We start from the raw sequence: 243,793 nt of genomic DNA on the forward strand, positions 1-243,793 counted from the left end.
CACAGCCGTCGGTACGTAAAGATTTATGGTATAACCAATTGTGCTCGGTCATGTCTAAACACTATCTGAGTAAATTTATACCTCAAATTATTTATAGATCTCTAAAAGTATATACTAGATCTACACAAAACTCTCACGCTAAAACACAAAAGAAATAATGCTTCAAAAACTCCAGAAATCACCCACTATCAAATTCTTCATAATAACACGCCGCTCAATTTATAAACCCACTTCATTGTTCAAACATTCAAAAGACGATCAACGAACAACTCCACCAAATGTTCCTCAAGAAACTCAGCATCCGTCCAAGAAAACGAGGAAGCAGGATTAAAAGGGCCGCGAGTTTGAAGGTTGAGTTCGGTCTCGGGTCACGAACAAAACGGTAAATGGGAAGTGGACGTCAAAGTCGATGCGCTGGGCCCCTGCATGCCATTACAGGGCGTCAGATAATGGCGTCTCAGCGCATCCGTGAAGGAGCCGTCGCTGTATCGCAACGTCCCTTCGCAGTCTCGGGCCAACAGTGGGCGCTCAGGCGATACGTGGCATGCGCGACTGATAGTCCAAAGTTGACGTAAACGAGTCCTCGCGCTTCACACGCGTTTCCGCCGACCGAGGGTCCGTGACTGCGTCGACAAACAAAAAAAAACACACAGAGGGGGCGGGTGAATAATACTGAATGGCTGGCATTTAACATTTCAGGGTTCAGACGGGGTCCAGCAGCGCGAGGTTACACGAGCCGCTTCGTTTCGCGTTTTTTCCCAGCGACACTGAAAGCGAGCCGCGCCCGCGATACACGTCGCATTACCCCTAAATGCATTTTGTGCTCCGGCTCTCTCTTCCGTGACTGCGGGCTTCCTCGTTCGAAAAAGAATGAACCCGAGTCTGAAGAGGAGACCGAGAGAGGGGAAGGCGGGCTCACGACCGAGCGACCGAGCGAGCGAGCGAGCGTTCCGCGGGGCCCTAACTTTCAGGTGATTATGACAGGAATCGTGAAAGAAGCCTCAGGCGGCGGCACGCTCGAGGAGATCACAGAAGGAGGGACCAACGACTGTGCAGCCTCGCAATTAAGTGCTAAACGATGCTGTGTGGAGTTCGGTTGACGGTAAATAGTATGAGATTGTTTTATTTTGCGGGCTTAGAGGGGCAGAAACCGAGAAGAAATGATGAATGTGAATTCTGTGTTTGGACGGTCGATGAAAGGGATGGAGTAGATTTTAGAAATATACTTTTCTTTTCTTTTAAACATTAGATAAATAAGGAACGTTCTGTGTGATCTGTGTTTATCGAAAAGAAAGTAGCGCGAATAGCAGGTCTTAAATTTCTTCATTAAATATAAATTTTATTGGTAGTATTCAGAGTGTATATCAATTCTATGCTATCATTGTTCAGAGAAGATCATGAACATATGACACCATCACCAATAATGGACTGACGGGACCTCTGAGTTTCAATGCTACTTCAGACAAAATGATCAAATCTTGTACCATTAAAACTTCCCCCTCCTTATTGATTTATACATTAAAGGCTTTGTCAAGAATGCTCAATTACAAGGTAAGTTTCTTAACTTAGAATTCTGTTCATCAAAACGAATTTTGTCAAAAATTTCATTTCTCGGAAATAATACATAAATTGTGACAGAACTACTTATTAAACGGGGTTAATTATAATTCATTAATGAGTAACTTTTTGTTAAAAATGATGCACCATTAGAACCTTAAAAAGAACGAATTTTATGAAGATTAACTTTCCTGTTTACTTACAATTTGTATATATTGTTTGTTACGATACATTTTTAACGTCTTCTAACCCACACAATTCTAGTTACAGCTAAATGCGTCAATGGTAAATACCATTAACAAATGACACAGACAAAATTGTTAGAAAATTAGTCAATCAGTAAAACTAACGTTTGATATGAATAGCCCTAATAAGTCGATTTTCCAAAACAATTACTAGATTTGTTCTATCAGAACTAGAAGGCAAGTGTTCAAGTACGAAGACTACACACTTTGAACTTTTGTGGTTGCACGATACAGGCGACGTTAGTTCCCGTATAATAAGGTGTCGTCTTATCTAATGGGGTCGCCAACGTGAGCTTGGAAGAGTGTATCGCCGAGTATAATGGTAATTACGCGTTATTAACAAGCCTCGGGGGTGTCGAGGGGTGGCGATGGTTGCCTCTTGTCTAATTAACTGAGTTTACCGCGACACCTGCCCCCGTATCACGGCATCTTCCACAGCTCAACCAGTAACTCAAGATTTACGCTAGTTGGAGAACGTTCAACGTCATCAACCAGTTTTGTAATCAACCAATCAATATGCTGGGATGTTCGTTCATAGGAACATTAATTTGTTCTTGATGAAAGACGTACATTTTGAACACTTAAAGGATCAGATTAGTGCATTCAAAACAATACTTCCAAGCGCTCAACAAAAAAGAAACTCCACAATTGTATGTATATATTGATGGTTACACAACGATAATTATTGGATTAAAAGAGGACCGAGGTAGTACTATTACGGGATAATATTGCCTTTATTAATTAGTTTTAGAGTACCATTTGTTTGTAGTATTTTCAATGTAAGTTTCTACTTCTCAAATCTTGAACTAGAATGTTGAGTTAAAAATTAAGAATTTGTAGTTATTTCTGTTAAAAATAGCTGTCTAAATACGGTTAACATTCTACAATATATATATGTCAGCTTCTACAATCACCCCTTGTAAGATAAAGGATGGCATGTATCATAAATCAATTGACAAGTAAATGAAACCCAGTCATTAATAATATTAAATACCGTTCCTATATTAGATTAAAATCAACATGCAAAGCACAACATTTGCAACCCTTGCAAATCTCGTGACCGTTAAATTTAGCACATATGATCCTCATCTCTTAGCATCTCTCAGTTACAACAAGATTTCCCAAAATATTCAAATTACACCATTTAATACATCTAAAAATTTAAGTCATTACTAAATCATAACAAAAAGAGCAAAAATGAACACTCGCATTGTTCCTGATGGATCCATTAATTACAAAATTAATCAGGAAGAAAAAGAAACAAACACGTAAGTACCTAGAACTCACATATAAATCATCTATGTATTAACCTCTTGTCCATGATTTCCCAGTCGCCACATGATTTGACACAGCAAAATTATAAACCTTGGTATTTACCATTAACCTTTGTATACTGCATCAATACGTGAAATATTGAAAGAAAATACCTCTAGTTCCCTAATTCATATGTGATTTCTTAATAAATACATTTTAAAGAATCTCGTCTACATCTAATTAGAAAGTATTGAATATTTCAAGTGGGAATCTTTCGAATGCAAAGAGTTAATAATGTAGTAGAAGAAAAAAGAATGTATACTTATTTTGTATCTACGTTTGTTCTAAATATTAAAGATTGATAATATATGAGTAATATTTCATTTTTATGAAAACTAATTTAATAACATTTACATTTGTCGTGTTCGTTTGAACATTTTTATCAAGAGTCTGACTCGATATTACAGGAGAAGAGGTTAAAATAATAAAACAATAACAACGAACAAGAAAACAAGAAATACGAACATGTATACACTCCGTGCACGATGTACAAAGCGCAATAAGGAAGCTGTATATTTCAAGTCCCGAACACGTGTCCGCCACCCCAGAATCGAACGCGAGAACGCGGTTTCGTTGCTGCGGCGGTTCAAAGAATGCCGATAAATCAGGCAATGTTACAACGTCGCGGGAAAACGACGTCGGAGGAACAAAGATAGAGACATCAAAGTAAGGTTAGGAGAATCCCCGGGGTGCCTGGACCCTATCTCCAGCAGGGTGCAAAGGGGGGTTGATCCGCAACCCTGGTTGCGGACCAACTCTCCCCGACTCATTAAGTACGATGCCCTTATCCTTCGAAAAAAAAGAGGAAGGAGAGGGGGGTGGACAAAAAGAAGGGGCCGATAGCTACGTATATGCAGATATGTATTTTAAAGCTTCGATATCACCTATACTCCGACGCTTCGTTACGCGTGGGGTGTATATTGCGTTACTTTCGATTCACAATGGCTTCAACCACCCTAGTTGGTACTCAGGGGAGGGGCAGCAATGAATCATCGAAACATTGTGTGGAATCGATAGCAACGCCGGCATCGTCTTCAATGCGTGATCGATTAGTTCCTGAAGGAATTTTTGGGCCAACCCTGATTTGTAGAATCGTAGAGTCCAGGGTATATTCAATTCCGTTGATTCGATTTAACATCATTCGATTTAATGATATTATTTAGCACTCTTGAAGAGCGGGGAACTCTAATCGAAACTTATTGTGATTTCAGTAATGATATTATGTTTGCTTCGACTTTTCTTTCGGATATTTTTCGAACGTGATCAAACTTGGAGAGGAAATTTCAACGGTTGCTAAGAGAATTAAGAAAAGATTTGAGGAATCAGATCGGAATAAGGAAGAATCGGAAAGAGTTTATACGACTTTAAAATATGCATCTAACAGTATTAAAAGGTATCCTCCTAAAGCAATTCTGAATGTTATTCAATCCTTATCTCTTTATCCACATTTATTTTTTATGGTACGCCATTGTAGCTAGCATTAAGATGAGATTAACGACGAGATTAACGACCAATGACATAATAACGACGAAATAACTACACATACTAACGTTTGATGGTTTATTAATGGCAATATTAAAAATAAAAAAGGATAGGTGAAAGAAATGAAAAATTGATTTAAAACCTCGCAGAACATATATGAATATCCTAGCAATTGTATCTCAGACACAATGTCAATACACCAATGTATATCTAGTTCGTTTATCGAATCTACATAACTCCCAAAAAGGTATTCACACTCTTTAAATTTCAATATATCTAATTATTTAGAACACAGTATACACCTACAGAGAAACATAAAATACTCGCTTCTTATCAAGTAACAATTAATCCTACATACATCTTACGGTTACATTAATTACCACCACCACGACACATTATAAAAATCATTCCGATGCTTTGCAGCAACAAATAAATAACACATCACCCTTATAAAAACATCCCCACATTGTCTCACGCTGGAAAGGAACCTTGAGTTCTTTGTCACGGTCTACCATGAAATTAGTATCCAGTTACGGAGAATGGCAGCAACCTTCGAAACGTCAGTTCCACGTAAGAGGCATAGCTGCGTCATATCCCTCTGTCCCCAAAGCCTCGCATCAAACATATTCAAATACGCAATAACGCATTATGATTTATTTACCGATACTTTATACGAGCTCGCGAGCGTGCGACGCCGTGCTTCATGGCTTGCATGAATATTAACGAGCGAGCAGCACGCTCACAGACGCACTTCTACACTCTCCCTCTTCCACACACACATACAAATACGTACGTACACGTATACACCCCCCAGCCCCCCTCACACCGTTTCTCCCTCCGCCGGAACAACCCTCCTTGGACAAAGTGCGTGCGTGCATGCAAATATACATCTAGTTAAGTGTATTGCAGCCCGTGGAAATCCAACGGCATGTATCTTCTCTCCGTTCGCCGGGAATCCGTAGGCAGACCGCAGCCTCCTGAGCCGCAGCCAATATTCGAAGTATCTAATATGCTTTTGTACTCCCTGTGTTTTCGTGTGATGCGCGAGGGAGTAGCTCTCCGCTTGTTCCCGAAACTGATTCCGTTGAAACGATTCGCTGTTTGACTTTAAAGCATCGGGTTTCTGATACCACCACATCGGTTCGAGTGTGCAGTTACGGTTTGTTAATTATGGAAATTATTGGCTGTTATTTTACTAATATTTCTCTCTTGAAGACGTTCTACCATTTGCAAAATGGATCTGTTTGGAGTTTTTATAAATCGATGAGTTGATTAGAATTTAGTTTTTGTTAGCTATTATTAATTTTATATTCGAATGAGAGGTTAAGCGTTGAAGGGACTATGGCTGTTCTTTCAGAATTAGAAACAATAACGAATAAAAATATGTTAAAAAGAAATTGGCGTCTTCAGAAACTAGTCTTGGAATTTCATTAAAAACCTACTTGCAAAAATTTGATGTGATTTACTTGAATAAAGCCTGAATTCTCATACATATAACTTGAAATATAATGATTTCATATATTTTTCAAATTTCTACTTTACTTTCCTTTCATAATGTTTTTAAAATATCAGCGTATGAACATGAGTATAAAAGTTAGTTTTTTAAAATATTTAAACTCTAATTCTCGCAGTATATTAGTTGATCCTCATGGACCATCCTATTGACTCATACCTGAACATTATTATCTTGGATTAATGTGTGTTTCGATTCGTCCATGTAGATAATCACAAATTTGCCAATATTTCAAGAATAATCGCTATTCATCCACGTGGTCCATCTGGTTAGAAGTTTGTCACGATCCTCATGGTTTCGTCCATGAAGATCAAAACTGTTTCAGACCACCTGTTTGTCGGTGGTGCTCCTTACGTAGTGCTATCTGTCTCTCCCCACCACGGTCTGTTTGCATAGAACACGCACATATGGCTAATGTTGTGTCTACGAAAATTATAGGAAGGAAATGATAGGGGCAAAGTGGGGGAATTAATGATGATAGAGTAGCAAGTAAATCTATTGAACAACACTAACGCGCGCTATTTTGCAGTTTGCTAAAATAAAGAAATCTTTTCTACGTTCTAAATGAATTAAATGTGTTACTTTCATTCAAAGGTGGGAGATACATAGAATTTGATTCTAAGTACATGCATATGTACGTAATCCATTGTACCTTATGATCTTTAGCCCCTGATTCTATGATTTCATTCATAACTGCGCTAGCTAGAATAACATTGTCATTAATAATTTACCAAGGAAACAAAGAAAAATTCCCAATCCATTTATATCTACCTTTATTTTAGAGCGTAACAGTTAATAATAAAAAATAATATTCAATTTGAAACCAAAATAATTGAGTGACATTTAACTTTTGTAACTTTCGTTTGAGAACTTCCATTTTGGAAGTTTGGCAGGGATTAATTTCGAAAATACAGATTGAACTATAAATTATTGCATTTTATGCACTTGTGGTTGGTAGTATGAAGATTCATTAAGAGGATTAATTTAATCTTTACTGCGAAAAACATAAGACTCTAATTAGATCCCTCCTTTTGACGCCCTTTTGTACAATCAATACGCCAAATCTCACTTAGACTAAATTGTTGTAGGTGTAAATATAAAAATAACAGAGAAATATAATTGCATCGCATTGATTGTCATGAAACGACCTGTTCTATCATTTTTACCCATCGTTAATTGATTTTTTATTACGTATATGTTCAGATTATACTTATATCCGTTTCGTACGAAAATATAGCAAATATTTACAAACTTTGTAAAAAGTTATGTACTAAAAAGGCATCTAAGAAAAGCGCCCGAGTATAAAGAAGACTTTGAAACTTATTTTTATGTAAATAATAAAAACATATTTCTAATATCAGAGACACACAAAAACATACATAAATAATTCAAATACGTATAGAGTTCTTAACACTAAAACTACCGAGCAGTTAAACAGACTTTTTGACATTTTTCTACAGAAACTCTAAGAGTGCATCTATCAAGACCTCGATTGATTTACAATTGTTTGCGTATTGTTAAATCAATTTCTCTAATAATTTCTCAGAGAAACATATGTTATCTTCTTAATAATTGCAAAACCAAGACACTAGGAATGGATCACCTTGACCCGCCTAGTCGTTTCAGTGTTAAAGAAACGATTTCAAAAACAGCAGAAAAGGGCGGTTCTACACCGGAAGATCTCTTTAAATCGAATCGAGCTTCAGAAGGTTCTTCTAGTTACCATTTAACTCGCCCCGTCGAACAGTGTAACTCTACCCCGAGCAGTCCTCCCGCGTATCTACGAACAACAAAGATATTCAGTGGTATGTCTGCGTGTGTATACGTGTACATGTCCCGGCCCGCATATATTTGTTTTCGGTGGAAGGACGATTTCTGGCGGAATTTAAATGATCATTCACATTCTGCATCCGCTCGAGCAATCCTCAATCAGATAAGAAGGGGTTAATCAACCGACGGACCATCGGAATTCTCTTCGACGCAACGGCACGTCGCTTTTCCGTGCAATTGCCTCCTAATTATCGCCGTCAACTAATAACTCGCATTAATTTCGAGCGATTTAGTGGCGGCGGCGCGTGCGCGTTACGAATCCGGGCCCGATCCGCCAACCCAGCCCAGCCAGCCACCCCCGCGAGCATCGAAGTTTAAATTGAATTGGGTTGGCATGGTACGGCGCTAGTTCGCAAAACTATACCTACATCTATAGATATACATGTAGCACGTGTAACTGTTCGGGGCACAGGCGGCATCGTATCCGAAGACCATCGACTGGAGAATAGTGCTCTCTGTTTATGGGACAAGTAACGCTATGGAGATACAGTTCAACTGGCAACGAGCGGGACTACGTAGACCCACGCCCGGCTAATATTGGGTACACCCTTTCAAACGCCCACCCCCACGACGCTACTTCCGCACCTGCTTACGCTACGAATGATATCCAATCGATATTATCGATCAAACTTGGCCCCATTCTTTATTTTTATAAATTTGCTTACTTTTCTCATGTTTTTTTTTAATTTCACTTTCTTATCTTAATTCTTATATTTTAGTTTCTTTTTTAGTTTGGTAGGCATGTTTTCTATTGGCAGATCGTATTATTAACCCTTTTGTACGTGAACATATATTTTTGCCCTTAAATCAAAGAGGGGGTCAAGAACAGCTGCTTTTAAGTGAAATTGAAGCTTTTCAGTGAAAGAAATAAGATAAGTATTAATAATAATAATAATTAGCACTTAAGCTGTCAATCAAAAATCCCCGTGTGGTATAATTTTCCTTTACCTTTACGGTGTTTTCTAGCTTTCCGGTAATTTAAGATGCTCGAGGTACATGTGTGCACCATTCGGGACGAAAGGGTTAAGTATAGAATATAATTAAATGTTCTCGCGTGATATTAAGATACTCAAACGGCTATGCGCTATACGTTTATCTTGTATACGCTGCTTTAAGAAACGCGTATATTAATCACATACACTTATAAATGTTACTACAGCACGTGTGAAATTAAAGGATCGAAAAACGCACATACGCACAGAGATGCGCCCACACACTCAAAGCGTTAAGTTAAGCATGTAAGTCCAACTAGTTGATCTTATATACTTTCTCATTTTGTGAAAAGTATTTTTATACTGCCTTAGTTTACGTATATAAAAATTATATGCGAACCTAAAGCCAAGTTGCTGTTTCAATTTGCTTAAACGTTTTGCTAATAATGTCATTAAGGTAATATCAATATCATAATTTGTGTTCCATTACATCCGAATGAATACCAGTGAATCAAATCATTCAAATACGTAAATCCAATGTCAAGTACTATTTGTTTCAATTTCGCCTACTTGAACCTTTCGCAACTCAAAATTCGCATATACAGAAGGAAGATATCAGTTTCAAAATGGTCATAAACGAATGCTATTAAATTGAAACGTATGTATATATTATGTATTTACCTATCAAAACTTTTCAGAACATTGACATTCACTATCTTGCAAGCCGTTCAAGCCAACGCGCTAAAACTTTACCAAACAAAGTTTCTCGAAATACACAAGAAACACTTCAAGTTTAAAAACAATCAACAACTATGTATCAAACTCTGCGCGATTTAACGTGGAAGGATTCGTGCATGGACACACCGACAGGCAGGATTATCCAAGTGGACCAAGAGGGCTCGGTCGTTCCGTGAGCCCCTAGGAAAGGGAGATCGGTAGAGAAGCAAGGACATAGTATCGGAGCAACTAGAAGGTATCGGGGAATGCTTCTTGCGCGTAGGGTTCCCGCTTATCGGGAATGTATAGTGTGTTGGTCAGGTCGTTAGCAAGTTGTCGAGATTAAATGCCTTCCAGCGTATTAGAAGCTGCAGTAGCTTGATTATCCTTCGTAAGGGAGGTGGCATCGATCTCCACCAAGGATGCCCTCAGCAGAGACGACGTCGTTGTCGCCGAACGCCCACCTCCGGACTACGCGACACACTCGATATCTGAACGGAAGTGTATTATCTGTATGTCGTTTAAGCGATAACCGATAATTCGGCTGGTTACGACCGTTTAGTGGGGAATAATTGGACCCAACCCGAGTGACCAGGGTAGTCAGCTTCTCAATCAGATTTCTTTTCAAAATTCGACGAGTAAAGCTATACCGTGCAAGAAAATCCTAAGAAAACTTTTAGAATATATAGGGTGTATAATTGTTTTGAAGACATTCGATATTTAGGAGAATTTTTTTCTATGCAACTATTAATCTTGTGGTTACGTTGTGATTTAATTACTCGTGTACACAGTTATATATTAGTATATAAGGACCGAAATGATGTGTTTTAAAATACAGGTTCAATTACAAAAGTTTTTTATAAATATGACATTTGTATATGTATTATTTAATGGATACTAGAAATAATATTAAAACAAAATTTTCACGTGGTTATACTTAAGTTAATTTTAAATTATTAATAAATTTAGTATACTCGAACTGTAAAACGTTCGCTCTGACATTTCCTACCATTTCAAATGAAATAAGTATAACAATTTCATTTCTTGTCAGTGACATTTCATTTTATTAGTTTTCTATATTCCATAAAGAAACGTAATGCGAAAAAGTTGATATAACTGGCACGAACGTAGACTTTACCGTCTCCGTTTCTTTCGCGTGAGATTCCTTCTGTACTTTTCATGTAGGCTTGTTACTGCCTAAATGAGTAAACCAGCTAAAACCACGTCGATGCGGGCAAGAAGGCACCCTCTGGACGGTTGCTTAGCAACGTATACGAGCCTTCGTACATGATATCAGTAGGACGAGGAAAGCTCCTCGTACGAATGGTTTGATCTCGCCAAACGATTTGATCTTGCCGCATGGATCCAATAATATGCAGATTTCTTCCTGCAAACTTCGCATCGAATAACCTGAATAGACGCTTCCCTTGCCAAACGGGACAAAGTTACCACAACCGATGAGATTGAAACTTGATCCTGCCGATCGAGAATGTGGTCATGTGCTAAAACGCTAACCATGTTCACTTTTTTTTTATGAATCCAAGACAATCTATTCTCTCTTAAGACCTTTGATTGATAGCAAAAATAATTGCAAAATTTTAACCTTAACGTTTAAAATATTGTTCCGTTTTTCTTAATTTTGCAATTATTCTAGTTTGAGGAGGAAAACTTAAACAAGAATTATCGAAATTATTAAATTTTATCTATACGGACAGTCTCAATGACTCATTAAATCATTAATAACTTTCTAAAAATGGAATCCTCAAATAATACTGTTATATATTTACCTATGTGAGTTTCGTGTTCTGAGAATTAATTGTGCAATATATAAAGGAAAATGTACTCATATAATTCAGAGCTTACTAAACAATTAGAGTTCATTAGGGAAGGAGTAAAATATGATTTACGTTGCCACTTAAAGAACGACACTAACTAATCGTTTACAAAAGTATTCGAACAATGAAAAGAAGCAACCAAACAAATTTTTAAAACAAATCTATTAATATTAATCGGATTAAGTTAAGAATCATTGCATTAATATTTACGTTGTTGAATGATATAAATCGATTCATTCGGAATACTTTCATTGGACAAGTATAATTACAAAACAGTATAATCTTACATTACAAAAACAGCACGATCACATTTCCCAGAGTAATAAAACCATATTCACCGCACTTATCGGTCCATTCACACATCCCGAACGCGAGCCATCCGAATCGCATTCGGCACGTTCTTTCTTCCGAGTTTAAACTCGCGCATCTATTCGAATTCAAATCAAAACATCGGAAAAACACGGGTGGTGCCACGGTCGAAAGTATATACATTCAGCTCCGGAAGCCGAATGCTTACGAAATTCAATGGGAGCCCTGGACCTGACCGTTCCGCGGAAAGTTTCCCCCGCGCGGCGTGCTGATGGCTCGTATTGAAAATTCAGGCGAACGAACGAAGGCGCGGACGACTCCGCGACGGCGAGAAAGGGAGGCCACGTGCGCGGCCGCGAAGGGGTAGTAAACAAGCGATATAACCGAGCATGCTATCCAATATTGAGATTGCTGTCTTTTGGAATATGCTAATACGATAATACATACAAATGTTCCCATAAACTATAGAATTTTCATAAAGGACATGCAAATGGACGCGGGTATCGAGTGCGTCGCGCGCTAAACCACGGGCCCAGGGTTATTGCCCCTTTTAAAAGATTGATACTTTGAACGATCAAACGTACACCGGTCCGATTCGCAGGCAATATCGAGGAAGGGAAAACAAGGGCGCTCGTTGTATCGCTTGTTCGTTCACCATAATAGAGGGCTCGGGTGCAATTAGCTAAAAGTAGCATAGATAGCTGTAAAAATATAAATGCAAATGCAACGGCGCGGCGGTCGGAATAATCGTAACTCTCCCGGAACGCAACATCCGCGTTAGAGGAACAACGTTCTAGCGGAACAAGGGAACTTCGGGGCCGAGTACGGTTTTGTAAGTTTCTCGCAAAACAATTTGTAGAAGAACAATGTCTGCTAAAACGGAACGTGGCCGGTTCGCTTCCTCGGTCCGTGCACTCCGCCTTCGCGCGCAACGCATTGTTCGGGACAAAATTTGGTAACAATTTTGTTTTATCAACGCTCTGCGGGAAATTTTCTGTTCGCCGGTGATGGACGATTGATTGAAATTGGTTTCAAATTGTTGAATGTGTTTCTGCCTGCGATCGATTCATTTGGAATCGTATTTTTAACAAACTGGAAAGGTCCTTGCAACTGAACTGAAGAATATGATAAATCAGTTAGAGATCCATTTTCTAATGTTTGTTGAATATATTAAACCTATTTTACTTAAGAAGTGACATACTATTTAAAAATAACTTTTTAAAATTGTATAGATTGTGATTACAATATTACTAATTATGTTGTATGTCTAATTAAAAGGAAATATTTTCAGTGGGATTTATTAACTTAAATTTTAACATTTTATAATCGAATTATCAAAATATCTAACGGTCTATATTACTTATCAGATTTAAAGTTATTGCGACACGGTTAACAAACTAAACACCGAAGTGTTTACCAATATTTTTACTACCATTCTCATTACATTTCTCATATTTCTCTTCTGCCTCCTGTTATTTTATTGTTATCCAGATCAGTAGAGCAGAAAGATACAATTGAAAGGAAAAAGCGAGTCGAAACAAACCTGGAATATATCGATGGTACCCAGAGGCGTTTGGAGCTTATTAGGGGGAACAAATGGTCTAAACCAGGATTCTGAAAAAAGCCACCGATTCCGATATAGTATAAAGCGAAAAAAATCCTTCCGTAATAGAATTACTCGACTCGGAACGGTCGTAAACGTATTCCCAGGGCCGATAGCCATTTTTCTCGGTCAAGGGGCGAATTGGCTAAACCGCACGCGTTTACCCGAAGACAGATAGTGGAAAACACCGACACCCCCTGCTGCCCGATCCTTCGCAGCGTGTCCAGTTTGCTTCCCCGACTGGCATCCTCTATCTCACATTCAACATATCGCCGGAGACGAAATTTAATAGCGTACTGTCATTGTTTACTTTGCTAATCCTGAAACTGTTCCACTGCCATTAACGGTTTATGAATTAGTTAAAACGTTTAAAGTACATTTATTCTATTAATTCTGAGTTTTGTCCAACAAATCTATATGATGAATGTAAAATCTGCTTTTCTTCATTTAATATAAGGCATAAGTATCTACATTTTCTACGCACTACTTTTATGGTTCTCCCATGTAGTACATCAGTGACTGCATCGTCAGTAGCTCATTTATCTTTGACTTTGGCTAGTTAGTTAGAACTACTGTGCCAGTTTCATGCATTTATGGTACATATGATTATTAAAATTTTATATTGTAAAATATTAAATGAAGTATAATGAAGCTTATGTTATTTTTACCTGATATAATTCTTAATAGCGCAAAGAAGATAATACTTAATTATAATTTCTGTAAATGAATCTATAGAAATTTGTATTTGAATGAATCTCGGCGATCAGATTACAATAAGTACACTTTACTAAATTCTACGAAAGTAATAAGTTCTCGTAACGTCGTTCTAATATTAAACCTGCAACAAAAACCGATTGAACTGAAATAGAGCTAATATAGTTGCACGATTCTACTTATTTCATATCAATCCGTCACATGTTCCAGCTGAATTTCATAATCCCTTCGGCGAGATTTGTCACCGGTCGGTGTCCAAGACGTGTTCGTTGCGCATTGGTGGGCAGGTAAGAACGATATATTTTCGAAGATTGTTTTCTCTCGTCAGGTAGCCACATACGTCACGTGGAATCCCCAGAGGAATCCTGGGCGGGCAGCAGGAATATACAGGGTATAGATCACAACTCGCGAAGCGCCGGCCAAGTCCCACGGCGGAACGTGGCGAATCAACTTCCGTCATTGCCCGCCATCCCAAACCTAATGCCTGGCATTTCTCTTCGGTCTCCGAACAACCCACGACTGTACACGCGGCGGATGTGAACGAAGCACGAACGAATGCATCTGTGATGCTTGATAGACCTATGTCCATCCGAACGAAATGAGTAAATCCAATCGAAAATATCGAGGAACGGATTCAACCTTTGTACTTGAGAAACAGGTGACGCTCGTTAACACTTTGACTGCTACCTTTGGGTGAGATCATTTTTTACATAAATTTAACATTAATTTTCTTGGTGACGTATCGAACTAACGTAACACATCTGTAATAGCAGTCGTCTTTTAGTTTGAGAAAAGAAAATTGAATAATTGCTACATTCAATTTTTATTTAAATCTGTGAAATATAAAGTAATACCTAGAAAGCTATTGAGTTCTGTTTGCTTTCAATTGTATCATACCTATGATAACTAGTAGTAAAAGAAATGTTGCTAGTTAACTATACAAATCGTGTTAAAACGTTGACTGCTACGTCACTCGAATTCGGGTGAAATCATTTTTTATATAAATTTAAACATTAGCTTTTGTTATGAAATGAATTTTCGCTTCATCGTTATGAAGAGTCTTGACTTTTTAGTTTTTGCTTTATTAACACTAGAATTACCGAGCACTCCGTTATAGTACTCAAGTGATACTGTTTATTTTCAAAATCATTTCGAATATTCAATGCTTTGAAGATATCAATAATTGTGGAACAAAAAATATGGAATCAGTCATTTTTACTGGTACGGTAGTGTTAGTGTTAGGAAAAAACTGTTTCAACTGCATAAAAGTTTTGATGAGTGTTTACTTGGCCGTCGAAGTGTTAAACTGTGTAAATCACGATTAACGCGTTGACGGTTAAACAAACACTCGTAAAAGCTCCCATATAATCGAAAGAGTTTTCTTAATGAAGTAGAAACTGGCAAGTCGAAATTTTTCATAGCGATTGCTCTACTGTTCTTATATCTTATATATGCAATGAAATTCGGTTCGTTCGATACGTCGCCACAGAAATTCATTTGTGAGTTCATGTAGAAAATGATATCACTCCAATTCAAATGACGTGAAAGTCAGTGTGTTAATACGGTTTGTGTAGTTGTCCACCAACATTTTTTTTACTACTACAGAGTTATCATAGATACTATACTTTTTTTTAAGTGCAACGTGTCCCTTTTATAAAATATTAGGAAATGAAACAGACAGAACTCAATAGCTTTCTAGGTATTACTTTATACTCCACAGATTTAAATAAAAGTTGAATGTAACAATTATTCAATTTTCTTTTCTCAAAATAAAAGACGATTGTTATTACAGATGCATTATGTTAACAGTAAACAGTAACGGTTATCTAATATGTTAGCTTCATCATGAAAGATATCTACTATTCGTCATGTAAAAATTAATTGAAGAACTTGTATCTAATAACAATTGTTCATGTAAATTTCAAAGTATTACGGTTTAATATAACATAGAGGTATGCTTATTACTCAAATAAATAGATACGACTGTTACATACCTAGTTCATAGAGATTTTGTTTTAATTTTTTCTCTCGCATAATGACTATCGTGTATTACAATAAGAACAATAAAAAAGTAGTAGCAAAAGAATACATAATATAAATATAAATACATTTTAAAAAATTTATTTACAACATGTATGTATACCTTTGCGGTAGATAAGTCACGTAAATATATTAATACGTTGTAATGCCGTTGTTAACAATGTTAACAAAACATTGAAATAGTCTTTCCAAAAGGACATGATTCGCAGCTAAAAAACTTAACAGTAAAATTTATACGATACATATCCATGATAACCCCAAAAATTTTGCTACTATAAAAGAATGTTCTAATAATAGGATGGGAGAAATTAGAATACGAGAAATTCTGCTGTAATGGTACAGAAAACTTTAAACTTGTATAATTTGTATTGTACTGACCTCCAATATCTGTGTAAAGTTATGTTAATATTCCCGGACATATAATGCGAAGTGCAAAATGAACTATTCATCAATGATTTATAATTACTGACCTATTCTTCCGCAACAGAATGTTTACGAACTAATAGATTAATCCAAAAGAAAATGAATCTACATAAAAAAAATAATGTAAATGCAATTACTTTGAAATTAAGTTTATTTGAAAGCTTGACATGTTGCACATATATCCGTATTCAAAGTAGATACAGTAAGTACAGAACAAACGCATCATCTGAACCCCATTCAACGAAACGTATATTTACTCGAAATTGAAATTATTTTATAATAAAAGATCTTTTTAATAACGACTGCGAATAAATAGGTTATATTTTTCATTTATTTTTCGCATAGACCTAGCTTTTTTTAAGTTGCACTACCACTGCGGAAACATTCTATACATAGGGCCAACGAAAAAATTAGCTCCTCCATTAAAAAATAAAGAACTCAAAATTGCAGCTACGATTAAAGACAATAACAAATAATCCTCTTACTTGCTCCTGCTCTAAAATATACATTACATACTCTAAAAAAACCTCCAAACACTAATTTCCTTTAGAAATCACACCAATAACTCATCCCGGCTACCAATTAACGCAATCAATCGTTGGCATTGATAGCAGTAGCGGCAACGCGGAACGGGGCGGGATACGCGGAGCTTCTGGGAAGTGTAATGCAGTCGCGTATATGAACTCACGGCGCATCCAGCTTTCGCGGCCATAAAGTTCGAGTTTACAACGCGAAATGGACTGGAAAGCAAAACGCGCAAAAAAGGAAAGTAACGAGGAGGCGGCATGGAAGCGGTGGCGGAAGGATGAGCGCGGGCCAGGCTTCTCTCGTCCTCTCTATCACTCTCTCTCTCTCACTCTTTCACTCTCATAATCCCACTACGCTCCGCCACCCCCATTCCTATTCCCCTCTCTTTCTCGAAAGATGGAAAAAGAAAAACTGGAAAAGGATAAGCGAATAGAATGGGCGGCGTGAAAGAAGGAAAGAAGGAAATTAAGAGTGACAGAGGCAAAGGGTGGTGTGGGAGCAAGAGAAGGAGAAATCGGAGGGGTGAAAGTGGGTGGAACGGAAGAGCGTTGTTGGGAGAGGGAAATCGCGAGGGAAGGAAGGTGGAGAATGTGGGAGAATGACAGAGGAAGAGAGAAAGAGAACCACGGGAGGGGCAGGAGGGGTGCGGGACGGGGGGAGGGAGAGGATTGGTAGCAGCAGTCGGAGAAGTAATATCCAGCGCAACGTTCCGGCAGGATGAGCTTTAATTGGAATATGGATCCGCTCTCTGTCGTTTCCCGATACTCCGATAAATTATCCTACGTACCATTTGCCCCGGAAAGCGCCACTTCAATTCGTTGCCGCGTTCGAAGCGTAACACGTAGCTGAAAGAGAGATGATGCGCCGCCATTCGTTCCCGAGTGAACACGATGAAGTGCGAATATGTACGTTTTAAAGAGACGCGATTAAGGTCAATTTGTCGTGATTCGATTTACGCTGCGTTTCGTTCGAACGAAAACGCTATTCAATTATACGAGCTGCGAGAGCGGAGCTACGAGTGCAGCGAAGAACGATGATCGGTGTGCTCCCGACTGGCGCCGCTTTATAGACACTGTGATTCTTTCCCCGACGGAGAGGAACAATTATTGCATCGCCGCTTATTGGGGAAATTTCGTCCCCGCGTTCCTGCGTCGATGAACCGAGGCGGTGAGAGGAATTAATTGGTTGGATTGGAAGTTAATCGGCGATTGCGCGAGCCGCGCACGTGTTTCGTGGTAATTGGTTGGGAACAGTCTTGGATAAAGCAATAACTTTGTGATCTTTTACGATACTTTTCAGGGTAGTATGATATTACAGACTTGTATTTGATGGTAGACATTCGAGGGAGTTGTGTGTAAGGATTATTTATTTTGTACGAATTTAAATACGAATGTATAGAAAAAATATTGATTCCGTTACTATCGAAGTGCTGAAAATAAATGAAATATCAATCAGGAAGAAAGTTAGAGATTAACCTTTGGTATAAGAACAATGGATAAATAATTTTTGTAGGCTGAAGTAACCTTGTGACGATTGAAATAAGTTTAGGCTTCGATAACACGTGATAACGACGAGAAAGGTGGATGAAACTTCAAATTTAAGAGGAAACTTAAGAGTTCTTTTTTTATTTAAAAAAAAAGATGTCGTTGCAACTTTTTGATTGCACAAGTATTATAATTTGAGCTACATTTAATTACACTGGAATGAAACAATGTTGGACATCAATGATAATTAATTGGAGAAACTATGTAAAACTTCTGAAAGGTGATTTAATTTCTTTTCTCAAGGAAATAGGTATCAAAGACTGAACATTTCAATATGATTACGCTGAAAACTGAAATTAAAAATACCTTTAGAATAGAAATATTGAATTTATGGAAACAAAGGGAAAATCTAGAGGAATACCACGTAAAATATACGCACTTGAAAAAAAATATCATTACTGAGCTTAAAAATAGTACAATATACACTTACCAACCCTTCAAATCATAACCGTCGAAAGTCGACCGTAACCAGTGATGCAATAGGCCAATACTAGGTCACGTTTAATCCATATCAGTATTGTCACTACACATGCGCTGTATTTGTCTGTACAATTCAAAACATTATTTAATACTACATACACAATATAAAGAAAAAAAGCGCGTTAAAAACTTGTAAACCTTAAATCTACCAAGTGAACATGCGTACTATTATAATTCCTTGTAAACTTTGTAATTCATAAAATATTATGTCAGTAATAACAACTCAATGATTTTTCTTAAACTATTTGATGTTATGTAGAAGTGTTTTATTTAAATTTTAGCTAAATACTACATTGACATGTAGAATTAGTTAATTTTCAATCATTACTTAATACAGAAAATAGTCTTAACATTAAATATTTTTTTATAAAATCAATAAAAATATCTTGTCTTCCTGGGATAACGAATACACGTTTATCTAATGAATATGCAACCACTGAACACGATAAAAATAGACGTCATCTAAACGCATACTACTGACGAAAAATAAGACCAGCATACCTATCAGTTATGTAAAAAATTGCTCAATATGATTATTTGATTCGACGAGCTAAACGATTTCCAGGAATACAGTTAATACGGCCACGTCCGAACAATTTCAAATTCCTTGTATGGTGTTTCGCGAATCGAAATGGATTCCGAGCAACTCGACGGCGGCAACAATCTCCGGAAAAGGCAAAGACACGCGGGTGCAACGTAGTTGATTTAGGATTCGTGTATAACCGCGATCGAGCAAGGCCAAGCGCTGTGCCGAATGGAATACTAATCAAAGATACACAAATTCCGTTGGTTAATACTTCAAATCCCCTTTAGCTGGGACCCTGAAATTAAATTATTGGATTAGATACCAGCGACGCCAACCCTTCTGGTCCGTATTCGCGGCAGAATATCCAGTCCCTAACGGAGTCGCAGAAAGCCGTTCGGCTTTACTTACAGAACACCCTTTGATCTTAACTTCTTGATTTCGATCGTTCTGATTTCGGTAAAGGGTGGACAATAGGAATCACCGATTAATGTATACAGGATGTACCACTGATAAGAAATGCCTACTGTTTTTTTCAACTACGATAGAAAGGGAAATATTCTTGAAAACTGTGTAGAAATAGGTACATAACAAGGCTCGGTCGTTAACACATTCTGTGCCATGTGTACCATTTATGGTATACGCACAATTTTGTAAGGAAACATTTTCTGTCAGACATGTATCAAAGAACAATGGTACTCGTCGAGAAACAACAGAAACGTAAGGAAATAATATCAAAATATATGAAAACTCAGCAAAAGCTTGAATGTAACTTAATTTATCATTTAAAAGGTGAGTGCACTTTATGAGCAAGATATAACCGAAATTTCCGGTGGCACGGAATGTGTTAACAGTATTGAGAGAATAATAGCGCTACCATTAAAAACGGGTTGACATAATAAAATTATGCGAAAGGAATAAATTAAAATGTATATTTGGATAATAAAGTAATTAATTTTTGTATATAGTGTAGTGACCAATTTGTGAATACAATTGTAGAAAATGTAGACTGTTATTAATTCCCCGTTGTACTTAGAATTTTGGATACACTTATAATCTCGTCTCAAATCACAGTAATTAAAGCTAATTGATAGTAGGTATGATAGTGTGCATTTTTTATTATATCGAAGGATGAATAGTGATAGGGATAAGTTCAGTATGTAGTTAAGTTCAAAATATAAATTTTGGTTTAAAAGTTTCGGATACTATTTATAAAAATTATTACAATTTTAGGAAGTATTTACAATACACGTACAATTGAAATTGAATCTATAAAAATTAACGAAATACATACTTATAAATAATTCGATGACCACTTGAACCTTAAGAAATAGTATACTTATTTGGCTCTTCTGTAATAAACAATTAACTTTTTCCAGAAATTTGATTATACATACTTCCACTAGATACTATATTAAGTTCTCATTATAACACTGCAGTCTCAACAAAATTTCCTCTCACATTTTTATTAATATGTATTATATAATATATCAACGAATCAAATGAGCATCGCATAAACTCGGAATCGAACAAGAACCCCAAAGAAAAGTTTAACATTACGACCCAGAGTAACACACGAAAAAATTTAAAACGGCAGAATTCTGAATGATAGAAGACAATAGATAAAAGATGTTTCGAACGGGAACGGTACGAAGCAAAAACAAAAGACTATTTGTCCATTTCTGTTCGATTTTTGCGCTCCATTCCGCCCCTCCACCCTAAATTATCTCTCTCTTTCTCTTTAGCGCGCGCTCTCTCGGCTGGACGGTTTCGTCACGAAGGAAGAAGGGAGGTCGGGTGAAAAGACTATATTTTCATATCAATGATTTTATGACCGCGTCCTTCCACCCTTCCGTAGACGTACCGGCGTTCGCCGGCTACCCCGTAGGAAATCTATATTTTATCGCGCGTAAAATTCTTGCTATTTATTCGCGTATAAGAATTTAAATGTTTCCAAAATGCGAGTTGGCCGGGCGTGGATCGTCTTCCACCCCCCTGATTCCGTACCGTACCGCCGTAATCCTTATATGATTTAGATTCCAGGGGTTCGTTCCCTGGGACGAACGCCGGCGGAACGTTGGGCGGGGGTCGGAGAGACAAAACGCTTCGCGTAGATTAAGTTCGATTCGCCGTGGCATATTCTTGGTGGGCCACGGGGAAATATGATCGTGGTATTTTAAAATAACGACGCCATTAGCGGCAGTCCGGGAAGACGTACCCGACCGACAGTCCTCGTCTCGTTGCCCCCGGCCACACTTTCGAGGGCGAAAGTTGTTGTTTTTCCTTTCTTTCTTTCTCGTAACAGTTTCGGGATACTCCTCCGATTTCACAAAGTGGAATCGACCGATGGCCCATCCCTCTTTCAGTGTCCACTTATGAATTTCCATTGTACGAAGGATTTGTTTCCGGTATAGGCTTTTCTCGTACCTCGAATATTACTGTTTCTTGAGAATTTTATATTTTGATAGACTAAATATGGAATAGGAATTAAAACAAACTTTATAGAAATTTCTATTTCAATGTGGTTTGATTTGTTGTAAATCGGGTACTCCATGCTGGCTTCGAAATGATAACGCAAAATAAATAACGGAGTGAACGATGAGAATTGACTTATTGGAGGTGTTGAAATTGTATTGAGATTTTTTGTGGATTTGGAGTAGGCGTAAGTTTCTAAAATTAAAAATTGGTTTTAAGAGAAAATATAATTTAATCAAATTTGATATGATTCAATGTCAGTTTCTTACTGTGTAGTTTATGGAATAAACCATTTTTCGAATAACTCTACTTTTAAGATGTTGAAATGTTATCAAGATAGTCTCATAAAATTCCTGACTGATACAAAAATGATTTACGTTTATTATTTACCATTCGGAAAATAGCATTAAAAATAAACAAATATTAATGCAAAGTTTATAATCACCATAAAACTGTATCTTAAGGCTTTAAGAATAATTACAACTGTATAGTTAACCTTATCCAATTTCACCTAATTTTACCTAATTTATCTAATTTTATTTATTTCATTTAACCCAAACTAGTCTCATGAAACCTGACTAAAAACCTAACAAACTGAATCTGACTAATGCACACGTATCTCAAAAGAGAACAGACGCAAACACGAAACAATACCGGCGCGAGCTTCTCAGCCACCATACACAACAAAGTATTGAACAAAGATTGAACGACGAGAGAGGAGTATTCGAATACCGCGATTCGCCTAACGCCTGGAGCAGGAATTATATCGGTGAGTCGGGTTCCTTGTATAAATCATACATATTCAGGCGCCGACAACATTTCCTCGAGTAGCTACCAGTGATCCGTCTAATTTATAGTTTAACTTATCTAAATGCGCGCAGCGCCTGGCTGAAGAGGGGTTGGGCCGGTTGCCTAGACGGTTTGGCTGCTGTCGGTGTACTTCACCGAACCGGCGATGACACCGGCGTTCAACCCTTTGGCTGTTTAGCATTCCATCTTCGATTCGGTTGCGGTTCCCACGGGGGAAACTCCGCGCGCGGTGAATTTTTACGTGTGGAAACCGGACAGATAGAAAAAGAGAAAGGGAGAAAGAGTGAACGAGAGAGAGAGGAACTCAGTCGATAAGTTAACCGGCTATCCGGGAGTCGATAAATCATTGACGGGCTCGCGGACCACCGACGCCCAGTGAAAGAGAGGAAAGAATCCCGATAATCGGATCAACGTGACCGGAACACTTGTTGAGCCAGACGATATAAATTAAACGTTCGCAAACAATTATTCGGCCGTTCTTCATGTTTGCTCTTCTACTTGTGCTATGAACGCGATACGGATAACCTGGCCGTCAAAAGGAAATTTAAAGCGCTTTTATCGAGTGACGAACGGCGAATTTTATACGTTCGTTTGCGCATGGAAATGCACCGGGTACAATGATGTTTATTGTTACAGGACGCTGTTTAATTCATTCATTAGTGGACTACGTAATAAAATTAAGTTGGGAGCATTGGAATTTTAAATCTGAATTTGATCTTGATCTGATCATTTATTGTAGTAGTTGCTTTTTTATGTAAATGTTTCACTTTAAATGATGAGCATGCAAATGAAAATTGTGTAATTTTTTCATTAATGTGACAATACGCGTACTTCAAATTTAAAATATATTTTTATTTTGATATTCGACGAGGAAAAATCGTGACAAAAATGCTAAGTTATCACTATATCGGTTTGTTGCAAATACTGAATTTGATAAAGAGTTCTATTAAATGGAAAATTACTTATTCGATAAATCCAATATATTTTACTTACAATTATTATATAAAAACAACGAATAATAACTAAAATGGAAACAATTTCCTATAAATCAAAGCGTATAAAAATAAGTTTCGAAGCTAATGATGGTTCTAATTATTTAAAGAGTTTACTGACTTGTTTACATGATCTTAATAAAACTGTAACCATCGTTACATTGCTACTTAGAAAAAATATATTATAAAGTATTATAACGTATACAATCAAACCAATTTTCCTAACAAAACAAAAATTAAAAAGTCAAGATTTGTCATAACGATTGCTCTCTTAACCGTCTTACATAATATGTCTGATATATTACCAACAAATTAATGTTACAATCGATACAAATAGCTATGCCACCCAAACTCGAGTGACATTGCGACCAAAATGTTAAATAATACTTATTTCAAACAAAACTTATTTCAATGTACTTCAATCATCCCGATTGGTGTGTTCGATATTCAACACGTTGACTGCCATGATGGTCATCCATGACAAACACTTCCGAATTGCTTGAAAACAATTACAGTATGAAACATAATTGATGCCCAATAAATATGTTTAACCCTTAATTCTCGTAAGTCACTACTGACGTGACAATAATACTTTGTCGCTGCAAATAATATCATACACTGAAAGCTTATAAATAATTACTCGAGACTCATACATTCGTAATACTGCTTCATAAAATAAATCGTTCTAACAAAAATGTTTTTACAATACTGAATGTTTTCCACATATTTGCTGAAAACAACTATAATTTAGTAAGAATCACGTATACAAAGCTAGCGTCCGATAGAGGTTAATAGTGTCACCAACTAGATAATAAACATAATCTTAGTTATTATATATTAAACTATATCTTACCAAAGATGTCGATTCTAAATAATTAATAATTTTTTCTATTGATCTTTGCCACGAAAGAAGTGATATATAAAACACCCAAGATTGTGATAGCAGTCAACATATTAACGAATTCCCATAGACATATCTGCAGTTCATACAGTTCCACTTTCCTGTCGATGACGCGGCGGTTAGACAAGCGCCGGGGACGGCACGTAAAACCAGTGGCCTGTTTTACAAGCAACGGGGATGACGAATCGTTTCGTGGGGGATCGGGGAGGGTTTCATCCCTTGATATATCGACGCGAAACTGTGAGCGATTCCCACGAAGGATACCGCGAGCCAATCTTTCGGAAACCAGCCCGAGATCCAAAAGAGCGTGATATTTATAGGGCGGATTTAAAGTATAAAGTTCCGAGCGGGGGTAGAAAAGACCATTCCTGGTCTTGTTCCTGTTTTCGGAAAGATCGTCGTATGGTCACAACTCTGAATTCCAATCGTGTGCGCGGTTCGTGTCTCGAAATTCAACGTCCACGAGGAAGAGAGCGTTACTTCCACTCGAAACCAGACGATGTTAACGCGAGCCGAAACTAGTCAACTTTTTCCTTTCCTACTTTTGAGATGACACATCACGTTTTACTTTTTATGGTATTATTGATAAGAAGACAGTCTAAGTATACCAAACGTTTTATTGGATAGCATTGAATTCGAATGTTTGTTAATATGAATCTTTAAAAACTGTTAATGTTTTCGTTTGTCGATTTATAGTAAAGTATATGGAAGAATTAATCTGTTTTTGATAAGGTTATCACTGTTAATATTCTATATCCAAAAGTTTGTATTGCCAACTGTTTTTTAATAATCTAAAAACAAAATTCGTATCAGCTGAAATTTCAATCCAAATAATTATTATAATATTAATATTAATGTTAATGTTAAACTTATTTGTATGAGTATCTACATAAGTATTTTGAGTGCAATTGTTAATCAATATAATTTTTCTATACATGCAACAATAGGAACGATTCCCAGGCAAACTTAATTTTTAAAAATTAAGATTCCTTAAATCATTCATTCTGAAATCAAATATATAACATTTAAAAAAACTCAATGTGACATGTACCTACTCCTTGATAAGGCAAGCACAATAAAGGAAACTAGTTATTACTTTGTCTCCACCCCTTGATTCCACAGAAATTTCACGTGAAACATTATTTCACACAACAATCACATTTTACGCAATTCAAAGTGGTAAAGTTTGACGACTCACCCTATGCAGGTTCGATACAAATCGTACAATCCAACTCATCTCGTTATCCCCACGAAATTGTTCCTCTTCTTTGGAGCATTCCCCGATCGGAAGAATAGATTTCTTTCGCCGAACATCCCCCCTGTTTTTTTATCGCGTCTTATCGGGAATTTTGTAAACAACTTTCGCCATTTCGCGGCTTCAGATTTACTTCCCAAGAAGCGGCGCCCTTTATCGCGACGAAACAAATGTGACAACTTTTCATTCCGTTCCACCCTGCCTTCCACCCCCTATAATCTCCTCCCTTCGCAATAAACACCCATTTTATCACATACACTCTCGCATTACCTCTATCTCTCTCTTTCACTCTCTTTCTCTATGGTAAGCTCATTCGCCACTTTTCAAATCGTCGTTCCGTTTATAACCCTGTCATCAAGTAAACTCCAACCTCTATTAGTTGAAAGGATGATTTAGGTATCCCGAACTCAGGTATCGGTGGTTCGCGGAAATGGAGAAGTGTATAAGTAAAATAAAGTTCAAATAAATCGTACGTGACGAGCTTTCGTATGAGCAGCGACGTGGACTCAGCGTCGATGGTGAGGTTTTGAAACGAACTATAGAAAGAAACCAATATAGTTTGTCTATGTTTGAACTGATTAATTCAAGATGTACAAATTTATTAATTATTCAATTCCAAATTCGTATCTTCATATGAATTTATTCAATTTTATTATTATTTACTTATAAATACTTGAAATTTTCAGTTAATTTATTATAATAATGTAGAATTTATCTTCTGAGAATTAATAACAAAATAGGTTTATTAAGATTTGTATATTGAATATTTCCTATTTAATAGTACCATAACTACAAAAAATTCATTGACAATACAACAAAGACGACATTTTTAACACATACTTTCAATTAATAGATGATTTCGACGCAATCATCCAACTACAAATGTCTCCATAACGGTTTCTTGAGACCAAGATTTAAACTGTAGAACCGTTACGAAATCTTTGCTTATACATAAGTTTAGAAAACTGTTGAAACACAAAATTATGTATTTTGTAATTATGTGATTAGAATATTGTTTATTCCGGTTCGCAGTATATATTTAAAGCGTTTCTATTAATATAGAAACTAAAAGGTACTGTTAACATAGTACATTCATTACGATTTAATAATTAGAATTTTAATGAAATTTTAATAGTTCAGGAAAGACATGCATTTACCGATTAACAATGTACTAAGAACAAGATGGGTGGCGAAAATGATGCCTCTACGTCATTAAGTTTCGAGAAGCTATAAGTAAAAATAAAGTTCAAATAAATCGTACGTGACAGGCCTGGGAAATTTGACCAGCGACGTGGGCTCGGCGTCGAAAGTTTTGAAACAAAGTATAGGAGGAAGCCAATGCAATTTACCTTTGCTTCGACATTTGCCCGGGCTTTTTATGGGGAAACTTCTTCAATTGCTTTTGTTGCTGTTTGCCGGTGAACGCCGTGCGAAGGTGTAGAATGTTCGCTTAGTACGCGTTACACTTCGCGATTAAAAGCACTTCCGAAACGCGGCGCAAGTTTTCGAAGCTGTATCCGAGGGTTACTCGGAGTCAGGGGGACTCGGCTGATCTTTAAACATTATAGCACGCATCCATGTACACGTCTCTTCCGTGAAATTCGATGGGAATTCAATGCGAACGTTTCCTTAAATTTATAAATTTGTTCGAAAAAGAATAAATGAAAGTATAGCACTTCCGATGCAGCAGTTGAACCTAAAACGAATTTTAATATCTTTAGGTATCTTTACTTCTTATATATCCGAAAGAAATGTTTGTTTAGAAGGTATAGTGAATCGTAATTTGTTGATGGGGTTCATCATTTATGCTCTACTAGTTCGCGAAAACAATTGCTTTCTTTTAAAGAGTATACCTACTGCATTATTGGATTAAGAAGGACGAATTTTCTTATAATTTCTTGAAATCTTAAAAGAATGTCCGTAGAAGATTTGATTCGAAATTTAAAATTACAATAAAGCTTTGAGAATTTAAAGCAAATATCCTATGAGTGCAACTGTTGACAACTGTTGTTGTGAGTAAAACTGTTATACATACAACTATTTTATATTATCCAAACTAGAATAACATACATAATAATAAATAAAAATAAGTACGTAACACGCATCAATTTCCTTTTCACATTGACTTTTGATTCGTATCTTTTATCCATTTCCATTAATGAGATGCAAGGAGGGAGAGAAGCATAGCATTTACAAGAGGCAAAACTTTTAAATCGAAGATAAAGATATGAGAAGCTCGTCGATACGTCAGGACAGTTTCCCACCGCAACGCGTGAAACGAAAGAGAGGGAGTAACCGGACGAAAAGGGGAAAGGGACTCCAAACGGTGTGAAAATCCCATTACAAACTATCCTCACCTCGGTCGGCGTTGTCTCCTTCTGCTGGATCCTCGAACGCGAGAGATCTTTGCATGAATATGTAAATCCTTATTTTCGGATCGAGTGCACTCGAAACCGAAAACCGGCCTGGAGAGAAACGATCCAGACCGACGTCCGCTTTGGCTGTGGAATTGATTTATTAGCTCGCTCGACTTATCCCCCCGTGAGGGCTGATACCTTCCACCGCAGAAAGATACTCTGCAAAGACGTATCGAGCACCCTCGATGGAATTTCCTGGTTCAAAGATTAAATATTTCGCTTTTGTTGTCATTTGCAACAAGTGCACAGTGTGCCCTGCAGATGAGGATTGGATATCAACACTAAACTTACCGGCACTTTGTATATACCTAGTCCTACCGTAAACAGTTAAATAATTAGTTAGAAAATAACGGTAAACTAGTGAAAACAGAAACGAAAGGAAAGCGAGACATTGAAGAATTGATTAATCGGACAATATAGGAATTGATATAAAGTTAAATGGACGAAAGAAAATGCAGACTTTTTAATCAAAGTTTAAAACTAATCAAATCAACTTTTCAGTCTGTGTGATCCTTTTATATATACTTTGACAAATTAACTTTGATATTCTTAACTACGTTTACAGTCTTCCCACGAAACTATATCAAAATGAAATTAAATTAATGAAATGTGATTGTTTATATTTTATCATGTGTAAAAGGTAATCGCAACAAATTCATTACAAAATCGGCATAGGACTAGGAAATAGTAAATCACTTAATATTCAATAATCCGGTATGCCTAAATATACTGAACTGCGGTTCAAAAGTATTTAGTAATATATTGGACAATCACAAACTTTAGTTCTTAAATAAATGAAAATGAGAATAAATGTTTGAAATGTTATGTAGCTGAAATTAATAATAGGCAACTGAAGAGGACTGATAAAAAGAGTGTCATAATTAACATTCATGTTTATTATCTTTTGACGCAAACATTTACTATCTACAACTATACGTATTCCAACAATATTGCACGAACACTTTATGAATGTAAATTAAAGATATTTAATCAGGGCACATGTTTACAAGAATATAATACAATTATAATCAATAAGAAGTCATAGGACTGCAAAATTAATTTATCAATTAATTCCGATCGATTACAGTGTCTTCGAATGATGTGCATACATTTCAAAGTAATAATTTAAAAATAACGAAGACTATGCAAGGAGATGACTATACTGTAATTTCTGCGTATGTGTACACATTTTTATCTTCGTCCTTTTCCTTTCACATTTTTGTTGCTTATCTTTCGTCTCATTAGAGGAATGCTTCCAAGCTTACCATTTGCAGCATACATTCCTGATTAAAATAAAAGACCAGGTCTTAAAATGAACGAAGCAGGAACGTATTATTTTATGAATATTTAATGAATGTAATATACTGAAACTGAAGACAAAGTATTCGCACACCTTTAACTCAATACCATATATTTTCATCAAGTCATTCTAAAACAATATTTCGTTGTCATATCGATTTTTGATTAATCTTAGATTAATCTGGTGTTCTTATAAAATAATAAAATTATACAGTAGGACCACATTTAACCGAGTCTAATTTTCATGATCAAAATCGTTCAGTATCTTAATTATTCCTAAAATCAATAATTCGATTTTTTATATTACACCTCAAGATCTGTATAATCAAATTTTGTAAACATGCTCTAAAGAATACTTTCTCGAGTCTCCATTTCTCTGGACAATTAGTCGCGCAATTAAACTGAATAATCGAGAGTCTACTTTAATTACAACACAAGCAAACGAATTATCGTTCGAGTGACATAGATATAGACTAAGTAAAAACTCTGGAAACCCTGAAATGACGACCCTAGAAATCTTGGCGATCTTCGAGTAATGAAAACACGAACGAAGAATCTAACGGGACAAAAGACGAGCGTAAGGCTGGACATCGATACCAGAAATTTTTACCGTGCGGGGAGGTTGGCCGACGAAAGTTGGGCGTTTCGTCCTCGAAAGTTTTAATACCAGGCACGGGGCGAGGGTCGTCAGACAACGCGAGGCGAAGGAAGACAGAAAGAGAAAGGGAATATTTCGGATGATTGGTATTGTCGGAGCTCCGCGAGATGCGAAGAGCCGTGGGGTGGATTCGGTTGTATTCAAATGGGGTGGCCATTAGAGTTATGTTAGAATATATTGATTATTGGGGGGATCAAAGGGTAGGGGACGACGAGATGACGCCACTGCCGAGCAGCAAAGAGAAAGACAAAGGGTCGAAACAACTGATTCTCTGTTACTCCCTCTTCCCTTCGGACACCCTTTCGGCCTTCCTACCCCTTCGGATTCTCCTGCCCGTCGATTTTGACATAGTCTTCACCTGTCGTCTCCTATAACTCGGTAAATATAAAATGCCATATTCAATATTTTAAATATTTGTTTACACGTATACTTGTGTATTAATCGTGGACGTACAGATAATATACATATCATTTTTTATCTGTATGTGGAGACAATCTTGATTAAAACTGTAACCAGTATGTAAAACGTTATTGAATAATAAATAATATAATATAATATAAAGTAATAAATAAGACATTTACAACGCTTAAGAATATTCTACTTACATTCATTTCTGGCTTTCGGATGAGAGCCAGAAATGAATGTAATACTTCATGCCGTGAAAACATCAAAACTAATATTCAACTTTATTGTATATTGGAACTAATGTTTAATAATATTTGATACTTTGGAATGTGTAATGTTACTTTCATAAATATTATATTGTGGCAGGTCAAAATATTGTTTCCAAATAATTAAAAACAAAGCATCTAGCTCTAACCTCTTTTCTACAAAACCAATTCTTATATTTCTCTAAATAAATTTTCATATTATTTTCCAAATGTCGCAAAGTCAATTCATACAACTAAATTTCAAGCATGCATTTACATCGATTCACGTATCCAAAACAAAAATATAAGCACCTTTAAACGCCCAAACATTAACAACCGCGTACATTTCGGTCGCCCAGCAGAAAACTCGAAGGTGCTTACAGCAACCGTCCCAACCCGCGTATAATTACATCAGCGAAAGGTTTACTTTTAAATTGCTTTTCGATAAAACACGTAACAAGATAAGGGTGGCCAGGGACACGAGCGATCGCGGACTGTCATAAACGTCAAGTCCACGGACGCGAAAGCTCAGCACGACGCGGCGCGTCGCGGCGCCTGGAATAACAAGGCAGGAAATTACAAAGACAGAAATATAGTAAACGAGCAAATAATTTCACCGGTCTAATTAGTTCAACGTAATAAATGGACACTGGAACCGCGTTGTTATTTATGCACGAGTATCGCCGTCGCCGGCGTCGTAAACAGACAGAGAACCGCTCCGGAAAATATTATTCGCGGATACACGTTGGTTTCTCTCACCACCTCCTCCCCCCGTCGCCGCCCGTCCGAGTCCCTCCTTTTTCCTCCGGCCCCGCTGAACCGCCTCTCCCCACCCCCACAAAGAACAAAGGCATAAAAGGAAAACGCGCGGAGGTAAAAAGGGGTGGCGTGCATTTCAAAGATACGCGAAAAGAGCGTTCGAGTAGGAGGCGATTCGGCACGACACTGGAAAGTCGAGAAAATATTCGCGCGAACAAACGCGCAGGGAATTATCGAGCATTAGTCGATGGCTGCTTTTGCCGCGCTGGAGCACTGCTGGTGGAAGGGGTTCGTCCGGATAGGGTGGTGTACGGCGAAGGGATAAAAGGGAGCAGAGAAGTACAATCGATGAAAGGGTTGGACGTCAAACCCCTTCGTGTCGCGATCTTCTCCACCCTCAGTCGGTCTGCCACCGCCACCGTGCCCGCGACTCACCCCTAAAACCTCGTCCCTTCCACCTCCCTCTAACCACCTTCCACCACCATCCACCGGCCCACCCACCCAACCACCCACCCCGTTACCGTCATAGCTGTAACTCACCGCCACACGGTAGCGCCCTTGCCGCGTACACATTTACATAAATTATTGATCCCTAAAACACACCGCCGCCAATGCCATTGCCACTGCGGAGACCGGGCCTTAAGGAGAACCGCCGTGTCACTGTCTCCTATCGTCGGATCGGCTTATCGTCCCTTTACGGCCCGATCGAACATCGTACTCTCTTTGGCGACTGTGATCTCCTGTGAGATACTTTTCTAGATACATTTGGAACTTCTCTTGTTTTTGTCATTTGCTGAAGATCATTTTCGTAGATTATTTTGAAAGGTATATTTTGATGGCAATGATTTGGTGACGGTGTGGTTTGTCGATACGGTTTAGAAGCTATCTTATAAGAAATTTTATAATAAATTATCCTAAAATAAAATTCTATAGAATTTCATTCACGACAGCCTTTATGGATTCGTGAAATTTATATGTGATACAAACTATAAATACACGCTTTTACTGTAATAATTTTTATTCAAACGTATTATGTTTTCCTTTGAATTCTGTGGTTCTATTCTTGTATGTAAAGAGAAGGATTAAACGAGTTTTCAAAATCAGATGTTTTAAGGCAACTAAATGTTTACAAACGAAAATCACAGAATTTAATACCTTTCAAAATCAACTTATTTTATTTAGCTCTTTACAAAAGGAAAATGTTTAAGAAACATGTGATAGCAATTACGTAGGGTTTTACAAGTAATTGTGTTTTAAGGTCCAGTAATTTTTTGGGTCGTACGAGCATAAAATCTTTCTACGTACCCTTGCTGCATGTAATGACAATTTTTGGTACCCAAAGACTAATTAAGAACCCAGGACGTAAAATAATTAGCTAGAATATCGTATAATTTCACGACATTTGGCCTGATACGTCACTAAGGATTTTCGTCCCTCACAAATAATGGTTCTACAACCATAACTTTTATTCGAAGGACGAAACTGAATATTTAGAAATATTCATGATTTTCACATTATCTTATATTTTATAGTATCAAATTTTCACAAATTTGAAATTAGAAATGTGATAAATTGGTATCTAAAACCAATTGTAAATTTGTTATTGAGATATGTACAATTCTTTCTAGACCAATCTTTTTAAGTATCATGAAAAACGTTTCTTGCTCCTAACTTTAAATGTTGTTTTCATGCTTTAGTTATATAATTTGTAGAGATAAAAGTGAAACATTTTTTTTAAAGAATTATGACACGTCTATAAGAACCAACGTATTGTAAACAACCTTCCTCTGGAGTTGCAAGAGCGACAGATCTCCAGCTCCTACCGAATAATTACCTTCAGTGGAATAAACACAGCAACATTCAAGCAAAGATAATATATAACAACTTGTAGAATGTCACTTTCATCAACTTACGCCTTCTAATTACATCTTGATCTTTACTCTTAATTTGCTGTTCATATTTTATTTTTCAATGTTGGTAAACTAGAGGAATATTTTTAGTTTGGTTACCAAGAAACGAAATAATAAATTTTATAACTCAATTACCTTAGTTTTCAAGAGTAGTCGTGAAACGACTTAGCGACCCACTTCACTGACTAAAAGTATGCTGATTTCCACTTTGTTTCTTCCGACTTGGTCGTCACTATCATCCATCATTTATTACATCAACATCTGCAATTTAATTCATATTACTTAATTTAAAAATCATAACTTACTATGTACAAATATTATTCAATTTATAAAGAAAAACTATTATCGATAAAGTAACCCTTGTAAACCGTTTAAAACATGAACTCATCAAAAGCTAAACAGTGTGTAACTGCACAAAATCTATCGATCAACAAGAAGAACCATCCACCAAGATCTATTAAAAATCCGATTGATCTGAAACCTCAACGCGATCACAAGGCAACCGCGGATACCACGATGACGGTTTCTTGAGCCTAAAATTTTAATTATAATATTTTCCCCAGCCAGGCGGGAATACACCGGCATTCAAGAACGAGATGCGCGGCGAAAACGGTGCTGCTACGTCATTAAGCTTCGCATTGTTCGCAGAGGGCTGATTGTCTTGGCCGCTCGTTTTAGCCGTAGCCAGAGAGACAATTGTTCAATATTCCCATTGATCTGTGAGACGCCCCGAAGGCAACTTCATCTACCGTCAAATATGTATACATATATACACATTATACACATTATACATATACATACATATATATATATATATATATATATATATATATATACACATTCATACATATACGTTTAACATATACATACATACTCAATCCACATACACGCTGGAACATACATATATATGCATATACGTGTCTCCTACATAGCCAAGCCTTTTGTCAATATCTCTATTTTAATGATATGAGGCACCGACTACCCGGCCCTGTTCTTCCCTTCTTTCTCCACGTCCTCAATGAACCGGGGAGCAATGGAGAGAAACAGCCGGAGAAACGGATAGATGGCTGACGGTTCCCGCGCGGTTTTATCTTCGCCGGGATGCGCGGCGCGCGCGCTGCGGCAAAGAGGCGACACGCGTGCAACGACGCGCTTCCGTCAAATCGGCCGACGTGAGGCGATTAGTGAGAAAGCGACATCGTTATATTATACCTTTTTTTCCTCTATTTCTCTCTCTCCCTCTCCCCGCCACGCCCTTTTCTTTTTTCGGGGGAAAAAGGAAGCGCAGCGACAAAAGGGATGGAAACGGGATCACGAGCGTTACCGGGGCGAGGCGAGACCTCGCGAGAGCTCGTGACTTCAAGATCAGGCGACGACAACGCGGCCCGCGATTCTTCATGGTCGATGCGAGACTATTATGTTCTGTGTCGGGACGCGGCGGACGTACCCGTTCCGCGTCTGCCTTTGTTCCCGCTGTCTAACGCAGTAGAAAAATGCGCGGGACAGACGATGACGTTCCTTCTCCCTGCCTTTTTGTGTTATTGTATTAGATCTATCGGGATGTCCTGGCGTTTCTGCGTGAGATTTTTTTAATGACGAAATAGAGAACTGTTTTATCACGATGATGATGCTGAAGGTATGGTAAAGGAGTGGGTACGCGGACTTCGCGTCTTGTGTATTTGGGAATTGGAAATCTTTGTTTCTAAATGAGTTCTTTGGAGTAGAAGTAACTTTTTCATTTGGATATTTTGTATAGAAGTCAGCGAACGCGCGTTGTTTAGTTTTTTTTTTATCATTTCTGTACGTGTTTGTAGTGTTACAAGACAGTTTTTACAGCACCAAATTGTTCGTCATTGTTGATCGCAGCAGTCACGGAGTGCATTGATTTTATTTCATACTTTCGATTCATATTTATTTCTATTTCACATTCCATTCTAGGTTCTCTTCAATCTAACGTTTGACAAACGAATAACAAATGGTCACACGAACATGTTACGCGTCATACAAATATTACACTTTATATTGCACTTGCAAAACAACAACAATTTTCTCACTATTCTGAAACTGAAGAATATTTAAGTTTTAAAAAATTCAAACGCATCAAAAATTTCACACTTTAAAAGATTATAAAAACTAAATCTTATTATGATAATAATAAATAAAATAAATATAAAACGTTGAATTCTACCGCTGCAAATTACTTTAATTCATTTCTCTAAGCATAAATACATGTTGACACCCAACAACATTAAAAATAAATCAAACGCAAAGAGTTGACTATCCAACAGCCACATTTTAAAATTTAAAGAGCAACGATTAAGATACTTCGTATTTAGAAACAGTCATGGAGCCAGTCATCAAATTCAAGATCTCTGTACAAGCTGACCAGGAGAGACATTTGTTTCTTTCCCGTGGAACGACAGAGCATCAGTGACGGCCCGCAAACCTCGCAGATTCGCGCGTCACAGAGTCAGCACTAGTAGTTGGCTCTGTAGCAACCGCACCTCTATATCAATCACTTCGCCAGTGGCTATCCCGTAGCTGTCCTTCGACTATCACCCTTCGTTCACCCTGCCGTTCCTGCACGACACAACCACTACCCCTGCATCCATCCTAATCCACCACCATTCCCTTCCCCCGCCCCTTCTCTCTGTTCCTCTTTCGTTGCCTCCGACCCTGTCTTTGTTGTATCGTGTGTTGCACAGGCGCCAGGCCGCGCTGCTAACCGATGTTCGGATTGATAATTTATGACTGTTAATTATGACTGTGCGGCCCCGCGACGGTATTTGTCCGCGCGCGTAATCGCGATTCCGAGACTGCGGATTCTACTCAGAATGTCGAGTTGTCGACAATCTTTTGGCTTGGAGAAAATGTTTTTTTCTTTCTGAGAAACGTAAAGTTTATATTTGACTGGCGAATATCAAATGTTTTTTCTAATGAAATGTTATCCAGTGATGCATCTAAACGGATTTTCACAGTGTTTTATACGCGTTTTAGAAATAATTAACTAAATAATTAATGAATTTTACAACTTGTTAATTCCTTAATGTTTCAAAGCTCTTTTGGGCACAAGGTTAATGATTATTTCTTTAGGTAAGCGTTAAGTAATTAATTTTTGAAAAAAGTGCAACAGAATCTGATAAAACTTGTGTTGGTTAAATATATTTCGTAAATTAACATATTTTATAAATGTATTTTTATTTTTATTAATAACATCCATACCGTTTGTGTACATACACAATTTTGCTTCTGTTTACTTATAGCAACTTATCTTGTAAATATGCACAAAGATATTTTATAAGATTCATAAAGAATAATAATAGTACACGCTAATTACTCTTCATAATACTTTGACGCATTTATTTAGATTAAACTTAATACAAATATAAACATGTTTCAATAATAATAAGAGAAACTATAGTAGATAATTATTAATAATACTTTTCTTTTATTAAAAATTCTATTTCCTTAAAAACACTGTACATTTGAGAAACCATAATTATAATTAGCAATATGCACGAGAAATACAACTTTAATATACAATTGTAATTACTGATGTACAAGATTCCTCCAACATGTATCAATGTAAATAATTGCACACCCCAAAAGTGTAGCATCTACTTACAACAAACTCAAAATAACGAAAACAAAGTAAATCTAAAAACATTAATCGAAGGTAATAACATCATCAGATCTTGCACCGTCAAACGCATTTAAGACCACAGTAGAACCAGCCAGCACTGCACAGCCACGTCGAAATATGCGTGCGCTACGTGGTTCGCGTACGGAAGTATTCTATTCCTCATTTTCAATTTATTTCCTTCGGTATAGAATGGATTTTTACAAATTTAAGTCCCCGAGAAGGGAAATGAAATCAGCTTTCCGTGTTTGAAGAAGGCACACTCAATACGAAGCAATTATCTGATTGCTTATTCTTCCACTAAAAGCATTTTAATTTCATCTATCCTCCAGTCAAACAGAGGGATGTAATTTTCCCCGTCGAATAATTTTTCCAAGTATAGCTCGCATACGACGGAAAGAGGTGGAAGTGGCCCCGACCGATAGCGGCGCGGCTATCCGCAGGCAAGCTCAGATCCTCCGAGAGAAATACGAACGGATAAACGGAGTTCGGGGAGGTAGACGGACGGACACAGCTCAGAGATCCGCGCGCCATGGTTATACGCTTTAATTCCTTCGACGGCTTTAATTCTCATATTCGTATTCCGCCTCCCCCACATTTCCCCTGACTGCTTCCTCCGTCTATCCACCCTCCTCTACCTTTTCCCTTTGCTCGTCTCTCTTCGAATCTCAACCCTTTCGGCGCCTCTTGCCCACTGCTCCAACGACACACGTATTTCCAGACCCCGCAAGCTAGCATTCGAAAGAGCATCTTTCAAATATTAGACCCCAATGAGACCGGATACATTATTTATCGTTGGCGAAACGTTCTACCGCCTCTTTTCCCCCTTCGTTCTATTCGCTTCTTTTTCCCGCGTGCGTTTTCGTGTTATCAAATTAGTTCTTTTTTTGTACAGGAATGGACAAAAGGGGATTGAATAATGCTGAGGCGTATGGTAGTCATTAATCCTTTGTGGTCGACGAAGGCTGGCTCGTAATATTTCTGTTTGCAAGTATGATATTCTGCGTTCATCCTTTATATTGCCGGTATTATATCTTTTTTAAATCCTTTGCGACGTTTGAAGTTAAATGTTTCTGGAATTCGTTTAATACAGAAAGTTAATGATCGTTATTGTTGATGTATTGGAATATATCGTGTAACGTGAATTTTGTTAATTAATACTGAGTATAAAAGCAGCGAAATAATCACGTGTAATAGAATTAGAGTAATAAATAATAATTAGAAGAAACTAGGCACGACAAAAATATTTGTGTGCATTCAATAGTATATAGTTTTTAAAAATTTTGCTTATTATAAACACGAAAATTCAGCTTTAAAATTTTTTAACTTACAAACAGTCTATATTAGCAAATAAAATAAACCGTCAATGCCTCCATCGAGATAAATTCAAATTCACGTTCAGTGGTAGTCTCCTGATTTCTCTGATAAAAGATTACAGATAAAAACATTTTTATAAATTACTATTTCGCGCTACTCTTTCTACCTCTCATCACATCATTTACTCGGCAGTAATACGAAAAAGAAAACTCCGCTCGTAATTTGTTGAAATAAAGTTTAATACTTTACATAAAAGCAGCCGGCGAGCCACAACAGCCCGACTTTGGTCTTTGATTGAGGAAAGAAGTGCAATTAGAGGAATTATATAATATGCATTGAACAAACGAAATAAATTGAGGGATCGTGAAAAATGTATGGGGGCGGTAGAGATCTCGCAATGGAATTTATTCCGGAAATACGTCCTCAGCATGCGGAGGGATAAAGATATTCTGGTTTTTGCATGGATTAGTAATGGAAGCTCTCTCCCGGGATGGAAGCTCTTTCAGAAGGGAGTCGTTCGGCGCCGCGGTAACGGATGGCCAGTGTTCCGTTTGCAAAGCCTTCTTCTCCCTTTCCGTTTCTGTCTCAGAAATTATTGTGGTCGTTTCGATCAACGAACGCGGGACATTTTGGTCAATATATTCACCCCTTTCAAATCACGTATCCTGACCATCCTCCCAAATAATGTGAAAATTCAAAACCGTCGGACAATAAAACTAAATGAAATGATAAATATAACTCAACTCTTCTTGAATTTTGTTATTTAATCGCGCAGCTTGTTTATAATATTATTTATAATGTCAATTTCTGAAATTAATAATATAAACTACCTACGTAGTAAATAACAAAAACATATCGGACTCGCTAATCTAATTGTTACATAGCTATTAATAAATTACACATCGACTCCATCTGAAGTACATCAATTTATTTTTCAGCGGTAATAATACAATAATTTCTCTGACTCTGATTGCAATCTTATTTCCGCGGAGCCAACGAAAAGAATCGCCACATTAAGGAAATTGAATTATAGGAATAAACACGTACACACCCCTGCAATCAATCATCGGGAACAACAAACATGTTCCTTGAGAGTCTCCGATCTAATCAATCCGCAACTTTGATGCATGTTTGCGGCGTAAATTCGGCGGGCCAAAAGGATCTCCAAACGAAACGAAACGAAACACGAAGAAGGGTGAGCAAAGGCGAGAGTGGGGGGAACGGGGCTCGTATTTTTTTTATTTCCAGCCTAGAAAATCCCGGAGTCGGAAGGTACTCTCTGCCTCTGGAACTGGGTGTGGCCGTGTGGGGAGAAGGGTTGATGTAAGCTTATACGCATGCAGAAAGAGATGCCCACAGGCGGAGGCGCGGGAGACGTGAGGATGGCGTGGAAGAAGGGTCGAAAGGATAACGAATATGACGTCAATTTTAAGGCAGGCTGGGGGAGAAGCAATCACCGTCGGCTGGGATCGACCATCCCCGTTTCCCACCCCGTTCCCGCGCGATTCTCACACCACGCGGCACCCCCGCGGACTTTGAACTTTGACTTTATCAGACTACAAGAGCACCTTCAGCCAGGTGGAAACACATGTATTATGTTACACGCGAACCAGCATCCTTTGACGAGGCTCGATCTCTTCCCGCGAGTGGAATTCGACGAGAAAAGATAGCGGAGCGAAATAAAAAAAGAAAGGGGAAAAAAGAGAAGGAAAGGAGGAAGGAACGGATGAGAAAGCGAAAACACGCGCGCGCGCGAGCACGTACACGGGGGAAAAAAGGGAACAAGAGAGAAAGAGAGGAAGAGAATCCAGGGACGAAGCCATGGATTCAACCGGTATTAACAGACAACGCTAATTAGCGGATACTAATTATCGGCATAAAAGTTACCGGCGCGCTCGGTAAGTATAACCAATATACCGGTGGCTCGTTTGGAACCGCTCCACAATCGCGTGTTCCCCTCCAAGCTCGCCAAATTGCGCAATTGGTTTTCAATGAACGGGAAACGCGTTCTCGATGTTCAGCCGCTAAAAGGCTCGTGTTACCCAAACACACGATGAATATCGACGCGCTTCTGACGGGCGGAAGATTTAAAAAACCGGCGTCGAAGGGCTCGGCGCGGGCGGACGGGGGTTCACTGTGGGTGGGGTGGGGAGAAACAGATGGCTCGGCAAGTTAGAGTGCCCTATTATATGCCTCGATGCGATAACGAGGCAGCGGCGACGCGGGAGGAACGCGTAACGACGTAATGACGGGAACGACGGAAAAGTTCACTTCCTTATAACAATTACGTCATTAATAATGATCGTAATGCTAACGACTCATCTCGTCGAGCGGCAGAAGCCAGCCGCGATAAAAGCTCGGAAGTACGTATAGGCGCCCGAAGCCACGGATATAGAAACGCTTAAGTGGTGCATTGGAATCCCCAACCATCCAGCCAGTCAGTCGGCTGCTACCAGCCCGTCCCTCCATCCCTACTCAGCCATCAGTCCCATCGGGCGGCCGACGACTGCCTATTGTTTCAACGTATTAGTCATTCGACGTATCGTAAAGTGTGCTGGTGAGGTACTCGCGGTTCTCCACCTCCTCCGAAACCAGTCTTCCGACCACCATCAACCACCTACACACGACACACGGGGATCACGGACGGTTGCTTTAACCATACCACGCAACCCCGGGCCACCGAACGATAGGCGCAGCTTGCGGGCTTCGCCGCGGCATGTCGCCATCGGATGGATGCACGAGGATCGCTGACTTTACCGCTGAATGTGCGATGTCCGGTGAAATCACCGGTTTTAACGCGTTCACGACCGTTGACATGAATTTACGTCCTTTCAAATTCTATTTTTGGTTGCCGCCCACGTGAATTCATGTGTTTTTCAGATCGTTGTAAGACTAATATTTCGAAAGAAATATTTAATGAATTTTTGTCTTCGTTTAAACGTCACAAATTTGCGGCAATTAGTTTAACCTCTTGTTCTGTGATTTCTTTCATAACTGTATTTGACAAAACTACTTTGCAGGTAATAATTTAGTAAAGAAAGAAAATAAGGTGATATTTATTCCATGTCTATGTTTACTGTAAAGGTTCAAGATTAATAATAGGCAAGTGGATTTATATGAAAAATAAATAAATAACATTTAGATTTGTCAAGTTCGATTGAAAATGTTCAGCGCGAGTCTGACTCGATGTTATAGAAGGAAGAGTTAAGAGTTTCTTTATTTTTACCAGTAATGAATATTAGAAATACTCATTGTGTTAACACCTTGCTGACGGGTCACGAGTTAATCCTTTGCACTCGATTTTTCACTAGAAACATTCATTGCCTTTCAATGAAATATAGATGATATTTTTTAGATTGGACTTAAAGAGAAATCATACATAAAGGTTGGAATAAAGGTATATTATTTCGATACTTCATATATTGGTACGTTATGCAAAACTTAATATAAAATATCAAAATTTATAATTTTAATATATCAAACCAAGTGAACACTGAGTTACCTCTCGTGCGTAAAGAATTAATTTATATTTTCACGAATCGAACCGTTCATGAATTAAATTGCGTTAGAGCTTTATTCACTTTTATCTGAAGGTAATATTGGCTTTTATAAACTCCTTAAAAATCGTATTCGTTAGGTTAAATGGTTTTAATTATTCTATTACATTATATGTAAATAAAGTATGTCCAGTGAAGTTTAAAGGAATAATTTTAGGAATAATTTAAAATAATGCCTTATCTGCCGTTTATTTAACTTTATAACGGTTATGTTACACAATTTTTAACTTTTCAATTTTTATCTCTCTACTACTATTTTCACTGAGATAAATTTATTATCTAACTTGTTAAGTTTATTACGTAAGTGGCTATTTGATCTGTTATGGTAGAAATAGATTTACATATATGTGTATAAAGTACCAGTACGTTTAACGCTAAGTATAGTACAATAATTTAGACAGAGTAATTTAAACAGAGTAATTATTTTTCGCAATCTAGATTGTTTTGAGCTTTTGGGTAAATTGAACCTAAGTAATTTGGATTTTCGAACTGCACTTCAGAATGTATACGACCGAATTTCACAAACATGTTTCGAAAAATTTCTTCTCAAATCTCCGTTTGTTTAAACTGTTAATAGCCCAGTTAAATTGAATAATTGAGATTCGATTATATAAAGAAAAATAATTACTTTCTTTAATGATTTTTTTAGAAAATATGGAAAATACATATCTTATATACAGTAAATACTAATAGACATCATTTTATTTTATCATCTTATACTATTATTTTACATATTATTGTTAAAAGCTTATAACAGAGATTTTTTATTATAACAAGAGGATCATAGATATGTATAATTATATTTCACAAAAACGAAGCGGAAAAACGAAAAAATTTATTCTTAACAAATTTTTGTCTCAATAGAATAATCAATTTATAGGTACTTACTATATTATAAGTTGTTGAAATCTACAGAATATTTGTTAAGATTATAGCCTATAAAATAAAAAATTCTAAAATGATTGATAATGACATTTTAAAGTCATGCAAACTTTCTTGTTTCATTGATGAATTCTTATAATTTAATAATTTTAAATGTTGCATCTGCTATAAATAAAATTTATAGGTAATAAATTTATTCATTGTAAAGAGTAACGGATCAAAATAAAATGATTCAATTCAATTTTCATAAAAATCATATTCCATCATAAAGCTGTTCATTTGAAGTTGATTACAAATCTGTAAATGTTTATGCAAACTTCCACCTGCATGACCAACTTTACAAGAATTAGAATCAAATAAAATGTATTTCATTATTTAAAAAATTCATTAAGAGTCTAAATGGTATTAAAACTAGAGTAATGTTAGTTAAAGCTCTCGTCTCGCTATATTTGCCACGATTGTAAATGCCATGAATGCATAATCTTACCTAGAATCCAGTAACATGTATTCAGGGGTATATTAACTTCGCAACAAAAATAATCCGTACTTCACGCGATATTTCAACTATCTATTATTATACTAACTTCCTACAAATACTTCTCGTTTATCTTAAATATGTAATCTTTTTACTGTACACCCGTTTCTATTTGTATTTTATTATTCTCGAACAGTGCACTAAATTCCACCGATGATATCTCATAATCGTAATAAGAGTAATAAAATTCCCATTCTTTGTAGTTCTCACTCCGAACCCCGAGTTTAAAACAATAAACTACATCAAAGGAATCATTTTCAAATAATAACTTCACGTTCACGTTTTCACCCGTTCCTTCATTCTTCGTCAGAAAATTAGGCCGAGCCACGGAATAGAATGCAATAAAGAAGTCGCGAGGAGTGGACGGATTTATGGAAAATTGAAATTTGTGCCGGGCCGGTTCTACAATGTGTTTTATCTAATCGCGATACCAGAATTTATGAAAAGGGACCGGTTCTGCCGTATAGGAAGCAATCTTTTGTTACACATCCTCCCGTAGCCTGTTATTTTCAATGCAAGTTTTTCCATATCAGTCGGCGATTCGTGTACACTCGTTACTTTACACGTGCAACTAAAAATATGAATTCATTTCGTCGTTGGAGGGGTGGGATGGGGAGGACGGTGGATTATTCCGAAAGCGGAACCACGCGCAAAGTGCAAAGTTCATGTCGATAACGGGTGTATCGTGTCACGCCATCGCGATACTTTCCTAGTTGAGAATTTTTCGAGGCAGCGTAATTATCGAATGGATATAAACGGCATGTGAGCCCATATCTGGGACGAGAAACGGAACTGAACGAGCGGAGGCACGCAAAATCTTTTTTGGTGCAACGAATTTCAATTGTAGCGATGCATAGAGAAATCGCGAACGAAACATTTATGATTTAATGGTGAATCTTTCGTGACGCGTTCTGTTTTGCAATAGTTGCTTTTATATACACTGGTCAGAAAGAATATTTCAAATTAATGGTTTTGTTATAAAAATGTACATCTCAGATGCGTGTTATTCGATTGCTATAAAATGTATGCATATTATTTTCATGTATACTACAAGCAGTATATGAACTGCTCATTGAGCAAATCGATTAACTCCACTTTTTGGATTTTTTAAGATTTTATCGTTAAAGCGCTTCATTGGTTCTTAAATTTTCATATTTCAAAGAAATTCTCTTCTTACTGTGCTATTGCGAAATAACAACAATTCTTTTGACCATCGAAAACTTGCAATGATATATCATTTCCTCGATTAATTGAAAAAGAACTGATGAACGGAAATAATAATAATAATAATAATAATAATAATAATAAAAGTTATTTCAAAGTTATACTATTTTATACATTTTACATATTCCTTGGATTGGAGATACACTTTTAACAGTGAAGTAAAACACGTTCTATTGTATAATGATTATTTAATCTTTTATTCAACGGAAAAATTTTAAAATCAATGTATAGCAATTGCATCAATGTTCTCTGCTTTTTGTTTTTATGGAATTAACCAGCTTGGCTAATGAGTGGCTAATAAGGAAATTTTATAATATGAATTCTTTTATGCCCTTTTCGTCAAAATAATATTCGTTTATGTTTTACAGAAATCATTTCTAATACCGTAATTCCAACCACTTGGAATGCATAGATTACACGAGAGAAGCTTATAAAATATTATAATGCATTGAAATGAAGAATAGAAACGAAAACAAAGCAGTAGAAAATAACTATAAAATCCTTATATGAACAATATTTTATTCTGCTCCCTTTATTAAAATAGTTTCCTTTCTTCCGATTGAAGATTTTACCATGAAAATCGTGGAAAGGGAACAAAGAAATATGAGCATGTACAATGAATCACATCAAATGAAAAAATTGTATAGTTGAAAAACCCCTACGCATATACGAATTAAACGGACGAAATAATAAGTTCCTTCTTGTTAAAATAAAGCATTTAAAAAGTAACAGTAAAACAATATAATAGAAAATACCTATAACAAAACTACTGCAAAGAAATACATGCAAGTATATCATATTCTATTTTATTATATTTTCTTTCATATAAATATGAAAAGTCATTCCAAATGTTTAAACTATAATGCATATAACTATAATTATCACTAAAAGTAAACAAATATATAGATTACCAAATACAGTTGTCGAAAATGAAATATTTAATTATTTAGAAGAATCCTACATACATGCACCGTCTTTATCGAAACAAAGGTGTACAGGTGTAACTTGTGGAATCAACAACGTTTTGAAATAAACAGATTCGACGAAGAAATCAAATACATTAAAAACAACAATACCATCCGACATACCTAATACTTGTCTCATTAGGAAGATCATACGATTAGTAAAGCGTGCACGCAACGAGCCTTGTCCAATCAATATCAGTATGAGAATCCACGAGCAATCGTGTGCAACTGTTTCTAGTGTCGCAGTCGCACGACAAGGGGCGCAATGCGGTCCTCGATTGCATCGTTGGATTCAAGTACGATCGGCGGGTCACGATATACCGCGATCAACTGATCGATGAAGCCTGGAACTCGCGACGACCGTCTAAGAAACCGAAGCTACGGAAACACTCGTTACGCGTGCAAAACTTTTCTCGTCCGTGTGTCTGTTCCGTGTACATCCCCCTGCCTGGCATTCTAAACATTTTTCCGCTGGTGTTTACACGTTCGATTATCCGGTTGCACGAACAAACACAAAGCTTCCGTGTAAACGTCAGAAGAACCGATGTTTGGGAATGATAGATGGTTTTACCGATTAATTGAAAAAGAACTGATGAACGGAAATGAAATTACACGTTTGCGGGGGATGCAACTGTGTGAGTAGCCAAAAAATAAAAAGTTTGGTAGAGTTTTCAATTGCAGAAAATTGAATTTTCGAAATTGTCGGTGATGTTTATGTGAAAATATGGCAACTAGGTTTATTCAGGCTGAAATTTTTCATGCGTTGCTTCTTTGGAGATATATTTTTCAAATCTTTTACGATTATATTTCTAATGAATATATCTGAATGAAATTGTAAATAATCATTTTTACCAAATTCCACTATCTAGTTTTTATCACAGAATTTTCTTTATTGGGCTTATAGATCTCTTAGTCATGAAAATCAATTATTCATACCGCTCTTTCATATTGTAATTTCAAAAATAGGTTACGTTAAACACCATTTTAGTTTGCAAGTTTATTCTATAATGTATAGTTAAAATGATAGTATTTATAAACAATACTACATCGACAAAGAGCACATGTAAAATATTTTAATCGACAGTCCTTTTTTCCAATGAGAAAATTTAATTAATTAGAGCATATATTTTATTACCATGTATATATTGTTATTATACAAATAATGCAAACACTTATAAGCTACAGTCTAATAATAACAATAATACAACTAATCCGAAAAATCCATTGCAGAGACCACACCGCACAGTTCAAATTAACGTGACAACTAATAATTACCTTGTAAACCATCGGTTCGTGTGAAGTAACTTAATAAATTTATCGCTAATATAAGTTTGAAATTAATAACTAAGCCTAACAAGTAGGTATTTGCACGAGCTGAAAGGTGATCATGTACGCGCACCGAGGACCGCGGCGGTTGAAAAATGAAATAAAATACGAAAGGAGGAATCAGTTGTAAAGTAATTATTAATGCCGGGGCATGCAACGCCGTCCTACCGCCAGAAACTTTCGGCAGCACGCGAATGAGCCATATTCCTTTCTCCGTACGTAGTCCAACTTCGGTTCTGGGGAAGGGGTGTTCCACCCCCTGGCAGATCGTCGACTTTCGTTTCTCATTGGCACCGTGCACACTGCTTCGAAAAGACAGACACAAATCGTGGATAGACAATATTTTTACCAACATGATATACATTTCATAACTAATGAAACATAAAAAATATTCTTGTTTATTTGTTTTCAGTTTAATAGTAACACATTGTGTGCGGGATGTACTAAGACCCTGTTCGTGTACCATCGAGTAATAGTAAATAAATGTTATTTATTGCATTCATATTTACGTTAAAAATTAAAGGTTGATTTCTTTTACGTGAACCTGAAAGTATTCCTATTTGCAATTAAATATCCTGAGAATATATTGAATAATAAATGAACAGTATAAGTTTAAATGGGAAAAGTAGTCTACATGTAATATGTTCAAATTACAGATTTGCTTTGAACTCGCAAAAATTAAATTACACCTTTCATCGTACTACGGAAATCTGTTGCTACTCCTGCATTTGAATTATTATTCTGTTCTCTACAATAAGTTCTACCATTTCGAATTCTTCTGTATATTACGCTTTATTAACCCTTTGTATTTAAACATTTTTCACTGGAAATATTTAACACTTTTCGACGAGATATAGACGACATTGTTTGAAAATAATTTAAAGATAATTTACAGATAAATTAAGCGACAAAGCTATTTTATTCAAATATTTCCTACTACAATACAAAACTTAATTTAAAATACTAAATATTCAGCTTCATATTTTTGCTGTATCAAATCAAATGGTAATCGAGAGCCACCTTTCGAGTGCAAAGGGTTAATGTAAAAAGTTATACAGATGAGTTCTATCATTTAGAGTACGAATTAATATTATTGAAATTATATGCAACAGGAAGATAGCATCTGATTAAAAAATGATTATAAACATGGATATAAAACTGTTACAAATAAAAGTAAGAAATTGTCTGATAAACTAACTTTCTTTGTAATCCTTTAATACAATTAATTAAGTTACAGCATTATTACAGCATTACAAATTCTTCGAAGATCAAAAATAAATAAAGTCATTACATAAAAATTATGAAACTATTAAGTCTGCCAGGTGCGTCCTTATTTTCTCACGCAGTTTTGGTCTCGATTAATCATCATACCAAATATCAACGACGTAAATGTCACTCAAGTTCGGTACGAACTAACATGGAACTTCTTACGCACCCATTATCTCGCCCGGAATTCAACCCCCAGTCAAACATTAAGTGTCTTATGTCATAAAAAGCAAGGGTTGAAGTCGGTAGGAACAGAGTCGCAGTGTGAAAACCAAAAGACTGCGGGCGCCGTCAGAAGTGGGTGGTAGATTTATCCGCGGTAGTGATTTCCTCAGATTTTCCGCTCGTATTATTTGTTCGACATCGGGTCGACGGAAGAAAGAGACGGCGAAGGGGAGGGTTCTGTCCGTTTCTTTACACTGCGAAGAATATCAATTGTTAGAAATACAAAGGGTAACAGAGCCGAGGGAGAAATCTGCTGGGAAGAGAGAAAGAGAGAGAGGAAGGCGAAGATCGGCAGAAAAAAGCGAAAGAGAGAGGAAGAGGACAAGAGACCTCGGCGCGTCGGTTGTGGTAAGAAACGCCACCAGTCGTTCTATATATAGAGTGACGTAGGGTAGGGAAAGTAGGGGGTGCCGCCTGTGGCACACCGCCCCTGTACAAACTAAATTCTTAAGAGAATTTAACCGTTTGAATAGCTCGCAAATCCATTGCAAATGTTTACACGGGATTTGCACGGTCGCCTCTCCTCCATCTTTCCTTCTTTTCGCTCGCGCCCGGAGCTACCTGACTCTTCGACTTCGTTTCTTGAAAACCTTTTCAATGTATCCGATCAATTCTACCGAGATGTATTACCCTTAAGTTATTAACCCTTTGCACTCGAAAGTTCTCATATTCAATATTTCTCAATGCAATATAGACGACAGTCTTTAAAATTAACTACTAAGAAAATATACATAAATTAACACGTTCGTTACCAGCGTCACATATTTGTGATGACCGTAATCCTATATTTTACATAATGAAAATGAAATTAATCCTATAGATATTGTTATTATAAATGATAAACTGCGACATTATATTTAAGAACTCAATGACTGGTTTCAGTTTCATTTTTCTAATATTTTGTTTACAAGATTTATTGGATTGAAGAAAATATTATAATTGAGGAGACCGTCACCGAAATAAGCGCTGGTAGCGAACGTGTTAAGAATCAAAGCTATTTTATTTAAATATTTCACGCTCGACGTATTACATGAAACTTAACATTACATATAAGATTTTATAATTTTACTATATCGAATTAAGTAGTGACTAAGAGTCGCCTTTATGTCCTGCTAGAGATGACAATACAAATTCGTTATACTTTATTTGTAGTACTTTAAAGAATACCACACTTTAAAAGATTATAAAAATGAAATCTTATAATAATAATAATAATGAATAAAACAAATATAAAACGTTGAATTCTACAGCTGTAAATTACTTTAATTTATTTCCATAAAAATAAATACAAGTTATACCCAATAACATTGGAAGCAAATCAAATGCAAAGGGTTAACACTAGAACTACGTATCAGTCAAAATAACTGGTTTCGATTAGTTTGTTTCGCAATTATTGATATCTTAAAAGCATTGAATACTCGAAATGATCTTGAAAATAAATAATTTCATTTGAATACTATGATGAATGTCTAAAGAAATTGAAAACAACCTATTGTTACACTTTTTATATGGAATACATATTAATCGTATTAAATGCTCGGTGGTTCTAGTGTTAAAGATATTTCCTTATAACGGATCGATTCGATTGTAACATCAAAATGTATGTAATATAAAATTATTGCTGTCAATTCTGAAGTGCGTTAGATCAATCGTTATTATTTTATCCTGTTTATCGTGCAATTTTAATTAAAAACCTACTCTATTAGAAATAAAATAAAAATGACGGTTTTGAGAGAAACTTATTAATTATATATGAAACAGATATAAAACAGTATAATACACATAAATTATTATTGCACTATATACATTCTTCTGAATATAATTTGTATACACCCATTAAATTTTGTTCAATTTAAATGTATATTACTATGATGCAACAATATATTCTTAATCTTCATGCAGCAACTGGTCAAACCACTGCTTCAGAATTTCTTTCGTTTTTATTAATACGATCAAGTTCTTAAGAAAGCATCCACCGACACATCTCTACGAAAAACAGTCTTCCGATTGAACGCGCTGCAATCAAAAATACAATCACAGTAACAAGAAAATACAAGAATCAGTGAACAAGTCGACAAACACGCCGATAGGCCAAACCATGCACTGAAACATACTCCCGACTTAGTAATCGAGTAGTAACTATTTCCCGGTGTAGATTTAACAAAGCCAGAGCTAGAACGAAGGATTCCTTCGCCGAGGCGAAATCGATTTAACGTACAGACGCATATCAAGCCACCTCGAGGAGGCTCCCCAAGGCAGAGTCGCGATGCAGGGAACTTTGCTAGGAAACTTCTATCAAGAACAGAGCCGAGACCACAACGATCAGTAGTCCTTCCCGGTAGCAGTTCGTCTCCGGTTTACGGACGTATGTAAAGCACCGACCGAAACAGCCCCCAAACCTCCGCGACCACTCCCTTACCTGCTCCTCAAGACAAACAGTGGCGGTGTCTTAACAAGTGGACCAAGCTGCGCCCAAGACAAAGGGTAATTGAGGGCAGGGATTAATACCCCTATACACCAGGAATCCAGCCTGCCCGCTACTCGGAGTTCCTCAGACTGTATCTCCCCGCAGATGGAGGACACATTCTCTACGGTCTCTCCTACTCGGTTTTCTGTTTGTCTCTGTTGGTCGCCTTTGGCCTCGATCTGACCGTATCTCCTTCCGCTTCTTCGATTTTCTCCTACCCAGTTCCCCTTTCTCTCAAAGTCCAGTTCCTTCGAGACACCCCCGGAAACCCCAGGAAAGGACCTGGTCATCTTACTAATTAAACAATCAAATACGGGCGGCCAACCGTCTCCGGCTTTCCTTTCCCGGTTCTCACGAGTCTTTCGAATCGATCAACTTTACCGAAAGTTCGATTGGAAGTTACTTGCCTCAGTAACGAATCTCACGGTGACTGAACTGTTACCTTTCGGTCAACATGTTGGATTAGATAAATACGGGTACAAGAGTGTGAACAAGGGAGAGATGACATTGTGAAGGAATTATATAGAGTGTATTTTGGTGGTATAATATAATAGCTAAAAGTATTTAATGGACGAATGAACTAAAATGTTATTTCCGATTCTGTAATGCGTCTTTGTTCTAAATTTCATTTTATTAGGCAAGGAACAGTTTGAGGAACTCTAAAATTAGGAATTATAAACGCAGGAACTATAAAATAGTTAGAACCTGTACTTAATTACTTACGTTTTATAAGTCACATAGGAACAAACTAAAACCTCGCAGTTTTAATCAAATCAATGGCAAGTGTAGACAAACTTGTCGCGCTTTTACTAGCACAAGAAGAGATCAACAGGCCATCACTAAATACAAGCAGCACATGGTACTGAAGGATGAGAAGTAGTTCATGCATCTCAAATAGTGACTGAACAGCCGTGACAAAAAGAATTGACACGAGCCCGTCGAGTACGCATAGCGAGGGGTGCTTGGTTGCACCTAACAGGTATCTTCCATATCCATATTAGGAAACAAGTCTCCGAAGCTGCGAACCCTCAGGTTTCGTAGATCGAAAACTTAGCCCAGCCTTAACAACCCCATCGGGACGAAGAACGAGAGGAAGAAATAGAAGACGAAGAGGGTGAATGACGGAACGGAACGGGGGAAAGCGAGAGGAAGCGAAGACAAGACTTACCCTCGCGGAATTATAATACAAAATGTCATAACTATCTTCCTAATCACACTTTATTCTAACTGGTCCCTCCGTAACGAGGTGGCGTAGTCCTTTGTGCCGAGTGCAAAGTACGCGGACAAGCGGATCGTAAAGTAGAACCACCCCACAGGACCCCGGGGATGTTCAACGTTCTTAGAGTACGAAACTCGAAAGGACGCATTTGGAAGGCGTACGAATATTACGATTACCCTCCTAAGCGCAGTTCATTATCATCGTTTGCACGGGTACAGATAGCGTCGAGAAATTTGTATCGCGCGATACCTTCGCTTCGTTCGATGCGGCGATGACTGCGACATGCTTCCACGGATATCGTAAGTATACAACTCATCGTTTTTAAAGAATACAGAAATAATCGATTTCTGAGGCATCGAAGTGAAATTCTACGCGAAATGTAGTACTTAAATGACGATGTTAATGACTTGCTGCATTATACATAGCATTATAATGAGAGATGATCGCCAGATGATTTGATACAGAAAAATTATAAACTTTCGTATTTACCATTAAACTTTATATACTGTATCGATACGTGGAATATTTGAAAGAAAATAGCTTTGTTATCTAATTTACGTATGATTTCTGGTTAAATTCATTTTAAACGATCTTGTCTATATCTGATTAGAAAGTATAGAATATTTCAAGTGAAAAACTGTCGAGTGCAAAGGGTTAATAGTATTTCTTAAAAGAGACAATAATGTTACGTAGAAGTAAAATTCGATAACAATTTTTTTAGTATTTACTGGTAAATGTAAACGTTAATGTAATAATACGTCAACAAATGATACTAAAATTTAATAAGATAAATAATAGTTATTATTTATTCACACTTTATGATATTTTCGAATTCATCTAATTGTTTTCTAATGTATTGTTGAAAAACCTACAAATCCAAGAGATTATATAATATTATAACTTATCTATACATAATATATTTGAACCCTCATTCTAGTAATTCTATTATTTCTACTCTAAAGTCTATTTATACTTACGCCCAAAACATATTAACATTATTATTAGAACATGAAAATTAATTCCCTGAAAATAATAATGGCCATAAAAAATTAGTAGACGAATAAAACGTTTCCTGAATCAATGGAAAGATGATACCACTTATTTAGACTGTTGATTGCCTAGCAACGACACGGTGTCGCCGATGTATTAATTATTGAACCAGTGGCCGGTGACCGTGGTCGGTCACTCATAAAACATCAGGTTGAGGGGGGTTAATAGAAGTCGGATCTGGTGAACGCGTCACCTAGATACACGACACGAGATAATTGTCGTTTTAAATTTTACATTTCATTGCCGATCAACCCGCGGCGATAGGCATTATTGCGTGCGTTCGATTGTAACACACTGTCCTGCTCTACCTAACAAGTCTGCGAGGAGCCGTACGATCACTGCATCATGTGCCAGGCATTCTTGTTCTATCGTTCGATCACTCGCAACAACAACAGCTGTGATCTAGAGAATACGTTTGATGGTTGTCGTGCAATTACGCCAAGAAAAACGCTCTTCGACCACGATGATTCTCTTGATAGACCAAATACTTGCACTGTTATAATCGGTTGAACTATTATCATCGAGATTCGATGTGAATCGTAAATGTCTGACTTAGAATTGTACTTCTGACGTAGCATGGCACGATTTGTTTGTAGAAAGTGGTTATAATGCTAAATTGAAAACGTTAGGAATCTATGTTGATTAAAAATAGAGCTGATAACAGTATTTTATTTACATACATTGTTCTCACTTTTCATTTGCTCTAATGCAGTATTATTCTATTATAGTATCTCTTGTAGATTATTAAACATAGGATGCGAAATATGTGTAAAATAAGAAATTTTGTACCGCTTAAACTTTCTTTGAAAAAGGATATTTTCATAGAAGTCCTATTTTATCGTTTTAACTGCTTTTATTCGATAACTTTCCATTTAGGAACAGTTGTTTAAACGCAATTAAAATTAAATAGAATCAATCTAACAATTTTAGACTTGTATGTGACAGCATTAAATAGTTCGCATTGTAAATTAAATCCCAAAACATTATTAATTAAATGAAAAAGACAACAAAAGTATCGATAATAAGTAAAGTTGAATAACAACGATAACTTACCGCCCAGAATCTATAACCGGTTGATAAGTGAATTACGAAAAACAAAATGAAACTAATACATGAAAAACAGGACTATAAATATAGTCTCGCCAACCATACAAGATACCTACGTTAAACAAATTCCTGAACCGATGTACGTGACACACGGTCCTGAACGAACATACGAATTCCATGTCTAAAAATACCCGTATTCCCCGAACGTCTATCGAACAAAGTTCAAAGGATACTCAGTATCCAACAACTCGTTCATTCGAACAGCGCACCGGCGAAGTAACGGTTAACCTTACGATAATTTACGAAGTAGTTAGCCGCGCAACCTTTGACCTACGAGCGTCTTGCATGCAGCCATCGGGCGGTTGTGGGTGGCTAAAAGGCAAGACTACCCACCGATGCAACTTGCACTGGTAGGGGCGGCGGGGAGGAGGCGGGGAGGCAGGCAGGGGTGTAAGGTCTTTTCGAGACCGTACTTATGTACATGTACCTGGCTGCGTACCTGGCAATGCCACCATCGATTATTAGTTGTTATCTTGGTGAAGTATTGCAACCCCACCGAACCGAGTAACAGCCACGAACGCGGGCGACGAACACCAGCAAACCCGGTCAACGGGTATACACCCGGTCTGACTCCCTTCCACCATCGTCGCGCAGACCTCGGCTACTTGCATACATCACTCGACACCGAGATAAGACTCGGATGGATCGTTATACTGCCCGGTCTATGATTAATAATTACTCGCGAGCCTTTATCAGATGCCAGACGACGGTAGAGTTACCTCGATAACGAGTAATCAAACCCCAACGCAGCTCGGACGGGCTTTCCATTTCAACCAATGAGTCCTGTAAGCAGCATTAACCTTTCTTGGAGGTATTTAGCCTACTTGGTGATATAGTTTGCTTGAACTAAACTGTAACCATGGAAGGACGTTTTCTAAACAAACGACAAATATCTTGTGTATAGACTAGTGTTTTAAAATTTGTAAATATGAGCATTTGATGTTATTTAGGAGGAAAGGAAATTTGAAATGATTATGATTCTGGGAAGAAGAAACTGTAACATACTTTTGTGGATATTGGTGGGAGTAAGTAGAGATTTAAACTGGAGCTAAAATAGTGAAGTGAACTCTAGCTATAGATAACATACTTAGAACAGAACTGCAAGATTTTAGAATGTATGGTAAAATTTCAATGTTTGTATTTAAGACGGGTTATAAAATGATCAGTTACTCTCAGTACTTACGATATGAATTGTCATGACAGGTTTTCATTGGTTTCAGTGTAATTAATATTGTTGAAGGAATTCAATGAAACACAAATACAATGAAAAATATTTGAATAATACGTCTTTACCACAGAGATTAGTTTACGTAATAACTATTTACGTACCAAATTTTTGTAAATTAACATTATTATAAGAAATAACTTCCATTCTAAAAACCAGTAACAATTATTTCTCTTTTACTACTGTCGTTAACCAATTACGAAAAAAATTGTTCAATTAGTAACATAATAAATTACAAAATAAGAGACATTCTAAATTGACTCAGTTGTAAAGAGTGAAGTAATTGGTGTCATTACTTTGTTTCCTCCTTATTTGAAATTACAAGTGACCTTTGTTCCGTCAACCAGAAATAGTAAAGTGCATTTAATAAGTATGCTAACAGTAACTGCCGTTGATGCACGATAATGCTAAAGAGTAGTATTTCTAAACTACAAATGAATCCAATTCTACAGTATCACAATTATACATGTATATTAAAGGAAGAGGTGCTATGTGGAATATAAGCGATTCGAAGTGGACGACTGAAGTGATACCATGGACAGAAATAATTAAAATCCAAGAAATTCGTAGAGTAGCCACGTCTGCGAAATTGTTAGTTACGGATTGCGAGCGTAATCACGGAAATCCTATTTAACTGTACCGACGCGGTCTTTCGTACCGCGTGTCGTGCCGTGACACTTTCTCGCCCTTGTAAATGCAAATTTTATTAATAACGAGGAGGTTATATTTCAAATTGGTCTGAGTTTCGCGCCAGCCCGGTAATCGCATACCTTGGGTCACGCACCCGCCGACGGTGCTACGTTCCTCGAAATAAAAAAAAAAGAAAATACTTTCCATCTGTTAGCACCGACTAGTCCCCGTACAAACTGAAAAGGAAGATCCAACAAGATAATTTCATTCAATGTTCGAGCATATTCTTTTATCCCGATCCTACGTTTGATGATCTAATTTGACGATTTTTCATTATATACAAATTTACTGTAAGACTTTGCGGTCACACCTACAATCACGTACAAATTATAAATCATTGTAAATTTACGTTTCTACGCACTAATTTCTACAGCATACTACGAAAAACACAATACCACGGTATTACAATTTTTATATAACACTGTGCTCTAGTTATTTACGCTACTGAACATTTTTATTCGACGTCAGTTGCCTTACAAGTAACAATAACTTTCTTGTAATTTAGAAGTTCCGATTATTGGTGACCGGCGTGAGAGTCAACGTGTTAATAAAATACACATATTATTAAGTTTAACTGAGACTTTCATATTATTTTGTTTCACACAATCGAATATTTGCATAAGTAAATGATACCTCCAAAACAGCGATTAAAATGAAAAAAAAGTGAACTACTTACCAGAGCAATGAATAATCTCTTAATAACTAATCTTCGACCAATTAGTCTTCCTACTTCACAGTTAAACAGTACTCCTCGCATTCATTATTTACGATAATTTGTGAGCAACCGTACTTTTAATTTCCAGACAAAGGCATCAAGCATAACCGAATCATTTTATTTCAGCTTTTATTAGCTCCGAAATAAAATAAAAATTTGATGGAACTTTATTGGACGTTTCCTTCTATTTATTTTCAACATTTATGCTCGTGATAAATGTATAAAAGCCGTGATTTAATTACAACACTTGCCCTCACACTTTTAGCCGGCGGTTCGTTCAAACACCAGTCGATTCGGCAGTGCATTGAACGAGCCGCAATAATAGAAAAGGTCGAATCGCAATTTTTCCCGGTTTTGTTCCGAGGCTCGGTGGCGTTCGATAAATCTACTGCTACATGTAATTTCTAAAACACATACGTTTGATAAAAGGCTGTTGCACAGAGTCAACGGGGGTCGGTGTGTCTCGTTTAGGGGCGAGCGGACGGCGTTAATCGCGATCTACCCTACCCCCATCCGCGTTCGAGTCCGAAGACTCCACCAATCGGAATGACCATTCGACCGGCAACGGCCAATGGCGGTGGCAGCTACTCACGTGGTCTGCTCGATTTACCGCTAACTACAAGCTACCACAACGTGTACGTTCCGTGCGCTATCGTCAGCCACGATCGGATATCAATAGAATTTGCATAAAAATCTATATACGCGTACCCCGGTATACCATATTGCACGCTTGAAACGATGAAGCTCCGTGAATTTTACGGAACCAACGTATGTCCTCGCGTGAAGTTCATTTCGACTCCCAAGAAAACGGGCAGAAGAATGAAGATTCTCTTGGATTAAGCTGACGAAAAGAGTGAGAAATGGATTTTGCCACAATAGACGATGATGTAAAATTCAGGAGAGATTAGTTTGAGACTTTGGAAAAAAGTAATGAAAAATATTGACTTCTCAAGATATTTTTGACAAAAATGAGAACAGTGTAAATACTAGATCGTATAAGTACCTAATCTGAGAATTCTAAATTTTACATGGTCTTGTGTCATGGTAGTCTACACTGTACAAAAAGAAGCAAGGGAACTTGTAATTATCGTCAAAGAAATGAACTTTAATTACGAGCTCTTTTGCTTCTTTACTTTCATTTATTTATTTTCGATCTCGCGGTCAACAAATAGAACTTAGTTTGCGATTATCTCACTTCGTATCTATACCGTTAGCACATACATTAGCTGTCATTTATCACAGGCAACAAGATAAATTGAGCTACAGGGAAACAGAATAAAAAAGAATAAAATAAAGTACACATAGAATAAAACAAAATAGAAGCTGTTTCTTTAATAATTCACGTATTCATAAAACTGAAGTTAAAATTACTTTAAGATTCTAAATTAAAAATTGATAACAATGGATCGTTAACTATAGATATTTAGATAAAGACAATTTACTGGAGTTAATAGTAATTTTAGTTTATCCAATTGATAATAAAAATCTTTGTAATTCGAGCTAAAGCGGATGTAATGCGTGAACACGGATCACAAACGTTCCGAGTCTCTCCCTTCGCGCAAGATGCATGTGTTTTATTCGAAGACCCCACCTAAGCATATCCCGTTCTATGTCGGTGTCGACATGCGTGTCGACACACCCGTAATCGACACTCACATTCAATTTTAAAACGCACCTCCAAAGCAGGACTACCGCAAGGGAAATATGCTTGATGCATGTGAGCGACGGCTAACAGATACACTAAAATATTCGATATCTTATCCACGGGAACTTCGATAATCAGAAAATTTTAACCTTTTTAAAACTTTTCAGATATGCGAAGAACCACATAAAAGTATATATTTTTTGTAATGTTTTGGTTCTTCAAGGTGTAAACACCCTTTAACCCTAAAAGCCCTACAAAAAATAACATAAAAGAACGATAGTATCTAATAATTCATATATGAAAAATGTTTATATTTTTTTTTATTTTTTCTGTCAATTCATTAATTCATTTTACACATTTAACGCATAGTGTTACTTTCCTTAATTCTTTGTGTACATTGTTAAACGACGATTGTATTAAGCGGTAACACTTTTAAGCAGACGTAAATATCAAAATGAGTCAATTTGGAACTTCTGATCTCTCAAAAATTAATAGGAGCTTTCGTATGTTTATTTAACGGTTATAGAATGATAAAACAGAGACCTAAATATCTATTAAGAGTTTTCTAAATATCCATTAAGAAGTCTATTAGGAGCGCTTAATATCGAAAATATCTTCTCAACGAATTAAACGTAAACGAGAGAATAGTCCAAAAAATTCAATGGTTCTAAATTTGGAATGAACGGAACTGAGTTACAGGTGGTCTAATAAAATAAGCGATACACACAAAACTAAGAAAATTTCGGTCATAAAAATAAATCAATAGTTTAAACAAGACAATTCTCGAGTAAGGTCTCGATTCCAAGTAAATTAAATGAGTGAATTACTAAAGCAAAACAGTTCATTAAAACCTGTCATAGACACTTGAACTTTTACACAACAGTCTCTCTTCACCAATAAAAGCTTAAAACAAAGACACACCCAAATAATTCAACACACCTAATAATCAAATCATCAAAGCAAACGCTACAATTGTTCCATCAACGAACATTCCTCTCATTCAGCATCCAACTATGCTCGCCGTAATCGAAAAATAAAAACTAATCGCGGGGCATCAATGATCCACGCGAGCGAATCCGTGCGAAACGTTTGATCCATTCATAGTTAAGGGCAGTTTTTAAATCAAAAATCGAAGTCCGCGCAGCAAGGCCGACTGCAGGTAGGGAAGTAAAGGCAGAACCTCAATTAAACGGGCGTAATAAAAAAACAGCCGGTTTCGATTCGTTACACGGGAAGCGGAAAGCAAGCGCAAACACGAGACGGCACGCGGCCCCTCAACCCCCGCCCCTTCGCCTCACCCTCGCCCCTCCCATGAAAACGTAAAATTGTTCGGAATGAGTAGTCTGCAGCGATGCAAAAAAGAAAAAGATCCAAGAGACTAGCACGGTCTTTTTCTCTTCTGGCCAGGAGCTCGGAGGGTTCGGTTTAAAGGCCGTTTTCGGCGAAAAACACTGGCCGCCTCGGTGCACGCGGCTGATTTCGATTGAATAATTTATGTTTCATTACGGCAGCCCGTGGCTTATAGACGCCTTGCAAACGCCCGGCCGTTCCGTACAGGCACAGAAAGCCCTGAGCCAACACTGGACCGTCTGAATCAGACGGCCTTTCACATATTTCCTATAGGCATTCAGGGCGAACGATGAAAAGAATTTTGTATCGAGGTTATTGAAGGGACGCTCGGCCGATACCGACGCGATGCCCACCGTCGTTGGTCCTTTCACCAATATAAGGAGCCATTTTTCTCCGGGCGTCTTTCGTCCAAGGGAGATTATTTGCCTTAATGAATCAGCGTATCGGGGTTTGTCAACCTTCCAGACGAAAGAAAATTTCGGCGTTGTTCGAATACAAGGGTCAATAGATCCGGTGAGCTTAAATCTGAATTTTTTTTGTTCTTAGTACAGGGAATTTAGGTACTTTTTTATTTCTGCGAGGAGTTATGAAGGCCAAAGCGAAATGTTTGTTTTACATGTACTGTAGAGTCGTTATAAGGTATGTCCATCATGCTTTGGATGTATTATAATTAGAGTTTATTATAATTCATGTGAAAGTTTGGAACATTGAAAGCAACAGTCTCTTTTTAAGTTCGTATTAAAATTGTGAGACAATAAACTTTTAACTTACCATTATTCTCACGAAAGTAAGGTATTTGAGTAACAATTTTTATTCGCAACTGTAGCAATTGCACAATTTTTAATAATTCCTAATCGTAACAAATTAATTCAACTTCTATTGTGACTCAAAAGTTATTTCAAATTAACAATTTGATGTTCTGAAATCTGTTTTACAATAAGAAAACGATTGTATTACAAATGAGTTGTTGTTCTGCAAACAATTGAGATAAATCCCAATTTCTATATTATTACTCTATAAACTGTATAATAATTTTATTTTGTAGATATACATGAAAAATCATACATTATCCTTAAAATAATGTAAACCCGTAATGCACTTTTAAATATAAATTTTATTTATTACTGCAATAATTATTTAAATGTCCATTTATACCCATTATAACCTATAGCTAAATACAATATTACGTTAGTGGTTCCAAGCAAATCAATTTTCCACTTAAAAATGATATTTTTACTACGGATGTTGCGAATATTGGTAAAGATATATCCCAACAAGAATGTTCTACTTCCAGAGCTTTGAAATTTCGTAGAAATAAATGACATCTCAACTGTGAGTCGAACAGCGGGAATAACATTCAAAGAAGGGTGTTTTCGCGCGATCCAAGAGAATGGAATGAAAAACATCCCGGGAAACGTGAAAATCGTCTGCTGTAATATTAAAGCCCCCTCCCTCCCTCGCAAACTACCAGACGTAGAGTTTTGAGTCACCTAAAATATCTACCGTGAACGAAGTATGCATGTCAATATTTTATAATACGACAAGACACATAAGGGATCCCGCCCCCAAAAGCACTCGATACCTTCTCGTTTGCCAGATATTGTTCGAGGGTGGAAATTGATAGGGTGGCGTTGATATAATCTGTGATACACGCAAGCGCAACGACAGACCCTGTTTTTTTTTAATTTCGTTGTAATCAATTATTCAACGAATATTTTCTGCGATTTCGATTATTCTAGATAAATGATTAATAATGAAACAGAGAAAGAGGGTAGCATGGTAAATACACGGAAATTGAAAAGTACAATGGATTGTCGGTATCATAGAATCCGGAAAAAATTGGAAATCGACGAATGAGATTTCATTCGATTCCAGAGATATTGTTTCGGTCGACCTTCTCGAAACCGCGACGAATAAGGCAGCAGTGATTTACCGAGTGAAATTTGAGTATCGCGAAGCACGCGAAATGCGTATCGCGAATCCAATATAATGTTCCTCCCTCTATTGGATGGCCATAACTTACGAAGGGGGATTTTATGATAAAAGAAATGCGTCCACGCGTATACACCTTACGGAAAACAGAATTCATCCGAAGATTTTTGCTATATCGATTAATGATTAAGCGCGTCGCGAACAGTTGACGAATGATACAAAAATGCTAGCAGTAGAATATTGGTTTGGATGTAAAATTTTAAATAACACTTTATTCTAAATCGTATAACTTTGAAAATAAAGTAGTTTCTTTATTCAAGCAAGTATATAAAAAAGTACTTAATAATATTGTTTTCTTTCAGACAGATTGAAAATTTTGAAATATTTCTATTAACATTCGCTGGATTGTTCCGTGACAATTTTGGATGATACATTCCATTAACAAACATTTAATCATAAGTTTATGATGCGTAAAAGTAGTTAAAATGATAGAGTTATCTAGATTTAAATAAGATAGTAATATAATTACATTCATCATATTTAAAGAACGACTAGAAAAGCTATACAGTTATCTGAATATGTCAAACGAAGTTTTTAAGAATTTAAAGGTTATCTTATATTACATTATCCTAACGTTATCTTAGATTATACTATCCCATATTGCGTATATATAAAAATGAACATATATTGTATATTTATCGATTGTTTAATATGATCTTCAGACATACACATAATAATATTTCCTACGTTTAATGCCCACGGCAGTAAAACTCCTACAGTAATAATGTTAAACCAGGAACTAATATTACCTCATATTAAATTTCCACGATTAATTACAGGTCTTCAGTACAACTGAACAATAAGAGGTAGGTACTTCTCAAACATAGAAAATTACAAATATTCAGGTACATATTTCATCTTATCATGTTATTATTTCCTATATCTAACCGATAGTGAGAGAAAAAATTTGAATTATTTGTGTTAGTAATGTCCAGCAGCGATCCAATAAAATCAAAATGACATCGGGCCACTATGCAAATAGGGGATAGACGCCGAATACAAGAACTGCGGTCACGCCAAACTGCAATCTGGCACGAGTAACGGCGAAATTCCTACAATTCTTTTGGCATTATCACGTCACTATTTTTATTGGTGAAATTCACAAATATTTTTGTGCCTATCTAAGGAGTTGAAGAATTCTATAAGCAACATTGAACCGTTCATTTATTTCAAAATGAAATTGCTTCTTAAGTAAATTATATGTAAAAGAGAACAATAATTGTCTTAATTTATAAACTGATTTCAGCATTATCTGTGCATATATCGAAACAAAATAATATTTAAATATGGTTAAGGAAATTATTTAATTTCTTAATTGAAAATGGATAATTCTTTCATATATTATATCATCTAATGCTTTATGTTCTTAATATTATTGCATTTTACTATATAATCATAAAAAATAATGATTTTAAACTATCTAGCAGTGAAACAATCAGCTTCGCATAATTTAACATTAACAAAAATATAAATTAATCCATGTAAACCTTTTAAGAAACAAGGTAAAATATCCAACTAATTATCACGATTAAAACTAACTAAGATTGGTACGTTTCTACTCATAACTCAATACTTTCTCAAACTTTAACTAAGAAAAGACACAGCATCTCACTTAGAAAACAAAATTAACTAAATGCCCGAGAAGTTTCTATCCACAACAGAAGGTTATTTTCTTATACTTTAAAAATTGTTGAAAACAGTCCATGTAAACTCATACAAAAAATTCTTATTAAATTATTTTCAAACATCTTTAATAATAATGAAGATAATGTATGTACAAGATAAAATTTCTTATGTATGAAGATTCTGTTCTGACTTTAATTTTATATATTTTCTTTCTAATATAGTTTGTCACATCGAAATTGAAAGTCAGCATTCCGAAGTATGAAAATGACGAGACGACCTGTCGCAGCTACCCCTTTCTATCGGGGACTCAGGGAGCCATTTTGCATTATGCTTCCAGTCGATAAGAAGACGGTCGGCTAGCGACCCCTTAACCTTCCATCGACAATATCTACCGTACCGACTCAAGCACGGGCCAGCTTTCCAATGACCAAGAAACAGCGAGAATATTATGCAATTGCGATGATATACGGAATATGTGTTAGTAATCTCATTCAACCTTGCAGAAGGGTGTAATCACTGCCCTTGAGCCGAGGAATGTTAACGGAACGTCCCCGCTTTCCCGATGCATCGACGGTTATCGTGTGAACTGCATCACAGATTACGAGCCGGTAAGGTAATGGTAATTACAATCATTATGCAAATACCGAACGAAGCAATTAGGGATCTCCTCCACCACGGATCAAAACCCTGCCGTTTCAACTTATGTTTCCTTAAAACAAGAATGACATTTAAAAAGCAAACATAAAGAAAAATGAATAAAAATGAAGTAACGAAGACTGCTTTTTTTATTGCAATGGATACAACTAAGAGATTATTACGTAATAAATAATGAAATGTACACAATAAATTATGCTATTAGTATTTACATGTGTACCAGTCTACATAATGAAGTCGTTGCTAAAACTTTATTACTTTGTATCTCGAAAATTGTAAAATTTTTTTCGTAGCATACGATTTCTTTTAAATTTCTCTTGTTTGATCAAAAATGCGTTGATATAAAAAGAAAAGTGAGTATTCGCTTTAAATTTTGCATACTATTTCTCATAGTTTTTTCAGGATGTAAATTTATGCACTGAAGCTATGATAATTCGCAGAAGCAGATGGTATTAATGAAAATACAGTGGTCCACAAAAGCATTTGATATCAATATATTTATAATAGAATTGTTTCATCTACTCCCTGGATAATAAATATTTCGAAATTTCTGTATGTATGATGCTAGAGGTACATGCGATAATAATGTGTATAAATTTCATTGAAATCGAATAACACACGTCTGATATCCATTATTATTACAAAAATATTGATTTTAAATACTTCCGAAGTCCAATGTAGTTGTAATAAGAAGTAAGACATTAGACAAACAAATATTAAGCGTAACATGCAATAGACAACGACATATGATTCAATGCAGAACATACAATGTCATGTCGTACCATTTTTTATTACATGATTCATGTAACGAACAAAATATAATTCACCAATACTGAATATATTAAAACATCAGTGTGATTTAACGAAAGAAGCACTACAGAATTAACAACAACAATAAAACAAATAATAATAACAAAAATTACTTTAAAAAAATAAAAATATAAAAATCATTTTTCGAATGAACTTTTCCATTATCGACGTGTACATGTATCCGCATTGTCATGTGAGCTTTTTGATTCAGTTATCGTAAATTCTTCTATACCTAAAAATATTTTCTTTGAGATTCCATTCAATAACGGTGTGCGTGTCTTTCGGGCATCATATGTGACAGAATCATTCGTCGGAAATAAATCGACAGAGAACCGAGGTCCATTCGTTCCCGTGACGGAAATGCATCAGTCCATTAATGTTCCGTATTCCCCATAAGACGGTGTCCTAGGGACACTATCATTTATATGTTGTATTCATTTATATCGTTCAACGCGCTCGGATCGTGCCAATATTCGATCGACCCTCTCAAATCATTTATCACGTGTACCTTATATATATGGTCGTTAGTACGCCTGTATTGCATTCATCATAAAATCAAACGACACTGGTAATTACTGGCGTGTGTAATTACTTTCGACGCAAGTAATGCAATAGTTACTTGGAGCAAACCGATTTCTACGCGAGAACTCATGATTGAAGTTATTACTTCGCTTTCTCAAGCAGGATTTATGTTATTCCGACATTTATAGAAATGGTCTTGTCACGTCAACTTATACACTTATTAACGTATAACAAAATACAAGAGCAGATGTGGACGTATTATAAGAAACATGAATATCAATAAAGATTAAATCGAAAAATTTGATAATTAACTTTTGTGTTCTTTTTTGTTAAGTTGCCTTCTGTGGTTTAGTACAATTTTAAATCAGATTTCACTATTTCTCTTAAAGATAAGAATTAAAGTACCATTAAAAACTCATTTACATTCATTATAGAAGCTCGTAAATGTAAAAATGTGTAACTTTAAAAAGTAGTTGAAGTTTATGAATAGTAGCATTAGAAAACTAAAACCGACTAAGTAAATTAACCTATCCCTATTAGAAATTGTTTGTCCATTTAACACGAAACATATTTTTATTAACAATAAAGACAATGTAATCAATAAGTATCCGAATTTAAGTAAAGTATTAATGTCGAAATAGATATTTCTCATTATTTAGGGAATACGAAATGAGAAAATCCCTGATAATTCAAAATGTTCTTCTTTTATTAAAACATTTAAATATATTTCAATATATTCTCACAAGCTGTGCAGCATTTTCTGTATTTAATCTAAAAAAATAATTTATTCAAAATTACGACGGTCTGTTTGATTGCAGTAGCATAAACTGTTTACTTTATAAAATCAAGTCAATCTCGCTACAGTAAAATAAAATGAAATTTAATGAATACAATATTAGTCCTTTACAATCAACATACATCTGCAATAAATATAAATACAATAAATAATTTTCTAACCGATTGACAAAATAATAACGATAATGAAATTTTTACCAACTTAGAATTAAACATAAAATAAATAATTAACACTAGAATAACCGAGCATTTACCCTGATTAACATACAATCCTTATGAAAATTGTAGCAATAGATTAAATTCTTTGCTTTTTTCAAATATTATTCATAGTATTGAAGTAAAACTACCTATTTTCCAAATCATATTGAATATTCAACGCTTTTAAAATATTAATAATTGCGAAATAAAAAAACTAAAACCCGTCATTTTTGCGGTTCTAGATCTAACCAAGGAATTAAATGTTTCCAGAAGCATTCAATCTCTTCTTTGCCACACCTTCGAGCACCCATGTAAACTAATCGCATGACAAGGCACGCATCCGCATCGAAACTTCTAATCCTCAAGCGTTACATCCAATTTTGATGCTTCGGAATTCGATTTCTACAAAATTCCTGCTCGCGAAAACCCTTCCTGCCTGTGCGTACGCTTTGTTTGACGTGGCAGTCAGCCCCGTTTCATGTAACGGTAACGACGTTACGTCAGGGTAACCACATTAACACACGCAAGTTCCAGTAACGCGTTATGAAATCGCGGTGTACAGAGGCGGGACGAAACTTGCGGCCGTAAAAGACGGACGAAGACAAAGCCGGAGGCGAAGAGACCGCGCCGCGGTAACATATGTACAATATTTGTAATTGTTGACGTTAAAATGAGCCGCCATGCTTTTTCTCTCGTGAACGTGACGCACCTACGACCGAGGGTCAGTAAACGGGCCCGTCACGTTTTCGGTAGAGCCCTCCGAGTTATTTATTTCACGCTTAAAGAATCACCCACCGTCTATACTGGCGTTATCCGACATTGTGTGCATGTGTACGTGTACGCCTGTACGTGTACGCCTGTGCGTGTGCGCGGTCGACTTCGGGCAAACTGTCTTCTGCAAACACGCTGGACGTCCGCGCACGGTGAATTTGCCGGAATGATAATACGTATCACATGAAAGCTAGTTTTCAGAAACGCGGAGACCGCGGCCGCAGAATAACGAATTAAAACTGCGACCAGCGAGAAACATTCTTTTCTTATTGGGAATTTCCAGATAACATTAATAACGGTCTGGTATAAAAACGATTCTCACCGGAAATTTTCAAATAATGTTAATGATAGTTTCGTATAAAAGCAGTTTATCTACAAAAATGTGTAACAATTCGATTCTGTCCGCTACTAACACTGCTACATGCGTGGTTTCTGGATTTAAATGAGGTGCTGATTTTAGGAGTGGTACAAAACTTATGAAATGAAGAGGTGGGGTGATATTAACACTAAGCCTACCGTGAACTGGTCAAATGACCGCACTAATCGAAGCAAGTATATACTTTTAAAGTTATTTTCCTATAGGTGATAATAAATATATGGATATTAAAGAATACAGATTATTCTTTTAAGTTAATGTATTTTGTTGAATGTGTATACTGTAAAGAATAATAAGTACTTACAATACCTCTCGATTCTAAAATAACACTGTACTCAGAAAAAATTATAATAATATTTTTAGAAAACAAAAATTAAATGTCGCCACTGTGACGGCACCGATCACAAAGGGTTAAATTTGATTAAAAATTCTGCATTTTCTCTTGTGCATTTACCTTTGTATCAATTCCTATGTTGTCTAATTAATCAGTTTTTCAATTTTTGTCTTTCCTTTTGTTTCTATTTCCACTATAAAAAATTTATTATCTAACTCGATTATCTTTCTGTTGTAGCCCGTTATTTGGCTATTTACGATAGGAATAAGTATATGCAAAGTGCCGGTACGGTTATGATTAAAAAATGTGATATCATTTATGTTTTTCTTAGCCTCGATACTTTTTTGAAATCTTTAAGATATTGAATTAGTTAATTCATTCCCGTAAAAAATATGTTCTTTCTGCTGATCTCTATATATTGGAATAAATGACAGTTGAACGAGACTAAATGAGGGCTGTACAGAAGGTGATTTGAGCGAAGCATGTGAAAGTCACACTTGTTAAGGGTGGTCAACAAAACATTGCTCTTGTGCACGCGCGCATTTTCATGCAAAAGGGACACAGCTCTTGAGCTAAATTTTAACACGGCCAGACGTTAATGGAGAATATTCAAAATTGTTGTGAGGGACACTTAAATCATCCCCTTAAATCATATATTTTCGGTGTTCTTTGATAGTAATGGTTCTGGTTCACATTTTCCACCGAGGTAACTTAGAAACTGATTTAATTCAAATCTCTGTTTTACTAACAAGATTGTGTCATTTGTACACCATGCCTTTTGTCTAGAATAGCAATCTACGAGAACCACTAACATTTCTTGCAAAACAACTCAAGAAGGGTTTCTATGTTTTATAAGATACTTGAGAAAGTCACGGAAATCAATTTTCTAAATAATTATGATAATGCATTTACCTATACCCATTTGCTCTATTCTGTAAGCTTTTTCACCTTCTTGGGATTTCTTTAATGCGTTTTCCACTTTTTAGAAAAGAAAATATCACAGAATATGAACTCTAATTAGTAATAATGTATTGAACCACTCAGAAGTGTTCATTACTTAAAAACTGTTTAACAGGAATTAAGAGATCTATTATAAGTGTAATATTAGTACTATATTTTTAATTCCAATAAAACTATCGTAAAACTAGAGTATGATAATAAATATCCAATATTATACAATATACAATATGTCTGTGCCACTCGTGTACACTCGAATATTTCCGTAATTATTGAAGATGCGAAAAAATGTTTTACATAAGAGTTGTCTGGCATGATAGAGAACATTTCATAATGTGTTCCGATTTTGTTTACATTATTATTTAAAGAGATTTCAAAGTTAATGCAAGTTTTATCTTTATATCTTCAGTAATTACGGAAATATTCGACTGTACAATAGAATGGACATACTGTATATTGAATAACTTAAATATCATAATATAATTTCCCATTGCAATGTCACATTCCATAACAATCAATATTTCGAAACTCAATCTCTCACACAAATCTTTGAAAGTAAAAGCATCTGAAAGATACAAGAACCTACCGCAAGCCCATCTTAATCCAATAGTTAAGTGTGCGAGAGATTATTAGTTCCCCTTTTCTTGCAAATGGAACTCATCTTTTCTGCGCGACATTTCCTTGCAGAAAAAGATTGTCATACGTCTCCGTAGGGTCGAATAAATACACAGATAAGCCAGAATTTCGTCTGAATGGAAGACGGCAGGGGAGGCAGTCAGACCAACGTGGTGCAGCCAGATAGCGGAAGTAGTAGACGAGAACTTCCGATGGACTGCATTGTATACCAGTCGCATGTAAAGTATATAAAAATCAAATACGAACGCTTCTGACACGTTGCTTCCTGAATACTGTTTCTTTCGATCGACTTCTGGTTCAATGGCGAAAAAAATTCGCCACAAGTTTATTATTGGACGTCTTCAGTTTCCGGCAACTCAGCAGATTAATGAAGAGTTATCTCTGTCTTTTTATACGATAAAATATTTACATAGGAGAAATGTTCAATACAAAAGTAACCTGAAAATTTTGGAAAAAGTGTTTTTTTATAAGAAACATTACTTTTGAAGGAACTTCTCATTTTGCGTGGTTATAAACTGTCTCAAGACCAACGGTTGTAAGTATTCTTTCAAACTACTTATAAGTATTCCAAATTTTATTTTTTGAGTTTTAATCGCTTTAAATTTTCATGTTAACGATGTAAATAGTAAAATAGAAACTGTATCTATGAAAAATTAGTTAAAATTAGTTCGACAAATGCCAGAAGTTTATGAAAACAGTAATCAATGCGAAAGACAAATTAAAAAAGAAAATCATTTCTTAATTAAATGCAATACTGTTGTGGTCTACCTTATAAGCTTGTTGTGTGGGATTCTTTTATTTTTCAAATCCAAATATAAAACGTTTAAGACTGTTGAACAAATTACATATGGTACTATAATAATCTTTTAAATCACAGTTTTTGGACAATGTTGTGTAAAATATTCGCAACGATGATTATAACATTTAAGTTGTTACAAACATTAAAATTAACTCACCAAAAGATATCTTCATCGTGATACATTACATAACCTAAACAAAAAAAATAGGTTATATCAAAGCGAATCATAACCCGTAGTACTAAAGATAGAAACAAAGAAAGAAATTAAAGAATATTACTGGATGTATTGATTTATTAATGCAGCCAGTAATGAACAAAAGAGATAAGGTAAAAATTTATGATAGTTCTGTTGGACACACGACAAAGTAAATCGATCGCAGCACAAAGAAAGTCACGCTTGCACGCTCATTAAATAGAAATAAACCGCGGCAATAACCAGCTCGAGCATTTGTCTTGCGCTTATCTCCGACATTTCATTAAGCACGAGTGCTTTCGCTGAATCGCCAATAGGAATCAACAAAATCAATTACGTCGACACCTAACGAACCTCGGCCTAATTTCTTTATGGCGAATATATCATTGCAGAGCACGTTAGGTAGTTGCCACGATCCAAAAACGGGTTTCTTTACAACAACTATTTTTGCATTGGTACGCTATAAACTAAATAAAAATTTCTGCACGAACATCTCATTTCATAAAACAGAGGAACCTTATTCCTCAAAAGCTAAGTTTTTCAATAAGATTTCCCAATATAAATACTAAGTAGTTGGAATACAACGCAGAATTAAGCAAAAATATAGTGCGATTATGCAAGTACAATACCAATGTTTAAAATGCAACTTTTGATTCAGTTATAAATTGCAATCTGTAATCATCAATTAGGACTCACTGTAATCACCTCAATTTTAATTGTAGATTAGTAGAAATTGAGAATTACAGAAGACAATTTCTGACAAAATCAACTGTTACAGTAGTATTTATCACTGTCAGTAATATACGATTAGATTATTGCAAAATTTACTGATACAGAGTAATGTAAGAATCCAGAATTTGAATTGGATAATAATTCTTCGACAAACGTCTATCCTTAGATCAAAATAATGTACGAAGTAATTAAGAAGAATATCAGTGGTGACTAGCCACGTTGTTACACATTTACCGGTCTCGCAACATTTCCGGAAGTTGGGAAAGATAAGTCGGCGTGGCTTTGACGTATGAAAGACGTCGAGTGTGGGTTCGTACGGTGGTGTCGTCAATCCGTCTTCCCTTGCCTTTCACCAATGGCGAATCCTTTTCGTTCTACAATTCCTCCGCCGCGTTGTATAAATGGTTCACGTGTCTGGCAGTCGGCCGCTGGCCAGGCTCCATCGTTCTTGTAGTAGATTGGTCTGTTCTCAGCTCCTTCGATTTATCAATTGGCTCCTTTGGATTAGCCTCTTCCTTTCATCGCCGAACGAAATTCGGTACAATATAAGAATACGGACTAGTATTTATTAAAATGTCCTGTAAACGAGATTAATACACACTTGGTGCTCGATAAAATGTGACAGATTCTGAGGGAAGTCTTCTTGTTTCGTAGTTAACACTAGATCCACGGGCGTTTATTGTACAGTTTGCTCCATCGTTTTTAGAAAAAGTTATATTCGTTCATTTAGATCTTGGAAATTAGAGGTTTAAAAGTAGACAATTAGGATACCTATTTGCATAACTACATCAATCAAAATCGACTCAATCATTTACCAATAATGTTTATAAAATTCAGTGTGAGTCAAATTGATGCGTTCTGTAAATCTAATGTTAAAAATGTTTATATTTTTTACGTTTATTCAGTCTTCGTACTGTTAGAAATGGACGAAACAATCCGATATTAGTAACAGAATTGTAGAATCCTTAGAAGTTTAATAGACTTGTTATTACTGACGACGTGTTGGTATATGATACATCTATCTTACTTCTATGAATTAATCTTTTCTGTCACTGTATTCATCGATAATTGTATCTTTTAATGTCCAGATCTCAAACTGTAAACTTTGAAAATTCCACATATAGACAAACGAAGTTAATATACGTCATTGATAGATATACGGCGAAAACCGATGTTGATTTTATGTATGGAAAATCACTACCAACCGAGAAGGTACTGAAAACATAGTTAAATTAATTTATCATGGACTGAGTTCTGATGAATTATTGGAAAAATGTTGTCTTTTCATATAAAATAACAATGAAACATTAATATTATAGCAGAAATAATAGTTGATACCACAACAGATTGACAGCATCAATGCTCAATTGAGGAATTACTTCAACAATTAAAATAAAACAAATAACGGAAACAATTATAGGAACAAATACAGAAGAGTTCGCTAATTATAAAGACGAGATTTAGAGACTTTATCGTTCTAAGTGTTAACCACAAAATGATAAAAATTTTACAGAGAGGAATAAAAGCTCTTTATAACTTACGTTATAAAACAGAATGTCTTTGAACCTGCAACAGCAAATTAGAGTAAATGTCATAAATACTTAAGTATCTGCCTTAAAATCGTCTGCAAAGCTTTAAATATATTCTTTCCGAAACTTTGTTCTTCAAATTCATCCCACATTTTCTTCTAAATATTGTTATAGTCGTAACTAATAATATGATATTTAATTCCTATAAAAAATTGTAAAGATTGCTTTAAAAAAACATTTCTAAATGAAAAGATTTTTTTCACATGATATTAATCTATTATATTTATACTTTACACAATAATTATTTTCAATTTGAATGTAGAATATACATAAAATTATTTTATTCAATTGTACACCATCAAACATCCAACAGATAATCAACCGTCGGGAAACAGACATTTTATATGACCTCCTTGACGGTGATACAGAATCTCAATTTGAATCTCTATTTATTAATTGCTCTATATATACTTTTGATCATATTTCTTCATGAATTTTCATTAATTTTAATGATTCCTCTTAATGATCATTAATCCTTCATTAGTTCTTCACTAATCGTTTTAGCAATGAAATCTAAACGAGTTTAACAAGTTAAATTAGCCTCCATAAGATGAAAAACAGATGAAGTCTTTAAAACGTTGGGATCAAATAGATCAACGCTGTCCGACGGTTAACCCGTGAATCTTTATGCAAAATATTCCTTGCAGATTCCTTTACTCAAGACCAAGATTAAAAAAAGATTTATTCCACTTAGTAAGAACATTAAGAAATTCAAAATAAAATAAAATTTTTGCAGAACTTTGCTGAAGCGCTTATTCTGTTCAATTTCACAAGTAATATTTGTAACTTAGTCATAACTTCTCAAGTAATATACAACAAGAAACCAACATGATTATCAATGAAAATCAGAAATACTGTAATTATATCACATATTTCTAATACAATACACTCAAAAATACGTATAGTCCAAAGTTATAATCAAATAAATATTTCTGAGTGTTAGTACATACGACAAATTCAAGAAGAAAAGTAGAATTACAGAAAAAAGCATGGATTTTCAATTGCAAATGATGATCCAGTTGCTTAGAGAGTGTTATTAATACAAATTACATCTTTCGGTGGGAGTCGAGCGAAATCATTCCGGGGATTTCTGATTGCCACCACATGCGGGTGCGTTTAAAGTCATACTAATTAACACAGCAGCGATTCAAGATGTCGGCGCTGCACGCCGGAATGGGTTGAGACGGTGGAGAAGTCTTAAGACGGCGTGTTCTCTCCGGGGAGCCAAGTGTTAGGAGAATTAACAGCAACCCCTGATCTTGGCCCTCTATGCTATCTCCCTAATAATAAACTGGTAATTCCCAATGCCCCTATAAGTTACTCCCTTTCAACGCCACAATAACCTACGAGTGTTAAGACGTATTGTCTACCGGGTGTACGTTGTTTGTTCTGCCACACGCACGAGTCTGGTGTTTATTAGTTGATTGATATTAGGACTTCTCGTAAATTCATATCAATCTTTTTGTACCTCGAATTACTTCAAATTTAACACTAACCGTACTGGAACATTATATATATATATACCTATTCCTACCTTATACCTATTCCTAATTAAATGATTGGTTATAAAATAAAGGTGAATAAATTAGACGAAATATTTTTCTTAGTGGAAACTGAAACAAAAGGAAGAGCAATAATTGAAAAACTGATTAATCGAACAATATAAAAATTCATATAAAGTTAAATGCACGAAAGAAAAAGCAGAATTTTAAATCAAATTTTAAAACCGGTCATTCGACCGGTCGCAATATGTTTATTAAGTCACTATATATTATTGCTGTAGACAATGGATTTTTCATCGACATTCAATGCTACATTATATTGTATCTCTGTATTTTTATGTGACAGCATAAAGCAGTAATCATTTAATAAATAGTACCTTTCTTTTCAGTTAAAAAACATCGATAAATCTGTCAAAAAGTAACACGATCTCGTCAAGATGAATGTTTATTTATGAACTGGTATATCTGCAGTTAAGTATAATTTCCTCATACCAGGAAGTGTCATTTCTATGAATTAATCGCACGCGCATGAAATTACATAAACACGCCGTGAAAAAATTAGAATAACTCATGGTGATCGATTTAACAGAAACGAAATTACGATGCCGAAAGAAGTAACACGCACGCGATAGATCAATGTAACGAAGCAACACACGGTTAACGAACCAGAATTGTTGATTAATCGACGGTTTCTAATTTATCCGGCGAAGTAAGCAAACACTGGGGGCAAGACAGAATTTCCAGATTCCTGAGCCAGGTTTACCGCGATAGAATATTGATGATCACGCGTTTTGCATATGTACCCTCTTCCGGACATTTAGCGAAACTCCGTCGACCGGAAGGTAATTCGCAGTTCGAATGAATTCGTCATGATTTCGTGAGCAATGTTCACCCGTTACATCGTTACAGGCGGTGCTCACCTTCATCATAGACATCCACCGTGGCTTGCAAAGTACCTTGCTTTCGGGCCGGGTTTTCGGAATGTAAAACGACAGAAAGAGTAAGGTAGACTGGGTGAGAGAAAACTAAAGAGAGCCAGATAAAGGCAGGTAGATAGAGAGAGGGGGGGAGGAGAGAAAGAGAAAGAGTGAGAGTGAGAGTAAGAGTCAGAGGGTGGGAGAGGGAACGTGGAGTACTGCAAACTTTTGGGAGAAACGCTCAACCTCTCAACGGAAACCGCTTGGATTTATGGGTGTAAATTTCTATCCAATAAGGAACAAGACCCTCGAACATAGTGGATACGAAATGCCTCCGAGGTCATTTATTTGTTGTATGCATCAACTAATTATAAATGTTTAAGCGTGTTTGACAATCATTGTGATTGTGTAAATATTTCTTAGAAATTGGGAAATAGGTTGCTTTCAGGGCATCGAGAAATGAATCTGAACCTGAGACTGAGTGTCTTTTAATGTAATGGAAAAAAATTTGTGTCATTATATAAATTTTAAATTATATAATCAAATTCATATAAATCTGATTGCAACACAACATGTCAATATAACAAAAATGTAATTTTACGTAAACCGGGAGAAAATTGGTCTCACAAGAGTATTCTACCTATGCTAATAGTACAATTAATGTATTAATAACTCATATTTGGTTGAACTTTCTTTGCATTTTATAATACTTTTAAAACGATCAGGTATGAGGATGATTTAAATTATCATGCTTGTGGGACCAATTTTATTCCTGTTTACGTAAAATTACAGTTTTGCTATACTAACATGTTATTTTCCAATAAAGTATGTATAAGTTTGGAAGCTTCGTAATTCCGACATACATTCGTGTTGATAAGAACTTTGAAACTTGCATTTCAAACAAATATCAATCATTCAAATTCGGCAGTTCAGGGGGTATAAATACTCCTGTGACCCTGAACGAGATATTCACTGTATGTAAATATTATAAATATTACTCTTGAACTTATTAGAAGAGTTCATATTATCTTTTAGACTGTGTGCTATAGTTGTAAGAATCATTGAATCCTGAATAAACGTTAACTGTTATCAACTATGTGTGATTGTCTACAAGCCTGTTCACATACGTTTCTGATAAATCTAATCATCCTCTGGGGAATGGGCAGTAAAAAGCAACGAGAAACGTCTTATTGCGGGCGAAGGACTTGTTCTCTTCTATTTAGCCATGGGTATCTGCTTCGTAGATTAGGAACGAAGGGGATAGTAACGGTGACCGATAAATTTTCTGGCGACTGTCTCTTACTTGTAATTAAACGCACAATTTAAACAGGCCGTTAACGTCAGCATGCCCAAACCAAAGTGTCTTCTCTTGGTAAGTGTTCTTAGAAACCTGGCCTAATACTAGGATCAATTGGATAGTGTAACGGAGCGTCTAGGCAAGCCGTGAAACCACTAATTTATAATATACACGTTTCATCAACACACCAATTTGTAATTTTTTATTCTGTAAGAATTCTTTTATACGCATATTCACTCTATAAAATAGATTTTTTCAAATTCGACTAATGAATAAGTAACTTAATCATTAAAGGCCATCAAGAATGAATTTTCATGTCATAAAAATTTTGCTTTTAATATCATTAACCCCTTGCACATACAATGACGAGTGAGACTCGTATTGAAGATTTCTAGATTAATTTAATAAAAAACTGTTTTGCTATTATGGATTTATTATTTTCAAAGTGCACTTAAAGTACAATGGAAAATTTGTTTGCGTTTGTTCCAAATTTTGTTGAAAAGTTTACGAATTATTATTGTGTACTCAAACGAACTGTAGTGACTAATTTATTCGAGCGTCACTGGTCTCTGACGGTACCAACAGAAAGTCACACGTCGGTTATAGGTTTAGAATATGTAGATAATTATTATTCCAGACTCAAATATATTTAGAATACTTGGCAAATCGAAGTATTTACTGACAAGTAAACCGACACACATATCTTTCAGACTTTGCAAAATGTATTAGAATCATGATACACGTCATTTGATTCACCAAATGTTTGGAATTAACCGTTTTAAAGTTGCAATTTATATTTACGATGAAATTGTACTCCATATTTATAATGAAATCAATGTGTAAACTGTCCATCATATATCGTTTACAAAAATTCAATCTTATAAGTAGAACTGTACCATCATTTATAGTAGCTTTCACTGTTATAAGTAGGACTACGTTTATGACAAAAATATATTTTTTCTAATGATAAATATGTAAGATACCAAGTGAAAATTGCTACTTTTGTTATTACCTATCTCAATACCTCAATCAATTTTCAATTAACTTGAATTTTTATACTATAAAATTGCCATTTAAATGAAGCACAGCGGAAATTAATTTACATTCTTCATATATGACATTACCAACATATAGAAACTGATCTACCGAAAGTGTTACCAAGAATATGTTCACCACTGTAAGTTTTAATTTTATTATTTTTCTCGTGTGTATAAATATAGAATTTAAGTTAGTTAACCTACATAAAAAGTCAATAAGGATCACGCATAAAATTAGAAAAGGGAGTTGATCATGTCATGTGTTAATTTTTGACGTTGCGTGACAATGAGTGTTGTCGACAATCCATCATCGAAAAAAACAAGAATACACGATTTCATTAGGCATGCATATGAACGAAACACTCTCCTAATTACAGCATTGTGGCCACCCATGCCACGTACCAGTCGAACATCTGCGATCCATCGTGACGGATAAATCACCTTGGGACCACCCTCCAATCGCGTCTCGACCATCGCCTTGCATATAGACAGTTACTAATGAGCCAACCCCATTTAATTAACCGCATATAGCTTCGACACAACTGCCAGACTATTTCCCAGTTAGCACACCACGCATTATCGTTCTCTTCTAAACCAACCCTTCTTTCAGCGCTGATACAGAAATGAATTCTTAGTTTCCAGCATCTGTTCTATTCGATATTTTCAATAATTTATTTGATACTGTTCTGGGCAGCAGCCAAAGGGATTGAAGTCTATTGCTCTATGATTCATTTGAATTAGTTCGATAAACACAGAAGGTTACTCATTGTACATAATATTTCGTAAATTCGTAGGATTTTAGGATAAAGTTTACAAATGTTTGAACAATAAGAATAAATAATGGCATCACTCTTAGTACTTCTACAAGCCAACAAGAAAAAGGTTGATCGAATTTCATTCATTTATAGTGCGCACACTTTTTAAAAACTATAGTGTAAATATACGTAAAACTTAGTAACGTTTTCATTCAATCTGTAATTTAGCAAATTACTTCGAAAATAAGTGAGATTCTATATATGTCTATTTTTAATCATTTTTAATTAGTTCATAAGAATACAAATTTGCGAAAAGGTTTACCAATTAAGAAACACGAAACTCTTATTAAAATAAGCTTAAGTTTTCTTAAATAATTTGAATTTACTTGTAGATTCAATACGTTTATTATAGATTACGCAAAATTTGTAACTGCACTTGAAGAGATAACATAAAAAGGAAGCTGCATATGTACCGCTTTCAAGGACTCAAAACGCCAGAAGCCTTTGTAACACAATCAGCTAGCATTTATGTTCCATCGTAAAAAGGTTAATAATATTCAATACAATTTTTTACTTGAGGATAAAAAATCTTTTGCCAATTATATTAAATTAACGATAAGTGGTAGCAAAATTCTGTTACTCAGAACAATTGCTTACTTCGATTTCTATAGGGAACAATGAATACAATAAAGGCATATTGTGATAGTAATGTACGATATGTAATAATAATTTTACATATAAGTATTTATAAGAAAAAGGTTATGTAATATTCAATGTAATTATTTTGCAATTTATAAGAGTAATAATAAATTGATCAAATAAAAAAATGTGTGTGCTATGCTATAAGTATACAAGAATAAATGGTTAAAATATAAAGCATTATTTTAATAAATTCAATAAAATAAGTTGCATTTAAAAAATTAATTTCAATGGCCCCGTGGCTTAGTTGGTTAAAGCGCCTGTCTAGTAAACAGGAGATCGAGGGTTCGAATCCCTCCGGGACCTAGAGAAGCATCCTCTGATAATTTACTAAATTTGTTGCTTCTAATATTTTTTTAATTCTTTTTTCATTGCAATGGAAAAAACGTATATAAATAATTATTATAATACTCATGTGTTACCAGTACTCGACTAATTTATGCACTGTTCTTGCTATACAATAAAAATATAATAATCAGCTAAATTACAAGTGCTTCACTGTAGTAAGTCTCTTTTATATGGTACTAACTTATATTACAATACATATATACAATTTATATCATTTATAAAACAATGACTAATGTATAATATGTAAATTTAGTATTTGTTAATGATACAAACTGGAATAGAAGTTTACAAATTGAAAATTTTTAATTAACAATGTTCATAAGTGTTAAATAAACACTTAACAAGATTGATTGCTTTCAATCTTACTGAGAAAAAGTTTTAGAAGACTCCGAACGGTTATACTAAGTACAAATATGTATTTTGATTAGGTATGTTTAAATCAGTATTTCATACAGCATAATAAGAATCGATATATCGAACTGATAAGATTCAAATGTAACTGTAGAGCAATATATTATTTTACAGTAGTCTGCGTTGTGGAATATTTTCTTTACAATACGTATTAACTGAATAATACTTTGCTATGTAAGTAACAAAGATAAAATACTGTTTAATGTTTAAAAATATTATTAACTATTAACGTGATTATTTCATTACATAATGTTATTAGAATTATTACTATAGAAATTAGAACATCAAATACTTTAAATTTATAGTATTCTTTGAAATAAGGAGATATTAATTGTAATAGTTTTTCTTTTTCTTAAAATATTTCTTACAATAACTTAAACAATTATTTACTTACGTTGAAAAGGTTAATAAATGGAATTCCGGTTGGTACTTCTGAAATAATGCTGTCAAGCATGAAGAAGAACATATAGAACACTATTTTGTGCGTTTTATTAAAACTCGACCGCAATAAATAAATAATTTTATTCTTTTTATAAAATCAATGCTTCGAATTATCATAAAACGAACCCGCGAAACGTAACAAACTGTTACCGCTTCAGTGACTAAGTTATCGCGACAGTGTTACCAATCGTTTTCACGAGTAGAATGTTGGCAACTTCAACGTCAGTTAATTCAAACGGTAACTTCGTTGTTGTTTAGTTCGTTGCGCGCTGTTTTAACCTCAATCAGTAAAAAATGAGTGCTTACACGGATCCGCTGCATTTAAATGAGAGAACTTTGTTTCGTGAGTTGAAGAACAATTTGGCAAAGAATATCAAAGACACGCGGAACATTTTAGAAATTCGTGACAACGTGTTATACGTTTGGGACGCTAAGGAATTCTGTGTGGTAACCTTAAACGTTGCGGTTACGTGTGGAAAAAATGACGAAGACGTTGGTTATCAGGTAAGTAACTAGCTATCCTTCAATTACTCAATTGTATTTTATACCGTCAGAAATAATTCAACAAATTTACGTGCTTCCGCGTGCAACGTTTTCATGCATGGGAACCTAACCTCCACCGAGGTTAACGAAAGCCGCGCAAGCGTCTATTATTTCCCTCGTTCGTGTAACATATGGTATACAGTTGAAATTGTGTTGCACATTATTATTAGTTGTTAATAATAGTCTGAAATATTTTGTATATTATTACAATAATATATAATCTGTTATAACAAGTATTCTTTTTTGTTTAACATTTTAATAAATATTGAATTCTCCTGTTTTTCGTATTGTATATTATGAATTAGAATCCTGGTTATTTAAATTTTCATTAAGTTTTATAATTTTAATGTATAATTACTCATTTATTTTAAAAGTGTAAACTTATAGTTGAATGATAAACATCCCTTATTTGAGGAATGGAGTTCATAACATTATTATTTTTTGCGCTGAAAATCATAGAAACGTGATAATAAAATGGAACAAATTAATCATCATACCTACTGCAATGTTATTGAAAAATAGGAACACATTCACTTGTAACGACTTTCTAGTAAATACTTTTCTGAAATTCATAAGCATTTGTAGAATGATAGGAATTCGATTAAATTGAAAAAGACTAATGTAATGGCGCTAAAGAAGTAAATATGCTTAAGTCAAAAAACTCTTAAGAATACGATAGAATTAATGTTGGAGTATCTAATATACTCAGATTCTAGACCGCATTAGTATTTTCATAAATTAGTTCATGTGTAACTTAACCCTTTATACTTGCTTGTCCCTCCCAAGAGAATATCGTAAATATAGCAAATAACTCAAACGAACGTTATAAAGGGATATGAAAAGGCTACAAATACAGAAAAATTTACGTAAACGCGAAATATGTTCAAATATTTTACTCTTCAAGATATTTCCTTTCCATTTCAAATAAAATTAAAGAACGAAATCAATATATGCCCACGCAAGAAATATAATTTTTTAAAGAAGACAAAAAACGAAAAGACGAGACGAAAAGATTCGTTTATTACATTGAATAATAAATTGATTTGCATGTACTCAATAAAAGTATAATATTTATTGGAATATGTTTCTTTCGTAATTAATTTTATGATATGACTTTTAATTATATAGAAAAGACCATGTGAAAAGTAAGTAACAAGTTATTGTTCATCGTGAATTATTTTAATTAACGTGCAATGCATGTTACAGATTGTTTTGTACGCTATTATGCCTTAAGTAAACGAAAGCTATACAATTTTTGTTTTATGTTATAAACTATAAAATCTAGTTATGATCTTAGTAGATTACATTCCGATTTTGATTAAGATAAACTGTTGCTTCTTGCGCATTATTTTTTAAAAATAAAAATAGAACTAACGTTTTATTGAAATGGTTGTACAAATTAAATTTTGATTTTATTTCTTATTTACATTGTTACGTTATCTTAGTTAATGTTCCTAGTGTTACTTAACAATACCTGTATTTGAAAACCAATTTATTCTAATTTAAGCTACTTTACTTAAAATCTAAACATTCGTTTCTACTATAAAAATAATGATGTTTTTCTATCCGTTTGTGAAATTTCGATATCTAAAACATTTAAGATAAAGAATTGATTAAAACACGTAACTAATGAAATAAAATCAAATGTCAACGCCATGTTAACATAACGCAAAGGATCAATGACAAAATCAAACCTACCTATTCAAAACAACATAATAACGAAGTTTAAATTACTTGTATAAAATAAACAATTACACAATCTACAGAAATGTTAAAGTATTCAAAAGAAAAACGTTAGTGGTCAGTAGATAGAGAAGGTTTCTCAGGGCTCTCCCTTATCAAATCAACGGGTGAACGAGCGATGATCGGTCCCCGAAGGGAGAGAAGAACCGGACCCTCCCTGAGACTCTATCCCCCTCGTACTCTTTATCTACCTAGCTACGAATACCCATACGTAACCCGGTTGAAGGGTCTGAATTTGCATTTTATTCGCAGTTGCGGACCGCGGGTTCGTGGGTAACGTTCCTCCGCGGCACGGACATTTATTTTAATTAAATTACTCCGGAGCGTCGAACAACCCATTTCCTATAAATTATCCCCTCACCGGTCTTTTGGTCTTTCGTAGTCGCGACCGTGCACGCGCGCGCGCGCCCACGGCCAAGCGACCGAGCGCGGCCAAGCATTAATGTACCCGCTGATCCCACGGTGCCATTGAAATGAAATAAAAGCACAGGCGAGAACGAAACGTTCTGCCCATTCTCACCGGCGCGCCGCGAGAGTCCTCCGTGCCGCTTCCCTTTCATTTACCTCGTAATCATTTTCCACTAGCGCGCGTATGTACCCACACCGATTAACCCACGGGACGCGTTCTCCTCTTACGCACACGTGCCTGCCGCGCCACGCCGCGCCGAGCCGAGCCGAGCCGTGCCGGCTGTATATTGGTATCGTGAACCATAATTTAACCGGTGCTTAATCGTCCCGAATCAAAAGTTCACCCGAGAAAACGCTTTCGCGGTAATCGTCGTTCAGCGAACACACCGTGCCGGGATAATGGCCCGCCTCGGTTATCGAGCAACTTCTACTTAACGAACGCCGGAATGCCGCGATCGTTTTCGGCTGACAGTAAAACGTTTGAACGATGTAATACTGTGTTTCTTTATTACGCGAATCTTTTTCGTGGAAGATTGAGGCTTTGATGTGGAGAAAAGGTTGCGCAGGATTGTAACCCTTTTATCGGTGACCATTTTTTACGTGTACCCGGTACCCTAAACGTTTCTGTTTCGATAAATTAAATATGCCGAACCTGGACAAGTTTTATTTGCGGTGTTTGAAATAATCTTTTTATTGCGGGATTTTTATGGGTGGTAGAATCGTTTGAAATTACATGAACGTTTATTTGGAGTAATGTCAATTTTAAATAATAAATGACTGATTGTTTGTATGTATTTAGGTATTCGTGTAAGGAATATTTTATGAGATAATACAACTGAGCATTCTTCTTTTCGATTCTATAAACATTCCTGATAGAAAATAATACGCTTGTAGTATATCACCAATGTCTATCCATAGAGTTACTTTTTATTCTTCCAACTTTGATTTTTCCATTTTACTGACATACTATTTATAGTAATGAATAGGTTCGTATAGAAACCCTGAAAATACTGTAACAAGTTCAAATAAATCCAGATATGAAGTTTCACTATTTCAACCCTTCCAAATCCAAATTTTATTTGTCTCAATCAGTAAAGGCGACTCACCAGAGTCAGTCTATCAAAAAGTAGAGAAAACATTATAAAATGTAGATATTTATCAACTATCAATAACTTCAATACTTTGAACGTCTAAATGTCTTCAGATCAATCAATAAACATTATAATGTACAGTGTGCCTCTCACATTTTGACTAACTACTCACAAGCTAAAAGTACACGTGGTCAAGTGGAAGCGTTCACTCATGACGCTCGATTCAGTAGTTATAGTAAACGGCCCCATTCACGTTGAGACGTGCAGCGATGTAAGCAGCGATTCAGAGTCCACTATCAAAATCTCGAATCGTTTGCGGTAGACTCTATACTATTGAAACGGGTTATGACTCCTAAATTTCACGAGTCAGCTGCTTTAGCATCAAGCCTTCTATTGGTCAGTTGCCCTCTACAACACTATTTTGCGCATTTGCGTCTCAGTTTCGACAGATCCTTATTATTCACACAGTCGTATAACCAAGAACGCAAACAAAATGAAATGGAACAATGTGAGATACGATGAGAGAGAATGAACATCGGTGAATTCAATGGCTACGGAAGCTCCACTTTGGAAGAATTAGACCCGAAACTCATTATTGGCCCACTCACGCTCTGCTAAAAATTCTTCCCTAGTTTATTATTTTCCATAAACAAAGATAGATAGATAGATGCATAATGTGAACACATTCGTTTTAAACAACTGAAGAATATTTGATGAAACCAAAAGGGGATTGAGATGACCACTACGGACCGATACGGGTCTTAAGGTGCAGCAAGCGAACTATTCCCCTTGTCCCTGTGCATTTTCATCTGCTGGGTAGTCGATTAAAACGTGAAGGCTCAGTATAAGTACACCTGACCCTCAATTTATGCGAAAATCCGTTCCACGGGAATTCGTTTTATGCGAATGAAAATCGCGTAAATAGAGTTTATTGGTACGAGAGAAAATATTGGAAAGAAAAGTTGGTACAAGTTTCAGAAATACATATTTATTTCACATAGTTAAATACAAGAAATAATAATAATGATATTTCAGGAAACAAAAGTACACTTTATTCGGTGTTACTGTAAATTGAGTGTACACTTAGACTGAAGGACTTAAGAGTTAACCTATAGTTATTATAGTCAATGGCACAGAGTGATATATCAAGGAAATACCATATGAATCTGCCATGCTCCTTGCGGTCTCAGTTACGGTAACCTGAACGTTACCATGCTACTACAACTGTTCTTGTAGAACATGAGCATTAATCGTACATAAACTATGAGGGAAAACAATTATTTACATTATATTAATGCATTTAAGTAATTGTAAACAATTGTGAATGCACTACTGTTATTTGACGTTAATGTTACGAAACTTTGTTGATTATCCAGATTTTTGTAGTTAAAAGAACGAGAAGTAAGAAAACAATTATTGAATAATCAGGAAAAAATAAACACCTAGTGAACAGTGTCAGAGCCAGTTCGTACCAACGGCGTTCCAAAGCGTTAACCCTATAATCAGCCCCCACATCCTTGACCATCTTATCGAGAGTATCGAGGGGATATACATTTCCTCGCCATTTCCCGGAGACTTTTTCTGAGAGTCAATTGAATTGAAGAATCACCGGTTGTCCCGAGGGCCACTTTACGGCCGCCTCGTGCATGCGCGCTGCTGGCTGAAATATCGGTCGTAAATAATAAAAGTTAGCGAGGTTCCTCCCTGGCGCGCACGACGGGACTTTAAACCGGAAGATAGGTGTCGCAGGATACGGACGAGGTAGAGTAGAAGGGGGCGATGAGGAGGGCGAAAGAGGCAGCGGGGTAGCATCGGAGTGTGGGGTGGAGACAAAGACGCGCTATTGTCAACCGCTCCGCCATCGGAACCACCATCCGCCGCGGGAAACTTTGAATCATTTTTATTGCATAGAGTTATCTTTGTTACCAGCGGAACGAACGTCTAAACGCGTCCTCTCTGTCCCTTTCTGTGCGCTCTCTCCCTCCGTCTTCCTTCCCCGTTCGTACAGGTTATTCCCTCCCGTCGTTCGCCCTGGCCTTTCTACTAGCCACCCCTGCCCCCCACCACCACCGCGGCCCGCCACCTGCACACCCTTTTTGTTCTTCTCGCTCGGCGCGAGATAATACGAACGAGGAAGCGTTCACACCCCTTTGGCTGCCCAAATGGAATAAGTTCTTTAATTCGCGAATTTACCGCCGCTCTAACGAATCGTCCGCCCCCCTGTCGCCAAGATAACGCTTCTCCTCCTGAAACCACTACCTTGCCTTCGTTTCGAATTCTTTTCGACGCTGTAGGCATGACAAACTTCTACGATCATCTGAAAAAAATAGTCTCGACTCCGCTTTGATTATTCTTGCTAATAATTATACATCGTCTGGAAAACTCGATTTGGGGTGCTGGGAGATAGTAAACAGACACTTAAATATGGATCTTGCTTTTGTTGTTGTTCCCGATTTTGCGACATGATATTCATCTCTTAAGTTTGCATCCTATAAAACGTATAGTGGTTTCAGACATCATTTGCCTGATTAACAATAAAAAGTAATTCAATTAATGTTGAACAGGTCAGTAGTAAAGAAGATCATCCTTTCTTCTTTTGTATTGGTTTGATATAGAAGTGGGATTAGTGACAGATGCTGAAACTGAAATACTTATACAGATGCACGTACTAGGCATTTAAGGTCTACTCTAGAACTAAGATAGCTTTAGGATACCTAAACTTTTGAATTAAACATTTCAACCTAAACATTTCACCTTAAATCTAGCTGTTTGGTGATTTAATAATACTAATATTGATGCTTTTCATCTGCACAATTGAAGTTCAGTTTTGAAAGGTCGTATTATGTTTTATTATGCTTCAACGCAACAGGATTGCCAAGGCTAGCTAACTTTTGTCGTTAACCCGCGCAGATCATTGTGATACTTAATCAATACTTCTTTTCGCGTATTTTATACCGTGCACAATGGCTGGCCTTATAATTTGTGCAAGCAAACGTGGGGGATGATGGGGTGGTTCCGTCAGTTCCTGGACACAGGTTAGGCGAGCCCCGCACGTGGAAGTATACGAGGAGGTAGCTCGAGCAATAAAATTCACGGGAAGTGTTTTACATTGGTGGCACAGGGGCCCAGTGTGCACCGTGAACAGGGGTGCCAGGGTGAGAGGAAGCCTCGACGAATTTAGTAAGTGGCGGACAATGGCTTTTGTGGTTGACATGGGCCAACTCATACCCTCGCCCTCTCTTTCTCCCTGCTGGTATGCGTATTTCGTTCCAGCGCGGATACATTTTCTCCCGTGCCGTGCTTTCTTTCTCTTTTCGCCGCGCTTGCTCGCGATGTCACGCGTTCAGAAATGCGCCAGAGGAAGTGACGCCTCGCGTTGAAAGAACAAGGGGAGAGTGTCCCTCGACTCCTCTATTAGCAGCCGCATATGCGCTAGAAAATAGCTGGCCGGTGGTTGTAGAAATTAAGGTGGGATGTTTGGGATTTTCTGGGATGCGAATCAGGGTAATATTTCCACGGAAAATATGGAAATTGTGGTCTTATTATTTTGTTTCATCAGATATTTATACGGCAAATCTGGAAGAACGGATTAATGTTATTTTATATAATTATATGAGTTGTATAATATCACAGGAAACTCGGAATAAATCGTTTATTAATCGTGAAGAATTTTACATCTCGTAATTAGCAAAATGTCATTTGTCAATAAATTTCGTAAATTCTTTATCGTCTAATTTTGTACGTTTTGAATGGAATGTATAAATAGTTAATAGTTTAGAGAAATAATATATAATCTATAATCTAATTTTCATTTTCTTTTAATAATATTAAAAGGTGTTTAACATATTTCGATGTAACGTCTAGTATAAAAATAGAAGAATAGTAAAATTTCTTCAAAAATTATTCATTTTTATATTGTACCTGTACTAAAATCTGTTCTCTTCTGAATGCGACCACCTGTCCAGTGACTTATGCTCGGCGGCGCACATAAACTCGGGAAATCTTCTAAGCTGCAAGAATCCACGAATGTAGTTCTCGTCCAAGAACCAGTGTCTTTATCTCCCTCTGGAAGTCGTGTACGAGAACAACGTGGTCCATTGTCAAACCTGCCCGTTAAAATACGAAACGCCCTTCGTCTTGGAAGGAACTAAGCGTGTACGCAACATCCCCCTCCTTGCGTATCCTCTATTATCGCAGCTTGTATAGTCTATAAGCGTGAAAGGGCTGCAACTCCCACAATGACAATAATTCTGTGCTAATAACCCCTTCAGTGGGATTCTTGGTACTTTTCGTCTGTCCGTTATGCTATCTGGAAATCACCGACTGACTTTATTTTAATTACCTATACAGAAAATTAATATGTTCGTCAGCGAATATTATAAATCGGGATATTTTAGTCAAACATTGATCGATGCGTTACAAGTTTTTACTATCAACAAATATAATACTGACAAATAGGAATTGTCTTGATGAATTCTGTATAATACCACAGACGTAAATAGAAAATTAACAGTGATTCGGGTAGAATGATGATTGGCTGTATCAGAAAATCTTGTAGTATATCAAGCAAATGAAGAACCAATCACGGTAAAGCTTTTTAAGGAGATTGATTATAATATTGTTTCAGTTTACATTTGCAAAGTCCATGACAGCATTACGTACTTACTGATCAGTGATTATTTCTTTTTCTAATTAGAGTAAAATTAGTAGTAGAAAGTATAACAAGGCAGATATTGCGATTATAAGGAGGTCGGCAAATGGTCCAGAGTACATCTGCATTTCACTATTATAAGAAAATTTTATTCTATAATTTTCACTCATTTCTACATATAGTATACTGGATAAAAATTCATGCTTGGTTTTCTCAAAATAGAATCCAAATAAAAACATATTCCATGCGCCTAACTTATTTTTCATAATAATCATCTTCGTGGTTAAAGCGCCCTTGTATATTACAATTACGATAGTATCCTACCATCCATATGTATAATATTTTACCAAATTAAGTAATTTTTTTTTAGTAATTGTGTTACTTAAAGTTATATAAGTCAAGGTTTGTGTCAATATAAACTATACCTGTACCTCCAATTTGAACATTCACTAAATACGTAAGACTAAATAGTAAGTATATAGGTGGACAGACGATTTTGTGAGTATAACTGTATCTAATATTTTGTAAGTATAACTATATATAAATTACTGTATATGTTTAGATATAAGATTCTTTTAATAGTTGTGGAATCTAATGGTTCATTGCAGTAGATTAAATCTAAATAGTAGAATCAGATAGATATAGGGTTAGGAAAAAGAAAGTCGTTTGAAGATTCTCGATCGTTTAAAGTATCCGATATAGCGTTTGCCAACGAACGAGGGTCGAAGCGAGCTGGCGAAGTGGCTCACGTTCCGCAGGGGGTGGCTTTGTCGGCCCTACAATACCTTGGCAAGCTAATGCATTTCCTTTACAGTTTTAATGGGCATTCATAACTAAGTTTAATAATGCCGGTAGGAGGCCAGCCGTCGTGGTTGCATATCTAATAATTCCACGGTTCTACCTCGCGCAGGAAGTGGCACAGCAGCACGGATTTTAGTGGTGGCTGCTCGAGTTCATCCCCCTACCACCGCCTCTCGGCTTCAAGGCGCACGTTCAACGTTGATCTCTTTCTCGCGCCCTCTTTTCTACCTTTCCCAGCCTTCCTCCCCTTTTGACTTCCATAAGGCAAAGATTTCGTAAATTTTCAGACATTAACTTCACTAATGTTTCAGATCAGAATGATTATTCGGTGCTAAACGAAGTAGTTTTCAAGCGCGTTTAGTTATTGTTGTCCTAGCTTAAGATTTTTCAAGATTAAAATTCACAAATTTCAGTGTAAATCCTTCTTTTATTTCGTTTGGAGTACTTTGAATAGACTACAAATGGTCAAACGTACTTGAATACATGAGCATTGTTAACTCTCTTAAAACATTTCTTTGCTGCAGATGACATAACGTTTTATGTCTCGTCTTTATGCATTTTAAAATCGTTTTTCTTTATTTAAGCATAATCCTATAGGTTATGTCGGGTCTACTAATACTAAAGTAGCAGAAATAAAATAATTTGATTCTTTAGTGAGTGAATTTCGTTAAGGCGTCAAGAACTTAATAATAATCAGACTTAACTTAACCAATATAATTGCAATAAAATGCAACATTACTAAGAATGAACTAAATAGAAGAAAATCAAATAATAACATTTGCGTTTCAAATATACCGACGTTCCTAACAATAATCATCAATAATCATAGACAAACAAGTTTCATCATACATACACCATTAAATACCATCTTGAGTCCCCGATTGAAGTCAGCCAATTCACGCAACCTTGAATGGAAAACTTTCGAGCTGTTTCATTGACTTAATCACCCCGTATCAAGCACAAGGAAGATTCCCGGACGGGTAGATCCTCGGGTACCTATCTTCGCAGCGAGAAGAGGTTCCGGCATAGTCAGGATATAATGGCGTTTTGGTTGTGGACCAAGATATAAATCCCGGCACCGTTATGTGGCATAGAGCACCATCTTAGCTTGGTCTTCGCCTCGTCGACAGAGCCAGCGGCGCCGTCTCTAATAAATAACCCAGAGACAATGGACACTGTCCAAAACACGGTAGATCTTACGCCTTTAACTTGGGTACCAAGTCTTAACCCCTGCCCGTTCCTACCAAAGCATGGCTTCTCTCTCTCTCTCTCTCTCTCTCTCGCGCGCTCTCTCTCTCACTCTCTCCCTTTCCACTTTTCTTCAGTCTTACCGCCTCTACGAAGGACAGCCCTTCCTCTTGAACCGCCAAGCAAAGAGCTCGAGCCAGTCGCGGTCCTCAGCTCCTTCGCCTGCCCCCTTCCCCACCCCTGGAATTATAATGTTTGTTTCTAACAAATTACCATGATAATGCCCGGCGTCGCACGGCGAAACCGTGTCTTCGGTAGCACACTTAAATTACGCGGGCTAGAAACAACGCCCGCCCGGTGGCACCGAGAACGCGACCGGAACATCAGCAATGCCGCCTCGACAGCGGGAGATTCCTCGAGGGTAGTTGTAATGTTAATTAGCCACTTACCTAACCGTACACTCGTTCACAATCGGCGCGACACGAGGTATTTCGAAGTTTCGCGTGTTTAGAGCTGTCAACCAGCCGAGTTCTGGTCATGGGACTGGCGTCTGGCGAACGTTAAAGTCTCGTTGTATCGAGAACGCTTCAATCACGTGGAAAAATGTTTTGTGCACATTTAGTTTAGTTTCGATTAATATAATATTATAACATATGTTTCTTGTTATATCTAACAGGAATTATGTCTCGTCTTCATTCGTGTTTGGAATTTATGGAAGCGTTTTTGGAATTTTGATCCTTCGAAGTATTACATCCTTCTTTTATCGTTGATACATGAGTTACTCGTATGAAATTTAGGATAAAATAATCTATCTTTTTTTTACTACACAAAAGCTGATTTTCTTGCTTCTTCAAAGGAACATCACTGTTTGAAAATTTACAAAAATGTTCATGTTTATTTTTTAATATTTCTAGAACGTAACATTTAGAAATATTACAAAAAAAATCTAATACAGAAATACAAATATAATATTTAAAATATAATATATATAATAAAATAATATAAAACAAATCTAATACAGAGCATGTCATAACTGTTGCTTGTTAATAAATAATCAATATTCCCATGAAGCCACAAAAAGTCTGAAAAATAAACTTATTACCTAAATTTCAAATAGTTATATTCGCTTAATCTTTTACCATTGTATACTTCCATTTCCTTAACCATTGACCCAAAAAACCCATGAAATTTCCGTATCATTATACACATTACGTTCCAAATCTTATTCTAAAACAGATATCCAGAAAAAAATAAATTCCCGAATATCTGTTTTCACACATACAACACTTGAAAAGTAGACTTCGCACGTTCGAATCTTAATCGACAAAAAAAACTTATTTCATATGCAATAACATGATACTATTGTTATTACTATTACCATTATTAATATTGTTATCGTTATTATTATTATTATTGTTCTTTACGACGAACTGGTATACGGGATCGTAGATGCAGCCCACGACTGCCGTCCCTCCCTCCATCGTTATTCGCCGACACGTTGAGCTGCCGCAGCTCCATAAAAATTACGTCGAAATCTACGACCAACGACGTAATACTTTTCACATTTTCGAGCGGGGCGGGCCATTATGTTGGAGTGCTGCGAGGCCGCGAAGGCGATAAACTTTATTTTCCAAAATCGTCGGGTCGCGCGAGCTAGTCCGATGCGTGCGCGTCGCGTCGCGCTGTGCCTCGCCGCGCCGCGCCGGTGTCCCTCGCCGTTACGATCGCGATAACGCGCGTCCGTAGAAACGTACGAGGGATGCCAGAGGATTTCTCCCGCCCCGCCGGTCGCAGGAAAAAAAATTGTCGAACATATATATTTGTTTTTTCGTTTTGTTCGAGTTGTTGGTCGCGGTAGGGATGCGCTTCCGCGGCTCTCCGTAAAAACCGGGCGCGAAAATATACGGTCCCGTGACAATGCGACATAATGACGGGACATAATTCATCCATTCGACGAGCGGGTTCGCTATAACGGCAATTAAATACGCCGCGGTCCGCGCCAGTTTGTCAATAAATTGAGCATCCGTTGAGCGACGCGTCGTCAGAACTTCATAAATAAAAACAAGGATTTTTTGAACACGCTCCGTAAACTTGAGCGTGCATCGCTCGGCTTTCATTCGTCGTTGCCCCGACGGACTCCGTCAAATCAACGCGCGGTTCTGCCTTCATTATTGTTTCTTTCTGTTTCCAGGTCGTTCCTTTTCGCGGATTCGTTCCCGCGTGCGGAACGAAGTTTCAAAATGTTTTCTAAAGAATAGCGTCGCCGGGCCTGCACACTTTTTTATACACCGTGTACCTCGGCTAGTCGTAAAAGTCGGGTTAAGCTAAAACAGCCGTGTAACAGCCATAACTGCGACGAAGTCGGGCAAGTTGGTTACTTTATCGACACGGTTTTATTGAAAAGCCAATGCGGCTACGTGAACGCTTTTATTAGAAACCCGCGACCGAAGTTTTTCAATAGCCGCTTCCGCCGCGTTTACGCGATGCCGCGCGCTGATCTGACGGGAAATGGATCGGAAATAGAAACGTATTATATAGTTTACGTACAGCAGCTGAGAAAGTGATTGGATGTTTTATGCTCTTGCGGGTTTTGCCACGTTAGGAATGATAGGTAAATGTTTTACGGACTACTTGTGCTATTAAAAATTATAACTCTTTCCTTAGAGTAATTGAGAAAAGATATTGTGGGACTATTTTACTGTAGACGTGGCGAAAATAATTAATTTATATGAATTTTGTTTTAATAGCGCTTCGACTAACGTTTTCAGTTAGTTTACAGTTGATTTAGTTACTTTCTGGTGATACACTGTAATTTTGTATGTAGGGTTAATTAATTTTTTCTTAATTTTGTACTATCCGGAATAAATACATGTTTTAAAAATCGTACCTTGCTGGTGCAGATGATTAGAGAACTCAGAGTGGATAAAAACAAAAAAGATGAAAAACATTCTTAATCATTATGCTTATCGTTATTGCCCAAGGTGGAATTATGTACAATATATTATTATTTTTATGTTGTTCATTATAGCTTTTTATTAAAAAATTATTGAAGGAAACAGAAACTCTGAAATTTTCAATTTAAACATTCGTCATTTTTTTAACCTTTAATTGTTTATTCATTAATTATTTCTTATGAAATGCTACATTTCAGGTTACTTCTGCTATAAAAAAAAGAAAAATTGCTTTCAGACAGTTGTACAGTTGGGGTAAATAATTTAATATAAGTACGACGATGCAACATCTGTGGAAACTAATCTTTTTATATAAAAAGAATTCAAATCCATCGAAAGCATATGTAACAAATTGCTTGAAAAAACAAGCTCTGATTCAGTTATAGATCCGTCCAGTCCATTAGTGATTGTATCGTGACTTGGCACCGTCTCGACATGCTTTTAACCAATTTTTCCACATATGAGACAAATAGTGACATATTTTACAAATTACGATGTGCTTGAAATTTTAACATAAAAATACGTTTTCATCGATATTAATACTTCATAAAAAACCATTGTATATACATCTTTAAACATTCAGTGTAATTCATGTTTCATTTATTTTTACGAAAATTTTAAATGAAAACAAAAATTAAGTTTATTGGACGGCTCAGAAATTTCAACATGTAGATATTTTTGTTATAAAAATGAGCGTCCATATACAGCTAATATTCTAAAATTTATTTATATTCATTAGCCGTTATCATTTGAGTCTAATCACGTTCCAAAAGCAGAGAATTCCCTTTCTATAAACTCCCCTCGGTTAGAGCGCAAGACCCACACCATGGAGATTGCCAATCAGTCATAGTTTTCCCAGTATTATATTTCCCACGGTGTTACCCTAAAATATTTCCAGACAGGCTAAATATTCATAACCTGATTGGGGATACTATAAATTTATAGCACTCTCCGTCTTCCGAACTAGTTTTCCTAAATGTTTAAGGACGTTTAACTAGATTTTCATTTTCCTTCGAACACACCAGAATCTCCAATACAGCAGAAAGTTAATTTTAATCCAATTTCTATGAATAACCGCATTAAAATCTATATCTGCATAATAGTCCGCATAATGATCACATATTTTAAGAGACCGTATTTCAAACACGCAGGTCTGTTTCACACTCCGTCAGTTCGCAATAAAGTTTATTAGTATACAGGATGGACGACGAAGCGTGATCAGCTTAGATTATTCAGCTGCTAACGGTTCGATAGAAATTTTATTAGTTAAAATAACATGGTTCAAGGAGAGCTTTAAGATGAATGTACCCATTTCTTTGTCAACCTTTTTTTCCAGAATTATCAAGGTTACCTTCAGTGTTCGCAGATCACGAAACACTACTAATACTTCACGTTTGATATCATTAAATGTGTCCCAAGGTACGGAACGAAATGTTTACAAGCAGTTGTTTACGCGAGGTATCAAGTCAATAATGACTAATACTAATCTATCAACAGCTCTGGAAAGTGTACAACAGTGTAGCTTGCTATTCCTCTTCGGTAATCTTTGAGAATCTTACAAAACTCTTCCAACTAAGAGTTTCCTTCAGTCTTTTTAGATTCAGAAAAATATATTTGTTATGATGTTTGTCGAATTCGTCTCAGTATCCCCAAAAAGTTCGGTGCAAAAAAATTGTAGGTTTACCTGTAAATAACTGAAGGTGACCTTGATAATTCTGGAAAAAGGCCTGACAAACAATTTGTTAGAATCATTTTAAAGTTCTCCTTGAACCATGTGATTTTAACTAACAAAATTTCCGATCGAACCGCTAGCAGTAAAATAATATAAGCTAATGATACTTCGTGGTCCACCCTGTATATAGATTTTACTATCTCTTAATTTCTTCGCGCAACGATCGAATCTCGAGGATCTAAAGATCTTTACAAAAATGATCTACTTTGATCAACATCCACGATTCTGCTAACACGGAGAAGATAAGGATCGTCCGTGGCATGATCAGGAATGTCGAATTCATAAGAGAACAGGTGGTCCCGGAGGAACGTCGGAAGAACAAGAAGATAAAATTGGCGAGAACGAAGGAAAAACGAGGCCGCGGCGAACGAACGGACGAACGAGCGGGGAGCGAAGGAACGTCTGGCCTGGCCCTCGAGCAGTAAATCCAGAAACGGTGTTACGGAGCGGCCCCCGGAGATAATGCGCAATCATTTCGGAATGGAAATTAAAATCAGATGATGAATCCTAACGATGCCGTTTATTATTTTAATTTTCCGCGAAGGCCGCGGCAACGCGGGCTACCAACGGCTCCTACAGACGTCTCCGGCGCACTGGTAACTCGAGTTCGAGACACTAAATTACCTTCCTATTAGCCGTATAATTACAAGATGGCCCCGGTAATTTCCGTTTATTCCGACTTCGTCTCGCCGAACGGGGCTTTATATTACGCGCTATAAGCTCTCCGGGCGTCGGGAAGGTTCGCATGGTCGAGGTTTTCCTTATCGCCCGTCGTTAAACGCGATTTTCGCCAGAAATTGGTATGTCAGCGTTTCACTGGCAAAGAATAGATGTATTCGGTATGAAGTGCGAATGTTCGTCTCGATTCAGTCACCGACGTGTGAGCATTTCGTATTTTATGGTCGCTGTCCCTGCCATTATAGCTCATCCGCGTACACTATACTTGAACCTGTGTTGGGGACGGTTAAGGCAATTGGGGTAATCATATAGTTTGTTTGCTTTGCAGTTGTGGCTTCTTCTATTCTGGCAGTTTCTATTTTCAACTGAATGAACGTAATGCTTGAATTTGTTGTGTCAATTTTTGTTAACTTTTAATATAATATTTTTAGAATACTAGATTGTTATAATTTACGATATGGTCTATTGATTATTTCAACAACCTTTCTCAAGAGTTGTCCTACACTTTGTAGTCCTTCTGTTCGTTAAAAATCAAGGAATCAATATCCGCTTTATTCGTTGTAACCGCGATTATATTTAAAACTTATCAATGTTATCAAAATTAAAGATAAATAGACGATTCTTTTACAAAAAATATAGGTGCCAGCTTCGTACAAATGTTCGACAATTTTGTGCAAGAGGAGAGAGTATAGTGTCTTCATGTTCACGTTTCTCAAATGAAATAGAGTTATCCATGACAGTTTTTCGGAATACAAATGTAACTTTATTTATAACAATTGATGTACTACTGTGCAATGTATAATCAACGACATCAAGTCCTTTCAATTCCTATATTTCCCACAATTTTGTAAATCACGTAAAACAGATTCAAGGATACATTCTCAAAATTATCAAAATTTTTAAAATATAAAACAATCAATTTTCCTCATTCCTTCAACATCTTTGTTCATCCAATTGATATTTAATGTTCCAAGATTATTTTTTCATGTAAGTTTCATGTAAGTATAGAATATTCTTACTTCCTAAATATCAATGCGAAAATCGCAATGTTTAATTGGCTTGGTTGTTTCTAATTCAACACACCCCTAACCGCAACCACTCCTGGAACGACGTTTTTTATGCCGGTTGAACGGTTTTCAAGGGATCAGAAATAGCTGAGCAGTTCTGCGTTTTTTTTCGACATCGTTTCGCCCCACGGTTACGAGCCCCTAAACGTGCCAATAATCAGGACTTTCTCTTTTACATCGCTATAAATTGTTGACTTCTGCTGCCCTTTTACACGCCTCGAGAGAATTTCCATCCGGCAGTGATACATAAACACCGGGCCCGGTCGTTCGGCCTTCTTCGTTTTTCTTGGCGCGCGCGGCTTATTATAATGTAACTATAACATTTTACGATCCTCGTAACCGTCGATACGTAACCCGGCGTCCTATTCACAGAACCTCAGACATCGGTTTCAAACTAGGTTCGACGCATCTGGCGTTTTCGGGAACGATGAAAACACTTTAAAAGATGCCTCTACGATCTCTTTATACGATCGTTGGATCTAATCCGCTACATAAATTCGTGTTTTGATTTCTTCAAACGGCTTCTGGATGGGAGAGAAGCTGAAGGGAACGGCTCGTGAAATTATACGAATGACGTGCTCTTAAAGAATTGAAGCTTTACATCGCAACAACATATCAAGAGCGTACAAAAATGTTAATATTTATCTCATCAATTTCCGTTATCGTTTTCAAAATGTAAACCATAACATTACATTATCGAAATTATTTTAGCAGCTTATAAATATTTAACTTTTACCTTAAATTTATTCCTACAATGAATATGTAATTTCTCTCCTATTGTGAGGTTATTAATGATAATTGTAACTCCTGTGATTCTAGTCAGGGAAAGAATTGTCTTTTCTTTATGTCTCTATATAGTAAGTATAGAAATGTAAGACTGCTGCAATTTCCTTCTTAACATATGAATAATTACTTTCTCATTTTTGTAATATCTTACTCGGCAATGTGTATCGCAGGAAACTTGCAGTGGTCCGACTTTTCTTCACAACATCGTGGATACACGTAATCTCTAAGGCTTCAAAAATTTCTGGAGAAATAATTTTTTAATAACAATATTGAAAAGATGTTTTTCATAATCAATAGAAATCTTCGATGATCTATTCCCTTAAAAATTCAAAACAGTTCTTAAAATGATTACGCGTAGTTAATCATAGAGCACACAACGAAAGGAGCGCATCAGGCTTGAAAGACGTTAGTAAGATTCCTTTTCACTAGGGAAAATTAGAATTTTTTCGTGGAGGGCTTTCGTCAGGAACCCCTCCGTTGTTATTATTACTCATATACAGACGTTATTCCGTGTTAACGAAGAAAAGTGCTTGGCTAAGGCCAATATACCTTCTTTGTTCCTAACGTCCGTTACGTAAATTCTGCGCTCGCTTTCACATACTTCCAAGATTACTTTTCTGTCCGGCGTAGAGCTAGGGGGTAGGTAATTAAAACCTCGAGTAGGTAAATAACCGACTGCCAGACCGGCAGCGGAGCTACCGAGAAACGTAATAAGTAGGCGAGTCCGTAGCCTTAAAAAGGGAGATCCTTAAAACACGTCGTCCCCCTCGCCTGCACCCCCCACTCCGTTACCCGCCCCGGAACCCCACCACCCTCTTCAGATCTCCACCATTTTTTGTGTTAATTTGAATTTCGTAATTAACCGGCTACGTATGAATTCTCGTGAGAATACATAAAGGTCCTTCCTTTAATTTCCGCGAGGATTCGTTATAATACCGCGCCCCCTTGCTCGCTGGAACGTGGATTTTCTGACCTCGAAGGGGACGGCCGGGATGCGTGTAAAGGAAAATGGCCTGAGAAACTTATATATAACTGGAATATTGTATCCTTCCTGCAATGAACGGTCGTGTGGAGGAAATGAGTTTGAAAATTGTCAGAATCTCTAATTATTGTTTTAAGGTATTGTCCCTCGGTGATTTTCCCGCTTCTAATTCAAGTATGCTTAAACTGCTTCCAAATAGTTGCTGATTTTTTATGTTGCTTATTATTAGATTTGTATAGAGAATGAAGTTATTTGTAGACATTGTTTGATCCTTTTTCTTCAATCCAATAAATTTAATGTCGCAACCTAGTATTAATAAAGTAGTGACGATAAATATAATTTTGTACCGCTTTGTTAGTTATTATCATTGTAACGGTGGTAACTATTACAATATTTCAAAAGAACACGAAGTAAATACGTAATTAAATGCTAGAAAGACTGCATATGTTTCTTCTCATTTAGTATATTTAGAATTTCAATGTATGATTTAATTGTCATAAAAAATGGTTTTTAAATATCCTTATTCAGAAAAATGTTAAACTATTCAACTTTGAGGGTAATAGGACAAATTTTTAATTCTAAAGAATATTAGAGATCTTACTTCCTTAAAATATTTCCGTACATCATCTAAATCAATTTTATTTCAAATAACTACCAAACGTAATTTACATATAGACCGTTTTATTTTCAAATTGGAAATGTCGGGAAATTAAATAAAATTGCTTTTTTTGTGTGTTTTCACAATTTGCATGGAGAAAATCGAAGTTCTCAGTATAGATAACCGATAGACGTCCTGTAAGCGCAAAATGAATAGACAAACGTTAACGAGCGCGATAAGTGAAAATCGTTCCCGTAATAGGGATTCTTTTGTGTAAAATGCGGCACTTCCTCTTCCGCTTTCAACTCTATTAAATTGCGCGAGATTAGACTGACGTCTTGAAAAATAGAACGTTCGTCCTCCTAATGGGCGAACACTCTTAAAGAAAATCGAAATCTCCATCCTTGAAAAGTAATCGAGACGACGGTGATTGGGGGGTGGTTGGGGATGCTAAAGGGAGCTTGTCGTAATTACCGAGTATTTTTCTCGCCCGCTTCTCCCTCGAAGCTGATTGATATTTTGTATTCAGAAGGTACCTCCTGCAGCAGCTCGTTTCGGGGGTGATTGCAGCTCTACCAGCCACAGCGAAGAACGAGATTTCGAGTGATCCGATTAGAATTAAGGTGTTCATAAATGTTGATGACGATTAAGAAGTCTACGAACATTTGAATAATTTCCATCTGAAATCAAGTATTCCAGGAAACCAGATTCAATTGTTTCGTACAATTAACTACTGAAGTATTGGGTCATTGGTTAAACTCTTCAGATTCTATGCTTTAAAGTATCTATTCAATTAATATCGTTTAATTTTCGTGATTGATATTATTGTCGGTAGTGTCAATAACCTTTTCTTTCTTATCCAGCGTGAGTAAGACTTTACAGAGGAAATATACAGGACATTTGGAGTCAAAAAAGTTATAGCAATTTCTCTTATCACATACACAACAAAATTTGTGAATATGGTTTCGGTATTGACTTCAGTAGCGTTACCATATTGTAAGATGACTTCTGACTGTTACAATCAATGTTACAATCAGTTTGCTATTGTCATTTGCAGAGTGTTTGATAGTAACTATAAACGTGGTCATTGAAAGAATTATTTCTAGGTACAGATGTTTAAGATGGAGAATAATCTTGTATGTTAAAGAAAAAATGAAAATGTTCGAAATATTCGGAAAGAACATTGACATAAATGATTTATTATAAGTGTTATTTTAATTATAAAGTACCGTGTAATCTACTTATTCGTGTAACCTATGAAAAATTGTTAAGTAACATGACAAAGTATTCGAATACCTTTCATTTTATAAACTAAGATGCCAAGATAAAAATCAGTTTTCATGTTTTATACTTCGTAATTAAATAGACACATTCATGTTTATACTAATACTTCATTCATACATGACGAACGTTTTCGTTGTATTTCTTAAATACCAATAAAAGTATTCCTCAACTAATAACTTCTATAACCGCCACTTAATTTGTTTGGCTGAGTACTTACTGACAAAGTACTGTTATAAAGAAGTTTTTACTAGCACATTCTGAATATTTATCCACTTCAATAAAACAAGAGTAATTACATTTTTTCATTCAACAATACAGTCTTCTACATTCTGAAGCAATCAAAATTGGCAAAAAATCTTGGTAATCACCATATAACAAACAGTACAATGTATCCTCCATCCTAAACCTTCAATCGTCTAATTCTCGAGACACGTCTCGATCATCCCGGCTCGAGCTTCGCCATTTACAACACTATAAAAGCATTTTATTTCTCGATCGAGCGAACGAGATAACGCCTCGGGCATAAAACGCAAAGGAAGTGGCGCGGGTGTCTCGAAAACCGGAGGGTCCTTATAAACTCACGCCCCATTTCACTGAAGGTTCATCTTTAATTTCTTCGCGTTTTTTTCTCTCCCCCGCCCCCGACACTCGACACTCCTTTAAATTCCGCCCTAACCAACCCCCTCGGCCCAAGAAAAGAAGGAACGGACTCAACCCCGCGTTACTGTTCGCTCATTTCTCCGGTTGTCTTACGGCGATTAACCAGACTCGTACTACCCCCTTGGAGAAGTACCCCTCTCGACCGTCACCCTCCGCCCCTCTGTGAAACCTCGCCTCACTCCAGTCCTGCTGTACATTCCCTCTCTGTCCAGCTCCGTTACCAAGCCTCTCCACCTCTCGAGCTCCTTCCTCGGGACTCCTTTCCGCCCGTAGTCACATTCTTAATACCGTCTTTTTAACATTTTTTTAAGCGCCATTAGGGAAACTATATTGCCACTCAGTCCGCGGGAACGCCGGGTCCCGGGCGCGGCATCGGCCGCTGTCTGTTCGGGACGGGAAGAGAACGGACTCGAACACCCACACGCGAGCATTCACCTAAAATTACGAGAATAAATTTTCTTTATTTTTACAAGCCTCCAGTCGGAACGGACGTGATCCACCGACACCGAACCGTTGGACCGGCGAACACCCCGGGAACAGTACCTTTAACGATAACGGTTCCCCGAGTTATTGCTGCGAAGAAATGATCTCTTCTCTTTCGGGAATTTTCTTTGGATGGTTTAAGAGTCGTTAAGCATGATATTGTAAGGATTAGGGGTGCGGTGTTGGGATGTTTAGGGAATTCTGTATTAGTAGAAGTAAAATATCCTTCACACTGGGAAAATGTTATAACAATGTTGTAACAATTAGAATCTTTGAAGCTGATAAATCTTTCGAAAACAGTTCTAATAAATTTTTGATTTAACAAAGTTTTCTGTTTTCCAATTCTATACTATTAATTACGATAACATATTTTTGAATATTATCGCGAAGTAAGAAAAGCTCATTTCAGCTAATTACTATGAACTGTTTCCTGCATAACTTATGGTTCACAACATGCAGTTCAACATAATTCTTTGCTACTATAGATAATTGTTTCATTCGAATTTAAGAAACTGTAATAGAAAGTACTAGTTATTGATCATTAAACAGTAACCACCATTTTTGTTAAGTGCAATCGTCGCCTTTTATTGTTAAGAATTTATTTTTCGTCACCAATCACTATACAATAAAAAAATAGTTACCATTATAAAAACATACCCAATCTCAGATTTCTTAACCTTATTTTTCTTTTTTATCGAATACATAGAAAATTCGGTTGACGAGTTTCTTTTTATTTTACTATATAATTGATTTTAGATGACAGGAGATCATTAGAGTAGTTAAATCAAACTTTCCTCCAAATTTCTCGTATGTACGATTAAGGTTGTAACTGCTTTTCTTTCGATTCCGTTTTTGAACTTCTTATATCATTAAAAACACCATTAATGTTTTGAATAGATGCTGCGGTATTACTTCTAAATACTTCTTCATCCATGCTAAAATAAACTTCACTTAAAGGTAATGTTAAATACTTAAACAAAAATTGAAGACTGGATTTGGAAAAATAAATTTCATTTTTTAAAACAGTATACAATGATGATATACAATAAATTAAAAAGCTATAGTATAAAATTATACATATATAATGATATATAAAGGGTGTTTCCGAAAAATTTTCATTTTTGTATTCTAAATGTAATGTTAAATGTATCATCTACCGAAAAAAGTTTGTGCGGGTTCTTAAATCAAAATTTAAACACAAGGTACGTTCTTGTAAAATAATTTGATTTTATTTTATAATAACGGCATAAACATAACTTGCTGCTAATACCAATTTCATTAATTGAACCTGTGAAATACTGTTTGCAATCGAACCCCAATTCATTGCTATAAAGAAAACTACACAAACTTTTTCCGGTATCTAATAAGTAATTAGTAGAGAGAGAGAGAGAGAAACAATGTCAATTTCTTGTTAGACTCGTTCCGTTTTAGTAATCATAAACTATTACACTAGATAGCAACGTTAGTTCCTTCCAGGCGTTTTATAAGGGTAATGATTTTTATATCCGACGTCTTTACAAGATACACTACAATTTGCCATCGATAGGAAATGTCCCCCGTGTAAATTTAATTAAGCTTTCGGTAGGAAAATCTGTGGAGACTAGAAGCACAATGTCTACTAAACCGACGGGACGCAAAAGATCATCGAGAACGGACGAGAATGCCGATTTAGTAGTAACTGAGAAAATATGAACTGGCCAGCAAGGAGTCCAGATTTAACTTCTGTTAACTTTTTTTTATGGGGTTACCTTAACAGCAGTTTTTAACTTATTGTCATGCAATCTAAATCGATTGAAGCAACGAATAATACACGAAATCAGTGAAGGCAAGCGGTTAAAAATATTAGTTCTTAATTCAATCAGTATGAATCCAACTGAAAGGTGCTCATTTGATACTGAGTGTTCCTCATAAATACAAATGTAATTCATGTTCTTTATTTTTATTATAAATTGGAGTTAATTAAACATAATTTAGGCTTTTGTTTCTACAATTCAAAAAGGAATTTCTTTCTGAAACACCCTATACAATTGTGGAAATGGATGTATCGATGGGCGACTGTGCGTGAATATATAAACGTGCGTGTGCGTGTAATATAAGACGTTGCAATATTCTGGACTATTGATTTTCTGAAATATTGATTTCTATTTTCATGGTAAATAAATCTAGAATATTCCAAATGCACTCAAAGTTAATGCAAAGTGACGAAAAAATGTTCTATAAAGTATACGAGTGAGATGAATGCATCCAAACGTATAAATCGATGCGTGTGATTTGATTTTGATTCATTTTATTGTAGGTTGTGTGATAAAAATATTGTTTATTACGAATAAAATTCTCTTTTTCCTACATAATATAATGCAGATAGACATAAAACTATTTCCTAACGATAACACTTCAAAACATTGATGAAAATAATAAATGCCTCAAAAGGAAAAGAACGAGATACAAGAGAAATGGTATCAAAAACTTTACACAAAGTATGAAACAATTCGGTATAACGGACTAAGACACACGGATAAGCCGATGGCTTCCCATAATCTTTTCATTTAAGCGAGAAGAAGTCGACAGTGTGCCCAAAGCGTCTCCATTTAATTGTCACTCCCGTGGCGAACTCTCGCAGCCTTATTTATCGCGTGAAATGAGAGGCCGAAGGGTGAAGGTACGGTACTTAAAATGTACAAATCTGACTGTCAGCCTGCTGTCAGGCTGTTCCACCCTCGGTGCCGTTCTCCCGCTCATCACGAACACGGAAGCCCTGACATCTGCAGCCCGCGCGGAAGTTACGAAGCGCGAACGTCGTTGGTTGTGCCCTTAAAACTCGCCACGTGTACTTAAAAAGTAATTTTCCCGCAGTCGTTGAGCCGCGCGAAGTAATTCTTAATCCCGTTACTGAAATACCTTTCAAACTGTTCGGGGTGAAAAAGCTTCGAGAAATCCTCCGCGGAGGTTGACATACCTGGACGATTCCATTTGATCCGATTCGAAATGATTTAGGTGCTATTTCTTTCGTTAGATGTACTCCCATGGGTTGAAAATGCAGATCGTATTTGTGCGGAATGGCTAAGGTGTATTTCATCGTAACGCCACCCTAGCGAGCCATTCGTACCTTTAACAGAGAAAAACGGTTCGTCGTTTTCGTTGTGTATATCGGAAATCCAATTCAATATCCGAACGACTCGGACAGATCGAGGAGGAGCGAAGATCGTTGCGAAACGGAAGATTGCAACGGCAGTTTTGTTTCCTTTTTTCCTGCTGGAAATCGAATTAAGGAAGCGAGGATACGGACAGGAAGGATAATTTAAGTATTTGGGGATGCGTCGCGTTTTCCATTTAAAGGGACGTTGTATCAATCTCCGTTTCAATTTAAACGGGGAGCAGGAAGCGTGTGCACGATTGATCGAATAGTCGGATGTCTGCGTTAGGAATACTTCAAATAATCGTTGGAATGATTATGTCAGGATTCTTGTCCTCTTCCGTGTGTAGGATATAATGGATGGAGACTGATAGAACGATCTTAACTGGCGCAACGAGCACCTTTCACAATTAGACTTTTTAATTTTTATTAGCGACACCCGGCGTCCGACTAAGCGTATGCATAATGCCATGAATATTTTCGTCGTAACTCTGCCAACTTGTCTCCTAAGGAATTAACCCTTAAATTAGCAGTTAGCTTCAGTCTCAGACGCAAAGTCCCTGCGTCCTGGTAAATTGGAGCCTCACTCTTAGGCCGGTTCTTCCTCACCCATCTTTTTACTTCTGCTTCCCCCTCCAAAACTTTTAGCCACCTTCACGGCGTGAAATCGTTGCTGGGCTTACTGAATTTGTGAACCTTGAAATATAATTCATATCAATTTGTTTGTGCTTCGTGGGTCCTTCATATTGAATGAGTTTTGGTTTCTTCGCGAGGAACTCGTTATGTTTGATGAAGTAAAGTATGTGAGGAATTAGAAATAACATAATTGTACTTATTATTATTAGGAAGTTGTTATGTTTAATCAAGTAAAGTATATACTGAACTAGAAATAATGTAATTATGTTTATATTGTATATGCTTTTAGTAAATAAATCTATAATGCTGCCGGATACTTCCAATTATATAATAGCACTTTAAACGTCTTTGTTTTAATAAGTTATAATTTTTACCTTTCTTTATTACATTGTTTCTGGAAAACGTGAAACTAATACTTCGGATTTACTAAACAGCGAAGAACAAAATCTTCCTAAATTAAAATAATATTTATATAAAGGTACTTTTAGTTTAATTTTAATTATGGATAAGCATTTATGAAGAAGAATATCAGAAGTCAGTACTTTTAATTTTCTCTTTCAAATTTTGCAATCAGTTTATGAACTGTATTCATTTATGACATTGGTATATTTAAAGAACACAATAAAACAAAGTTTCTTGCTTTTTGATCTATTAATTTTGTTAAATTAACAATGATTTACATGACTGAACCATAGTTTCATAGAAGAATTGTTCGCAGTTTAGGAGGCTTGTAGTCGTACCTGTTAATAAACATATCTTGTACATATTCATTAACCATATCGCATTTCCTATGTTTTTTCTCTAATAATTGTGAAACAATTCTAAAAAAGTGTATTATCATTGCATAATAAGATATTTTTCAGCATATATTTTTCTTCTGCGTAATTTAAATGTTTTATTTCACAATTAAGGTAGTTCGTGTTTTAAAAAATGCTTTGACAATGCGAAGGTGAACTTAAATCTTATACATTACTTGTAATGGTATTAAGATTTTTTTAAGACACGTATATGAAGAAAACAGATATTTTTATTAAATTATTACTTACAAATACAGTAATAGTACCGTGTAAAATGCTTACTTACTGTGCATGTTTTGACAAAGGTTTCTCGTCAATAAACAAAACGCACCGCGGGGTAAGCAGATTCGAAACATGCGCTACGTGAGACTTCGATGCATCGATCGAACGCTTCGAAGGAAGATGGGAAATAACTGAACCAGATAGGAGACTTCAATGCCCGAGTACTACGAATCGAAGGCTGATGGGGGTGGTTTGCGCGGACGCAACTCTTCAAATCGCGCGTTGTACAATCCCGCAACAATTTTTTATAATAATAATGATTCGATCACTCGGGACAAGCACTCTAAGAAAATTCTACAAATTTTTATTGGAATCAGTTTTCATTTTATTCATTTCGACTCTCATTTAAAAAGTAAATAACGAAGGACATTTACAATTCTTGGTCAAATTCTCGAAAATAAAAATATACATAGGTTGAATTTGTTTATTTTTAATAGATGTTCAGGCAATTATTACAATACATCACTCGCATAGAATAAGTTCGTTTTAACGCTATTGAATGTGAAAAACCGAACGAATATTAATTATCATTTATTATTGTGTTCATCAAATCATGACAAAAAAATTGTATATTTTTTGGTACCCTTTATTTTCATTAAATTATTAGAACTTAACCATCGAATTATGCAACGATTATCTGAAGTAGTGCCAATAAATACTATTTATCGATTAAAGCATCTATTTCCTCATAATAATTAACCATTATTATAGTACCCTTAACCCCTTCTCTTACAATATCGAGTCAAATTTATGATGAAAATTTTCAACTGAATTCAATAAATCTAAATGTTACTTATTTCTTTTTCATATAAATGAAGTATTACTTGTCTAGTATCAATCTTTAACTTTCAGAGTAAACGTGGACACAAAATAAGCATCAAATTCTTTTCTTTTTCTACTAAATTATTGACGATAACGGAGTTTTATCAAACATAGTCATGAAAGACATCATAAGACAAGGGGTCAAGCTAAAAAGGTACCAGAATTACAATTTTATGATCAGTCCCATAAATACACGTGTGCTCGTATAGTATCCGCTCATCAGACTCAAATACAAAGACTCCAAGATCTACCACGGTTATTGTTATACAGTAGCAACCGCGTTTAGAAGCGAGCTTCGAGATTCACGTAACATTCTTAACAGTCTTTGATCAAATATCGTAGATCTGGTAACGCAAGCACGCGAACGAGCAGTAATACTGTCGCAGAAATACGAGGCGCAGTCCGGCTGCAGCTCGGCCAGTGGAACTTATTAGACTTCGTGCTTTCGCCCGGAGCTTCCGTACTCCGGAGGTCCCTGGGCTTATTTAAGCCAGCTTCCTAAGTGCGCATACTAAATATGATAATATTGCAACGGCAAAAAACGTCAGCGGTATTTAGCCCCCTAATTAGGGGATCGTGACTCGTTTGCGAACGTTTCATTTCGTCGGTTTTCGCCTTTTTCCGCGGCGCGTTTCCGGCTTTCCGTCCGGCTTCTTCCCGCGTCTTATTGTGCTTTTGTTTCCTTCGCCCGCTGACAATAAGTTGAGTAATAAATGGACGACGTGACACTGGCAACTTGCGAAATTACGGACAGTTTGCTTCACTTTCGCAGACGCGCAACGCCCGGTGTCCCTGCACTTTTACTGGCAAAGTAATTAAATGCCCGTGAAGTTTCGCGAAATAGTGTCTGAGAGCTTGCGAATAGTCACGTTTTCGCATGCTGCAGACCAGTTTCGTATATAATTCATGCCCTGCGCAGAGAAGCAAGTATGTCAAAATTTAGACTCGTCAAAAGTGGCCGAGAACACTGTAACGTGTGCAACTGAGTAATCGTTTATTTTGCAGCTCTTGAATACGCTAACGACTGATCCATTAGTCTTTACAAGATTTGCATTTGTTTGCTGAATAGCAATGAAGTTTGTGCCGGTATAACTGAATTTTCTATTGTGCAAGTCTATCTGCTGTTTGCAAAAACTGAAATGTTGAGAAAATATTTTGCATTGAAATGAAAATGCCTCTTCGATAAATGAACAACATTCTAAACTGAGAAATGAATAGAAAGATTAAAACACTGCGATGTATTGCGATACATGATACTAGATTTTAAATAAAAAGGATTGAATCAAGTTTCGAAAGTTATTGTCAAGAAATTTTAAGTGTTACATTCTAAATCTGTATTATTGGTTTTTGTATGTGGAGAACAGCGCAGATAAAGTTAGGTTGTTAATTCATTATCATTTAATGTAAAAAACAGTTACCTAGTATTATGATTAAAGCATATAATTACAAGATGAAGGTATTCTGATAATAACGAGACATCATATATGTGTGCATTAAGATTTCGACCTAAAATATTAACAAATAATTATATTAGATTCACAGAAGAAGAACATTTCTATTATTTCGTGGAAGTTGTATTGAGGTTTCATAGTAGCAATAGTCATTCTTATTACATCAAATACACAGATTAATACATTCTTCGTTTCTACTATTACAGTTATATATAAATTAAATTTAATTTAATCGTAAAATCCATATAAGAATGTTTTTACTAAGTTCCTAAGATAAAACTTTACCTTAAATTAATTTCTGATTTAATTCTTGCTAATTTAATCATGACTTACTAGTAAATGGTCACCCACACAGATTTTATTGAAACGCAAAACGTATAAAATCATATCATCAATTTCTTCTGTGTTAGTTTTAATACAGTAAGACATACGTTTAGGATGTTCTTCAGCTTTTCATCTAAATCATTATCAAATCAATAAAAAAAAAGTCATCCTCTACACCCTACCTAACTTCTTAAAGCAGGCTATACCTTACATTCATCTTCATAAACCTTGGATTTCAAACACGCTTAAATCTTTTTCGCGCAATCAGTATCTCATTTTACAAGCAAACCGTTCAAAATACAGAAACTATTGTTAGATAATAAGATTAGATAATCCAACAAAGATCTTATCAAAGAAACGTTCGTTCTACGGTTGGTCCAAAATCATCCACCGCAAGGACAAACCGCCCCCGAATCTCGGCAGCATCCCCGACCGCCTATTTCAATAGCCCAGATCTCGGGTTTCCTCTCCGAGGCGAGCGTCGCAATCGTTGCGGCGCAGGATGGGCAGGAAGAGCCGCATAATATCGATATATCATCCGCATACAAATAGAACACAAAGAAATCCAAGCAGCCGCAATGCTGATGAGCTCCGGGCAGTCTCTGTTCCAAAGTTGGTGCGCATGTATCCTTAATTCCTTAACGAATCCACGGTAGCCACTCGATGACTGGTCGATCCGGGCCGTAGGAGGATGACGTCGGAGGGTGGAGGGAGGATTTCCTCGGTTATAGCCGCTATGAGAAAATAGCGAAGGCTCCTCGCGGGCCGGCCGGACCGGCGCGATGGACTTTGTGGGTGGAACCAGTTCGAATCCCCGGATGCCTCGGTAGGTTCGCATGCCCAACCCCCCATCCTCCGCCGTCGGGGAGGTGTGCGGAACTAGCTTCCACCCTCCGAGCACGCCGTGGAGCACCGCGAGCACCACCGTGCCTCCTCCACCACCAACGGTGTGTCCTACCGCGTTCCCCTTCGATCCTCACCGCGTCTCGCGGAGACGGAACTCGTTTCGAGGCGCTAGTCCGGCGTTTTGTACGACTCGGTGAATCCACTTGCTCGACACTCGGATGAGTATGTAACGTGGGTCCCCGTGGAGGGGAAGAATTTACTATTGGGACGAATCCTGGCGTTTCTCTACTCGGTTGACCGATTTCTTTCGGCGTTTTTTCTTCCTTTCCTTTTTTCGTTTTCGAAGGGTGGGTTCGTTAGAACTGTTTACTTCATTCAATGCTGCGATGACATAAAGGGTTTTCTTGTAACGATCGATCGAGTGCTGTAAGGTTGTATTGAAGATAGAGGATTTTATTGTTTTTACTGCAATACTTTTGAGTCGTTTTGGAAATTAATGAAGAGATTAATGTTGTATATTGGTTAGGGTAGTGTGATATCCATACTTCTTGCATGGAGTAAATATAAGTTTGGAACATTTGATAGCATTGTTGTTTAAGAATCTGTGATTGTATTAGAGTATATGTATATGTACTATTATACTAAATTTTAAACTAACTCTTTTCACTGTATAGGACTCATCTTTCTATCTTTCTACTAATGCTCACAACTTTTGCAGTCATATTATACAAAATCTTACAAAACGTATTTTACGTTAGCAATAGGATTCAGTAGGATACCTGTTCATATAAACTGAATCTTTTTCCCTCGGTAAATGTATATAAGACTTATAATATATTATTATTTTATTTTTCATACTTTTTGTTTCTGTTCCATTTGGTTACGACAAAATGGTACCCATAACAGCGCATCACTTCCTCAAATATAAATCATTACATACAGTACTACAAAAACTTTCACATAAGAAATCAAAAACAAAGAAGCACGTGGCATAAAAGTCACGATCCACAAACCATGGGTATAAAATCTCGATCTGTTTTTCAAGTAAAATTATAGTACCCCTGTCTGCGGGCAGCGGTAGACCCAGCCCCAAAGAACCATCAGAGATACTCGGCGATACGCGTCGGTATCTCCCAAAAAGAGGGCTCGCGGTAAAGTAAGCGAATGAGTGCACGAATGTACGGGGCTCTAGCCGCACGAATGCGATCTTTGTCGACGGTGTACGATCGCACAAGTACGTATTTACGTGAATGAAAACCGAGCGGCAGGAGAAACGCGTGAGGACATCGAGGAAACCCCTCGGCTGGCCAGCCTCCTCTCTTTCTCTCTCTCTCTCTCTCTCTCTCTCTCTCTCTCTCTCTCTCTCTCTCTCTCTCTCTCTCTCTCTCTGCCAGCAGTGTCTCTTTCACCTTCCCGGCTATTCTACTCGCTCACCTACAACGCGGAACAGCGTCAAGAGGGTGCGCGGCAAGGACAGAGAGGACCGCCAAGGGAAGAAAAGATAGAGATGGCCGATAAGGGGATGAGCGGGACGGATAGGAGTGGGGAGAGGTAGAAGCCAGGCCGAGTCGACACAGCCGTAATGATTTTGTTTTAAGGGCGTGTTTAATTATGAATCCGCATCCGGTTGAAGCTCCACCCCCCTTTGCACGGTACCACCAGCACTGCAAGCGACTCCGAAGGGTGGGGAAGCTGAGCGAGAGCGAGAGAGAGATAGATAGAGGAAGATAGAAAGAGAGAGGCTAAGGGGTGGAGGCAGCAGCAGCGTTGCTTTCGCGGTGGCAACTAGGTGGCCCTCTTTCGGCCTTAATTGCAGCGTATATTATCCATGCGGTATTTCTAATTACTTATTTTTGCTCGACCGGCCACTCGCTCGGATAACTCTAATATCTTTGGCAGTCAGGCTGCGTACATTTAATTGGTGCGTAACGAGCCGGCAGCGACTCTCTTCGCCCCCGCCGCCAGGCCACAATAAACCGCGTTAGGATTCTACTTTGAGAGATTGACGCTAAAGGCTCGCCGATTTCATGCCGGTCTGACTTGTGTCAACGCGATTGACGCAATGCTATCCAGGGATGGTAAATAGGGAGTCTTAAATGCCGGCGAACAGAATGCCGAAGCATTCTCGGTCAATTTTCTGGTTTTAATGCGTCTGTGTTCTGTACGAATAAGGGTTACTTTGGAATTGTCCGACGCAAATTGGATCCGTGGTTGGGGATGAGCGTTTAAACCCGTGGATCTAGAAGTAGTTACAGTAAACGAGACCTATCAGTCATGGGATAATATTGGAAAAGTATGTTATGCGAATAATACCGAAAGTTTATTTGCCTTACTCTAGAGTATTCAGAGTATGAGCATGAAACACTAGAATTACACATTCCTTGTAGTAAAATATATTATAACAAATTATTTTAATTTTTCTAACAAAATTACTCCCAACCGTACTTATTGTTAACAGAAAGAATTCAATAATGGAAAAGGTGAAAGAATATTTCGAATACAGTTTGAATCCGAAAATTCGTAAAGACCAGCTAGGTTCATCAAGGGCCAAAAGACACTGACACCAGTGCAGGCATCAAGTTTTCCCGTGCCTCTTCGAGAAAGTACAAAATAAAAACGAAGTGACGAAGATCAAGAAGCGGTGTGCAGTGGCGGGATACTCGTTATCGCGATTACGGGCTCATCCAGCGAGAGACTCGTTCCTATTATATCCAGGGTACGCGACAACGGTAGCCAAGAGCAGACTGATGTCTCCTTTCGTGTTTGGCTCCGCAGAAGGATGTTCTCGCGTCGGAAATCACGCTCTTCTTTCAAGCCGAAAGAGCCACTGAATGCGGGGAGTGTACACCGGGCAGAATTCCGGCTGGCTTAATCCTCTCCTTCTCGACGCACGACACAAGGAGGGCCACCGCCTCGTTGATCTCACCGGCGCGGCGCGGCGTATCGCGGAGACCAAGAAAATGCGAGAGAGCCCGCGAAGCGATGTGCGTCGCGATGATCTCTCGCGAACCACGGGCCCGGTGAATGAAATGCCCCGTTGTGAAACGACGGGAAGAGGAGGCAGCCGTTTGCGGCCGCTTTTGAGGAGGTTAACCGAGGGCTCCGCTCGGATTAATTTCAACCATGCCAAGCGTTCGTAACAGCCGTCAGAGCGATAAACCTTTCGCGCATCGCTCAACCCAGTCTATAGGCAGTCAGGAACGAGACCAACGTCTCGTGTTCACGCTTCTTTCTCGCCGTTGGCTTTCCTCTTCCGCGACGCTGTTGTCTCGCCAAGAAAAACATTCCTTGGAAACGTCATTCATTTTTCACCCGCGCTTTGACGAGTTTGCGTTACGCCTTCTACCCCCGTGCCGGGTTTTCTTCAATCCTTGGACGTTATTGGTATCTTTTAGGGGACGGCTAAGTTTAACTCTTTTACGGCTGGTAGGTATTATGTTTTCTATGTTCTGTTGTTTTTGTTTTGTTTCTTGTACCCGATAGTGCATTAGAATGTGTACCACATGAACAGTGGGATATATTTTTTCACTACTTGTGAATGCACGTTAATGGTAAAGTAAGAAATAAAGAGTAAGGTGGTATGCAACAGTGAAGATCTATACCAACATAATCAGTTTTGGAAGAAAAAGATTTCTTCTTCTATAGAACCATGACTTACTCGTGAAAAGCTCAGCAAATCAGTGAAATTGAATTTTAGATTTTGTGTATTTCAAACGTTTCTAATGTCCAGAATTTAGTACTAAACTATTTTCACGAACTTAAGATCGATATAAAGCCACATTACGTTTAATTATTTCGAAGAGAAAGTCACAATAGCTGTCCACTCCATCAAAATCAGTCTGGACTCAAGATGATACTGGAGTGTCCGAAATGGGATGGTCAGGTATTGCATTTCTCGATTCTCTCTTTCGCTTCCTTTTTCAAGAAAGAAACTATAGCACACTATTATTTAAATATAACCCATTACTTTGTACTTAAGAAATTTTTAATGATTATTATTACAATTTTTTATCATTTCATAAAGCAGATACATACATTGCATACGATAATAGTAACCACAAGTAATTTCACAAAATATTGTGACTATTACTGAAACAAATTCCGAAACAAAGACCAATGAGCCAAAGCTAATGTCAAAGGAAATGTTCAATTTAAGAGTTTTTAATCAATCTTAACCTAGCTGTAATAACCTACTACCCTGTTTAAAACACTCCTTACTACAACTTTTCATTGCTATCTCAACAAGACCTAATATGTATCAGCGATGCCCTACTCACCAACACATCTTCCATATCTCTACAACCTAAACAACGACAAATATCATGGCAATATAACATTCGCATCTACCGATCACTTCAGAATTTTGATTTCCTATGAAAGAAACGATTCTTCCGCCGACAGACAGGACCTGAACTAAATCCAACCACCTAGACAGGCATGCATAAGCTTAAACCCGTACGTAAATGCGCGTGGTCGGAGAACTTCTGCACACACGCATATACATAGGGGGTGGAATTTGCTCTGTGGAACGAACAAGAGAGAAAGAGAATCCGAGGGAGATCGTCGAGAGTCACATGCATGGGCCGAAGAAAGAGCGGGGAAGCAGACAAGAGGTGGGGGGTTGGTCGACCGAGGCTGTCCGCAATTAAAATAATTCCCTTTCTGCTTGCAGCCGAGCGGAAAGAACTTACCAGCACCCTCTCGCGGGTACCCCCGGGGTGCTACCCTCTTCCTCTTTCTTCCTCGGTCCAGCATCCACTTCCTCTTATTCCCTCGCCCCCTTTCCCTAACCCCTGCCGGTGGCCCCTGGTAAGCATAGCTATTTTAATTGTGTCGTCCTCCGGCAGGATGACCAGTCCGCGCGGGACGGCGCGGAATGAGCGCACCCTCTCTCCCGTACGCGAACCAGCACCACGAAAACCTCGAGTATGTGGCCGCGTTACTATGCTTTACTCGCGAGAATTACTGGCGGCCCGCTGGGGTGATTGCATCACGGAGGAAGTGGACAATGAAAGACCGGTGCAATCTTCCTGGCTCATCGGAATAGAAGATTTTTGAACGCCTTGTACTACACGATGTTGGTTCACCGGATGTCTGAACATGTGATTTTTGGGGGTATCTCTTGAGTATAGCTTCTTTTTCGCCATGTTGCACGAATGCAATTTCAGAGGAACGCCTCATACATTGTTGTTCGAATTTGGTTGAAAATATTGTGTTACTTTAATATGAGGTGTACTTTGTCTAAGAAGTTGTTCTAAGAAAAATTAAAAGTAATGTATTTGGCATATTGTTGTGACGGTTGATAGGTTATTATGCAACAGCGTTACAGGAAACTTATACTGAATAAATTTTGGTTCGTATAAATGATATTAATACCAAGATAGAGATTATGTTCCTAAATAAAAAGAATTTGACTACGATACTGGATGCTCCCAAGATTGAAATACGTAAAATGCTATATATTCTGATAAATAATTGACACTTATTCATAAGTATCATATTTTAATATTATGTAATGTAAATACACGAATCAAAGTATTACCGAATACATGTCAGTTTCATTTAGCACAGTCAAATTCTTCTTACGCCAGCAGTTTTAAAAGCTTTATAAAAGTAACGGTGAGAATTGGTGGATATAAAGATAGAGCTACTACCAGTAAACCAAATAATTTACACCGTACAGTGCCCCAAGTACTCTTAAATTCCTTCAACACGGTCCCTTTACAGCAACGTCGGACAAAGTCGAGCAATTCACTGGAAGACACGGTCAGGATATGGGACCTGCTTCAATCGCAAATAACGCACCCTCCCTCCAGTGTCCTAACCACGTTTCCGCTCCCTTGGAAGCCATGATCTTCCGAAAATACCACTACGTTGACCGTTTGGTAGTTGAATGATGCCTCGAACGATTAGCGTCAGTTCAAATGAGTGGCCTCTATGGTATCTTAACGTTATACTGCGGTTTTGGGGGCTTTAGATATATGCATTGACTGAGGAAACCGGATAACCACCACCTACTTCTTTTCCGAACTTCTCCACTAACCATTCTTCAGTAACAGTGCTAACTCTCTTGCCTTATATTATCGTGCCAGACTCGTGGTAAAGATTTTAAAGAGAACTGAACAAGTATAAATATTCATTAATCCTTTTGTAATCAATTATTATACTTGAGAGCAAACATGTATTTAGAACATACCTAGGATTTTTCTCCTTTTTTGAATTAAATATTAATACTAGAACTACTTACCAGTCAAAATGACTGGTTTCGGTTTCCTTGTTTCGCAATTATTGATACCTCAAAAGCATTGATTATTCAAAATTATTTCGAAAGTAAATAGTTCCATTTGAGTACTATAATGAATGTCTGAAGAAACTGGAAATAATCTATTATTACAATGATTATACGGATTACATATCAATCGTATTAAATATTCGGTAATACTAGTGTTAATGGCATAGTGTTTGGATCGATCATAGTTGAGAGGGAAATTATGTAGTTAAAGATTTTAAATATTTTACCATACTTGCCTCCAATCTTAATTTAAGTTTCGTATCCATCTGTTCTGTCTCAATCCATATACCTCTTTTTCTCGCATGCTTATTTCCTAAACTCTATCTGATACATAAAAGCAGGATGAATTAACAAACGGCGATATTGAACCTTATATCAAATAGAAACAATGCTTGGCTTAACATTCTTAAACACTAATAGACTAATCTAACAGAAAAATTTGTAGCGTAATATGCATCTTTTCAGCCAATGCTAAAATACTGTGTAACTATACTTATAACTCCCGAAAAACTTAAGTAGGTAAACACGAACTAAATGAAACATTTTCACTGTTATCACATTAATAGAGACAACGAAGATATTTTAACTTCCAATCCCAGATAACTCATCCCTACACGATCAACCCTTCCCATTAGCACGATAAATCTTCATCCCGGCGCAATGTGAAATACACTTTTCGTTCGAAATTAATAACATCCCGCCCTTGCGAACTCATACATCAACGAGCATCTAAGAACCGCTCGCTGTTGAACCCGGTGTTCCAATTTTCGGCCAAGTGTCGGGTCCAACGCGGACCCCTCCGGCGCGTTACGAAATTATCAAAGAACATCGCGGCGCGCATCGAGTCATGAGGCATGCCGAGCGAATAAGATTTCACAGCGGGCCGGGGGTAGCGGCCGGTTAACGGTAAAGAGAATAAGGTGAAAAACGAGCGGGTTGAACGAGGGTTGAACCGTCGGTGGTCCGAGAGTGCAGCGAGAGGTTGAAAGAATATAACCGGAAGTACGTGGCGTAGGGAGCATGCAGGCCCGAGTACGGGTTGCAGTTTTCAAGCGTCCGCTTCCGGCCAGGCCTGAAAAGGACGCGGTTGGCTTCATTGTTAAACGGCGAAGCCGACGTCGTTGCTAGTTACCGTCGGCTAGCACCGCTGCCGGCGATGACGCAATTACCCGCCGCGGGAAAATAATTAATAACAATTAATCTCTCGTGTATGGCAGCGGCTGGTGGTTCTGCTGATGGTAGGTTGGAGGAGGAGGAGGAGGAAGAGGAGGAGGAGGAGGGCGCGGTACTAGGAACGTAGCGGAGGAGGCGCTATACTGCCCGCCCAGTAATTATGCTCGGATTATAAAGGTCGAGAGCCACCGCGAGTACTGAAGGGCTGTTCACTCGAACTGTTCACTTGGCATTTACACTTGCGGAACACCCTGAATCGCTCGAGGCCCCTTCCGCGTTTCACCCTCCCCCTCTTTTTTTCCCTACCCACCCTACCAGCCTACACCATCCTCCGGACTTCTTGCTTCCTACGCCACCCAGGACTGTTAGCTGTTAGCCTACCTTTTACACCGTGGAAACAATGAGGCTGCCCCTTTTCTGTTCCCGGCCCTTTCCCATCGAGGGCCTTCCGGTCTTCGGGAGCGAACTTTTTGAGAATCGAGACCCACCCTGCGCGCGCGCTCGCTCGCTCGCTCGCGCTTTGTCCACCCCTTGCCCACACCATCATTGTGCCAGGAGAAATATCGCGCGACCGAAGATAACCCGTTTGATCTTTTACCGGAGAGAAGTCGCCGTAAAGGATGATTCATGGGATCGGTGAACTTCTGATGGCGTTAGGTGGTGCGGTGGGATATTCATGGCGTCGGCGCGGTAGCGTTTGGTAATTGGATTATTTTCTGATCCCCAGTATTTACTATGGATTTTTTGAATCCTGATCTTTAGTATGTATTTTTTAAACGCTTATCATTAAAATTCAATTAGGAATATACCAAAGATTCAATTAAAACAATTATATTTTGTGGCCTTACATTAATTCGGACTGTGAGAGCGCTGTTTACCTACAGTTAAATGATTGACAAAGGTTCATGTAGGTAGATTTTATTTACATTTTTAATCAATGGGGTTAACATAAGTTAAATTTGTGTTTGATTTATATATATTTTTCGAATTAGTATATGAAATTCGAAACTTGTATAATTCCGGGATAGTTCATTTTGGTATTGCATTAATAGTATACATTTCGGTCGCGAAATGGGGAACTTTAGTGCAGCAGTTAACGTACTAGTGCTTATATCTCACTCGCATTCATGCCTTTATAATCGCTTCTGCGTAATCCCCTCTACTTCTGAATAACGTGACCTTTAAACTATTCATATTAACTGTCATTTAAGCAACACTTTAATCCTTAAGTAACAAATCTCATTAAAACACGTGCAGTTACAGGCAGTGTACACCGACATTACAGGGAATGGATAATGAATAACTGATCTCGTTAAAACGCGTGCATTTATGTACAAAATGAGCAGACGTTACATCGAATAAGAAATCGTCATCAAATTTATTTTAAACCGTACCTTATGCTGAAAAATAGGATATTCAGGGTATCAAGAAAAGAAGTAGAACATGACATAAAATAAAAAATCCCAAATTAAAAACTGTTTGGGAACATCGCGTATACAGAAACGCAATGAATTCTGCTTAAAAAGAGTGGAAATGTATAACAGTTGATTCTCGAGGCATGAACATTTTTGACCGGACGGTGTGTTAGAATTTCAAAGTCAGCACGCCGCGACATTAATTATAAACTACAATAACACAGACAATTGCAACGTTAGCATGTAACTGTGAGCTGCCGGAACATATTGAGCTGATCGTAAACAGCGTTAACATTTTGCGGTTGCATTAATTCTTGGCAAATATGCAACCCCTCTCTCGGCGTCTCTCTCTTCCCCTCTCTTCATTGGCGCGTTTTCTCTCTGTCTAACCGTTGTCGTAACCTCTGTATAGCTAACGCACGCTGGATCTAGAGCTCCGGACATTTGCGGCTGGTAATGATTATTATGCTCGTGTAACTCATGTCCGTCGCCTTCATCCTCGTCCTCATTCTCGGCTATTCCTCTGTGGCCCCTATACAAGCGTTAATTCCATGCCAGAACAAAAATTTACGCGACGTAAACGCGCACGCTTGTTGAATCCTACATTTTACTGCCCGGGGCAGATGTTCTTCTGATAACTTTCACGCTGGCCGCGAGAATTATTCAGCTACCGACTAAATTAATATTTGGAAATTTTACGGTGAAAGAGAGTTGAAGTATTAACCCTTTATCTGATGCCGCTGAGTCAGACTCACAAAGACTATTTTTCAGTGTTTAATAGATATGAATGTTAATTTGTCACTTCGGATTGAGATACTAGTGTTCGATTATTAATATTTAATCTGTAAAAATTTAGATTGTTAATATGCAATGTTCATTCCTAAAAATCGTCTATTTGTAATTTCTAAAAACAAAATACTAACAAATAATCCTAATTCAATGTTAACCTTAAACTTTCCAACAAATCACGAAAAAATCATAGTCTTAACTCTTTGCACTCGATTTATTATCCACGTTGTTGGGTGTAAACTTGTATTTATTCTTAGGGAAATAAATTAAAGTAATTTACAACGGTAGAATTCTATGTTTTATATATCTTATTTATTATTATTATTATTGTTGTTGTTGTTGTTGTTGTTGTTGTTGTTGTTGTTGTTGTTGTTGTTGTTGTTGTTGTTGTTGTTGTTGTTATAAGATTTAATTTTTTTAATCTTTTAAAGTACTTTTGAAAGTAAAGTATAACAAATTTGTATTCTCATCTCCAACATGACACGAGTACAAAGGGTTAATACTTCCATTGTCTCTTGAAAAAAAAAACCAAATCAAACACGGTCAGTCTCAGCCCTGTAATTAGCATCCTTCGCACGAAACTTTTTCGTTAGTCGTTAAAGCGCGGCTAAGCTAGTTCCTTGAGACGTCATTCGTTCACCAATCTCTTGGAACACGTCAACCACGGAGGCAGTTCCGAATAAAAAATTCGAGTAAGCGAGTTTCCCCAATCGTCGCTTTATACTCGGGGCTTAGATTAAGTCCGCTAAGAAAAATCTATCCGGCCCCCTCCCCTTCGCTGCCCCCTCGCTAGAAGCCGGAAAAAAGAAAGCCAGCAATATGGCCGTTGTCCCGACTCGAATCTCTCACGAGCGATATCCCGGTTCTACGAGAGGGATAGCAGCCCGAGGGTCCAAGGAGGAAACGAGGGGTTGGCGGAGTGACGAGGGGAGAGGAAGGGGACGTTCTCTTCCATACGTAGGTAACTCAATTTAGATCGAGTGGCGGACATTTGTTACCGTGACTCGGCTCCGCAGTACATCCTGTCCCGAGGCACCGGCCGTTTTTATTTCCTATTATTTATCTGGATAAATAAGTCAGCCTCGAGTCCGAACCCTCCATTATCGGTGTTGGATTCTAGCGAAGGCTTATCGATGAATTATTAGAATTGATAACGCAACCTGAGGTTCGGCGGATGTTCGGGAAAAGTTCGGCCATTGTTGTTGAATCCTGGATATAGTATTTTGTTTTATCCTTTTCATTTGAATATCCTTTGCTAGAAATATTCAATATTTTCCGATAAGATATAAGCGATATTGTTTGAAACTGAGTAACCCTCGATTTACACGGTATATTCGTTCTCCGAAAATGTCGCGTAAATTGAAATTGGGCAATTCGAGTTCAGCATTCACATTGAAAAGAAATACACATGTAATGAGTTTAACAAATCCATGTGAAACAGTAGTATTTTTTTTGGTGTAAAATAAAAAATTATGTACATATTTTTGAATGAAAATTCATGAATCCAACAAGATTGCATGTGTAATTCACAGAATCAAAGTTAATGTAATTTTTGCATTTGTCTGAGCTGACCGTGTTAAAGTGAAATGGAAGTTTTTGCGCTCCTCTTCGACTGTGTTAAATCGAAATCGAGTAAATCGGGGGCTAAGTGTAATGAGAAAACATACATAAATTGGAAAGCAGATATTGTGTTTCAATATTTTACATATTGACGAATATACAAAGCTGAATATTATATGTGTGTAAGATTTTACAGTTTTGTTATTTAAAATTATGTGGCGACTGAAAGATATATCTCGAGTGCAAAAGGTTAATAATACTTTGCGCGTTTTTTAGTGTAAACATAATTTATGGATTTAGGTATATTTTTAATACTCATGATAACAGTATGCAATTTAAATGAAAATATAGTACTGATCATGATTTTGCAGAACTTTTAGAAGAAACATGAATACATACGCGTGAGTATAAAAATGGAGAATATTTATGGTTATAAACTTGTTAAAAATCCTTATAGGAGATATAAAATATGGTTTACTAATAAAAAGAACGGGTCTACTTGTCTGTTATAAATGTTTCCAAGCTTTAAAAAAATACTAAATCGTGTGGCATATTTTTATTCTCGTGTGTATGTAATTATTATTTTATAATCTGCAGAATTCATCGGGACTTAAATTTAAAAATATTACTACCCGTTGCTGTAACTCGCACGGCTATACGTTAAAATACTGTCAATAATTTTAAGTACTCATAACTGAACACGTTATTTTTCAAATGAATAAACGTACTAATGTTTGACCAGTCACTTCTTTGTGCTTTAAAATTGTTTATTCTATATAATATGATACACTGTATACATTTTACATACATCTTCTTGTAAGAAGTATATCCATATACTATAGTATATATAAATAGAAAATACAAATTAGCTGAAAGTTTTATATTTTGTTAGAGATAAACGTATTATAAATAAAAATTTCCGCAAGTCGAATTCCTATTAGAACGCTATGCTATAGTTAATCTTTAAATTGTGAAGTAAAAGAATACATGCAATGCTGTAACTCCACTGTGAGTAGTATAGGCATCTTATAATGCGGCCAGTGATGAAACCATTTAATTGCTAACCATTGATCAGAAAAAAGTTTCACAATGTGTTCAAAAATTTGATTATTCCGAAGATAATTGATTTTGTTCTAAAATTCAGTACTTTCACTTTTTAATTCAAAGAGGTATTTCCAACATCCAGAGTCACAAGAAAAATCATAAATCAAGAGATTAATCTAACAATACATCCTTGAAAGGTACTACATATCATAATTATTCAACGAAAACAAACCCAATGTATTCATTACGTAATATTTCTTTGTTTCAATTATTCTGTATAATGTTTAAGGTGGAAACAGCAAGAAACTTGCGACATTTTTATGCGATAACAATGTTGCAGAAGTGTTCTGTTTTATTTCATTACTACTACAAGTGAATAAAACTTGCTGCCAGCAATTTCAAATGAATTTACACGCCTCGAGATAGTCGCTGTCAGAGAAAAATGTCGCAAATTTCTTGCTAGTCTATCTATACCTTCACACGGGACACTTTCGTGAACCCGACAAGAACCATCTTTTCGAAACTACTTGATACTACATGGATCGAAGGTTGGTTTGCCAGAAAACAGACAAGATACGTATATTTAGAGACTCGGATCTTTGATAAGAAACTGCATTGTGATTCCGCTCACCTACCGGCTGCTAACGATCCTCGACTGGCACCGAGCGAAGAGACCCTTCTGCCTCTCGCTCCTCCGCCGCCCATCGCCGCTCGGTCTCTCTCTTTCTCTGGAACCCTCGTTCTCATTTCTCTCGACTTCTTAGCCAATACCCCACAATTAGCTTATCCTGTTAAACTCCGACCTCTCGTGCCTCGTTGAATTCGTTAAAATTAACCTTTCTGGCAGACACCAGGTTCGACGTAAACCGCAACGACGTTTCGGCAGTCGGCTCTTATTTCGCCTCTCCTCGGGAAAGAGTGCTAACGACGCCAACGCTAACTGAGGAGTAGACGATCCTATCTGCAAAAAGAATGACAATTTTTTTAATGTTGCGTTACTGTCCGAATTTTCGAGGGCTGGATCGTTTTATTAACACGTTTGTGGGCAACATTCGTTTCGGTGGTAATCTTTATAGTTACAGTGTTTTATACAATGCAACAAATCATCTGTACGAAATGAAGATATTCAAGAAAGAAATTTCAACTTCCTACACGTTACGCTGTGAATTACGATTTTAGATAAAAATACACGTAAAAGCAATTTAATTCTTTTTGTACAAGATACAAAATGTCGACGGTCGGAAATATGTGACGCTGGTTGCGAAGGTGTTAATGGCAAAAGTATAAATATAAAACTGCTACTTCAGAATATAAAAGATTCTAATAGAAACAGTAAAAAAGAAGGAAGAACAAATGTTGTTTCATTCAGACAATGTATTTAAAAATTCAGACATTTCCAAATAATTTGATTTTATAATGTATGTTACGATTAGATTCAACATTTATTCTTCCAAAAGTAAAGCATTCTGTGAAAATAATTCCATATTTTCTAGTTTATATCATAGGTAGAATCATTCAAGTTTCAATCTACTCCATCTTCACTATTTGTAAATTTTACATAATTTTACACAATTATACCAAACATAAACATATATTTAAGAAACATACTGAAGTGGGAAGTGTTCATTTTCAAGTGTTTTCTACGATTTTATCTTTGTCTTCGAAATTAAGTAATTCGATAAGACATCGCAGAAGAGAAAAGAATAATAGCAGGAGAAAATCATTTTTCTTTCTCGAATCCAGCAGTCGATAATTCAAAGCAGTAAGAAGACAGCGACAGAAACGTATCAATTCGTGTGTAGACGTACACATGCGTAGATATCCAGCCTTTTCACGATGATCCGGCGGCGATGGCCCGCCAAATCCCTATAGAGTTTCACAGCCAGCCGTTGGCTTCCATGTAGGAACCCATTATCAAAATGGGCTCATTTCTTTCTCGACCCTGTCTCCACCCTCTTATTGGAATTTCTTTCCTGTCCGCAGTTATTCCCTGTTCGCGCGGATCTCTGAAAAATTAGGTTGATCAATCGTCCTATTAATAATGGAGGAACGTGAGGAGGCTTCTTTGCCGATTGCGGCCAATAATAGGTGCGGTAAATTCACATTTTCACGGCCGATAAAGCGAAAAATTAATGTGACTTCTTTAGCAAGATGTTTCCTTTCCGAAACATTAGACTGTGGTAAATGTTGTCCTCCGAGGCACTGACTTTTATATCGAATACTCCATAGTACACTTGAAAATTATAACTAATGAACTGTATAAAGTATTACAAGTGTTACAGAAACTAATATTTTTTTTCTAAAAGAAATATTATTTGACTCGTTTCAATGAACTAACGAAAGTTAATCAATGTGTAGAATGTATTTTGTCATCCAAGTCACTGTAAATTTAAATCAATAAGTACGCAATAATAACTATAAAGTAAAATTCGCTGCACTAAAATACTGAAGCTTATAAATTAATAGTAAATAATTTTATTTTTAAATTAGATTAATCATTTACGTTATATGAACGACGTAAAAATTAGAACATTTAGTGCATCATCTGCAATATCGTTCACTCCGGCCATCCATTCTTTTAATGTTTCTCGATTATTTTCAGTTTAAACTTTTTCTAACCATCACCAAAAACATTTATTAGGTTCCAGTATATGCACCTAGTTTGATTTAGTTTAATACTCTTCCTATTATGCAGTACTTTCCATTCATTCTTCTATAACTAGAATTGTTACTCTACCTCGATAAGCAATTAACAAAAACATACTCAAACCTAAAACGAGTCACGTGGATAACATTACGTGTCTTAATCTGTCTTTTTTACTTGCATTTCTGATTCCAAAGTTTACAGTATTCTCAAAACTAAATTACTAACTTTTACTTTTTCGAATTGGTGCAAACACATTCGCAACATTCATGGCGTATCATCACCATCGGAACGATCATGATAAAAGAAAAACCGACAACGGTCAGGGAAAGAAAATTGTTTGACGCAGCGTGGTAATTCAGTTTGCGGAATAATGGATCATTGCCCCGGCCGTAAGGCGCCGGTCAGTCCTTCATAAAGCATTCCAGCATCGTTCCGACAATCCCACAGGAATCCAACCCCCTCTTGCTACCTTCCACCCCGGTGGTGGCCCCTCTGCCGACAAAAGACCCAGCCTTGGAATCGACGGACTCGAATGCTCCGTTTTAGGAGCGTCCTTTTTGTTGATAGCATTTTCCCGTATCTCGACCACACGAAAATAATACGGTTAAGCTTCTCGTGCATAATCTTGCATTTTTCGTGGTCAGCGCATAGGTTCAAAGTACAAACAGAAATATTGCATCGTACGAATTGAAACTAGAAATAAACAGATTTCGATAACTGAAAGGTTAGAAGATGGTAGATTGATTTAGAAGTTTTTTTGAACGAAAATATGTAACACTTTCTCGTAAATTGAATCATCTTGTTTATTTTATTGTTTAAGGTAACAGTTTAGGTGAATTGTCGAATTGCTAACTATGAAAATGAGTTTGAAATATAGAAAAACATTGTTTAGTAAGGGATTTGATTTAAAAGTAATTCAGTTTAGAAACTGGTTGGATATACCTTCGAAAATGGTCATGTTGCACTGTTATTTACATATGTTACCATATCATGTATTTAGTAATAGTAACAGTTATTAATGTTTATAAATTGTAATGTGAATTGGAATTGTAATTTCAATAATACGTAAATAAATACATGAATTAAACAATACTGAAATGAATCGCAATGAAAAGCATATAACAAATATTAATTTTCAATCAGTTATCTGATATTTTGAAGTTTTAAATATTTTGAACATGTTTCCGGACTACTATTTGCTTCCCTATAATTCAGAAAAGGAAAACTAACAAAAAATGACTATTTTCGATATTTGTAAAATAGATTTATTTATTTATAAAATAAATATAATTCAATCCAGATTTAATTACATCGTTATGCCTTCTGTGTCACAAAGCTTATTTAATAGTATTATAGCTTCAGTTGTACAAACAACTTAAAATAGTTGTTTGTATCCATAAAACTAGACATTTTGATAAATTAATTGATAAGAACAATACTTTTAATTCTTATTAAATATATATCTAACATCATACATATATTTCACATATTTAACAATATACTTTGAATAATGATTACACACTGCAATAATTATTTTACATAAATACAATTTAATATAAATCACCAAGTCATAAAACTAATTCTGCCACACTTCACTAATAAAGAATCACAAGTTTAATGCATTTATTATCCAGCAGAAAACTGTTTGGTATAGATCAATAAAACATCGTCATCTTACTATGCTTATTTATTCATAACATTTGACACGTTCTGTGCCGCGTATACGACCCACGCTGAATTTTCTGTTCAGACCGAAAATGAATCCTCATTGAAAAACGAAGATCTTTTTAAAAAATTTATTTTAAAGTCAAATATGGGCATTTTAATATCATGAATACTTTATTTAATTTTATTTCATTGTAAAAGTGTAGGTCGTATACGCTCCATACGACCTGAACGGAAAGTCCTAAACAACGGTCCAGCAGGGAACATATTAATCAATCACTCTCGCGAGATATCGTAATGTAACGTGAAAAGATTCAATTTCGATTCAGTTTCCATTTTACGAGGGTGTCTGTTTTCTATCGGAAAGTCCGACAGTTTAAGATATTAGAGAGTATCTTATACCGGGGATCTAAAAGGAGATCCCCTTTAAAGCAATTGTGGTGTCTTGACAGTAGGTAAAGCAAAGGTAGCCCGATTACGGGACGTTCGAAGAGATATAGCCACTCGCTGGCCACTACACGACCGATCGAGGGTTGTTCCTACCCCGAACTCCTGAATAGCCTTCGAACCGTAACCCTCGTGGCCCCAACCCCATCATTCCAGATGCAACAGGTGATCCTTTCTCGATATCGGCCCCATATGCCGTGTTGCATCGTCTCCTCGATAGCTCTCACCAACGACCAATTCGCACTCCCTTGCATTCCCGTTGATTCTCGCTTGTTACATGAACTTAACGAGTCGAATTTCAAATTGAGCTTTTCATTGGCATATTCGTCGAAAATGTTGTGTATTACGAATACTACTGGGGTACTTCGTTTAAAATTATTAATGGGTTGATTACTGGTGTGAATATTACACGGAATTCTTTGAAAAGGGGGTTCTATGAAACTTTAAATACGCGTTATAAAGTAGTTTAAATGTTGAGGGGAACAGAAAAAGTTTTTAATTAATATGCAGGGTATTCCGATAATTTTGTTCACCCGGAATATTTATCTTTAAACTTTTATTGTGAGTTAAAACGATTTCCTTTGCATTTTGTAGACGAAATGAAAATTAATTTTGTACTTAAAAATTTAGTTAATTAGGCGAACAAATATTTTTCTCTATCAAATAGACTAAAAACAAAGAGTTTAATTGGAAAGCGTCGCAATAATGTAGAAGATTTGAATAGTAAACTTGAAACTATTCATTTACGAATATAAATTGCATATAGTGGCAGGTAGAAGTGTTCAGATAGGAAGCAACATCTAATGGAAGTGGATATATCTTAGGATAGGTTCCATTGAAATATAATACGATATTTAGAACAGCGAGTGAAGCTTTAATTTAGTTTAGATGATATTGTAATGTACATACAGTATATGTATCTTTTTTCGTTCTTTTATTAAAGTAAAACCAAATTATTAAGTTTTCAATATTAATATTGTAAAAGAGCATAAGAATATATGTTATCAAAATGTTTACCATTGCTATTCTTGATCTTTATTTTACGTGTTCTGAAGTTAGTTGAATTCTGAAACAAATTATTCTGTTCGAATTACGGAGTCCTTTTATATATTTTCCTGCGACCAATTATCTTTCTCATTCCTCCTTCGACTGGTTCTATATCTTGACGAGGAAACAGAACTGCCTCCCATAGTCATCGGTCTGTGTCAAGAACACAACCCTTTTCATCCACCCCTGATTCGAAGATCGAATCGAGGACATTTGAATTAAAGATGGAAACGATAAACCTTGAAACAAGAAAGGCAAAATGGGGCACTTTGTTAACAAAAGGTTACGATTAACAAGAAATTTTACAATTTTAAATGTATTCGAATATTATCGCGTTTATTAATGCACACTTTGCTTAAATGTGTATAAATATACTGTGAATATAAGAATACTTATTTGTATTAACCTTTCATTATTCCTGCACAGCTATATGTTATTAAAAAACATTATTTTAACATAGTAAAAAATATTAAGCAAGTTTTCGTGAATCAAGTGTCAATTGTATTAATCAAACATTAAAATAAAGTCCTTAATTATAATTAACAACATGTCAATTTTATTTCTAAATTATTTTTCTTAACTCTATAAGAACAAATGATTATTTTCCACCATATCCATAATCTCCAAAGACGAATACAGGGCATAATTACAATCCAAGTATAATCATTTATATTTATATTCAATGTATTCGTATTTATATAAAAACATTTCATCATAAGAAGATATTAATTCATTTCACGTATCTATATCTTTCCGACATAAATTATGTTTACACAAGAGGCTTAAAAATACGAAAGTAATGACTAAATTAACGTTACCGTAAACATTGATACACGTTCGTATCTTCCAATTATTCTCCAGGATACAAAATTATCCCTTCTCAAGAAATAAGAATAATATTTGAAAGTTGAAAAATGTTTTACTTCATCGATCAGAATATGGATGAAAAGAAGTCGTTCTGGAAACGTGATTTATAACCAGAGGAATCAGGGGTTGTTTGCCGAAGTCTGTTTCCGATACGAGGAGTCATTAATATTTTAATGCGACTGCCATTCGACCACGGAGCAAGAAAAGAGAGGCCAGATATCCTCGCGGAATCGAGGTCTCAATAATTACGTCAGTCGCAGGCGCGCCCTGCTTTTGATTCATAGCACAACAGAAGCCCGGGACCGGCATAGGGGAATGAAGAAACCATCTTTGGATAATCGGAATTCAATTAAACCATTAGCATCAGCGTTCCGCCAGCGGGGAAGAATGGACCAATGGACGGAGGGAAGGTACTTAATGCGATGGAAAATCGAACTTCAGAATTTATACGGGGATTATTGTAAAAAACGTAAAAATTCTTTTACAAAGAAAATGTATTGCACAATGTGTTTCATGCCAATTTTTAGTACTGCTATGATGTAAATTTATATTATAGTGTAATGAAAGCTACAGGACGCATACATTGAAAAGTGGAGGATAGACAAAGTTTAAACTGTTTGTAGCTCTGTGAAAAGGTAGAATTACATTTAGGTTAAGTAAATTATTATGTTAGAAAAATAAATACCTACATGTTAACGGAAATTTTTATTTTGAACTTTAAATAGTAGTATTCGCCGTCTTTCTGTGTCCATGTTTAAGTACTCATTGTCTGTAACACTTCTTTCGTTGAAGAATAAAAGGAAGCTATATCTGAAGCTGTACATAGTATAATATTTTATATGATACTTGATTATATTATATTCAAAAATTTAATGGTATATGGTGTATTTCAAAATTTGAAGCGTGGAATACCTGGAACCAACATCACAATTTTCACAACATAATTAAGTTTTACTTTCTAATTCCTTTACTATTATATTATTTCCACAGAGCTACATACGATATAATAGTAGTTTAATTACTTTTGCCTAATTCAGCTAAATTTCTCCTGTAAAATACATTCCTAATTTAATCAGTATAGCAATCTGTATTGACAGAATATTATACCAAATTAATGAACACTCAAAACGTACAAGCACTTATAAACATCCACAAAAATGTCATAATTCATAAATACAAATATTTAATATAAAAAAGCCTCAAAATGTCCTGCATTCCCAGAACTTACACACCAAATATTAAGCTCTCAAAGATACTGGCACATATATGTACATTTGATTTTACTTTAACATTAACCTCCATCGAACGGACACTTACTTTTTCTCCGTATATTTTTCATAAATGCCTCCGTCCGTCTTCGTATCGTTCAGTATGTATCAATTATAACAAAACAAACTATAATCAAACGAAATTTGGAATCATCTATGTTTGTTCTCAAAAAGGATTTTAAAAAGGTTAAGCAACAACATCGTACACTCTTTCACTAGGCGAATCTACTATAAATGCATAAACCTCGCAATTTAATCATTCCCATAGAAGCCTCCGGTTCCATTGAATCGATAAGCCCAACAGATTACTCTGCTCCCGCCATCGGACAGAAGCGACAGCAAAAAGTATCTTCGATTTGCGTCCTGGGAATCTATTACATCGGAGACCCGTGCTGAATGCGGGAATGCGTTCCGCGCTCGTCAAAGTACGACAGAAATCTATCTATCCACGTATGGAGGTACAATATGAGAATCGGATCCGACATCAAGCATGATGTATGGTGGCTGGCAAGATACACCCCTCGGCGGATGTCTTTCTCCTCTTCCCCCGTCGCCCACCGTTCCCAGCCCCCTCCTCGCCTACACCCCTGGTCCACCCTTTGTCTTTCGGTGTATCAGTTTCGCCGACCGTCTCGTCCCGTCGTCCGCTCCACCCTGGAATTCCGTGCTCTGTATATTGATGCTTGCCGAAACGTAGCTATTCCAGCCCCCCACCGAAACGTATAAACACGCGCGTGGCTGCAGAAAAATATTCCCCAAGCAGCGTGTCAGTGCCGGCTTTGCCGAGGTCCCTTAAGTTCTTCCCATTTCGGGGCATTCTCCGTTAGCTCACGGATTCTACGGTCGCTTGACGAATCGAAGGAATCGAGGCGCTGCTGGCTAATCTGGTGATGCTGGAACGATCGATGATGTGGAGGGACTCGTCCAATCCGTGACACAGGACGGTTGTGAATGTGGACCATTAAAGATCATACGCTTACAAACTTTATGAGATTGCGACTAAAAGAATTAACGATCCTACAAATACGTGTTAAGCATGCTATTCGTTTATGTGTCTTGGTTAGCCGGTCTTCTTGCAATGAGGCCCAGGGTAGCTAAAAGATGTAATTGAAGGAAATATGGAGCTGTAGTTTTGTGTAAGAAAATCTGAACTAAGAGAAAGCCGAAAATCTTTGGAGAAAACGTTTCTGAGGTTCGGGATGCAGTAAACAGTGCGAGGGTCACGTTGATAAGGGATGTCCTAAGAGTAGGAACACTCTTTTCGAAGTATTCGTTCTGCAACCATCGAAACGATTGCACAAGAATAAACCTCAGTATATTTTTGAGTTACATTTATTTTATGATCACGTTGTAAGTTGTCTTACTTATGGATTAATACATAATCCCTTTATATAAATCGGTGAGCATTTTGCATTTGATTAGAATTTTGCATGTTGTTTTGAGAAAATGAATCCCTATACCTGCGAAAATGTTAGTTTTCAAACATTTGCTTAAGAATTTAATTTAGGAGATTATTTAGAATTTTTTTAAGAATTCAATTATTTTTATTCAAAGTAGTATTGTAATTCATCACTCTGTAAACGGTTCTCTTAATCATTGAGAACTTTCCATGATCACTGGTTATGTGAAACAAGTCAGACTACCTGTTTTTATTGTAAATTAGTGAATAAGTGTTGATAGTTTAAGACTAATGAATTAAGTGAGAATTATTGATTATGTTTTATTTTTATTGAAATAGTAATCGCTTAATCAATATTCTAAGTGAAATAAGTCAATTATTCACCAGACAATGTTCCTTTTGCCATTTGATACAATTCAATAATTTTGTAAATTTATTTATTTAACAATTTATTAAGAAATCTAGTAAATATAATGAATATTGTCTTATAATAACGATCGATACTCATTATAGAGCTTACGAACTGAATTTAACAAACGGAAATGCTATTAAATTGGTTTACAGTCGTAATATAACGACATTATTCTATTACGAATATTTAATATTTTGAATAAATATAGACTTACAATAAAATTAGAATACCTTTTAGTTTTTGTTTTTCTCTCGAATAACTTAACAACAATAAAGCAATTCTAATAAGAGCAATTACAACAGATTTAAAACAAGTAGTTAAAGAAATGATTAAACGATCAACAATTGAATCCATAATTTTCAAAACAGCAGAAGTCTATCACTCAAAATTTCAAGAAAATTAATCTCTTTTTTCATCTTTTTTCATTGATACACTATCTGTTTCGTTGATTCTTACTACAAGCGTTGGTTACACGTATATTTTCATTGCATGTACATTTTCGATATTATTAAATAGGTTTAAGTAAGCTGAAAACAGTTGCTTAAATAACTCACGTATATAATGCTAAAAAGTGGACTTTTGACTTGGATTACAAGACTTCAATTGAGCGTATTGTGAGTTTGTATTCAATTTCCATGTTGCCTGCAATGGAATCTTATTTCTTGATTGGCGAGACCTGAGTTGCGTACAGAGATGTATACCGTCATTTTCCAAGGAGGATCCGTGAGTCACGGAATAGCAGCAGTATTAAGAAGTCCATTACGCTGTGGCGGAAATCATGTCGTTATAGGTTACGAAAAGACGGCCGCATTTTCCGAGCCATAAAAATCGGATATTGCGAGAATTATTCAGGATAATTTAAATTGAGGCGCTCGTTCCAGCAGAGCGCGGTTTTCCCGCGGAACGCGCCAGGAAAACAAGGATATAAATTATGTACAGATAGGTGGCGTAATTTAAATCGCAGCCCCCTCTCCGATATTGCAATTTCAGGGCCGCCTGTACGCGTCGTAAAATTCAAATCGGCCCGTAAAATAGATAAACTGCCCTTTTATCTAAACTGACTCACTGTAAAATGATATTCCAGGTGGTAGGAATATAAACAGTCAACAAAATATTCATTTTTCATTTTTAATTAACTTCAGAACGATTCAAGTGAACTAATCCATAATTGTTTTCTATGTTTCAAGACATTTGCCTCGAATACGTTGCTTTTTTTCCTTATTGCATTATCAACTGTATAAATATCTATCTAAAAGATTAAATTTGTATCTAATTGATTCAATATAATGGTTGTTCACTCTCTCGTGACACTAGGATGAATATGTCACACGAAAGTGCTAATACAAAAACTAATATCAGTTCAGCATTCGTTATAAACGTGTTGATTGGTAAATATATAGAAAATTGAAACAAAAAATAAATTCGACTGGCAAAGGGTTAAGATTTATTAGTACTTTAACGAATTAGGATTGCCAACGGTGTGTTCGACGGAACTGTTCTCGATTTGTTTCACTTATTTTTGAAAGATTTCATTTTTCTGAAGAAAATAATGCATAAATGTTCAGTTTAACCCTCTGAAGTTCACTGATTATTTAGTACTTTTGACCTTCTCATTTTTACTTATAATTTTAGCCACTAATGAAACTGAATACTTACAAATGAAAAGCTAATAAAAGGTAAATTAGAGAGTTTTTAGTACAATTAATTAGTCTTTCGTACTGCCAATAGAAAAAAGAATATTTCGATTTATAATACCTATAATTTCAAAAGAAAATGGCATAAAAAATTCTTTAATGGTATGTAGAATTTAACCCTTTGCTTTATGATGTTGAGTCAGGCTCACGACGAAGATCTCAACCCCTTGCCTTATAATATCGAGTCTGAGTCATAGTAAAACCCTTTACATTGAATGTAATAAATATGAATTCTACTTTGTTCACATCATTTGAAAGGAGAGTAGTATTTTCCGCTCATGAATATTTAATGTTTACAGTAAATTTGTTTTTACGGTAAATATACGATAACTGCTGCTTGAAAATTATTGACAATAAAATAGCTCTTGTAACTCCGCCAAGGAGAAAAGTCACAAAGAAAAGGGTTAAACTGAATTTGACGGGTACAAATATTCCTCGATTCAAATAATTTAAAGTTCAATACAATTGTCATTTCAGCAACGTTTTCTTTTGTACATCACTATACACCCTTAACACAAAAACTATCGAGTAATTAAATCGACTTTTTGAATTTGTTCTCCAGAAACTCTAAAAGTCCATCTATTCAGATTTCGATTGACTTATCATACAATTTGCATATTACCAAATTAAGTTCTTCAGTAATTTCTTAGAGAAACATCTGTTATCTTTGTAATAATTGAAAAAAGAATTCAGGAATAGCTCATTTTGACTCATCTGGTAGATCTAGCGTTAACCCGTTGAATACCGCACGATTTCATAGAGTAAAATACTCAAAATGGAACAAATATAATATTAGACCATCTGATTGAATTGTATTATTATTATTGCATGCTCATCTAGCTGAATGTCACTACATTAGCTAGCATTACTTATAATATAGAAATGTTTTCAAATAGTCATCATTCAATTGCGTAAATTATTGTAATTCGATTTAGTTGGAAGTCACCGGTGACATAGTAGCATTCAACGTGTTAGTGAGTATATAATTGTGTATCATTTTGGATAATTCATCAAATGAAGCAACATTGACAATTGTACTAACCGAAGCGTCGTAAGACTGTGGGTCAATAAATGATCGGAAAAGAAATTATCGATAAAATAAAAAAAAAGTGGATTTGAAAACGGGAAGAAAGAGAATGTCGACAAGAAAACACAAAGGGGATAAAGTCCACCGCAAGGGAGCAGTTTGAGAACCCCGTTGGCGCAACCGAAGCGGGCCGAAGTTAGGATATGTCTTTGATTAACGACCGCGACACTGGATATATATAGAGAGAGAGAAAGTACGTACCGATCAAAGCCCTCAGACGCACTCGGTAGCACCCCGCTAACAATAAGAAATATCGCCGTGGGTAATTTATTATCGATAGCAAAAAGCGTCAGTAGCGCATCCGCCGGGACGCAGGGCGCCACTGTCTGCAACCGAACGGTCTCACAGTCCACAATATTACGGATGGCTCCTATTTATTAAGTGTATGACGATCTTTTGTTCTCCATTCGTCTTCTTTCTTTCGAAACTAATCGGTAATCGCTTTGAAATTGAATATAATTGTTTTATAACATTACGTTACTCGTCTTAATCAGAGTAACAACACATATATGGGTTTCTTTAATTCATTGTTTGAACCCCTTGTCCTATAATTTCTTTCACAACTGTGCTTGATAAAACTATTTTATTGTTAATAATTTAGTGGAGAAAGAACGGAATTTGATACTTATTCTATGTCTACGTTTGCTCTAAAGATTAGATTGATAATAGACAAGCAACATTTCATTTGTAGGAAAAATAAGTAAATAACACTTAGGTACATCGAATTCGATCGAAAAGTTTTATTGCGAGTTTGACTCGATATTGTAGGAGAAGAGGTTTCCTCCCTCGGAAACTCTTAAAGTAGAGATCTATCCATTTTCGGTTTCTAGATACTTCAACATACAATATAATGCATAACAGATTAGAAAGTAACGTTACCTCTGTTTATTCTTAAATAAATTTGTAGGAGCAAGTAGAATAAATCAATAGTAAATCAGGCAAGCCATTTTAATCACATCACTTTATTTAATAAATAATACATAAACTTTCTTACTTTTATATGAAGGAAAAATTTGTCTAAATCCGTCATTTCATAGTAACACTATCTTTCCAGAAAAAAACTGTGATTCATTATATAATACTTAGAATCAGTAAAACTTCAACTAAAAAAACATGACTTTCCATTAAAAAAATCTTTGGTATTTAGGACAAGATTTTCTTAAAATCTTAAATTTATGTAACAAATCCAAAAGGTTTGGGTTAGATTTATTGAATGTTTTGCAATCGTGACTGGATTCATTCTACATTTGTCAAGTAAATTCTATTACCATACATACCTATCACAAAGACAAAACAATTCTTTACATCATTAAAAGATCGATATCTAAATATCAAAACTCCAATGATCACAATGGATATTGATAATCTACGAACCATGTCTACACAAACCTAATTACAGCTACCATTTAGCTACTACAAACATTAATTACCCATTCTTAAAAAATCCTCTCACTTGTTAACCTGTTAACTGTGGAATTTAGTTTAAAAAATCTTTCGTTTTGCACGCAATAAAATAAAGGTACATTTTAATGAAAAACTAAAGCAAAGCAAAGAATAATTACATATTTATCTGAAAAAATCAAGACTTCATTATTGAAAGCATTACTATCATTTCCAGCTTTAAGATGACGCGTATACTTGTCAAACGCAGTGAACTACTTAAATAACTTCATCCAAACCAACTAACAATAACAAACACACCAACCTGCACAAAGCAACTTAAATTAAAAAACGTCCAATCGTTCAATCCTAATTGCCCGAAATCTCCATACCCCAAATTCCGCAACACACGTTTCCCGCAAGGGCATTCAAACCATCTCGAATTTAAATAAATCCACCGCGAGGCATTCCGTGCCCGATAAGGTTCCATCCGTCAACAGGATATTACGTTTCCCGGTAAACCAATGATATATCAGTCTCCCCTAGCGCGACCCCCTAGCAAAGACACCCTCCTGCCAGCCCCACCGTCGTCGTCGTCGTCGTCGTCGTCGTCGTCGTCGTCGTACGGTGACGTGCCTTCAGCGTTCCTCTGGAATCCCAAAGAAAACGGGCACGGGGGGTTACATATCATGGAGAATTTATATTTTAAATCGAGTCACATTAGGTGGGCCGCGTTTAGACGTCTCCGGCGGGAGAGAATGCGCGGCGGCGCTTGGTTTCCGCGCGTCGCATCAGACGCGTGTAATAACGTAATAAATAGACACTTTACGCGCGCGGCCGACCACCGCGGGGACATTCTTGTCGAGGGGCATTATGCTTAATGTTTGACGCCGCTTCCCTTTAACAACCGTGACACAACCTACCCTCTAACACGTGTGACTCCGGCGCTGTTCTCTTCCAACCCCCTTTGTGTTTGGACTTCGGATTGCGAAGAAGGACGAGACGTTGGATGACTCGTTTAATCGTCTTGCTCTTTTGCCGTGGGAGCCACGCTTTCTGTTGCTCGCTATTGTCTGAACGAGCGCGTGCCTCGGAAAAGTACGCGGTCCGAGCCTATAGAGGCCTCTATTATTCAAACTCTCTAGCGCACGTGAAAGTAATACGATAATGCGATGATGTTCGCGTTATATACGCTTGGGACTGTGAAAACATTGACGATTTTTGCTAATGATGGAGGACGTAGAATTCTTTTACGGTATTATTCTACACATAGGAGACAAAATTTAATGGTTATATAATACTTTTTTACGCAAAATTGGATGATTTATCCAAATTCGAAAAAAAATATTAGACATTCCATTTAAAAAACTGAAGCTGTCCCTAATATCTCAATAAAAAAGTAAGGTAATAAAAAACAGATTAGAGCACTGTATGTCCCCCTAGGTACGATGCAACTTTTGTTTAAAACATTTTTTCGTACAACAAATACCTTACGAGTTATTTGAAGTCGTTATGTTAGGAGACTCACCCTGTATATATCGATATAATCATTATTTAACTCTGTTTGATTCTTTATTGACTACGTTTGATTCTTTAGAACCGTACAATAAATTAACAAACAAATATCAATTCGAAACATAAATGTATAAATACCATAAAACACATCTCGGAACCTTATTATTCAACGAACAAGTGACCAATTATTTTCAGGCTGCAGCATACATTCATAGAAATCAAGATGGTATTCCATATTTGGCACACTTCCACCGCAAAACTCGTTGGACAGTCACGCGTTAAAAACCTGTTGTACTTCGAATACGTGCGTCACTCCCACAAAATCCTTAGTCACGTTCCAATTTCCTTTTCGACGAGGATCTGATCAACTAATTCGCTGATTAAACGATGAAATCACAGCCAGGGTTTAAGTAACGCGCTGAATAGAGACAGACAATTCCGGTGAACTGCGTTAACTTGGCCCCACCTAATTGACTAGCTCAGAGTTTTCCTATGTAAATGTTTGCAAAACTTGTTTCTCAAGCAGCTTATACCGGTGACAACTTTTAATCAGTTCCAGTAACGAATTCCAGGATGGCCTGGTCTGGCGGTAAAACTCTTATAACCGCGGTAAAAAAAGAAATGAGAACAAAGTTGCAACTCGTATCGAGAAACAAGCCAAAGAAAAACGTACGAGACGCACTTTGAGGTTGAAGTTACGCAGCTCAGGAGCATCATAAATGTTTCATAAGGACAAAAAGACTCTTGCGCGAAATCCTGTCGCTAAAGTTGCTGTTCTTGGCGCAGCGGGAAGAACGGTCATTAATCATTTTCGACTATAATGGAACGTCGATTACTAGAATCAATGGGGGAAACGAATCGTTCCAGTTGGTCAGTCCAACGAGTACACACGTAGAAAATTTATGACAAAAGTAGTCACGTGATATTTGGATTTTTTTGGTAGTATTCTTTATGAGTGTATGAAGTGTATTCTTAACATTAATGAAAACTGATAATAATTCTCTAGACTCTTAGCAAGATTAGATCATAAAAAAGACGTAGTGATGATTCGGTGGTGAGAGGTAAACTTTATTATCAATGAATTTCTTAATACAAGTGAAAAACTTGGCAGTGTCGTGTTTACGAATTGGAAGAAACGTGTAAATAGTTGCATATTAAATAATCAGTTTTAGTGAATCAAAAAGTTTCAATTTTACTATAAGTTTCTTCTTTATTATAACATATAGTTTTTATTTGCCAGATTTACTATGAACACGCCAATATTTTTTGAAATATTAAGACTATTTTGGAACAAGACATTTTTCGTAATAAGAATACATTGGAAATGTTTGTAAAAAATGTATAAATTTTTATATTTATTAACTTCAAATATTCATATGAATAATAACAAACTATTTTTATTAAAACAGTTTGTTCTAAACGAAATTGAATCTAATCTAATAAAATATAAATCTAGTAAAATAGAAATTTCATTATATCAATTTACCTTTTAAAATGTTGCATTTCGAAGATTTATACACTCATACTTAATATGCATGTGTACAATCCGGCAATGATCGACACTACAATAATCGACGATATTTATGGTTTTCCTTCCATTCCAATAATCGGTCTGGCCATTCAGAAATTTCCTTGCAACCGACGCTTTACTGTATGAGAATTTTTAACGAAAGATTGCAAGAGGCATCGATCAGCAAGTAACATTCAGACCCATGGTATTTTTCGGCCACAAAAGGCTCACGGTCCGATTATAAAAGCCCGAATCGCGGTGGGGTGACAAGTACAATGTCTCGTCGTCGGCAACCTCGCCGAATTTTTATTCCGACCATCAGAACTCACCCTCTTTACATCGTCTGGCAGCCCCGTTCCCCTTTCCCACAGACTGCGTCGCCTCCATTCAATTTGCCGGGTTATTTTTCAGCGTAGGCCGTACTTAACGGGCCGTGCGTTTACGCGGACAACGATTTTTCAGTGGTGCAACACGCATCGCGTGCATCCCTGATGGTCACTCGTGAAATGAGGAGGACGCCGTTGACTGGAACGATACTTCCCACCGGTTACATTCCTCGGATAATTAAACTATTTTTTCACGGTATCTGCGGTTTAAATAATTGCGATTGGTATTTCTTTTAAAATATAGATTATCATCGAATACTTTTTTCAGTGGATGGGGAACATTTACGATTATTGGATGTCGATCATGAATAAGTTGATGGAAAGGGAAAACTTTTGTTTTCAATGCGATAATATACATTGAGCTGATGAAATTTAAAATGTTATAATTATTCTGCGTTGAATTGTCAGAAACGATATTACTGTTTCAAGCTGGGTATTCTGAATGCTTTTCCTGTAGTTTTATAAAATCCTGATTAAATCAGTGATTGTGTTATGAGTCATGAGAGAACCTCAATGATTGTAGTGATCCATATAAACTACTAAAAGATTTTCAAAGTGTTGACTTGGAGAGTACAGGTATTCTCGAACTCCAGGTCTTCGTTGGGTCCCAGCAAACAACTCCCTAATAGATGGAAGTCATTTCAGATTCTTCGAGGATCTCAATGATACTCGTAAAACACTAGGATATACTAAGTGTCTCTTGAATTTTTGTAATTCCAAATAAATTCTATTGTTCTTTAACTTAGGAATCGCTAAATTTTCCTCATAGTCATAATATCTTTTTAATGATTTATTTTTAAAATTCCGTACATTATCCTGTACTCAGTTAGAAACTTCTTCAGATTATTGTGAAAACTGAACTTTGATAGAGACAGTGAATAATCGAGGTGATTCTTGGCGTAATCAGGCAATTTCCTAGGTTCTGAGTGTTTAGAAACTATTATTGAAAATAATGTCTAAATTCTAAAACACTCCAAGCAATCCGATAGTCCACCGATCGGAACAACAATATTCATTAACCAGTTAACTATCGAATTTAGTTTGAAAAATCTCTCATTATGTATTAGTATACTCGTCGAACCAAGGGCAAATGCACCTGTAATATATTCTAACGAAACACTGCAGCGAAATGTAGAAGAATTACATGTTCATCTGAAAAAATAAAGAATTGATCGGTGAAAAAATTAGTACCATTTTACGTTTTAATCCTTTTAGTGCCGGGCGAAAAACGGGTACCTGTGCGAAGATAACCGGACGAATTTACTAAGGTTTGGGAAAAAGCTCATAAAAACCAAACTAAAAATGATATTTACATAATTCAAAACAAAATTCTTGTAATAAAATTAAACCATTTATAACGTTTTATAAATTTATTTTGAAATAGAGTTCTCCCGCGATGCGAATAGTAAGGCGCTATTGGATGCGCAACGATATATCGTCGTTCGGCAGTAAAAGGGTTAAGACCACGTCTATTCCCGTCGAACGCAGTTAACACGTTAAGCGCCACGAGAATCTTGAACGTTTTATGCATGATTTGTTCCTTCGTTGCAACGGTAAATACGAACAATTATTAATTATTTTGCATCAGAACTCTTACATTATACTATTATTAACTTATTTATGTTGTTAAATATTTTTAGTCGACAGCAGTCATCTTGCATATTGTAATTTTTGTCAAGCAATTCAGAAGCATCAGTCACTGGTGACCGACACAGCATTTAACGCGTTAACTGGTTAAAAATCCCTAAAAACTAACCAAAATGACGTATCCCAGAACATTTCGAGGATTCCATGTAACCTGAAAAATCCACTAAAAAAATTTAACTGGCGTCTGATAAACGTGCAGGCCCTCAGTGATTCTTGCCTGTGTCTACATAGTCAGGTCCCGAATACAAACCGTCAGTGACACAACTCTCGGAAGGTTACGCGTTACATCCAGCCCCGAAATTAACGCGGTTCTAGCATGAAGAATACGCGCGTATCCGCTGGCAGATGCACGCGCGCGGAACTCGCGAGATATTTTACAATTACTGCGAAATCCATTAAGGCGAACCGAAACAGCGCCGCGCAACGGAGTTCCATCGCGCGTACGTGTGGCTGCGCAGATATTCTGGATGCGACGAGAAGTTCTTGCGAAGTTATACGGGCTCCTCTTCGTCCTCGTAGCACGCTAAGTCCCGCCTCGGGAAACACGCCCCGAGTAACGCGCGTTATTTATTTATTTATTTCGAGCCGCAACGGACGCCTCCGTGAATCCCATTTTGCGGTTCACTGCTGTGCTACGAGTGAATCTGCACTGGCCTCGTACGTTCTGCTCGAATTGCCCCCTCCGCGTTACTTCTTTTTGCTTATGTCCCTATCGAATGGGCCTGCGCTCGGACCTACAATTGCGTTGATTAACTCCTTACACTGTTGCTTGGTTCGATGCAGTAGAATTATCAAGTTTGATATTCGATACTGACTTTTGTACCATACACCAATTTGTATATGGCTTCTGTTTACCCTTTTTGTAGAAAATGTAATCGGTATTTTATTAGAAAATGATAAATTTATATAACGAAAGAACTTTCGAGCACAAAGAATTAAAACCTAAACATCAATCAAAAGTTCTCTGCCAAAAAAAAAGGACTTATTCGAAGTTATTTTTGAGTCAACGATCTATATAAAATTTTCGACTGAGGAATAGGTCGTTAATAAGTATGTATTAACTAAATGATCCTTCAGTTGTGCAAAAGTTGGTGCTAAACATAGATAAAAGTTGCTCTTATATTCATACATACAAGTATAATATTGTTTATTTATAATAGCACAAATTTTTCTGTCGCAACAAACAGTTCAAACCAATTTAAAATACATTGAACTACCAAATTATAGTCCATCGACTTCGATCAGAGCCACCGGTGCAAACGTGCTGAACAGTCCTGGAACAGTCACTAAAAAGCAACAATTTCCCAAAATATTCCCCACTTTTCAAACGAAAAACGCGGTTGAGGGAAGAGGTGGAACGCAAGCTAGCCAATGAGAAGATCAGGAAATCGCGCGCACTACCCTCTATAATCACGTTGCCGGGCCCAAGCGTAGTGTAGCTATAAAGTCGAGATACCGCGTACAAGAGCAGTAAGAATCATTCGTGGGCAGATATCTAAAATGAAACTTAGGTTGTTAATAATAAGCCGCGTGGCTGGAAAGCGAGAGAAAGTCTCGGTTAGGGGACGAGACAGGCTAAGATACGACATTCGTGCTGCGGTTTTAACTCCCGGTTATGAAATTGCCAGATTCAGGGGAACTCTATCCGAGCGTACGTGTACACGGGCCCACGTTCATGTGAATGGGCGCGTGTGTTGCGCCTACCTGAGCGTGTATTACAAGGAAACACGGGCCTGAAACACGCACCCTTCGAAATCACACGGAGTCGCGCCCTGGAAACTAACTGCAGGAAATACCAAGGGTCGTCTAACATCCGAAAGATACAGAGATAAACTCGTTGTCGGGGGCTGCGAGAGTACGAAATGTGTGTCTGCGACTAGGTACCGCGTAGGCTGCGTGTACTCACAGATGAATGGTGCGTTGGCCAGATACCGCGCCGCTCGACTTAAATACCGGCTAACCGGCGAAGAAAGTTTCGTTTACCGCGACGTTCAAATGGGACCGGGGAACGAACCGTTCTCTGACCACGAAGAAGTTTTAACTAATACGTTTCCCTTTTGTTTAATCAGAGCTTTGCATTGAACTTTCTTATCTGCGTTGCTTTAATATGCTCTCATGTTTATGAGTATTTGATTATTTCCATTTTATCGGCAATATATAATCTGATGGAAATTTTCTAATGTATTTGTTACTGTATTTATCTTGTACTCTCGCATGAAGAATAGTTACGTTGATAATAGTAGTTAAAAGTAGATTCGAATTTTAGTGATTCTAAGTAACCCTAAGATCTATTTGTTTATTGTCGGTGTTCGGATTCGCAAGAACTGCCATGGACTCACCTACGCGTGCCCTTATGCTGAAGTGCCTGTATTTCTAAAGCAGATATAATTCAAGAATCATCGATTCATTAATTCATTCAACGTTCTATTCTATTCGATTCTAAATGTCGAAGCTCGAAGTCACCATTACGACGACATTCAACCACAAGAGTTAAAGAATAGAATTCAAGTAAATACACTAAACAAGAAAATTTGTTTCGTCACAAAATTTTCAGGTACAACCGCCTTCCTTAAAATTCTCTAGTAACCTTGATCAATAAATTCATTACTGGCGTCCCTGTATGAACCAGTAGTTCCATTTGCAATGTATACCGAAGAGAAATTTCAAACTTCTCTTAGGGTCAACGTAAACACAAAAATTGATATTTTGTCATAATAAATTTCGGGTGACGTCCACGGTTACTCTCCGCAACAGCTTGGATTTACATTCGGAGGAACAGTGGTGGCCGCAAAAGATCATGGTAGCCAGTGGAGGTTCAAGAAACAAGATCAGACAGCGACGCAGGTAGCCTGGTCACGTCCGTGCATGTGTTCCTAATAACGAAGAAAGATTAAAACTTGGCTGGGTAGTATTTTAATTCCCGACCGTTATCGTCCCGGTAGCCAGGGTCAGTAGCAAAAGATACATGTAAGTTGACCCCGCCCTCGAGACCTCTCTGGACGCTTATGAATATTAATTTCGCCCCGTTACCCCCGCCCACAGCCACCCCCCAACCGAAAACAGACCCGACAGGAACAAATTAGATCTTTCCTTCCATACATTTCCCTTTTATTCGTGCGGTTCCTCCTGGACCTCGACTGAATTCTTCCCCATTCAAAGCCACGTGCCCCTGACGTGACGCGGCTTGCTAATCGAAATAACTGTTAGTGACTAATTGAAACGAAACGGAATAGAAATTTTTATGATTATCTAAAAGTGTTGGGAATTTTACTTTGATGAGAATGAAACGCTTTTGTAGATACTGACCAGAACATTACGTTCGGATCACTTGCGATACGTATTATTGATAAGCGCGGTAATAAACGTGAGGTTCGTCAGCCTATTAGTCAATGGAATCGTAGCAAAGAAATGATATTGCTTAAAAATATTTTATTAGTTACAACAGTTTCATAGTTTTGGTAAAATGAGAAGATGGTATAAACATGGAAGATAATGATAAAGATGGAAGAAGACAGTAGAACTTACTTGTTTATATTATTTCTTTGGTTTTTCTTTATACATGAACTATCGTGAAATGTATAGAACTTGAAGTACTTTATCAGAATTTTGGTCACTAAAGAAATTAAGTTTATTATTCATCGTGCAAGTGGTGAATTTTTAATACCTGCATTATTTGGATAAGGTGTGAAGATAAAGGGAAGCTTATTTTTGAGATAAATCTAATATTATTAGACTTTACATTCACTGATACAGTGCGTAATAAATTATGATTTAAATTCATTAGTTTGAAATACTGTGTCGAGTACGACATTAAATTAAATAAATATCTAACATTCAGTTATCAAAACACGCAAACCGTTATTTTAAGTTTTACTAAAGAATATGATTTTGCCCTTAAATTATTCGTACTCTTTTGTAAAGTTATATTAATTTGATAAAATAACTCCTTATTTTATAATAACAAATATTACACATTCTGCGTATCATAAAATACAATATAACGTAATCCTTAACAAAATTCCATCTATGTGATATATAAACATTTATATGAGACAAGTAGATTATCTTTCTCGAAATTACTAACGGCACGATAAGTGTAGCGGACGTAGTCGCGATAAAATTCGCTAAACAAGGGACTTAATGGATGCAGAAACATTAATTTCTTCAAAGCTAATATTTTCACCTTTATAAATGAATGCAATTATTTGTAGGCATTTTATGTTTGTTGACTCACCGAACATATCTCCGTACGTATTAACCACAGAACAATTTTGTTCTACAAATTCACGATTAAAATTTCATATAAAGTGTAAGTAAATTTTAATATTAATTCTATCTTTTCTATTTTCATCGTTTAACGTTCCATCAACGATTTGCCCATTCGCGGCAATTAAATTAATTCTAGTAACAAGTGATCGCAAAATTATTTATAATCTACAAAAAATTATCTTAAATCATTACTCCACTTCCTTCATTCCTAAGCGATAATCGAAACCCCCGATATCACCGAAGAATTCAAGCTTAAACTGACCAGCTTTATGCATGTATCCGCTCAATTCACATCCAGTAACGTGTTAATTACGTTGAAAAACCACCGAGTCACCCCGCGACATCCCCTTGTCGCATGGAACCACCACGTAACATCATTTGTAGGAGAATGACATTTCAATGAAGAAAAAAGAACTCCGCTTCGATGGATCATGGTAAGCTTGAACGTCCAGCAAACATCATTAATCGAGTGTGTCATTAAGCGCAATACCGGCGGGACATAGGCGGGCAACGTAGATGTCTTGAAGACGGTGGCAAAGGTGGATGAGCTGGCAGTTCCTGCGGTATACAATTAGTCGTCGAGTATTAATCCTGGCCGGTAGCCGTTACCCGACAGGATATTATGGTCCCGCAGGCAGTAACAATGAGGATTATATGGGGAAAACGCTTCGATAGCGTTTCTAATACAAGCTGTACCGGGCCAAGGTAGTTACAGGGTGCGGCTGTTCCCGTAAACGTTCGCCCACGAACTGACTTAACTTGGCCTGGCAATAATAAAATGATATAGGAGGCGAAATATGCATTTAAATTATCGCTCCGCGATAATAATTTGCATACCACCGCGCGGCACCTCTCCGCCACTTCGATGCCGCCGGTTCGCTTAGTTTAGCCCCGTTTAATTTAAATAATACTTCTCAGCGCGGGGGAGCATGGCTCTACCAAGATATACATAAAATCGCCATAACATTGTAAATTATAACTGATACGGCTTATATCGTGGGAGAGAGAGAGAGAGAGAGAGAGAGAGAGAGAGAGGGATGGAGATAGATAGAGTGGAAGGGAGAGTCCTCCTTCTACCTCCCTTTTTCCCTCATCCTTCCACTTTCCATGAACATCCTTCTTCGACTCCTTTTGTTGTCGAGACGCTTCTGGGCCGCTCTTGATGATTATGGGAACTTAAAGGGGCCTGGTTTAGAGGATAAATTGATTTAGATCGGTGTGCTAATGCAACGGGCGCGTGTGGTGGTTTTTTATGGGTTGAATCGGGAAGGATTTGGAGGTAAACGATTTTTATATCATTGTATCATTTTCACGCGTGGAATTTTGAAATTACAAGGTGGTCCTGGGTTTGTTCGCTTACTCAAATTATTTAGAAAGTAACGCGTACGGTAGTGACGATTTTGTTATGTTTTCACAAGTTCAAAAGCGTCGTTGAAAAAATGAAAAAGTGATTGAATAAAAGAAAACGGAACAAACGTTTTATTCGAGAAAGTCTTGAAGAATGTATTGAATTTAACCACGTTTATGTACATTATCTTTGAGGTATTATTACTCAATACAAAGCAAAATTGTTTTTTTTTTTATTAAAGCAAATAATTTTCTTAAATATTCTTAACTGAAATGTAATACTCTAAATTCGACAATCATGTAATCAGTGCCCTTAACGTTCTGTGCATTAAAGATAATTAAAATAGCAGTGAGAAGATTATAATTTTTCAGTTTAAATTATCATGTATAGTATTATTTTACCGTTCCTTCTTTTCGTGGTTACAAACAATTTTCAACAATTCCTCTTAAAATAGTATATTACTATTGTTTCATAGAGAACCAGTATATTCGTTTAAGATACTTATTCAACGCCTATTTTGCTGAATCTTTCGTTCATTTGAAATCATCAGAATTCTCCAAAGCACATTTTTTATATTATCGTATAGAGGGTAATTTCAAAACCAATCTATTGTTTCGAAATTTTCGAAATAAACATTTCAATTAGGCAATTATCCAGAGTAGTCTTCGGTGTTCGACTTCATTAACAGTTCCTCGTTCTTCCAGCCGTGGCTATAAGTTCTCTGTAACGATTCTAATAAGACAATGAAGAGAATTGAGAATTTAAAGCGGCCCATAATTCTCGCGATAACGACGCAATAAAATTCCATGTATCTGGTATCAATAAAGCCAGCATATTCGTCATCTTCCCGCGCTTACGTCGGCATTTATCCTGCTGCGAAATGATCCGAACGACTATCCGGGGCGGTAATAACGGCCGTAAGTCACTTTCGCGCTAGCAAACAGCGTGATTATGTCTACTGGCTGAAAACTCGAGGAACGTGCCAGGAAAAAATTAATAATTCGCCATCGGATCGAAGAAACTGAAATTCTATGATAATCAAATGGGATTCCGGATGCTCGTGTGGGAGGGTGCTACGCGAGTTTCCCCTCGGTCATTTCCTCGGTGCAACGTGACTCTGAACCCCGTATTTTCATTTGGTCGTCTCTCGCGTAACGTCATTTCAGGCTTTTAAATGATTCGTACAAAAATAATGTCTTAACAAGCTACACTGAAGCGTAATTTCTCATTAAAATTGCTAACCTGTATAAACCACTTTGTTGGGCAAGAAGGTCTCTCAGATTTTTACATATGTTTAAAGTTTCACTTAATTGATTTATTTATTAAACTCTATTTTGTATTATCTACTTTGTTTGAAAACATTGCTACTGATGAATGTGGTTATTTACTTATTATATGTATTAGTATAATATTATACAAACATTTCATTGAAAAAGGAGAGATCTTGTAGTTTCTTACAAAAAAAGGATTATTGTTGAAAGTTTACAAGTGTACATTAATACAATCTATCATCATTCCCCAATTTCTCGTATCTGTTTTACCAAGAATAGTAACGGGACACTACATTTAAATTATATTTCCCTCGTTAACCCTGAAATTTCAAACATCCATAAACATCATACCCACATTTTCAGAAATCTAGTACTAAAACAAACAGTAAACCACTAATTAGCGCATCTAACGATTGTAACGTGTCATATTCAATTGTCGCGATAAAATTTCGGTTGTACACGAAGGAAAATAAAATAAAAGCAACACTATTTACGGAATGACCCAATATTTTATGAAGCATTCATATAGAGAAGCCGAGATGTTCGAGCGCGAAGGGTGCGCAACAAAACGACAGAAACAGCATGAGAAACTGCTGGGTGGTTGATGGTGCCGGACTCGGCGGCCCCGTGGTGGCGTTCACCCATCGTCGTGCCAGCCGGACCACGCAATTCCGCAAAGTATGCAGATCTAAGAATTTAAATGGCCGCCCTATAGCGGCCGTAAAATGGCGGACAATCGCGCTCGTAAAGCACTATATTAAAATTCTATATCGTCCCCCCATTGCCGACACCGTCGATGATATCATTCCTCCTGCCGCTTCCTCGTCCTTTTCGTTCCTCTTGCCGGCCAAGCCGATGCGCCCTGTGTCCGGCGTTGACCTTCCCACCTACCGATCTTTACATTGTACCCACCCCATGGCAGTTCGTTCGCGTTTATGTGCTCGGCCCGCGGGGTTATGCGGCCGGACATTGGCGCCGCGCGGCCCGCGGGATACTTTCATCGCACGCATAAACCGCGGGGCCGCGAGTCTACTTTTGAAAATGCAGTTTGCCCGGAAGTGACACGCCAGCCGACAACCGGAATAACCGCCATCGTCCATCCCCGACTATTTGATCCCGTTCTAGCCTTCCTCTCCGACTGTATCCTTGATACTACGCCCGTGTACTATAATATTTTCAAATGTCGCATAGTTCAGCTTTGAAAATTGCTAGTTGTCGCGATGCAAACCTGCTACTGGTGACTTCGGAGTTTTAACGAGCGTGTTAAATCATTTATGAAATTAAGCTTATTTGTGGAACCACAAATTTATGTGGGAATAATTGAAACCATACTTACGCTCTTGATTGCTTTTTTATTATGTTTTGTGGTTCTTAATGGGATGGGTTTAACCGGGCAACTACGTTTGACGAGTATATACGTCATCTTAAAGCTTGAAATGATACTATTTCTTTCAACGATGAATTCTTGTTTTTTTCAGATAAACTTAAAATATTCATTTTATGTTTGGCGAATATACACTTAATTTTTTATTTTATAGCGCGCAAAACGAGAGTTGAAACTAAACTCCACAGTTAACAGATTTAGATGTTTTAGAATTCTTTGATATGTGTTATCTCAGGGTTTTATACGAAAGTTTATGTATTTTTCTAATATTAAGGCAAATGTTGCGTAGTGATAATGCTGAGTAATCACTGGTTATCACTGTGCGGAATTTTAATTGAAAAAACATTGATGCCAATTTTTTAATTCGATATTAAAATAAAAAATGTTTATTTTTTTGAAAACGTGGTGTTTCAATCCCACACGTCTCTCAAGAAAATTTTTATTGGCTTCTTGTCTACCAACTTTTATATGTATAACGTCAAGTGTGAAATCGTTCACCGGACACGGTCATTCACGTTTATGGCTAGCTTGTGTCCATGCAAGCGGACCTTGGCGCCAGTTTCTTCTTACTTGAACTCCTGTGTAGAGATAGCTGGCTGCTTCACGGTGTATTATAAAAAGTATAAAACATTGATAGTGTTATACAAAGCTTTTATTATTAAATTTAATAAAATGTTAATTAATTATGTTTGAGGTCTGGTCATCACTTAAAAAACTATAAAAGAGCTGAACTTTTCGTTGAATCCATAATTTTTCTTACACATTCGTCGTTAAAAATTTCGGTGTAAAAAAAATTTTGGAAAAATTATAGTATATTCAATACTTTGTCAAAAAGGAACACATACATTTCTATATTGAATTCCTCCTAGTTTTTTAACAGCTCATCAATATTCATATATTAGTAACGACCACAATTCTATATTTTACGTAAAGAAAATAACAGTAATTCTATAAATGTTGTTATTCAAAGTTATAAGATACAGCATTATATTTAGAAATTCAATAACACGTTTTAGTTTCATTTTTTCAGTAACTTGCTTAAAAGATTTGTTGGATTGAATATCATATTATACTGAAAGAGATCATCATTGAAACAAACGCTGATAACCAACGTGTCAATAGAAGAAGAAAGTAGATGATATAAAATTAATGTTCATCTACAAAGAGAACTAACTCTTTTAAAAACAGAACATATAAGGAACGCATTACATTGAAAAGAAGTTATTAAAGGTACTGTCGAATATTAAAGGAATTGAAATGTCATTACAATCTTTGGAAACCCGTGCAAAACTCTCGTTTGGTTACCTAGTATACGTGAAACTCGATTCACGAGGGATTGTAAAACGAGCAAACGACACGTCGGACGATAAAAAAGGGGTTCGTTTAATTAGAAAACAACCGAATTGGCTTGATCAAATCGTCGCGCGAACGCGCCCAATGATTCGTCGAAAAGACGGGCACGCGTAACGCGACAGGTGGGTAAACAGAGAGGTACGGGAGCAAAAGGAAGAAACCAGATAGAGAGCGAACGACAGAACCGGCCGTAATGGACATTGCGTTTGTGTATCGCTGATTCGTGTCTCACGTGCACGGAATGACGAGAATACGCAATAAGTTAATCGTGTTAGCGGCTCGCTTGATTAAACGAACGATCAGGCTGATGGTGACTGTCGTACGCGCCGCGCAGGGACCATGGGCGCGGCATGGTCGGACATTAATACAAAACTCGATTGTCATTCGTCGCTTGACCCCACACCCCTGATTACGTCGATTCATTAACGGGGTGTCGTCCAGACCCAAAACGAATTGCTGTTTCACCGTTGCACCGGGAAGCCTATTAGTTTTCATCGTTACCCTATTATTTATCTAACATTGCTCGCAGTGTTTCTTATCTCTTGCAAATACTCTCCAACCGATAGTCGTTTTTGTTTGTAACTTTTATGGCAAACTATAGCGATGTAGAACTTAATATTGAACAATAATTCTAGGCATTCACAGTGTTTAGTTTGTTACAAATTTAATTTTTAAATGAAAGAGACGTATTGTTGACACCGACGAGCTTAAGCATTATGTCAATGAACATTTGTAGTTGAAAGTGTAAACTTTTTAAACATAGAAAATTGTTGAGTAGTGCTTGATTCTAATTAGTAATGTTCCATTGAAAAGAAATTTTATTTGCATCTTAGAAACTTTTCTTTGCAAATGATTAAGAGGGTTCCGTTCAGTTTGTTAATAGTAACAGAATATAGAAGAAATATCTTGCGTTGAAAATCAGTACAAGTAATAATAATTATTTGAACGATTAAAAGGATTGGAACATATTTGATTAACTAATATTATATTTTAGCTCATCTGTCAAAAGATTATTGAATCGTTACAAAGTCTTCAAAACGGTTTTTACTTTTAATTGTTTTTTACATTGAAGAATATGAAAACGTCAATCAACAATTTACAACATAGAATCTAATAAATAAATTAGTTAGACTTAAATTTTAATAATTTTGATAATCGAAATCTGCCAAATACTTCACAAAGTTATTTATAATTTTCATAACAGACTCTATACGCTTCATAATATACCTTTTCAATTAAACTTTTAAACTTTATTCTAATTTCATTCACAGAAAATGACAAATACATATTTTCAACTAAAAATAAAAATACAAACTTTCACAGTATTAAACATTCATACATGCAACATTAAACACATTTCAAAAACCTAAATTGTTTCAACGATGCATACATTCACCAGCATATTTCTAGTAAATAAAAAAATCAATCAAAACAAACATCAACTGATTTAATTACCTAAGAAAATACATTTAACACTAAACGTACTGCGACCAGTCAAATGACCGGTTTTAAAATTTGATTACAAATTTTATATTTTTTTCGTCTATTTAACCTTCTGTCAACTCTTATATTATCCGATTAAGCAGTTTATCAGTTTTTGTCTTTCCTTTTGTTTAAGTTTCTACATACATTGTTTAAGCTCCTACTATATAAAGTGCTAGTACCTTTAGTGTTAACACGTTGACTGACACAGTGGTCACCGATGACTGGAGATTTCAAATTGTTAAAGAACAATTACAATAAAAAACTTGATTTTAAATAAAAATATTTAGTAACATAGGTAGCTAGATCACAACGTAATATGACTACTGTATTAATAATTATTTTCAACATCATTTGCCTTTGTTATTAAAGAATAAGTATTATTACACAAAACGCTATGAATTCTCGTGGCAGTCAACGTGTTAACAGATAAACGCATCCAGAAACACTCACGGGGCAACGGTTCCGTCAATAAAACGTGCCAAAAGTTCCACGAAAGAGAGTGTAAGGATTAGTTCGAAGCGAGGACGAGAAAGGGTGTCGGAGGACGACACCACGAGTGGGGTGTGGGAAAAGGGTAGTGTGAGGAGCAAGAGGGGCGAGGGTACGGGATTCCCGGGTCCCAATGCCGACAGCGGCGCCAGTGCCGCGCGAGGCTGTAATGCGTTATTAATGAACACCAAGAATTTCATTAAAGATTGTTTGTATATCAAACTGTCCACTAAATTATGCCCTATAACCCCCGTGGCGCCTTCCCGAGCCTGGAAACTATTGGCTGCGACCGCGATAGGCACCGCCTTTTGCACCTACTAGCTGCAAGCGATTCTTGGGACACGTCGCGTTAAACTGTACATCCGCCATTCGACAGAAAAAACACTCTGAAAACGATAACAATCGGTGGATAACATTAAAACAGCGGTGTCATTGTTTCGATATCGAATTAAAGAAGCCATCGGTCAAGAGTGACGCTCGACGAAGTCAGTTATTTCACAACCTTTGGAACATATATTATTAGAAGGGACGATATAGGTAAGTACAACGCGGGCGCGCGCGACCCGGAGGAAGAGGGATGATCGCAGGGAAAGAGAGAACGAATAGGGGAAGGTCCACGTGGGAAAGAGACGGGACCAGCAAGCATGACGCGTCGAATGAACGCGTCGGTCAGGGGGAAAGAGAGGAAGAGGCTGGGTAGACACGGTGGGTTGGGAGATACAGTTAATCGTTGGGAAGCTATTAACTTCGGACTGGAATGCCCCATAGCGCCTCATTTCGTTCAATGCAAATTTACACCCGACGTCGACCACCTAACGGGCCTCCCTACCTCTTTCTCACTGAAAACGACGCGTATACCGGGTGTATCTTCATATCGTTTCGCGTTGTTGAATGATTTTCTGGAATAATTTTCCTGACTTTCGATCCGCTCTGATGTATGTAAAATACGATGACTGAGTTATGTTTCTGGTAGAAAATGAAAGCGAGACGTTCTTGACGCATCTTACGAAGTGGATGATTCGTTTCTGTTAGTCTCGGTAACACTGACAGGTGCAAGCGATAGTTTGTTGAATTTTGTGGGATTGTAAATGCCATATGCTTGATCGCGACGGTGATCTCGGGGTAGGATTATGAAGTTATCGTGTATGAATAATGGGTATTTTAGTATTAGTCGGACTACCTGTTTCCTGACTAAGTTTTGTTGTAAGAAATGTTGGAAGTTGGAGGGATTGGAGGGTTTGAATGGTTTTATGGTAAAACAATGTAGAAAATGTATCGCATGTTAATTATCTTCTTTGGTAGTTATAATGAGACAAATGTTTCATATGTAATAAGCAATAAAAAGAAAGAATTGTTGCTTACAAATTTTACCGTGTCGCGTGTTTTCTTTTTCTTTTTCCTCGTCCTCTGCCTATTTCCCGAGTTCTGGCTGTGCCTGCTCTTTCATCAAGTCGCTTCTGTCGTAATTGATTGCGTTTGTGTCCGAAACTAGTGGTTCTTAAATTTGGTTTATTAAAGGGTATAAAGTTAGAGTGTATCTGATAGGGGTTTTTAACTGTCAGATAAGAGAGTGTCAGTACAAATCTGTGCCATTGTTATATACTGCTACGTCACGGTACAATATTGATTTATTCTTTGAAAGTTATCTTTTTAGTGGACCTAACGAACGCAGCAGTTGTTTTTCTTTTAATTTTTTTTAATGCAGTAATCATAAAACTATTCGACCAACCATAGACACTAATTCTCATGCTAATAATTTTGGGAGCAAACTGTAGTTGTTACTAATCTAACGTATAAAATGAACGTGGTATGATATTTCTTCATAGATCAGTCCAACAGTAACAATAGTCTCGACAAACAAAAGAAATATACGTTGACTCAAATAAAGCAATTTGATTCTTGGTTCTTGACCAGACTATTGGAACTAAATCGTCTATCTATGTACAGCACACTATACGTTATATACTAAATCTGTTGGCTACAGTTGACTACGAACTTCTTGATTGAATTTTATTTTTTGCTTGACCTTTTTTATGCCTTCACTCTGAAACAACGTCAGAGTGAACACGAATCAATTGGTAAACCTGACCCTCGATTTACACGAACCAAAATCGCGTAAATAGAGCCTGTCAGTACAAGAGATAACAAACTATTGAAGAGAAAAGCTGGTATAAGTTTTAGAAATAGATATTTATTTCACATAGCTTAAGAAAAGAAATAATAATAATGACATTTTAGAAAACAAAAGTATATTTTACTCGCTGTTACTAAATTCAAATCGCGTAAATTGAGATCGCGCGTAAAAACTACCACGTAAATAGTGTTCCAATTTACCGCGTAAAAAAGAGGCTCGCGTGAAAAAGGTTCGCGTAAATTGAGGATCAAGTGTATTTCTTTTTAAACCCGGAGTAAACAATTTACCGATCTTTGGTTGCCCAGCAAGGTACCGTAAAATCCCTCGTCGGACCAAACACCGCCGTTCCAAACATTCAACGGATTTGCGAATTCGAAAACTATATCTAATTGAAATTCTTGGAGGGTAATGGTCTAAGTAGTCAGCGAAGAAGCTGCTTGAACTTATCCAATTTGGTTGTCTCTCGTAGACGATCAACGTCGTAATCGGTGACCCGCTTCGTAGCTGTTCAGTGAAACTTGGATCCTTCTAGCGTCACCCTTACTCCTGATCGTCCCGTCGTGGCTGTTGTCTTATTAGTTTAGAACTTAGGCTTAATATAAAGTTGCGTGTGTCGCTTACGATGTAAGTCTCGCTGGAAGACAATACGAATTCCTGCCCCTTATAAACATACAATTATCAGCCTGTAATGGGCATTTTATTATTATTTGGCAGCGTTGGTTAGAGTACCTTCCATGGAGGAACAGCCAATTTATACGTTGCATACAATTAATCATTTTCAATTATCAATTAACGATTTTAATTTGGAATTAACATTAAGGGAACAGATACAACTATAATATTTCCTAAGTACAAAAGGGTTGATAACATTTGCCCAATAAAATTAGATTACACAAAATATTTTTTTTTTTTGGCACATTAATAATTTCATATGATTGAGAAAAAATATATTTGTTACATTGGTATATAATCTTTATTAATAAATCTTCAACAAAAAGTTAAAGAATAAATGAAATGAAAGTCATTAGAGCAACACCAATGTCTTCAAGTGTTTCGTTTACATTACTTCAATCCTTACAAAAAGATAAAGGACTTTTCGATTTACCATTTTCATTCTGTCTCCATTAATTTTTAAGATATCTCGTAAAATAAGATTTCCATTTTCTTAACATGTACAAAATATGATTTTTCGATAATCTAACTATATACATACGTACTTTCATTATAACCGGTTCGTACGAGTTGAACGATGTTCCTTCCTAACGTACGCAACATTCAATCATCCGAAGTACCCAAATAAACGGCAACACCAAAAACTCACGCATAAATCAGGAGACAAAGAGTTAGAGCAACAATTTGCGAGGACTTTCGAAACTGTACTCGGTTAATTCGTGCGACAACGCGTCGCAGTTTCCTTGATCCTCTCGAATCCATAGTCGCCAGCAGATGTCGTTTCTCTTCGGCCAACAGCCGCATATCCATGAACAACGTGTCCTCCGAAACTGAAACATTCGCCGCGAAGCCCTGCATCTTAACACGGAAAATAACGCGTATGTAGGAGAAGAGGCAGATGACAAACGGCCACGTAACGGGTGCTCAAGATACACATAGTTAACACGGTGGAGCCCGGCTAACGACGACTGATGCTCCCACTATATAATTTCAAAGCGCGTAACGCGCGGAGACGCGCGAAACGAAAACGCGCCGCCCCGTTAACACCTTAATATGGACAAATGTCGGATTACGTCTCAGATGAGGTTTGCTTTGCATTATTCGGATAACGCGCTCGTTTGCCGTCTTTGCTTTTGGTGCGCACCGCAGTGCGCGTCACGACTAGTCGGGGATTCCCGCGTTTGCCTTTTTCTCTCCGCGGAGTAGCCAACTCACGTTAACGCATTTACTGCCGAATCAGCGGTCATCAAGAAGCTGTACGGTCGAAACAGTTTTCTTAGTCAAAGGGAAACTAGGAAATCAAGATTTTTCGTTGCGATTGATCTCTTAACATTTTGACGTTGGATATACTACTTGACTACGTGGAATCGTGGATAGAGAGTTAAGGAATTTCTAAGACTAATTGCCGTACTGCACTCGGATAGTTACTGGGTAATAATCTATTAGGTACTATACGCGTCTCACGTTAACTCCATCGGCCTTAGGTTTAACCGTTTGAGTCCCACGGTTTTTTGCAAAAACCCACTCGAAAAATATCAAGCGGCGCGATCGCGCTTCTTTCGTTTCAATTTAGAAACTGAATGACGCTTTTCTGTTTTTACAAAACCAAATTTTAAATGGTACAATCGTTACATTTTTCCAGTCTTAGGCAAGTAATAACAAAAATAAAATTCAAAATAAAATTCAAAATTTAGACAAAAATGAAAATAAAAATTTAGACAATGTAACAGAGAAGCACCATCGCGCCGCTTGGGACTCAAACGGTTAAAAATGCAGAGAGGCGAGAGGACTCTTCCACTCACAGCCCTCGGGCCTTGGCGCGCGCAAATAATAACATTGCATCGAAAGCCGAGACAGCTCGACCGTCGCGAGTGGAAGAGTCCCCTTGCCCCTGTGCACTTTTAAATCATCGACGCTACGCTTGGAAGAGACAAACTGTAGAAATTACAATAATTCGTGAAAAATTACGTCGCCGCTCGATTGTCTGTTGTTTTCGCCTCTACAACGAAGAAGCAAAGGCACGGTGGGAACCTAAGACCAATGGAGCTAACATAAAAGGCGTACAATAGATGTTTTCTGCAATAACTTGTTAGATCGTCTATTAGGTACTCCGTGTTGTTCAGGAGAAAAGATCTGAGAAGAATAATCGATCTAATTGGTCAGTTTCCATATTCTCTTATCTCATTTTCAGTACTAATTTACTGTTCATCGATACGATAACAAATTGTCAATCAAAATTATTCTCCTGAGCAACATAGAACAGATATGCAATAGTCTCTCTAGTAAGTATGTTGTTTCCACCAAAATTCACCTTTACCTACATTTACATACTAAACCGATGACACGCAAAAGTCTTAATGGTAATTATGCCAACATCAAAGTGTTAACATTCTTGCATCTCCTAGATCCCCAATTCGATTATTCCATATGCAACCGAGAAAATGGTCTATACAAAGTATTCTGCCACCCGAATCCAAATAAACGAGTAAAGTATTAAACGCAGAGATGATACAGCGCGGCTGCTAGCGATCCCTCAACAAGACAGGCAAAATGAAAATACAGAAAAGCGAATAAACGTACACCAGTAGATTTTAAGAAACCTTGATGACAGGTCTCGAGACGTCACCGACTGACATTCTTCAGCAAAGCATTCCGGAACGGCGGAGTTAATGATGCTGACTCTGCAATGGCACAGAGAGAGAAGAAACACTGGTTTAGGGGGTGGAAGGTGGTAGCTGAAAAAAGAGGGTCAGGGGATGAATGTGTTCACATTATACCCTCTGTTCTTTTAATTTCTTCAAAGGGCCTCTCTCCGCGACACCTTCCTTCTTCGAGCTGCTACCCCCCACCCACGCAACACCCGAATTAATAAGGCGTCGACGATGTGACGTCTTTTTTCTTTCTCCCCTGAACGGGACGGCAGACAGCCAGCAAAGTGAATGAGAGAACTCTCGGCGAGAGGATAACAGAGGGAGAGCACTTACTGGTGCTTAACAGTAGGATGAGATGAGCTGCCGTTAATAAATGTGTTTCTAACTGCGAGGGAGAGGGCGAAGGAGGCTGGCTGTGTCTTGCCCGCGTTGCATACCGCCATCGTCCTTGGGGAATAAGTCTTAATGAAAAGAAAACTTTTCAACCTGCTACAGCATCGCGTTTGTTCCTCGATGCCCGGATTGTTTAGATTCACACTGTTTTCCTGGTCTACAAATCAAACGGAATGTTCCTGACGGAGATTGAATTGAAATAGCGTCGTGGGATGTTTGTATCTACGTTTATGAGCTTTCCTCATCGGTTGGTGAGGTTTCGTCCGAATCTAACAGTTCTGGTTCTTTCTACAAAGATAGAACTTGTATTAAATTTCGAGGATTTACAAAAAGAGTAAAAACTTTTGATATTTTATAAACGTTTCGTTTATGTTTATTTATCATAAATAAGGTGAACCTCACCGTACAAACATTAGAAGTATGTAGAATATATAAAATTTACTGTTATGACTGTTAAAATTATTACTGTGTTATGCTTGTTTGCTTGAATACCTATGGCAATGGTAATTGTTCATAGTTTTTCATAAAATCGTGTTTTTATCATTGTAAAAAGACTTTTCTAATTTTAAGTGACGAATGTCTACAACATAGCGAACTATCGCATGTTTTCTTTTAAATTCTTAAAAATTCTATCTAGAGATATGACTCAGTCTAACTAAAAGGTAAGACCAAAGAGCTAGATCCGGCTGAGACGGACAAGGAGCATTCAAATCCATCTTATGGATGTCTGTTACAAGCACTGACTACGTTCACCCTTTCTGGCTTCACGATACGACCAGGAGGCAAACTGAAGTGCCACACTTTAAAGCTAATAAAACAATTAGTAGTTACACATTGAAAAACAATCCAAGAAAATTATTTTACGAAATACCAGAATAAGGGAATAGATCAAATACTATCGAATTTCTAGACGTTTGTACTATTGAATACATCAGAAACATTTACTAAATATTTTATAACTTCAGAAACACTAAAAAGGGTTAGGTAGTAACAATTCATAAAAACTTATTAAAATATTATAAACTAATAAAAAAACATGTCCATGCGGAAACAGCAAGAGTTATCAGCGAATTCTCCAAACTCTAATCAGATTGAGTTAACATTCTGAACCATGCACATTTTAGTTTCAATTTTGTATTTATTTGTCGGAAGTATTTTTATTTCTAACTTTACCTAGTGGTCAGTTCCATTTAACAGATAAATGACAGCAATGAAAAGCCGAGAATTCTCGTGTTTTCTGTTCTAGAGCTTGTGACCAATCACGTGTGTTATGGCCCTTCCGCAATGTGTTAATTATCATTTTATTACAAGTAAACAATTTGATTCGTCTAATTATAAAATTAGTACACAACCTTATAAATTCATTCGAAAATCAAACACAGCTATCTTAGTTCGAATTACGGTAAAAGATCGGAAAACGCGGAGGTTCGGCTCCCGTCCTTCGTCTTAGCAGAAACTACCCTCCGGGTGAAAAAATAATTGCCCCTTGATACGCGCCGATACCCTACCTGCGGGGATGTCGACGCGTAATGATGTTCGCGTTTGCGAACTTAGTTCGAAATTAAATATCAAGACGAAAGAGGGTCGGCTGGGACCCGTGGCAAGGGGATGTTAAAGAGAAATCTCGAGGGCGGGGGGTCGGCACGAGGAGGAGGTTCGTCGTGCACCTGCCTTTTTTCCCGGGCCGCCGTGATAAAAATCAAACTGGAAAACAAACGAGAAGTAGGATCGTATTATAAAGTTTATTAATCGATAGACGATGCGCGGGCGAGGGTAAAAGTGGAAGTTATGGGGTTCAAGAGTATCTCGTTACCGCTGAAAATGAAAATTATAATGCTGCACGACGAACAATCGACAGAAGTTTTGCTTACAATAATATCATCCAAGAATCACACGGCCATTTTAAAGAAACTTTCTGCAGATGTAGATTTTGTGCAAACGTTTGGCAATTGTATATTTAACTATTCACGTGGATATTGATGATGCGGAATTATAGTGTTCAAAATGACCTAGCTATTTTACTACATATCTTAAAAATTAGTAACCGTGCAAAGAATATGAAATGTATAGAATTATTTCTATTTGTTCTATATTTGTTTTCACTTCGTATTCGATATTTGATTTTGTTTGTAACACATTAATATAGCGATCAAAATTATTTTCTTCGATTTTTGTTTCAGAAACTTCGTCCCACAGATCCACCGATCTTCGAAGTTAAAAATCTGCTGATCAACGAGACGGGCACGCAACTTGTGCTATGGGGTAACATGGGTATAGTTCTGATGGAGTTGCCTAAGCGATGGGGCAAAGAAGGGCTATTCCAAGACGGGAAAGAGGAGATACTTTGTGTGTGAGTAGCGGTATTTCCGAATAATTTTCGCTGATTGTCATTCAATGATATTCATTGGATTCATTCATAGTTAAAGTAGTTAAATGAAATCATTAGCTAAACAAGTATCGTACTATTACTTATAATTATCCGTTAATATATTCGTCAATATAATACTTAATAAGACTTATAAATAAAATATGAACTAATTATAATAATATCAGGATTGCAACAATTTTTAGTTGGTCAAACAAGTAATTCAGGACGCGCGCTTGATCCTATACGAGCATTCTATAACCCTTCTCTGATCAAACAAGTGGTTTGCGTAATGGAGATCATAGATGCGAGAAGGTTGTGTGCGCCAGGAATTAATTATGTGCAGACAGCGTTTCAATATTTGAAGATAATACTATTTAATTGTTCAATTTTAATTTTTAGTTTTCTTCTTGTTAATAATAATATTTAATGTATAATAATACTAACATATGAGGCAAATTAAAAACTTCAGTGTCTGCCTTTTTCACGCGCAATCATTTATTTCACAGAACAGTTTATCTATTTATAGCATTAAAAATATCACGACAAAATGGAATGTTACAACAAGTAGATATGCAAAATTTATTAATTGCTTGTTTGGATTACTAAAGTTTCACTAAGCATTTGTAAGTTCAATTAATTATATTTTTTTAATTAACTGTATAAAAGCTAGCATATTTCTTCTTTTTTTTAAGAACGCACCAGGATTAACTTCTTTAAGTTTCAATCTAATTAAAACAAAGCTTAACAATAACAAGACACACATGAATCGAATGAATTCTATGACCTCGTACGGATCAAAGTGATTAACTCTACTTTTTGATTATTTCCAACTTTTAATACCAAACTATTTAATTGGTTCTTTATGCGTATACTCCCATCAAATGTTTCTACTTCCCATTTTGCGAAATTAACACGTGAAATGCCATGTCAGTCACCGATGACTGACGCTTCTGAATTACTTGAAAACAATCGTAACATGCAAGATAATCGATGTCGAATCAAAATATTTAACATATGCGAAACTGTTTGGTCCGAGCTAACTCAACAGAATACATACACAGCTAGTCAACATGCCTTGAATGATTCCCATGGTTCCTCTTTTCCCATGGATACTAGCCTCCAGCGAGGAGCCACGGTTGACCGGTAATTTAAAAATTCTATCATCACGAGCGGAAAATCAATCTCGGTTAGCAGAGAGGGGAGTTTACAGACCAAGAAATCCGGCTCCTAAAAAGCGAGATAAGGTAGACCGCGAATAATAAATCGCACTATCTGGCTTCCTGCACCTCCGTGGCTCCTGTGGGCGTCCTAATATCCTGTAATTAAGAGGGTGTTACGATGACGCCCGAACCCCTTTGGCCTCCCTCTTATGGAATTAAGGTGGCTTTACTCGGTTAGTTTTCAAAAGTTCCTGGTCCGGAAAGCACCGCTGAATACTAACCGCCTCATCAACGACACATGCCACCGAGACTACTGCCTCGCGTAACATTACCCTTCGCGGCTCTGTCACCGCGTCTCCTCGTTCTCGCGTCTAATCTTTCGGGTGATTAGAACCTGACGCAATTAGCCCCGCGCTAGCAGATTATGCTCGAGATTTTCCAAAGCTTTTTTTCCGCGTTCCCTCCAGCCCCGATTCGTGTGTTCGAAGCGAGTTTTACGTGTTCCCGGGTCGTTGGTCAGAATTGCGTCGCATCATCGGATAATTTAATGTCTGTTTTCGTCGAAATGATGGTACAATGGACAATTGAAATATTAACGTGCTTTTTTGTGAGTGAAGTAATTTAATGTAATGAGGAAATGTTATTCCGAGCAAGTTTTTAAGTTTCTTTAACCTATCAGCTGTGGAGTTTTGCGCGCAATGAAATGAAAAAATGGAGTCTGTACTAGTGATACGCAGGATTCATACACCTAAGGTACATATTAATGAAAATCCAAAGCAAAATATAGAAGAATTACATGTTTATCTGAAAAAATCAAGAATTCATCGTTGAAAGAGTTAGTATTACCAGTAAAGAATTACCTTCTCTGTTTTGCTTTAGTTTTTCATTAAGATATACCCTAGGTGCATTCGTCCTGCATTTGACGAGTACACACTTCATTTTTTGATCTTATTGCGCGCAAAACGAGAGACTTCTTAAACTGAATTCCAAAATTAATAGATTAATATCCAATTATTTGACTAGTAGGAAAAGTGCTGGTACGGTTAGTGTTAAATAGATACTTTCGATAATCATCGCGAAGCTTCCTAAAATAATATCTCGCTCTTCAAATAATCACGAGCCCCCACTGATTTATGATAATCTGTTGTTTCCGTATGGATTTTCGCAGGTTCGCAGGATCTGTCCACGGGACGACGATTAAACTTTTCTCCCTCTCGACCGTGGTAAAGATCTGTCGCGATGCTAGAAGTTTCGCGGGCAATAATGCATAAACCCCATTTAGCCTTATTTAAGCCGAAGGAAGGAAGGAGACATTAAATCCCAGAGATTCGTTCTAATGGCCGCGACTCTCTTACAAACTGTTCCGCGGTCTTTTATGCCCTGTATTTAACGCGGCGCTACGTACGTTCTTATAAATTCCCTCGATTCCGAGGATCCGCAGTGGCCTCTCCAGCCACCAAGCCTGAAATTGCTTAAGTGAAATAACGAAAAAACTTTCGCATAAACTGCCGCTCTTAATTTGACCAGTTTGTTCGCCGGGCTCCGGCCGAGGCTAAACGTTTCGTTCGTTTCCGGAAAAACTTCGGAATTATGAATTAGCGGGAAGTCGGCAGGAAGGTAATGCATTTATTCTGGGCTCGACTTATTATGAAATTATAATGCGAAGGACAACTTGGAGCGAACGGGTAGACCTCACTCCTTTTTACCCTACCTGTGAATTAAGTAGCTTCGTGTCTCGTCTCGTTCACCATAATTCAAATTAATTTGATGTTACCCCTTAAATGGTAGCTCTTACCATTTCACGAATGATTTCATTGATCTCTTGCACTTCGATTCTTTTAGACACGGTGTAACCAGTGATTTTACGAAACGGAGTTATTTTAGTTACTTTATATAGTAATACGTTGTAGCAAGCTTTGATGATCTTGACAGTTTAACTGTTGTCATTTGTTTTTTGTGTGTCTGTTTTAACACTAGATTTAAGGAATCCGTCAATTTGACGAATACTGAATTTTCTAAACATAATTTAGTAACAATTTAAGTCAATTTTGATTCGTGTAATTATACAAATACACATTGCAATACTCTAGCTTCGAAGATACAATTTTCACGATCTATATAAACGAACACCTAGTCTTCTAGAATCAATAGAATAAAATGTAGAATAAACGTCCGTAAATCTAATATTAATGTACGATGATAGGAATTGTGTTAACAATAATAAATAAAGAAGTTATAAACCGTTAAAAATGAATAATTTTATGCTGGAATGTAAAGTAACGAAATTAATGTTAATTTTGTCCTAATGAGAATAAAGCGGTACGTTATGCAAACATATTTTTTCATTAGTATTGTATTTTGAAGATAAAATTCTAAAGTTGCGAATAAAAGTAAGTGTTTTAATTATTCGTGAGTTAACTGTTGATTTGTATAAAGACCAAAATTTTCTTCCTTTAAATTCCAAAACAGTATATAGCAAAAACATTATTTCCCCTATCAGTAGCAGAAAACGTATGTTAAAAGGAGATCAAGATAGACAGTAGTAAATATAATTGCTACTTTACTTCCATTCAATATTTAACCACTTCTCAAAACGCTGCACGAAGCAAAAATTTTCGAACAGTATCCTATTAAAAGCATATTAGAAGGTCCTATCATAAATTGATTTATTTTACTATTGCAAACATGAAAATATCAGAACGTAATGAGCACAATGAACAGAGTAATTTATGTAAAGGTTAATCTTAAAAATTCAAAATTCAATGTCTGTTACTGAAACTTCGAGATTCAAGAGTCTGAAAGTCAAATTAAAGCTTCAACATTAAACATGCAAGACTTTCAAGTCGAAATCCAGAGGAAAATGATTGCGAAAGATGAACCTTTTACCCTGTTAAGATACTTTACACAAGTTCAGCGAACAGTTTCATCAGGCTCTAATTTCAAAGATCGTTCGATCCATCGGTTATCGCATCACGAAGTGATTTAACAGGTTCCGCCAGAAATTCTGGGTACGGAGTTTCGATACAATATCCGGCATCATCATCGGCCAACAGATCCCGAGCTCCGAAGCGTGGAAAACCGAGCGGCCGAGCTTCGGATTAAGCAAATGGCGGCAATAATAGTGATTATTCGGATTATGATATCAGAGCGCGAAGTGGGTTCGCTTGGACTTACCAGCAGCCACTAACTGCTGCGCCACCAAATCCCGACTTCAAGACACCGGATTAAAACTATTACCACTTCGCGGCGCCCCTACCCTTCGACCTCCTCCGCCCAATCCTATTCCTTCCTCTTTCACCCTGTCTTCGCGGATGCCTCCTTCTATTATCAAAAAATCCGGCTTTTTTCAAATGTTCACCGGAAATTCCAGGTCCCCTCAATGTTCCACATTACCTATTGTTATCCAAAGTACTCCATTTTTGTAACTCATAATGTGGGTGGATAAAATCTCAAAGATATCCTTTCGTGGACATATTAATTAATTTATAATCCTTTTTGTCTTTAATTATTTTTCGTACTACCTTTACGAGAGAGTTTAAAATTTAAAAGACAGTTTTATTAATTGAATTGGAACGTTCAAGCAGAGAATTGTATTCGTCAAGAAATAAAAATTATTGTTGGGTAATAGATTAATTTACAACATAATTAAGTAGCGTTTTTCATGTTACTCTGTTGGTAGTTAACCAAGAATAAAAATTATTCGGGAACACTCAATTTTAGTTTAACGTTAGACTATCGATTGTTATTCATATAAATTATCTAAACCATAACAAACCAAATCCAGAATCATCTACGATTCCCAAAAAGTTCAACAAATTACAATTACAATCGAGGCAAATCACCTGCCCAATACATTCCTACAAAAATCACATTTTCACAGAACAATTAAACGATAAACAGAACGAAAAAGGAAACGACGCGTTTTCTAAAATCAAGCATCGAATCACCCCATCGAGATTTCCGCCACGCTCGTTCGCCGCTCCTTAGAGTGAACATTCCGTGGGATAATGATCATAGGAAGAAGGTAGAATTCCAAGCTAGTATAACTCGGATCGGGATAAGTAAGTCGCGGGCGTCTCGCGAATTGTGGTATTAATTCGGCAACAGAACACGGATATACCGTTATTTCGTGCGCCACCGGAAGATCGTCGCCTCGTGGTTGGCTGTTGCGGCTAATTATTGTTTTAAGGATTACCGTTATGTGTTTATTATGCGGTCTGGGAGGACCTTTCCTGCCTTAATATTCGGTAGATTTCAGCTTCGGTCGGTCTGCGGAGCGCGCCACCGGAGCGAGAGACCCGCGCCCTGTTCCCCATCTCCTTCTTCTCATCCCTCACGTCGCGAGCCGGCCTACGTTTATGAATAATTTTCACCTTTTGCGTTACCTACCCGCTCACCGTTCCGACCATTCCACTTCCCGCGAACGCTCCTCCGAATCATCCCCAGAGTATTCACCTCGTAAACCCCCTAATGCTCGTGTCCTCGTTCGAGGGTCATTCCGTTTTCTGATCCCTGCCACTCGTTCGAACCTTATTGCCGACAACGGGGATGGAATTAAAACAAAAAACGCTGTCACTCTGAAAGTACGCGGCGTTTTAAACGTATTTACGCGGCGAGGTTTGCGATGCGAATGATTGAAGTCTGTTGCTTTTGGAGTGATGTGGACAGAGATGTTTTAAGTTGTTGATCGGTTGATACTAAAATTAGCAATTGGATATGTTGATTACGGCAAGAATTTTTAGGGTTTCGTGTAAGTTGTGGCAGATGATTCTTTCGTTGGGGAGACAAGTGGTATTAGGAACAATTGTTAATTCTTTGCGCTCGAAAGATGAGTTACAGTCGCCATTGCATACTCATTTGATACAGTCAAATTTGATGCTCAATATCAAATTCTATGTAATGTAATTATACATGGAATATTGAAACAAAATAATTCCCTATTCCTTGATTTATGTATTGTTTCTATTCAATACAGTAACAATTTTAATCAACATTTCATGTATGTACTGGAGATTCTTTTGAGTGCAAAGGATTCATTACTAAGCATCATAGTTCTTGTTTTACGCTATTATTCAGTTACTTATGTTGCTAAACTTATTTTTCAACGTCTGGTGTCTCATTTTAATCGGTTTTAAGCAAGAAGAGACCGGTCATTGGTTAGCATTATGACAGTCCACGTGTTAATTTATTATTGCATATTTTTAGCAAACACAAGTACTTTTGAGAATATCCAACTCAGTAGTAATTGATGTGTCATGAAGTTTCAAATGTGAAATGCCGGTCAATGAATTCGCTCAGCGCGCACCCTTCTTGGGCTTAGTAGCCTCGAGGGCCACTTTGTAACGTATTTTACCTCCGCATCAGCACCATGTGCTGTAAATTTGTACAAGTGACCGCCAGCGATACGGAACTCAAAATTCTTGTATAATTGTGCAGAAAATTGAAATTTTCGCTTTAACAAAATTCACATAAACACATTTAAAAAAATACGAATGAAATTAATAATAGAAAAACCTTCAATCAAATTTATGAACATTAAAACATTCAACGCAGTTAGTCAAAATCGAGAATTCGAAAACATAATTCCATAGAAAATTTCCATTGTTACGTTAACCAATTTCTTTGAATACAGTAAAACATATTCAAATAACATTAAAAAAGCCCAAAGAATTCATTTACAACCTGAGAAATTAGCAATGAACAAATTACCGAATCAATTGCTTTAAAACATTCAGTATTCTTAAAAAAAATCCTCAGTTCAAAATTATAATAATATTCCGGACACTTCGAATCATTACACTCTCAGAATTTCTTTCAACAAATTGACACCAAACATACCACTCCCGGTCAAATGACCGGTACTTCCAAATAAGAAAATGCATTTACAGTTCTCCCTTCTCATCCAAAATAAATAAGAATATATAATCTTAAACATTATGTATTACAAATATTTTATGCACTGACTACAGTTCTCCCTTCTCGTTCAAAACAAATACAAATATATAACTTTAAATATGTATAACAAATATTTTATGCACTGCCTGTACAATATTAAGGCAATAATCACTTATATTTTTCTCGCAAAAATATGGTCGATAACTAAAGTGCCAGTACGTTTACCGTTAAAACCAACTCGAAAAGAGTTCAAAGAGCCAGAAAACGTTCATTCACAAGCCAATAAATCCAACGGTAAGAAGCCAATCGATTCCTTTAAAGCGACCAACGCCATCAACAAAAATCCAGGGAAGCACGTGCCGTACGTGTTACGGAATATTTCACTGTCCCGTCGGGGACGCGCGCAAGCCCGCGACTCACCCTTTGGACCGTGAAGGGCTGTTGCAGGAGCTCTCCTATCTGTCCCGGCGCCGGCTCGGCCCGGCGCGAAAGGGGATAGGATGCGTTTATTTAAAAAATGATTTAACCTAATGGTTTTACATATGTAATCCCGATATAAACCCGAGGCTAATCTCGGGAAACCACACACGGTTCACGCGTACACACCAGTCCAGTAATCCACGCGCGCTCACCCACGCTCACCTCCGTGCTGCCAACGGCCGGTTCTCCCCAGGCCGCACCCCATTCCTCTCGCGCTAGTCCCCACGCGTACACAGTTTGACCTGTTCAAACCTCCACCCTTTTTTTTCGCGTTCCAACTTTTTTTCGATGAGCAAGCACTAACGAAAATCACCGGTTAGCCCGCGCCCCGCGCGCAGCCGAGGCTGGCCGGCGTAAGAGGGGCGTGTGTTTGCGGAGGCTGAGCATAGGGTGCACGGTGCTCGGGCGCGCGAGCCGGATGATTTAGATGGTTCCCGATGATATCCGCGCCTTTTGAAAAATGTCGCCACGCCGCCGAGGAGAAAAAAATGTATAGGAGCCTGAGCTACCGACCGGCTGGCTCGGCCGGCCGCGGTATGTGTGCCGCGCTTTATCAGCCTCGTAGCGAAACTTTATTGTCGGTCGAATGATATTTCTCGTCGAATCAGCGGTTAACAAAACGGCTGAGCTACAGGAGCACGCCTCAGTGAAATTGGGGAATCAGTGTGTTCCGTGTTCCGCGGAATCCTCGATGTTTCTTGCTGTTCGTGGTTTCGTTGATCGTTCGTCACTGGAAACTTGTTTTGTTTTGATTGTGTTGAGAGTTTGGATGTGTAGAGATTTATTTGTTGCGAGATCGCTCTCGTGCTGCAGCCTCATGGCTGTTTTACTTCTAGATTGTTTCAGTGAATCAACAAAAATGAATTAGAAATTAGGTAGCACTTCGAATTTGCTGTAAGATTATGGGTAATTGGTGTTGGCGGTAATAATCTGAAGGTAATTTCTGTTCACACCGCGTGGAAGATCATGCTTTTAACAGAAAATCTGTGAGAAATGGAGCTACCTCCTGTTTCTAGTAAATCCTTTATTTATGATGCTGATGCAACTTCGTTACTGTTTTTGAGATTATGAGTTTGATAAATGATTCGCACTTGTTCATTATTTTTGTTTATTTGCTTTTGTTTATATACTTCTCTTTTTTTCTAGTATCTAAAAATTTCGGACATAATGTAGCTTTCTATAAAAAAGGTTTTTAAGAAACTTCAAGAAATACTTATCCGCAAAGGGTTAATTACAATAATTAGGAGTTCGTCAATTTTAGATACAGCTGCGAACAACAGCCACCTCAGATTTTCCTTGGAATCTTCAAGGACCTTCACCCAGTTTCAACATTATTTAAACTAAAACTTAAATTTTATCCTAAAGTCGAGCTTAACTTTTATCTTCCTTTCTGAAAACTAAAACAATCTCTTCGTTGTCTTCTTCTCTTATCCTTCGCTCTCTTTGTAAACTCAAGTTCACAAAGAATCCCTCGAATCTCAAACCTCCCAGAATTTCTTTTTCCTCTGTTGCTTTCAAAGACACCAAACCCACAAAACAAACATTAATCAACTTCGCGAAAATTTAATCAATGAAATCCTCGAAATCCGCGAAACAAAAATGTCTAACATCGTAGCCCCTAAATTCGGCCCCCGTTACCCATGGCAAACGCAAGTACTCCAATTCACGAATCCCCGGGGACAATGGAATATCCGAATATAAAACGTGAAATGATATAATCACGGGCGAAATAGAATAGGGAACCAAAAGACGTCGGAGTTCCGAGTCGTAGTCAAAGATGTTCCTGGCGCGTTGAATGCAGCAGGGCACGCATAGACGCGAGGGGCCAGCTTCGAATATCATAAGCGTGAATAATACGGAGCTTGAGTGCTTTTCCGGGTCCTTTCCGTTGACCTGGCATCTTTTCTGGGGAATGGTATTCTGCGTGTATAAACCGTGCACCGGGGGGTGAAATACAAAGACACGAGGGGGTGGCGGCGAAACGCTTGATGCAACATCTACTCGGGAAAAAACACGCACTTAGGTAATCCTGGCGACGCCTGTAGGCACCAGCCAGCGGTTCTTCTAATCAAAGAATTCCGGCCGGGACGCCGGTGGAAAATTTAAATAGGCGAGACGCATTCTGCTCGTCTGTGTCGACATTGTCGTGCACATCGTCGTTGTCGTAACGAAATAAAACCCGACGGCAAAAGAGAGACATCTGTCGGTTCTTTTAATTACCGCGGTACGTGTGCCAGGACTACCGCCGTGGACTTACATTTTCCTTCTTTCTCTCTGCTCTTTCCACCCTCTCTTTCCCTCTCTCTCTCTCTCTCTCTCTCTCTCTCTCACCCTCCCTCTATCACTCTCTCGTTCTCTCTCCATTCTTCTGTCTCTGTCTGTTCCTCGTCGGTGGAACGAGCTTTTGTTAGCCATTTTTCGTCAGCCTCCCGTCGTTCGTTCATACTCTATCAGATCTCGCCTGGCCGCTCGAGTCTGTCACGCTCGAAGACTGAGAATTTTACCCCTCCGTGTCGGCATTCCGGCTAATTTTATTACCTGAAAAATATTCTCCGCCTTTGGCATGCGAGAAAAAAGGATTTCGCGTTGGACCGGTGCGATTTTGGAGCTGGAAAAGAGACGATGAATCTTTTAAGCGCGATTGATGTCAGATTCGCAACTCGTTCAGCGTGCTTTGTTAGGAACTTTGTCGTACGGTGACACCTACATGTTCGAAGTGTATTTTGTTTTTCATTTCGGAACTCGCATTGACGTTCCTTAGTTCAACTGTAATTTATCGTGATGGTTTTGTAATTTACTTGACGAAATTTGAAAAGTGCTAAATGTTTAAATATTTGTGTGTAATATGATTATGATATTAGAAATAAATATAACAGAAATTGGTGAAGCATAACATAAAAACGGTAGTCGACTATTTTGTAATTTTAAATCCTAAAAAGATAAGAACATTCTTGTAAGACATTGTTTAATATTTTTTATACAAAGTTTTGCTGCTTATCAGTTATACATGGGTAAAGAAAATATATTAAAATCACCTATTTCCTTCACGTTTTCAAGATTGCATATCCTCTTAACACTAGCTTCTAATTCAACGTTCACGTCACGATATTTTGCAAAAAGGTTGCTGCTCACGCAAATATCAGAAATAATCAACGCATCATAAAAGAAGCAAATCATTTAAAGAGACAAGATCTTTTGGAGAGAAACACCGCTAACGATAAAAAATGAAGGAACTTGACTCTAGATGTCGATCAAACGAAGAATCCAGTGAAATATATAATATCCAAGCGTGACATTTTCTGACAGAAAAAAGCTTTATTTTGAATGAACACAATTAGATACTAGTATTTTTATAATTTGTAAAAGAAAAGTTTCTAAACTCAAATCGTGAACTAGATGTAAAAAATAGTACTCTTTCAATTCTGTACTTTTTCTTCTATCATTTTCTTTCAATTACATTCGCATAAAAACTAAGATTTGTAATAATTGTATGTACTAGTATAAGGCTGATAGAACATATTTATTTGTTCATATACAGAAAGCATAATACACGTACAAAAAATCCTATATGCATAAAAATATCTAAATAAATATCATATGGGAACAAAACAGTTTTAATAATTCAAGCCTAACCACTACACTGTACATTGCATAAATTTATACCATACATAATTTTCCAAAATTTCATGCTTTTACAAATTTTTCGTAATCGCATAATTTTATTTGAGCTCTAATAGAACCCTCAACGAAAAACAAAACTTCCCCTTCGATTAGAATTTCTCTACAGCAAACCATCAAAATTTACATAATTATCCTGTTTTCTAATGACATTGAAAAAGCAGGTAATCACTTTGCAGTTTCTTCTCGTTAATTAGCTAATACCGTTCCCGTTAAAACTTCCCCTTCGATTAGAATTTCTCTACAGTAAACCATCAAAATTTACATAATTATCCTGTTTTCTAATGACATTGAAAAAGCAGGTAATCTCTTTGCAATTTCTTCTCGTTAATTAGCTAATACCGTTCAGAAGAATCTCTCTAATCTCCGCTCAACACTTTTTCTGGCAAGTAAACACTCGTCAGAACTCCTATGCAATCAATACAGGTTTCTAAATTGAGCAGAAACTAAAAAGTCAAGAGTCTCCATAATAATTGCTCTACTATCTTTCTTATATCTCATACATCTAACAAAATTCGATTCGTTCGATACGTCAACAAGGAAATTAATGTTTGAGTTCATGTAAGAAGTTCATGGCAGTCAGAGTGTTAATTAAAATCAAAATTCATCTTCCTATCTCGTATTCTTCTGTGCATCCTCGTGACACCTTCGACAGGGTCGGTTACTCAAAATTTTCAAGATTCCCGCAAGGAATGTCTTTTACGTTCACATTGTAAATTTACGATTCAAGTGTGACTGCCTGACCCTTGGAACGTGCTGTGTCGCATAGGGAAGATCGAGAACCAAGGCACGCAGGACGGAGCTGCAAAGTAGCGGCGAGGAACGCTCCTGGAAACCGATGGCCGCGAGGAGAGCGCGACGCAACCTCGAGAATTAACGGGCTTAGTTGCCGACGCAGGTGTCGTCGGGAAGGCGAACGCAAGCGAGAGCCGGATGAATTACGACAGGAGCGTCAGCCAGCCCAGCAGAACGTTGCTCGTTATATTTTGCGTAACATCCCGATTTTATGGGCCACCCCCATACCGTCGCTCGCATCTTACTCGCAGTAACAGAGATGCCAACTATTCTTCCCCGAGGTCCAAGATCCTTTCATCTAAATTAAGTCGAAGGAAAAATGGTCCATTCAAATCTTGATATTGATGGAATATCGATACTATAGTCGACTCATCGAGCGTTTTCGATGATTCTGTAATTTTTAACGTATACAGACTATGTTTATTCATTTCTCTGTCCCTTTTACACAATGTTATATTCTTATGTTCCTTTTTAGGGACTCGATCAGAATCGTATAGTTTTTATGTATGTTGTACCTACTTGTTGATTGTTGAGTACTGCTTTTACGATCTTATGAACTTACGATCACTCTTCTTGTTACCATTTCATTTTATTTTTCGACCAGTTTACTGTTAATATTATTTCAAACATCTGTTCACAGTAAAGCTAAATTAATCATATTTAGGTACTCCTACATATGTGTTCCATTTTGCATATAACGTTTCACAAGTTTCCGTACTTGTTTCAAATTAAACGTATAAAACTTAACCAGAAGTATTATAATAGATTCGAAAAAAGTTTAATCAGTGCTTAAATTAAAATAAAAATGTATTACAACAATCAAAATGCAATATACATTTCTTCAGTAACGTTCCAGCGAATAACTTAACAGTTCTTGGAAAAGTTAAAAAAGTTATCTAAGGATGTAGATATTGTTCCAACAGACTGAAAAAAATTGACAGGTATTTCAAGAATCGTTTCTCCCAGCAAACTATGTAGATTACCAATATGTGTTACACTGTAATCAGTGTTTTTTAACGAAGAGCAATTTACGATGCGCCCGGCGCTTCTAATTTCCTGTCAAACGGAAGCACCCTTGATCCTTGATACTTGGTCTTTCATCGTACACGTCGTACACAGCCGGGTTAACGAGTTATGTCTAATCTATGCATCCGCTTATCATAATGGCTCTCGTTATATCGTGAGCATAGCTTCCTAAGCTTGGAAAACCGCCCCCTCGACTACCAGTGTCTCTCGCGTCCTGGCCCACCCTCCCCCTCCTGCTGCTGCTGCTGCTGCTTGCCATGCCGCCACGGGAACGTAATAAAAATACTCGGAGTAACTGAACGATATTACGTCGTTACGAGGTCACCGAGCGGAATTAAGTAGACCGGCTTCCTCGCCGACATCGATGTCGATTAACTCCAGTCTGCTATTCGAGTAATTGTTACATTGACATTTGATATCGTTGAACTACAGTGGTAGCGAGATTAAAATCGAGGCCCCTTACTGTAATGGTGAAAAGGAAAAACGATTTTCAAAACTTTTTAGAAGAAAATGTTGAGAACATTGCAGAAGATTAACCCTTTCGATCATGGCGTTCCCATATAAGGACATACTAAATAAATGCTTGGTGTATCTAAATCCGGCAAATTTGATTGCTTGTAAACGTTGTCCTGATATTATCACAACTACAGATTCTATTTGGCAGTGGTGTCGATCTCACTTATCAAATTGTGTTATCACAAAATAAAACTAAACTAATTGCCGCAATGATGCATCAATATGCGACTGGGCATCAGATGTACGATTGGGTTTTGGCCGGCCATACCTAAGTAACAACTGAAAAAAAGAAAAGTCTACAATATCAATTTTAAAGTTATTAATATGTACCTCAAGAGTATACAATAATTTGATTTTAGTAAAATTAATGATTCGATTAGAAGGTATAATAGGAACACTCAAAACAAATTTTTCTCTGTGGGTGGGACAATAAATATTGCTGTAATTATGTGAGAAACATTAAGAAGAAATTGATAAATCTGGGAAAATTTCTTATCTATGCTCGTGCGATCATTATTCGAACTAGTAGAGGAAGAAATAGGTAATAGGAGAATGATGACATCTGGAAAAAAGAAACATTAACTTCGTCAAAGAAACAGACTTCGTCAATGGAACGGCCTTTCATAGGATAATCAACCTTTTCTTGTTTCGATGCATTTAAAATCGCTTAATTACGCGAAACTCTGCGATCTTAAAATTCGAGATAAAAATTACTTAGTGGACTGAGGAAGGTGCGGTCGATTATCCTAGGCATCACACCCCATTTACCCTTACCAAGTACTTTCTGACCAAACTTTTATTATTCTTCGTAGCAACTATTACAATTTATTTGTCTTTTCAACGTGTGTGTATTTTTTAAAAGCTTCGACATTAGTTGAATACAGGAGTAAATTTATTATCTAGATTTTCTTACACAGAATTTTGGACCTATACAAACTGTGGTCAAAGAATTAAGATACGTCAATCGAATTAGGTGTGTAGATGTATGATAAGTTAGTGAAGTAAATAACTGTTTGATCAGACTGGAGTAAAACATCTGCACTTGTTTGCTATTTCATGGACTCACGATTTTTTACAATGTATTTACGAAAACTTTATTAGAAAATATTCTTAAAATACAAGTCTAAATATTGGGACACAAATAATAAAAAAGCAAATCGATATCTTTAGTGATAAGAAACTATTGCATTTAAAATTTTGCAAATTATTAAATTACTGCAAGGGTATATTCTCGATAGTATGAAGATTGTAGAAGTTGTAAAGAGAAATCAATTTTCTTATTTTTGTTGAGCCATTCATACGAACCGTGGCAATGAGCACGCGCTGAATAAACGAACATCATCTTAGGCACGTGCACTCACGTGTATTTTTCTTTTGTTTATACTTCACTTGTTTTCCACGCGTTCTCTCTCGTTATTGTGTGTGTGTCGTCGCATGGTCGATCTAACGTGCATCGAGGTTTATCTCCTCATCAATTTTCTTGAACGAAAAAATTATCCTTCTGCTTGAAAAAGCATTGCTATGCATCGAACTATGTTGAAAATACACGTGATGAAATACACATCTATTTTGGATAACAGAATATAATAAATTTATTTAAATTGAAGTAAAAATTTAATTTATAATATATCACAATGTATAGAACAACTGGTTTTTTCAGGTTCAAATTCTATATCAGTGTTTCATTTATCTATAAGTTACTGAAGATCACACCTGTTTAATACAATCATATTCTGTTGTTTTCTTATTTCCGATATCTTGTAATCACAAAGTTTATTTACTTGATACTAAAAAAACTATTTTCATAAAATCTATTTCTTTGCGATTAAAATCTAAGGAATAATATAAAACGCTATCGAATAACACGTCAAGGAAGCATGAATTGATTGTTTGTTAGAAAATAAGAAAAAACGTAAAGTAAAATTATTTTCGTCCGAGACGTAGTTTTCGAAGGAAACAAAGCGTACTTCGTATTCATTCGAAAACGAGTAAAATTGTTTTAATTAAAAGTATATAAATGTAATTAACACACAAGAAATTTCGTTGGCAAATATGTCGAATATTATGTCTGCAGGAAATTTAAAATCAAGTCTTTCCTAACTTTATATTTAAACTATAAACTTGCTAATATGTGAATGCAACTACAATTAATTGAAAATATTGATACTAATAAAATGAAACTTTTATTAAAATTGTACTCGTACAGGGAACTTGTTTCAAAAAAGAAAATAGTAACAGAATTTTGTTTAAAATATCAAAAATATTTTAAAAAACAAAAAAATAGGATCAATTAAGTCTCAAAATATGTTTATTTATAAATCGAAACGAATTACAATAAAACCCCGCATAATGCGATTAAAAAATTCCGCGTTAGTATAGAAATTTCCACGTTTACGACTCTCACGTTAAATTCTCATTTTTGATACTGGTCCAAGTTTTTCCTCAGCTTGTATTATATTCTTCTGAAAAACTCTCACTTTTATAGTTATTTTTTAACAATCTTTTAATCTTGTTATAGGGTGTCCTACATACATATATATATATATATATATGATCAGTGCCTAGATCAAAGTTCAAATAAAATGTGATTAAAATTTCACTCGGTCCAGATATCGATCCGGCTATGGACTCGGCTAACCGGAAGAGGAATCCGGTCGCGCGGATGAACATTAATGGCTTTATAATCTAATGAATTTTTAGGTTAAGCGGCGAAAGGGCCAGCGGGAGATCCGGATAGGTTTTTTCCCCGAAATTTATTGCCGAGAAGGAAAAGACGAAAACCGAGAGAGTCGGTTGCTTATCTCTTGTTCACCGTTACCTTTAGACCCGTCAGGAATAGCCACCGATTTTATTTTTCCGAAAATTCTGATTTTACAAGTTCATTTTCGCAAAATCTTGAAATGTTTATTAAGTCATTAACTGTATTTTTTCTTTAAGGTAATTCCGAGGAAGGTAGCCATCGTTTATTTGAAACGCATTTAAATAAAAACTAAAAGAATTGCAACAACAAATTTGATTTCTGAAATTTAATTGTTACAAAATAATTGACAAGAATTCAAATTACAAGTGAAAAACACCAATTGTAATTGCAATTATAATTGTAATTGTATAAACTGTTTATAAAAGATAATTAAGCTGACCATTTATCTTATACGGCCATTTTGCTCGGAATTAATCAACATGTTTTCATTATACATATTTTTTGAAACATTTTTTTTATAACAAACTATTTACGAGTTGTAATAATTATTCACATTAGTGATTCCTCATTGATTTGGAAATATATTGTCAGGGACGTAATTCTGATCAAATCTCAGAATATCTCATTTTTGATATAATCACAAACATTTGGACAATTATTTAGAAGTTTTGCTTTCTCGCAGACTTAAGTGACCTGAAAATATATTGTCACAGACATCGTTTTAAGCAGCTTCTTTTTATACGTATAACTACTGTTTGAGTTTAGTTTCAGAGATATATTCGCAAAGATATATTCAATATTGTATACCGTAGTTCGTGCGGCGCATTTGGATTATATTTGGGCTGACCGACTTAACTCAGCCTCCATTAAGGCAGCTGGCCACCCGTTACTATAAATTTCACAATTTTAAACTGTACTTATTATTTTGTTTATTACCAAATCTAAATACAAGACGAATTGAACCCCAATAAAAAGAAAATTTAATTAAAATCCTACAGAAAATACAAAACATTAAATACATGATGTTAAAAATATTTTTTTGTGTATTTCGAAGAATAGAACCGAGTGGTAATAACATGTACGGACAAAAGTTGTTCAAAGTAATAACCTTGACAATATATTTTAAGATCATCAAAATCGGTGGAAGAATTTAAATAATTACTCAAGTTATTTAATATTCTCCAATTAAGTGATTCGCTCTTGTATATTGAATTATAACCAAACGATTTTCACGGTTATTTCTCTCGCTATTTTAGAGAGGAAGTATCAAAGGTATTGCCAATCTTAGCAAAGTTATCGTAAACAATGTTTCTCTTAAAATAAAAACTACTTTAACTAATTTCTAATAAAGTGCATGTGTATTTTACAAATAATTGTCTTAATTTCCATTCGAAATCGTTTCGAACATGCTGAGTTTACCTATTACATCACTAGCATATATATCTACATGCTCTTAGACTATATCATCCATGAATAGTCGACTAACATTACCGTATCATTATATTATTTGCTCCTATAATCTACATACTTACTTACACATTTTAATCATTCACAATATAATAAAACCAATCAGCGATACCAAAATACTTTTCATTCTTTCATATGATGCAAACAGCTTAACCCTTTGCACTCCGAATTTCTTTTGCATTTTTTGTATTATTACGATATTTTATTTGAAATACATTTGGAAAAATAGTTCGTTTGTAAAGAGCAGTATAAACGATTTTTCTTACTAATAATATTGAAAATAACATAATAACATAATCTGTTCGAAAAATATCTTAACAAAGAATCACAACTGTGAATAAGACTGATGTCGAGTCACGCTTGACATAGGAGAGCAAAGGGTTAACCCTTTCGTCCCGAATGGTACACATAAGTACCACGAACATTTTAAATTACCGGAAAGCTAGAAAACACCTAGATACAGTGAAATTGTACCACACGGGGGTCTTTGCTTATGGCAGACAGCTTAACACACTGTACGCCGGCTAAATTTCAGCTACTAGAATTGATTATATTAATATATTTTTAAACATCAATCAAACCGAAATTTGTAATTTACGAAAAAGAATAAGGAATTCGATTTTGAAATTTTATTTGTTACATTAATGTAGGACTAGCAATTAAACGATAGACGAAAAATTCTGCATTATCGCGGGGTAGGCGCGCAATATGTTAAGTGCTAATCAACTGTCAGTACACGTGTTTTCATTGATCAGTGCGCAGCCGTAAGTTTTTTCTTTACAAAATTCACATTAAAAATAAAATATATATTCAGGAACGAAAGGGTTAAACTAGTCCCTCGTAACAAACTTACACTCCACGTGAGTTCTTCCAGATCCCAACCGCCTCGTTACACAAAGGTTATCTGTATTCTGCTCTTTCGCGAAACAAATTTGAAAACACTTTAATTCACTGGCACGGAAGAAAAGCAAGGAAGTGGACAAACAAGCCGGGTAAATTATCGGGGAACGCGGAGGGTTAAGCGGGGCCCGGTGAAAAGCCGCGACGGAAGCGCGGGTAACTTAAGCGCCGCGCCAAGGGAAACACCGGGGGGAGGGAAAAGTTTTCAGAACAGAATGATACGACACCGCGTAAGATCCGCTTTGAAGTCAGGTCCGTGCCATTCTTTGTTGAAATTGGAAGAAAAGCGCGGCGTAAAAAGCTCGACTCGGCTCCGCTCCACTCGGGGTTAATACGTTTACGTAGGAAAAAAATTATTCTTAATTTTTTCTAGACTGCCCCCGACAAGAGGCGTACAACCACGGCACGAGGGTGTGCCAGAATGCGCGGCACCGCCGTGTAAGAATTTCTTAATTAGATTCGAGCAGCTGCCTGGCCCTCTCCTTTCTTTTGTCCCACCAAGAAATTTCCCGTAGGTTCGTAGCGAGTCGCTAGCTACCGGTCTACGCGCACCCACAGCCCAAAAATTTCAACATTATTAGTAAGCTTTCTCCTTTTAAATATTGCAGGACCTCGATTAACCCATTCCCTATAGGGAAAGAACTTGCTCTGGGTATTAACACGTTGAGTTGCGCACGATTTTGCCAAGAAAAATATACAAAATGAAAATAATCTAATATCAAATTATGTAATTGAAATGCGTTATTATTATTGCAGGTTTATCTTGTTGAATGTCAATTAGGTAGTATTACTAGTAATACTGAAAAGTTTCCAAATTGTAGTAATTTGAAGTGTATGTTAGAGGTGCAGTGGGCAGAAACAGTAAAATTACTATGGAAGTAAGAAGTACGTTCATTGTGATACGGTTCAAAATACAAGATCTATACTACGCGATGGTTCAGCTGTGACTGAGTGCAGCCCAGCTTTCGCCAGAGATGGGACACTTAATGTATGGTCCACCATCGGGCCACGTACTTTAAGCACTTCTCAAAAAGAGTCCCGTATCGCGCCAGGCGCTCGAACCGAATCTCCTATTATGACTCCGGAGAGGTCGCCTCCTAGCACGACACAAATAATCATTATTTCATTCAATAAATTATAGTAATTCGATTTGGTTGAAGTCACTGGTGACCCCCGTGCCATTCAACGTGTTGAAAATTGATTTCAAAGAAAACAAAATTATTTCATCATATACTATAAATAATTCATTATTATGTTTTTTTTAATTGTCGTGGAAAGTGAAAGTTAATCGAAACTTATAGTGCAAACTATGAGGTGTCTCGTGGCAATGAGTGGGTTTTCGCGGTTTTGAATGCTTAGTCTTGGTTATCCGGGAATTTAAGGACCTTATTTCTTAGATTAACTTCGGAATGTCTGTAATCGAATTTTACAAGTATGTTTCGAGGAATTTTTCCTTGGATTTTTATTTATGTAAAGTATCATCAATAGTCAAATTAAATCTGATAATCGGTTCTATTATATGAGAATATAAAATGGAACATTGTAAGTTCATAACGATCTCATGTAAGATAATATTTATAATAATATATAAGGAGTTTCACAACTTTTCATACAAACATTATCGATCCATTCCATAACTAACGCTAAGATTAAACCATCATTTAATAAAAGATCCATTAACGTTTCATTACAAAATTATGACAAGAATATAAGACATGTAGTAAAGACTATATCCATGCCCCTATTTTAAGATTTCAATCACTTTTATTGACGTAAATTCGATACCATGTGTTGGAAAACAAATTGAATTTATTTTGTTGACTAAATTTCAATTTTATTTAATTTTATCATATACAATATTGTTTTTCCTAATTGAAATAGCGGTGGCTGTAGATTTATTAATGAAACCGATTTCTTTGCACATATTTTCATGCAGTTAGAACTCCATATAGGACTACATATAAATCTGTACATCGTTTGTGGAAAAGTCTTATTAAAATTTCTACAACATAAACTAAAATATTCTTCAGTAAAGATGCAGCTCCCGTATCTGGTTAACTGGTATCACGAAATATGTAACGCCATAAAATTTCTTAACTCGGACTTGTGACAGTTTTCAGTCAACACATTTTTCGAGAATTTTAAATCTCACGGTACTAATGCCTTAATACTTACAGCGGCAGAGTTTTACAACGTCATAGAGCTTAATTTTCAATTCAACCAGCCTTCCGTGTACGTTGCGTACGCACAGTTTTCTCGTCACGGGAAACCAACTCACGCGAGTTTGTTCTATCTCAAAACGAGTCACTGTATCATTGCGCTTTCCTAACTGATAAAAGGGAGTCACACTGGAAAAGTTCTAAAAAAGAATCTGATATAGGAGATACAGTATTCAGTAGATTTAGGCAAACTGTAATCTGATTACATATTACTCACTATTGCTCGAGTATAATAATTGATTCGATTACAAATTACAGTATACAATCTTTAGTTGTGAGTAATGTATAATACAATTGAAATTCAGGTAATAAAAGTGGACTTTGATCATTAGTCTTAATACGTGGGTTGCCGCAAAAGTTTCGGGAAAGAATGAGAAAAGTCACAAATAAGTTTGAACTAATGGTTTTATTACTTTTCAAAATATTTTCCTTCAATATTAATACTTTTTTCATTGCGTTGTGTTCACATTTTCTAAACTTAAAAATGTGAATCTTTACGAAAATAATAAAGAATTGAATGACTGCGCATTCCTGAAACTTTTCTAGCAACCTACATATGTAATCGGATTATATTTTGTTTGACTTTATATCTAGATAGCAAAATTTAATCTAAACTTATGACAAATTATGTAAAACATGAGTGCGTGGACGCGAGAGATATCTCCTTAAAAACTCAACCGTTCGACTAATTACCTAGAGACCAACAAATTCTTTACAAGTCATACCTCCAACATCCTAAAATACCCTCAAAATGGTACTTTCATATAAACAATTTTACCGGTAAAATTTCGCTTAAATTTAAATTAATGTCATTTCCATGAAAGAAAAACCAGGATTCTCATCTTCAGCAACGCCAAAATATCCCAAAAAATGATAAATTCGAACCAAACGTGTTATTTCGCCGATGCTCTACTAGAACCGAAGAATCCAAACCGTAAGACGCGACCAAAACTCCCCCACCCCACTCGCAGCACAGGGCAAACGGCAAAGAGAAAAACGAGCAACAAATTCACTATTCAGAAACACGTAAACTGTTTACGGTGGCCGGCTGCCGTATGGCGCGCGGGTACACGCAAGGGGTGGCCATAAATTTTGATAATTCCGAAATTGTGACAGAACGAAGAAAAATCCCCGCGAGGCCGTGGTGCAAAGTGCGAATAAATCGTTGCGTGTGCCTTTGTCAACGAAGCATGAAAGGTTGGGCGTACAAAAGGGAGGAAAAAAAGAGAGTAAGCGAGAGAGGCTCGACCGAAAGCTCAGAGAACGAGAGGGCGAAGAGGGTGTACGGGCAAGGGGGGGGGGGGGCAAGGGCCGGCGGAGAGAGAAAGAGAGAAATAACGATGAAAACGGAAAGGGGTAAGCGGAGGGGTGGTCAGACCGAGGCGCTGGGGTTGACCACGTCGTCTGGCTTTCGACCGACTCTCTCTACTGGTGCGTGCATGCGTACATTTTTATCAATTATTAAGAACTCTGGCGTGCTTTTGCAACGAACCGAGGCTGCTGGTGATGGTAAAGTTGCTTTCGTCCTTGTCGTTGGTGTGCCAGCCCGGTGTAACCAGTCGTTGCTGACGATACCCTATGCCCACCGACCTTTTTCGTTTCTTTTTCATCCTCCTCCTCCTCCTCCAGCCCCCCCCCCATGACCCCTTCAACCATCTCTCTCTTTCTCTCCCACCCGTCCCTATTTGCGTCAGATCCCTTTCTCTCGCTTTTTCTGCCCGCGACTACTCTCTCTTTTTCTTCTGTTTCCTCTCCCCGTCCCCAATCCTCGTTCCTCATCCCTCCACCTGGCCACCCGCCCCTTTAGCCAGTACTGTGCCGCGGACATTAATAACGGCCACGGGCTAACCACCGTCAACCCCCTTTTGCCAGCGTTACCGTGTCCAGCCACGGAAAGTGCGAGAGTAATAATAAAATATACGAAATGTAGGCGACCATCGTTGCCGCGCAGCCCAGCCTCGTCCCGTGAAAAACAAACACCGCGACTTCGTCCCTTTCTCCCCCCCCCCCCCCCACCTCCCCCACCCTTCTTCCTTTTTCTCCCTCTTTCTCCCTCTCTTTCGCTGTATTCCTTTCGTTCCGTTGTGCCCGGAGGGTACGGCGATCGTGAAAGATTACCGTAATTTGCGTTAAATAACGACACGTCGCGTCGCGCGCCCACGGACCGGGCTAAGTAGCGGGACCAGAGACAATGCTCGTGGTAGCGGCGTGCGCGTCCGTCACGGTGAAGTCATAAGGATCGCGGCCGTGGCCCGAATCGAACGTTTCGGGACGACGATTGCCGCGGCCCGGACAATTTGCGGCTCATCCCGAGAGTAACGATTAATTTCGAGCTTACGACTGTGTTTCACCCTTTGCGGTACTGCTTCCAGGCGGAATGGTTATTGAATTTTATTCTAATAGCTAATTATCAAGTTTTTTTTGCATTTATTCGCGATGTAATTGTACTATATAGAAGATGAATTTTTGTATTTTTCTAGCTTCGAATAGTTAAGTTGTTAAAGTGATGTATTATACTGTCGTTGATTAATGTAGCATTGATGCAGATTCTGAAATGAAAAACTGAGAATATTTGGAACCCCAAAGGATTCATTTTCTTAGTACCTTATAAGTTTTCTGGATACCATTGATATAAATACCATGTAAAATACTATGTAAAATTTAACATGTTTGAAGGTGTATTATTATTAGGATCAACATATGTTTTCTAATAGTAAACATAACCTGGTGAAACGTATATATATATTTCTATTAATCTTTTTGCGTCTCGCATACAAAAGTTGTATCGCCTATATATGACTAATACAACAATCAAAGTGTTATTCAACGATATCCTGAATATTATTCCTGTGTTCATTCTTAGACCTTTTCTTTATAAATTTATAACTACTGATTGATATTGATTTAAGAATTCGTGAACTTCGATTTATCAGATTTTGTTTCCAATTCTGCGGACCTCGGTTACGGATAGTATACACTCCTCTCCAAAAAGATAGCCCTTCAAAAAGATACTAGAAAATAAAGGGAGATGTACTCATTATTAATTAAGAACATATATTTAATAAGTTACTATTATTTCGTTCGTAGAATAAAATAGTTTTTTTTCGTTATCCACAAAACCTTATGACATTGTAACTTATTTTCAATGAACCGCATATCTTGAGGTCATAATATTTTGAAATTAGTTGTCATAGATATCAAATTTTGCATGCGTCATTGAGAAATTAAAGATAGCACACCTGGGCTATCTTTTTGAAGAGGAGTGTACTTATGCAAATTGTATCGAGAGTGCACGAACTATCGTCAAATGTTTGATTGACTTTAGACCGTATAAGTTAGGATTGATGTTGTATCTGATGCAGTTGTATCATAACTCATCTGAATTCGATTCTAGCTAGATCTAAAATGGATTGAAACTTTGAATTTGCTTCGAACCGTCGCAATCTTCTCGAAATCGAATCTTCTTTCTCTCATTTCTCTTAACTAATATCATTAACACAACGATTGACGCTCAATATTTGTGTCTTTCACGTAAACATTATTTATTTCATTGGTAGTAGAATTTATATATATATATATATATTTTTTTTTTATTTTATATAATTACCTAGTTGTTTATGTTGGTAAAAAAATGATCTAATCATATCGTCTTGTAATATCCGTTTTCAATTTAACTAATATCAAACATCGGCAATCACTGTAACAATCAACATGTTGAAGAATTAATATATGAAATAGTAATATAACCATTTTGTTTTATTTCTATTTCTAATATTTGATTTCAGAATGTACAAATTCGATCATTTCAATACGAATACGGAAATTCGAAAGGCAAGATGGCATCCTGGTTCAACGAACGATTCCCATCTTCTAATTTTGACATCGGAAAATACATTTTGGTAATTTTCATTAACTTAATACCTACTTATCATCCTGGTGATATGCCTCAGAGGTTGTTATGGATCTTTATAAATCTGTTTTTTACATTGACATGTTTATATTATATTCTGTAATCTATACTACTAAAAAATGTTTTAATTATGAGTTCCTAAGAGAAAATTATATTTCACTTGTAACTACAGTATTTTTTTAAGGCATGCTGTAAAATCAAAGTTATATAAAAATTGTTTCCACTACAATAATCAGATTTTATATATCGTTTTACTTACTCATCTCGTTTCTTAAAAAAAGATGATCTCACATTACTTTTTCAAACATTCTTACTTATTAATTTCTATGTAAAAAATTTAACTTTACAATAAAAAGGAATAGAATAATGTCACTAATAACCTGAAGTTAAAACCTGCAAAGACAGGAAAAAATGTTCAATAGAAAATGAGACCCAATTCTTTTTAGTCTCTAAAAGAAATTTGTTTCTCACCTGAGGAATTATTTTAATGAAAGGTTAAATAATGCAACATTCATAGAACAAAACCGAATACACGAGTATTCAAGTACTTGTGGGTAGCTCGGTTGAATTGACACCATCAGGTTAAACGATGTTAACTGACTACATGCCAGTTTTCTACCTTCCCCAGTTTATACGAATGCGAACTCGGTAGCCCGCCGAGGCGCGTAAAGTACTGGAAAATCGGGCGCAAGCCGTACAATTCGCCATCAAAGATACCGGATTTTTCTTCGTTGGGGGACACCGCGGTGGATTTCGATTTTGCTACGCCCACTTTACGCAAACCAGAAATGTTTGCTGGTAAAGATATCAACAAGGTACGAACAGGGAGGCAAACGTTCACGACGGGACCGCTAGGAAATATAAACTGTAATGATTTCTAGAACATCATGGTCGATTGGAACCAGATCGAATGGCCCATTCTGGTTCTTCGCGGAAACGGAGAGGTGCTAATTGTCCGTAGCAACGTGTTGCTCGATACGTATGTAAATTTATTATATTACGCGATCAGAATGTTTGTGACTTTAACAACTTACGACGAATTGAAAGGGAATTTATTTGTTACGCTTTTATGCTATTATACTTAACACTTAGGCAGCCGTTAAAATAGAACTGTAACTATAATCTTTTTCATTAACTTTAACCCTAGATGACTAAACTTGAATCAGTGTCACTCTGTAACTAAACATTTGATTCATAGACTACAAATCCAAAACATGTATATTTTTATATTTCTTCTATTTATTTCAAACAAGGTAGTACAACTCGAGATATTTATTATTAGTAATGCACAAAAATGACAAAGTTCGATAGACTATTTAGACGAATGTTTAGTTATCTAGGGTTAATTGAGCTCATTCAACAGATTTTATTAAAAATTTGTTTTATACAACCAAGAAAGGTATTTATTCAATCGCAAATGTCCTCAGTTCAAGACTTACTAAGTAAGAAAATACGTTGTTAAGGGAAAAATGAGAGATTTCCCTATTCAGTTAGCTAAGTGTTTAAATGTTTTCAATTGAGAAGGTGTATATTTTGAAAAACAAGTAGTCTAAATTATACAAATATTAAAGTATTGAGAAGTGATTCATACAAAAATATTGAGTTTATTTACTGACATTACAAAATTAAAAATGAGGCAATAAGTGGTAGAGTTACGTATCGTCATGAAATTCTGTGAACAATTTTATACGAACTATGCAATCGTTACTTTATTTCCTTGGAAATTTTTAACCGTTAAATAATATCTGTTTAATTTATACTGCATGTAAATGATATTTTGTTAACATGTTAGCTATCAGCGTTACATATTTGTGACGACTGTAATCCTATATTTTACATAAATAAAACGAAATTAAAGTTATAGATATAGTTATTTAAGGTTATAAGCATTATATTTAGGAACTAAATGATTCGCATCAGTTTCATATTTTCAGTATTTTGTTTAGAAGATTTGTTGGATTGAATAAAATATTACAATTAAGGAGATCGTCACCGAAAGAAACACTGGTAGCGAACATGTTAATCTGAAACATGTTTCTGTCGGGATATGAATTCATCATTTTTGTGCATCTTCCGTAATGTTAAGTCATGAAAACCCAGTGGTGTCAGGGACTCTCTCCATGTATCCCCAAGCCGACGACAATTACGGGGTAGACTCGTGTTCCATCATGTGCATACAAACTACGCCGCCCATAGTGGTTATTGCCATGTGTAGCGGGAAGATATACCATGCACTTTTATTGAAGAAGGAAACGAACGACGATGTTGAAAACGAAAGCAGAGTAAGTTTTTCTTTAACCAGAACTTTTTGATACATTGACCCGATAACGTTTTCAATTTTTCAAATGCATAACGATCTTTTTATATTCTTATATTCTTAAATCCTTCTAGTTAATTTGCGAAAAATTGGAGAATCTTGTTAGCATCGCATGTGTTTTTTATTACCCCAAAATTACTATAAATTTATAGTTATACGGAAGTTCAAAAAGAAAGATTGAATATACAAGTTTAGTAGATGCATTTCTGAAACGTTTTCATACACGTTCGATGTTTATAATTTTTAGGATTGGTTACAATCTAATTCCATGTACAATGTCCACACGTCGGAAGAAGCCCTCTATGTCTATGAGTGTGTTGAAATAGAACTGGGACTTTTGTACGCGGATAATGATAAGAAATACAATTGTCCAATACATCTTCGTTGTGATAAGGGTAACAAGTCCAGGTAATTATTTGCAACTATCATGCAATAGTTTGCAACTAATATTATCCAAGTCCCTTTACATAGCAAATTACATTCCGATCGTAAATGATTAATTAACATGTCGAATACCATGGGCGTCACCGGTGACCCCGAATCAAATCGAATTACTATAGTTCACTCAATTAAACAACGATTATTTGAAAACATTTCTAGTGTTAACTAAACTTCATACGTTATCTGATTTAAAGAATAACGTACCTTTATCTAATACATAATGATAATATTACTCGCGTATTACAACCACTTCTTTCCTGTTTGTCTTGCTATCTCTTGTGATTTAAAATAAAAAGGATCATAAAATCAACAACAGAAGCAATGGGTTAAAGGAAAAAGTATTTCCAGTAATACAAAATCCAAGCTACATACGAATAAATTTTATTCTACTTCTTTAACATTATTTTCGTACATAAAACTTGTTCAGTATATATTACTTCTTTTTACAATACAATTATAATTATTAAAAAAAACAACATACCATTCATTGCTATATCTTATATTGTATACTATCAATCAGCAAAAAAATGAAGTAAAGCTCCTTTTAAATCAAGTGAGTGCAACATAAATTATTATTCATTTCTTTGTCAGATATTTTTGTTCTCACAACGCTGGTGTACACATGATCAGTTTGCCAATGGTCCCTCAATTGGAAGAATACATTAACTCTTCGGATGGTAAGAAAGAGTCCAGTATCTAAAGACAGAGTATTTAATAAAGAATTTTAATAAAGAAACAAATTCTTCTAGATAATGATGATGCCCGTCTACCATCATTGTCGAATCAGTCCAGCTCTCAGTATCTAATTTGTAGAAGAACTAAACATACAGGAACAAACGAAGCCACACCGATCCTTGGCTTCGGTCTTCTTCAAGAGCCGTGTGTCTTCGTCGCATTGTTGCACACAGGTGATGTAGTTGCTCGGTCTGTCATCGATCTGCACTATTTTCCGAAAATTGAACTACCGGAACCCATTGTCACTACAGAAAAGAAGGTAAGCTAATTCAATGTTATGCTTTAGCTATACTACATTTTTAAAACTTTAACTTTGTATTCCAATCCATTTTGAAAACTGTTATTCTTGATAATATTGAATGTTGATAATATTAAAGTTATATGCAAAAAATTTTGAAAGTATTAAATAGAATTTAGTAATTACATACGTAGAATGAGTATGTCGGACAGTTCATATAGTAAATACCAAACTATTCATTCAATTACTTTATAGAATAATCCGAGTTCAAAAATTTCTAATCATAATCCTGTATACCTATCTATTTTCATTTAAGGTCAACAACGAAGCGTTCGACGTGTATATAAAAAAATTACTAAAACGTGAGACCTCCCAGCCCATCATAAAAATTGGATCAAAATCGATATCGCCGCGAGAATGTTTGCAGGTATTAAAACAATGAGATTACTCAATATATATTATTTATATATAACGTGAAACAATACTAAAGTAAATATTTCAACAATTAGCTTCTGTATTACGCGACCGATATCTTTCGCAAGGAACATTTCACCAGACACGATAATGTCAGAGAGGAAATCGGTAAGAAAGTGCGAGCGTTGAAAGTAATGAAAACACATCTACTAAAAGAACTGGACAATTTAATGGAAGCAAAGAAGGAATTGCAGCAAACTGCTGAACGTTTGGCTGAACGATATGAAGACATTAAAGACGAACAGGAACAATTGGCACAAAGGTAAAGGGAAATTATCATTTTTAAATGTTTGGTAACTATTAAACAAGTTATCCTTATTTAGAGCAAAAGAAGTATTGCGATTAGTAAATTACAAGGAACCATCTATAACTCCTGTCGAAAGAGCAGAAGCTGAGGAGTTAAGGAAAATGGAGATAAAAATAGAGGAAATGAAGATTAGATTATTAGAACTGAAGAAAAAATCAGAACAGCAATCGCAGCATATAGAAAACAGCGAGTGTAATGAGAAGAAAAAAGAAATTGTTTTCAGAGGCGATCAAGAAAGAACAATGAAAAATACACTTGGACAAATGTATGTATTTTAAAACATGATTTATGATAAAACATTAATTAAATACATATTTATGCTATATTTTTTTCAATAGGGCAAAAGAAATTAAAGAATTAATTGCTGAGGTTAAGAAACTAGAAGAGGAAGTGAGTACCTAAATTAGTTAATTAATAAAATATTACTTATATTATTTGTAAAGCTTTATTAATCTAATTTGAAGCACAGGATTTTGGATATAATAAAAAAATGATTTTATTCACAAAATAATTTATTACACTAGATATACATATACATTATATTTAACCGCTGTACTTAATGGAATACTTTATACAATAATGTCCTCTTTTTTAGAAAGATTTGTTCTAATACGAATGCATAAATTACCTGGAGCATAAACATATTTCATTAAAAAATTCATTCAAACATATTTCATTAGAAAATTGTTAAACATCAATAATAGCACTTTTTTCACTGTCTTATTTAAAAATACATTTGAAAAATGTTTACAAAATTGGAAATGTATTCTTATAACAATTATAATAACACCAAATATTCGATAGCCTCCTTATTTTTCGATTACCCTTCTATCAACCGATAGGTAATTTATATTTTTATTTTTATTGTACTATACTGTTATTTTTCAATGACAATCATATTAACTGAATACTTAATTATTCGAGTACATAATCCTATCAATAATTCGATACCGACAATACAAAACGTATGATTATTTCTGTAACTTAGTATATGAAAATAAAATGAAATAGCTGTGTTTTATTGCTAAGCATATCAGCAGGACTGAATTTCTGCTTCTATGTGTACAATTTGATACTTTAAAAGAGAACACAGTGTAAAAGAAGCGCCATAGGTTTATTCGCGACATATTTTACAATCAATCCGCTTGCGGATTAAAATTCAAGGCACAAAAATATAATGAGACACATCATTGGAGTCCTCCATTACTTTTGATTGGAGCAATTTTATTTCAAGACGCAATTTCTCCTTCTCCATTTCTTGTTTTCGTATCTCATTCGAATAACAATTTATCTGCAACCTTAACTTGTCTTTCTTTAGTTTTAGCATTTCAGTCTCATGATACAGCTTTCCTTTTTCTGCTCGAAGCACTGCCAGCTGTTCCCGAAGTAGTTGATGGCTCGCTTCGTCAGACAGTATTACTTCTGATGCGTCGATATCCGCTTTATCGGTAGTCGCAGAATTGGAACCATTTTCTCCGCTTTCAGGTCCACTATCTTGTTCCATTTCAGCATTTGTAGCTTGTTTCATAATCCAAATTCTAGAATCTGTAGTTTCATGAAATGTGTTAGGTGACCTTGTCGGTTGCTGTGGTTGTGGACTAAGGGATCTGGTTTGTTGCTTAGGAGACATGGATGTTGCCTTTATTTTTCCTATGTCATTAGTGGGTGCGATTGTTTCAATGCCTAAAACTGATATAAAATGAAATAATAAATTTATAATTATAAATAATATATTTCTAATATAACAGCTCTACTTCTTGCACAAAGAGTATTACATTTAACATTTTATCTACAGCCCCTGATCAAGGCAATCACTCACTAACTATCAATATAGTTTTCGTCATCGCGTAGAAGTGCATGGTTTCACTTTCAAAGCTTTGTAGCTTTAAAATCAAACTATAAGGGAATCTCGTACTGTTGTTCTGACTTCTTTTGCTTTAAATCAGCACAGTTTTAATAGGTTACCGATTGTTAATCGAAATTGAAAAGTCAACTAATAGACTTCTGATGAATAAAGAGTTTAGTGAGATATATAAAATATTTTCATTATCTTTTATGGATAAAAATTTGTTACAAAACTTATAATGAATGTTTTTATCACAAATAGTTTGAATAATTACAGCAAGACAGATATCCTATAATGTTAATTGAAGTTACCTCTAGTATTGGATGATTGGCTGTCATCAACTGTATGTGACAAATGATTGTTGCAATAAGTATTGAATTCCCTTTCATCTACGAAAACAGAACCATCAGCGTTCACAATGGATTCAACTATTACAGAGGGGTCTCCATCTTGCATTACCAATTCTCCAACAATTTCACCATTTGCAGCTATAATATCTCCATCATTATTTGTTCTCAATAATTCACTATCTGTTGCATCTATTTCATCTACTACTTCTTCTTGCGTTAATTGACCACTGTAGGAATCTTCACCATCATTCCCCTCACTTACTTCTATTTCAGTTGGTAATCTCTGTAGAAAAAAGAAGTATTCATTAGCAAATGTACTATTCTACATAGAATAAAATAAAACTTCTTACATCTTGACCCCAAGGAGATTCTTGATCTTTCTTCATCTTCTTTATTGACTGTGCAATTTCATCTTCAGATTCTGAATATGTTCTTTTGTCATTGTCTCTTCCCTGCATTTTCTCAATGTCATGAATCTTTTTAAATAATTGGTATGCTCTTTCTGGAGTTATATTTCTTTTTTGTTTATTAGCTGCTGCTATATTGAATAAATCTTTGGATCTAAGTACCTTGTTTGTTCTTAACTTCACATATTCTTTCAATCTCTTACGGTCTATGTGTAATTGCATTAAGTCTTGTACTTCTTGCTTAATCTCGCCACATAATTTTCTTTCTTGTGGAAGATTTTTAAATAATTCCTAACAAAGAAATACAAATCAAATTAAATCTATTATCATAAAAATTATTTTATCATTTTATTATTTTATTACCATGCTTAATTACCTCAGAAATTTCATGATTATGTTCATTATTGACACTAGTCACTTCTAGTTTTGTGCCATCTTTTGAAGCTCTTAACATAATATGCGCAGGACAATTTGTCCTTATCGATCTAAATTCAACAAAGTATACATATATATAAAATATATATATGAAATATATATATTTTTTAAAATCCATTGAAATATTTATATATATATATTTCATTCATTTATTTCAAAATATTTAATTTAGAATATAATTTTAACAATATAAAATTTTTTCAACTAACTGAGACTGTCTTCTACCAGCTCCACGTGGTAAAAACTTCTGTCCACCATAAATACAAGCATATTTTACAGAATAGTACTTTAAACGCTCACTAATTGGACGAGCAGTTTTCATATGAGCTCCACTAACGGTTCTGCTGTCTCTTCTCCAATAATGAACTAGACTACGTTTTGAAAATTTCTCCAGCTTATGTTCTAGCTCTTCGTAACTATCAAACATTTCTCCCAAGTGGAAGGATACATCTTCATCTTCCACTATATTTACATCCATTATAAAAGTAACAGCTAATAATCTATTTCATTGTCAAATATAGATGTTATTTATGAATTCATATAAATATATCTTATATAGCATTAAAATATAAGTCAAAAGATAAGGTCAAATAAACAATGTTCATAAATCATGATGTTATATATATGGAGAGGAAGGTAAAATATAATAGGTGTAAATGAGATAATATTTTCATAATGATCCTTTGCATTGTTTTACAGTGCAATTTCTAAGGTGGTTAAGTCGTTTAAGAAGGGAACAATTGAAAGAAAAGCATTGTTTTTATTGGTTGATATTTTAAGGTTAGATTTCAATTTGATTGGCGTGGTAGAAGCCAAGGCGATGAAACCGTGAACACAGCCAGATAGAATTACTCAAGAACCGGACGGACTTGGGCGGGATTTTCTGTACTCCATTAATTTCCAGTTCTTACAGAGCAACTTACGTCTTGTCATATTTTTCGTGATATTCCTTATTTTTATAGCCGTTTTTATGGTGTCTCTTTGTTATGAAAAGGTGCACTGTGATTTTACGCCATTTCTAAAACTGGACAAACTATTAAACTGCGGCGCAACTGTTGTAATTTCTATTGTATTTAAAGGTTTATATTATTTTACAAGGAAAATTTATTAAAAATGCGTCAAATATTTTTTGCATTGAACACTCTCTTATTTCTTGTATAAAATTAATGTATATTATTTACGTAAAATACTAGTAAAATTTGTATAAATGTAAAACAAAATAACCTAGTATTCATTCTTACAGTAAAATGTACATGAAAATAATGAATCGTAATTGTAATTAAAATAATATTTATTAATATGAAATCTTAGGTTTCTATAAAATACTTTACATATGAATATTCACATTCTCTTGGGAGACTAAAAAATGATTACATATTAAAAATTCTTTGTTTACATTACAGTATTATGTTTCTTTAAGGATGATTCTTTGTTCTTATTGTAAAATCTAAATATAAAATATAAAATAGAAATATCAATCTGGCCAATCGTCATCCGTACAAGAAATGGGTGGTGGTTCGTCTTGTATTAATGTAGATGGCATCTGCGAACAGAATAAATTTATAAATATATGTCATATGAATCATGTGAAATTAATCAACAAATCAAATGATACATTAGTATTTTCTGTAACATAAGACTGCTTTGATAATTGGGTTGGACAAGCACTTAAGACGCAGTCCTCTGCTTCTGTATTGGTAATTTTCAAAGTGTCAGTTTCTGTAACTTTCACAGGCATTGATTCAACTTCTTTATTACTTCCTTTGTCAGAATTATATAGAATTTGTAACGTAGCATTCTACAATCATAATTTTAAAAAAAATTGTAATCATCAATTATAAATAAATTATCTTATTTAAATTTTACCTTTATTGTACTCGCAATTGTTAATTTTATATAAGATGTAGGATATACTTCGTCAACAAATTTCTCCATCAAAGTATGATAAATTTTGTTCATTATGTTTTTAACATCTCTGTTTTTGTTATTATTCTGTAAAAAATAATTTTTTATATTAAAAAATTATAAAAAAACAAGGTTATATAAATAGACAGTAAAAAGATATTACATCCTGTATTGCCATAAATTTTGTAGATGTTAAAGAATCACATTGTTCAACAAGCTTAGAAATTTTGTTTTCTAATACAGTTTTTTCTTCTATATATTTACTATTAAGTTCCTTTAGAATTTCCTCTAAATCTCTCCTGGTTTTGTCAACAACATGATTTGTTTCTTTTAAAGAAACTTCTAATTCTTGAATCTTTTTATTTAAATTTTCATTAGTTTGTATTAACGATTCTTTTTGACTTTCCAGCTTTTTAATGCATTCTGTTTTCGTAGTTAATACTTCTATAAATTAATTTATTATTTAATGTACTGTTATATAATATATGTTATTATTAAACTATTCAGATTACCTTTGGATTCTTCTAATTTTTCTTTTAGCACACTAATTTTGCTCCTCATTTCATCGAGATCTGTAGAAGTTTTAGTAACTGTTACATCAGAACTTTTTTGCAAATAATTGTCTTTCTTCTCTCCACTTTGATGTGCATTCATGGTCAGAAACATTTTTAAAGTGGCATCTAATGCTGTTTGATCTTTTATAGGAGATGTAGCATTTTGAAGTTCAAGAACATGGAACTGTACATAACACATAATGGTATCTTTGTAAATAATGTATCATTTTTTCAGTATATAAATTACCTTATCGAGCAACTTTTGCACATTATCTGCTATTTTCGACATTCCCATTCGAAGTTCTGTATTTGTCATTCTAGTTTCTGATAGTATCATATTTAATCCTGGATCTATCACTGATGATATTGTTGGAGTTACATTTTGTCGTTGTAATGAATATACTTGACCATCCAGAGTAACAAAGTTGGGCTACAATACATGTATGCATATGTATATATTAATACATTAACTATTCAGTATAAACTTTCTTTAATAAAGAAAAAACTTATACAGTGTACTTCAGAAATCATAGTATAACCAATAAAAAAGTGGTTTTTTATGTAAAAGTACACTGAAAATATAAAATCAAATATTACTGATACATTAAATACATCTACTGACTATTCACAAGAAATAGAGACAATAAACTATAAACACATAAGATTTTTATACAATAGCACATACACCGGATGATTTTCAAATTTTAATATTTGAAAATGTAGTAAATCTACATTTTCGATTTGCGTTTACATAAAACATTATCTCCTTTCTAGTTATATTATGATTTCCACAACATTTTGTGTACCTGAATTTGTGTAGAAGGCCACTGATTAAATGAAGACGAAGGAACTAAAGGTTTACAGGCACCATTCGTACTAGGTACGTCACCTTTTGATTTCAATCCTTTATGTATATTCCTTGTTTCTTGTACACTTTCTTTGGAGGACTGCTTCTTTTCGAGTCCTTCTTTTGCTGATTCCACCTAAGACAAAATATGACTACATACTGTAACAAATAAAATTCTTATTTGTTAATTCTTTAGGTAATTAAGATAAGCATTATTTACCATTCCATGACATGACGATTTATATGGTATATCATCCTATGCATGAAATATACACAATTATTCATTATGAAAACTATTATAAATAACCTTAAAAGGAGTTTTTTACTTTGAACTTCAAATATTTTAATTTCCTTCTACATCATAGTTTTATAAAATGTAAAATATTTTAAACCATAATACTTATAAAACATATCATTAAAGTAATAATAAATTATTTATCAACACTGTAGATAAGAAAATCCCTTAGTTAAAAAAAAATCTTAAATACCTCTGTGTCTTCAGAATCAGTAGGATGAGATACTGGTATTTTTGGTAACATAGACTGACCCATTTTGGCCATCCTTGATATGATAGATGCTTTATTACTTGTAACATTATGTAACTGAGTAACCTCCTTTTTTGATTGTATATCTGTTATTTCTATTTCTAGCATAACATCTTTTTCTTTAGGAAAGCCAGGACCCAAACTGATCTGTAAAGTATTTTATTTAAAATCTTTATAGATATTCGATCTACCAGAAGTCACTCAGATCATATAAAGTATTGAAAAGAAACCTGTTTACTCGGTGGCAAAAATAAAATTCTCTTTAGTCCTTTATTACTTCCTAAAAGTGTTTTTTCCCAATTGTCATCTGTAGATATTTCTACTGTCATTGTTTGTAATGCTGTACAATTGCATTTAAATGGTTGTACTATTTCTGAAGCAATGAAATATTTAATAGTTAGATTATCTCCTTCTTTCGCTATTACTTCTTTGTTCATGGGAGATAAATCCTGATAAAATACATTCTCGATTTCTCCATCTGTTGAGAAATATCGAGCCAATCCAACTTCTTTGGCAAATTCTAAACAAGTATCATTATTTTCAAACAAAATTGACCAGTTTTCCTTATCATTATCATAATAACTTGAATAATTATTTGGTTGTACTAAGTATAAAAAATTGTCTGTAACTGTAGTGGTGGATATATGATCTTGTTTGGTTTTGTATAAGATAATCTGATATACTTTCGTTGTAATATTTCCTGTGAGAGCCATACCAAGCTTACCGACTGATACATAAGCTCCATTTTGTCTACAAATAATATTGATCATTGCATATTAATAAGACAGATTAAAATAACAGAAAGTTTAAATATTAAATCTCACAATTTAAATGCATGTACTGCTTTTGCAATTATGACCTCTGTTTTGTTTGGAACTGTTTGTTGTATGTCACGTAAACTGCTTGGTTTTTTGGAGATCTGTTGCTTCAATAAAGACTGATTATCTGATGACTTAACTTGCAACCCAAAAATAGCAGCTAAGTTGGATCTGAAAAACATTTTTATAGTGACTTTTGTAAAGCGAAACAGTAATTTAAAATAGCGTTTGATAGTATAACCTTCACGTCATCTTAGTTAATTTTTCTTCTTATATATTAACAACGACATAACGAACCTTGATTAGAAAATATTCTTCACGATTGATATAGTTTCTAAACAATTATCTTAATAAAATTACGAAATATTATTAAAACAACATACCCTCCGGAAGGTAGAAAATCTGGCTCATCTTCATCTCGAAAAATTTTATCAAGATTTGGTAAATGATTTCCCGAACTCATAGTCATGAACTGAATTTTTTAAGTACAGACTATTCCTTATCATATAAAAAACAAGTAAAACATTAATTTAAATCAGTTACATCAAACATTATGTTACTTGCAGATTAAGTAATAAAGTTCCCAACAGATAGCGTGAGTATGTCTAAAATGAAACCAGTTTTTTATACAAAATTTATGTAATTTCTAATTTTCATATAAAAATTTACTGAGTGCGTATAAAATTTATAATCAAAATTTTTTACATAATTACATTTACTATAACATACAATCTTTAACATATTTTTTAATATATATTTTAAAATTAAAAACCTGCTCGTGAAATTGTCTTTATCATTTGATACCTTAAGTAACTGGTATAATTATTAAATAAAAAACAAAAATAACTGTGGAATTATTCGTTTATTTATTTATTCATTATAATATTTATATTCCTCATTAGACAAATTTTTACTATATATGTTGTAGTTGCAGCTCTATTATGCTGGTTCAAAGGTATAATGTTTTTTTCCATCATACGGATACTGCTTCACTGCCTAAAACAATGCATTAATACTTCACTTATTATATATTACATTTACGAGTATTATAATTTCTTAATAATTCTTACCAAATTTGGTTTAGTATTTGGTGGGATTACTGAAAAAAACAATAAATAACTACCAAATATAATTACACAAAGAACTGCAGATTTATAATAATTTTGTGCAGTGGGCACGCCGTACGCAAAGCGATCTTCTGTTAGCAAGTCGAATTGTTTATGTATCTATAACATTATAAAATATTAATTACCATCATGTAATATATAAATCAAATTATATAATTAAAAATATTATAAACCTACAGGCTCATGATAATTCTTCCTTATATCAGGCATATCCCAAGGATAATAGGGATCTTTACCTTCAACCGATATCAGTGGTAATTGTGGATAATCTCCTATAGTTAAGTGATCGTTAGGTTCTGGTTTATACTCATTTGGATGCAGACCATATTTCTCTGCAGCTTTTATCCTTTCTTCTTCTGTCTTTGGGTAAAGACCTGGCAACCATTTTCTCATTCCAATAGCTGAAAAGAGCAACACATAATCAATTAAATATTTCTAATAAGTAGTTCTTTTTAGTTAGTCAACTTTAGTTAAACTACAAGTTACGTATTGAAACATATATTTAACAAATGCATATAAATATCATAAGGTTTAAGTCAAAAACTTTGACGTGCCATATTTTAATGTTAATTTTGAACAAACTCAGATTGCTTATGACTTATATTTAATTTATAAACATTTGACATTTAATTTAATATGAAAAATTAAAATGAGCATAGTATTTTTATAAACAAATTACTATTATGTAACATCATTTAATTTATAAAAGGAAAATTAGTTTTATTCCTTAATTACTACAACACATTTGTGAGAGTTCTTCAAATATTCATTCACTCCTATTTTCCAAAATTATTAGACATTCATATGTTTTCAATTAGTAGTAAACTTTATTTATATTTTACCAATGATTTGAATTACTACTTATAGAAAGTGCGTTACTTTTTTTATTGCTTCCAAGTTCCATCTATAAATGTTTGTTATTGCAGAAAATAAAATATCCTTAAACTTTAGTTTTTTGTATATTTTATATTTATTTTCATAGTTTTTATAGTTATTTAGTACAGTTGTATTTTTTAATAAGTATGTTTGTATAAAGTGTAAATCAATTGCTAATTTTCTTTTATATCTGTTTGCTATAAAAACAAAATTTAATTTCTACCTATAACTTGGTCTTATTTTTTTAGTTTTCATTTTTAAATACCATTGAATTTTTATTAGTGGTTTCTTTTTCACACTGCTTATGAAAAGAATTGACAAGGCGATTAAAATAAAAAACGTAAACCAACTTTAAAAACTAAACTTATAATTTAAAAAATACATAAACGATGACAGTAAATAATCATAAAAAATAATTTTTGATACATTTGTTATTGTTGAATCAAGTTTGGGTCCCTTTATTATTAATCCAAGTAGTAACAATTGGATTTGTCTTTTATTTGACACCTATATGTACACAGTAATGTAGTAAATATTAAGAGTTTGTGAGACTTCTTATAATTGTTGCGTAAATTTATATGTCTTTAATAATTGGCGGTTAATTATTCCAAGAAAATTAATTTTTCTATATCAAAATCATTTCAAACATGTTACACATTATTTAAATAATCGTTACATAACATATAAAAATGTAACCTATCCAAGGAAATAATATTCGATTCTTTTTTACAGGAATGAACTACATACATACGTTTTAACTCATCATAACAGGTTTCTACTAATTCTAATGTCGATTTCGAAAACATACTGGAACATCGATTAATATGAATAATAATAGAATTTCTCTTTAATAACTTAGTCGGGAGTTGTCCAAATTTCACCGAAGCAGCCATCTTTCACAAACTGTATTCCTTCTGCATACAGTTTCATACATCATACGTAAGTACTATATATTTATTTACTATATAGTGCATCTAAAACTTTATATTGAAAGTGCAATTAAATTTTATTATTTATGTGTTAAATCCCACTGATGATTTTACAATCTATTCTAATATTTATTAAGAAAATAATACTCTGGATTATAAAATTTATAAAATGCACCATTCAACTAATTAATTACATGTGGATATATACGATATGAGTGCATACAATATTTGTTCATTTAGTATTAAATCGTTTAGTACAATTTTTTGTACAAATATATTATGCTTTAAAAACTATTAATAATTGCATACAATTTTTATAGTTTAATATTAAGATTCTCTCTAAATAATGACGTAATATTAATGAACAAACATTTAACACATAAATGAATTTTTTGTAGTTTAGTTTACAATGTGTAAAATAACAACTGCTAAATCTTCAATTACTTTCTTGACTACAATTTTTTTAGTTTCTTGCCGCATTATTAGATAATTATTATAATAATAAATTATTTAATACATTTTCAAACTGATATATTTTCGTATATAGTGAAGTATACAAAAATCTAGTGTTAATTTTTTACGTAAAGATAATACGAAAAAATTGAATTTATTTTTCTCGTTTACAATAGACTGTAGCTTCAAATGAAATCAATTTTGATTTAATTTATACTTGAAAAATGTAGTATAAAACTTAAACAATATATTATCACTCCTTATAAACTCACTTTCAAGCTACAAATTGAACTTACAAGGGGAAGCCCATAAAGAGAGCCATAAACTTAGGATACGTACAGACTGTGCATACAATGTATTTTTTTTGTCTATTGTTTTGAAATCCTGATTATACCCGAATCAAATGGAAAAGTACTGCACTACACAAAATCACGGACGAGGTATAGGATAGACAACATACAATGTGATGGAAAAATGTAATTACATAAAACGAACTAAGTAAACAAAGATAGTTTCATATTTGCGGATTCTCATCTTTTGCATCGAATATCTATGTATTATACTAATGTAAAATCAAGTAATGTTTATTTATAAATGAGTGAGCAAATATATGTATGTGTAATTATTTAATGGAATAATTAATAAATCTTTGATTTTCGTTATAATTTAGTATTTGAATTTTGACAATCTCAAGAAGCATGCCGGTTCAGGAAGTAAATCACTCGAACGCTTTCGTTGCAAGCCTCGATAAATTTCATACAAATTTAACTCTTCAAATCGACAATGTAGTTTTAGAACCGGCAACATTGTGACCATTTTCCCTATTGCAGTCTTGTATAGTTCAGTAGTTGATCGTTCGATTCCGATAGAGTTCGCTAGTGCATCGAAGCATTTTTTATCGTATCGGTATTTCAGACATATTTATGCACTACTTAGTCACCTTCGATCATTTTGCTTCATGTAGTTTTCCTATTCACCGTTCTCTAGGCGTAGAGGGCAGAGCAAAATCTCTGATTTTTTACACAGTCGATAATTCAGCACATGTGACACTGAGTCCTATAAGCTTGCAATGTCTATCTTATACCCCGTCTGTGATAAGACTACAATATGAAAAATGTGTACCTATCTATCTACTTGAGAGATCAATTTTTACAGTGTTGCCGTATTTAAAAATTACATTGTTATCGAATCTGAAGAGTTAGAGTTATACGAAATTTATCGAGGCTGACAACAAGTCTAAAATCATGTATTATCGGTAACGTCGAGCGCGATACCGAAATGATGGAGGGGTTCTGAGGACTTCCAGAGCCCTAGACAAAAATTCCCATAACATGCAATGTCTGTCTCTTAAGTCTATGGTATAGCTTGGAACTGACGGCCATGTTTCCCGACGTGTTAATGCATTACCAGTAGGGGCAGAAGGAAAATGGCCGGTAGCGTGTGTTCGGTTGTGTTGTTGAATTAAGCAAAACTTCGGATAAATTCATTCAACACTGGCGGACGTATGGCGAAAAAGAAATTCTTCTTAGTACTGAGTGAATTTTAAAAGGTACATATATACACATCAAGTTTTTTCCAAAAATAATAGAAACGTTTTAACACCATAAAATTCTGCTATTTAGGTAGATCAGCGTGAGTTGTCAAATTTCTGATTAAAATAAACTGATTTTGATTAACATTGTTTGACAATGTACGTTTCTTTATAAAATTAACATGGAAACATATATTCTATCTATACGTTTTAATTAATTTATTTGGTGAAGTTCCGAGTGTGTACAGAGTTCGTAATATTCCTATCAACACTGCAAGTTTCTTAACATTAATGTTATTTTTAATATTTTTGTAATATGGAAACAGTTATTGCTTAAAATATGTCATTAATAATTGAGGTTAGTCGAAATGGTAATATAAATTTTCTGTAGTATTACTTGGTTAAAATATTTTGTTTCTTTTATGTACAAGTAAAAAATATATGTATATTTTTTTATGTACATATAAACTATAAATGATTATAAAATGTTGTTTGATTATGTATACATAAGTATAATACATGAAAAATATATTGAATAATTAGTATATAAATAAATTTAATGTTAGAGACATTATGGAAGTATTCATATGCATCAACGTAGAACCATTAAGATTATTAGAGCTGATAATATGTTTTTAAGCCAAAAAATTGATTCTGTTTCAATTTTGTAATCCTACGAATTATTCTTTCAATTATATTTTATGTTAAAACATTATTACGATTATGAAACAAAATTATGAATGTAATCATAGGTAAAATTATTTCAGCACATTAAGAAAAGGAATGATATTATATCTATATTAACTCTTACGTACTATAGTCAATCTGTCAGATCACTAAAAATTTTAATTTATCTACATCTTCTTTTGTGCATATTTTACAATGTTTAATCTCCATGTTTCTTTCAGTTACGATATAATGTTCAATCATTGAAATTATAGATAGTTTATGTTTCTATTTTCATTTTAGCATTAATTTATAATTTGTCAAGGATGTGAGAGACTAAATGTAGCACTTCAAAGTTAAAAATTTCTTCATAGTTAAACTATGCAGAAGAATTATTAATGTTTAAGAAGAATATTAATGAAATAAGAAATAATTTTGTCTTCTCACAAGTATTTTTTATCTAGAACAGTTTTATTTTTATTCTGTTACTTTAAATACCACTTTTGTTTTTTTTCCTTTAATTACAATAATAATGGTAATTTTAATAAAGGGATACATTTGGTTTTAATTGTCATTTTTTTTAAATTAATGTAATTGTACATATTCAATATTTAAATATTCCAAAAACCTAAAATCAAATTTGTTTACAGGCTATGAATACTTTATGATAAAATACTGGCCTGTCAATACATAAATATTATTAATTCATAATTTCTTTATTTTTCAGGAAGTTTTCTTGATCTTAAATTTGATCTTCACGAAGTGATCTTGAACTATATAAAGTGTACAAAAAAAGTAGGATGGCTAGTCCATCGCCACAATCATCTCCAATGCCTCCACCACAAGCCCCAAGCCCTATGGGACCCCCTCAACAGGCACCATCGCCATCCAATCCACAAGGTAGTCCAATGGGTCCTCCACAACATCATCCACATAGTCCAACACAAGCATATCAAACTGGACCTCCAATTCCACCTGGTGGTCCACCGATGTCTCAACCACCTCAACAGCAACCACCACAGCAGCAAAACTACCCATCACATCCACAACAAATGCAACCAAATATGGGTACACAGGTAAGAAAAAGAAGAATAAACTTTATTAATTTCTGAAATGGTATACTTAAATATACGTTATTGAAATAGGTCCAAAATGTTTTTATTGAAGTATAAAATTTACTTTCTACAGTGTATATTAAATATAAGCGAACATAGCATTCATTATATGAGATATGTTATTAAATTTCATAATATAAAATATTTCATCTTAAGTTTCTGTCAATTGCTTTTGAATCAGCAATTTTAAAGAGATGAACCAACTGATCAGCAATTTGATGATTACAAGCTGCAATGACTCTAGGTGTCATTAAATCCAATTCTGTACCTAAAATAATATAATCATTTTGTAGTTATAAAGTTATAACTGCATAGGTGTGCAGTAAAGACTTATTTGTAATCTAATATAGATTTATACCGGCTGTATCTATTACTATTCCACCTGCTTCTTCTATTATCAGTTTTCCAGCAGCAACATCCCAAGCATCTATACTTTCAACATGATATGCTTCTATAGCACCCATTGCAACATAACATAATGTAAGAGCTGCAGTCCCTAATGACCTTATTCTAAGAATAAATCATAGTTCCAATTATCATGTCAAGAAAAAAGAAAGTATTTGTAAAATTGAAGAAGGAAATTACCCATGAGTTCCTTGAATTAACGCATGCATTCTACTATATACAGTAACTAAATAATTTGAATCTTTAGCAATCCATGGTTCCATTGCGACCAGCGTTTGAGATATATCTAGGAGTAAGAACTAATTTTTAATAAGAGTATTTAATTGTAGGTTGTACATAAATTGTTCTGTACAAACATACCTGTTATCTCTGATGTTTTTATAGGATGTCTATTTAAAAAGGCTCCTTTCTGTCTCTTTGCAGAAAACAATTGTTTCATCAATGGATTGTATACTATACCAATTTCTGCTTTTTTATTTATCAACAGTGCTAAAGAGATACATGTATGAGGAAATCTATGCACAAAATTTGTTGTGCCATCTATTGGATCTATGATCCATGTTGGATCGTTTGTTAGTTTTGGTAAACACTTTTCTTCTGCTACTGATTCCTCACCAATAAATCTGTAAATCAATATGTTCAATGGATGAAATAATTAGAAGATTTCTAATATGAATTATTCGGTCATGAAATTTCTTAATTTCCTTTCAGTTTTCTGAAATACACTTACTTGTGTTCTGGATATATTTTTGACAACTGTTTCTGTAAATCATTTTCTATTTTTTTATCATACTCTGTTACAAGGTCCCAGTCAATTCCCTTACTTTTTACATTTTTCTTTAAATTAATGGCATTTTCTATTATCTGAAATTCAGTGATTAACATTTGTCAGTCCAATGACACAAATTAGTCTTTCAAAAGAATCTAATAACAGAACATAACTTTGAAATCATTTGCAGTGATGATCAACAGAGTATGTTTTGTATTTTACATTAATCGCTGAGTACTATATTATGATTATTATATTTGTATAACTAGTTTCTTTATTTCTTCTTTCTTAACACTAGAACTACAGAGCATTTATTTAATACAAGTGATATGTAATATTTATAAAGATTGTAAAGATTACACCATTTAAATTAAATGGAGTTGAGGATATTGTTTCCGATATGAAATGTGTATTATATTTGCACTATTCCTGTGTAAAAAATTGCAAAATATTGCAAGAAAAATAATTAAATTATGAATTTTATAGATTTACGAACTACATAAACGTCTAACTCACAATAAAATAATAATCTTTACAGAGTTTAATAAAAGTATTCTATTACCTCAATACAACAAATTCTTCAATCTATTCAATAAAACAAATTCTTGTAATTTAACTTAAATGTAACACAAATTACCAGATCATAAATTACTATGTTCAGTATATATCTTTAAAATAATTTGATGTTTTCCCTCTATTGAATTATTACATAAATATATATATTACAAGTATTTATTCCATTTGCACTTGAAAACTATCACATCCGTATAGAAATGATATTATTTATTATTTATAATTAGAAAGTTCTTTGTCTCGTTTTTTTGATCACCCTGTGTATAACATGCACTCGTACTTTTCCTGCTTTTAAAACCAGTTCTTCAGCAACATTGTAGTATCCTTCAATGTCGTGCGATTCTGTCATGTTTCTTCTCACAAGCGCTCACGTCTATTTGAGGTTTCTACAGTTAAACTGATACTAAGGATGCACTTGCTGGCCTATATAGTGACTAGAATGGAAGAAAGAAAAGAGCGGGGTAAACGAGAAATAGGTGGGGCGAAAATCCGCAATATCTGATTTAGCAAACAACTATGTGTTATACGTGCATACCTGTTGAAACGTGAACGATCACTTTTAACATCCTCAATCGCGTCGTACAACGCGATTCTTGTTATAAATAAACACAATTCTTCAATTATTTTTCTCGGTCTATTTAGATTATAATTCCTTTTTTCTTCGTCGTACTCGTATTTCGTGGAGATAGTTTCCTCAATTGTTGCGTACAACTTCGTCAATAAGGTTTTCCCAGAATATCTTCCCCTCTTCTACAGTTGATTTTATCAGGTGGCAAGATAAAATGGAAAGAAATTTTATCAAACATCCTTTTATCAGAAAAAAATCAAATTGACTAGCGATTTTGGAGAAATATTTACATTGTGTACTGCCGATGAATTTAAGATGTTTTCTGATATTTCTTTATTAGTTTTACGGGTTGTGATACTATAATTTATTTTGTCAACTTATCTTAAATAAGGTTTCAGAAAATGGAATTTTTTCAAAAAATATTTACATTATGACTTAATCTTCAACTTCCTCAACTAAAAGGAAAGAATTTTTATGTTTTGTTCACTAGATACAAATACAGTTGGATAATCAGTCCTGCACGACAAACATATCGGTACCATTTTAGGTCACAGAGTATTACGTACAAAAAGATATTGCGAAACTATAGCTTTTTATTATACTTTCTGTACTAGGTATAGTATACATAAAGAAAACAAAATGATTTCTTCATTATTTTGTCTGATAATCGAAAGATCGATTTTAAAAAATAAGTATAACGTGCTAAGTATTAACATATATTTTTAATGTCTTACAACATAAATTATGGGATGAGTAATCTGTTACGCAGAATCGTCATATTGATATAGTTGTGATCGTTACTGTATTGACTCTTCTTTGTAAACCTCGCAGCTCCAGTAAATTATTGAGAATGAACTAGGATATGGAATAAGAATCTCGTGTAGCAATTGAACATTTATTTTATTCTTACTATTATACAGAAAACTAATTACTTCTTCTTATTTTCTACTCTTCGGTCAGCTTCGTGAATAATTCTGACAATCTCCGACGCGATTTTTTCGTTGCACGCGCCAACTGCGCGCGGTTTCATAATGTCTATTCTTTGACCTGTAACGAAAATGACTTTGATTGCATCCAGATGAATCGAAAGTACGCGCAGAATGATTGAGTCACCTGTTACACGGTCAAGAACTACTCCTCCAGCTTCGGTGATAATTAATGACGCTGCTGCGATATCCCACGTGGAAATTCCTGGTCCCTCTATGTAATAGGCTTCCACAATTCCCAAGGCAACGTAACATAAAGTCAATGCCGCCACTCCGAGGGTTCGAATCCTTCAGAAATAAAGAAAACAATAATCTCGATAATCTGATTCAAAGGAGCACACAGTATCATTCTAAAAATCTTACCCTTGAGCTTCGCCAACAATAGCTTGTAGCCTCTCGATGGTTTTCTCTTTCAGTTGCTCTACTTTCATGAAACCAGCTTCCATGCAAACCAAAGCCTTCGATAGGTCTATAATGATAATTTCTATTTCATCACGTCTACCATTATAAGTATTTCGTGTGATTAATCTGATAGTATCGGTAGATTAATAAAGATGGATTAATAAAAATTAAGGTTTATATAATTCTTGTTAAAGAGAGAAACCCGGATGACTGTAAGAATCGAAATTTTTTGTTGTATCTTTTCGTATGTTACGTCTATAAAATGTATCTATATGGTTTTCGGTAAATTCGAAAAATTAGGGGATAATAATAAGAGCCTAATAAGAAGAAAAATTAAATATTGATAACTAGATTCTGTAACTCATATATCTGCTTCGTTTCGATGATAATTACAATTGATAAAAACATAATTAGAATCGATGATGTTTATTAGCTCTTGTTTACCTTGAACTTCCGAGACTTTGATGAGTTTTCCATTCAAAAACGCGCCTCGTCCTTTTCTCGCGGTGAACAGCTGCTCGAGAACAGGATTATAAACGATACCGATTACCATTTCTTTCTTAATCGCCAGGCCAATCACCACGCAAGTGTGTGGAAAACCGTGAATGAAGTTAGTAGTGCCGTCGATCGGATCGATGATCCATGTTGGATCGTCTGTTAGCTCTGGTAAATCTTTCCCGGTTGATTCTTCGCCTATGAATCTGGCACAAATATTCCGAAAATTTTCTTGTTTTCTCGTGTAGCTGATTAGTATTTGTCAATACATTCGAAACCGGTAATGTAGTTCTACGTCATTTTAAATTCTTTTGCTGAATACTGGTAACGTAGTCCTACGTCATTTTTAATTTTTTTATCTAAATACCAGTAATGTATTCCTACGTCAATTTCAATTTTTTTTTTAGAAGAATGCTGGTAACGTAACTCTACGTAATTTTGCATTTTTTAGAAGAATGCCAGTCACTTAGTTCTACGTCATTTCAAAATATATAGCTAAGTATTGACAACATAGTCTTATCATATATTTTTATAAAATAGTACACTCCTGCGGTGTTCAGTTATAGGCTTTAATAAATTATATTTTAGTTTTCCATCTACCGTTTACGAAACATACATATAGTCAGTCTGGTGAAAGTAATGTAATAACCATCCGTTAAGTTTATTTTATTATAAAACACGATTTGCATCTGAAAGTGCCAATTTAGGTAGATTGAACTGTGTAGTTTTCCTTAAGAAGTCAGATGTAAAAGTGATCAACAACATTTAGATATTGTTTCTTGTATCAACCTTTGCTCGTAGAACTCAATTCGAAATTTTACTTTAAACAGTGGACAAAAATCGCGTGCAAATGTTATGGAATAAAATTCTATGTTTCATTTAAAGAAATATATTATCTTTTACATAGATTTGAAAATATCTGTTCTCAAAAACGATTGATCTATGTTAGTTTTCTGGGGTGTCTGCATCTTGCACTTAAAGAGACTTTATTTCTAGTTAACATAGAGTTATTTTTGTAAAGTGATTCTGTTTGTTACATAAGGACCCATAAAATGTACCTGTGATTAGGAAACTTCCTTTTTAGATTGCCGATGATGACGTCCTCGATTTTGCGATCGTATTCTGTGACCAGGTCCCAGTTACCCAGCTTTTCGTCAACTTTCTTTAAACCGTTGATGGCTGCCTTGAGAATCTTGGACAGTAAATTATCTAGTTACATACTTTCTCATATTTAAATGTTTTTTTAGAAAATATGCATTTAAGTATAAGGATTTGTCAACTTTCAGTCAATAGTCTTACATCCTTTTTATGTTTGCTTGCTCCGAAATAGAAAATAGCTTCAGGATCCGGTTTGTGTTCCATAGTAATTTCTTTCGACCGATAAAGTATTTAATTAGCAATTGAGATCGCGACAATAAAAAACCACACTGCTCTCAATGAAAAGTTGGCAATAGGAAAAATGGAATTCATTGACGCCACGGGAAAATACTATGAATCAAAGTGACGCAAGCGTCACCTTTGTCTTTATTCCAGGTTTCCCCAGATAAATATTCGAAAGTATCAGGTACTGCCTTAGGCAATTTCGTTTTTTTTTTTCAATTGAAATTGGAAGCAACGTATTTTTAAGCACGCAATCTTTATTTGATCGAAATACACGGTATTAATTAAATTGATTCAGTAATAAACTATGTGTTAGTTGTTACTTCGTTCATTGTTTTTTAATACGTTCACTTCCAGTGTCATATATCATTGTCAGTATTTATAACGAACACTATTTCGTATTTTACGTATAGAAAAGAAAATTAATTTTACATGGGTTTTTATTTAAACTTGTAATACATGGTATGTGTAACATGTAAGCAATTGCTGACACTTTTTTCTTAAATAATATCTATCATGTTGTATTTTATAAAATATTGTCACTATGAAGACTGCTATTGAAACCGATGTTAGCAGGGAAAGTTTTAAAATGCTGGTATATTTCGAAATACAGAAAATTTAAGATTTCATGTTTCTGTGAATTGGCATTCCAAATTTTAGTGTTGTTGTAATGTTGATTTACAAAATAATTTTAACTGAAATTGAAACATGCTTCCTTAATTTACGTCTATAACTTTCAACGAAAATTGTATGTAGAATTACAAGAATGTTTACATCATTGCAAAACGATGTTTCAAAACATTCATGTATCAAACATATCAGATAATAATGAAAATATCAATCAAATAAAATATCAGTTTAATATTTCACCTGTTTTCTAAGTAGACAAAGTAATATAAACAAAAACCTTTCTATCCATCATGAAACTCTCCACAATGACACAATTTTCCAATAATGCCACCAACATAAACGTAAAAGTGCACGAATCAAATATTCCAATATTACGATTTCTTATAAATCATTCATAAACGAACGAATAGGAAAAGAAAAACGGAATACAAAATCCTGCATGTATCATAGCGTCGGCCATTCGAGCAGTCAAACGAAAAACAATTCTAGTCACATGATCTATAATATTTCCGCTGTGTTTCAGCAATCGATCTCACTCTGCTACATAAAGAGAAGATAATAGAAAACAAAACAATTAAAACGACACGCTAGCTCACGGAGACCCTAACGAAATACAAAAACAAGTAACAGTACTCACTTGAGCAGCGTCGTAAGTCAGTTTAATAGCGAATTCATAATACACATCCTCCACGTAGCGCGCCATGTTTCCTGGTAAACGACGAACCTGAGATTCTCGTCAGGAAAACGCGTCAATGGGTACTGCGTTTGCCAGACCAGTATCCTGTACTTTTCATTCGAAACCGCTCAGAATATATTGTGGTAATGACTCAAGGATTGCTTGATACATCGGTTCGCGTGCTCCCTCGACAATCGTTCCTTCATATTTTTTGGTTCGTCTCTTTCGGTATGTTCCCCAACTAACGACATTTTTCTTTCTTTACACTAGTACCTTTTAAAACGAGATAACGAGAATGATAGGTGGCTTTCATGATTTGATACGATTAATTCGGCAAATATACGTCCCGATAGAATACCGTGACAATCTCCAACTTCGGGCAGGTGTAATTTATAAATTATACGAGACGTATACGAGATAAAACGGTCGGTTTGTTTCTCAACCGATCCTTAGCTAATGAGTGCCGGGACCAATCGGATGCGGGCTTGATAACATCGTTTCGAAGCTAGACGTAATAAAAAAATAGTCTGCAGGATTTATTTTCTCGTAATTTGAATGCAGTGCCGTATTTATGATTGGCGTTCGATTTATTTCTGTTGGTATGGAAGTCAATTTATTAACTGTGGCGTTTAGTTTCAGAAATTTCTGACAATATTCGTAATGAAATCAAATAATGAAGTGTATACTCGTCAAACGCAGACCAATTGCTCCTATAATATATTCCAACGAAAAGCTAAAGCGAAACGAAGAGGAATTATATGTTTATCTGAAAAAAAATAAATAATTTATCGTTGACAGGAGTAGTATCATTTTGATTTTAAGGTGATGTGTATACTCGTCGAACGTAGCTAACTGATTAAGAGGATCATAATTAAGAAGAATTTTTATTGTTCCAAGACGTGCATCTTAGCAACGCAAAATTTGTTTTGGAAGTCATTCCAAGGTCATAGACATATTTTTTCGCGGTAATACTTATTTTTTATAATACCGTGTTGGCACTAATATCGATGCGAATTCAACGATCTATGACATTATGGTTTTAAAGTATGCCTAAGATATAAAATAAGCAGTAATAATATTTTATTAATGTTATAAGCAGTAAAATATTCTATGAAGAGATTATAACTTGTCCCATTTCTTGTACACGATCTGCAACAATGATTAGAATCAATTTCATTGAGAATGTTAACCTTTTATAATACTGGTGTGCAACTTTTGAGTTGCATATCTGTATGAGTCACAGAGTTGGTATGGATTATTTCTTCATTCAGAGTTGGTATGGTTAATAATACAGTTAAAAGCAATAGAGATACAATACAGAGAAAGCAATAGAATTTTGATGCAGTTGCATCGATAAAATGTAACAAGACTTCCTGTTTTAAATTATACTGCACGTTGATTTTTGTATTGAATAAATTAGTTGTTTGTAGTGTACTGATAGGTACTCGAAAAATTATATCTTGACCTTTTAAATGTAGAATTTAGTTCCAAACATCTCTCGTTTTGTGCGCAGTAAAATCAAAAACTGAAGTGTGTATTTGTTAAACGTAGAATGAACGCACCTAGAATATATGTTAATGAAAAACCAAAGCAAAACAAAGAAGAATTACATATTTACTTGAAAAATATAAAGTATTCATCGTTGAAAGAATTCGTATCATTTGAAGCTTTAGGATGACGTGTATACTCGTCAAACGCAGTTAACTGATTAATAGAAATTTTAATTTCTGGATTAAGGTGTTATTAATCTAAATGGTGCGCAGTTTACCAGTTTAAGTTGGTCTAATTAGTACTTCTAAAAGAATCAGTCCAAGCCTGTTTTTAAAATTTCTTTATGTTTATTCTCCCGGGAATTTAATTATCAATGAAGCAGATACAGATTGATTTTGTAATGAAAAAGTATACATAGCTACGAATGTCATATTTATGGAAATATCCATTTTTAAACCTAATCTTCGCGACGGTTCCGCCTTCTAGAATGGACTCTTTATTAACATATTTATTATGGAATTTTTCACTCCTACGTGAGTAAACTACACTTAGATATCAGTCACTCGTAATAAGGTTACGAAAGAGTCAAGATCATTATCAACGCAGCTTGAAAATTACCACGAGATTTTGCTACAGTAAAAACCGATATCCTAGGGTACGTAGCAAAAGACTGTGCCAAGGTGAAACATTACGATCATACTTTCACAGCGGTGATCAGCTGTAGCATACGCTTATTTCAATTACAACGTTCAATTAGGTGTATCAATGAGTAAAATCCATTATTTCCTTTTGCTAGGTTCAATTTCCGTTTGCCAATACTGCAACTACAGATGAATACAAATATTTTTATTAGTAGCTAATTGATCGTATACTTTCAACGTCTGATTAAGTTATTCAATGATTAAACACAAATTATAGGAAATGAAATTCAGCCGCATTTAGTAAAATTTTGGGACTTTGATTTTCTATATTGTGTAGAAGTTCTATTACGTTCATAATAATATCTATATCATTAAACATCCTTAAAATCTTTATTTTTCTGAGTTATGAAACTTGAGAGATACTACGAATGTAGACATGTTTAAGATCTAGTTTATCAACTGGTTGCAGAATTTTAGATTCCGCGGTTCGTTTGGGGGATCTTTTTTGTACTTGATACAATTTAAATCGTTTTTAAAAATATACTCTAGCAATCTCTGTATACAACTAGAATATGATTTTCATTAAAATAATATTATTTTCTTTATTCAGCTGATATAACATAAAATATTATATGTATTTTTTTATCGTTATATCTTAAAAGTTCTTTAAAATACCAATTTGATTAAAATATTAATTTTCTTTCCATTTTTTTTGTAGCTTAATTTAGTTTAAAACATCACTATATTTATTTATCTCCAAATACTTGTTAAGAATATTTATATGTAACGTATGTGTTACTTGAGTTTGACTAAACTACCTAAAATCGAAATAAGAGTAAAATATGAATGGCATGATTTAAGATATAAAACGTTAAACATTTGTAATAATTCAAATGCTTGATTCATATTATGAAATATTATTACATTTAATTTAATTACATCAATACATTATACAACTATATATTATACATACATAGTTCAGTTACATAATTCAATGTCCTTGTCAATGACCTTATTGGATTAGCGTAACTTAAAAAAATTGAAAATTCCTGTTTCTGATTATTATATTAGGTTACATTATTTTAAACACTGTTTGTAATATTATTTTATAATATTACATTTTATATGAAGCATGAATGATATATAAATTACAATAAGAATGTTTAACGCTCTTTCTAAACTTTAAAAAATGTTGGTATATCCAATATTGTCTTTAACTATTGGACTACTTGGACTACTTTTTTCAGAAGATTTATTGATTGATATATTAACACTCGAACTGCCGAGCATTTAATATGACTCATATGTAATCCTTATAGAAATTATAACAGTAGAGTATTTTCAGTTTCTTCAGACATTCGTTACAGTATTCAAGAGAAATTATTTATTTTCAAAATCATTTCGAACATTCAATGCTTTAAAGACATCAATAATTGCGAAAGAAAGAAAATCGAAATCAGTCATTTTAACTGGTACAGTGGTTCTAGTGTTAATAAAGCAGTCAATCACAAAATCACACTCACCAATAATATCCGAGTGTTAAGTCTGTAATAGGATTTACGATATTTGCGTTGCACGAGATTGCATTCTGAGAAACTGCAGGTGTTGCCTCTTACCGTATCCTTGAGACCCATTGATCATTTTGCCCGTTAATTTGTCAGTAAGAATCAGTTAGTTCAGCTTGTCAATATCGCGGTACAGTTACTACTCAAGAAAAAGACGTGTGATAAATGGGAAAAATAACTGGGAAAATTCCCAGTTTAATAATTATAACTTATATTTTTCCTATATTTATTATTTTATTAATAATTCAAAGTTCTGTGAAATCTCTTCGATTTTGTTAATTTTTAATATAGAAAATGACGTAAATCTCCTAGGTGTTAGATTAAACTTTTTTGCCAGCTTTTTGTCCTCTATGTTGTTCAGTCAGCCGTAACATTTTGCAACTGCAATTTAAGGTATCTACGAGGTAACATATTTCCTTGATCAACCTTCGACTCTGGTTCAGTGTATCTTCTGAGTAAATTATGTATGTGAATTACTTCATAAGCATTGTATATCATATATATTTATGTAGTAAACGTTATTTACTATTTATTGAAATATATATATATTTTCTAAGTACAAATCTTTCCAAGTGAAATAAATTAGTTTTTTTCTCTTTTTGGTAGCACGAATTTATATATCAATTTTTGTTTAATCTCTTGTTCTATTATTACATTCACAATTCTGCTCGCTAGAACTATTTTGTTGTTAATAATGTATTGGAAAAAGGAAATTATAACATAACTAACTTGAAATAACTTACAAGGTAACTTAAAATACTTACACAAAATTATTTCCAAAAATAATAAGAATTTTAATGCGCTCCAGAGCGCTGTAATAAAGTATTTTCCTAAACAGATTATACTGTATATTGTTTGAACACTGAAGAATATTACGTATGCGTTGCATGGAGGCTCGACTTCATTTGCAATCGTCTTTTTTTTTCATCAAGAATCTGATTAACATAGTTCCGGTCTCTCGAATTATTAATTATTCAATCGATATTCCAAGACGTCGCTTGAGATTTCTCAGAATCTAATTCCAGCGCATTGATCATGCATATGACGTGTGCAAAATAATTACTGTTATCAAGTTTCCCGTTACGAAAATTCCAATTTCTAGTAGTGACTCCTCTGTAAATTCCTTAACTGGTTTACACTTAGCGTTGCCTATATCATTTGTTTATTTATCATTGTGTCAGAGAAAAAATTCCCGGTGAATCATGAGAAAATCAGATGTTACAAAAAGTTATTGGTTGTTAGGAATAATTATAATATCATTGTAACAGTTAATTTTGTAAGTTTTCAAGTACCCAAGTATTTCTTATTCGTTGTTTTAGTTTATAATTAAAAGTATTCATATTGACAATCGGTTGTTAATAAATATATTATGAATATTCATGCATTTATAGCTTATAGAAACTTCTAAGAACCAGCAATGTATAAAATTCAATGGATTTTAACATAGCTTTTAACATTTATTTACAATAATAATCTGGAAAAAAATTTTTGTATAAAATATTCAACGTAGGTAGTTAAAGTTAGGTACATATTAACGAGATACGCTATGAATATATTCGTAAGTAAGTTAATGACATTTTTTTGTTGTTTTTTATGAAATCAATATAACTGATACAGTGGAGATCCACGGTTCGATTTCAGTTTACGTGAAATATTTCTTTTGTTTTACACTTGCACTGTAGTTTCACAAGTAAAAATGCGAAAAGTCAAACACCACAATTGTCTTCATAAATGCTTGTTTATTCCACTGTCACTGTGTATTTATTATATTTTTTACTTCATTTTGAAAAGCAACTTGATCTATATTGCAGAATATATTCCGCAAAAATGCTAATTTGGAGGCACGCCATGCATATATTAGCATTCTTCGACAAATTGGTGCTCGTAATTGATGTATAAATGCATGTAGTTTAATCCAGTCAGATCTCTTTAAAAAGTCAATGCCTACGGAAATATCACACATCAAGTTTATGAAGTACTGTACACTGTTTAGATATTATTTTGAATACCCATATTGATGAACTATTTATAGTAATTATGACTAATACACGATACCTACATATAAGTAATTAAAAATAATTTTTATTTAATGCCCATGTTGATGAATCATCTTAATTGATAACTCTTTGCTCATATATTGTGAGATTTATTTGATCAATAATTATTAGGAATTTGTAAAAATAATTTGTAATTGACTTCTAGTATTTCATGTGATTTTCTAAAAGTTACATAAATATTCCTAAACTTTGTCATAATTACTGAAATGATGTGCTAATGGTGGTTCAATATTTCCACTTATATTGACAATACTTTTTGAGCGTTATATGTGCAATATTTGTTTAACCATTATTTTAAATATCAAATAACAATCATCGTTATTGCTTTTCATTTATTATTAATGTCTTAATAATAATTAATTATATATGATAATATCAACATTACATACATTTATATATGATAATATCAACATCCAACAATATGTGTTTTACACACAGTGAAATCATGAAATAAGAAAAAATATTTTGGTAAATGATAATCGAAGCCATACATTTTTAATTAGTAAAATTAGGGAACTTTTTACTTCTATTGTAATTCATTATATTGGTGATAAATGATAATATGGAAAATATAACAATATTTTTATTCATTCTATAAGTACAGGACGAAGTCTGCGATTGTACAAGAATCCCGTTCCAAGTATCGGAACATAGAATCATCAAGCATAAATATCAAGATCTTGTTAATCTCTTCCGTAGTGTTTTTAAATCGGTATCCGCGATGAGCTGCTTCAGTTCTGTCGCCAGTTTTTCATTCGCAGTCGCAATCACGTTTGGTTTCATTAAATCGAATTCACCACCTGGACAGATTAAATAAATTTTCAGATGACGAATACAACGTTTTCGAAGTACAGAAAGAATTTCCGATTCTCTACCATTTAATGTATGTACATACCTTTTGTGTTGATTACCGTGCCACCAGCTTCGCGAATTATCAACACACCTGCCGCAACGTCCCAAGGTTGAAGAACGTCCATTTGAAAGCAATCCAATGCACCTTTCGCTACGTATGCCAACGCCAGAGCAGCTGATCCCATATACCTAATTCTGAATATAGAACAAATTTACAGGTCTTTGATTTTTTCGTTCTCATATGTTTTAAATATATAACTACTAGCTGTTCCATCTAAATTATCTTGGCGTTTTTATTAAACATTGGAACTACTGTACCAGTCAAAATGACTGCCTTTGATTTTGTCGTTTCGCAATTATTGATATGTTCAAAGCATTGAATATTCGAAACGATTCTCAAAATAAATAATTTCACTTGGATACTATAATGAATGTGTGAAGAAATTGAAAATAATCTGCTATAATTTTTATAGGGATTACATATGAATCATATTAAATGCTCGGTAGTTCTAATGTTAATTATTTGTCAATGAGAATTGAGAAAGAAATAGGGTTGAAAACAGTGAGACATGAATGTTTAATTTTGAAATTTTGTATATTTGACAAAGAAACGGTTTTTTTAAAAATATTCTTTTAATATTTAATTATCACCCGTAACTCTTTATAAACTATTGTAAACTATCTTCAGTATAGTAATAAAAATTGATTAATTTGGTTTTTTAATTGTGATAGCTTTGAAAGTGATTAGATTGAATTAAAAAAATAATTTAGTAGATTCTTTAAAGGTCTTAATTTGTTAAATATATTCCTGAATTATTTATGTTTCATATTAATACATACCGATAATCATAATGTTTAATTTAATTTTTTGTTTCAATTCAAAAAAAGGATAGGGGAATATTTAAGGATTTTTAACTTCGCTATCTACTTACAAAGATGAAATTATTATAAAGGAGAATAAGTGATTTAGTTTGATATTACCCTCGAGTACTCTCAAGTATGGCTTCGAATCTACCAAGTTTAATATCCCGGTTCTTCCATAAACTCCTCATTGAGAACAGTTCGAGTTCAATTAAAGCCTTTTTCAGCTCTGCAAATAATAAACAACATAAACACATTTAAACAGTCACGAAACATTTCAATCATTTTATAATTTAATGATATATCATGTACATACATGTGTATTGAAAGGTTTGGTTCTTTAAATATTTCTGGTGTTTAATTTCTAAATTAAAAGTGGAAATTATTGTCATTGATAGCTTTAGCCAGTAATACCGCAAACAAGAAATAGAACTGTAGAATAGTAATAGAAAGGTAGAACAATATTCAATCTAACAACAAATTATTTCACATTATAACAATTTTTGAACTTTTAAATTATAACACAGTTACTTTCAATTATGGAACCTTTATTATATTTTATTAATCAAAAGCAACGATTTAGGAGTAGATAACTTTCAGTGTAATACTTCAGTGTGAATGATGATATGCAATTGTAACAGATGGTAAAGTGTCAAAGATAATACATTAATAGTGTTAATGAAATAAAACGAAATGTTTAGTTAACTTGTAATTTATTAACATTTTTAGTAGAATAAATATTGTTCTGGTCTATTCAAAGGTGTTTAAGCAATTTATAGATTATCCAGATTATTAAATATAATATCATAGACTTTAGTTCTAGAGTCAATTCATGGAGCATAGGATTAAAAAGTTTTATTTCATAGGTTTAAGTAATATTCTGCGTGTTTTTGTTCCACATTTAAATACAATATTTACATTTTCAAATAGTTTTGCCTCATCTCCTACTGCAAATCACTTTCTCTTTGGTCTCGTAACTCTATTTTGCTGTTCATTGTTGATGAATAGATACACAAAAGTGAAACTTGGACCAATGTACTTACCATATTTTCGACATCCATTCTTTCCTTTATATTCCGTGTTTTGCATAGAATTCGTATTATCAAGCATTCTTATAACCTGTGTTCATTAACAGTGTTTATATTGTCTGATGGGAATTATACGTTACATAGAGAATTATAAATTTAATGTATTTTCATTTTGAACACTTTGTATATTTATATAAATGTCGATAATTCATTAATTACTGCCATGGTAGATGAGCCACTAAATTTGACAATAATTTCCTAAATTTCCGATACTTTATCTATATAATTATTTCTTTGTAGACAAATATTGAATCTAATAATCACATTAAAAACTAATCCACATTTTATTTCATCAGTACATTCATTGACTGGACTGAGAATGATGCTATAATCATTCTAAAGGCTAAATAAATTAAATTTTTATTGCCATAAATTCTTTTATAAGAATCACACATAAATAATTATTACTGTTTAAGAAAATGATCATTTGATTATATGACCCAACTCATGTGATGATTTTTGTAGATCTTTATACGCTGCATGGGTATGCATCTGAAACCTGTTTTTCTCCTTTCAAAGGCACCTGATTTACTAATTTTTGGTTTTTGAAACATGTAATTTTGAAACAAAAATCGACGGTTTCATGTTTAGAAATGAATTGTTGTTAACCATAGAAGTTATACGTATATTTCTCCAAAAAATTGGAGTTCATACAGACTTTTGGAGAATATGATATATAGATACTTCCTGAAATTTTGCATAAAGCCACCTTAGTTTTCGTTGATATTTTAAAAGTATTACGCACTATGTTACTTTTCCCCACCTATCTTTACATTTTGTTGATATTAGATATAAGTAGAATAGTTTGGCGATACCGTTATGTTTACATTTGATGTCTGTTATGACTTTCCGCTGTCCTGGACAGAAAACAAGTACAAAATTTCAAAATATCCATTTAGTTTCTACGTACGTTTCGCGCCGATAACTGCTATTTATAAACCGCAATCGAATAAAGCCAAATCTAAGTGTCTGTGTTAAAATTCATTTGTAATTTTAAAGGAACTGCGTTTAATTTGTTTTTATCATTATGGTGCGTAATCAATTTTTACCAAGCGCGGAAAAAGCATGGATTGATACCTACAGGGACATGAGTTATTCGAATCCCAGAATAGCGACTAAGATATGGTATCCTGACAGTGTCACGAACAATTACGTCAATCTAGACGAACGTTATGCTATATATCGTTATAGAAGAGGCAATGGAACTCTAACAACGAGTCTGGGTTCGCAGTTCAAAAGATTTCGAATGGTAGGAATAAAAAATGCATCGCAACTTCGCAGTGATCTCAATTTACCTGTATATATGAGACGTGTTCTACAAGTTTTAACCCTTTGCGCTCGTATGTCATGCCAGAGATGACAAATTTGTTATAGAACGTTGGAAATTGTTTTAAAAAGTACTGCACTTTAAAAGATAATACAAATTAAATTTTATTATAATAATAAATTTATTAAGTAAAATAAAAAATGTTGAATTTTACAGCTGTAAATTACTATAATTCATTTCCCTAGAAATAAATATAAGTTTATATCCAACAACATTGAAAATAAATCGAGTGCGAAAGGTTAATACTAAACGTGTGGACACTTTGGATATTACTTATATATAAAAGTAATCAAATTAGACGATACGGTTTTTTTATTTGAAACAGAAACAGAAGGAAAGATGGAAATTGAAAAAAGATATAAAAGTATAAAAGTGGCCGGTTTGATTTTCTGACCTCAACTCTATTGAAAATTTGTAGGGAACAGTCGCGAGAAAAGTTTATGCAAATTGTAAGCAATACAATTCTGTAAATAAATGATCAAAGGTAGTTTCTAATGCATGGACTTCCATCGATCAAGAAACGCTTCAAATATTACCTTTATTAGTGCCAAACCAAATATTTCAAGTTATTCGGAGAAATGATAACTAAATAAACTATTAATATAAAAATAAGAAAGAAGTTGTTAACTTTGAGTTTATTTATCTAAAAAAATGTGACTTTATAGAAATGCTGCATTCTGTTTTGTATTTTATTGTATTATATTAATGTGAATATATCATTTTTAATGAATCCTAAAATAATAAATTCATTGATATAGGAATATTACAGAATTTTATCGATGAACATAGTGGCATTATGGAAATTTCGGTGAGTGAAATATTTCAAGAATCTTCACATTGAGTGATACATCCACTAAGCACTAATTATTTTGATTTATTTTCTCAGTTTATTCTGAGAATTATATTTCTAAGATAAGATAGTAATTATATCCCGAGTAAATCCTTTTCGTATGAAAACCACCAAGGTAAGCTACAATACACATACATCGACAAAGTAATATAGTTTTACGAGGCACGAGATATCGTGAATAATACTCACAGTTATTATACTAATTAAAGAAACTCGTGTATAGAATCATTTTCTACATGAAACTCTTACATAACCATTGTTTGTTCTAACGCACAATAGGTTTCATATGCTGAAAATTTGATTTTCCTCAGAATGAAATTTTTCAAAAGCCAATTGCCACCAAGAAAAATAAGTTTAAAATGCACAAAGATTCATTTATTGGTTGCTGAAACACAGTATGTGTATCTGCTATGTAATATAGGAAGAAGTTACCCGAGCATCGTGATGCCTGGCCAATTCGTACGATCAAGCCTGAATTGAATAACATTTCGAGTGCAATGTTAAATTATATATAAGTGGTAGATTACCAGTGACGTCAGAAGTTTTGATTGGTTTCCCATTCAAAAACGCCCCCTCTCCCTTGACCGCGGTGTACAGCTCCGAGTTTAGTGGATTATAAACAATCCCAGCCACGATTTCTTTGCAAATCACTAAACCTACGGAGATGCAGGTATACGGAAACGAATTCACGTAATTTAGCGTTCCGTCGATAGGATCTATGACCCAGGTTGGCTTGTCTGTTAATTCGCCTTTGCCCCCTGCTTCGGCGCTACTCTCCTCTCCCATGAATCTGCGAATCGCACCCATATTGGAGTCTTTATTAACCTGGTAACTGTGGAATTTACTTCGAAAAATCTCTCGTTTTACGCGTTATAAAATCAAAAAATTAAGTGTGTTTTCGTTAAACGCAGGTCGACTGCACTTAGAGTATATGTTAACCTGTTAACTGTGGAATTTAATTTCAGAAACCTCTGATAATACTCGCAACGAAATCAAATAATGAAGTATATACTTGTCGAACACAGACCGTATACGCTTATAATATATTTTAAAGGAAACAAAGCGAAACAAAGAAGAATTACATATTTATTTGAAAAAATAAATAATTTATTGTTAAAAGAATTAGTAACATTTTGATTTTAAGATGACGTGTATACTCATCGAAAGCAGTTAACTGGTTAACTGGTTAAAAAAAGAGGCGTGCAAAACATTTCAGGTAATTTGAAGGACCGACACTATATTGAACAGTCATTAAGTAATACAAAATTTCATTTTCGTGTATCTTAAAGGAATAAATTTTACATAAAAACTTTTACAAAATTCTATGGGATCCGTATTATACCCCTGAAGAGCCGAAGGCAATTAATGAACGAATGGTTGTCACTTACTCATGATCGGGAAATCTTTTTTTTAATTGTTCGATCAACGCCTCCTCGATTTTCTTGTCATAATTCGTTACCAAGTCCCATTCGCTGGTTTTGGCGTGCACGATTTTCTCGCCCTCGAAGCCGCATTTGAATATCTGAAGATAGAGGTAATAAGGAACGAGGCAAGAAAGCGTACAGATAAAATTTCCAACTGTTAAGACTTTTATTATCTCATATAATCCCGACTGATAAGTTTATGCTGCTTGTGATAAGTAAGAGCGAGTTATTGAAATGTGTCTATTTCATTGTTGTTTCTGACTGAATCGAATGTCTGTATTTCTGAATTTGGTCCGCCATATAACTATTACTGGAATTAATACGATAATAAGATACGGGAAACCATATCACATTGAATTTGAATTCATTTTTATTGTGCACGGTGAAAGTTTAATGAGTAATATCTGTACAACACATAGTAATAGGATTTCTAAAGCAGTTTAATTGCCTTTAGTTCATTGGTGAAGGACATGAAATGCTTTATTATTTAGTATAACGCGTATTATGTTTAAGATCGGGTTGGAAAAGGAAAATATAAGATTGTCTTTGCAACGTGAATTTGTATTTTTAATGAAATGTTATTTTAGAAAGGATTTAGAGTATAAACGAACGTTTCGAATCCGTCGATAGTGCATTGTCATGCATTGAAATCGCCAGAACGAAGTTTCTGTTGATTGCATTCACTGTTCTATCATTCGGAAACGATGAATCATTCTTACCACGTTTGTGCATTTAATATTTCAGGATTAGTGTTAGCACGGTTTTATTATTTTGACGAACTTTTATTGTCTAATTGAAATCCATATTTCAAATTGAGGAATAATGAATAATATAGTCCTACCTACTATTTATATTTTATTTAATTGTATGTATTTCGATTTATCATTATATTATCAGATTCAAAGCCACAAATTCTAAATTTATTCTATTTACATAAGTTAATACTTAGTAAGAAACATTATTTATAAATTAATTTCTGATTTCCGAATGAAATAAAAGTACAATAGAAAATCGGTTAAATGTTTTATAGGCATCTTCACGCGTATTACAATCGTTTACTAATTAAAATATTCTTATTGTGTTGCAAATTTCATGTATCAATTCTTGTATATAAATAACTAAATTATAATAGTTAACAGTTTCAAATATTAACAGTATATTAATTACTAGAAAACAAAACTAATTCCTTAATACGTATGTTTCCAAAGAATTCTTCCATAGGAATATGTCAGTTCTTCCATAGGAATAGTTAATTTTTTAATTGTAAAATAAAAAATTATACACATATTTTTAAATAAAAATTCATTAATCCAAGAAGATTGCACATGTAATTCACAAAACGATACAAAAATTAACGTAATTTTTGTATTTGTCTGATCTGACCGTATTTAAGTGACATTCAAGTGCCGTGCAAATGGAAGTTCTTTCGCTCGTTTTCAACCGTGATAAACCGGATTCGTGCGATTAAAATGCCGTGTAAATCGAGGACTAAGCGTATATTGATTCGTGAACTGTATTGTGTTCTATGAATTCTGTATGTCAATGGGATAACGCGAAAAGAAGAAAACGAGTGTGACTCACCTCGCCTGCCTTCAGGGTAAGCTCCTTGGCGAACTCGAAATAATTTCTGATGTCTTGCTCGCTCGACATTGTCAGCGAAGCCCTCGAGAGAACGACTGATCGATCGAGCACACGGTCTGCTAACCGTGATTCTCTTATCACTATCACCGACGACAGAGAACCGCGCAAACGACATAGGTGGCTGAACTTAAACATTCGATGTACCTCCTTATCTAACACGTTGCAGCACGCTATGAATTACTTTTCAGAACGGGAATTTGAAGTGCGAGCTTTTTCATGTCGGTCGTTCCTGTTTGAAGCTGCATTCGTTTTTCGATCGAGTTTGATTAGTGACAGATTCAAGTTTAATGTACAGTGTGAGTCATGTTTGTGCGACCTCTGTACCAGAGCCGAGCAAAATGTAAGCTGATTACTTGTCGACATGTTAACTGTGAAATTTAATTTCAGAAATCTCTGATAATGCTCGCAATGAAATCGAATAATGAAGTATATACTCGTCTAACGCGGGCCAAATGCACCTATGATCTAACGGAAAACTAAAGAAAAACGAAGAATGACATTTTTATCTGAAAAATTAGTAATTGATCATTGAAGGAATTAGTATTATTTTGATTTTAAGATGACGTGTATATTCGTCGAACGCAGTTAACTGGTTAATACCAATTGTTAAACTATAATTTTTTATTCGATTGCAAGTTATAATTTGTAATTATTAAGTTGAATTATTATAATCATCTTAAAATAATTGTTTCAATAAAATAGAGACTACATTGTTGAACGTGTGTTCATTGAAACACTAGCTGATGTTTTCTCCTTAAAAAATAAATGTAAGGAAAAAAGAAAAGAGGTAACATTTTTCTCTCTTTTAATAATTAGATATTACAATAGTTCATGTAAATTTTTGATTTTCCATATTTTTTTATATATTTTAAATATTTGTTCAATTGTTATTTCTCTCTAACTGCGATTGTGATTCTAATTACTGCGATTTTGGTTGCCTGCCCATTAATACAGTCTTTATTAAGTTCCGCGATTGGTAGAATAAGAATAAAGGAACAAAGATTGAATAGTTGTCTAGGAACTTTTCTTCTTCAACCGTCACAGGCTTTAATATCGCTTATGCAAGAGATGCTACTGTCTATTGTTAACTATAGAAGACAGAGACTAACACAGTTAACATTAATAAGACTCTGCCCAACACTAGTTTAGCACTGCATTCCCATTTCTCACGGGAAACTTTTTCTACTACCTTCAATCGTTTGGAATTGATCGTTGAATGCAAAGTTTTAACAAAAGAATAGTCTATTTCCTATATTTCAGTTTAAGGAAATTATGCACAAAGTTTTCACTGTGAAGAATATTGTCTGATCGTTCTTTTACGCTAGTTTCTTTTTCAATGTCGCGGAATCTGCTTTTTTTATTAGCTTCACCAGTTCAGCAGCCAACTTGTGATTGCCAGCTGCAATTACTTTCGGCGACGTCACGTTAAATTCGCCGCCTGAAACAGAACATTTCTTTTAATCATAAAAATTCTTTTATTATTTAAAATTTATTGTTCTTTAGAACTAATAATAATACTGCCAACATTAAAGAAACAGAAAAAAACTAAAATGAAGCGGAACAGAAAATGATAATTCCTCAATTTAATCAGTTAAATGCTGTACCTTTTGTTTCAGTTTTGTTCAAAACTTATTATTTATAGGAAAATATGTTTAACATTTTCTGTAGTATTATTGTTACAGACTTAATAATTCTGTATATATTCAAACTGTTTAATGTTAGAAATAGAAATACAATAATACAAATTACGAAAATTACATTTAGAACTCAATTCATTGTAATAAAATAAAAACTTTTTATAGTTTTATTGAGGTAAAAAGCTCTTTTTATAGACAATTAGTTTTTGCGAAAAACTGATAAGCGATAAGGAAACGTTATAAAACCTATAATTTTTATCTGGAGCATTAGATTGTACTAACGAACGATGATGAATTAGGTGTAAAATAGAACTGTTGAGGATAAACAAAGAGATATACATAGTCACACAAATGTCGCATGTAATATGATAAGGCGTTGTTATGACGAATCATTAGTCTATTAAATAGTCACATGGACAGTGTTTTGAAATGAATTATGAAACACTTCATCTCGGTTTAGTAGTACTTAAAATTTTCTAATTTTTCCAACAATCTGCAACTGTGCTTTTAAAAAGTAAACAATATTTAAATGACTCTTATAGTAATCATATTAACTTGTTAAATTAAACTCTTTCTATTAAAGATAATGTAAATTAGGTCCCTCATAGTTTGCATATTTTCAATTCAAAATTAATATCACCAATAAAAAGGAGACAAATCATTATTGCTAATAACCTTAATCATTGATGCTATTCAAAATCTGTAAATAAAAAAGATAGAGAAAGAAAAGGAAAATTTAAAAACAAAAAGTAGTCAACTAATTCTTCTTGGCTTCCATAAATTAATAATGTTCGACTGGAACAAAGATTGTTTACGTGTTAGGAATTATGATGTATTAAGAGTTCAAGGCTGCTGGACAACTTGTCGGAATTTTTTTTGGATGACACAGGCACGACGCACCGTTTGTATCAATCACTACCCCGCCAGCTTCTCTGATGATAAGTACACCAGCGGCCACGTCCCAAGGCATCAGATTGTCAGTGTGATAGGCTTCCGCTGCACCCATTGCCACATAACAAAGAGTCAATGCCGCTGATCCCATTGTTCGTATCCCGTGTGCAACCGAGACGAATGCCTCCACTCTCCCAAGAACAGTGTCTCTGATACCCTCAATCGTAGCGTACGATGCTTCCAGGCACAGCAATGAGTGCTCCAATTCTGAAAAAAATTCATTCTATGAAGAAACGTAACGATTGCTCTTTTCGAAATTAAATACATTTTTCATTATTCATAGTATTAAGCTGTTAACGCGAGCCAATTGCATCCATAATATATTCTAACGAAAAGCTAAAGCAAGACAAAGAAGAATTACGTGTTTATCTGAAAAAATAACTAACGCATAGTTGAAGGAATTAGTATCATGTTGATTTTAAGATGACGTGTATACCCGTTGAACGCAGTTAACTGGTTAAATGAAAAAAGAATTACAAAGTTAAGATTGATTTGTTATAGTGATTTCTGAACTGTGAATGTTTTTTTTTTGCATTTGTAGTGTATTAAACTGTTTATAATCTATTAAACTTTTTATGGTAGTAAGTACACGTTGAAAGTATAAGAAATACAGATTTACAATATAGACGCCACAATATGGTTTCCATTTAGCAATGAAATTAATTTTTATATAATAATATTCTTCAATAGATCAACACAATCTAAATTTGATAATAATACAATTTAAACACTTTCGAATAATTAAACATTTCATAGTGTATTAGAGATGAAAAAATTGTTTCATAAAATTTTTTCACTTACTGAAAGATACACGATGAACAACATTTGGTCCATTCAATATATCATCGCAATAATTATTTTCAAGAGAAAGAATTATCTGATGCAGCTGTTGGTGTTCAATATTTCATAAGGGATTAAAAGCAGGGAAAAATTATTTTTAGAAAATTGTTTGGTCTTGAAGAAGGTATTACATAGTGTACACAATTTTTTGCAGGTTCAATGACGAATAAGAGTCTAAGGTTAATTTGATTTTATAAAACAGAATGTGTACGTTCATCTATTAATAGTATAATAGGCGGTTTTTTTAAACGAGTTCAATGAAGTGTAATATGAGGTATTTCCATTCAACGGATGGTTGTTAGTTAATCAGGTCAATGCAAATTAGAGGAGTGCTTCTGTGCGCTCCGACGATATCATTCCTGCGCAATTACAGGAAACATCTTAATGTTAATTGCTGGACTATTCGAGTTATTTTATTTAAATGTATAACATGTTTATGTGCATTCGCGAAAGATTTTTTATGCGAATAAAAAAATCATGTACAAGAAAAATCTGGTTCATTAGAGTTTTATCAATTGACTAGATTTTGTTAACCTTTTAATAGCTTGTCATATATGCGTGGCTTCTCTCAGCAGGCAGTTTCATGGGATATATGATTCCGAGAAAAATAATCATATTCTTTACAATAAACCTAAGTAAATATCATACTAGTTTACAATTGAAATAATAGTTGTATTAATACCTAAGCAAAAAGTAGGATTGAAAATATTTTTAAAAAATATTAATGCGGTGGTAAGCAATTAATTTTACAGTGATAAGTACAGATGAAGTATTAGAAAAAGGATTCTATGTTGCGATTTGTTAAGTTTGATTCAGGAATTGTAATATTAACCAAAAAGATCTTTCATATAAACAGAAAATTATAGCATTACAGTTAAATAAAGTGGATTGTTCATTGAATCCGTGCATTGCATTTAAAGAGAACTTATATACACCATGTAATATTTTCCAGTGTATGAAAAAATATAGTGAAACAATTTTTTCATCTGTGATACTCTAGTAAATGTTAAATTATTCGAAAGTGTTTAAATTGTGTTATTGTGAAATTTAGATTGTGTTGAACTTTTGATGCGCCATACTTACATCTTGCAATAATTACTTCTTTGAAGTGCAATATATAAAGTAGATAATAAAACACTTCTTTCATCGGTATTCCGAAGTCTCTACACAGCAGTATTTATCACATAAATTAACAATCAACATCCTCATCGACACTAGGATTATTAGACGAGTCAAAATGGCCGATTTTAAAATTTTCATTTCACAGTGATTAAATTTTATTATAAGAAATTACATATAAGTCACTTCAATTGCTCGGTAGTTCCAGTGTTAATGACCAATTAAATAATTTCTCTTTATGATAAGTACTTTATAATACCAAGATCACTCGATTCAAAATAATAATCTTCAAAATTACTTTTACTTTACGAAATTGAGATAGCTGTAGGTATATTACTTTTCTAAAAAAAGAAAATTCAAGTGGAAAGGGTTAGTAACAGTGTCCGAGATCAACTTACGCTCTGTTTTAGATGTTTGAATGGGTTTGCCATTCAGAAAAGCTCCATGGCCCTTCCTAGCCGTGAACAATTGCTCCAATACTGGATTGTAGACGATACCAATTTCCAGTTGCTTGTTTACGGATAACGCGATCGATACGCATGTGAAAGGAAACGAATGAACGAAGTTCGTGGTACCATCGATCGGATCGATAATCCACGTAGGCTCGTCTGTCAACTCTGGCAGTGAGTTTGTGGACGAAACTGTCTCTTCACCGATAAATCTAGAGTTTGCGTGAATTTCATTTCAATTAGACCATTTCATCACTATTAATAGGTGCAGCGATGACTAATTTATTCCTTTTTAATAAATGAACTTTTTTGTTGACATCTAAAATAATATACAATTAATCCACTATTTAATAAATGAAATATTTGGATCGTTTAGTTAGAAGATGGTGTAAGTTCATTTCTTTTGTTTTGAGATATTAATGTGTTTGCGATTAAAAAATAATGACTGATTTACTTAGTTTGTTCGTGATTATGTTCGTACGTGTTTAAGTAAATGCAAACTCAATATAGAACAATTTTTTTCTTTTAGAAAACTAAGTACAAGATCACTATATTTTTTCCAGGATAGTGAGTGGACATTTTCAGTTGTACCACTCAGAATAAATGATTATGTAATTCTATTTACCAACGAAATTTCAATTGGATAAAATAAACGAATCTTTCCAATTGATTTAAATTATAAATAGACTATAAATGAAAAGTATATGTAAGTTCTTGTTTTCCAAATTCTTTAAGAGAACACTGAAAAATAAATGGTCCATTTGCTCTTAACAAATTTAGCAACATATTCTCCTTTAACAGTATTCATAATTGTTTACCATGATCCTATATCATTGCTACAAAACGAAGAAGAAAGGAATTATACTTGATTATTACAACACTCTGACACTTATTAAGATATGAGTAAATTAGTCATTGTCACACTGTACATTATAATTTTCAAAGATTTATATACTTATGCTTCGGAAATTCTTTTGCTATACTATTTATCAAAATATCCTCCACTTTTTTATCATACTGTGTCACTAAATCCCAGTCTCCAGCTTTGGTCTCGATCTTTTTAGAGCCTTGAATGGCATCCCTGATTATCTGAAAAATGCAAGTATAGTTAATAAGTTAAGCGTTTGTTCAATTTGTAATAATAAACTTCTACATTAATATTGGATTCATCCCGCAACTAGGAACCTTGGGAAAATATTCTAACATGAAGTTAAAATTTACAGAAATGTTTACTGATGATTCGTCCATCACTTTATATATTTTGTTTCATAACATTATGAGGATAGTTCTGCACTATTTTTAAGAAGTAGTGTTTATCGATGACTTCAATTATCAAACCACGTAATTTTTCTTCTTTTGTTACGTTTGACTAAATTCGTGATAGGTTTACAATTCTTTGGTTAAATATTAATATTTATTTTTAAAATGAGACTGTGATACAGCGATGTGCCAGACATTTATAGTAAAAAATATACAGTTATATTTCCATGAATTATTCTGCTTACTCTGTGATAACTCAGGCTACCGACACTTTGCTTACCTTGTGATAGTTTTGTTTAGTTCACATTATGTTCAATGATTATTTTTTATTATTTCAAATGATTATTTTTGTTTTCTTTTTAAGCGCTGAAGGATTACTTGCGTATTCATTGCATGCTAAAGTATTATTAACCATTTGCACTCGAGAATTGGTTTGACATAGAAAAATTATAAAATTATATATTGAATATCAAATTCTATTTAATGCACTTAGTCGTGAAATACTGAAATAAAATAGTTCTTTCCTTTTATTTGTATATTGTTACTGTGTAATACCATACAAAATTTCAATAATATTCCATTAGAAATATGATGAATATATGCAGCAAAAAAATTTTCGAGTGGAGATGGTCAACATTTCAGCATGAATAGTGCTACTATCAATATCAGAAAAGTTGCACGTGGTATAAAGCACCATTGTTCTCTTTTGCATTTCCGTTATATCTTTTCCTATAAAATTCATAAAATCATCTTTTTTTTTATTTTCTTATCTTCAATCTTGTCAAACATTTTGATCTAAAATGCAAACTCTACTTAGAACCTGCACGATTAAAAAATTCAACTTCGATGAAGTGTCCTTGAATGATCTATCTTCAAAGTTCTGTGTATCTTCAAATCATAATTAACAAAAAAAAGTTGCACAATTCCTTTGTGAAGTCAATTCCAATAGATTAAATTTTGTATAACACCATGACATGTATTAAAACTTTTATAGTCGCTGAAATTTTCTTCATGCTTGGCAATTCTAAGTTACAAGCAAATGGAAGAGTATTGCGTGCCATTTTAAATTAGTCTCAAATAAAATTGCAACTTAATAAAATCGATTTTTTTTAACCAATGGTGCATTATCACTTAACGTGTAATTGATAGAACAATTTATTTATAGTAATAATTATACACTAATATTGTTATACTTATTATAAGTATCCCATACAATTACATTTAATATTATCACATCAATTTTTATCCGTTCACTCTGAAATTGAACGGCATCAATAATAATCGAATATGAGAATTGAACACTCAATTTTTCATGAAACTAGGGACTATTATAATTAAGTAAATATTATTTTGAACAATTTAATGCAATAAAAATGCAAAGTATATAGTTTTACAACTTTAATAATAATTTTGTATATTTTTATTGCCTATTTTGGACTTTGTGTCATATCAAAGTACTCCCACGTGTAAGATAACTCGTTCAAATAAGATCGTGAGCATTGCTTTCCACCTAAATAAATATACCAATTTAGGCAATTGATTTATAGATTTTGATTGAACTAAATAGTAGACGTCTAGACAAGTTCCCTATTTGACAAGATTTATGAATACACACGTTTATCATGAAATAGTTACGTGATGACACGTAACATCAAGTACGATAATTTATTGGTATCTGGCGCAAACCATGTTACAGTTGTTTTGCGGTAACTATGAATTTTTAAAGTGCAAATGAAACGCGTTTGACAGGAAGTAATCGCGATAGAAAATTGAACAGTAGGGGTGGATTTGATAAGATATGGTACCTTTCCTGCTTCGGCGGTCAACGTCAGAACAAAATCGTAGCAGTGGTCGAGTTCTTCGTTACTAATCATGTTGAATGTTGTTAGCAGACCAACGCTTGTCGCTCTATTGTCTTAACTTGCTGGGCTCTGCTCTTATGCTGCGATTGCCAACCCCCACTTGGAAGTCCACATAGCCCGGCATTGCCAATGAATATCCCTCTTGAATTATCAGTAACTGATTACATGTAACTTTAATCGGTTTAACGAGCGATTCCGCTTCAAAACTTATCAAAAATAGCAGGACTTTAACAAATGATAAAATCTAATCCTTGAGAATGGTCACCAGTTGAATTTTAATTAAATGGAAGCAAAGACTTCACTGAATTATGATTATGATAATTTCGTTTCTTTTTTGTCTTTTTTTTGTTATTAGACTTATAAATGTGACTGTCTTCTTAATTTTCATTTGAATTTGAAGGATTTAGCCCTTGAAGAACAAACTTACTTTTTTCACCTTGTGTTGTTGTGACTTTTTCAATTAACTCTTCAGTGCAGATGTTTGTAACATAAATGAGTCTGATTAGAAAGGAACGATGTTTTTCATAAATTGATTTGAATCTAGGAAGGTGTTCTTTTATTCAAGGATTAGTATCAAATATTACTTCATAATTAAATGGTAACGAGTTTAAACATTAATTTGTAGTTAAAATTGGTTAAGGAATTGAACAAACGTGGCTTGAAATTACCTTTCTTCTGGATGCGTCTATGATTTCAATACCTACACGTATGGTTTATTGTTATGAAATATGCTACCTTCTCGACACCTGTGCAGAGTATATTAAATCTATATAATAACGATCCAATTGTTTACCAGTTGTATCATAGTTCTGTGATTTTTTTGTATTGAATATTGCTGTTGAACATTATTAGAATAAGCCCAACGTAATTTGTAAACTACATTATTTTATAGTGTCATCATATTTTTATGCTGCTTAAAATAAAAAAAAATAGGACAACATACCACGTGTGTCACATTAAAAGAAAAACAAATTATTTCAAATCTCGAATTAAAAATATAATAAATAAAATAAAAAATATAATAAATATGCAACATAAACATGATACAATGATAAAATAATAAGAAATTCAGTGAAAATAACGGGTTTGTCTTATTAAAACAGAAACGAATTATATTGACTGCTGAATAAAGAGCCGTAAACCGGACTTTTAATGCTGATGATCAATCTTGGCAAAGACTGTGAATATAGTATTTCATCTCCGTTACGCAAAATTGAATGAAACGAAGTTTCATGGACAGATGCCTTCACTGAATGAAATGTTACACTTCTTCACCACGTGTACAGTTCACGTTACACCTGATCCATGTGCAAGGCAGATGATTGTTTTTATCTATACGACCGAAACGATCTTGTACAGTGCGTCACCGCGCTTAATGAAAAATGTACTAACCATTATCGGTGGACGTCACAGTAGCGCACACAATCATGCGTCACAAAGGATTTTCTTGGATCGAAGCACAATTGGATAATTGCACTGTTTTCAAACACAGCCTCGATCCGTGCGGTTATACAGTTAATTTGTATGCAAAAGAGATAGAACGCGAGCTTCCTTAAATAAAAAACCCACTACATTTCACTGAGTTTATTTATTACGTTTTATTATTTTATTGCAGCGAAATCTATAAAAGATTAGAGGTAATAAATTACACCTTTTTCCTTTTATATTGCCGTCTTATTCTTGAGATAGATAAATATTTTTCTCGCGTTAGTCGATAAATATGTGTAAAACATTATTTTTTGACAAATAAAGTAATCCAATGGTATTTTCCGACATTACAGAGTCAAGGAGGACCTGGCGGCACCACGAGCCAGAACGCTAGTACCCAACAGGGGCCTGGAGGACCAATGGTACCGGGACAAATGGGACCAAATGGGCCTCAAGGAGCATCTCATCTGATGCAGTCTGGTCCAAATCAACTGGGTTCCAGTGGGCCTGGACAAATGAGTGCAAGCGGTCCTGGTCAAATGGGTCCAGGGGGTCCAGGTCAAATGGGTCCAGGAGGTCCCGGTCAAATGGGACCAGGAGGTCCGGGGCAAATGGGACCAGGAGGTCCCGGGCCAATTGGGCCAAGTCACATGTCACAGGGAAGCGGAGGGCCACCCCCTCACATGAGTCAGGGACCAGGGCAAATGGGTCCAGGTGGTGGGCCTGTATCAGGTCCACAGATGGGTCCTGGAGGACCTCCTAATACACAAATGGTTCCAGGAGGACCAGGGCATATGAGTGGCCCTCCAGGACCAGGCCATATAAATGCAAGTGGACCTCCTGGTCCAGGACACATGAGTTCAAGCGGTCCACCTGGGTCTGGTCACATGAATACGAATGGACCCCCAGGATCAGGACACGTGAATACGAGCGGTCCGCCAGGATCTGGGCATATGACGTCTAGTGGGCCTCCAGGTTCGAGTCATATGAATACTAGTGGTCCTCCTGGTCCAGGAAGTCATTTGAATAGTGGGCCCCCACTCCCAAGTCACATGAACGCAAGTGGCCCACCTGGATCTGGACATATGAGCGCCAGTGGCCCAGGAAGTCACATGGGGCCCGGAGGTCCGGGACAAATGCCACCTAGTGGACCTAATGCTCATAATATGCCACCAGGGGGTCCTAATCAGATGGGTCCTGGTGGTCCTAATCAGATGGTACCTAGCAGTCAATCTCCAATGGGTCCTACATCAATGGGACCTGTTGGTCCCGGAGGACAAATGGGACATAATGGACCTTCTCAGATGGGCCCAAATGGGCCAGGGCAAATGAATATGGGAGGTTCATCCTCGCAGATGGGAATGGGGCCTGGAGGACCGGGAAGTCAGATGGGACCTGGTGGGTTAGGCGGTCAGATAGGACCGGGAAATGGACCTGGAGGACAATTAGGACCAAATGGTCTTGGACAAATGGGACCAGGAAGTGGTCCTGGAGGACAGATAGCTCCTGGGAATGGTCCTGGTGGACCAATGGGTCCGGGTAGTGGGCCTGGTGGACAAATAGGTTCGAACAGTGGTCCAGCGGGTCAAATGGGTGTAGGAAACGGCCCTGGTGGACAAATAGGATCAGGAGGAAGCAGTGGAAGTCAAATGGGACCAGGCACTCCTGGAAATCAAATGCCACCAGGAAGTGGACCTGGTGGGCAGATGGGGCCTGGAAGTGGTCCTGGTGGACAAATGGGCCCGGGAAGTGGTCCTAGTGGGCAAATGGGACCAGGAAATATACCTGGAGGACAAATGGGACCTGGAAGTGGACCCAGTGGACAAATGGGACCTGGTGGTCAGATGGGGCCTAGTGGTCCTGGAGGACAAATGGTTCCAAGTGGACCAGGAGGTCAAATGACACCTGGTGGTCCTGGGAATCAAATGGGGCCTGGTGGACCTGGAAATCAGATAGGACCGAATGGACCAAATAATCAAATGGGACATGGTGGCTCAAATAGTCAAATGGGTCCAAATGGACTGAATAATCAACCGTCTTCTGGTCAGATGGGACCTGGTTCACAAAATCAACCAATGGGACCTGGAGGTTCTACGCCAATGGGACCTGGTACACCTGTAAATCAAATGAGCCAAACTGGCCCTGGACAAGTTGGTCCTTCTGGGCCTAGTGGTCCTCCTGGACCTGGACAAGTTGGTCCTCCTGGGCCTGGTGGCCCTCCAGGACCTGGACAGCAAGAAAATCTAAATGCTTTGCAAAAAGCTATTGATTCTATGGAAGAAAGGGGACTTCAAGAAGATCCACGTTATTCTCAGTTGCTTGCATTAAAGGCCCGTCAAGGTAGCATGGGTGAAAAACAAACCTTCAGTTCTCAACAGCTGCAACAGTTGCGGTATGTTACGTAAAAATAAATAAATGTATGTATAAATTATTTCAGGATGTTGATATTTAATAGCCTATTCTTTCCAGGGTACAAATAATGGCATATAGGTTATTAGCAAGGAATCAACCACTAACACCACAATTAACGCTCGCTCTGCAAAGTAAGTGAACGTTTGAATATATTATATTTTTTGTGTCATAGGTGACTACTCTATCTTTTGTATCGCTTCTTATAGTACCAATACATGTTGCTTGCTGATTCATACATTTATATTATTTGCTGATTTTAATTTATTTTTCATTAATATAAACAATAGATGCTTCTATCTGTGGTAGAAAGTTGGGCATTATTAAACACAAAATGGTATTCTGTTATAGCTAGTACGTGCATAGCCTCTTCATTTCTAGTCAGCTGTAATATCTACGTAATTGTTAGATGTGCATATTCGAATTTTCATTATTTCATCTTGTAAAACTACAAAAGTAGAGTAGGATGATCCACGCTGGGGGTTTGATGTAAGGTTAATGTAAATAGGTGGAGCACCTCCTCCCCCAGGTATGGTACAACGTCCTCCGATAGATCCATCTCAAGGAACTGCTACTAATACAGGACCACAAATCCCTGGACCCAACGTAATCGGTCCTGCGGTACCTCCAAGACCGGGTTGCCAAACACCGCAGCAACAACAACCTCCTCAAACTGGTGCTAAGACTAACAGGGTGACGAGTGTGGCGAAACCAGCTGGTTTAGATCCATTACTAATATTGCAAGAACGCGAAAACAGGTACCGGCAAGATTTATTGAACTATCTTTAACTTTGAAAACGCTAATCACATTTAGCACATTAAATTGTTGTCAGGATATTTGAAAGTTGATAAAAATATTAATTATTATAAATTATAAGATTTAACGATTTAATTGCATATTATATTTTCTACAGAGTGGCAGCACGTATAGCACTACGTATGGAACAACTAAGCAATTTACCTACCAATATGCCAGAAGACCTTCGCATCCAGGCACAGATAGAACTTCGAATGCTTAGAGTATTGAATTTCCAAAGGCAGTTACGATCTGAAGTAAATATATCATATATTGTATTTATCACGGTCTTTTATGCAAATTCTAATCATAATTTTTTTTAGATTTTAGCCTGTACGAGGAAGGATACTACCTTGGAAACTGCAGTAAATGTAAAGGCTTACAAACGTACAAAGAAACAAAGCCTTCGAGAAGCTAGGGCCACGGAGAAACTGGAAAAACAACAGAAGTTGGAAGCAGAACGTAAACGCAGACAGAAACATCAAGTAATTATATTTAATATTCTTTATTTCTTCTTTCGTTGTATTAATTTGATACACATATGCTATAAATAAATCATCTTTTTTTTTAAAGGAATTCCTTAGCTCTGTGCTTCAACATGGCAAAGATTTCAAAGAGTTCCATCGGAACAACGTGGCCAAGTTGGCTAGGCTGAACAAAGCTGTTTTGAATTATCATGCGAACGCAGAACGAGAACAGAAGAAAGAACAAGAACGTATCGAAAAGGAACGTATGAGACGTCTTATGGCGGAGGATGAAGAAGGATACAGAAAATTGATCGATCAGAAGAAAGACAAACGATTGGCCTTCCTCTTGTCTCAAACTGATGAGTACATCAGCAATTTGACTGAAATGGTCAAGCAACATAAAATCGAACAAAAAAGAAAGCAGGTTGAAGAACAAAAGCGTAAGAAAGTAAGTGCACTGTCTTTGGATATTTATAATTTATGGACATTATTTTACAAACATATTAGATTTTATTTAATAGTTCCCTATTCATTTGTCGAATTTATTTTCCATTTCATTGCTTATTTATAAATATATTCATAATTTTATTTTCATCAATTTATCATTATTTTTCTGTACTTTATATATTAATATCATTACACAGAAAAAGAAGAAATTGCAAGATGGAGAAGGTGGTGAAGATGGCGCCAATAGCGAGGATACTCACGTTGGAGTGATAGAAACGGCTACAGGTCGCACATTAGTAGGAGAAGAAGCTCCATTGATGAGCCACCTACAAGCATTTTTAGAATCTCATCCAGGTTGGGAACCGATGGAATCTGAAAGCGAGGATGACGATGATGATGATGATGACGAAAACGGAGATGGTGAAGATAAGTCCGAGCACAAAGAGAAAGCTCCTGGTGATTCGGAAGAGGATAAAGTTAAAAAGACAATACATAAAGCTAAAGTGGAGGACGACGAATATAAAACTGAGGAACAGACTTACTACAGTATTGCTCACACTGTTCACGAAGTGGTAACTGAACAAGCGTCTATTATGGTGAACGGAAAATTGAAGGAATATCAGATAAAGGGGTTGGAGTGGTTGGTTTCATTATTCAATAATAATCTTAATGGTATACTTGCCGACGAGATGGGTCTTGGTAAAACTATTCAGACGATAGCTTTAGTAACTTATTTGATGGAAAAGAAGAAAGTCAATGGACCGTTCCTTATAATTGTACCGTTATCCACTCTATCGAATTGGGTTTTAGAGTTTGAGAAATGGGCTCCTAGCGTTGTGGTGGTGTCGTACAAAGGCTCACCAGCTGGCAGAAGAGCTATTCAATCTCAGATGAGAGCTACTAAATTCAACGTTTTGCTAACTACGTACGAATACGTAATCAAGGATAAAGGAGTTTTGGCAAAATTGCAGTGGAAATACATGATCATTGATGAAGGTCACAGAATGAAGAACCATCACTGCAAATTGACACAAGTTTTAAATACACATTACTTAGCACCCCACCGACTCCTTTTAACAGGAACGCCATTACAAAATAAATTACCCGAATTGTGGGCATTGTTAAATTTCTTACTCCCTTCGATCTTCAAATCTTGCAGTACCTTTGAGCAATGGTTCAATGCTCCATTTGCAACTACTGGTGAAAAAGTCGAACTGAACGAAGAAGAAACTATTCTCATCATTCGCCGTTTACACAAAGTATTACGACCTTTCCTGTTAAGACGTTTGAAGAAAGAAGTCGAGTCTCAATTACCAGATAAGGTAGAATATATTATCAAGTGTGACATGTCTGGGTTACAGAAAGTTCTTTATAAACATATGCAAAGTAAGGGTGTACTTTTAACCGACGGTTCGGAAAAAGGAAAGCAGGGCAAGGGTGGCGCCAAAGCCTTGATGAACACTATCGTACAACTAAGAAAGTTATGCAACCATCCGTTCATGTTCCAAGCTATTGAAGAAAAATACTGCGAGCATGTTGGAACCCAAGGATCTGGAGTGATCACAGGACCAGATTTATATCGTGCATCGGGCAAATTTGAATTATTGGATCGCATTCTCCCTAAGTTGAAGGCAACCAATCACAGAGTATTACTTTTCTGTCAAATGACACAGTTGATGACGATCATGGAGGACTATTTAAATTGGAGGGGATTTATGTACTTGCGATTAGACGGAACAACGAAAGCAGAAGATAGGGGGGATTTATTGAAGAAATTCAACGATCCTGGCTCTGAATATTTCTTATTTTTGTTATCTACGCGTGCTGGTGGCTTAGGATTAAATCTTCAAGCTGCTGATACTGTAATCATTTTCGACTCCGACTGGAATCCTCATCAGGATTTACAAGCTCAAGACAGAGCACACAGGATTGGTCAGAAGAATGAGGTACGCGTACTCAGACTGATGACAGTAAACTCGGTCGAAGAGAGAATCTTAGCTGCGGCCAGGTACAAGCTGAACATGGACGAAAAAGTAATTCAAGCGGGTATGTTCGATCAGAAGTCTACCGGCTCTGAACGTCAACAATTTTTGCAAAGTATCTTACATCAAGACGATGCTGAGGACGAAGAAGAGAATGAAGTACCGGATGATGAGACGGTGAACCAAATGATTGCTCGAACAGAAGGTGAATTTGAGATATTCCAGAAATTGGATTTAGAACGAAGACGAGAAGAAGCGAAGTTAGGACCCAATAGAAAGTCTCGATTGTTAGAGGAAGCAGAATTACCCGACTGGTTAGTGAAAGATGACGATGAGGTGGAAAGGTGGACTTACGAAGAAGATGAGCCTGGGTTCCTTGGACGAGGATCCAGGCAACGAAAGGAAGTTGATTATACTGACAGCTTAACAGAAAAGGAATGGTTAAAGGCAATTGATGACGATGGGGCAGACTATGAGGAGGAAGAGGAGGACGACAAGAAAAAGAAGAAAACGCGGAAACGGAAAAAGAAGGGCGAGGAAGACGACGAGCCTATACCAAAGAAACGAAGAGGTGCAGGGTCTTCGATTGACCCAAAGATTAAACGAGCTATGAAGAAGTTGATTATGGTTGTAGTTAATTACACAGACAGCACGGATGGTAGGCTGCTCAGTGAACCATTTATGAAGTTACCATCTAGAAGAGAATTACCAGATTACTATGAAGTCATTAAGAAACCATTGACTATCAATAAATTATTACAAAAGATTGAAGAAGGAAAGGTAAGTGTAAACTAGTTTCTTATGTGACGTCCTGCATACACATATAAAAATCAATTTTTGTTTACAGTATACCGACTTTGACGACCTCGAAAAAGATTTTATGCAGCTTTGTAAGAATGCACAGATTTATAATGAAGAGGCTTCTCTGATACATGAAGATTCTATAGTTTTGCAGTCCGTTTTCACGAATGCTCGTCAACGTATCGAAGAAGAGGGTAATAATTCTGACTTAGATGATAAAGGTACTTTTTCTTATTATTGTTGTTATTTACCGTAAACATAAATATAACGTTGACAATTTTTTACAAAGTAAATTGTTAAGACAGTATTTATATAACATAATCCGTTATTGTTTTAAGGTGATGGCGAAGAGGGTTCGGATGCTGATTCCAGTGTTCGAATGAAAATTAAATTAAAAGGAAGGAAAGGTGAAGGTCGAGGGGGGCGTAGGAAAAGAGTGACGAAAAAGTATATATCTGATGATGATGATGATGCCGATGATAACTAAGAGTTGTATGTGATTTTATAGGATATACGAGATAATAGGTAAGGCACGTTTAATCAGCTATCTTAAATCGAACTATTACCCATGTGCACAATTCTTATTATATAGTTGAACTATATGAAATTCCGCGGGGATGTTGCAACGTGATTACAGTGTGGGGGTATTATTACCGATCAGATTATAGATCCATGAGATCGAGATAACAAGTCGGTTCTGACAACTGAAACATTTTTGGAGTCTATATCGAATCCAATTCTGTAGATTTGATACAAATTGTAATAGGTGACGGAAAATTTTCCTTGCAACTTGTACGATGTACAGTAATATTTAGCACTAATAATACGTAATTTTATTTTAATCTTAAACCGTGGGTGTGTACCGCGATTTAGCTGTACATTAAATTCGAACGAATTCTTCTTCCTCATAAACAGTATATTTTAGTTAGCGTTTTTGAGGGTGATTAACGAAGGCATTATTTTATAGAAGTAAATGAAATTAATTATTTCAATATATTCGAATAGAAGATTATATGCATACCTAAATGATTCTTTTTACATAATTTATATTCTTAGCCTCGTTATTCATACCTTTAAAACAAACGCTTTAATGAATGAAAATTAGAAACATGTATTAACATGTATTTAAAAAATTGTGTATTCAACTTATATTCTCTTCGCCATTGTTTAGAAAACACCACAGAAGTCTTCGTCTAGGGTTTCATTTCGTAAGAAACAATTATTTCATTTATACTATATTGTAACTTGATCTTACATATAAGTAAATAAATTTGAAAAATCTTTAAACAATATGTGTATGTCGTTTTTATTATTTTTGTATCTGACAAAGACTATAGCGATGAATAGTGGAGCTTTATCTAGATAAGAAAATTGTATAAATAAAAAAATTGAATGTACGATACAACTGTCTGCGTTTATTATTCAGATGCTAGCTGACTTGAATTCTAACCATTAAATCAATATAGGATAAACAGACTTATTCGAGTGAAGA

At 35.5% G+C, this 243,793-nt stretch overlaps 10 protein-coding genes, 1 long non-coding RNA gene and 1 other non-coding gene across 16 annotated transcripts; 5 read left to right on the forward strand and 7 right to left on the reverse strand.

Annotated features, from left to right (window-relative positions):
- The first annotated feature begins 79,543 nt into the window (after window positions 1-79,543).
- TRNAT-AGU (transfer RNA threonine (anticodon AGU)) lies at window positions 79,544-79,617 on the forward strand. Its single transcript has one exon. It is a non-coding gene; the product is annotated as a tRNA-Thr (tRNA).
- A 1,125-nt stretch (window positions 79,618-80,742) lies between these two features.
- Window positions 80,743-191,562, forward strand: mbo (nuclear pore complex protein Nup88). The gene is made up of 13 exons (XM_031972749.2): window positions 80,743-81,015; window positions 161,322-161,491; window positions 186,132-186,245; window positions 186,885-187,071; window positions 187,138-187,235; window positions 188,343-188,538; window positions 188,821-188,981; window positions 189,606-189,691; window positions 189,764-190,008; window positions 190,304-190,414; window positions 190,497-190,723; window positions 190,785-191,033; window positions 191,107-191,562. Exons 1-13 carry the CDS (start codon window positions 80,806-80,808, stop codon window positions 191,168-191,170), a joined length of 2,118 nt encoding a protein of 705 aa, XP_031828609.1. The 5' UTR covers window positions 80,743-80,805; the 3' UTR covers window positions 191,171-191,562.
- LOC116425264 (uncharacterized) lies at window positions 191,281-194,971 on the reverse strand. Of its 2 annotated transcripts, none has more exons than XM_031972750.2 (6): window positions 194,730-194,971; window positions 194,016-194,268; window positions 193,748-193,856; window positions 193,315-193,662; window positions 192,926-193,247; window positions 191,281-192,457 (listed from the first exon to the last, which is right to left on the reverse strand). In XM_031972750.2, the coding sequence occupies exons 1-6, from the start codon at window positions 194,737-194,739 to the stop codon at window positions 191,928-191,930; spliced, it is 1,572 nt and encodes a 523-aa protein (XP_031828610.1). In that variant the 5' UTR covers window positions 194,740-194,971; the 3' UTR covers window positions 191,281-191,927. The 2 variants fall into 2 exon arrangements, with proteins under 2 accessions (XP_031828610.1, XP_031828611.1); XM_031972751.2 differs by having other exon boundaries at window positions 194,016-194,306; window positions 194,730-194,968.
- A 108-nt stretch (window positions 194,972-195,079) lies between these two features.
- LOC116425262 (FK506-binding protein 15) lies at window positions 195,080-199,081 on the reverse strand. 2 transcript variants are annotated; one of them, XM_031972747.2, is made up of 12 exons: window positions 198,859-199,081; window positions 198,482-198,646; window positions 197,888-198,407; window positions 197,601-197,804; window positions 197,333-197,368; window positions 197,072-197,248; window positions 196,513-196,695; window positions 196,224-196,449; window positions 195,875-196,155; window positions 195,673-195,798; window positions 195,422-195,604; window positions 195,080-195,349 (listed from the first exon to the last, which is right to left on the reverse strand). In XM_031972747.2, exons 1-12 carry the CDS (start codon window positions 198,942-198,944, stop codon window positions 195,281-195,283), a joined length of 2,256 nt encoding a protein of 751 aa, XP_031828607.1. In that variant the 5' UTR covers window positions 198,945-199,081; the 3' UTR covers window positions 195,080-195,280. The 2 variants fall into 2 exon arrangements, with proteins under 2 accessions (XP_031828607.1, XP_031828608.1); XM_031972748.2 differs by lacking the exon at window positions 197,333-197,368.
- A 237-nt stretch (window positions 199,082-199,318) lies between these two features.
- ND-ASHI (NADH:ubiquinone oxidoreductase subunit ASHI) lies at window positions 199,319-201,399 on the reverse strand. Of its 2 annotated transcripts, none has more exons than XM_031972680.2 (4): window positions 201,230-201,399; window positions 199,780-200,003; window positions 199,612-199,701; window positions 199,319-199,471 (listed from the first exon to the last, which is right to left on the reverse strand). In XM_031972680.2, exons 1-4 carry the CDS (start codon window positions 201,369-201,371, stop codon window positions 199,415-199,417), a joined length of 513 nt encoding a protein of 170 aa, XP_031828540.1. In that variant the 5' UTR covers window positions 201,372-201,399; the 3' UTR covers window positions 199,319-199,414. The 2 variants fall into 2 exon arrangements, with proteins under 2 accessions (XP_031828540.1, XP_031828539.1); XM_031972679.2 differs by having other exon boundaries at window positions 199,546-199,701.
- A 1,490-nt stretch (window positions 201,400-202,889) lies between these two features.
- Window positions 202,890-205,340, forward strand: LOC143174462 (uncharacterized). Its single transcript, XM_076366953.1, has 3 exons — window positions 202,890-203,409; window positions 204,785-205,133; window positions 205,203-205,340. Exons 2-3 carry the CDS (start codon window positions 204,858-204,860, stop codon window positions 205,227-205,229), a joined length of 303 nt encoding a protein of 100 aa, XP_076223068.1. The 5' UTR covers window positions 202,890-203,409; window positions 204,785-204,857; the 3' UTR covers window positions 205,230-205,340.
- LOC116425301 (uncharacterized) lies at window positions 205,274-207,617 on the reverse strand. Its single transcript, XM_031972818.2, has 7 exons — window positions 207,455-207,617; window positions 207,200-207,353; window positions 206,308-206,441; window positions 205,938-206,200; window positions 205,758-205,863; window positions 205,531-205,682; window positions 205,274-205,440 (listed from the first exon to the last, which is right to left on the reverse strand). Exons 2-7 carry the CDS (start codon window positions 207,266-207,268, stop codon window positions 205,319-205,321), a joined length of 846 nt encoding a protein of 281 aa, XP_031828678.1. The 5' UTR covers window positions 207,269-207,353; window positions 207,455-207,617; the 3' UTR covers window positions 205,274-205,318.
- Window positions 207,618-208,368: 751 nt separating this feature from the next.
- LOC116425302 (uncharacterized) lies at window positions 208,369-212,234 on the reverse strand. Its single transcript, XM_031972819.2, has 6 exons — window positions 212,018-212,234; window positions 210,429-210,562; window positions 209,320-209,576; window positions 208,837-208,942; window positions 208,601-208,761; window positions 208,369-208,534 (listed from the first exon to the last, which is right to left on the reverse strand). The coding sequence occupies exons 1-6, from the start codon at window positions 212,081-212,083 to the stop codon at window positions 208,416-208,418; spliced, it is 843 nt and encodes a 280-aa protein (XP_031828679.1). The 5' UTR covers window positions 212,084-212,234; the 3' UTR covers window positions 208,369-208,415.
- Window positions 212,235-218,375: 6,141 nt separating this feature from the next.
- LOC116425303 (inositol monophosphatase 2-like) lies at window positions 218,376-221,279 on the reverse strand. The gene is made up of 4 exons (XM_076366952.1): window positions 220,567-221,279; window positions 219,644-219,752; window positions 218,706-218,857; window positions 218,376-218,610 (listed from the first exon to the last, which is right to left on the reverse strand). Exons 1-4 carry the CDS (start codon window positions 220,631-220,633, stop codon window positions 218,483-218,485), a joined length of 456 nt encoding a protein of 151 aa, XP_076223067.1. The 5' UTR covers window positions 220,634-221,279; the 3' UTR covers window positions 218,376-218,482.
- Window positions 221,280-221,503: 224 nt separating this feature from the next.
- LOC143174463 (uncharacterized) lies at window positions 221,504-222,606 on the forward strand. Its single transcript, XR_012998419.1, has 2 exons — window positions 221,504-221,860; window positions 222,264-222,606. It is a non-coding gene; the product is annotated as an uncharacterized LOC143174463 (long non-coding RNA).
- Window positions 222,607-225,827: 3,221 nt separating this feature from the next.
- brm (ATP-dependent helicase brm) lies at window positions 225,828-243,593 on the forward strand. Of its 2 annotated transcripts, none has more exons than XM_031972815.2 (10): window positions 225,828-226,193; window positions 235,753-237,791; window positions 237,869-237,942; window positions 238,317-238,566; window positions 238,723-238,861; window positions 238,928-239,089; window positions 239,178-239,519; window positions 239,716-242,280; window positions 242,348-242,522; window positions 242,640-243,593. In XM_031972815.2, exons 1-10 carry the CDS (start codon window positions 225,843-225,845, stop codon window positions 242,786-242,788), a joined length of 6,246 nt encoding a protein of 2,081 aa, XP_031828675.1. In that variant the 5' UTR covers window positions 225,828-225,842; the 3' UTR covers window positions 242,789-243,593. The 2 variants fall into 2 exon arrangements, with proteins under 2 accessions (XP_031828675.1, XP_076223065.1); XM_076366950.1 differs by having other exon boundaries at window positions 238,338-238,566.
- LOC116425300 (inositol monophosphatase 1-like) lies at window positions 226,642-234,084 on the reverse strand. Its single transcript, XM_031972817.2, has 5 exons — window positions 233,915-234,084; window positions 231,805-231,938; window positions 230,799-231,061; window positions 228,391-228,648; window positions 226,642-227,291 (listed from the first exon to the last, which is right to left on the reverse strand). The coding sequence occupies exons 1-5, from the start codon at window positions 233,981-233,983 to the stop codon at window positions 227,170-227,172; spliced, it is 846 nt and encodes a 281-aa protein (XP_031828677.1). The 5' UTR covers window positions 233,984-234,084; the 3' UTR covers window positions 226,642-227,169.
- Window positions 243,594-243,793: the final 200 nt, after the last annotated feature.

The sequence above is a fragment of the Nomia melanderi genome, chromosome 4, assembly GCF_051020985.1.
Source record: "Nomia melanderi isolate GNS246 chromosome 4, iyNomMela1, whole genome shotgun sequence".
NCBI classification, from domain to species: domain Eukaryota; kingdom Metazoa; phylum Arthropoda; class Insecta; order Hymenoptera; family Halictidae; genus Nomia; species Nomia melanderi.

Excerpts from the sequence above, each read along its gene's own strand:
- LOC116425301 (XM_031972818.2), bottom strand. The coding sequence starts at position 207,268 with ATGACAGAATCGCACGACATTGAAGGATACTACAATGTTGCTGAAGAA. Across the intron at positions 206,442-207,199 it reads TGGTTTTAAAAGCAGGAAAA|ATAATAGAAAATGCCATTAA; the intron begins GTACGAGTGCAT and ends ACTGAATTTCAG. Across the intron at positions 206,201-206,307 it reads AAAATATATCCAGAACACAA|ATTTATTGGTGAGGAATCAG; the intron begins GTAAGTGTATTT and ends ATTGATTTACAG.
- LOC116425264 (XM_031972751.2), bottom strand. The coding sequence starts at position 194,284 with ATGGATGTAAATATAGTGGAAGATGAAGATGTATCCTTCCACTTGGGA. Across the intron at positions 193,663-193,747 it reads ATAATCATGAAATTTCTGAG|GAATTATTTAAAAATCTTCC; the intron begins GTAATTAAGCAT and ends TTTCTTTGTTAG. Across the intron at positions 192,458-192,925 it reads CCAATCATCCAATACTAGAG|TTTTAGGCATTGAAACAATC; the intron begins GTAACTTCAATT and ends ATTTTATATCAG.
- LOC116425303 (XM_076366952.1), bottom strand. The coding sequence starts at position 220,633 with ATGCTTGATAATACGAATTCTATGCAAAACACGGAATATAAAGGAAAG. Across the intron at positions 219,753-220,566 it reads GAATGGATGTCGAAAATATG|AGCTGAAAAAGGCTTTAATT; the intron begins GTAAGTACATTG and ends TATTATTTGCAG. Across the intron at positions 218,611-218,705 it reads CACGGTAATCAACACAAAAG|GTGGTGAATTCGATTTAATG; the intron begins GTATGTACATAC and ends TAATCTGTCCAG.
- LOC116425262 (XM_031972747.2), bottom strand. The coding sequence starts at position 198,944 with ATGACTATGAGTTCGGGAAATCATTTACCAAATCTTGATAAAATTTTT. Across the intron at positions 197,805-197,887 it reads TTTTGCCACCGAGTAAACAG|ATCAGTTTGGGTCCTGGCTT; the intron begins GTTTCTTTTCAA and ends AATACTTTACAG. Across the intron at positions 195,605-195,672 it reads CAATTGCGAGTACAATAAAG|AATGCTACGTTACAAATTCT; the intron begins GTAAAATTTAAA and ends TTATGATTGTAG.
- LOC143174462 (XM_076366953.1), top strand. The coding sequence starts at position 204,858 with ATGGCTAGTCCATCGCCACAATCATCTCCAATGCCTCCACCACAAGCC. Across the intron at positions 205,134-205,202 it reads AACCAAATATGGGTACACAG|GTCCAAAATGTTTTTATTGA; the intron begins GTAAGAAAAAGA and ends TTATTGAAATAG.
- LOC116425302 (XM_031972819.2), bottom strand. The coding sequence starts at position 212,083 with ATGGCGCGCTACGTGGAGGATGTGTATTATGAATTCGCTATTAAACTG. Across the intron at positions 208,943-209,319 it reads CAAAGTCTCGGAAGTTCAAG|ACCTATCGAAGGCTTTGGTT; the intron begins GTAAACAAGAGC and ends TTATCATTATAG. Across the intron at positions 208,762-208,836 it reads ATTGTTGGCGAAGCTCAAGG|GATTCGAACCCTCGGAGTGG; the intron begins GTAAGATTTTTA and ends TTATTTCTGAAG.
- brm (XM_031972815.2), top strand. The coding sequence starts at position 225,843 with ATGTCTTGCTCGCTCGACATTGTCAGCGAAGCCCTCGAGAGAACGACT. Across the intron at positions 237,943-238,316 it reads ATTAACGCTCGCTCTGCAAA|GTGGAGCACCTCCTCCCCCA; the intron begins GTAAGTGAACGT and ends TAATGTAAATAG. Across the intron at positions 238,567-238,722 it reads TTGCAAGAACGCGAAAACAG|AGTGGCAGCACGTATAGCAC; the intron begins GTACCGGCAAGA and ends TATTTTCTACAG.
- mbo (XM_031972749.2), top strand. The coding sequence starts at position 80,806 with ATGAGTGCTTACACGGATCCGCTGCATTTAAATGAGAGAACTTTGTTT. Across the intron at positions 190,009-190,303 it reads TTGTCACTACAGAAAAGAAG|GTCAACAACGAAGCGTTCGA; the intron begins GTAAGCTAATTC and ends TTTTCATTTAAG. Across the intron at positions 190,724-190,784 it reads CAGGAACAATTGGCACAAAG|AGCAAAAGAAGTATTGCGAT; the intron begins GTAAAGGGAAAT and ends ATCCTTATTTAG.
- ND-ASHI (XM_031972679.2), bottom strand. The coding sequence starts at position 201,371 with ATGGCTGCTTCGGTGAAATTTGGACAACTCCCGACTAAGTTATTAAAG. Across the intron at positions 200,004-201,229 it reads CTGTTATGATGAGTTAAAAC|CTATTGGAATGAGAAAATGG; the intron begins GTATGTATGTAG and ends TGCTCTTTTCAG. Across the intron at positions 199,702-199,779 it reads GGAAGAATTATCATGAGCCT|ATACATAAACAATTCGACTT; the intron begins GTAGGTTTATAA and ends ATAATGTTATAG.
- LOC116425300 (XM_031972817.2), bottom strand. The coding sequence starts at position 233,983 with ATGATTAGTAACGAAGAACTCGACCACTGCTACGATTTTGTTCTGACG. Across the intron at positions 231,062-231,804 it reads AAAGAATTTCCGAAGCATAA|ATTTATCGGTGAAGAGACAG; the intron begins GTATATAAATCT and ends CGCAAACTCTAG. Across the intron at positions 227,292-228,390 it reads GGTAGTGATTGATACAAACG|GCGGCGAATTTAACGTGACG; the intron begins GTGCGTCGTGCC and ends GTTCTGTTTCAG.